Source organism: Phacochoerus africanus, chromosome 4 (genome assembly GCF_016906955.1).
Source record: "Phacochoerus africanus isolate WHEZ1 chromosome 4, ROS_Pafr_v1, whole genome shotgun sequence".
NCBI lineage: Eukaryota > Metazoa > Chordata > Mammalia > Artiodactyla > Suidae > Phacochoerus > Phacochoerus africanus.
In genome coordinates, this window is record NC_062547.1 from 60,425,722 (window position 1) to 60,678,071 (window position 252,350).

At 52.9% G+C, this 252,350-nt stretch overlaps 10 protein-coding genes across 25 annotated transcripts; 5 read left to right on the top strand and 5 right to left on the bottom strand.

The window, feature by feature from the left end:
- Positions 1–13,126: 13,126 nt before the first annotated feature.
- On the bottom strand, positions 13,127–18,313 carry TMEM59L (transmembrane protein 59 like). 2 transcript variants are annotated; one of them, XM_047776545.1, is made up of 8 exons: positions 18,063–18,312; positions 17,045–17,204; positions 16,846–16,955; positions 15,542–15,694; positions 14,858–14,960; positions 14,240–14,357; positions 14,022–14,139; positions 13,127–13,751 (listed from the first exon to the last, which is right to left on the bottom strand). In XM_047776545.1, the coding sequence occupies exons 1-8, from the start codon at positions 18,222–18,224 to the stop codon at positions 13,623–13,625; spliced, it is 1,053 nt and encodes a 350-aa protein (XP_047632501.1). In that variant the 5' UTR covers positions 18,225–18,312; the 3' UTR covers positions 13,127–13,622. The 2 variants fall into 2 exon arrangements, with proteins under 2 accessions (XP_047632501.1, XP_047632503.1); XM_047776547.1 differs by lacking the exon at positions 15,542–15,694 and having other exon boundaries at positions 18,063–18,313.
- Positions 18,314–24,213: 5,900 nt separating this feature from the next.
- Positions 24,214–35,230, top strand: CRLF1 (cytokine receptor like factor 1). Its single transcript, XM_047776531.1, has 9 exons — positions 24,214–24,500; positions 29,621–29,902; positions 30,242–30,371; positions 30,539–30,708; positions 31,722–31,879; positions 31,961–32,129; positions 34,068–34,255; positions 34,370–34,412; positions 34,898–35,230. The coding sequence occupies exons 1-9, from the start codon at positions 24,389–24,391 to the stop codon at positions 34,909–34,911; spliced, it is 1,266 nt and encodes a 421-aa protein (XP_047632487.1). The 5' UTR covers positions 24,214–24,388; the 3' UTR covers positions 34,912–35,230.
- A 288-nt stretch (positions 35,231–35,518) lies between these two features.
- On the bottom strand, positions 35,519–38,385 carry REX1BD (required for excision 1-B domain containing). The gene is given in 6 exon segments (XM_047776562.1): positions 35,519–35,741; positions 36,360–36,439; positions 37,404–37,520; positions 37,522–37,609; positions 37,930–38,012; positions 38,107–38,385. Coding segments are annotated over 6 exon segments (582 nt in total). The 5' UTR covers positions 38,248–38,385; the 3' UTR covers positions 35,519–35,668.
- A 1,336-nt stretch (positions 38,386–39,721) lies between these two features.
- On the bottom strand, positions 39,722–51,649 carry LOC125125478 (ubiquitin-60S ribosomal protein L40). 5 transcript variants are annotated; one of them, XM_047776553.1, is made up of 8 exons: positions 51,522–51,630; positions 48,700–48,821; positions 47,059–47,211; positions 45,347–45,393; positions 41,348–41,458; positions 41,012–41,098; positions 40,009–40,111; positions 39,722–39,919 (listed from the first exon to the last, which is right to left on the bottom strand). In XM_047776553.1, the coding sequence occupies exons 2-8, from the start codon at positions 48,798–48,800 to the stop codon at positions 39,826–39,828; spliced, it is 696 nt and encodes a 231-aa protein (XP_047632509.1). In that variant the 5' UTR covers positions 48,801–48,821; positions 51,522–51,630; the 3' UTR covers positions 39,722–39,825. The 5 variants fall into 5 exon arrangements, with proteins under 5 accessions (XP_047632509.1, XP_047632508.1, XP_047632512.1 ...); XM_047776552.1 differs by having other exon boundaries at positions 41,348–41,461; XM_047776556.1 differs by lacking the exons at positions 45,347–45,393; positions 47,059–47,211; positions 48,700–48,821; positions 51,522–51,630 and adding an exon at positions 42,449–42,587.
- Positions 51,650–57,013: 5,364 nt separating this feature from the next.
- FKBP8 (FKBP prolyl isomerase 8) lies at positions 57,014–67,721 on the top strand. 4 transcript variants are annotated; one of them, XM_047776529.1, is made up of 9 exons: positions 57,014–57,113; positions 58,537–58,850; positions 61,494–61,663; positions 61,804–61,892; positions 62,323–62,543; positions 63,135–63,307; positions 66,066–66,143; positions 66,620–66,751; positions 67,183–67,721. In XM_047776529.1, the coding sequence occupies exons 2-9, from the start codon at positions 58,562–58,564 to the stop codon at positions 67,267–67,269; spliced, it is 1,239 nt and encodes a 412-aa protein (XP_047632485.1). In that variant the 5' UTR covers positions 57,014–57,113; positions 58,537–58,561; the 3' UTR covers positions 67,270–67,721. The 4 variants fall into 4 exon arrangements, with proteins under 4 accessions (XP_047632485.1, XP_047632486.1, XP_047632484.1 ...); XM_047776530.1 differs by having other exon boundaries at positions 62,326–62,543; XM_047776528.1 differs by lacking the exon at positions 57,014–57,113 and having other exon boundaries at positions 57,650–58,850; positions 62,326–62,543.
- A 10,714-nt stretch (positions 67,722–78,435) lies between these two features.
- On the top strand, positions 78,436–161,169 carry ELL (elongation factor for RNA polymerase II). The gene is made up of 12 exons (XM_047776522.1): positions 78,436–78,610; positions 130,796–130,843; positions 137,101–137,222; positions 137,560–137,723; positions 140,572–140,846; positions 144,819–144,943; positions 150,773–150,869; positions 152,378–152,852; positions 156,786–156,852; positions 157,014–157,185; positions 158,290–158,334; positions 159,062–161,169. The coding sequence occupies exons 1-12, from the start codon at positions 78,476–78,478 to the stop codon at positions 159,176–159,178; spliced, it is 1,842 nt and encodes a 613-aa protein (XP_047632478.1). The 5' UTR covers positions 78,436–78,475; the 3' UTR covers positions 159,179–161,169.
- Positions 161,170–164,365: 3,196 nt separating this feature from the next.
- On the top strand, positions 164,366–167,887 carry ISYNA1 (inositol-3-phosphate synthase 1). Its single transcript, XM_047776526.1, has 11 exons — positions 164,366–164,691; positions 164,798–164,926; positions 165,073–165,234; positions 165,586–165,718; positions 165,807–166,000; positions 166,222–166,371; positions 166,468–166,683; positions 166,794–166,958; positions 167,051–167,164; positions 167,239–167,456; positions 167,585–167,887. Exons 2-11 carry the CDS (start codon positions 164,807–164,809, stop codon positions 167,781–167,783), a joined length of 1,671 nt encoding a protein of 556 aa, XP_047632482.1. The 5' UTR covers positions 164,366–164,691; positions 164,798–164,806; the 3' UTR covers positions 167,784–167,887.
- Positions 167,888–168,130: 243 nt separating this feature from the next.
- On the bottom strand, positions 168,131–185,381 carry SSBP4 (single stranded DNA binding protein 4). 8 transcript variants are annotated; one of them, XM_047776536.1, is made up of 18 exons: positions 185,040–185,381; positions 175,616–175,688; positions 175,179–175,240; positions 175,007–175,065; positions 171,724–171,813; positions 171,289–171,354; positions 171,005–171,064; positions 170,850–170,919; positions 170,612–170,679; positions 170,462–170,529; positions 170,110–170,155; positions 169,990–170,025; positions 169,840–169,894; positions 169,687–169,757; positions 169,526–169,604; positions 169,144–169,172; positions 168,768–168,991; positions 168,131–168,499 (listed from the first exon to the last, which is right to left on the bottom strand). In XM_047776536.1, exons 2-17 carry the CDS (start codon positions 175,675–175,677, stop codon positions 168,782–168,784), a joined length of 1,131 nt encoding a protein of 376 aa, XP_047632492.1. In that variant the 5' UTR covers positions 175,678–175,688; positions 185,040–185,381; the 3' UTR covers positions 168,131–168,499; positions 168,768–168,781. The 8 variants fall into 8 exon arrangements, with proteins under 8 accessions (XP_047632492.1, XP_047632488.1, XP_047632491.1 ...); XM_047776532.1 differs by having other exon boundaries at positions 175,007–175,091; XM_047776535.1 differs by having other exon boundaries at positions 168,884–168,991; positions 175,007–175,091; positions 185,040–185,379.
- Positions 185,382–186,376: 995 nt separating this feature from the next.
- LRRC25 (leucine rich repeat containing 25) lies at positions 186,377–206,059 on the top strand. The gene is made up of 4 exons (XM_047776549.1): positions 186,377–186,391; positions 201,278–201,458; positions 202,043–202,845; positions 205,106–206,059. The coding sequence occupies exons 3-4, from the start codon at positions 202,052–202,054 to the stop codon at positions 205,242–205,244; spliced, it is 933 nt and encodes a 310-aa protein (XP_047632505.1). The 5' UTR covers positions 186,377–186,391; positions 201,278–201,458; positions 202,043–202,051; the 3' UTR covers positions 205,245–206,059.
- Positions 206,060–209,187: 3,128 nt separating this feature from the next.
- GDF15 (growth differentiation factor 15) lies at positions 209,188–211,661 on the bottom strand. Its single transcript, XM_047776550.1, has 2 exons — positions 211,339–211,661; positions 209,188–210,092 (listed from the first exon to the last, which is right to left on the bottom strand). The coding sequence occupies exons 1-2, from the start codon at positions 211,619–211,621 to the stop codon at positions 209,449–209,451; spliced, it is 927 nt and encodes a 308-aa protein (XP_047632506.1). The 5' UTR covers positions 211,622–211,661; the 3' UTR covers positions 209,188–209,448.
- Between the last annotated feature and the right edge of the window lie 40,689 nt (positions 211,662–252,350).

Below are 252,350 nucleotides of genomic sequence, written 5' to 3' on the forward strand. Positions count from 1 at the left end.
GACTCCTCAAGGGTAGGGGACTCTATTTTCTTCCTGGCCATTCCACTGAGCCCTGGGCAACACCTGGCATATTAGGTAAATAAATGGTGAATAAAAGCTAAATGGGGAGTTCCTATTGTGGCATAGCGGGTTAAGAACTCAACTAGTATCCATGAGGATGCAGGTTCCATCCCTGGCCTCACTCAGTGGATTAAGGATCTGGCATTGCCACAAGCTGCAGCTCAGATCCAATGTTGCCATGGCTGTAGCATAGGCCTCAGCTACAGCTCCGATTTGACCCCTGCCCAAGAAACCTCCATATGCCGCAGGTGTGGCTATGGAAAGAAGGAAAAAAAAAGGTAAAGAACCATTGTGACTTTTTTTTTCCCTTTCATTGTGACTCATGACTGAACAATGACTCTCAGTTTCTCTGGGATCTCAATTTTCATATCTATGAAATGGGAATTAACTCTATCCTTCCTTTGGTAAGAATTAGTCCCCTCTTCCTCCAAAATCTGAGCCTGATATTCAGATGTCCATACTGGGGGAGTTCCCATTGTGGTGCAGCGGAAACGAATCCAACTAGGAACCATGAGGTTGCAGGTTCGATCCCTGGCCGCACTCCGTGGGTTAAGGTTCTGGCGTTGCTGTGAGCTGTGGTATAGGTTTCGGACGCAGCTCGGATCCTGCATTGCTGTGGCTGTGGGTTAGACCAGCAGCCATAGCTCTGATTCGACCCCTCACCTGGGAAACTCCATATGCCACAGGTACAGCCCTAAAAAGCAAAGAAATTAAAAAAAAAATTTTAAAAGATGTCCACAGTGTACGGACCATGGACTGCTCACTATCCCCAAGAAAAGAATCACCAGTTCTGCCTTCCTTCCTCCACTCCTGCCTCCACAGATGCTCAATGGCAGGAACCTGCATGGCTGAGAGGGTGAGGGGCTTCTACAGTCTCACAGCCAGGCCTTTGGGCTCTGCACCCTTAGGGAGTGGGCTGAACGGGAGGCTGAGTCAGAGGCAGCTCTTGAGACATCCACATCAGACAGAACGCTGGGGGCAGACGCCAGTCCATAGCCAGGCAGTTCCAGGACTGCTGCCTAGAAGTGAGCTAACCCCCAGGGGACCTCATGCAGAGTGGGCTCAACAGGCTTCCCCTGTGGCTACTATTTTTAATAGCATAGGGACCAATATGGACCAAGGGTTGTGACAGGTCCTCGCAGAAGCTTCTTCCTATGAATCAGGGGTCCTGGTAGCTCCCTGGGTTCAAGGTCATATGTGAGTATCCAACAGAGCCCAGCCTCAAGCTAGATCCAAATCTCACCTCATTTCAAATCCACACTTTTTTTTTTTTTTTTGGCCACACCCCGGTATGCAAAAGTTCCCAGGCCAGGGATGGAACCCATACCAACAGGAGCAACCCAATCCATGGCAGTGACAATGCTGCATCCTTAACCTCTAGGCCACCAGGAACCTCCCCAAATCCACACTCTTCACCACTGACTCATCCCCTCTCAGCCTCAGTTTTCTTGTCTTTAAAATTGGCGTACACCCAAAAGAGTGGAAATTGAGTGCTTAAACAAACACACATGCACACATATTCCCAGCAGCATTAGTCACAATCACCAGAGGAAACAACCCAAGTGTCCATCAAGTGATGAATGGATAAGCAGAATGTGGTCCATCCGTACAATGGACTATTACTCAACCATAAGAAGGAATGAAGCTCTGACACACGCTACAACATGGATGAACCTAGAAAAAATATGCTCAGTGAAAGAAGCCAGACGCAAAAGGTCACCTTTTGTATCATTCCATTGATATGAAATGTCCAGAACAAGCAAATCTGTAGAGACAGAAAGCAGATTAGTGGTTGCCAGGGGGAGGGGGAGGGGGTGTGGCTGCTCATGGGAACAGGGCTTCCTTTCGGGGATGATGGAAGTGTTCTGGAACTAAACGGAAGGGATGGTTGCACAATATCATGAATGTACTAAATGCCACTGAGTTGTTCACTTTAAAATGGTTAATTAGGAGTTCCCGTCATGGCGCAGCAGAAACAAATCTGACTAGGAACCATGAGGTTTGGGGTTTGATCCCTGGCCTTGCTCAGTGGGTTAAGGATCTGGCATTGCTGTGAGCTGTGGTGTAGGTCACAGATGAGGCTTGGCTCTGGCGTTGCTGTGGCTGTGGTGTAGGCCAGCGGCTACAGCTCCAATTAGACCCCTAGCCTGGGAACCTCCATATGATGCTGGTGTGGCCCTAAAAAGACAAAAGACCAAAAAAAAAAGAAAGAAAGAAAAAAAAGCTACAAAAAAAAGTTAATTATAGGAGTTCGCTGATGGCACAGCTGGTTAAGGATCCGGAATTATCATTGCTGTGGCTCAAGTCTCTGCTATGGCATGGGTTTGACTCCTGGTCCTAGAACTTCTGCCAGCCTTGTGCATGACCAAAATAAAATAAAATGGTTAATTTTACATTATGTGAATCTCACCTCAATGGGGGAAAAAAAGAAAAGAAAAAAAAAGGGGGGGTGTAGAGACCACTTCCTTCCAGGCTGTGAACAGGGCTCAGTGGCAAATAAACATAGCTGCCCTTGATCTTGCTCTCTTGCTGTCACTCCAGCTGACTGCACTGGGTCCCGCTCATCTAACTTTACCTTTGATCTGGAATGTTACCTGCCTCCGTTGCCCTCCCCCCACCCCACCATAGCTACTACACCTCCTAAGACTCTAACCACCTCCTAAGACTCTAACCAGTACTTGGTGACCTCCAGACTTCTACCCTCGTCCTCCTGAAAACCTTGCAAAGTGAAGAAAGTGAGGCTCAGCCTGTGGAAGCAGCCTGCCGCCGAGGCTCAAGAGCAGAAAATGGGACTCCCACTGTCTGACCCCAAGGCTTACGCCCGCCTGAACGCCCCGTGCTGGCTCCCTCTCTCCTGTCTTTCATTCAGGCATTTGACATGCACTTACTGACAGCCTCCTACTCACCAGACCCTGTGATGGGCACGGAGAACAGAGTACGTGCAAGACAAAGGCAGCTCCACCCCCAGGAGAATGGTCTCACTGAAAAGAAATTCAGCAGGAGTTCCCATCGTGGCTCAACAGAAGAGAATTTGACTAGTATCCATGAGGACGAAGTTTCGATCCCTGGCCTTCCTCAGTGGGTTAAGGATCTGGTGTTGCTGTGAGCTGTGGTGCACGTCGCAGACAGAGCTCAGATCCTGCATTGCTATGGCTGTGATGTAGGCTGGCAGCTGCAGCTCTGATTCAACCCCTAGCCTGGGAACCTCTGTATGCCACAGGTGCAGCCCTGAAAAGACAAAAAAAAAAAAAAGAAATTCAGCACTCTCAGTGTACTGGGTGGAATGGTGTCCTCCCTCAAAGACATGTCCATCTGTAACTTTTTCTGCTATTTTTTTGGTTTTGTTAATGGCCACACCTGTGGTATATGGAAGTTCCTGGACCAGGGGTCAAAAAGGAGCTGCAGCCGAGGTCTATGCCACAGCCATGGCAATGCCGTCCAAATTGCATCTGTGACCTATGCAGCAGCTTGCGGTGGATCCTTAATCCAATGAGAAAGGCCAGGGATTGAACCCACATTCTCATAGAAATAACATCTGGCCCTTAACCCAATGAGCCACAACAGGAACTCCCATCTGGAACCTTTTTTGGAATAAGAGTATTTGCAGATATAATTAAGGATCTCCAGATGAGATCATTCTGGATGGGGTGAGGGAGCTAAATCCAGTGACCGATATCCTTATAAGAGGAGGGAAATTCAGAAGTTTCTGCTGTGAAGCAATGGGCTTGGTGGCATCTTGGGAACGCTGGGACACAGGTTCGATCCCTGGCCTGGCATAGTGGGTTAAGGATCCGGCATTGCCACAGTTGCGGCTTAGGTGGCGACAGCAGCTCTGATCTGATCCCTGGCCCAGGAACTCCATGTGCTGTGGAGCAGCGGGGAAAAAAAAAAGGAGGGAAATTCAAACAGAGAGAAAGCTGTGTGAAGACAGAGGCAGAGACTGGAGGTATGCAGCCAAAAGCCAAGGAAAGCCTGGAGCTTCCAGAAGCTGGGAGAGGCCAGGAAGGATCCTCCCCTGGAGTCTTCAGAGGGTGCACAGCTGCCAGCCCTCTGATTTCAGACCTCTGAAGTGGCAAGAGGGATGGTCAGGGTGGTCCTTACACTCACCACAGGTCTCTTCCTCCAGGAAGCCTTTCTGGCTACCCAGCAGAGCTCCATTTCCCTTCTGCCCCGTCTGGCTTTCTAGTGTGGTGCCAGATTGGTGCCTTGCCAGGGTCCCAGCCTCTTGCATCCAGGGTCAACTGGTAGCAAATCTGTTGGTGAATGAATGAACGAGTAAAGGAGGTTTTCTTTTTTTAACTTTTAAATTATAGTTGATTTATGATATTCTGTCAATTTCTGCTGTACAGCAAAGTGACCCAGTCATACATATATATACAGATATTCTTTTTCTCATATTATCTCTTATGACATTCTATCACAAGTAATTGAGTATAGTTCCCTGTGCTGTACAGTAGGACTCCATTGCTTATCCATTCTAAATGTAATAATTTGCAGAATGAGATTTCTTGTGCTGGTTGCTCTGGCTTTCCTTAGTAGCTTCCAGCTCTGCAGCATCTCTTGGGCCTCCCAGTGTCCCCACCATCACCCCAGAACCCAGCCCCCACTGGCTCCTCCTACAGAAGGAGAAGGTCCCCACCCCGAGTTCCCTGTATGTGACTTGTTCTGGGGAAGGGCAACAAGACTCAACACTGAAAACAGGTGAAGCCATATTTGCACCTTGTCTGCAACTTTTTTATTTTTTATTTTGGCCATGCCCATGTCATGCAGAAATTCCCAGGCCAGGGATCAAACCCATGCCACAGCAGTGACAATGCCAAATCCTTAACCACTGGGCCACCAAAGAACTCTGGACCTTTTTTCTTTTAAGCTACCATTTTACGGAGTGTTTGCAATGCCCAGAATTATGCGTTCTGCTGTATTCTCACCACACCCCGGAACAGTTATTACTGTCCCCATTTTAGAGATGAGGAAGCAATGGCTCTTACACCCAGCTGGTGAGAATGTCAATTGGTACAACTGCTTGGGACAGCTCAAAGGGAGTATTCATACACTCTGTGGCCTAGCAATTTCATCTTTGGTCATTTTATGAGTGTCCTGGGGCTGCCATAACAAATAACCACAAACCGGATGGTTTAAAACAACAGAAATTTATTATCTCACTGTTCAGGAGACTAGAAGTCCAAAATCAAGATGTTGGCAGCACTGGTTCTTTCTGGCACACTCTGAGGGAGACACGCTTCTCTCCCAGCTTCCAGTGTTGGCTTCCATCTTTGTTTCCCTTGACTTGGGGCTCCTTCAACCCAATATCCGCTTCTATCTTCACGTGACTGATTTCTTCTTCTTCCTTTTTTCTTCCTCTTCTTCTCCTTCTTCTTCTGGCCATGCTTGTGGCATGTGGAAGCTCCTGGGACAGGGATCAAACTTTTGCCACAGCAACAACCCAAGCCACAGCAGTGACAATGCCGGATCCTTAACACATTTGGCCACTGGGGAACTCCTACCTGGACTTCTTCTCATATCTCTCTGTGTATTCATTTCTGTCTCTTACCAAGACGCTCTCATTGGATTTGGGCCCCTCCCCAGCCCAGTTTGACTCCACCTGGATTCTTAGCTAAATTACATCGGCAAAGACTTTATTTCCAAACAAGGTCACATTCTGAGGTTCCAGGTTGACATGAATTAAGTGGGGTTAAGGAAACCACTCAACCCACTACTGGCAATTTTCCAACACAGAATACATGGTTTCACCAAAAGATGTAAGCACAATTGATCATAACAGCCCCAAAGTGAAAATAGCCCAAAGTTTCAACAACAGGTTGATGTATAAACACAATGACACATTCACTGATGAAATAGTATGCAGCAAGGAAAAAGAACAAGCCCACTGGTAAGCATAACCCACAAGGGATCTCATCAACACTAAGCAAAAGAAACAGGGTCAGAATTCCCTGGTGGCTTGGTGGATTAAGTATCTGGTGTTGTCGCTACTGTGGCTCAGGTTACTGCTGTGGTGCAGGTTTGATTCCTGGCCTGAGAACAGAAGCATGCCATAGATGTGGCCAAAAAAAGAAAAAAAAAAGTGCACAGTTGCTGTTTGTAAATTATACTTTGATTGACAAGAACTCTCTGGGGGAATTCCCAATATAGCTTAGCAGGTTAAGAACCCAACTAGGATCTATGAGGATGGAGGTTCAATCCCTGGCCTCATTCAGTGGGTCAAGGATCTGGCATTGCCACAAGCTACAGCACAGGTCATAGATGGGGCTCAGATCTGGCATTTCTGTGGCTGTGAAGTAGGCCAGCAGCCTCAGCTCCGATTCGACCCCTAGCCTGGGAACTTCCATGTGCCACAGGTGCAGCCCTAAAAAAAGGAAAGAAAAAGAAAAAAAAAGCAAGACCCTGGGGCTCAAAGAGGTAAGTATCTCACCCAAGGTTCCAGAAGGAGAGTGTCAGAGCTGTCCTACCCTGGAGCTCATCACGATCTCCTGGTCTCATCATCCCCTCCCTCCATTCAATCAACAGGCACTTATTATGCACCTTTCATATACCAGGTGCTAGAGAATCAACTGTAATCACACCGGGCACGATCCCTGCCCCTCATGTTCCAGAACATCATGGAATGCATATTCAAATGGGAAGGATAAACCTGAGACCTACAAACAAGTCAATGGCCAAGACTATTCCATATGGTGAAAACAGACATGAAAGGCAATGGGCTGAGAGTGACCAAGAAGATAAACACTGCAAGGACTGCTTTAACCAGGAGGTTGGGGGAGTCTCTTTGAGGAGGTGATGTCCCAGCTTTAATAAAACCCGGAGGATTTCTCATCATGGCTCAGTGGTAACAAACCCAACTAGTATCCATAAGGATGTGGGTTCAATCCCTGGCCTCACTCAGTGGGTTAAGGATCTGGTGTTGCCACAAACTGTGGTGTGTGTTGCAGATGTGGCCTGGATCCCGCATTGTGGCAGCTGTGGCATAGGCCGGCAGCTACAGCTCCGATTCGACCCCTAGCCTCGGAACTTCCACACGCCGCCCGTGTGGCCCTAAAAAGAGAAATAAAATAAAATAATAAAAGCTTGAGACAGAATGTTTCGGGGTGTTCTGGGACATTCCAGATGATCATGGAAGGGCCCAGAATGTTGCAGAACATGCCAGGTGGAGGGAATGTGTAGGACCAAGCCAGGTGCCAGAAAGAGCCTGAAGGACAGAGACTAGACCACATTGGCTGGGCAGACATGGGCAAGGCTTGAAGCTAGGAGGGAGAGTGTTAACAAAGATGAATTGAGAGCAGCCTCCTCAGTGTGTGGGACACAGCTGTGACCGAGACTGCTACAGTGTCGCATCTGGCAGAGGGAACATTTATTAAACCAATCATCACACAAGCAAAGAAGCAATAACTTAATTGTCAACATGATAGAGGCTTGAGTTGGGACATAGTGATTTAGGGGGACTGGGCTGAGCCAGGAGGTCAAGGAGGACATTCAGACTGAAGAGCTGGCCAGGAAGAAAGCAGAGCCTTCCAGCCAGAGGGAAGAGACTGTGTGGGGGGAGTGTGCCAGGAGCCGCATGGAGCCTTGTGGGACTGGGTGTGAAGAGGATGGTGGCACCATCATGTGACACGGGATCCCTGGAGGCTTCAGCTTCCCTACTGGATTCACACCTGGCCCCAAGCAGGGACCTGAGCAATCCCCAGCTGGGATCTGGCCTGAACTTCCTCCCTCACAGAAGGGAAAGACATGAGTCCCCTTCCTTCCCTCCAAGTGTTTACAGAGTGTCTCCAGGGACACCTCCCTCCCTCCCTTCCCATCCCTAGGCCCAGAACTCAGGCCAGTCGCCAGGGAACCAGGACCGCTGGTTTCCATGACAACCCTTACTACCCAGACACGTAGGCACTCCTGCCTGTTGCCATGACACCAGCCACCCACCCACCCTCCATCAGGTCTGCATGGGAGTTTGAGAGGAAGGTGGAGGGAAGGGCAGAAAGAGTGGTTTCCCAGATGTCTCACAGAGCCTGGGGGCAGAGGAGGAAAGAGGCTCAGAGAGCTGCGTTGTCAGGACTTATCTGTAGGTCAGCTCTGTGGGCCTTTGCCCCTGAGAGGAGCTTCAGATGGAGGTGAAGGGCTCCCACTCTCCTGAGGCTCCAGAAGAGACTTGGCTTGGCACTCAGGGCCCCTCCCGCAGAGTGATGTGAGTAGGCATTACTTTTCTCTGAATGCACACACGCACCTCCAAAACACACACCCATGCACCTGGGACACCCTCCCCTCTCCCAGGATCCTACCCATCCTTCAAAGCCCAAGTCAGCTGCCACCTCTTCCAGGAAGACATCACTCACCACCTGCTTAGAAGGGACTCTTCTCCCACTTCCACACACTCACAGCACTCATGGTTTCTACCCACATCATCTGTCATTATTCGTTCCCCCTCTATGAGGCATCTACTATGGGCCCGGACCTGGGCTAGTCACCAGGATTTCAAGAATGAATGCACTAGGCACGCAGGAGCAAACAAACAAAAAAAGTATACCCTTGCAGCTCAGTCTTGAGAGAGAGGAGGGAGGACAAAGAGACAGGGATAAACCACAACTTTTCAGTTCCAAGAAGCCCAACATAAATTGGCTTAAGCCAAAACTCAAGGGATGAGATGGCTTCAGGCACAGCTTGATACAGGACTTCCAGCAATGGCATGAAGACACTGTCTCTCTCCATCCCTTTATCTTTAGACTCACATCCTCTCAGCTCGACAACCTCAGTTAACAGAGCATGACTCTTTCTCAATAAATCCCACCATTACTCAAGGAGGCTTGGGTCATGCTACTCAACTTCCCTGAGCCACACAGGTTTGATCAAACCAGACCAAATGTCTCTAAGAAAAGGGGCCAGGCGGATTCCTACCAAGTCTGTGATGGCATTCTTTTTTTTTTTTTTTTGTCTTTTTGCCATTTCTTGGGCCACTCCCGCGGCATATGGAGGTTCCCAGGCTAGGGGTCCAATCGTAGCTGTAGCCTACGCCAGAGCCACAGCAACTCGGGATCCGAGCTGCCTCTGTGACCTACACCACAGCTCACGGCAACGCCGGATCATTAACCCACTGAGCAAGGGCAGGGACTGAACCCGCAACGTCATGGTTCCTAGTCGGATTCGTTAACCACTGCGCCACGACGGGAACTCCTGTGATGGCATTCTGAGCAGCAAAGCAAAGGTCTGGAGGCTGAAACATTGATGTTACTGCAAGAAACAGGACAACATCCCTTATGTCTTTTTTTTTTAATTTTTGTCTTTATTTTATTTTTATTTTTTATTTATTTTTTTGTCTTTTCTCTTTTCTAGGGCCACACCCACAGCATATGGAGGTTCCCAGGCTAGGAGTCTAATCAGAGCTGCAGCCGCCTGCCTCCGCCACAGCCACAGCAACGTACGATTCAAGTCTTGTCTGCAAACTACACCACAGCTCATGGCAACGCCAGATCCTTAACCCACTGAGCGTGACCAGGGATCGAACTGCAACCTCATGGTTCCTAGTCAGATTCGCTAACCACTGAGCCATGATGGGAACTTAAGTCCCTTATGTCTTCAGACTAAAAGATTGAAGGGCCATAACAGGAGAAATGGCTGCCAGCCTGGCGAGGATTAAAAGCCTTTAAAAGGTAAGCAGAGGAAATCAGATGGTGGCTGAGGGCAACGGGGAGCCTGTAGGAGAGGGATGAGGTCAGATCCCACGTAGGGAATGAACTTGACTGGGTGAGGCTGCTTTTGGGGTCTGAAAGGGAAGCAGAGAGACACCCAAGCAAAAATAGTTACTGATCCATGTAATTATGATCCGTGCCAGGTTGCATGTGAGACCCTTGGAAGCTGCCTTCATGGAGCTCATAAAATATGTCAAAGGAAGCTGATATTGAAACAAATAATCATGGGACTTCCCTGGTGGCTCAGCAGGTTAAAGATCCGGCATTGTCACTGCTGTGGCTCGGGTGACTCCTGTGACGCAAGTTCAATCTCTGGCCTGGGAACTTCCACATGCCATGGGAAGGAAAAAAAAAAGAGGAGTTCCCATTATGGCTCAGTGGTAACGTACCTGACTAGTATCCATGAGCATGTGGGTTCAATCTCTGGCCTCACTCAGTGGGTTAAGGATCTGGCATTGCCATGAGCTGTGGTGTAGGTCGCAGACAGTGACTGGGATCCCATGTTGCTGTGGCTGTGGCATAGGCCAGCAGCCGTAGCTGCGATTTGACCCCTAGCCTAGGAACTTCCATATACCATGAGTGTGGCCCTAAAAAGACAGAAAGAAAGAAAAAAAGAAAGAAAGAAAGAAAGAGAGAGAGAGAGAGAAAGAGAGAAAGAGAGAAAGAAAGAAAAAGAAAGAAAGAAAGAAAGAGAGAGGGAAAGAGAGAGGAAGGAAGGAAGGAGGAATTATTAATCCACTATAAATGTGGTAAGCAAAGGGAAGAAAAACAGAGAGCTGAACATGGGTATAACAGGGGGTGCTGGCCCAGTCTATGGTGGCAGGGATAATTTTGACTGAGGAGGAGCCAGTTTTTTTTTTTTTGAGAACTTGGGTAGAACAGGGCTCCAGGGTGTTCCTGGCAGAGGGAAATGCAAGTGCAAAGGTTCTGGGGCTGGAACAGAAAAGGTAGGCCTGCAGAATCCAGAAAGAACCTTTATGGCCAGAGTATAGTAAGCAAGGGGCAAAACCTCTATGGAAGTGGTTGCAGAGGAAGTTCCCCTGTGGCACACTAGGTTTTGTTTTGGTTTGGTTTGGTTTTGCTTTTTAGGGCCATACTCTTGGCATATGGATGTTCCCAGGCTAGGGGTCTAATCAGAGCTACAGCTGCCGGCCTACACCACAGCTCAAGGCAACGCCAGATCCTTAACCCATGGAGCGAGGCCAGGGATCAAACCCGCAACCTCATGGTTCCTAGTCGGATTTGTTTCCACTTCGCCACAATGGGAACTCCATGTGGTGCACTAGGTTAAGTGGGTAATGTGTAGGGTGAGATTTGCTCCATTGGGTGAGAGGTGGCAGCTTGGACCTCAGCTGTTGCCATGGAGATACAGAGATGCATGTGGGCTGGAGGCCCTGGGGAATAGGCCCTGCTGATGGGGTAAGGCAGAGTGAGGACAGAGAAGATGCCACACAGGTGTCTGGAACCATTGAGATGAGGAGGCCAGGGGCAGGGACAGCTAAGGTCTGCTTTGAGCTGGGCTGAGGAACTTCAGCAACCATTCAAACAGATAGTGGTGATAATTATACAACATTGCGGATATACCCGATGCCACTGAACTGTCCTCTTAAAAACTTGCTAAAATGACAAATTTTACATGATGCTTATTTTTGACCCCACCAAAAAAAAAAAATAGAGGAAAAACCTTAAACATACATCAAACTACAGAAAATGAGAAACAATCCTTAGGTTGCACTAGACATGACAAGGGCTCCGCAACACCGTGTGGCTGGGGGTGGTGCAGACAGAACATTTCCATCATCACAGAAAGTTCTGCTTGGCAGTGCTGGCTTGCCATCACTTTTCAGCTCTGTCCAGGTCTTATTTCCTGGCGGTGTTCCTAGGGGCTGCCTTGAGCCCCACGCTGGGCTGAGAACAACATTCCTTAAATTGGCTTTATGTTGAATCCTGATGCTCATGATATCAGGCAGAGTCCTGGCAGCAGGCAGGAGTCCCTCAGAATGGATGATTCAAGAGAGTGGTATTAAGAGCTCCTGCTGTGGCAAGATGGGATTGGCAGCATCTTGGGAGCACGGGGACGTGGGTTTGATCCCCAGCTGGACATAGTGGCTTAAAGATCCAGCGTTGCCACAGCTGTGGCTTAGGTTGCAGCTGTGGCTTTGGTTGCAACTGCGGCTTGGATCTTATCCCTGGCTAAGGCGCTCCATATGCCACGGGGCAGCCAAAAATGGAAAGAAAGAAAAAAGAGAGAGAGAGAGTGGTAAAAAGGGGATATTTGCAAAGATGTGGCAGGGCTGGGTAACTGACATAGGGTGGTACAGCACACAGAATGGACAACAGTGGGGAGCTGTTAACATGCCCAGGCAGATGGCTCACTTGCTGAAACCACGGCCTTGGGTTGGGGGATGCAAGGCGGGAAATGTGGAGAGGAAAAACCCTCATCTTCTCACCCCTTCTTCCTTCCACCTCCTGCTGGTGGCCCCCCTGGCTGACTCTAGCAAAAGTCTGAGGGCCCACGTGAATGTGAATCAACCTCCCAGCACACAGGGCAGGGTGAAGTGTGGACAGGTAGATAACTAGCCCTATTCAGATCTCTCCAACTTACCTTCCCCCCACTACCTGCCCATCACTCACAGGCCTCCATCAGCCCTTGGAAACCATGGCCATTGACCGCCATGCCACTCGTCCCAAACTATTCTTGGGAGATATGGCCCCCACCAGCCAGGAATTGCTGGTTGCCAGCAACAGAAGCAACTACAGCTGACTTAATCAAAAGATTTATTGGGAGGATCTTGGGGAGTCTACAGAATAGACAAGGAGGAAGGAATGCCATGGCTGTGGCCTCATCAGGGCCTCTTGCTCCCATCCTGCAAGGCTCTTCTCAAATGAAAAGTGTGGGGGAAGAACACCAACTCTGGACCCCTTGGGTAGGGAAGGGGTGCAGAACCCATGACCAGTGTCCTGAGCCTGCCTCCCACCTCCAATGGGGCAGAGCTCCATCCCCCAAAGAAAGGGGGATGGAAGCCACGTGGCAACAAAATTAACCAATATCCTTTTCAAGATGTGACCTGTCCACTTCACAGGAGGGACTGGGGGGCCCAAGAAGTGGCCCTGACCCACCTGGGCCAGGCAGGTGGCACAAGACACTTTTCCAGAGACACCCCTCATTAGGAACATGACATGGGCTGGGTAGCAGAGAAGCTGTCGTTCCAGATGGCAGCTGGTTCACACCACTCAAGCCATGAGGAGTTCCCAGGGTTCCCCTCCCACCCCTGTCTCAGAAGGGGCCTCGTGGGCAGGGGTCATGGCCATGTTCAAGCCACTCCCCAAGGGACAAACGGAAAGACCAACAGAAGCAGGCTCAGTCGAAGGCATTTCTTATTTACACGGTTTATTCCTCCTGACCCCCATGCTGCAATTCCAGCCTTATCTGCCTTCCCAGTATGGAGCTACCCACCACCTCTTCCCTCAGGGGGCCTCCTCTCAGGGGGCTAGATCTCCAGAGATGGGGTGGGGAGAAAAGGGGAAGCCCTAACACAAGGTGGCTCCCCTGTGACCTCAGCCCCCCAGAGAGGGGAGAGAGGAAGAAGGAAGGCAGCACAGAACTGGGGTTCAAATACTCAAGAAACTACACAATAAAAGACAAAAGTAACACGCTCTGGGGATGGGGGGCAGGGAGGAACCAAAGTCAGATTCCCCCCTTCCCAGCAGGGGCATGGCAACCCCAGGATCCAGGGGGTGAGGGGCAGGGCTTGGGACAGAAGGAGAATAAGGGGGAAGGAGGAGCCCAAGGATGGTCCCACCCTGACCTGGCCTCTTAGGCAAAGGGCAAGGAAGGCCTGAGGAGCCCTTGTACTTGGCAATGGAGGCCTACAGCTTGGTCAGGTCCAGCTTCAGCTTGTAGGGTGGGGGGCTGTCTGCAAAGGTGTGAGATGGGGGAGGGTACAGAGGCCAGTCTGGCTCTACCATAAAGCCCTTGTGCTGCTCCAGAGTCAGGGGCTGCAGGGGGAGGAAGAGGGAGGGAGGGCTATGAGTCTCCCCGCCAACCCCACCCCACCCAGGCAAACCTACTTCCCACCCCTGATCTCAGGTCTCCCCTACTAAGAATGGGCGTTGTTTTCCTGCATTTTCACATGGGAGTGAAGAAACTTGCCTATGGTCACTCAGCCAATCGGGGTCCCTGGCTCCATGGGAGAGGGGGTGGCCCTATTCAGATGAGGGAACAGTTCTCCTCCCATGCTCCTGGCCCTGCCCGCTGGCCTCACCCACCTGGAACTTGAGGTGCTGGCCGGGTGCAGTCACCAGAGTGGAGCAGCTCAGCCACAGCATCACCAGCACAGAGAGGAAGAGACAGCAGGCCAGGATCCAGCGAGGAAGCCCGGAGCGCCTGCCCCACCCAGCAGGCTTGCTCAGTGGCCCTGGTGGGGTCAGAGAGCCCCTCCCCTCCGGCCCCACCCCCACCCCACCTCCAGTGTTCTGCCACCCACCGGGACATGCAACTGAGGAAGTCATTGTCCTGAAGTTCATCAGACTCAATCTTGGTTTTGCTGCTGGTCTTGACTCGAATCTTGGCCTTTCTTACCTTGTCCAAGGGGCCTACGGGGTCTGAGAGAACAGGTCACCTCTCAGCAGCCTCCAGACTTTTGCCGAGAGGTGACAGAAGCCATGTAAAGAAGAAAGGAGGCCAGGACCTGGGACAATGGGGCATGGGGTCCTGGAATAGATCAAAACCCTGAAAGGTGGACCATGGAACCTGGGAGATGGACCATGGAACCTGGGGAGATGGACCATGGAACTCTGGGGGATGGACCACCGAACCTGGGGAGATGGACCATGGAAGCCTGGGAGACAGATCATAGAACCCTGGGAGATGGAACATGGAACCCTGGGAAATGGATCATAGACCCTGGGAGATGGACCATGGACCCCTGGGAGATGGACCACAGAACCTGGGGAGATGGTCTATGGAACCTTGGGAGACGGACCATGGAGCCCCAGGAGTTGAGAAATGGAAATCCCAATCCTCAAGGATTTGTTTGCCAGGAGGACCCTTTGTGGCAGTGGAGCACCTGTGGCAGGAACACTGGTCTAGGTTTGGACCTTACCAACATGCACCTCCAAGGCCTCAGGGTGGGATCCCCGCCAGGTCACCTCTACTCGCTGCAGACGGGTCCCCTCATGCCCCAGGCTCTCTACTACAGGCTGGGTCTGGACCAGGAATAAGACAGCACAGAGAAGTCTTTTAGAAAGGCACCACCTTGGCCCTAGCAAGCACCTCTCTGTGCCCCCATGTGGGTTACACTGTCCCATGCTCAGCTGGTACCTAGGTCCACTGGGGAGAGAGAAGACACCCTCTGTGGAGCTGTGAAACAGTGCAGATGCAGTCCCCTGCCATTGTGTGGCCCTGATTTTCTTGACCCCATCCTCCAGCTCCTAAAGTAGGGACATGATCCAGGGCAAGCCAAAAGAATCACAAGGATTAGCTGAAAGGTCATCACATGGCCAGCCAGGTCCAATCAGCTTAGTCAAAATCTTGAGAGAGGTTGTAACCTAGAGCCTCAGGCATCCACCATGCTGTGAGGAGGAAAGCGCTTGCTTGGGAATGAAGCCACCTCAAAAGACTGCAGAGTCAAAGGATAGAGGAAGACACTGAATTTCTGGATCCAACTGTCCCTGCAATTTGCTTACCTGTGGACTAGGCATCCCCTGAGCCAAGAAACAACACATCCCGCCTTCCTACCCTGACCACCCAACCACTACTCTGGTATGGCCCCTGCCAGAGCCCTCACCTGGAATACCACCACCTTCCCATTGTCAGTCTGCAGGTAGTATGTCCAGGTAGAGGAGACGAAGCCCTGAGCCGAGTTGACAAGGTCATTGCAGAGGGTGGAAAACAAGTCCAGGAGCGAGAAGGCCCCACTCGGAGCTTCCAGGACCTTTCTCTGCCAAGGGGAGGCCCAAGGCACAGAAATGTCATCAACATAGGACATTAACCAATGGGAGGGGAGCTGGGAGAATTCACTGGGATCAAAATCCAGTAAGTGGTTTGGGGCAAAAGGACTTCATACAAAGAATCCAGACCTCAGCACTGCATTTGGCTGGCTGTGTGCCCTTGGGAATGTGGATTGCCCTCTGAGCCCTAAAATGGGGTGATTCTATTCCTTCATGGGATTGCTATGAGATTTCAAGTAGACAATGGCACAAGTGCCTAATAGGTAGTAGCTGCTCTTATTAGAAATGTTCACCATCATCATTGCTCTTATTTTGACAGCATCAGAAGAGAACTCGGAATAGGAAGAAATGACAGAGCACTGTGCTTGTATGAACAGTGAAAGCCTGGAGAGGGTGAAGGAAAATGAGGGAAGAGGGGAAAGGTCTTTTTGGGGAATCCCAGCACATGGGTTTCTGGCTGTGATGAAGGATTTCCTCTGCCTCGGTTTCCCCTGATGCAGTGTGGTCTAGACTCACTCCCAGACTATGACAGGTGAGCAGTCATTGTCTCTCCCTGGGGTGGAGGGGGGTGTTATGTGTGTGCTTGGGAGGCTGTTCTTCCCCGAACCTCTGTCCTGAGCCCCCCACCCCAGATGACAGAAGCTCCCTGTTCATCGCAAGGAAAGTGGCCAGGAACTGGCATGAAGGTTGCTCAACAGTCAGCTCTGGTGCCACTAAACACAAGTGAGGTGAGGGGTGGTCACCACAAGTCCTGGTGGCACTGACTTTAAATCTCACCTCTGCACAGCCCTAACTGTGACCTTGGCCAGTTGCTCTGTGGGCAAGCAATGGGGGTGACACTGTCTCAGGTGCCTCCGGGTGGCACAAGGAATTTGGAACAGGCCGAGGTCAGGCCTGGATCAGGACAAATGCTTGGTAAATGCTGTAAACAGTGGCTGTTATGGTGGGGGTGGGAGGAGGGAGGATTTCTCACGTCATGGAGATGATGATTGAGGTTTGAGACATGATATAGCTTAATCAGAGACACCCAGTAGGCCCGGAATGGAATGGAGAGCTTGGGGGACTCCGCATATGAGTACAGATTTTGGGGGGCAGAGGAGAGGCGGGATGCGCCTGGGGCCACAGGTGGGAGGGTGCCCACCTTCTGCTCTGGCTCCAGCTCAGGCTCAGGTTCCAGCTGTGGGTTCTGGCTCCAGCAGCCCTCGCTGCAGGCCTGCTGCTCCGTCTCCTTCACATAAGCCTCCACACAGGCTGCAGGGAGCAGGAGGGGGTGACTAGGGGTGGGGGCAGCCCTTCCCAGGCCACCTCTCCCCACTCTGGCTCACCCAGCCAGTCCTCACCTGCTTCACACTCTGCTTGGGTGGCATTGGGCTTGGAGCTCCTGGCCACGAAGCGGCAGATGGAGAAGAGGCGGCAGCCTCGCTCACAAGCACTGATCAGCACGGCCCTATCATACGCATTCACATGCGGGGACTCAGTGGGGTCCTCCTCCAGCTCCTCCTGAAAGCGGAGATGTGGGGCTTAGCCGCTTAGCCCCAGCGGGGGTGGGGAGGGGGAAGAGCAGCAGGAGATCGGCACTGGAAGCTCTGGGGGGGAGATAAAAGATTTGATGCCCCCCCAAATCTAGGGAGATTGGGGTGAGGTTGGTGAGAAGGCTAAGAATAATAGTAGGGCCTCAAACTCTGAGGAGGAGAGAGGGAGGGGGGCTTGAGAAGGGGAATAAACAATGGAAGTCATCATTGGGTTTGGGTAAAGGTTGGAAAATTGAGTAAGAGGGAGGGAAATTGTTCCCTCCTCCCCCAAAGGCTTCAATGAGGAGGGATTGTCAGGCCTGGGGGTGGGGGGTGCTCAGAGGAGATTTTGTCATCCTTCAGGCCTGGGAAAATTGGGATCTGACTTGAGAGGGGTACTGGTAACTGAGGGGGGTAGGGTGGAGGATGTGGAAGCTGCTTGGGTAGAGGGGGAGGAGAAGGGGACTGTCAGGCCTGAGGGAGGTGGGGGTTGGGCGCCACGAGGGTCCTTGCGCAGCACAGTACAGCCAGAGACCGGGAGGTGGCATCCAGGCTTAGAGGGTCTTCCACAACCCCGAATTCATCAGAAGGACCCACATCCCTAAACCCTCCCGTATCAGAGGCACCCCACTGCCCCTCCCCCCTGCAGGACCCCCATCCACTTCGAACGAACCCCAGCCCTTCCCCCACCAGAGGGACTCATCTCCATTGGAAAACCCCTCTTCTCTGACCCCTTCCCCCTCCGAGGAACCCCTGTCTCCCGCTCCCCAAGGAAGAAACCGCATCCTCAACCCCTCCCCCATCGGAGAGATCGCGGATCCTCTCGCTGGACCCGCATGCGCTTCACCTGAGCCGGCTGCGGACTAGGGTAGCGGTCTCGGCACCGCAGCTGGCAGCTCTGCGTGTCCCCGAGCTGCAGGGCGAAGGGGTCGCGAACAGGCGGCGCGGGGGTGGCGGGTGGAGGCTGCAGCAGCAGCAGCAGGAGCGGCATCAGTACGACCGAAGCCATGGCCAGGCCGGGCGCAAGGAACGCGGGGGACGCCAGCTCCTGGCAGGCACGGAGGATGCGGCGGCAGCGGGGATTGGGTCGCTGACGTCACCCGAGCGAGGCAGCCTGGGAAGGCGGGGTGGAGGATGCGGAGAATGGGCGCGGGAGCAGCGCTGCGGCACTGTCTGGGTGCTAGCAGGGCGAGGCAGGTGGATCGTGGCCCCTGCCGTCTGTCCCATCTCCAGAGTGTCATAACACCTCCCTCACATCCAGGGACGAGGGGATCTCAGCCATCGCTAGGGGCCAAAAGGAAACATAGGGTGATAGGATGGGAGAGAGATCTATTTGCCAGGGGAAATCAAGAAAGGCCTCTAGGAGTAGGCGATATTCGAGCTGGCCCCGCGAGAAGGGCAATCGACGCAGAACAGCGAGGGCCCCGAAGAGGGGACGAGATTGTTGGAAAAGAAAACAGCAGGGCGGTGGGGCTGGCCGGAGCCCCGCCAGAGTGGAGGTGGTGGGTCCTGAGGGTTTCAGGGCTGGATTAAAGAAGGCCTTCGGAAAGATCTGTGGCATCAACTCCTCTGATACGCAGATCGGAGAGGGGGTACCTTGTGTGCAGTTTGCCTCCTTTAGGAAGCTCTCCCAGGCCCTCCAGGGTTACCCCAGCCTCTCCTCCCACTGGCCCAGCCCTGATCCACAGACCCAAGGGAATCTGGCCCCCCGAGTGGGGTTCCCTCGGCCTGGGGCTGAGTGGGAGGGGGAGCAGAAGTGGTGATAGGGACGATTGAGTGCTGTTAAAATTTCTAATTCTCGTGGGAAAACTTGGGGCAAACAAGAACACTTCTGGATTCCACAACTGCGCACTCCAAGGTGACACAGTGCAGCCCTATGAATCTGGGGTTAGGAGATTCCCCCTAGCTTCCTCTCCTGCATGCATGTTAGTAGGGGCGCCCCTTTAAGCCTGAGTCCTTGCAAAAGTGACACTCTCTCCATCGTTGGCTTGCCCTGCACAGGTGCCTGCCGCCTGCGCAACTCCCATCCACGCTCCGCCCCAGCAGACCCGGGTCAGAGGGTGCCGCAGGTTCCGGACGAGGAGGAGGGGACGCGGGGGGGGGGGGCGCTGGCGCGCCCCCTCCCCTGGCCGGCCGCCGCTCTTTCATCTTAGCGGCCTCGGCCAGCCCCCACGTGGCTTAATCAGGCGCGGCTGTGCCTGGCGGACCGTGAACATCTGGATCCCCGTGCGGCCCCTCCCCCGTCCCGCCCCGCCCCTCCCGGGCTAAGCTGCCGCAACCGAGAGGGGAGGGCTTCCAGTCTGTGGTTTGCGGGAGAGCCAGGGAACCCCACATATAAACCACCGCTCACCAGGCCTGCGCCTTGGGAAATAGCCATTGGTTATGACCAATACTGTACCCCATTTCACAGGTGGGAAACTTAGTTCCTAGGACATCCAGGCAGAGCCAAGAATTCAAGCCCACACATGTCAATTCCAGAGCCCCGCGCACTGAAGCCTTCCACAAATACTGTTCTTCATTCATTCCAAACAAAAACTTCCCAAGCATTTTCTTGCAAAAACCCTATAAGGAGGGACTGGTAGGTTGTCCTAATTTATAGATGAGGAAATTGAGGCTCAGGGTGGCAAAGGCGGCTGGCCCAGATGACAAACAAGGGAAGCAAAAAGAGACGAGCAGACCTCTGACAAGACTGGAAGGTGGGGCGTCAGGAAAATCGGGCTTCAGAGGCTTCCTCTTAAAGCGCAACAGGAAGGAAGGACACCCGCTCCCCTTTAAAAGCTAAAGGGGAAACTGAGGCTGGGGGAGTTCGGGCGCTGCTCTAGGTCGCAAGAGAGGAGTGAGAGGGTTTGATTGCCTCCCACCCACCCCCCTTTCCGCTGCAAGAGGCCGCCTGGGGCGGGAGCGGAAGGAGGACTTGACCCTGGCCCCCCAGGTGAGCCCCCGCGCCCCTCCTGCCATCCCCGAGGGAGCAGGTCCAGGTGAGGGGCGGCGGGCCGGCGGGCGGCCGGGGTCGGGTTTCAGGAAATCCGCCGACATTCCTTCGGGGCTTAAGAGGGAAAGTTGACTCGGCGCCGCCCCTCGCCCCCCCCCCCCACTTCCTACCCCCCGGGGCGGCCCGGCCGGGGCGGCTGGGGGGGACGGGGGGCGAGGGGGGGGTTGCGCTGCGGCCCTCCAGGGCGTGAATCAGAGGCGGGCCAGGCGTCCGGGAAGCGGCGGCCGAGGTCAGGGCGGGCATCGGACAAGCACCCTTTGTCCCTTGCCGCCCTCGCCACGACCCTGCTGACCCCCACCGCCAAGCCGGGTACAGGCTGGGGAGCAGGCAGGGCATCACGGCCCGGCGCTTGCTAGAAGTGGGTGGGGGGGGGAGGGGAAAGGGCACATCTGTCACCCCCAACATAACTGGCTCCTCCTGGGGAATCCAGACTTCTCCAGGGTGCGGAAGGGTAGGGAACTTAGGCCTCTGTGACCTTGGACATGGGCACCTCTGCACTCCTGAGGTCTCACCTCCAATTCATATGGGATCTGGATTTTTAAAGTACAGACTGCACAAAGCTTGAGACCCAGGCATCCCAGCTCTCCAGGCTCATCCTCTGGGGTTGAAATGATAAAGCCCTACCTTCTCCTGCACACAGGTCCTGAACCTGGGTTTTCTGCTGCCCCAAGCTCATGTCCAGACCCTCACTGTCCCCGCTTCTTGAGAACACTGGCCTGGAACACAAGGCAGCTAATCCCATACTGAAGAGCCCTGACCATGGATGGGGGTCTCAGCATGGGAGAGGCAGCTCTGTGCCCTCTTCACATGGGACCTGATGGTGCTGTTACCACCACCTCTCCCTGGTTTCCCCCCCCCCGGAATTATGCAGGGAGTTGGGCTGGAGGGTCTCCCCCACCCCCCTGCCCGATGATGACGTAAATCCTTAGGTGCAAAAACTAAGGAGGAGCCCCTCCCCCAGCCCATGTGGGGCGCTCCCTCCATCTGTACCCCCAGTACATTCCTAGCCACTGTCAAGGACTTGGGTCAATATTTGCCTGAAGTTCCATCAACGCTGGTTCCCCTTCCTGCACAAAGAGGTGGTGGGGCTGAGGAGGAAGGGGTTAAGGAAGGCACCTGGAGGACCAAGGGCAGGGAAGAGTGCACCTAAAGTTCAAGTTTCATTCCTTAAAGTCAAAGGTAGTAGGTAGAGGTCACCCAGGAGGCAGAGGGCATGCTCCAGGGTGGGGCTGGGCAAACAATCCATAGCCTTCTACAGGTAAAGGACCAGAGAAGGGTACTACCAGCTTGGGTCACACAGCAAGTCAAGGCCTGGGTGGGACCCCAGATGCCATAATTCACTGGGACTGAGTTTTCTTGCTACTCAGAAGGACTGGGATTCTCCATCTTTTTATTTTGCAAATGTTTACTGAGCTCTTCTCCTGCTAATGACACTGGGCCCAGCATGGGGTCCTTATGGCTCTCAGGGTGCTCATGATCTAAAGATGTCTCAAGAGAAAGATGATGTTTGAAGAACTGTGTTACAAAGACAATTGAAAAAGTGGAAGGGGATGGAGGGTGCCTAGGAAGGAGAGTGGGTGACCCTCTGAGAACACTTGACCTGCGACCTGATGGAAAAAGTGCTAGCTGGGTGTGTAGGGGGGTTGGGGGGGAACTGCATCCTTGCAGAGGGAACAGCAAACATACCAAATCCTGTGATGATAACAAGCCAAGTGTATTTGGGGAAAATGGGGCTGCAGCAGCTGGAGTGGAGTGAGGGAGAGGAAGGAAGAGGATGACGATAGTGGAGAAAAGGAGGGGGGAGAGGGTGGCAGGGCAGTGAAGACCTGCTTTGCTTCTTTTAGAAGCTCCCTCTGCCTGCTGTGCAGAAGAGGGCTGGAGGGTTTACTGGGAAAGCCCAGGAGGAAGCTGGGCAGCATCCCAGACAGAGATGGTGGGGCCTAGACCCAGATGGGATGGGGAAAGGGGGTCCGAATCTCAGAACAGGGATGTACTTTGGAATCAGAGCCAGCAGGATTTGCTGATGGATTGGACATGGGGGATGAGCGAAGGAGAGAGTTGTCACGCGCACCTCCAGGTCTCTGGTCTGAGCACCTGGTTGGATGGGGAGAGTGGGGAATGACTGGGGGAGGATCAGAGACTGGGTGGGGAGGTGGGATATCAAGATTTTGCCCCAGAAGCCTGAAGTGCCCTAGGGGTGAGGCAAACATTGCAGGGCAGAGGTTGTAGGAGAGGAGGGGTGTATATCCTGGAAAAACAATTTCAGGCAAAACCCGCCACCTCCCCTTAACACTCTGGCAGGTGTGACTATGGTCCCATTTTTCAGAGATGACAAACTGAGGCTCCAAAAGAATGTGCCCCCAGTGCCAGGCGCTATTGCTTAGACTGTGGAGCCTTCTGCTGTGTCGCACCTTCCCACAGGAACCCTCAGGCTGGCTAGGAGTCGTTCGCCGTGCTGAGGAGGAAACTGAGGCAGAGAGGCCTAGTTTGCCCCAGTAAAGGACGCTGCACCATGCCAGGGCTTTATGCTCTTCTTCACAAACCCATCCAGAATTGAGAACGGAGCGGGGGTGGGGGGATTCACTCTGGAATCCATCCTTCAATCTCTTTTCTGACAGTCTGAGATCTGAGTTGGGGACCTAAGGAGTAGCCTTGAGCAAAGGAGGTGAGAACTCCTGAGCCCTCCTCGGACACTTTTACCGCCTTGGCCAGTTAGAAACCTAGAGGGAAGGTCCAGGCCTCTAAGGGAACCCCTGGAAGAGGGGGTTAGAGCCCTTCCCCTCTGAGGGCACGCGACTGGGGGCGGCGCTGAGACTCAAACCACGGGGCTGGAGGCGGCCCCGGAACTCTCATTTCGGGCTCCCCCTCCACCCGGGCCTTAGGGGCCAGGATCCTTTTATCTTGGGCGCCCGAATCTGATGGGGACCTGGGGGGAGGGGGAGGCGCCCGGGACGGGAGGGGTCCCAAAACTCAAGCAGTGGCCAAAAATAATAACACGGAGAAGGATCCCTGCGCAAAAAAAGGAAGACAAACTATGCGTCGCTCGGGGCGGCCGGCGTTACCTGGAGTCGGCAGGCGGCGGCCGCCCCAGCGATTACTCACTGCGTGGCGCACCCCACCCGCGGGCCGCTGAGCGGATTTTTCCGTGGGGGGGTGTCAGCGAGTGGCGGGGGGGAGGGCCTCCTTAGCACTTTCCTTCTGAAAATCTCTCCTGCCTGGCATACGCTATCCTCCCAAGCCCCCGTCCCCTTTCGCACTGGGGCCCATCTCGCCGACCCCCCGCCCACTCGACAACTCCCTACTGAGGCCCCGGGTGCCTGCGCGGAACCTCCGCTCGGTCCCACTCGAGGGGGACAGCTGAGCCAGGGTGAGGTCCAGGGACTCCTTGCCTTGCAGCTTTTTCTCCGTCTTCCCTCCAGCAAAGCCTGGGGCCGAGGCTGCACGGGGAGGACCAGAAGAGGCGGGATGAAGTGGGAGGGGGAGCGCTGGGCCGACTGGTGGGACTCCAGAGCCGATGACTTGGGGCAGGAGGAAGGGCGACTTTTAGGCCCCTGGGGAGGAAAGGGGGCTGGAGAGGGGAGCAGGCGGGGCTCAGGGACCGCTCAGTGGTGGGGGGCGGGGCCAGAGTTGGGGTGGGGGCCGAGACAGAGGATGGGGGAGGAGGAGCCGGCCAGGGCTTGGGGCCGCAGGGGACATTGAAGGGGCAAGCGGCTGAGAGCCGGGTGCAGGGCAGTGGGCAAGGGTATGGAAAAGCGACTGGGGGCGCCAGGTCCCAGACTGGGGGTGGGGAGCCTAGAGCTGGCGGGGTTGGAAAGCGAGGTCCCAGGTCGGTAAGTGTAGAGTAGAGGGTTTGGGGCCGCGGGACAGGGCGCGTGCGGTGAGCAGCGGGGCGGAGGCCGGACGGGTGGGGCTCGCAGTGCCCGCGGGCGGGCGGGCGGGCGGCGGGGAGGCCGGTGCGGGGCCCGTCGCCCGCCCCCCCACCCCGGGCCGGGCCGGGGGCGGGGCCGGGCGGGGCCAGCGGAGCATTAGCGCCTTGTCAATTCGGCTGCTCAGACTTGCTCTGGCCTCCGCGCCCGCGCCCAGCGACGTGCGGGCTGCTTAGCCCGCGCCCGGCCTGCGCCCGCGTCCCGCGCCGCCGCCGCAGCTGCCGCCCGCCGCGCGCCCCCGGCAGCGCCGGCCCCATGCCCGCCGGCCGCCCGGGCCCCGCCGCCCAATCCGCGCGGCGGCCGCCGCCGCTGCTGCCTTTACTGCTGCTCTGCGTCCTCGGGGCGCCTCGAGCAGGATCAGGAGCCGGTGAGTACCCGGCGCTGTGCTCCCCTTTTCCCGCCTGGGCCGAGAGCGTGCGCCCCGGGGGCAGCCGCGGGGGGAGGGGTCGCGGGCGCCACCTGGACGTCCCGGGAACAAAGGAAGGCGCCCCCGGAGCGGCCCTCGGGGCGCCCTCACCTGTGGGGTGCAAAGCGCCGAAGTCCCCTGGCCCGAGGGTAAGGCTTCCGCTACCAAGGCCTTCTTACCTGGGCTTCCCTGCGGAGGACGCCCGACTCGGCTCCGGGAGGTCGAGGGGCCGCGGCCTGGGACCCTCTGCACGCCGGGACGCGGTGGGCGCACGCAACAGAATCTGCCACCACTCCCGGGCGGGGGCGCACGCGGTAGGCGTGCTGGGTGCCGGCCCTGAGCGGGCCCCCCCGGGTAGAAGGATGAGCCCCGTGAGGAAGGCGGGGCGGGAGGGGGCCCGCTCTGGCCGCCTGGCGCGCGGCCCGGGGTCCCCGGGGACGCGCCTCTCCGCGGGCCGGCGCCGCCGCCCTCCCCCGGCGGGACCCCGCGCGCGGGGGTCCGCGGAGTCCCCGCCACCGGCGACGCTCAGAACCGTTCCCGGCCACGCTGCGCCGGGCTGGGATACTCTAGCGAGAGAAATCTTTGTGAGAGAGTGGGTGAGAGGGAGAGGGAGCAGGAGCCAGCGAGTTCGGGCACTGCGGGCCTAGTCTTGTGGGGGGGAGGGTAGCCACGGGGAACCCAGAACCCCCGCAGGCTGAGACCCCCGCCCAGTTGGGAGTTCCTGGCCTCCGGCACTCTCCAGTCCCCCACCCGATGCACACCCCCGCCAGGACACCGTCTCCACATCCAGACCCACTCTGGGACACACCCAGAGACACACAAAGACTCACACTGGCTTGTGGCCCGTCACCCTCGCCCTCAGATGCGCGCACACTGCATCCCAGATGCACATTCGCACACCATCGGGGCGCGCGCACACACACATTCCATCCCTGACACACACACTCATGGTCACACACTCTTTCTGAGGGGGGAAGCAGCATAGGGCACACACGCAGGCACAGCCTGCCCTGAATGTTCGCAATCACTCCATAAACCCCATCTAGGCATACAAGTTGATCAGGGTGGGCATATCCTGCTCCCCAGGTAGAACCACACTGCCCAGAGCTATATGCAGGCTCCCAGCGGTGCTCCGCCAGAAAGGGCAGGGTTTGGTTTTTTGGGGGCACTTGCTGAAAGCCTCACATGCCCAAGGCTCCTGGGCAGGTGAGGGACTGTCCTGGGCCCTCCTGGGGTTCCTGACAGTTCTGCCAGGCAATGGGCAGCACCTGTGAGTGCCACCTTCAGTGGCAGGCTTTGTTTCCCAGACAGCAGAGCAGCAGGAAAAGGTGGTGGCAGTGGGAGGATTGTTGTGCGTGTGTTTTTTCCTTTAAGGGGGAAGAAATTAAATAAAGGAGTCTCACACCTCGGCAATATGTTTCTACTTACGGTGTGTCTTAGCACCTGACCAGCAGGCGGGTGGGTCGTAAAGTGTCTGCAGGTACCAGCAGGACAGGAGATGGGGACCCCTGTGGGGACCCTGGGATAGAGGCCACCCTCCTGCCTTGCTTGCAGAGAATCTCACACTTTTCCCTTTTAAAACACATGGTGTTCCTTTTTAATAACGGCAGTGGCTCCAGATTGGGAAGGGGGAGAGGAAAAAACTTTTAAAGGCCCCAGCTCTGCGGGAAAGGTGGGGAGTCAGGGAGCGGAGGGGGGGGGCTGTCCAGAAGCCTAGCCCAGGGATATGCTTAGGGGAGCCTTACAGGAGGCCCCCCCAAACCAGGCCAAAGGCCCCCCTCACCACAACCTCAGTGGGCTGTCTCCAGCTACTTAGCCGCAGGGGCTGGAATGTATGCATCCTGGTCCCAGCTTGGTGCATTACTTGGGGAGGCCTGGAGGGAGTGCACCAGCCAGCCAGGAGCCCAGAGCTGGGAAGAACCCTAATCCCAATAGTCCCTGGGCACCACAATGTGCTAGACCCTCTGGACATTGTGAACTCGCCTCATTAATCTCCCCAACAGGTAGAACGTATTTTTCTCCCATTTCGTGGAGTAGGAAACTGAGAACAGGGGTGGGGAAGCCAATTGCCCAGGTGCTCCAGCTGAGATTGGCACCCACGTGCCAGGAGGAGAAGGCCTCCCTCTGACCTTTCCCGCTGGAGCTTGGGGTGGGGGGACGGGCCTGGACAGGCCCGCCTGGCCTTGCCCTCTCGCCCCGTCCCCCGCCCAGCCCTGGGAGGGCAGCTGCAGCTGCTGGCAGGCAGGCCACACCAGCCCAGGCCAGGCGGGTGTGGCAGAGGGGCAGTGCTCCCCCAGCCAGGACCCCCCAAAGAGCCCCCTTTCTGGCCTGGCCTTGGTGATGGGTGGGGGACAGAAGGGGCGTGATCCACCCCAGGAGGACTGACAGTGGGCCTGGGGTCCGGGCAGGCCTGGCTGTGCCGCCCACCCTGCTGGGGGGGCCCAGGCAGGAAGCAGTGGGTGGGCCGGGGCAGAGACGCTGGCACGCCCGAGTTCATGCCGGAGGAATTCCGAATTAGCGGGCGGCTGGCTGCCTGGGACCTCCGGGGCGGCCCCCTGGCCCCCCGCCCCCGGCCGCCCCCGCCTCCTCGGCTCTGGCCCGCTCAGCCGGCTCCTTCGCACGGACGCTGAGACCTCCGGCGAGCCCTGGGCCAAGCCCCAAACGCAACTGCGATCCCAGGCTCCAGCAAGACATGGCCCTCAAGCCAAGTTTGCCCCGGAAAATTGTCAGGGCCGGCCCCAGGAACTGTGTCCACCCCACCTCGCCCATCTGGGGCAGTAAGGGCCAGCACAGGGCAGCTGCTGGCATTCAGGGGACCTCCCAGGGGACCAGGATCACCCTGTCCTTGGCTGCCAGGGAAGCTGGGCTACTCCTGCCTCTCTGCCCCCCTGCAGTCCCTTCTGACAACTGCCTGGTGATCCTTTTAAAATATAAATTCCTCCCCCGCTAAGAATCCTGGAATAATCCCTCCCTTCAGGTTTGGCCCCTGCTGACCTCCCAGGCCTCATTTTCTACCACCTCTGCCCCAGGATCTTTGCACTTGCCACTCCCACTACCTGGACACTCTCTTCTATATATTTTCATGGCTCCTTTTTTCACTTTATTCATGTCTCGTACAAGTGCCACCTCCCCAGACAGGCCTCCTGGGCCATTTAGCTGTCACCACTGATTCATGCTTTATGATTAAATTCTACCTATTTAATCTTTTAGATATTAATTTGTTCTTTTTCCTGCTGCATCTTTGGATTCAAGGCCCACAAGGCATGAATTTTGAGTATCTCAGTCACCATTATGCCCTTAGGTCCCGCACACTGTAGGTGCTCCTTAAATGAATGAATGAATGAATGAATAAAAAAATGAATGAATGAGACCCTGCAACCACTCTGATGGAGGGAGAGATCCTCTCCCAAAGACTCAGATTAGTAAAGGGACTAGGTCAACTTCCACAGTGAGTTGGTGGGATTCGAACCCAGGTCAGCCTGGCTTAAAAGTCCCACAGTGTTGTCCTTAAAGTAATATTTTCACTCTTTTCAGACAACTCCATGTGGTTGATACTATGGTACCCACTTCCCAGATGAGGAGACTGAGACTCAGAGGGGCATCAGGGATTTGAACTGTGCATCCCCTCCCCCTCTTTTGTGCCTTGGTTTCCCCTTGGGTCAAAACAGATTCCTCTTAGGTTCTAATCTTCAGAAGGGGAAGCCATGGGCTGCCCTAGCATCAGGCAGGAGGAGAGACATCAACCACAGCATCCCAGAGGCCCCTGAGCCCAGCACCCAATTCAGCGCACAACCCAGTTTAGGAAGTCACTTCCCATCTAATCTTCCCAACAGCCCCGAGGACTGTGAGCTTTCTTGTTCCCATTTTTCAGATTAGGAAAACAGAGTTGCAGTTCCCGTTGCGGCTCAGTGGTTAACAAACCTGACTAGCATCCATGAGGACACGGGTTCGATCCCTGTCCTCAATCAGTGAGTTAGGGATCTGGCATTGCCATGAGCTGTGGTGTAGGTTGCAGATGCGGCTCAGATCCCATATTGCTATGGCTCTGTTGTAGGCCAGTGGTTACAGCTTCCGTCGGACCCTAGCCTGGGAGCCTCCATATCCCTTGGGTGTAGCTCTAAAAAGACAAAAAAAAAAAAAAAAAAAGGGAAAACTGAGTAGAGGGAAACCATGCTGATGGCAAGTCACTTTGGATAGGGATTGGGAGCCTAGAGCTTGCCACATCCACCTTCAGTTCCAGTGGCAGTGAGGAGCAGAATTTTGGAGACTGACAAATCTTGGTTTAAATAGTGTGCCCTTCTAGTTGGTGATCTTCTGCAAGGGACTTGATCTCTCAGAGCCTTGTCGTCTTTTTTCATCCATAAAATAAGCGATTCTAGTAAGGGGTCATGGCACCCCTTTTTAGAAATGCCTTCTGGAGTTCCCTTCGTGGCTCAGTGGTTAATGAATCCGACTAGGAACCATGAGGTTGTGGGTTAAATATCTGGCATTGCTGTGGCTGTGGCATAGGCAGGCGGCTACAGCTCTGATTGGACCCCTAGCCTGGGAACCTCCGTATGCCGCAGGTACGGTGCTAGAAAAGGCAAAAAGACAAAAAAAAAAAAGGAAATGCTTTCTTCTCCACAGAGACATCTACTATTGGTGAGGTTCTGGGGGTATCAGAGAAAGAACACACAAACTGTTATTTCCAATTGTTAAAAAGAAAATGAAATGAGATTTAAAAAAAAAAAAAGCAGAGTGTAGTGATTGTCAGAAGTATGTGCAAAGCAAGAATTACCTGGATCTGAGTGAGGTTTGAAACCACTTAGAAAGCCTTGTGCAAGTCAGTGAGAAAGTGGCTTGGAAGGACCTGAGTTGTAGAATCAGACAGTCCTGGGGCTGAATCTCTGCTTTACCACCAATCTTGGGGTATTCCAATTGAACCTATCCTAACTGAACCTCAGTTTCCTTCTTGGTAAAATGGGGGACAATCATAAACGGCTTCTCTGCAGGACTGCCATGAGTCCTGGAGGACCTAGAATGGTGGGGGGGGTCAGGGTAGCTCCATCCCAGTCCTGACAGGTGCTCCTCTCCGACCCCAGACACGGCTGTGATCAGTCCCCAGGACCCCACGCTTCTCATCGGCTCCTCCCTGCAGGCCACGTGCTCAGTGCACGGGGACCCATCTGGGGCCACGGCCGAGGGCCTCTACTGGACCCTCAACGGGCGCCGCCTGCCCCCCGAGCTCTCCCGAATGCTCAACGCCTCCACTTTGGCCCTTGCCCTGGCCAACCTCAACGGATCCAGGCAGCAGTCGGGGGACAACCTTGTGTGCCACGCCCGTGATGGCAGCATCCTGGCCGGCTCCTGCCTCTATGTTGGCTGTAAGTGCCCCCCGCACCAGGATACCCAGGGGTAGCTCTCGGGTGCAGCATCTCTCTCTGGAGAGGGGGCACGAATCAGGGACCCTCTGGTCTGAGGCTGAACAGCGGGCATACCAGCACAAATTGAGAGGTACGGGCCTCTGGGGTGGGAATGAGAGCCTGGAGACCCACCCCGACACCATCTTCAAGAGAGCCATGCAGGTGGTCCTGCCAACATCCATGTTGTCCATCCTCCTTCTACTCCACGGTGGGAGCCCCCACTGGCAGCCAGCAACTCCTCCCTCCACCTGTCCATGGCTGGCCCAGACCCTCAGCCCCTGCAACTCCCCCCTTCCCCAGTGCCCCCAGAGAAACCCTTCAACATCAGCTGCTGGTCCAAGAACATGAAGGACCTGACATGCCGCTGGACGCCGGGGGCCCACGGGGAAACCTTCCTCCACACCAACTACTCCCTCAAGTACAAGCTGAGGTTGGTGGTGGCCCTCGGGTGACATGTGTTCCAGCCTGGCTGTGTGGCCTTGGCCGAGCCCGCCCTCTCTGAGCCCTGGTGTCCTGTCTGCACGACGGGGCTGCCATGGGGAGGTTTGGGACCCCAAAGGGACCTTCACATGTCCTCCTCCCCTTCTCCCCCTGCAGGTGGTACGGGCAAGACAACACGTGTGAGGAGTACCACACGGTGGGACCTCACTCTTGCCACATCCCCAAGGACCTAGCTCTCTTCACACCCTATGAGATCTGGGTGGAGGCCACCAACCGGCTGGGCTCAGCCCGTTCAGATGTGCTCACACTGGACATCCTGGATGTGGGTGAGCCTGGCCCCCTGCAAGGCCAGCCTGGCCCACCTGGGGTTCCAGGCCCCACCCCCAGCCCAGCCAGTGGCTGCAGCTCAGCTGAGGTTGGACCCTGCTAGTTGGGATGAGGAGGAGCTAGGCATCCACCCATGGGTCTCCAGCCTCCTGAAGCAGCCAGGATACCCCCACTCTGTGGAGAACACCTGGCCTGGCTGCCTCCCCCCTCGGCAGCCCAGGTGTGCTGGAGGGGGCCCCCGGGGAGCTGAGAAGGGGGCGCCCAGGTCGGGAGGCGCCCCAGGAAGCAGCAGCCTGGAGCTGGGGGGGTGCAGGCGGGAGGCAGGAAATGGATGATCTGCGAGCAGAATTGGGCCTAATCTAATTAGGGTGTTTCTCAGCCCCTAGCAGGCCTGTGCCTTAACCCTTTCAGCCCCTCACCAAGGCCTCAGGGGAAGAGGCCAGCCTTCCCTACTGCCCAAGGGGCTCCCAGAAGGATCCTGTGGAGGCTTGGACTCCTTTCTCCAGCCTGCTTCCTGCTCTCCTTCTTTATTAAGTCCTGAAGCTGCAGTGGGCATGTTCTAAGCCTCAGTTGTCCCTCTGTACCCAGCTGTCATATGGAGGTCCTTTGTAAAGTAGGAGCTGGGGGTGGGCGGTGGAGGGGGTCAGGAGGAGCTTCTTCCCAGGGGTCTGGCAGCCTGAGGGCCCCCTGATCTCCTGGGCATCATCATCATAATAATATCATCATCCAGGCAGTGTCTGCTTTTTAAATAGTTCCCTGAAGATAGGATTATGTTTCTCCTGTCACAGATAATAATGGTGATAACAGCTAACATTAATTGAGTGCTTCTAGGTGCTGAGTGTTTTCCCCGAATAATATCTAATGTAATCCACCCTTCCTGAAGGGGGCGGGGGGGGGCGGGGAGAACGGAGGCAGGTGCCATCTAAGCCCCGTGCCCTGGTATTTGGACCTAGACAGGGGCCCGCCAGGTCCAAGGAGACTCCGGTGACTAAGCCCCACCCCGCCCCCCTAGTGACCACCGACCCCCCGCCCGACGTGCACGTGAGCCGCGTTGGGGGCCTGGAGGATCAGCTGAGCGTGCGCTGGGTTTCGCCGCCCGCGCTCAAGGACTTCCTCTTTCAAGCCAAGTACCAGATCCGCTACCGAGTGGAGGACAGCGTGGACTGGAAGGTGCCCGCCCCTGGCCCCCCCAGCTCCGCTCCTCCCCCCACCGCCCCTGTCCCCGCCTCTGACCCTGCCCTTGGCGCCCAGGTGGTGGACGACGTGAGCAACCAGACCTCTTGCCGCCTGGCGGGCCTTAAGCCAGGCACTGTCTACTTTGTGCAAGTACGCTGCAACCCTTTTGGCATCTATGGCTCCAAGAAAGCAGGGATTTGGAGCGAGTGGAGCCACCCCACCGCCGCCTCCACCCCCCGCAGTGGTGAGCACCCCATCAGGGCTGGGTGGTACCCGACCAGCCAGCAAACCAGCCTGGGCTTCACTTTCCTTGTTTCCTCCAAGAAATCAGAGGTCTCAAACTCTTGGCCCCCTGGGGGCCAAATGTGGCCCTTGGATCTATTTTCTTGACCTGTCATTTGGGGTAAAATGTTTGACCTCCATGCAGACTTTTAAAAACATTAAGTTTTAACACAAATATCCTTGATTCTCTAGAAAAACTGACTAGAAAATGTAACAGGGCACAGCCAGAGTTACCCCCAGAACCCCACAGCCCCCATCGGCAAAGGCTGCACCTTAGGTCAGGACCCCCACCCTTCCATTGCACCATCCCCATCTGGCCCAGTTCCCCAACATGTACCCCTTCTCCAGCATCTAAGAGCCAGTGAGTTTGAGACCCTTGATTCTAAGGCTGATGGGCTGCCAATTCTCCTTTTGAGAGGCTTGGTTTGCCCTTCTGTTCAAATTAGGGGGATGGGTGATCAAGGGCCTGGCCTGATTCCCTTTGCTGTCTGGGGTTTATCTAAACCCACAGACCTCCCTTCTCTCTTGTGTGAAATGGTATGAATTCTTACTTGGTATGTCGGGCCTCAACTTCCTCATCTGGAAAGTGGAGACAATAAGCATGCCTGCCTCAGTGCGTTTAGATGAGAAAACCTATACTAAGTGTCCTCGTGGTGGGTGCCACCGAAGCATTTGGCAAGTAATAGTGACTGAGGCACCCATCCCTGCTCCCCCCATGGTTTGACCCAAGGGAGGAGGCTTCTTTTTCTCAGATGAGGACACCAAGACCCCAATAGGTTCAGCCAGCCCCTAAAGTCAAACAGTGATCTGAATGAACTCAGTTCCCCAGAAATCCAGGTTCACGCTCCTGGGATGATGGGGAAACCAGGGCCCAGAGAGGGTCCCAGAATCAGGGAGTGGCAGAACAGGACTCCAACCAGTTCCCCAGCCCCCCTCCCGGGCCCCTTCAGGTTCGGGGGTGGGCGGGAGCTAGCACAGCCGGGAGGGGCCTGAGCCTTGGCCCCTGCTCGTGCCCAGCACCTGCGATTCTTGCACGGGAGCCAACAGGCGGCTGCGTCCGCTTGGGAGGCTAGGGAGGCTGGGGGAGGCCGGCAGGGGCGGTGGGGGCCGGGGCTGTGCCAGGGCCTGTCAGCAGGTCCCCGGTGTTATTTATGACGTGAGGCCGATGTCCTTATCCGCCGGCCTGCTCAGGCTGCTCAGGGCTGGCTGCGGCCAGCGGCTGGACCAACAGGCCAGCCTCCCACCTGGCCCTCCCGGCTCTTACTCTCAGGCCTGTCCTGGGGACTGTCCCCTGCCTTCAGAGTCACCTCGAATTGTCTGGCTCCCTTCATTTTTCTGTCGCTCTCTTTCTATCTTTCTGCCTTTCTTGGTTCCTGTGTCCCTACATCCCCAGGGTCTCTGTCCCTCACTGCTCTGGCTCTCTCCATATCTCCATCTTGCGACCCTCTGCATCTCCTTGGCTGTCCCCAACTGCTTTCACTGTCCCTATATCTCCTTGCCTCCATCTCTCAATCCCTGCCTGCCTGTCCTTGTCTCTCCAGCTCTTTCTCATCAGCGTCTCTCTCTTCCTTCCTCTGCCCCCTGCTCTCTCTGAATCTCATCCCTCTGGCCCTGGCCCCTCTCCTCCCTCCCTCCACTTCCACTCACACCTGGCTCAGGCCACAGGAATTGGCTTCCAGGAGGAGATGTGGAGGAGGAGCCCCTTCCTTCCCCTGCCCCCATCTCCTCGGGGGCGCAGCTGGGCTGCTGTGCTTGACCGTGGGGAGGACCGGGTCCCAAAGAAACAGGGAGGGAGTTGCCCAAGGGGAACGCAGTCCCGCCGGCTGGGTGGAACCTCCCTCTCCCGCTGGCGCGCGCCCTCTGCCGGGCGCGCCCTGACGTTGCCGCTCCGCCCCATCAGAGCGCCCGGGCCCGGGCGGCGGGGCGTGCGAGCCGCGGGGCGGCGAGCCGAGCTCGGGGCCGGTACGGCGCGAGCTCAAGCAGTTTCTGGGCTGGCTCAAGAAGCACGCGTACTGCTCAAACCTCAGCTTCCGCCTCTACGACCAGTGGCGCGCCTGGATGCAGAAGTCACATAAGACCCGCAACCAGGTAGGAAGGAGGGACCCCCGGGCGAGGGGTGGAGGGGTGGGGCCAGGGCGGGTGAATGGGCTGGGGAGGTAGGTCCGCAGCCCCCAGACACTGCCTCCTTCCTTCCAAGCACAGGACGAGGGGATCCTGCCCTCGGGCAGACGGGGCGCGGCGAGAGGTAAGGGGGGCCCAGGTGGGTGGGCAGACAAGGGCCCCTCCTGGTGGCCACAAGCCGTGGGCCCCCCACCCTCAGCCTTAGAGTTACTGAGGTGCAGCCCCTTCCTCCATCTCTTGTCAGCATTTACCTACTGTATGCCTGGCCCCGTGGCCCTTAGCTTAGTAAGAGTGTACCACCCCTTTAAAATGCCCAGAGGGGAATGTCATCCTCAAGAATGAATGCACATACGTGCACTCTGGTAGCACGTATGAGCGCCTCCTGCATGCTGGCCCTATGCCAAGAGCATCACCTGCAGGACATCCCAGGGGATGGATAGATAACTTCTCAGACGGGAAAACCACTGCCCAGAGAGGGGCAGTAGCCTACCCAAGGTCACCCAGCTGAAAGTGGTAGGGCCAGGCTCTGAACTGGGGCCTCCTCATTTGCTCTGTGGTGCTGGCCGCTCCCAAGCTCCTTGCTAAGCCTGGTTTCCCCTCTGCCTGCAGGTCCTGCCAGATAAGCTCTAGAGGCTGGGGCTGCCCTCCTTGCTTCATGGAGACCCAGGGGCCACCCCAAGACTGGAGCCACCTCGGAACCCTCATCCCAGGGTGCCTCAGCCCTCGAAGCTGGGGCAAGCGCTCTGAGCTCTGAGGGCCACAACAGCTCTGGCTTCCATGTGAGGTGTACCCCAGTGGGGGGGGTGGTGTATGAGGGTGGGCTGAGCTTCAAAGAACACCTGCCAGGGCTGGGGGTGAAGAAAGGTCATTGCTCGCCCTACCCAGGACCCTTCCAAAGAGTGTTTTTAAATAAACAAACTATTTAGGTGCCATGATTGTGAAGGTGAGTTTGGGGCTAGAGTGGGGGCTGTGGGGTTTAGTGGAGGTGTAAAGAATCCTAATGACCCTTTGGGACAGGAATCTGCGCCTCCCAGAATTTCTGACTTTCTCCATGATCTGAAATATCTAGTTCTAAACTTCTTGGAGAGTGTGACTCAAAACACCAGTTTCTCAAAACAACAAATACTAGCTTCTACAGTAATGGGGGGGTGGAATCTCGCATCCCCCCCCATTCCTGGCTTTGTGGGACCCCACCCGTAGGTCATGGAGACTGTACAGCAACTGCAGACATAAGGTTTTTTAGGTTCTTTATTATGAGAGGTGAGGCAAACTCAAAGAGGGTCAGTGGCCTGGTGGGGTGTGACCCCAGCCAGCTGGCAGTCAGGGCAGGGTGCCATATGCCCCATTTCTCATCTTCGGTTCATCCCTGGGGCGCCACCATCACTCAGCAGATTCTGCATCAAACCTGAGGTCCTGAAGAACCTCGCTGATCTCTTCCATGGTTTTAATTACCCTACAAGAGTGGATGGGAACTATAAATAAAACCCAGATGGGGCGAATTAGCTGCCGCTGCGCAGCTCTGAGGGGGCTGTGGCAAGCCCCGGGCCCTCCTGCCTGCCGCCAAACCTCCAGGCAGCACTAGCTGCTGGGAGGACCATTTGGGTGCCTGGGAGGAGGGGTGGTCCCTTGGGTCAGAGGGATAGAAAGAAAAGGCCATCTTGGGTGGGTGGATGCCATCAGAAACGTGTGCTCAGGGACTGTGACAGATGCTAAGTGGGTGTGCATCTGTGCGCCTGGGGGACTGGAGGCCAGAATGTGCAGATGTGTGCCTGGTGGGGCCCAGGTGACTGTCTGAGCTCCAAGTTGAGCCATGTGAGCAGGACTGGAGCATGTGAGGTGCACAGCCATGCCCTAGAGATGTACAGAGTCTGGTGTGCAACTGTAGGGCATGTGCGCTGAGGGAATGTATATCTAGGAGCCACCAGGTGAGGACTCTGGAGTGCGCACCCTAAGGGTTGTGTGCAGGTTCAGAGGATTGGCACAGCCTGACCTTGCCAGCCCTGGGGCACACCTGGCTGGGGATGGGTGCCCAAGGATGCGTGTGCAAATCAAACATGGGGACAGCACTCACTTCATCTTCAGCTGGTCCATCTGCAGGGTATCCTCCTGCTCAGTCAGCTCTGGTGTCCCCATCAGCTGTAGCAGGGCCACCTAGTTGGGGGGTGGGCAGCAAGAAGGATGTCACAGCTGGCAGACCATCCCCCTGCCCTCCCATGTGTTAGGAAAAGATGCTGAAGCACCAGAAAAGCCAGCACCACGGTGGGGCCATAGGAAGCTGAAGTCTCAAGGGGTGCTACTAAGCCCAGGAGGAATCTGGGGTTAGGTTTAGGGGGCTCCTGAGGCCAGAGGCCGAGTGGGCGGGCCCTAGAATCAGTGCAGAGCACAGCACAGGCGCAGCCTCATGTAGGCAGGGAAAGGAAATAGTGGTGAAATCTCGGCCAGGGATTGGTGATCCGGGGTGAAGTACGTGGGGTCTCAGGGACCAGCCAGGGCTTTATAATCCCAGGGTGGATGTAGGCCAAAAACCTCGACTGAGGAGTTCCCTTGTGTCACAGCGAGTTGAGGAACCCGTGTTGTCCCTGCGCGGTGCAGGATGGGAATCCCAATGTAAAGTATGATGCAGGCGTGGCTTGAGGTGAATTTGGCCTGGGAATGGTAATACATCAGCAGAGTAGGCGGGGCCATGTAAACCTAGAGGGAGGAGCCGGCCCAGAACCTAGGGTGGGAGTCTAAGGTTACTCGGAATGGGACACAGCCGGCCGGGAAACTCAAGGCCCTCAATCTCCAGGGGTTTGAGTACCTGATCTGGGGTATTGGGAAAAGCCAGAGAGGGAGGAGCGCGGTAGGGGCGGAGTCTGGGATAGAGTAGGCGTGTCCTGGGGCTAAAAAAAACCTGGATGTAAGTGCAGGCAGACAAGAGGGGACTAAACCTGAAAATTTCCAGTGAAACCTTAATGGACGACTAAAGTGGGGGCAAGAAGAAGTGGGTTCTGGGGCGCCAGGGGCGGGACTTGAGAGGACGGAATCTGGCCCCTCCCCCAAGTGGCGCGCAGTGGGCCAAGGCCCGAGAGACAAGCCCTGGAATAGGACACACTGCTGCCGGGCGGGGTCTCACCGTGGCCAGGCGCGTCTCCTCCAGCTGCTGCAGCCTGCGCACGTGGCTCGCGAGCAGCGGCTGCTGTCGGGGTCCGGTCAGCTCCGCCTCCACCGCCAGCACTTCCCGAGAGGCGGACGGCGAAAGCCTGGGTCACCTCGTGTACCGTGCTCCGGTAGCGCGGGAAGTCGTAAGGCGGGCCGCTGCTCAGGTACTGGCGGTGGCCTCTGTGGCAGGTGGGGGTCCTGAGGCTACGGTCCCAGCTCTCAGTCCCTGCACCCGAATCGACCACCTGAAAGCCCCCCAAGAAGTGTCCCTGCCCTGGACCCCAGAGTATGGAGGACGTTGTGAGTACCGCAGGGTAACCCAAAACGGGCCCACCCCTGCGCATGGGGAGGGGGAAAGATCTGGTCTCCCTGTAAATCCCGCCCCACCTCTGACACTGCGTTCGCTCAGGTACCCAGATTCTTCCCACGGCGCACCCGTCCCGCGAGCGGGCTGGGTGCTGAACCTTGCAACTTCTCCTTTCCCCTACGCCCGCACTTACTCCTCCAGCCGACGGAAGGCCTGCGCACGCTCAGCCTGCAACTGGTGGATGCGCTGTACAAGCACCCGGATCGGGGCATCTTTCTATGGGGCGGGGGGCAGGGCTGGGGCATGAAAACGGCGCCCTCGGGCCTGCACCGCCCACCCCATGCCTGTTCCCGCTCGGGCTCGAGCTCACCCAAGGCCACACCAGCTTCTCTCTTTCCGGGCCTCCGGTGTTGTCCGCAGCCTCGGGAACCGCGGAGACAGCCGACTCTGCCGCGGCCTCGGCGGTGATCATGACTGCGCAGCCCTGGCCCCGCCCGGGAGCAGGTTGCATCGCTGCGCCAGGCGCCCCCTGGAGGCCCGGAGGCTTCTAGACCCAGCCTGTGGCAGGGAAAACCTGAGAGACCCTGGGGAAGACTGGGAAGCGAAGACGGCCAGCTTCTCTGTCCTGACACTCTCCAAGCAGCCCCCACTCCCTTGTTTCCGTCCAGCGCCTGCCTTCTTCACATTTTTGATCTTGAAATGTACAGGTTCACTATAGAGCAAGGGTATTCCTCGGTTTGTTTCCATACAATGCCAACGCTCGACTTCCATCTCCTCACATCCCATCTCCACTCAAATAAGGAATGGAACCTGAGGTGATATCCGTCATCTAATGCCATAAGCTTGTGACAAGAGTAGAATCTGGAGTTCCCGTCATGGCTCAGTGGCTAACGCATCTGACTAGGAACCATGAGATTTTGGGTTCGATCCCTAGCCTTGCTCAGCGGATTAAGAATCCGGCGTTGCCTCAAGCTGTGGTGTAGGTCGCAGACACAGGTTGGATCCTGCATGGCTGTGCCTGCGGCATAGGCCAGTGGCTGCAGCTCTGATTAGACTCCTAGCCTGGGAACCTCCATATGCCTCGGGTATGGCCCTAGAAAAGACAAAAAAAGAAAAAAAAAAGTACAATCTGAACGCAGGTTGACACTGGAGTCATTGGAACCCAGTCCACAGCAGATTTCCCGGGAACTACTCAGAAATGAGCTAGGAGAACCTGTGCAAAGTCCCTGATGTGGGAGTCTGGGGCAGGGCTGAGGCCAGCAGGGGTTCATATTAAACACAGAGGCCTGGGAGCTGGAGATAGAGCTCATGGGGTAGAGGAGAAAAATGGTGGTAGCCTGGCCTAGAGAGAAGGGGGTAATTGAACAAGATGAAACTCAACCACCTGGGGCACGAAGTGACAGCCTTTAGATGACACTCCAGGTCTCAGCTGTTTTTAGAAACACTGTCTAGGTTTGGGTTGTCATCTACAAGCTCCAATTTTTGCAAGACAAAAAAAAGGCATTGTCTTACCAGGGAACTACAACCCTCACCTGATTTGCTGGGGCCTGCCCTTCCCAAGCATCATTGGTCTTGGGTGGGGCCCAGAAGCTAATGGTCAGTCCAAACTGAGAACAGGTGTTTTATGTGAGATGGGGGTGTTCCTTTCTACCTGCCCACACTTGAACACCTTTAGGGCCCAAGAATGAGAGTTGTCAATGTGCCTGACCAGATCCCATCAGATACTAGGCTTAGTCTATTCTCAGGTTATAGATAACATAACCCAGATGGGCAGGCTATGTGTAGCTCAAACTTTCCCGTGCTGTGGTTATGACAACTTCAGATGGGAAGGGCAGGGACCATGGCCCATTTTACAGATAATACAGCTGGAACCCAGGATAAAGGACCCCCATGCACTATGACAAATTGGGTAATAGCAAGTCCCTAGGGGAGACACCTACACTCAACCACCTCCCCATTGGACAGACCAGCCACAGGGACACCAGTTACTGCTCCAGTCAACGAAAGGGAAACTTTATTGAGGCCCCAGGGCCATGGGGCTTGGGCAGGAGGCTGCCCTGCAGACAAAGGAGAAGCTGGTGGAAAGGTCTTATTTGACCTTCTTCTTGGGGCGCAGGTTGTTGGTGTGGCCACACTTCTTCTTGCGGCAGTTCACAGCGCGGGGATGCAGGCGAGCATAACACCTGAACAAAGACAAGAGGGAGTGATAAGGGCACACCCTAACTCCCTCCAAACCAGGGCCAGCCCAGCCCCCACATCTGAGAGTGCATACTTGCGGCAGATCATCTTGTCGCAGTTGTATTTCTGAGCGAGCTGGCGGAGGGAGGGCTCAATGATGCCACCTCGCAGACGAAGCACCAAGTGCAGGGTGGACTCTACATGAAATGAAGGGTGGAGAGACAGCAACTAAGCCTAGGCCCAGCACCTTAGTCCCACAAGTGCAGGGCAGCCTCCACCACCCTGTAGACCAGAGCTTCTCAAGTGTGATGGAGACACCCCAGAATCTCCGGGGTGTTCTATGTGTAGATGGACACACCACCCCTTTCCACCCCACCACCTGCATCCTGTTATTTCCCACCAGTTCTCGGGGGGGGGGGGGGGTCTGAGACTAATATATACCAAAAGTGGTGTCCATCTGAGTTTCACCATTATAAGTGATGTCTTCTACTTTGCTAAGCAATATAGCTAATCTTTCACTGCAAAAAGTGATGCTGATTTTTTTTACAGTAGCTGTCACTTAAAACACACACAGCTTAAATTTTAAAAAAAGGTGAATAGGAGTTCCCGTCGTGGCGCAGTGGTTAACAAATCCGACTAGGAACCACGAGGTTGCGGGTTCGGTCCCTGCCCTTGCTCAGTGTGTTAACGATCTGGCGTTGCCGTGAGCTGTGGTGTAGGTTGCAGACGCGGCTCGGATCCCGCGTTGCTGTGGCTCTGGCGTAGGCCAGTGGCTACAGCTCCGATTCGACCCCTAGCCTGGGAACTTCCATATGCCGCGAGAGCGGCCCAAAGAAATAGCAAAAAAAGACAAAAAAAAAGGTGAATAAAAACATGTGAAACTACTGCCATTTGAAAACACAGGTGGAGATCGTAAGATGCTTTCCAGTGATGAAAACAGTTATCTTACAAAACAACACTCTCTAGCTCTATCAGGTCCTCACCCTTAATAACCACCCCTCCCCCTACGGCCCCATTCTGGTGCCAAAGAGGCTGTCAGTGCCTCTTCTCGGGTCGCAGGTCTCACTGAAGTCCTATTAGCCACTTCACCCCCATACCTTTCTGGATATTGTAGTCTGAGAGAGTGCGGCCATCCTCCAGCTGTTTGCCAGCAAAAATCAGACGCTGCTGGTCAGGTGGGATGCCTAGATAGAGCACACTTCAGTTACAGAGGTAACTGTAAGCATATTACTGGCAGCACTCCCCTCCCTCCACAGGGCTGCTCCAGGATTACCCCTAATCTGTTAAAAGGGAAACTGATAAAGACGACAAGCTACCTCAAGATGACATGGGGGAAGCACTAGCAAGGCTGACATCCGTCCACGCAGGACAGCAGATCCCCAGGGCTGAGGAGCTCCCTACTGGACAGAGTACCCAGGCCTAGCCCAACTCACCCTCCTTATCCTGGATTTTAGCTTTGACATTCTCAATGGTATCACTGGGCTCGACCTCAAGGGTGATGGTCTTGCCCGTCAGGGTCTTCACAAAGATCTGCATCTCTGCGTCTGCTGGGAAGAATGGGGAGAAAAGAGAGAGGCTGAGTGGTGAGCACTGCAGGTCCAAGCAGTCTGAGCTCACAATCTGCCAACCTTAGTCTCTCAGACTGCCAGCCCTATGCCTGCAATAACTCCAAGAACAGGTATGCCCCAGTACCTCTTTCCATCCACCCTTTCCACACCTTTAACTTTGCCTTTGAAGTTAGAATAAGAAGTACAGCGATACAGCACCACCTTGCCAAGCATATTTTCCCATGCATGGTTTGGAAGTCCCAGCCTTTCTCTTCTCTGGCAGTCCCTGCTCTTCCTGAGATCTGGGTGGGAATCCCATCTTAGTAGCATCTCCCCAACACACACACAACCCCCCCACCACAGTCCTTCTATTTCCAAACTCACAAACCTAAAACTATCGCTTCCTTCTGGGTAATGGCCTAATTCTCAGACCACACTTCCTGCCTTTGATTCAATCCATAAATAATTAACCACGTGCCTAATACTTGTTTACAATAGTATCAAATGGTCGCCACTACCAGACTCTCTTTACAGATACAGAAATGGAAATAGGTAGCGACCCAACTCAGGCACTTGATATTTTTAAATGGGCTGGCAGAGTGCCTGGCACAAGTAAAAAGTTACATAACTAATACCTATCCCGACAACACATCATAAGTCAACTATATTCCAATAAAATTGAAAAAGAAAATACCGACCCCTATTAAATCAAACTTATTCCAGGGGACATATCCTTGCCTTTTCCCCCAACGCCTCGTCTGATAGCTCGGGCCGGCAGCAGGCTCCTCTTCCACAGGCCGATTCCCCTCCTGAACCCCAGTCCAGGCTCCCAACCCCGACCCAATGCACCCTGCCAAGCCACCCCACAAAGCCTGACCCGCATAGAAGGGTGCCGGGCGCCCCCTCCGCTGCCTGGGCCCTCACGCTCCCCCACAGCCTATCGCCCACCCTAGGCCGGGGCCAACCCGCAAGACCACCGCCACCGACCTGCTCGGCCGCCTCGTTGAAAAGAAAGAGGGCAGCGGAACCGGAAACCGGCGATTCGCCGCCGAAAGCGCCTGCGCACCGAGCACGCTGCGCGCTTGCGTCACAATCCGCGCCGCGCATCCTGCCCCGCCCCATGCTGGGTGCTGGCGAATGAAGCCACGGCGCCTGTGGGCCACCGTCGCCCACCTGCTTCCGGGGGCGAGCCCCGCCCTTCAAGGCACGTAGGAAGACTGCCGCGCTTTTCCAGGTGTTTCTGCTGGCTGTAGACTCCCCGCAAGTAGCGGTTGAATAGAGTAGGGGAGACTATTTGGTGCTTAAACAAAGACATTAAGAAGAGGGTCTAAGAGGCACGGGTCCATACAGGAGTGGCCGGAACATGCAGAGGCCTGTGGGAGTCACTGGACACTCTCTGGCCGCTGTACACAGATGGATTTCAGGGCGGTGCCTACAGGAGCAGGGGAAGCAGGTGGAGTGGTGCATTCACTCAAGAAAATGAGGTGGGACCCAGAGTCCTGTTTGGAGTATAGGACGTTGGGAACTCAACAGCTAGAGTGCTGAGCGCCGGAAAGAGGTGAAGACTGAGATGTTACCTGTGGGCTTGGAGCCTACCTCATTATTTCCTGGAACATTCCTAGCGTGTCCCATCACCCCCAACCTTGGACCAGGCAAAAGCAGAAATCTGGGAAGAGGGCTTTAATAGCATAATTTCTTAGTGCTTCAAGATGAGGGGACTGTGTGAGAATGTCTCTTGGGGAATGAGACCCAGTCTTGCTCCCTTAGGAGCCCACCTTAGGGCTGAGATTTGTGAGGAGTGGGAATAGCACATGCCAAGGCCTAGGCGGCGATAGGAAGTAAGGTTATTATGGATGTCCCCACCAAAGACTCTACCCAAAGCAGCCACATCTTACTAGGCCAGTGGTGCCTGGCTCTCCATAACCATCTTGTCCACCTTCTGAGCTGTTGGGCCCAAGAACAGAAGGAAGCCACTACTAGATACAGTCTTCCCTTTGTAACAGAGTCTTTTTATTGATAACTTCCCAATAGCATCTGTAAACATCGGGTACAAAAATATTCTGCTTAACTCTGTTTTCCATGGTGGCTCGGCTTGCTCCACAGAGGCCCCAAAAGAGCCCTGCTGGCCCCTCAGAGTCCACACCTCTGGTCAGAGAAACATGGGCCTTACCAGGTTCGAGGCCAAGTGGATGGCTAATCTCTGCCTTGAACCTTCCACAACTGTCTCAGAAACCTTGAGCTAATGATTGAAGAAAGTACTGAATACTTTCATTGGAGGGAGGAGCAAGGAGACAAAAATTTGTAGATGCAGGGATGGGCTAGGATGAACTCAGACATGACAGTGCTTGGCCGCCTTGAGGAGGTCCTGACCAGGGTGCTGGGGCAGGGGACATCTGGCTCTGGTCTCTGGGAATCTGAGTGTTGTTCAGAACAGACCACAGGCCTGGCTCTGGAAGTTTCCTTGAGCCCAACCCAATGACTCCAGCTGGGCTGCTTGTCCCCTGGCCTGGCAGAGGGGTCTACAGAGGAGAGATATTCTCAGTGAGGAAGGGGTGGAAATGAAAGATCCCCAGGAATTCCATATTCCAGAGAGGGAGCCTTGTCCCCTAGGGGGCCCCAAATGACAGAATAGGGAGGCAAAACTGACCATCATGGGGCAGGGCTATCCACTGCCACCTCAGACATGTGGGGTTGGTGCTGCCGCTGCTCTGAGACCCCTTAGAGCTCCCAGGAGGAGAACTACTCGCCCGGTGTCTCCTCGTCATCTGTATGGCTGTGGCCATTGATGGCAGGGGAGCCAGGCCGGACATGGGACAGGTCCTCGAAGCCAGGGCTGAGGGAGGGCGAGACTGTGTCAGGGCTGGTGTCACATGAGCCTGTGCTCTGTTCCGAGGTGGCAATGGTTGTTGTGGTGCTGGGAGGGATGGGGTCTTCATCCTCGTCTTCCAGGAGGGACGCCTCCGGGATGTCTGGGGGAAGGAGGCCCAGGAATTGGCTTAGTCACCATGCTAAGTCACTGTGATTAGGAATTAACTGGGCCCATGACCCCTGATAGCTCCCCCGACCCCATGGGACCTGTTTCATTTTATAGAGGCCTGAGTGCATGAGAGGTCCCTCTTCAAGGTGAGGTTAAGGACTCAGGTTCTCTGGGATCAGGCCCACATGGGTCCTGGGGTAAAGTGTCTGGGCCTGACTCTGCCCTCTTGACTGTGTCACCTGGGTCTGCTCCTCCCCTGCCCATGCCTCAGCTCCCTGCTCTAGGAACTGGGAATGATGGCATTGCTTTCATGCCTGTGGTTATGTTCCTATGGTTATTTGTGCCTGTGGCCTTTGTGGCCCTGGGGTGGGGAGCTGTTGGCCCATTCAGCAGACTGGTGGACAGAGGCTCAGCATGGAGGATGCTGCCCTCCCTCTGACAAGTCACTGCTCCTCTGGGCACAGCCTCCACCTCATAGCCTGGCCCCTAGAAGTACATGACATTCACTGGGGTAAGGACTATCATCATTCCTTTTTTGGCCACACCCGTGGCATGCAGAAATTCTCAGGCCAGGGATCTACCTGAGCCACAGCAGTGACAATGCTGGGATCTTAGACCTGCTGAGCCACCAGGGCACTCCCAGGACTGTCATCATTCTTGTCCTCATCCCCTCATGTGACCTCCCCTGAGGGAGGAGACTCTGGTCCCAACACCTGTTCAGCAGGTTGCTGAGACCAGGCCGGCACCCCCGCCCCTGCCCCCAGCTTCTCTGGACCCACTGCCCACCAGGGCCTGGGCTTGGTGTCAGCCTGAGGTGACCTTCTGGAAGCCAGCCCTGGACTGAGGGCATCAGCATCCAAGGGCGCAGAGCCCAGAAGCAGGATGCAAGAGCTCTGGGTGACACTTACGGCTGAAGGCCTCCGGGTGCTGCCTGGCCAGCTTCCCTTTCAGTGTCCTGTGGGGGAAGGGAAGGCACACAGGGCTGAACCTGCTGAGTGGACTGGCTGCACCTGGTGCAGGCCATGAACCCCTGCTCCCAGCTCTGGGCAGGTAGGGGTGGGCAGACCTCCCCCTGACTGCTTGCCACACTCTGCTCCAGGCAGGAGGGAGGCCCAGGCACTCAGCCCTGCGGACCTCCCACCCCCAGGATGGGTGGCAGCTACCCAGCTATCACGTGGCTTCTGAGTGCCCTTAGCACTGGTTCTGCCCACAGTGCCTTATGTCTATCCCTCTTCTACCAGGACAGCCTTCCAGGAAGCCTCCCTTGCCTCCTCTTCAATAAGTTCTCCTTGGGGTGACTTTCGTCCCAGATTGTCTCTCCATCCCTATGGGGAGGTTGTCTGTGTGTGGCCAAGAGTGCTGACTGTCCAAACCCCAAACACTGAATACGGGCACCCACGAAACAGAAGCACCTGCTTCCATCTTGAACCTGCTAGTGTTTTTCCTTTTTACCTGAAGTAACACAGTTCTGTTTACAAATAAGTACAAAAGGGTCCTCAGAGCAATCTCTCACCCCTGACTATGGGCAACCAGGACCCCCACCCCCGGCCCTGAAGTACCAGTGCTGCCACTTGCCGCCCTCACAGCCACAGCCACAGCAATGCAGGATCCAAGCTGTGTCTGCAACCTACACCACAACCCACAACAATGCCAGATCCTTAACCCACTGAATGAGGCCAGGGATTGAAACTACATCCTCATGGATACTAGTCAGGTTCACTGCTGCTGAGCCACAACGGGAACTCTTGTCTTATGATTTCTGCACACAGCTTGGTCAAGGAAACAGGGTGCCTTCAATTTGTGGCACCTGCACTGCCAGCAGGTGCAGCTGCCCCTGGAACAGAGGAAGTGGCACAAGTGGGCAGAAATACAGCTGTAGTGCCAGCTTGTTCCAGACCTGGGTGCCCCAGCAGCAGTTGTTAACGGCAGCAGTGATGATGCGAGCTCCAGGTACTGTCCAGGACTCTGTGTGGCTGTGGATTGGACATCATCTGTCCCTGTCCTCATGGACGCCAACTTAAGAAGTACCCCTGGAGTTCCTGTCATGGCACAGCGGAAACGAATCTAAAAACCATGAGGTTGCAGGTTCGATCCCTGGCTTTACTCAGTGAGTTAAGGATCTGGCGTTGCCTCAAGCTGTGGGGTAGGTGGCAAACACGGCTCAGATCTGGCATTGCTGTGGCTCTAGCGTAGGCTGGCAGCAACAGCTCCGATTAGACCCCTAGCCTGGGAACCTCCATATGCCGTGGGTGCGGCCCTCAAAGGACCAAAAAAAAAAAAAAGTACCCCCAAAACCTGGCATTCTCATTTGCCTCCTGACAAAAGACCTGGGCAAAGGCCAAGGAGGACAGGAGGCTAGCCTTTCATTGTCTGCACCAGCCTGCCTGCTGCATCCTGGGTCTGGTGCTATGCTATATTTTCAAAAAAGAAGTAAAATTTAAATTCAGTAAGTCTAAAGTTTTCAGATCTTCTCCAATACTAAGTATACAATGAAGATTCATAAAACAAATGAGCTAAATACCCCTACTGCCCTGTTATGTGGAGAGAATGGCCCTCGTTGAAGAGGAGAGTAACCTGAGGCTTGGATGGGGAGGCAGAAGTTGGAGGGCCAAGCACCCACCTGATCCTGCGAAAGATGCTGTCCAGGTCCCGTTTCATTTCCACCAGGGTCCTTGTGTGGTGCAGGAAACGCTCACTCATCTGTTGCAAGCGGGCACTTGACAAGTTGTTGAAGTTCAATAGCATCTCATTGGTCTTCTCAAAGCGGTCCAGCCTGGGGCAGAAAGAGGACACCAACTCCTCTGTTCAGCTTCCAGGGACCATTCCCTTGTCCTATGGAGCTCCACCTGGTGTTTGAGCAACCTAGCAAACTCCTATTCAACTTTCAAAACCCTAATCATGTGTGCCCTTCTTGGGTAGCCTTCATTCTCTCCCTCAAGCAGATTCTTTTTTTTTTTTTTTTTGCTTTTTAGGGCTGCACCTGCAGTATATGGAGATTCCCAGGCTAGGGGTCCAATCAGAGCTATAGCTGCCTGCCTACGCCACAGCCAACACTGGATCCAAGCCAAGTCTGTGACCTACACCACAGCCCATGACAACAATGGATCCTTAGCCTACAGAGTGAGGCCAGGGGTCGAAGCCGCAACCTCATGGTTACTAGTCAGATTCATTTCTGCTGCGCCACAATGGGAACTCCTCAAGCAGATTCTTTGATTCTTCTGATTCCCGTAGCTCCCAGGTTGTTTCTCTAGCCCAGACCTGACATCATGAGGCCAGGAAGGTTCAAGTCTGATTTTGCCTCCTCTCAGTTTGGGAGTTCCCCAGGGCCAAGTGTGAATCTGACCTAAAGAATTAGAAGGGAGATGTGCATTGCTGAGACCTAAAGATATCCAGCACCCCTGTCACAGGGCAAGAAAGGTAAGGTACAAGGTCTGTGCTGTGTTATAAAGCAAGAAGGAAGAGCTTTGGGCTTAAAGTCACAAAAATAAAGCCCCAGGAGGAGTTCCTGTTGTGGCTCAGCAGGTTAAGGACCCAGTGTTGTCTTAGAGAGGATGTGGGTTCTGGTCTTGCTCAGTGGGTTAATGATCCGGTGTTGCCGCAAGCTGCAGGGCAGGTCACAGATATAGCTCAAATATGGTGTTGCTGAGGCTATGGTGTAGACCTCAGCCACAGCTCCAATTCAACCCTTGGTCCAGGAACTTCCATATGCCACAGGTGCAGCCATAAAAAGAAGCCCCAAGAGACTATGCTTCCTTCCACCCAAGATTGTGTCAGCTGTTACTCCCCACAGGGCAGGCCAGATTTAAGGTGAGGCTGCAGTGGCCACAGTGCCAAGCCCCAAAGAGGGCAAAAGCCCTCTTTCACTATCCTTCCAAATGACCACAAGTGCCCTGTGGAGACAGCCAAGGCTCTAAGAGAACAGGTTCCCAATCGGATGTGAGCTGACTGGCTCCCTTAAATCCCTTAGGAGCCCTTTCCTTATCCCGAGTCTCCCCAACCCAGGTCTCAGAACAGGAGCTGCTGCTGCCCCCGCCAAACTGCCCGCAGCTGCGAAACAGTCCCAGAGCCCCGCTTCCTGTGCCAAGGCCTCACCTCCGGGCCAGGAAGGAATTTACTTTGGAGCCAGCCAGCGGGCGGATTTGCTCATTTCCTTCATTTTATCACCAGTGTGGGCCCGAGGTAGAGGCGGGCAGGGCAAGAATGCTGGCCAGCAAGTGGATTCCTTCCCACGCCAAGGGCCCAGGCCTTGGCCATCACTCACATGTTTTTCTGGGCCAGGATAATGGCATTGACATCGTCTGCATTCACCATACTCAGGATGCGGCTGCAGAAGACCCTCGAGGCCGAGTCCGGGGGGTCCATCTCTTCCTCCTCCTCCGCTGCCTGAAACAGGCAGGAAGAAAGAGTCTTCAGTCTGTACCAGGAAGTGGGGGAAGTGGAGAGGAGGGGCTGGGAACCCTGCAGGACCATAAGTTGGTCAAGGCACCTGAGCCTAAGCTTTGTCATCCCAGGAATTCAGGAATGTTTTGAGAACTACAGGGATTCATATTTTTAACTTGTACTCCAGCACATCAGACTTTCATTTCTCCCACCTGCACAGTTCCCCCGTCCATGTGCCCTCCTCCCACATCCCCCTGCCTTTGCCACCACGGGGCCTTTGCACCTGCTGTCCCCACTGGTAGAACATACATGGCTGACCCTCAAATTATGGCCCCCTCCAATGCCTTCTCGCCCAGGAGGTTTCTGATGACTACCCCTACTCTAGTCACTCTTATCACTTCACCTTGTTTTAACTGCTGCACTGGCACATCTCTTTCTGAAGTTATCAGTGGACCCATTTGCCTGTCACCCCTAGAGCAACGTCAGCTGCAACAGAGCAGAAGCATGTTGTTTGTGCTCACTGCTCTGTCTCCAGAGCCTGGCCCAGAACCTGGTTCACCCCAAGGATTGGGAGAATTTATTTGGTGGAGGCAAACGGACCCTTTCAAACCCAGCTCTGAAGCTGGATTAGCAAATTAAAGGCAAGAATTTGGGGCACTGGCAGCCAGGCTGTGGGTCCCAGCAACTCAGATGGCTTGGTAGCCTCCAGCTTCCTTGACACACAGATGCCATCCCAGGAGGTGAAGACTTCCTGGACCATGCCAGGGCAGGAGGGGGCCACAGCTTCAGGACTGACCTTCCTGAGGAGGTTCAGGAAAAACCCAGAATCCTGATACAGCTTGGCTCTAGGGACTGCACATTTAATGGCCCACAGAAAGGCCCACATGCAATTGATTATATTCACACACAGGATCAGGAAGGGCTTTCAGAGCCTGCTAACTCTACTCCCCTCTTTGTTACCTACTGTATGCTAAACAGGACACCAACTTCAAACACTGGCAATTGTTATCATCCTTATTTATATATGACAAAACTGAGTCTCAGAGACTGAGGAACTGAGCCACTGTCACATAAGCCAGTGAACTTGAGTCACAACTTAAATGCCACGGTCCACAGGATCCACAAACTCTGGACAGATGTTCAGCATCCACCTGTGACAGAACAACTGCTTCTTACAGCAACTGATTCCTGCCAGACTTCTGATTTTTTCCAGAAAAAAAGCTGAGTTCTTTAGTGGCACAGTAGGTTAAGGATCTGTGTTGTCATTGCAGCAGCTTGATCCCTGGCCTGGGAGCTTTCGGATGCTGCAGCATGGCCAAAACAAACAAACTGAAACACATATTTTCCCCCCTATGAAATCGCCTCATTTACAAATGTTAGCAACTAATACCTTTTTTTTTTTTTTTGCCCCAAAGCTATAGAGGCCGAGAGTACATATCTATTTGTGCTCTGAATCTAGCTAGGGTCTGCAGCCTTATGTGCCTTCTGGAGATGAACTGCCACACCTGATGAAACCCCCCTCCCCCGCCCCCAATAATCACAATGTTTATTTTGTTCTGACTGTGTGCCAGGTATGGACGCTCACAGCCTCCACATTTCCAAAGATCATATATAAAGAGGATACTTGGGCTCTCAAAGGACAGAGGCATGTGGCAGGAACCCCACAGCTAGGCCTGGAGGGCAAAACATTTGGACCCCGGGAAATGGTTCTGCTTCAAAGTAAGGTTCTTTCCTGTCTCTGGCTCCCAGATGTGAGGGCTGAGAGATTCAATGCATACTCCCTCACCAGCTGCCTCTCACGGGAAGCCTTCCCTGACTAAGTATCGGTCTGACCCATATACAGGGTGAAAAAATGATCCAGTATAGGCACTAGTCCCAGCTCCAAATATATTTATGGGGGAAACACGCAGAGAGGGAGGCTCCGTGACCTTAGGAAAGTCACCTCACCTCCTGGGTCCTTCTCATCCAGAAGCTAGGAATAACAAAGAATCAGAATCTCACAACACTATCTTTGGGTAATGAAACCAATAGTGATGAGACAGTGGACTGACTGTAGCAGGCAGTTTCTCCGAGGGGAGTGTTAAGAAAACCTAGGACTGGGCCAAGAATCACTATTCTAATGAGGGTCTCCCCAGTGCTTCCAAGAATACAAACGAACACTTGTAAAACACTTCATTTAATCCCTAATCACCCCTGAGAGGCAGATAGACTGACACTATCATTTCCGAAGGCAACCAAGGCTAGAGGGGTGGGCTCAGTTGCCCAAGGTCACACACCTAGGCAGAGAGACGCCGCGACTCCACCTAGATCATTTAACAGAATTTAACTGGGCTACCCCAGCTCTGCAAAACCCCCCAGTGCGGCGGGGCTCACAAAGCCCCTCAAGCCCCGCCCCTGTGAAGCTGGGAAACTGAGGCCTAAGCAGGGCAAAGCCCGGTTCTCGGTGATATAGCACAGCTTCAACATACACGCCCCCAACTCTGGCGCCCCGGATCCGGATCCAGCCCACGGCGCCGTCCGCGCGTCCACTGCGCAGCCGGGGAAACTGAGGCCTGTGCGCAGGAAGGGTGCCCAGATGTTGCCAGCGGCGCGCCCCACCCCGCGACAGCCCGGGGACTGCTCCCGCCCGGCCCAGCTGCCCAGAAGCCCCTGCGTCCCCAGCCCCACCCTGAACTAGGCCCCCGGCGTCGGTGGCAGCAGCACCTGCACATCTGGCGGCCTTGCTCGCGCTTCCGGGATGGCGCCAGTGCCGCCTCAACGTCATCACGTACCAAGAGTGCTAGCGCGCGTGTCCGCAACGTGCCCGGGGCCGACTTGCGTGCGTGGAGGCGCGGCAGGAAGAGGTGGGACTTAGACGCAGTTTCTGTTTGCGGGGGGGGGGGGGTCTTCATAACAAATAGCCAATCAAGCAGTCCCTCGCGCGCATGCGTAGTTTCCAAAACCCAGCTCCTTGGCAGCGCGGAAGGGAGGGGGGAGGGGGGGGAGAGAGAGGCTGAAAACACGCCCAGTTTTCTAAGTGGTAGGACAGAGATCCGAGAGTGGCGGGCATTCTCACGAGGGCATATAGTGCTCTAGTGGCCTGTGGTCGACCCAGACCCACGTGTTATGTTTTCCAGGCTGGGAATCAGACTCATTCCGCTTCAAAAATACCTGCTCTGCTTTTGGTGACCTTTTTCTGGCCAGGCTAGGGGTCAAATCAGAGCTGCCGCTGCCAGCCTACGCCACAGCCACAGCCAAGCAGGATCCGAGACACATCTGCAACGTACACCACAGCTCATGGCTACACCGGATCCTTAACCCACTGAGCGATGCCGGGGATCAAACCTGCAACCTTGTGGTTCCTAGTCAGATTCTTTAACCACTGAGCCACAGCGGGAACTTCAGATTAATTATCCTGTTATTGAGGCCTTGTGATATGTGTTACATATTATATATCTTATTTTTCTGGTCCTCAGTTTAACTGTGAGTCCAGGTGAACACAGGATCTGCCTCTTAAGGTTACCAAGAGCTTGGGAGAAATACACATGCTCCTGGGCACACAGAAGTCTCTTTGAGAGCCCTGGAATTGGACATATCTGAGTTCAAATTCCAGTTCTATCAAATCCTGGTTGGGGAGGCCTGGTGCAAGTGGCTTAACTTTATGAGATCATGCAGGTAAATCCCTTGCAACAAAAGACTTGGTCCAATGCAAGCCCTCAATAAACTAGGGGTAAACTGTATTATCACTGCCATGCTCTCCTGTCTTCATTCATTGAACAGTTAATGATGACTAGGATTCTTATTTATAAGGCCAGGATTCCAGGATTTCTATATATTCTTATAGTTGAATCAATAGTTTTTGTTTTGTGGGTTTTCTTCAGCTGCCCTGCAGCATACAGAGTTCCCAAGACAGGGATCAAATCCAATCTGCAGTTGCAACCCAAGCCATAGCTTTGGCAACACTGGATCCTTATCAAACCTGCGTGCCAGAGCTCCCAAAACGCTGCTGATGCTGTGGTGCCACAGTGGGAACTTGAAACCAATAGTTTGTTTTGTTTTTTGTTTTTTGGGTTGTTTTTTGTTTGTTTGTTTTTGCTTTTTAGGGCTGCACTCGCAGCATATGGAAGTTCCCAGGCTAGGGGTCCAATCAGAGCTACAGCTGCCAGCCTACGCCACAGCCACAGCACCGTCAGATCCAAGCCGCATCTACAACCCATACCACAGCTCACGGCAATGCCAGATCCTTAACCCACTGAGCAAGGCCAGGGATCGAACCCTCAACCTCATGGTTCCTAGACGGATTGGTTTCCACTGCGCCGCGATGGGAACTCCGAAACCAACAGTTTTACAATTGTTCACTAAACCCTCTAGCCACCCCTTCTGGCTTTGGCCCATATTCTGAGGATCCAGAAAATACTCAGTCCCTGCCTAGCCTTGGAGGATGAAGGAGAGTCTGACACAGACACTCCCAGCCCTGAGGGGAACAGTGTTGGCTTAGAAAGAGGAGAGATTCAAGCCTGGAGGAACCTGAAGAGTGGGGTATAAGAACTCATTCTGAGGCAAGGAAGCAGGTACATCTGGATGGAATTTTGAGGTACAATGAGGAATTTTCTAGGTGCTGACAATCATTCAGGGCTGGGGGGAAAGACAGGATGGTGGGAAAGCACATAGTGTGCATTTGATCTTTGTAAGAATTGTGGAGCTCCAGGAGCTAGGCAGCAGCCAGTGCTAAGAAGGGCCTGGGTGGGGGCTTCTGGGAAAAGTAGAAAGAACCATGGCTCTGTTGGCGGGTTGTAACAGAAGAGGCACAGACTGGAAAAACCAAGCTTTCCAATGGGCCCCTTGGGCTCTGCTGGAGGCCAGGAAACATTTATGAGGGTCCTGGAAAAGGTGGGGGCTGCACATTGAGGCCAGAAGGGACTTGGTGGGCCCCAGATGTTCTGTGCACAGTGGAGTAGAGACAAGAAAATATTTACCTCTTTTGTGTTTGAGGAAAAGGGTGAGAAGGGATGGGAATGCTCAGTTAGCCCAGTGATGGAGACATTGATGTGGGGGGAAACCTAGGTCTAGGGACAGGAAACCTTTCTCTGCCACTTTTTTTCAGTTTATTTCCTGCATAGCACTCATCAAAGCTGCAATTAGATACCCATCTACATTATTGATTGTGCAATATCTGGCTCCCTGGCTGGAAAAGAAGCTCAATGGGTCAAAAGAACTAGCTCATCTTGCCCTTCATTGCTGTGACCCTGAACAAGGTAATTAATTTTTCTGTGCCTCAGTTTCCCTATCTGTAAAATGAGGATAAAGAAGTCTCACCAGGAGTTCCCTTGTGATACAGCAGGTTAAGAATCTGGCATTGTCACTGCAGGGGCTCAGGTTGCTGCTTTGGCACAGGTTCAGTCTCTGGCCCAGGAACTTCCACATGCTGTGAGTATCACCAAAAACATGTATTTAAACCACAAACAACAACAACAAAGAGTCTCGCTAGAACAGGAGTTCCTGTTGTGGCTCAGTGTTAACTCGACTGGTATCCATGAGGACAAGGGTTCCATCCCTGGCCCTACTCATGGGTTAAGTATCCGGAATTGTTGTGGCTGTGGTGTAGGCCAGCAGCTGTAGCTCTGATTTGACTCCTTGCCTGGAAACTTCCATGTGCTGAGGGTGTGGCCCTAAAAAGACCCCCCCCCAAAAAAAAAGTCTTACCAAAACATACACACTCAATCCTTAAGAAGGCAGAAGAGAGGAAAGGACCATAGACTAGGTGGGGCAGAGAGAAAAACACATAAAAAGGCAGATTTAAGTCCAAACATGTCCATAATTACATTAAATATAAACAGATAAAATGCCTCAGTTAAAAGGCAAAGATAGGCAGACTGAGTCAAAAAGCAAAACCTAGTTCGATGTTGCTTACAAAGGACACATAAAGAACATAAAGATAGGAGTTCCTATTGTGGTGCAACGGGATTAGCAGCCATCTCTGCAGCACTAGTGCAGAGGTTCAATCCCTGGCCCAGTATGAGTTAAAGGATCCTGTGTTTCCACAGCTGTGGCATAGGTCATAACTGCAGCTTGGATCTGATCTCTGGAACCAAAAGAGAAAAAGGTGTGTGATCTTTATACCAAAGGTCAGTCTAAGGCAAGAAGCATGGAGATAAAGAGGGTCAAGTCATAACAATAAAAAATTCAGTTCTCTGGTGGCTCAGTGGGTTAAGGATCCAAAGTAGTCACTGCTGTGGCTCAAGTTTGATCCCTGTATATTGTGGGGTGCAGCCTAAAAAAAAAAGTTCTGTTTACCAGGAAGATATGACAGTTGCAACTCTGTATGCAGCCAGTGACATGGCCTCCAAACATCAAAGTATTTGTCTCGTAAGGCTGATGTGATGATTAAGTACATGTAAAGTGTACACCTGTGACACCTGTCAGTCATTGCTGTCATAATTGTTGTTTTTATTACTTTGTATTTAGTTTAGTTGTTTAGGTATTATTGTTGTTATTTATAGTTCCTCCTGCCCCATAACAGAAGTGGTACTGGATGGGTAAGTGACTCCAATGTGCAGATAAAAACACTGAGGTTCAGAGATGGACAAGGAATAGTCCAAGTCCCTCAGACATAGGACTAGCCCAAGGTTTATTTGATGTTCCTTCCCAGGCAATTTCTCACATAATTCCACTGTCCTATCACCTCTTCTGGCCGGCCAGCATTCCTCCCTCCCTCCCTTCCTTCCAAAATGATTTCCCTGAATACCTTGCCCCCCACCTTTTGTATGAGGCACTATGTAGGCCTCGGTGCTAAGACACTGAGAAACAACATACCTTCCCTGATTTTGAAGATCTTCCAATCTATTGGGAGAGGCAAAGGTAAATCAACTGATGGCACAGACACAAGTAAATTAGCTATGAAGTGGGGGTTCATTGTACCAAGGATGCAGCCAATCAGGACACCTGCCTTTGCTTTGGGGTGGTCAGGGAGGGCTTCCTATAGGAGAGGACTTCACAGCTCCTATCTGACAATTTACCTCCAAAAGCCAGTTACATCCTCCACTGTTAGCTACCTCCAAAAGCCAGAGTCTCACTCATTTACTAATTAATTAATTCAATTATTCATTCATCTCTTGAACTCCTTTAGGCCCTATTGGAGGTATTGGGGACAAAACAAGCAAAATTCTTCCCAGGATGTGGAGTTCCTGTCATGGCTCAGTGGTTAACAAACCCAACTAGGATCCATGAGGTTGCAGGTTCCATCCCTGGCCTTGCTCAGTGGGTTAAGGATCCAGTGTTACCATAACTCGTGCTGTAGGTCACAGATGCAGCTCAGATCTGGTGTTGCTGTGCCTGTGGCGTAGGCTGGTGGCTACAGCTCCAATTCGACCCCTATCCTGGGAACCTCCATACGCCCTGGGTGCGGCCCTAAAAAGACAAAAGACAAAAAAAAAATTCTTCCCAGGATGGAGCAGAGTTGGGGAAAGCAAAAGTACGAACATGATCTGGAAGAGGGTACTGCTGGGACTAAAACAAAGTAGAATGATGGAGGAATAAGTGTCCCCCCACTTCAAAACAAGAGCCATAAAAACCCTTCTAATTGATGCTGCCACCTTCTTCTGGGGCCATGGGCACCTTATCACACTCTAGCAGAGGGTGCCAGGAGGATGGACTACTCCCAGTGGCCCTACTCTCTGTCAACAGCTCACCTAGCCATTACTGAGTTCCTCCTGTATTCATTAGGCTAACCTTCTCGGAATTAGACGGACTACACAGCGGGGCGGAGATTTGTGTGTGTGCCCTTCTGCACGTCGCTTGCCCTCTGGGCCTCAGATCTACATTTGCAACTAGGGGTTTAGGGTGGGTCAGCAGTCCCAGAGTTGCCCTGACAATCGAGCCTGTGCTCTTTAAGGAAATACCATTTAGTGCTGTCCTCCAGTGGATGTTTATCCCCATTTTGCAGATGAGCAGAATGAAGCTCAAACAGGAGTTGTGAGTCTGACCAGGCTGTGCGGCGCTGACCTGCAAACAGTCACAGATCTACAGCTCCCTGCCCCCGCCCCCGCCCCCGCCCCCGCCCCCGCCCCCGCCCGGGGGTGGTGCTGTGGCCTCTACCCCTTTAAGAACGCCCCACGGATACAAGCAGGAAGGGGGCGGTGCCTACACCCGAGACGGACGTGCGTGCAGACCAATGGACGCTGAAGTCACGGTGGCGGCGGCCAATGGGCGCGGTGAGGGAGGGGCTGGGCGCCAGAGCCTGGTTCCCGAGGCGCGGCGGCCGCGGCTGGGGGCGGGGAGGGGGGCGCAGGACCCCAGGCTGGGGTCCCGGAGCCGGAGGCACGTGTCTCAGGGCGCCGGCGGGGCCGCGGCGGCCGGGAGCGCTGCCCGGGCTTGGGCTGGTCCGGCGGCCGGCGCGGCTGGGGCTGCAGCCGATAGGCTGGGTGAAGGGCCGCGGGGGAGGCGAGCCGGGGGGCCCCGCGGGGTCGGAGTGCCGGAGGGGGCGCGGCCAGGCGGGGGCGGCTGGGGGTGGGGGCCATGGAGGGCTATGGGCAGCGGGTGGGGGCGCTGCTGGTGGAGACGTGCAGAGTCGGGGGTGCCCGAGGGGTGCGGGGGGGTCTGGAGCCCCAGACGTGGCGTCAAACATGCGTGGGGCGTTGGGGACTTGGCTGGGAGGTTGACGGAGGGCCAGGCCGGAGCAAGGGGCGGCTGGAAAGCGTAGGGTGTTATGGGATAGGGATGGGGGCGTCTGGGGACATTAGGGTTTTCAGGGGAGACAGAACGGCTGTGGGGGGAGCTGGCCCGGGCTGGGGGCGATGGTTGGGGTGGGGGGAGGGCTACTTACGCGGGCGCAGGGGATTGTGGGGTGTGAGGGCTGGGAGGGTCTCAGAAAATGAGACCCTAGCCCAGAAGGAACAGGCAGGTGAGCGTTAGGAAGGAGATGCAGTGGGTTAGAATGATGGTTCTGCCACCTCTCGAGCTTGGGGCCTGGGGGTGGGGGCCAGTTCTTGATGGTCCAAGGAAAAAGCCTTGGGGGTCTCAAGCACTCCTGTGAAGGAGGCTACTTTGAGAGGTTGGTAAGAAGGCCTGAGGAGTGGAGAAAGCCCTGCTAGGGAATGGTTTGGGTGGTTTGGGTCAAGGTCTCTGGTGTCGGGGTTGGCGGGGTATTAGGTTCAGTGTATGGAAGGAAAGACTGGCCTTTCTGGGTGGCTTTCTTGAGGAGAAGGGACAACTGAGGGTGGGGAGCCCTGGTAAAGATTCAGTTATTTTTCCCTTGGGCTCTAAAAATAGCCTCTTCAAGATCTCAGGGGTTGTGCCTCTGAAAAAGAGCCCCAGTACCTGCTCTGGGCATTTCATTAGATAAAGCCCCAGGTTCATATCCAGCCCCTTGTGTTTGGCTTGTGTTTTGACCTTGGACCAATAGCTTTGGCTCTCTGGGCCTCAATTTCCTTTTCTGCTGAGGGAGGTGGGGGTGGGGGTGATGGGATATTCCCTACTTCCCAAGGTGTTGATAAAGATTAAGTAATAATTGTTTCTAATAATAGCTAACACTGTTTGAGCCTGATGCCCAGGGCTTGATGAGTGGGTTGTTAAGTCTTTTGGACAAACCAGGGTTGTTACTCTACCCGCTGTATAGAGGAGGAAACCGAGGCCTGGAGTCCCTGAGTCACACAGAGCAAGTGATTGGCAGTGTGGGGAATGGATGCAGAGGAGAAGTTGAAGGCTTGGTGGTATTTTTACCTGCATCCATTTTCCCTACCAGGGCCAATTCCCGTCCCCCCAGCAGCATGGCGTCCTGTGCTGAGCCCTGTGCTGCAGGCCCTGAACCCACTGCCCCGCCACCTGCTGGAGCCCCACCACTTGAGGACTTCGAAGTGTTGGATGGGGTGGAAGACGCAGAGGGCGAGGAGGAAGAGGAGGAGGAGGACCTGAGTGAGCTGCCACCACTTGAGGATGTGGGGCAGCCCCCAGTGGAGGAGGCCGAGCAGCCCGGGGCCCTGGCCCGAGAGTTCCTGGCCGCCATGGAGCCTGAGCCTGAGCCCGCCCCAGCCCCAGAGGAGTGGCTGGACATCCTGGGTAAGGAGCTGGGGTGGCTCGGGTTGGACCACGGGGCCCAGACAGCTCAGGTGCAGGAGTGACCTTGGCCTGGGCTTTCTACCCTGAGCCTCATTTCCCCATCTCTGTTTTGAGGTAGGTTGGAAGTAAAACATGTAACCACCGTGATCATCAGCCACAGGTAGTTGCTTGAGACACTTCATGGCTCAGAGAGGCTGAATCACCTGTACAGGGCCACACAGCCAGCTCAGCAGGCTCTGACAGCTTTCAACCCCCGCTCCTTTTCTTGTCATTTGTCTGACAAGTACCTGTCCCTAGAAAAATGTTCTGAGGTCAGATAGACCTGTGGAGCATCTCATTTTATTCATCACTCTGTCAGGTTCATAGTATTCATTAGTGTTATTAGTGTGCTCATTGTTTAGAACAGCCCTGCAAGAAAGAAACCAGGAGAACCCACACATGTTCTCCTGTCCCATATACCCCTTCCAGCACCTCTAGAAAATAAACATAATGCTACTAGTTCTGATATCTAATATACTGAATAATGCTAATGTCCACACAAATAACAGTGAAACATCCTTCCTGCTACCTTTAATATTAACAATACAGTAGTATCAAATAATGCTGACAGGAGTTCCCGTCATGGCACAGTGGTTAACGAATCCGACTAGGAACCATGAGCTTGCGGGTTCGATTCCTGGCCGTGCTCTGTGGGTTAAGGATCGGGCGTTGTCGTGAGCTGTGGTGTAGGTCGCAGAGGCGGCTTGGATCCCGCATTGCTGTGGCTGTGGTGTAGGCCGGTGGCTACAGCTCCGATTAGACCCCTAGCCTGGGAACCTCCATATGCCGCGGAAGTGGCCCAAGAAATGGCAAAAAGACCAAAAAAATAAAAAAATAAAAAAAATAATGCTGATACTAATGAAACAGAATTGGTACTGATTTCGCTTCCACCACAGGTATAACTTTTACTACTCCTAAAGATAACAGCTGGGAGTATTTACTGAGCCCTGGTTGGGCCTATGCATCGTCTTATTTTATTGTCACAACAACCCCATGATGTAATTCCTAACATATCCCCATTTTGTAAATAGAGAAACTGAGGCTCAGCGAGGGGAAGGCACTTACTTGCCCAAGGTCATGCAGCCTCCTTGGCTACATTAAAGTTTGGAAAGGTCTTCTGTGCTAATACTAAGATCTGCACTGCAGCCTGTGTGAGCATGAGGCTGGCTCCGTTTGTTTTTATTCAAGCCAGCCACTTTCTGAGGTCAGAATTCAGGCTTCTAGACAAAGAAACTGAGCCCTGGAGAGGGGATGTGATTTACCCAGAGTTTACTCACGCTGGATTAAGACCCTACCAGCACATCCGCTATTAGTGTCCAGAAACCTCAAAGATTCAGGGGGTCCCTTGAATATTCCAGAATATGAACAGCTATCTTCCTGCCCCTAACCTTTGGACTAGGATCTACTTAGACTCCTGGTGGCATTTTCTAAACCAGTGGTCTGTTATAGAACAGAGGTACTTGTTGGAACATGGGTAACTGCGGATGCTGTCAGTCTGTCGTGCCCCATAGGTGTAAGCCTTCTGTCGCCCCAGCAGTTGTCATGGGACCACAGTGAGTGTTGTCGTGGTGGGGGCTCCTTGAGTGGATTTGTGAGGGCACAGGGCTTTGTGCCTGGTATTTAGAAGTGTTGGCTGTGGCCATTTGGCTGTTCCTAAGATTGCTTGGAGTATGGAGGGGAACAAAGGGGTCTCTTCGGTGGCTGTGGGAGCGCGAGGGGCTACTTTTCTTGCAGGCCCTTTGGTGGTGTGGTGCTTTGGTTGGTACACACTCCTGGCATCACAGGTACTCTGCTAACCAAGCAAACAACTCACCGGGTGTCGTCAGGAGACCCCCTGATCACCCCATGTCATGGCTGGGATAAATCGAGGCCCACACGTCACAGGGCAGAGACTGGAACCAGAGGAGGGAGGAAAGGGTAGCTTCAGTCTCTCCTGGGCATCCCACCATCCTGATTGTTGTAGGCAGGATGGCTTCTCTCAGCCCTTTGCCTTCATTGAGTCTTGATTTTTCTCTTCCTTCCTTCCTGCCTCCCTCCCTCCTTTCCTTCTTTGACTTCCTTAAGATAATAGATCAGGAGTTCCCGTCGTGGCGCAGTGGTTAACGAATCCGACTAGGAACCATGAGGTTGCGGGTTCGGTCCCTGGCCTTGCTCAGTGGGTTAACGATTCGGCGTTGCCGTGAGCTGTGGTGTAGGTTGCAGACGCGGCTCGGATCCCGCGTTGCTGTGGCTCTGGCATAGGCCGGTGGCTACAGCTCCGATTGGACCCCTAGCCTGGGAATCTCCATATGCCGCGGGAGCGGCCCTAGAAATGGCAAAAAGACCAAAAAAAAAAAAAAAGATAATAGATCAGCCAGCGTTCACTGAGCCCATACTTAGGTCCAGTATCGTCAGTCCCCAAATCAGTCCTTTGATGTCAAGTGTCCAGGAGGCCCAGAGCCGTGGGTCACCTGCCCAATAAGTGGCAGAGTGGCCACTGAAAGCTCGGCTTGTACCCTGGTGTTGAACTACTCTCAGGATAGGTGGAGCCAGGAGGGGGATGCTAGGGAGCAGGCACCCATCTGAGCACCTGGTGACAGGCTGCTTGCTCCTACTCCTCTGCAGGGAATGGGCTGTTGAGGAAGAAGACGCTGGTTCCAGGCCCACCAGGCTCAAGTCGCCCGACCAAGGGCCAGGTGGTCACTGTGCAGCTGCAGACATCATTGGAGAATGGCACACGGGTACAGGAGGAGCCGGAGCTGGTGTTCACCCTAGGCGATTGTGACGTCATCCAGGTGGGAGTGGGGTGGGGCCTGGGTAGGGTGGGGGGGAGTGGGGGAGGTGGGGGTGGCTGTGCAAGCTGGGGGTGGGGCTGAGGAGGGCTGAGCACTGCTATGCAGCACCTGGACCCACTCAATTCTCATGCTTCTGCCAGGCCCTGGATCTCAGTGTCCCACTCATGGATGTGGGGGAGACAGCTATGGTCACTGCTGACTCCAAGTACTGCTATGGCCCCCAAGGCAGGTGAGAACCTGCTGTCTGCAGGGGTCCCTGTGGGGGTGTGGAAGTGGGCGGGACAAGTTGCTCAGCTGTCTCACACCATCTGCCTGCACATTTTATAGAAAAGGAAACTGAGGAGTGCCCTGGTGGCTAGTGGGTTAAGGATCCAGCATTATCACTGCTGTGCCTCAGGAACTTCCACATGCCACAGCCAAAAAGAAAAAAAAAAGCAGAAGGGGGAGTTCCCAGTAGGTTAAGGATCTGGCTTTGCTGCAGGTGCGGCCTGGCTTGGTTCCCTGGCCCGGGAACTTCCATATATCACTCAAGTGTGGCAAGAGTTTTTCTGAAGAGGAGGTGACAGCCCTTTCCCACCTGCTCTCAAGCCAACCCATTGTGTCTGGGGTTCAGTCATGGTAACCTCTGGGTCTGAGTGCTATCCTACCTCCTCCCCCAGCAGGAGCCCATACATCCCCCCACATGCGGCCCTGTGCCTGGAGGTGACCCTGAAGACTGCCGTGGATGGGCCTGATCTGGAGATGCTTACAGGGCAGGAGCGAGTGGCTCTGGCCAACCGGAAGCGGGAGTGTGGCAATGCTCACTACCAGCGGGCTGACTTCGTGCTGGCTGCCAACTCCTATGACCTCGCCATCAAGGCTATCACTTCTAGCGCCAAAGGTGACGGCCAGGTTGAATCCTAGCATCTCCCCTGCAAAGCCATCCTCACTAGTGCTAGAAATCTCAAGCTACAGAGGGCCTCACATTCAGAACACTCTAGAAAATTCCAGAATATGGATAGATGTTTAGCTGTGCCTAACCTTTAGATATATCCAGAGACTTATGGCACATCTCAGATCAGTGGGATGTTATGGGTGGTGTGCGGGTAGACGTTGGAACATAGGTGCCTGCAGATATTGTCAATCCATGTGTCCTTTGATCAAGCTCTCATTCCCATGGGGTCCATTTGTAGACTTCTTGGGAGTGCTGAGGATGGTGCTGGTCTTGTCCCATGTGAGAGATGAGGAAACTGAGGCCAGACAGGCCTGGAATCTCCTGAGGAGTAGGTAGTGGAGGCCGCAGCACAGGGAGCTTGGACACCCCCTCTCCTGTGATGGGGATCCTCAGAGACCTTCCCCCTCAGTCTCTTCTACCACCAGGTGCAGAGGGGTGGACCGTGGCCTGGGTCACACAGTCCTTCTGCGCATGGGTGATCATGGCGGGCTGCTGGCATGATAATGGTGGCTACAGCTGAGTGCTCTCTCCCAACAGTGGACATGACATTTGAGGAGGAGGAGCAGCTTTTGCAGCTGAAGGTGAAGTGTCTGAACAACTTGGCAGCCTCACAGCTGAAGCTGGACCACTACCGTGCAGCGCTGCGCTCCTGCAGCCTTGTGCTTGAGCACCAGCCTGACAACATCAAGGCACTTTTCCGAAAGGGCAAGGTGAGCTGCAGCCAACAGGCAACAGGCGGGCAGACTGGCTCCCCCATTCCAGGGCAGCGAGGCTGGTCCCAGGCTTTAGATTGGAGAAGGGTATAGGCGTCAGCTAGCCAAACACTGGGGTAACAGGGGGAGACAGAGCCCCGGATGGGTGTGGGGGTGTGTCCTCAGTCATAGCAATTCATTGACTGAGGTCAGATTTGAACCCTGAGTCTTAGGTTTCCTCTACTCCTTGACACTGCCCTCTGGCCCATTGGTAACTGTTCCTCATGTATAACCCTTTGTGGCTCTCATCTCCCTCAGAGTAAAAGCTGGATTCTCATTGTAGCCTTTGAGGCTCTCAGCCATCTCGTCTTCCTCCTGCCATCCCCTTCCAGTCTACTCTTACTTCTTTCCATCCTGCTCAGCTTCCCCACTGCCTGCCACCCAGCCCAGATCTGCTCCCACCCTAGTGCCTTTGCATAGGCTATATCCTGAGACATTCGTACCTGAGATATACCCATGGGTTTCTCCTTTACATCCTTCAGGTCTTTGCTCTGATGTCACCTTCTTAGGAAACCCTCTCTGTCACCCCAACCCTGACCCTCTGCCCTATCTCATGTTTCCCGTGTCACTTGTCAGCATGGGCAGGTGTCCTGCCCCTTGTCCCGCTCCCTTACCTGAATATGGGGATCTTACATATCTCATTCCTGTTAAATCTCTAGCCCTGCAGACAGAGCCAGGCACACAGTAGGTGCAAAGTAAGTGCTGGTGGAAAGTAGAGATGAGTTTGGCTCCAGTGAATTTGACCTTAAATGCTTTTGCTCCCATTTCTGTTCATCCTCACTCTGTTGGGAAAAGGGGGTGATTTCAGCATTTTTTAGCAATAAACCGAGGAAACCAAGGTGCAAGCAAATGCTATGTCACTCAGTGTTTTTGTGAGAGGTCTGAGCAGTCCAGCTAGCACTATTGTTATTATTGTTATAATTTTTTTTTAGGGCTGCACCCACAGCACATGGGAGTTCCCAGGCTGGGGGGCAAATCGGAGCTATAGTTGCTGGCCTACACCACAGCCACAGAAATACCAGATCCAAGTTCCGACTGCGACTTTCACCACAGTCCATGGCAATGCCAGATCCTTAACCCACTGAGCAAGGCCAGGGATTGAACCTGTGTCCTCATGGATACTAGTCGGATTTTTTTCCCCTGAGCCACAATGGGAACTCCAACCAGCCATCATTTTTAAAATACTTTTTTTGTTGTTGTTGCTTTTTAGGGCCACAGGTGCAGCATATGGAGGTTCCCAGGCTAGGGGTCGAACCCGAGCTACAGCTGCCAGCCTATGCCACAGCCACGGCAACACAGGATCCGAGTCGCCTCTGTAACCTACACCACAGCTCATGGCAACACCAGATCCTTAACCCACTGAGTGAGGCCAGGGATTGAACCTGCAACCTCATGTTTCCTAGTCAGATTCGTTTCTTCTATGTCATGACGGGAACTCCTTAAAGTACTTTTTTTTTTGTTTTTTTTGTCTTTTTAGGGCTGCACCCACGGCATATGGAGGTTCCCAGGCTAGGCATCTAATCAGAGCTGTTGCTGCCAGCCTACGCCAGAGCCACAGCAACACCAGAGCCAAGCCATGTCTGTGACCTACACCACAGCTCACGACAATCAATGCCAGATCCATAACCCACTGAGCAAGACTAGGGATTGAACCTGCAACCTCATGGTTCCTAGTCAGATTTGTTTCTGCCGCGCCATGACAGGAACTCCTAAAGTACTTTTTTTTTTTTGGTCTTTTTTTGCCATTTCTAGGTCCGCTCCCATGGCATATGGATGTTCCCAGGCTAGGGGTCCAATCGGAGCTGTAGCCACCGGCCTACACCACAGCCACAGCAATGCCGGATCCAAGCCGCGTCTGTGACCTACACCACAGCTCACGGCAACGCCGGATCGTTATCCCACTGAGCAAGGGCAGGGATCAAACCCTCAACCTCATGGTTCCTAGTCGGATTCGCTAACCACTGAGCCATGATGGGAACTCCTCCTAAAGTACTTTTTGAGTGTATAGTTCTACATAGAAACATGAGAAGAGGAAAGATGCTGTCCCTGTTTTTTAAGAGTTTATAATCTTGGGGGAGTGAGACTGTCTGCTCATGTAGCTTCCCACATGTTTGGATCGGCTGGTTGAAGGTGATGAAAACCTATTCAAATGGATTCAGGGAAAAGGAGAAATTGATGGCTTGTGGAACTGCCAAGTCAGGAGGATGGCTTCAGGCATGGCTAGATCCAGGTGTTTAGCAATGTTGTGCAGACGCTATGTCTGTCTGCTGTGTGATTCTTTCTCAGGCACACTTCTCTCTCAGGGTGACCAAGACGCTCCCTCCTGCTCTGCCAAAAGCTCCAAGCTTCCATCCTCCACACTTAGCAACTGGCCTTCCAATGGTACCAGCATAGTTCAGGCTGGATCTCATCGGCTGGCTTGAGTCACATGCCTGGCTCTGAATCATTCGAAGCTTTGGAAACATCCAGCTGACTTCTCGAGCCACGCAGGGTGGTGAGGGAGGAGGATAGACTGCTGCCTTGGGTCTCCTGCACAGGATGAGACAGATACTCAGGGGAAGGAGTAGGTTAGGGGAATGACACTCTTATAGTCTGAGGGGCTCAGGAACCTCCAGGGCAGTTGCTAGAGATAGATTTGGGACTTGTCAGGTGAACTTAAAGGAGAACTTGGCCCAGTGTGGGTCCAGAGTGATACACTATGCGCTTCCTCTGGCAGGTGCTGGCCCAGCAAGGTGAGTACAGTGAGGCCATCCCCATCCTGAGAGCAGCTCTGAAGCTGGAACCTTCCAACAAGGTGAGCAGGATGGGGGCCCCCTGGAGACATAGTGTGCTGGCCTGTCAGGGAAGTTCCTCCTGTGGTCTGCCCCTTATCCTTCTTGCTGTGGCTCTGCCTGTGCAGTGGCAGGGGGTAGGTGGCTGAAGGGCCCCAGTCAGCCTGAGACCCTTGTTGACCCCTGCATAGGCAGTCTGGGCTCACCCCACCTCCCCCAATGGGGGTCCCAGAGGCCAAGGGCACTGGCAGCCTGATCAGTGTCAGTGTCCTCAGCTTTCCTTGAAGAACCTTCCTCTTGCCTGGGCTCCTTTGCTCCACCCCATTCACTGGCTTCTAAGGGAAAGGAGGCAGCAGCCCCCACTTTGCTGATGCCCAGAGAATAGCTGATGGAAGTGCTGTGTCCCAGCGGTCCCAGTCTCAAAGGGCCCCAGGGCCCCAGAAAGGTAGACTGCCAGCACTAGAGCCACCTGCTCTCACAGACAACCCCCTCTCAACAGACGATCCATGCAGAGCTCTCAAAGTTGGTGAAGAAGCATGCAGCCCAGCGGAGCACAGAGACCGCCCTCTACCGGAAGATGCTGGGCAACCCCAGCCGGCTGCCTGCCAAGTGTCCTGGCAAGGGTGCCTGGGTGAGCTTGGGCTGATGGGCACAGGGAGGCTCCCAAAGTAGGGGCAGGGGCCATGGACAGGGTACACCAGGCAGAGAGTTTCTTCATCTGGCAGACATTGATGTCTTTGTGAACTGAGCTCAGCTGGACCATGTTGGGGTCATAGAAAAAGCCTGGCTCTGTGTGACCAGGGCCAGAGCAGAAGATGAAACACAATCTGGAGGGCTCGGGAGGGGAATGATGGCTCCTCTAGAGGGGAACAGGAGGTATACCAGAGGAGGGACATTTTGCTTGAGTTTTGACCCATGAGTAAGAGTTTTTCCAAGAGGCAGGCAGGTCATTGTCAGGCAGTGGTTTCCTGGGAGGCTTGTTTGGGCCATGTTGCTAGCTGAGGTGCATGACATCAGTCTTAACTGCTGCCTACCCTCCTCTTCCCTCTCTTTTATCCACAGTCCATCCCATGGAAGTGGCTGTTTGGGGCAACTGCTGTGGCCCTGGGGGGCGTGGCTCTCTCTGTGGTCATCGCTGCCAGGAACTGACTGCCCACGTGGCCGCCATCCCCTCCACTCATGGTGGACCCTACCCTGCGCTCCCTGACTCCCCCAGGCTCCCTGTCCACTGCCCTAACTGGCCTAGCCCCCTCCTCTGGGGCGGGGACAGTGAGGTTTGGGGGTTGTGTGGCCCAGTGAGCAGGAGGGACTGAGCCCTATAGGAGGAAAATGAGGCAGGGCCTGGGCCCCATGTCCAGCCCAGAGTGAGGGGGCCCTCATTCTTCCAGACCCAATTCCCACCCTTACCCACACTCCCCGGGTTAGGTCTCAGCTGGGGCCAGCCTCAGTTTCTCTTTCCCGACAGGCCTGGGGGCAGCCCTTCCCCCACCCAGTCCCTGTCCAAGCACCAACTCTTCCTGCCCCGCCTGCTGCCCTCTGTCCAGGTCCCCCTCCCTCCACCCCCAGCCCCAAACACAGTGAAATAAAGCCTCCCACCCGCACCACACTGGTTTCAGAACCTTCTTCCTCCGTCGCTTGGGGCTGAGCCAGGGACGGGCCTGTGCCACATCCAGGGTCACACAGGAGTGTGGGTATGGCTGAGCCAGGTCTATAGTGGGGGTATCTCCTCTTGGGCCCCAGCAGACCCTCTTTGCCGAGGGGGAAGCAGATCCGGAGAAGTGGGGCGGTGTGCTCAGAGTTCCCAGTCAGTATGCTCAGTATACTCCTTCCCCTATTCTCATGAGTCTTACTTCATCTGAAATTGGACCCCCTGATGGAGCGTCACTAGGGTATACTGAATGCTCAGTGACCTCAGAGGTCTGGCTGTGCAGCAGGGGCACAGCCCCATGTCTAGGCAGCAACATAGTGTGAAGGCCCTGGAGCAGGATAGAGCCTGGTATGTTCAAAGATGATAAAGGCAGATCTGGATCCTGCAGGGCTACAGGAAGGGGTTGGTGTTGACTCCAGGAGATCCATCCGATCTCACTTTGCTGGGGCTGTTGAAACTTCTCCCCAAGATGCTGCCACGTCACAGCAGAGCCAGTGTTTGGGCCTTTACCAACCAGCACCTGAGGTCTTTCTCGCTACTTTGTCCTGGCCTCAGGATAAAGGTCTATTTCTGAAGTAGACCACTCAAATGTTTAGTCTGCCCCCATCCCCTTAGAGTCCTGGAAGGAAGCCTCTAGCCACAACTACTCAGCAGAAGGTGGCTGTCAGGCCTTGAATCTGTGTTTTTGCCCTGTCTGCCTTTTGAACCTGCATCTTTTCCCTGCCTGCCCCAGACCTCTGCTTTCTGGGCCACCTGGATTACTCTTAGGATACAAATCTGGGTGTGGCTTGACCTTGCTCCTTCTCTCCACCATTCAGACCCCTTAGGTTTCTACCTTGTCCTCACAAAGGAAGGGGGCTTTGTGGGAGGTGCTGGGTCTGGGACTGTGGGTTGGCCAGGCTTAGGGTGGGGATGGGGATCATCTCAGGCGGGTACCCCCTCTTTCCTCAGTCTCATTGACCTCAAGCTGGGAGGCCAGCCCAAGGGGTGGCCAGTGGCACTGTGGAATGGCTGGAGTGACTTTCTGGCTCAGATGTGAGTCACCATTGCTGTGAGCAGATTGTGTGTTGTCATTGGGTACCCACATAGCCTCATTCTCTGTAACCATTTTTGTTATATTCTGTGAAAAGTCCTTTGTCAGGTATGTTGTGACTCTGTGGCTCATGTTTCATTTTCTTACTCTCTTTCTTTTTTTTTGGCTGTGCGCACGGCCTGAGAAAGTTCCTGGCCCAGGGATCGAACCCAAGCTTCAGCAGTGACAATGCTGAGTCCGTAACCTGGTTCCCTAGGCCATCAGGGAACTCCCAGTTTTAATTTTCTTAATGATGTCTTTCAAAGAGCAAACATTTAGAATTTTAATGTGGTCCAATTTGTTAGTTTTCCTATGTTCCATGTGCTTTTTGTTTTGTGGGTTTTTTTGACTTCCTTGCAGCATATGGAGTTCCTGGGCTAGGGATCAGATCTGAGCCACAGTTGCTACCTAAGTCACAGCTGTGGCAATGTCAGATCCTTAACCCACTGTGCCAGACTGGGGATTGAACTTGTGTCCCAGCATTCCCAAGATGCCACCAATCCCATTGTGCCACAGTGGGAACTCCTCTATTTGCTTTTGTTTTTTTTGGACCACCCATGGCATGTAGAAGTTTCCAGGCCAGGGTTTAAACATGTGCCACAGAAGCAACTTGAGCCACTGCAGTGACAATGCTGGATCCTTAACCTGTTTTGTTTTTTGTTTTTTTTTTGCTTTTTAGGGCTGCACCCATGGCATATGGAGGTTCCCCAGGCTAGGGGTCAAATCAGAGCTACAGCTGCCAGCCTACGCCATAGCCGCAGCCACATCAGATCCGAGCTGCGTCTGTGCATGCTAACTACACGTGTGAGTCTTTTCTGGGCTCTGCTCCATGCTGAGGGTCTCTGTGACCCCTTGGCAGGTTCCATGCTGTCCTGAAGACTAGCTTTTTAATAATAATGGAGTCGGGCTGGGTGTGCCTCCCACCTTTGCTCCTTTTCTCCAAGGTTGCCTGGTTGGGCCCACTATTAGATGAGCAGACTGAGGCCCAGGAAGGAGACAGCTCCTTCCCAGGACACTACTACCTGGAAGCAACAGGAAGGATTTGGCCCAAGTCGGCCTGCCTCCAGAGCCCATGTTCCACCGACTGGTTCTACATCTTATTGCAAGATAGGGCCAGGAGATAAGGAGAAAGTCCTCGAATGCCAGGGCTTGTAGTGTGACTTCAATATGTTTATCCCCTGGGGAGTCCATCCTCAGTGGTCTGAACAGGGGATGGGTAGGGAGCCAGGCATCCAGCATGAGGGTCATTGAAGTTGCCCTAGAGGAACAAGAGGCCTTTGGCATGTGGCAAAGGGTACTCCTGGTGCAAGCATAGCATGTGCAAAGGTGTGCTGGCTGGACAGTGCATATAATATGTTCAGAGGACAACTAGGATGGAACTCTTTCATATCAAAATATATACCAGTGCCTTCTGTACACTGTCTTGGGCGATGACTCAGCCTGGCCTTGTCTTCAAGGGGTGTGACTCGCAGCAGGCTGTGAATTGGAAATGAACACAGTAGAATGAGCTTTGTGTGCAAAAGCTCACGTCTCCTGAGCATGTAAACGTGGTGACCTTTGCATGCCTCCATCTCATGTCATCCTTTTTTTTTTAATTTTTTTTTATTTTTAGGGCTGCACTCACAGCATGTGGAGGTTCCCACGGTAGGGGTCAAATTGGAGCTGTAGCTGCTGGTCTGCGCCACAGCCACAGCAACTTGGGATCCGAGCCTTGTCTGCGACTTACACCACAGCTAAGAGCAATGCTGGATCCTTAATCCACTGAGTGAGGCCAGGGATTGAACCTGTGTTCCTATGGATCCTAGTCAGATTTGTTTCTGCTGAACCATGATGGGAACTCCTCATCTCATCCTTAAAGGACAACTTCTGGAGATGAGTGCTGGCTGGGCTCACTCAGCATGGGATCATCAGTCTCCCTACCTGAATGCCAGTCCATTATTTCTCCTTCTAGTGGAATTCACCTTTATTTCTTTTCTTTTTTTTTCTTTTTTTTTTTTTGTCTTTTTGCCATTTCTTGGGCCGCTCCCACGGCATATGGAGGTTCCCAGGCTAGGGGTTGAATCGGAGCTGTAGCCACCGGCCTACACCAGAGCCACAGCAATGAGAGATCCGAGCCGCGTCTGCAACCTACACCACAGCTCACGGCAACGCCGGACCCTTAACCCACTGAGCAAGGGCAGGGACCGAACCCGCAACCTCATGGTTCCTAATCGGATTCGTTAACCACTGCGCCACGACGGGAACTCCTCTTTTCTTTCTTTTTTTTGCTCTTTTTTTTAGGGCCATACCTTCGGCATATGGAGGTTCTCAGGTTAGGGGTCCAATCAGCTGCTGGCCACAGTGACAGCCACAGCCACATCAGATCCAAGTCATGTCTGTGGCCTACACCACAGCTCACGGCAATGCCAAATCCTTAACCCACTGAGCGAGGCCAGGGATCGAACCCGCAACCTCATGGTTCCTAGTCAGATTTGCTTCCACTGCGCCACAACAGGAACTTCTTATTTTATTTATTACCAGACAAATTGGGCTGGTTCCCCAGAAGACTTCAGGAGTGGGTCTGCAACCCAACCTGACCATTCAGAGCATTCCAGTTCCCGGGCCACAGTGATTGACTCCTAGATGGTGATGTGGCCTACAATGATCTAATCAAATTTTTCCTCGGTACTTCTAGAGACATGAGGGCACTGGGGGCCCCACCAGCTGCAGAGCAGTAAAGAAATAACTCATCAGGAGTTCCCCTCATGGCGCAGTGGAAATGAATCCGACTAGGAATCATGAGGTTGCAGGTTCGATCCCTGGCCTCGCTCAACAGGTTAAGGCTCCAGTGTTGCTGTGAGCCGAGGTGTAGCTCACATATGTGGCTCAGATCTGGTGTTGCTGTGGCTGTGGCGTATGCCATGGGTGCGGCCCTAAAAAACAAAACAAAACAAAACCAAAAAAGAGAAAAGAAGTAACTCATCAAACCCGGGTTGTCCAAACTCTGCACATTTAAAGGACTGGCCCTTGGAGTTCTCCGGTGGCCATAGTGGGTTAAGGATCTTGCATTGTCACTGCTATAGCTCTGATTGCAGCTGTAGTGCTTGTTTGATCCCTGGCCCAGGAACTTCTGCATGCCACAGGCGCAGCCAAAAAAAAAAGTAAAGGACTGGCCCTTGACCAGCACCCCGGGGTCACCTCTAGGCTCTTGGAATATCCTGACTGATATGAGTGTCTCTTACCTGAGGTTGTGGGTCACACCAGATTGTCCACACTAAGAATATGCTAAGGGCTTTTGGCCACATGGTATATTAGTTTAACCTCTGGATGGGCTGAAGACTTGAGTTCAGTCCCATGGGTGTTCAGCCATATCTTCATTACTGACTCCTCCTCCCCAACAACAACCCTGGACAAGGCTTGGGTGAGCTTCTTTGGTTGAAAGAATGTGTGTTGCCACAATTGTTGCTGAGAAAATTAAGTAAGTACTGTCTGCAAACGGAAGCTGGTGCTGGCTTTCTCTTAGTTTCTGCCTTTTGCAGGCTTCTTTTGCTGATCTTAGACCATGTCTTTTCACTGTGATCAAGTCTAGCCACAAATATAATAGCTCTTCTGAGATCTGTGAGCCCTAGTGAATGAGCAAACCTGAGGGTGGTCTTGGGGATCCCTAATAACGTATGTCTTTACCACCATCCTGAGAGGGGCTGTGAGCCTTCCTATTGCACAAATAAGCGTTGAGGCCCCCCAGGGTGGGCTTGCTAGCTCTGAGGTACCCAGCTAAGGGAGCAGTGGAGCAGGCATGGGACCCTGGGATTGCATGCTGGCCACCCCGCTGCCCCAACCCCTTTCAGAGGGGCTGGCTCCAAACTGAGCACTCTCGCATATCCTCATGTTCCCTCTGCTGCAAGACTGTATGCTTCAAAATCCCTAAGGCCCATTTGCTCTGACCTAGCTACTCAACTTTCAGGAAGTGTGGGACAAACTGTGCAGAGAGTCGTCTCTAAGAGCTGTGCATTGCAGAAAATTTAAGGCGTTCCTGAGATTTCTCATCCTGCATCATCCCAGGAGTGGGAATGGAGTAGATCTCACTCCCACGATTGTATTGTTACTGGGCACAGTTTCCCTTAAGATATGGAGATAATCTGGGGTGGCCCTGACCCTGCTGGATGTAGAAGAAGAAGTCAGGGGGATTCAACGTGAGGGAGGTCTCTCTTACTGAATAGAGGGGGCCACATGGCCAGCATTTGGATAGCAGATAGCAAGGAAGTGAGGACCTTAGTCCTACAATCACCCAAAAATTAGTTCTGCCAAAAACCTGAAGGAGCTTAGACACAGCTCCTTCTCCAGCGGGGCCTCTAGATGAAGACACAGTCCAGCCAACATCTTGATTTCAGCCTCATGAGAGGCTGAGTTAAAATATACCAGTTAAAATATACCAGTTTGCAAGTGAATCGACTGACAAGGGATTAATCTCCAAAATTTATAAACGCCTTCTGCAGCTCCGTACCAAAAAAAACAAACAACCCCATTAGAAAATGGGCAGAAGATCTAAACAGAAGAAGACATACAGATGGCCGAGAAACACAAGAAAAGATGTTCAACATCACTCGTTATTAGAGAAATGCAAATCCAAACCACTCTGAGGTACCACCATACACAAGCCAGAATGGCCATCATCAAAAAGTCTGCAAACAATAAGTGCTGGAGAGAGTGTGGAGAAAAAGGAACCCTAGTACACTGTTGGTGGGATTGTAAATTGGTGCGGCCAATGTGGAAAGCAGTATGGAGATTCCTCAGAAAACTAAACATAGAACTACAATTTGATCCAGCAATCCCACTCCTGGGCATCTATCCAGAGAAAACCATGACTTGCAAAGACACATGTACTCCATTGTTTATTGCAGCACTATTTACAATAGCCAAAACATGGAAACAACCTAAATGTCCATCGACAGAGGCATGGATCAAGAAGATGTGGTACATATACACAATGGAATATTATTCAGCCATTAAAAGAACAAACTACCGGCATTTTTAGCAACATGGATGGACCTAGAAACTATCATGCTAAGTGAAGTCAGCCATACGATGAGACACTAACATCAAATGCTTTCACTGACATGTGGAATCTGAAAAAAGGATAGACTGAACTTCTTTGCAGAACAGATGCTGACTCACAGACATTGAAAAATTTATGGGAGTTACCGTTGTGGCGCAGTGGTTAACGAATCTGACTAGGAACCATGAGGTTGCGGGTTCGGTCCCTGCCCTCGCTCAGTGGGTTAACGATCCGGCGTTGCCGTGAGCTGTGGTGTAGGTTGCAGACGCGGCTCGGATCCCGCGTTGCTGTGGCTGTGGTGTAGGCCAGTGGCTACAGCTCCGATTCGACCCCTAGCCTGGGAACCTCCATATGCTGCAGGAGCGGCCCAAGAAATGGCAAAAAAAAGACAAAAAAAATTATGGTCTCTGGAGGAGACAGTTTGGGGGGTGGGGGATGTACTTGGGTTATCCTGTGAAATCAGACTGTTATGATCATTATACAACTACAAATGTGATAAATTCATTTGTGTAATTAAAAATATATACATACATATACCAGATTTGTTGTTGTTGTTGCTCCTCAGGCATGCAGAAGTTCCAGGGCCAGGGCAACCTGTGCCACAACCACAGCAGTGACAACACCGGGTCCTTAACTCACTGAGCCACCAGGGAACTCCAAAATATACCAGATTTATAACTCACAGAAACGGAGATAATAAATGTTCCCAGTATTAAGCCACTAAGTTTGCGGTACTTTGTTATGCAGCAGTATACAGCAATTGCTAATACGTATGTTAGCAATAGACAAACAATGAATAGTGGGTGTTCATCCCAGTGTGGTTTAAAACCCCATACACTGCAAACACCATAAATGTCTAACGAAAAGGGATTGCGTAGATAAACTCTTGTAAACCCATTAATAATAAAAATAATGATTTCCATGGTGATGTCATTTGCTTTTGGTCTAGGGTCAGGCTCTTGGGTAAATACTGATATTTTGTTTATGGATGAGCAAAGTGAGGAACAGAGAGGATGGGACATATCCAAGGCTACATGGGGTGAGGGTCACACTAGGGTCATCATAAAGCTAGAACTTCTGCAATGAGCTTACTAGGTAGATTATGTGTTGAAAGCCCACCCAAGGCGATCAACTAGCTTCCAATTTCTTGGCTGACCTAGTTCTTAGAGACTTTGTAGAGCATGCCAATTCCTGATGATTTCCTCCATGACTGTTCTTGGGATCCTATTGGGAGACACTGGAGCATTAAGTATGTATATGTATACTTTATATATTATTATATATATAATTTTTTTTCTTTTTAGGGCCACACCCACAGCATTCAGAAATTCCCAGGCTGGGGTTGAATAGGAGCTGCAGCTGCTGACCTGCGCCACAGCCTCAGCAACGTGGGATCCAAGCTGTGTCTGTGAACTACACCACAGCTCAGGCAATGCCAGATCCTTAAGTTACTGAGTGAGGCCAGGGATCGAACCCACATCCTCATGGATACTAGTCGGGTTCGTTACCACTGAGCCACAACAGGAACTCCTTGGGGCATTAAGTATAAAGTGGAGCATAGCCCCTGGTTGCAGTGTTCTTAATTCTCTTAACTTCTCTAAGCCCTCGATTTCCTCATCTGGCAGATGGATCCAAACCACTGTATCTGCCCCAAAATGCAGTCATGGGTGCCAAACACTGAGCACAGAGTCTGGTGTATCTTAAGCATTCAACGCGAGGTGACTGTTATTAGTATTGCTGTCTGTTTCTTATTTTTTTTAATTTTTTTTTTGTCTTTTTGCTATTTCTTGGGCCGCTCTCGCGGCATATGGCGGTTCCCAGGCTAGGGGTTGAATCGGAGCTGCAGCCACCGGCCTACGCCAGAGCCACAGCAACGAGGGATCCGAGCCGCGTCTGCAAACTACACCACAGCTCACGGCAACGCCGGATCGTTAACCCACTGAGCAAGGCCAGGGACCGAACCCGCAACCTCATGGTTCCTAGTCGGATTCGTTAACCACTGCGCCATGACGGGAACTCCTGCTGTCTGTTTCTTAGATGAATGCACTTAGGCTCAGAGAAGGGAAGTGCTTTTCCCAATGTCACTCAGAAAGCCAGTAAGCACTCAGAGCTGGCTTTTCCAATGTTCTACTTCATTTAGCAGTCTGGCCGTCTTTCCCCTTCCCATCTTCTAAACTCCAGACTGTCTGCTCCTCAGCTACCCCACCTGCCCCTTCTTTCTAGGTGCAATGAAACTCTGGTCTATTCTAATTCTTACCTGGCCTGGTCTCCCAGATAAACAGCTGGACACAACAGTGGGCGGACTGGTTAGTGTGCGAGCAAGTGCCAGCATCTTCCCCACAGAATGGACAGATCCTAGGTAAAGGGTGGAGGATCCCAGAGCTTTGGCCTTGGGCTCAAACAGGCTGGAGTTGGAATTTCTGCAGTAGCATGTGAGACCTCTCTGAGCCTTGTTCTCATCTATGAAATGGGCGGATAGCTGTGTTGTGTGTATTAAATGAGATCCATTATTAATTCAGCACAACCACCCAGTGCTAGAGGTTTTCAACGAAGAAATATAGAAAGGGGAGTTCCCGTCGTGGCGCAGTGGTTAACGAATCCGACTAGGGACCATGAGGTTGCGGGTTCGGTCCCTGCCCTTGCTCAGTGGGTTAACGATCCGGCATTGCCATGAGCTGTGGTGTAGTTTGCAGACGCGGCTCGGATCCCTCGTTGCTGTGGCTCTGGTGTAGGCGGGTGGCTACAGCTCCGATTCAACCCCTAGCCTGGGAACCTCCATATGCTGCGGGAGCGGCCCAAGAAATAGCAACAACAGCAACAACAACAACAAAAGACAAAAAAAAATAAAATAAAAAATAAAATAAAATAAATAAAAATAAAAAAAAAGAAATATAGAAAGGATACAGTGGTTTGGACCCATCTGCCAGATGAGGAAACTGAGGGCTTAGAGAAGTTAAGAGAATTAGGAACACTGCAATATAGGAAGGGACCCAGGTAGCAGAGGCGGGAAAAAATGTAGTCAGGAGGGCTCTGGATCAGAAAGATCCAAGTTCAAAGTTTCAGGCAGGCCATTCACTGGCAGGGTGTATACCCCTACATGCTGTCTCATTCCTTTGATTCTGTTTCTCCATTTGTAAACGGAGATATTAATGACAGGCATGGGAAAAAGTTGCAAGGAATCTAGCATTGCCTTTAGGATCAGCCTTTAGGTTCATGGTCAAGGGGTAAATAGATGGCAGTGCCAGCCTGGTAGTGATAGGCAGAGCTAACAAGATCATCTGGGTAGAAACACATAGAAAGTCCCTGAATTCACCTTCCTCCCTTACCTCACTTCATCCTATGACCACTGTCTGTAATTAGATTAAAATGAGAAGGAGTCCCTGCTATTGTGCAACAGGATCTGCGGTGTCTCTGCAGTGCCAGGATGCAGGTTTGAGCCCTGGCCTGGCACAGTAGGTAAAAGATCTGGAGTTGCTGCAGCTGAGGCTTAGGTCTGGATTGAGGCTTGGATCTGATCCTTGGCCCAGGGAACTCTATATGCCACGGGGCAGCCAAAAAAGAAAAAAAGAGAAATGTCCAGAAAAAGCAAATCCATAGATACAGAAAGTAGGTTAGTGGTTACTAGGGCCTGGGAAGGGGGAATGAGGAGTGACTACTTTGTGGGTGTGGGTTTTTCCTTTAGGGGTGATGAAAACGTTCTGGAACTAGATGGTGGTAGTGGCTGCACAGCATTGTGGATGTATTAAATGCCACAGAATTGTACACGTTAACTAACTTCATGATAGGTGAAAATTTTTTTTAATGGGTGAGCAGGACAATCACCATCTCTCAGGGCTCTGGGGGGGTGTAGGATTTTATTCTAAGTCTACCCTTAGCACAACACTGTAAATTAACTATATTTTAATTTAAAAAGAAATCTACTGTTATCATGAGCAAAGTTAATCTGACCCCCAATCATCCAACAGCCCCAGGCCCACCTTAGGGAAACCCTATTAGCCCAACCCAGCGTCCAACGCGCGCTCAGTTTACATAGCCACGCCCATTCAGCAGCTGATCCCTCCCCCCACGTGCTTTGCGCGGGCCCCGCCCCCCCCACGCCCTCAATGCGGCTCCTCGCTGAAGCCAAAGACGGAAGACTTGGAGAGACCTCATAAATAATACATCACGTCATTGGCTGGTGGGGCGGTGCTTCGACTTGCCTGGCTGAGTCAAGATCATGAATAATACACACTGAGGCGGGGCCTGAAGGAGCGCGCGTGTCGAGGCGGAGTCCGGGCGCGGAAGTGGACACCTCTAGGGTCTTGAGAGGTTAGGGGTGGGGGGAGTCCGTCCACGCCTTACGAAAATGCAGGAAGTCAGGGCGGTAACTATGGGATTCCCTGGGCCCACATGATGCGTGGCCAGCCGCATCTCATGAATAGTGCAGCACGTCAGCGGGCGGTACCGCGGCGTCTGTGGTTCTTGGGGGGTTCCGGAGAGGGCGTGGCCAGCCGCGTCTTATGAATAATGCAGCACGTCAGCGGGCAGCAGGGTGGGGCGTGGCCGGCGCACCACCCGCACTGGAGCCGGGAAGGGGGGGCGGGGGAGCGATGGTCGCAAGATGGCGGCGCTGAAGGAGGCTCGGAGCTACGGGCTGTCGTGCGGGCGAGTGAGCGACGGTAGCAAGGTGTCCGTGTTCCACGTGAAGCTCACCGACAGTGCCCTGAGGGCCTTCGAGAACTACCGCGTCTGCCAGGTGAGCGGTGCAGGCGGTGCGGCCGTCGGGGACGTCGGGACGCAGGTCGGCCTCGCGCTCCTCTCGCCACGGCGTCCTAGCCTGGGGGCGCGGGGTCCGGCTTCTCAGGTGCTGCTTGTGAGTTCCTGGGCCAGCGGGGCGCGGGGTAGGCGCCTGTCCGGCTCGGAGCGCAGGGAACCTCGGCGCCGGGAGGAGAACCTGGCGGGCGGCCCGGGGCGGCCATGGGGCCCGAACTCTCGCTCCTGGTCTGGGGATAGGGGGTCTGTCCGGCGCCTTTCTCGGCCCATCCGGCACCTGAGCAGGAATTGGTCTTTTCACCTGTTCAGGGGAAGGGGTGGAGGCCTCGCTGTCCGAGCTCGGAGGTGGGGGTTTGGGGCTTCTTTGGCTCCTTTGCGGGATGGCGGTAGGGATGACTGCCTGCACTCCTGAGGAGCAGCTTTTCCGTCTTGGTCACTGGTAGGGTGGGTCAGTGGGGCACCGCTGTCGGAGCACCTGTGCGGTTTTGTTCCGTTTGTATGGGGAGGTTGTGTCTGCACTTGGGGGGTGTCTTTGATGCTTTCCAATGAGGCCCCTGGAGTTGGGTTCACTTTTCATTCTTGGGAAAGGGAATTTGGGCAAAGCCTGTCAACTCGCCTCCAACTCCCCAGGTGACCAGGTCTCACTGGACACCTTTAGAGAGTAGGAGTGTTTTGGGAAGAAGAGGCTGTGATTGTGGAGTGGGGGGGATTGCTGGCATGGTGCCTTTAGAAGATTGGGAGCCTGTGGTGGGCATCTGGGAGGGAGCTCTGGCCACCGCACCTGGCTCCTGACTCACAAACTTCTCAGGGGCTGATTTGGGTCCATCTGGCTAAGTTCAAGGCGTTTCAGTTCTGCCACCTCGCGGGGGGTGGGGGTAGGGGTTGGGGAGAGGCTTCTGTGTACTTTCTTTCAGGCCTGACTGTAGGGTACATCTGGGGCCCTGGTCAGAAACTTCTTCCCATTTCTGTTTGTGTCATGGCGTCCTCCTCCTGTGTTGGGACAGAAGTTGCAGGTGCCCAGTGGTCAGGTCCTGAGGGGAAGTGGTTTGGGAGCCCTTTTACCTCCTTACTGGGAAAGTAGGGGCTTCATCGTGGCTAGGGGGAGCAAGGGGTCTGGTGTCAGGTTCAGGAAGGCCCCGCCCTCTGAGAGAAAGAGAAAGAAGAGTGTGTGTGTGTGTGTGTGTGTGTGTGTGTGTGTGTGTGTGTGTGTTGTGTGTACTGAGGCTGGGGGGGCCCTCAGGGCGGGTGAGGAGAGAGACTAACTAGGAAGGAATGTGGCTTTCTTCCTGCCCTGGACTTGTTCGGCACCATTAGCTAAGCCGGGAATTTTTTCCCCTGTCTTGTTACCCGTGCCCACCCTTCCCTGGCTTCTTTCCACTTTTGGGGGCAATTTCCTTCCTGTTCTCGCGTCTCAGTTTTCTCTTCATAGAACAGGAACTTCATCTTTGTTGGAAGAGCAAATTCTCACCTTGTCAAAAGTGATTCCCCAAGGTGAGCCTGGGGTGCCACTGCAGGTGAGGAGGAGGGGGCATGGTGGCCAGCTTGAGCCTTCCTTGTGGAATTCCAGCCCGGTGACTTTTTCCCTGGGCAATTCCAACTTGTTCTGCAGGACGGCGGGCTTTCCTAGAAACAGCTGGGGGAGAGCTGGTGAGTCATGTAAATAAGGTGAACTTGGTACCTGGTCACTGAGGGTTAGGAGCCCCGCCTTCCCTGCCATGCTGCCCTCCCTTGATCTACTCATCAGGAAGGCCTGTCTCTGCATCCACCTCATGCTGTCACGCTGCTATTTTTAATTTAGGGTGTTGGTTACATCCCCTAAGCTGGCTCTTCCTCCTGTGAGGGTGAAGGTATAACTGCAGACTCAAGTTTGTCCCATGCAGAGCCCAGCTGTGTACATTGGTGTTGATCAGCCAGAAGAGGCTCCCTCGTAGAGCTTCTCCAAGCCATTTGTGTTAACTTGGCTGGGTGAGCTAAATTTTGGGGTTGACTCTGAGCTAAATTTTGGGGTTGACTCAAACTTTCATTTTTCTCAGAGGCTGACTGGTAATTTAAGTTACTTGGCAATTTCATATTTAATCTTACTCAAGAGTGGACTGAGGTAAAATCAGGGTAGCTCGGGCACACTCAGTGCTCTTGGGTGGTGGGTATGGGGAAGGTGACTTGAAGAATTTGTTTGTGTGACCAGAGAAGGATGATTGGTTGTTAACAAAGCTCCTTATGTGTGACTTGTGACTGTCAGTAGTGTCTGTCTAGAGTTTCCTATTCTCTAGTGCCATGGTCATATAGTTTGCCAGTGACAACTTGTGGAGAGGGTTTTTACTTTTACTTTTTTTTTTTGCTTTTTAGGGCCTCACTTGTGGCATATGGAGGTTCCCAGGCCAGGGGTCGAATTGGAGCTGTACCTGCCAGCTTATGCCACAGCCACAGCAATGCAGGATCCGAGCTGCGTCTACAATGTACAGCACAGCTCAGGACAACTCCAGGTCCTTAACCTACTGAGTGAAGCCAGGGATCGAACCCGAATCCTCGTGGATACTAGTCAGATTCATTTCTGCTGCACCACAATGGCAACTCCTACTTTTAGGTTTTTTTTTTTTTTTGCTTTTTGCCTTTTTTAGGGCTGCTCCCACAGCATATGGAGGTTCTCAGGCTAGGGGTCCAATTGGAGCTGTAGCCACTGGCCTACGCCTCAGGCTAGGGGTCCAATTGGAGCTGTAGCCACTGGCCTACGCCAGAGCCATAGCAACACAGGATCCGAGCTGCGTCTGCAACCTGCACCACAGCTCACGGCAACGCCAGATCCTTAACCCACTGAGCAAGGCCAGGGATCGAACCTGCAACCTCATCGTTCCTAGTCGGGTTCGTTAACCACTGAGCAACGACGGAAACGCCTACTTTTACTTTTTTTTTGTCTTTTTGCTATTTCCTGGGCCGCTCCCACGGCATATGGAGGTTCCCAGGCCAGGGGTCGAATCGGAGCTGTAGCCAGCCACCGGCCTACGCCAGAGCCACAGCAACGCAGGATCCGAGCCGCGTCTGCAACCTACACCACAGCTCACGGCAACGCCGGATTGTTAACCCACTGAGCAAGGGCAGGGACCGAACCCGCAACCTCATGGTTCCTAGTCAGATTCATTAACCACTGCGCCACGACGGGAACTCCTACTTTTACTTTTTATAGTTGCCTCTAGAACAGTGGGTTTGAACTGCCTGGGTCCACATATACATGTATTTTTTTCACTAAATATGTGTCACGGTGTATGGTTGAATCTGCAGATGCAGAATTTGGGATATGGAGGGCCAACTGTCAAGTGTATTCGTGATTTTTTTCGACTGCTTGGGTGGGGGTTGGTGCCTCTAACTCCCCTGTTGCTGGAGGGTAATCTGTAATTACAAAGAGGTTTTTACAGATTAAGATATGGCAGGGTACTGGAGAGGAGCTTCCTTCAAAACTTCCTCTGTGGCTCCCAGGAGCCTTGTAATCCTAGCTGTTGGAGTAGCCCAAGTAGAAGTCCCTGACAGCTACCCTTTCCAGAGGGGTCTGTGGTTTGAGCTGCCTTTGTGCAGACCTAGTGACCAGCTTGGAATGTAATGGAAGGTAAAGATGTAGTAATATGTGCAGCTGCCACTGTCCAGACTTGGGCTTCGTGTGGTCTCAAGTGAGTCCCAAAGCAGCTGCTCCCGTGGATCTGCGTGTTCACTGTGATGAGTTACTTCGGGAAAGAAGAGAGAGGAAGTGTGAACACAACCCATCTTTCTGATATAGCATCATGTGCCTATTCAGGGATGCGTCCCTGACACTGACTCTGAGGAAGTAACCTTCCTTAGGGCACTTGCCTCAACCACCTGGGTATTTCATGATTGGATTTGGTGGGCTCTGTTGCTGAGTGACAGTCTCCTCTCATTGATTATAAGGTCCTGAAGAGAGAGGAGCGTTTTGTTGTTGTTCAGGAAAATTTGAGGGCCCAGGGAGGGGCCCAAGAAACCTGGGGACGGGAGCCTATCTGGGTTTGAATCTTGACTCTGCCTTCATGAGGCCTTGCGCCAGTGCCTGACCCTCCTAGGCCGGATCCTCCTCCTCAGGTGGTGAGATCCAGTTGCTTCTTTGTATCCTTCTCTTTAGGATTTTAAGTGTCCCAATACCTGACTCCTCTCACTCGTAATCCTTTTGCTCTCAGGGTTGTGGGTGTCCCAGTGTCTGACCCCTCCCACCTCCAGATCCTTCCCTCTGGACTCTGAGGGTCCCAGGCCCTGCCCTCTCTGAACTCTAGTTCTTCCTCTGTGGGCTGTAAGGATTCTCTTGGCATGTGTGCGGCCCTCAGTATAACCCTGACCTTTCCCATGTTCTCAGCACTTAGTGCAGGTACCCAGGGCCAGTTCCCACCTGAAGGTTTGAGCAGAGACCATGGGAGACAAGGAGCCTGGGCTCCTACATCTAACTGAATCTGACTGAGTGCCTAGTCTATACAGCGCCACTGCTCAGAGGCTGGACATTTACAAGTAACCAAGACAGGCTCTCAGTGTCATGAGGCAAGAGACAGATGATGAACAGGGTGGCACAGAAATCAGCCTGAAGAACTTGTCAGTGGTCAGTGTCAGGAAGGAAATAAAATGAGGTGATGTGAAAGGGCCCTGATTAAGAGAGGCGCCCCTAGGAGTCCCACTGTAGCGCAATGTGTTAAGAATCCAGCATTGTCTCTGCAGCAGCTCGGGTTTGATCCCTGGCCCAGTGCAATGTGCTAAGGATTCAGTGTTGCCACAGCTGTGGCATAGGTCTTAGCTGTGGCTTGGATTTGATCACTGGCACAGGAACTTCTATATGCCTTGGGTGCGGCCAAAAAAAAAAGAGAGGGGGGCACTCCTAGGAGATGCCAGAGCTGTGGTCTAAGGGGGGTTCCAGAGGTGGCACATGCACAGGCCTTGAGGGTGTTTGGGTGGGGGGTGAGGCCCACGTAAAGGAGTGGGGGCAGCTTCAGGGCTCTGTCCTAGGATGGGCATTTAGAGAGAAGTTATGCAGTAATTACTCTGGGACTGTTCTAGAGCTGAACTGGGGGTTGCTCGCCTGCTGCTAAGGGGGCAGCTGTGTGGGTGTCAGCCTGGGCACTGGTGGCAGGAGGAGCCTTAATTTAGCCTCTGCTCCCCTCCCACAAAGAGGCCCCAGGAGATGCCTACATCTCTTCTCCCTGGGAGAGGGTGTGCCCCACTTGGCCCTAACCAGTTAGCTTCTTTTCAGACCATCTTGGGACTAGAAATGTGCTGCCCTTCCTGGCCATAGGCCAGGCCCCTGTAAGCCCTTTGTCCAGGCACATCTTATCTTCTTGACAGTCTTGGCAAGAAGGCTAGCTTATTGTTCCCACTGTTCACTGGGGGCAGTTGAGGTTCTGAGGGGCAGTGTTGCCTGTCTGTGGTCACTTAGATTGCCCTTATTGGCCCAGGATGCTACTTGAGTTGGGAGGGAGTTTGAGCCACTGGGACACAGCTAGGAAAGAGAGTCCCACTGGGTAAGTCCTTATGTAGTGCCAGTGTTTCAGGCTCCCGGGAGCGTTAGTGACCTGAATGACCATTGCATATTCCTGAAGTTGCCAGCTTTTGACTGTACTGTGCCCCGTCCCCTGAAAAAGCCTGCAAATGGTCACCAGCAGCTGTGGATCATGTCCTGCATGCCAGCACTGACCTGAGCTGTATGTGTTACTTCATCTTGTCCCCTGGCTGTCAGCTTTGTAATTGGGGGCGGTTCCCATTTCTCCAGTGAGGAAACGAGTGAAGACCCTGGGAGGCTGAGACAGCAGGAGTCTCCCAACTAGGATGGGGCTGGGAAGCGGACATCTGGCTTGGATGCAGTGTATGGCCCTGAGGTCTGCCCCTTTGAAGGGTGGTGGCTGGGAAGAGTGGGCTGGCCCATTGATGTCAGGATCATGACATAGAGGTTCAGTAGGGCTTGTGTTTCACGGTGGGCACTTGATAGTTGTGGGGACATTTCCCTCCCAGGAGGTGCATATCTCATAGGTACTGAGGGAAGGTTAGCAACCTGGGGTGTGGAGTGAGTGCTGGTCATTTTGCAGATGGCCAATGAGGCTGTGTATGAAGGTCAAGCCCCCCCCCCCGCCCCCGTTTTGGCCACTGTGACCCTTGACTAGACTTCTGGCAACCGTTCACCATGGTGATTGTGTGTAAACAGCTGGCAGCTCTCGGAAACCCACTCTCTGTTGACTCATCGGCAGGGCCAGAGTTCATCACCCTTGAAGTAGTTTTGACATCACACCCGGATTGTGACATCTTTGAGGAGTCCTTGAAAAACAAGGCTGCTTCTCCTGTTCCATGCAGCTCTGATCCCAAAGCAGACCTTGATTTTGGGAAATTTGCTTCTTTGTGACAGCAGCCCTGCTTGACATGCCTGGCAGGGCCCTAGTTGGCAGTTCATCCTGTGCCTTTGGGTTTTGCCTTCCCTGGGTCCTTCATTTGCAGGGCCTTGGTCCTCTGCTCTCTGCTTTTATGACTTTCTCCTTGGTCTGTGACTCAGGTGGCCTGGAGTTATCTGAGATCTCCTCTCTAGCTATATGTGGCCACTCTGAAGTCACCCAGAGCTCAAAGGGATGCTTTCCAGAATGATTCCTCCAAATGACCTCTGACTTGTAGTGCGGTGACACAGATAGCCATAATGTGTAGTTTTGTCACTTCGCTTTTTAGTAAAGAAGCTGATGTCCAGGTAAACCATTTGGGGGGAGATCTCCGGTCTCCACACTAAGTGGCTGCACTGTAGTCTGGTGCTAATTATATCCTTCCAGCTGGGTCCCTCCCTGGTCACGTCGAGATGTGGCTCCTGGCTGAGTCACCAGGTCAGAGGGGTCCGTTGGTGACTCGCCACAACCCCTCCAGAGGGGAGGGACCTTTGCATGTTTGTGAAGTTTATGGGGTCTCCTGTTTAAAAGCAACTCGTTTGAGAAGTTTATTTTTATTTTTTTTGCTTTTTAGGGCCACATCTGTGGCATATGGCAGTTCCCAAGCTAGGCGTCAAATCAGAGCTGTAGCTGCTGGCCTATACCACAACCACAGCAACATGGGATCCAAGCCACATCTGCAACCTACACCACAGATCACAGGAATGGTGGATCCTTAACCCACTGAGCAAGGCCAGGGATCGAACCTGTGTCCTCATGGATGCCAGTCAGATTCGTTTCTGCTGAGCCATGATGGGATCTCTCTTTTTTTTTTTTTTTGTCTTTTTGCCATTTTCTTGGGCCGCTCCCTCGACATTTGGAGGTCACCAGGCTAGGGGTCTAATCGGAGCTGTAGCCGCTGGGCTACACCAGAGCCACAGCAACACGGGATCCGAGCCGTGTCTGTAACCTATACCACAGCTCACGGCAACGCCGGATCCTTAACCCACTGAGCAAGGCCAGGGATTGAACCTGCAACCTCATGGTTCCTAGTCGGATTCGTTAACCACTGAGCCATGACGGGAACTCCCCTATGTTTTTTATTGTAGTGGTACACTTTGCGATTTATTGGCTGCATTTTCCATTCAGTGAGGACTCTAACATGTCAGTATTTTTCCAGCATCACACTGATCCTGGGGCTTCCTAGGTGCCTGGAGCCTTGTCTGCTCTGTGCTGCAGGCTGTGCAGAGTTGCTGAATTGTGGCGAGGGGTGTCCCCGGTGTACCTCTGTGTTTGTGAGTGGAGCTGGAGGTTGCAGGTGCTGAGTGGTACAACTGTGGTGTGTTGATCGCAAGGCACAGGAGAGGTATAATCCAGTCCGTGGTGTTGGATGGTCAGGGAAGACAGGTCTGGAGGCGGGGAAGCAGGGAGGAAAACTTGAATGGCCTGAGCTAGGGCCCACTAGGGGTTGGGCAAGGGGGCAGATGTGGAAAGTATTTGGGCTGCCACCTGTGTCTTGTTGGGGGAGGTAGACATTACTAACCTTTCTTGATTCTGGCCATAGGGCAGAAATGTCTTCTGTATAGTTGGGTTATTGTCATGCCTGAGCCGGGTTTGTGAGAGTCAGGTTATGCAGGCCTTGAAGAGATGTTGATGGTCACCTCTGGAGTGACTCTTGGCTGGAGGAAAGGTGACTGTGTCTGATCAGAGAGCTGCTGCAGGTCTGCAATGGATGGATGATGTTGTTGTGATCATCATCATCCTTGGTGCAGGGGGAGGTGGAAGATATGTATGTGTGGCTGTGGTGTTCCAGGGTTTGGATGTCTTGAGGCTCTTGTCATTGTCCTAATGAGTGCAATTTGAAGGTGGTTTTGAATGGATGTGGCAGCTCTGAAAGCCAGCACCTTTCCTTTTCTTGGATTTTTTCCTTGCTTGCGGGCAGTTGGATGGCAGATTTCCTTTATTGGGCTGATGTTGAGAGTTTCTGGACAGTTGGGTGTACTGGATGCTGGGGGAGGCAAAGCTGGGCCTGGACAGAGGGGCTGCACCCTGAGACAACATTTGGGGGTCAGTGTCACCCATAGTCAGCCTCATGGGCAGGCAGGCAAATGGGCTATGCCGTCCAAGTACAGAGCACATTTGCCCAACACCCACTTATCATTTCCCAGTGTTCCCAGGCACACTCCATAACAGGTGGTCCTGGAGTAGTTTAGCCTGCCATGGACTGCTCTGCTGTTGAGAAATTAATGAGCTGCTAATGGTCTAGGGCCATGGTTAATCCTCCACGCCATTGCTCCGTCATCAGCATTCTTCTGGTAGACCTCCTGAAAGGGAAACTGAAGCTCGGCACAGAGGTTCCTTTCTTGAGTATGTGCCCCCCTAGCTACCCTGGTTTTTAATCTAGGCCTGTCGGGAGAGAGTCAGCTCCTCCTTGTTTACCTTGCTGCCCCTGTGTCCATCTTATGTACTCAGGGAGGGTATCCTAACAAGGACATGCTTCCCTTGAAGGATGCCGCACATTGGGTCAGGTAGCCTGGCTCCAGCCAGCTCCTACAGACAACCTGGAGTCCCTGGCTCCCTCCTAAGCCTCACTACCGGCAGTTGTGGTAGTGGCCTCCCAGGTCAGGCAGGCGATGCTTATGGATGCCAACCACTCCTCCCCGTGTGTGTGTTGGTGTGTATGTGTGTATGTCCTGCAAATGACCTGAGAAAGTGAAGCCTTTCAGAATTTAAAATACCCACTCCTTTGGCTCTGATGTCAAGGATTTCTTTGCAGAATGAAAGCATGGCTAGATTAAATGGCTTTCTCCAGTCTTTTTTAGCTACTTTTCCACTGGGAAGTCTACCACACTGTCAGAGGGAACTGGGCCCTTTCATGCATTCCCTTTGATCCTGCCCATGGCCTCAGTGGGCAGTGCACAGGGGCCAGATGGAGCTGAGGAGGGCCAGGAGGTGGTGGCCAGGTTTCTGGAGACAGGTCTGGCTGGGTCTGGAGGTGATTGCTGAGTCTGCTGGGTCGGTGGCCACTGCCGGTAGAGTGTGAGGAGTCAGGCACAGAGCCCAGGTTGTGGTGACTCCATCTTTGCCTTTAGGTTGTGCTCAAGCTTGTGGGTGTTGGGGAGTCACACAAGGACAGCTTCCAGGGGCCAAACCCCCTCTCTACTTGGGAATACTGTTCCCTGGGTATATGAGGGGGGGGTTCTCTCCCTCCTATTATCCAGCTTGGTTGAGTGTATTAGACTGATCCAGTTGGCACTTACTGGTGAGCAGCCTGGCCAGTTCTCAAATCCCTGTGGGGGAGGCCATCCAAGGGTGATGGCTGCCTGAAGGGAGAAATGCAGTGAGAGATGGGCTGGAGGTGCTCGAGAAGTGGGGAAGGTGAACTCATCCCCAGAAGGCCAAGGATGCGTGAAATCTGAGAGGAAGGCTGGGGGCGGTGGGGCAGTCAGAGGAGGTGGGGAGTAAGGGATGCCTGAGCAGGAAGTTGGGGTTAGTTTCATCATCCAGGGAAGCCCAGACTGAGTGGCTGTGGCTGTTCTGCTCTGTGTGGATGTAGATGGCAGCAGCCCCTTCCTGGGCTCCCTGTGGGAGCCTTGACTCCATGGCTGCTTTCACTGAATGCATGAATGTTTGCCCTTGGGGGCTTCCTTCTGTGGCAGGTGGGACTTGGGGCAGGGTTATCATCAGAGAGGCTTTGGGAATGCTAAGACCAATCAGCTCTAGTCCAGTCTTTACCTGGGACCTCTCAGAGCCTTTGCAAACAAAAAAAAATTTTTTTTTGAGTTCCCATTGTGGCTCATCAGAAAAGAATCTGACTAGAACCCATTAGGATGTGGGTTCAATCCCTGGCCTCACCCAGTGGGTCGGGGATCTGGCGTTGCTGTGAGTTGTATAGGTTGCAGATGAGGCTCGGATCCCGTGTGGCTGTGGCTGTGGTGTTGGCCCGCAGCTGTAGCTCTGATTCAACTCCTAGCCTGGAAACTTCCATTTGCTGCACGGGTACAGCCCTAAAAAGCAAAAAAAAAAATTATTTTCCTTTTTCTGGCCGCACCTGTGGCATATGGAGGCTCTTGGACCAGGGATCAAATCTGAGCTGCAGGAGTTCCCGTTGTGGCTCAGTGATAGGGAACCCGACTAGTATCCATGAGGACGCAGGTTCAATCCCTGGCCTCACTTAGTGGGATAAGGATCTGGTGTTGGCCTTGAGCTGCAGTGTAGGTCACAGACTGGGCTCAGATCTGGTGTTTACAGCTCTGACTCAACCTCTAGCCTGGGAACTTCCATATGCTGTAGGTGTGGCCCTAAAAAGACAAACAAACAAACTTGAGCCTACCACAGCTGTGGAAATGCTAGCTTCTTAACCCACTAAACTACAACAGGAAATCCTAAAATTTAAAAAAATGGTATTTTTTTTCTTTTTGTCTTTTTGCTATTTCTTGGGCCGCTCCTGTGGCATATGGATATTCCCAGGCTAGGGGTCTAATCGGAGCCATAGCCACCAGCCTACGCCAGAGCCACAGCAACGTGGGATCCGAGCCTCGTCTGCAACCTACACCACAGCTCACGGCAGCACCGGATCGTTAACCCACTGAGCAAGGCCAGGGACCGAACCCGCAACCTCATGGTTCCTAGTTAGATTCGTTAACCACTGTGCCACGACGGGAACTCCTATTATTTTTCTTTAATTGTGATAAAATTCATACGTTTGCCATCTCAACTTTTTTTTTTTTCCCCCTTGCACCTGAGGCATTTGAATATTCCTAGGCTGGGAGTCAAACCCATGCCATAGCAGCGATAATGCTGGATCCCCAACCTGCTGAGCCAACAAGGAACAACCATCTTAACCTTTTTTTTTTATTTTTAAATATTTTACATTCTTTTTCCTGTATTATCTTCTATCATATTCTATCATAGGATATTGGATATAGTTCCCTGTGCTATACAGCAGGACCTCATTGCTTATCCATTCTAAATAGTTTGCATTAGTAGTAGTTTGCATCTACTAATCCCAAACTCCCAGTCCATCCCACTCCTTCCTCCACCTTTTTTTTTTTTCTTTCTTTTTTGACCACCTGGCAGCATATGGCGTTCCTGGGACAGGGATCAGATCTGAGCCACAGTTGTGACCTATGCCCCAGCTGCAGCAACAGTGGATCCTTAACGCAATGTGCTGGGCTGGGGGTTGAACATAGGTCCCAGTCCGCCAGAGATGTCACCGATCCCATTGTGCCACAGTGGCAACTCCCCATCTTCAACCGTGTTTAAATGCACAGTTCAGTGGCATTAAGTACATTCACATTGTGCACCCATTACCACCATTCATCTCCAGAACTTGTTCATCTTCCCAAACTGAAATTCTGTCCCCATTAAACACTTAATGACCCATTCCTCTCCCCCAGTCCCTGGCAACTGTATTTCTATTTTCTTTTTTTTTTTTTTGTCTTTTTGCTATTTCTTTGGGCCGCTCCCGTGGCATATGGAGGTTCCCAGGCTAGGGGTTGAATCAGAGCTGCAGCCACCGGCCTATGCCAGAGCCACAGCAACGCGGGATCCAAGCCACATCTGCAATTGTTAATTATCTATTTTATATCCAGTAGTGTGTATATGTTACTCCCATCCTCCTTTTTCTTTCTTTAAAAAAATTTTTTTTCTATTATTGTTGATTTACAATGTTCTATCAATTTCTGTTGTACAGCAAGGTGACACAATTTTTTTTCTGTACAAATCAAGCATTTTCTTTAGTTATATAGCAAGGAAACACTCATTCTGGACTTAAATACAGTACTGGAGATTTAAAATTACATTTGGCAGTGTGCTACAGAATAAGACTTCATTCATATCAGCTTTGGATTTCTTGGTATCTTTATATGTTTTCCATCATCCATTGGAACAATTAGTTCATCTTCCTTAACCTAAAACCGATGCTTCCTGGATGTAAAAGCTACAATACTTTTTTTTTTTTTTTTTTGTCTTATACCTTTTTTTTCAGGGCTGCACCCACAGCATATGGAGGTTCCCAGGCTAGGGGTCTAATTAGAGCTGTAGCTGCTGGCCTACACCACAGCCACAGCCATGCCAGATCCAAGCCTTGTCTGCGACCTACACCACTGCTCACGGCCACGCTGGATCCTTAACCCACTGAGCAGGGTCAGGGATCGAACCTGCAACCTCATGGTTCCTAGTTGGATTCACTTCCTCTGCACCCTGACGGGGACTCTCAAAGCTACAATAATTTTTAATATTGTCAAATACCTAGCTAGTGTTTAAATTTCCCTGGTTGTCTTAGACATGTTTGTACAGTTAGTCACAATTCTCTTTTCTGTCTCTATGAATTTGATAGCTCTGGAGATGTCTTTTTGTCTTTTTGCTTTTCTGGGGCCACTCCCATGGCATATGGAGGTTCCCAGGCTAGGGGTCCAATTGGAGCTGTAGCTGCTGGCCTATGCCACAGCCACAGCAATGCGGGATCCGAGCCGCGTCTGCAACCTACACCACAGCTCACGGCAACGCCGGATCCTTAACCCACTGAGCAAGGCCAGGGATCGAACCTGCAACCTCATGGTTCCTAGTCGGTCGGATTAACCACTGAGCTACGACGGGAACTCTCGGAGATGTCTTATAAGTGGAATCATACAGTATTTGTTCTTTTGTGACTGGCTTATTTCACTTAGCATAATGTCCTCAAGGTTTATACATGTAGCATGTGTCAGAATTTTCTTCCTTTTTAGGGCTAAATAATATTCTATTATATGGATCTACCATTTTGCTTTCCATTCATCTGTGTCCTTGATGGACACCCTTGGGTTGTTTCTGCCTTTGGGCTGCTGCTGCAAATGATGCTGCTGTGGACATAGGTGAACAGTTATCTATTTGAGCCCCTGTTTGCAGTTCTTTTGGATAGACACTCAGAAGTGGGATTGCTGGATAATATGAATCATAGTCTGTGTTTAACTTCTTGAGGAACCACCATACTGTTTTCCGTAGTGGCTGCACCATTTTACATTCCCATCAACAGTGCCCAAGAGTTCAATTTCCTTTCTTCTTCTTCTTCTTCTTCTTCTTCTTCTTTTTTTTTTTTTGTCTTTTTAGGGCCGCACTTTGGGCATATGGAGATTCCCAGGCTATGGTTCAAATGGAGCTGTAGCTGCCGGCCTACATCACAGCCGCAGCAATGCCAGATACGAGCTGTGTCTGATACACCACAGCTCACAGCAATCCCAGATCCTTAACCCACTGAGCGAGGCCAAGGATTGAACCTGCGTTCTCATGGCTACTAGTTGGGCTCATTACTGCTGAGCCACAACAGAAACTCTGAGTCCAAATTTCTTGATGTCCTCACCAACACTTGTTATTTTCTCCTTTTTTGATAGTAACCATCCTGACAGGTGAGAGGTGGTCTTGGAGCATTTAAAATGTATTAAGGGAGAGTTCCTGTTGTGGCTCAGTGGTTAATGAATCCGACTAAGAACCATGAGGTTGCAGGTTCGATCCCTGGCCTTGCTTAGTGGGTTAAGGATCCGGCGTTGCTGTGTCTGTGGTGTAGGCCGGCAGCTACAGTTCCAATTAGACCCCTAGCCTGGGAACCTCCATATTGCCGTGGGAGCGGCCCTAGAAATGGAAAAAAAAAAAAAAGTAAAAAATAAAATGCATTAAGGGGTTCCTGTCAAGGTGCAGTGGAAAAGAATCCGACTAGGAATCATGAGGTGGCAGGTTTGATCCTTGGCCTCACGCAGTGAGTTAAAGATCCTGTGTTGCCGTGAGCTGTGGTATAGGTCACAGACTCTGCTCCGATCCCCCGTCACTGCGGCTATGGTGTAGGCTGGCAGCTATAGCTCCAATTTGACCCATAGCCTGGGAACCTCCATATGACACGGGTTTGGCTCTGAAAAGCAAAGGAAAAAAAAATTGCATTAAGATGCTTGTGACTCTTTGGTGAGAATTAAGGTCTGCAGGGCCTCTGACACTTGCTAGACCAATGATAGGCTCAGGAATTTTCTGGTTGCAGTTGACAGAGAATTTGACCCCAGCATAATAGGGGTATGTTGGTCCCTGTACTTGAAGTGAGCTTGGGCTGGCTTCGGGTCCTGCCTAAGGGAAGATCTTGAGCAGTGTCACCTAGGAGCAGATGACAGGAAGGGCAGGGAGAACAGGTGTGGCCCTGCCCTGGATGAGAAGCTGTGGTCAAGTGGAGATGACAGTGACAAGAGGAGGATGACAGTGATGGTGCAGAAGCCTGGGCCCAGTCAACCCTGAGTGTCTAAGTTGAGAGAGTTAGTAAGTACCTGGGGTGGTCCAGAGAACCTGTGGGGAGGGGGCAAGCAGTAGGGGCTGAGGGCCAGAAAAGGGTGGGAATGTGTTTGATGTGGGATCAACCTAGATAGAGCAGTTCTTTGTCACCCTCACCACTTCCTGGCCCTCTCAGAGGCAAGACCTGTGCTCCCCACTCCTGCTAAAACCAAACAGAGGCCCCAAGGTCATGTGACAGGGAGGGTCTGGGCTCTCCCTGCAGGTACCTGAGGCTGCTCATCTCTCTCTGGTCATGAGTTTAGATGGGGCAGAATCTCCTCTGCTTTTGTGAGTTTAGCTGTTTGTGTCCCATGTTGAATCACAGGGGGACCGTTTATGAAAATGGGCTTTCTTCCAGGTGGGAAGCAGCCTGGAGGCCCCCAGGATCAGGCTCTGACCTTTTTGGGGTGCTGGGCAAGTGGGGGCTGAGCTTCAGCATTTAGGACCTCCAGTACCATTGTCCCTGCTCCTGCCTTTGTCTTGGCCTCAAGGCTTTTGTGAAGGTGCATGGGAAGGAGGAGGAGCTGTGTTTTTTTTTCTGGACCCTGTGGTCAGATGCAGCCTACTTGTCCTGGGGGGCCTCCAGCAGGGGAAGTTATGCCTCCTTTCTCTCCTGCTTCTGCCTCCCTTCCTCCTGTATGGGGGTGTGTGTGTGTGTGTGTGTGCGCGCGCGTGCATGTCTGTGTGCGTGTGCAAATGCCCTGGGCCCCACTTTGGTTCAGAGGAGGTTTCCTTGATTCAGGAGAGGCTGATCTAAGGGAAGCCCTGGTTGGGGTGGTCACCCTGTTATGCTGCCCTTCTTGGTGAGGGTGGTGTCTCTGGGACCCAGAGGGTTCAGGGTGACCTTGCCTTCTGCTAGTGCCCTGAGGAGGGTAAGTGGGCCAGGTGGTTCATTTATCCTCTTCCCCCTTTTTTTTTAAGGGCCGCACCTGAGGCATATGGAAGTTCCCAGGCCAGTGGTCTAATCGGAGCTACAGCTGCTGGCCTACACCACAGCCACAGCAACACCAGATCCAAGCCACGTCTGCGACCTACACCACAGCTCACAGCAATGCCAGATCCTTAACCTACTGAGTGGGGCCAGGAATTGAACCCATATCCTCAAGGATACTAGTTGGATTCATTTCCGCTGTGCCATGACAGGAACACCCTCCCTTTTTAAAAACAGTGACTTTTTGGGGAAATTCAGCTTCCTGCTGTGGATCACGTGGTTCTCCCCACATCTGGAGGGAGTGATTTAAGTGTCCCGGTACAACATTTCCAACAAGGGAACACCCACTGAATCAAGTCAGTACAGCTGGGTTCATAGGGGCTAGAGCAGGGGCAAGCTCATCTTGGCCTTGCCCTTGATGATGGGTCCCTCCTTACCATGTTCTCAAGGTCCTGACAGTGAGCCTGTGCTGTGTCCCCCTTCCAGATGCTCCCTTTACTTGTGGGATTAGTGGTAGAGCTCATGAGCCCTCTTTCTGCCCCTGATGAAGGTAACATCTCTTGTGCCCAGTGTAGCTGCCGGCCCCCCAAACTAAGGCCTTGGCAGTTTGCCACCATGTTGAGTGAACAGAATGGATCGGATGAGGCTGATGATGAAGTGCACTGTTAGAGCCTCTTCCCTTTTTCAGTGTCAACCTTGGAGTATAAAATGAGCCTGTAAACCATGGCCTACAATCTGGCCCCCACCTGTGTTTGTAAGTAGAGCTTTATTGGAACACAGTGGTGTTGTCTATGGCTCCTTTTGCACTCTGAAGGTGGCAGACTGTTTGCAACAGGGACTGGCCCTCAAAAGACTGAGACAGTGACTCTTGTCCTTTTCAGAGAAGCTTGTGGTTGAGTGTTGAGATGGGTGCGTTAGCAGGCTATGCTCTCCTGGGGCAGAGCTTAGGCCTCGGACCCGTTTCCTGTGCTGTTGTGTGCAGCCCTGTGGGCCATAGCAGACCTCTTGCCATTATATCTCAGGGTTAGACCAAGACCTGTTTTGGGTCTGGCCCCTTCATGTCATAGTTGGGATGGTCCATAGTCAGGTCAGCACAGATTAAATCAAGCCTAAAACCCGAGGGTGTCCACTCTGGAGCTGCCTACCCTCCCAATTTCATGCAGACTGAATGCTTCCCACCCCTCATGCATCCCTGGTTTTCCCAGGAGCAGCTTTTCTCAGGCAGTATCAAGCCTGGCACAGCTTCCAGTGGGCCTGGTCTTTTTATGTGTGACCTTCCGGTGAACTCTGGAAACAGAGTTGCACAGCCTGAGTGGGAAGGGCCGTGTGCATGTCCCTGTTGGAGCTGGGAGGGTGAGCTTCTGCCTGTGATTCCAGTCAGGCTCTGGCTGAAGTTCCCCTGGTCCCTTGGCCTCAGTCCCAGGGTGTAACAGCAGGGCCGGTTTCATCTTCTGAGGCAGGGCTGTGCCCCTTAAGGGTTCAGTTCATATAGTGTTTTTGAATGTATGTTTCATGGTCTGGTAGCAGTCAGATGACGGTGGTTTCAGATGGGTCCCTTGTTTGGAGACAGTGGGCAGCAAGAGTCTCCCGCTCCCCAGGAGTGAGCTCTCCACAGGCGGGGCTGGGGGCTGGTGCTTGGTGAACTCTTGGAGCTTTGCTTTCTCAGCTCTGGCCCAGTGCCACCTGTAGTTAGATTCTGACATGTGCCGTCTGTAGATGATTTGGAGTTACACACTGGAGAAGGGCTTCTTGGGCAGGCCTCTGCTAAGGGGCTGTGGTTTTTGGGTTCTGTTAGCAGAAATGGCATGATTTTGCTGTTCTTATCATTTGGTGGTGTTTCTCCTTTTTTAGAATTGGGTGGGACTATTGAGCTGTGGCAGGCTGGGCAGGGGGGATGGTGCAAGGGGAGGCCTAAGGGAAGGGGGAGGTCCAGAGCAGGGGATCGTACTGGGGACGTCCCAGGGCAGAGAGACTTCGGGGAGATGTCTGAGGCAGGGGCAGTCCACAGCTAGAAGAATGTGTTCCTTCCTCCCCTGGTTGTACTATTTTTGGTATTGGATGCTCACAGATGTCTGCTCGTTCCAGTGAAATACGCTAAGCTCACAGTGGATCTGGCAAGTGGGACGAGGACAGACAGCCCTGGTTTTCTGTGTCCAGCTTGTCTCCAGCCTGCTGTGGGGAGGGCACAGGCCCATGCCTGCTCCCTTACCCATGCACAGGGTCCTTTTAGTCGAGGGCCTTGTGTGTGGAGCCAACATGACCCAGTGAACTGTGCCAGCTCCTCCCCACTGAAAGTGGAACTTTGTTAAGAAGGATTCTGAAGTGGTGTCTGGCCTAGAGTGAAGGATAAATGGTACGTAGCCCCTGGCCCTCCCTGCTCTTAGCTCTGGCATCTTTGTGAGGAGGGTTATTGAGCAGATGAGGTTAATGATCTCCCAGGTGAGCCTGGGCTCTGAGATTGCAGCCAGTGAATGGAGTTTGCCGGTGGCTGGGTGTGCAGGGTGAGGCTAACCGTCTGTCTGTCAGTGGAAGTTGGACTGATGCCGTGCTGCAAAGACACAAGGTTTTGGGTCCCTTTTTCCCCAGGGGTTGAAGGTGATTCACCAGGGTCTGTGCCCTAGAGCCATGGCTCTGATTGCACTTTGTCCTGAGATCTTCACTTAGCTCCTGCCACCTGCCTCTCCTCTTCCTGCTTTTGTCTCTCATGTGTAAATTCACCAAGGCTTGGAGGCTTTCGTGTGACAGGAATTGCCAAGTGTGTGATCTACTCAGCACAGATCAGCCTCAGTGAGTGGTTGGTCTGAGTGGAAGTGGCACCTGCTTGCATGCCCTCTTCTTGGGGCTCCTGGTGCTCAGCCATTCAAGAGAGAGCACACAGAGTGGGTGTCCCTCTGCTGCTGCTAAGCTCAGGGTGGGCGAACTTGGAGGTGGTTGAAGCAGGTCATTGGAGGATGCAGGGCCCAGGCTTGGGGCAGGGCAGCAGGATGCCTCACATGGCTGAACCAAGGCTGGAGTTGTACCAGCATGCAGACCTGGGGAGGCTGCCCACTGCCCTATGTTCATGTGGGTACCCGGCGGGCCTAGGTACAGAGGTTCTGGGTGTCTGAGCTCTGTCGTTCAGACAGCTCAGAGCCAGGGTAGGGAGACTGGCCGTATTGTTTATAAACCCTCACTGATATTGAGTCGACATGGGCTGGGTGGCTGCAGAGTCTGGGGCAGGACACAGGGAGTGGGGAAGAGGGGAGGATGGTTATGGTGACAGTGGTGCTGCCCTCTGGACTTGTTTTCCCCCCTGCAGAATGGGGTCATCATTCTGTTGTGGGGTCTGTGCCTTCCTTCCATGCTGCAGCCCTTGCTGTCTAGTAGAATAGTCAAGGCCTGAGGTGTCTCTGAAAGGTAGGCATTTGCTCCTCTGTTGAGCTATGGGCTCCTGGGTGCAGGTATCATAGATCCCTGGCCAGCCAGCTTCTCTGGTGTCTAAGTTTATAGGGTCTCTGTGGGTCCCCAGAGCCTGTCAATTGGACGGGTTAGTGGCAGGGCTTGCAGCGGCCATATAGGGCCTTGAAGAGTGGGCAGGTTCCAGTGTAACATTTCTCGTGACAGTGTTAGGGATGGGGAGTGGGGATACAGCTAACGCACAGATGATGCCAGGCCTTAGTCAGGATGCAGCCTGGAGAGCTCTGTTTTTTTAAAGTTGGGACTTGTAGGAGTTCCTGTTGTGTCACAGCGGAAGCGAATCTGACTAGGAACCGTGAGGTTGCGGGTTTGATTTCTGGCCTCGCTCAGTGGGTTAAGGATCTGGCGTTGCCATGAGCTGTGGTGTAGGTCACATATATGGCTCGATCTCGCATTGCTGTGGCTGTGATGTAGGCCGGTAGTTGTAGCTCTGATTAGGCCCCTGGCCTGGGAACCTCCATATGCTGGCAGTGCGGCCCTAAAAAGCAAAATAATAATAATAATTAAGCTGGGACTTGTGTTTTTTGTTGTTACTTGTTAACTTCTTGATTAACATTGTCAGTGGTCCTGAGCTGGCCTTAGGCCTGACAGTATGGGTCAGGAGGCCCAGAGTCCCAATTCTGGACAGAAGGGTATTACTTCTTTGAAAACCAGGTCCTGGGATTGAGGGTTCCAGAGCCTGTAGCTGTTTCCTTTTCCGGCTCAGTCATAAATAAACGCGACAAAAATCAGGTATGCACAGCAGTTTCTTTTTTCTTTCTTTTTTTTTTTCTTGTCTTTTTGCCATTTCTAGGGCCTCTCCCTCGGCATATGGAGGTTCCCAGGCTAGGGGGCTAATCCGAGCTGTAGCCGCTGGCCTACACCAGGGCCACAGCAATGCCAGATCCGAGCTGCATCTGCGACCTACACCACAGCTCACGGCAATGCCGGATCCTTAACCCACTGAGCAAGGCTAGGAATCGAACCCGCAACCTCATGGTTCCCAGTCGGATTCGTTAACCACTGAGCCACGACGGGAACTCCTGCATAGCAGTTTCAAATAGGCATCCAGGAAGAATCCTGAGTCTGCAGAAAACTTAGGGGAAATTTAGAACAGGGATCACCATCTCCATGCCATTGTTTTCACTCAGGATGTGCATTGCGATTTTGTAACTCAGATGCAAGATTGCAATTAAAAAACTGAAGGGGGAGTAGCATCAGCCCCCTTGGGCAGATCCCCAGTCTCTGCTCAGAGGGCTCCCCCATGTACCCCCGGCACTCAGCGTATCCCCTGAGGTGTGTGTGCTCAGCATTTGGGGACACATCAGCACACTGTAGGAGCAGGGTGAAAACCATTATCATGTGAACACCTGGTGGAACCGTGTCCAGGAGGGCACAGGTCCTGAGTGGTTCCCTTGTCCAACACACACTGCATGGTCTCTTCTGTCACTCCAAGGGTCGCTTCCTGCTCCGGATTCACTATGCTGTCAGTTCAGCTCCCTGAGCAGAGCCCTGCCCCCGAGGCTGTGACTTTCCTCGGTTGGAGAGACTCTCCTCAGTCTCATGTGTCTAATTCCCTCCCTTCCCATTCTCCAGCTAGGCTAGATTCCTTTTCTGACTTTTCCAAAAATAAAAGCCCTGCTACCTCCTTCTTACCTGCTTTATCCCGGTTCTCACCCAGCGTGGTGGACTTTCCTCCCAGAGTGCCATAAAGACCCCTCTGGAGTTGCCTGGAACATCAGCGCAGGCCCAAGAGTGGACGGTGCTGCTGGAGTGTTCTCTAGACCAGCTGCTCACAGCACTTTCCCCATGGGGGCCTGGGCCTGGTGTGTTTGGCTGATTTTAACTCTTTTCCTTTTTGAGCTGGGTTCTCTTTTTACCAAGTAAAACCAGCTTTAAAGTGCCACTTTATAAAGTAGGCCACTGTGGTCTGCTCCCTGGTGAGGGTCGGGGAGTCCATCTGGATGGCCCATGCTGTGGGGGTTGGGCTTGGCCCTGACCAGGAGCTGGTCCTTGGTGAGATCTGACCTCAGGGAGTCCTGGGCAGTGTTCCCCGACTCCCAGGGTGCTTGAAGTCCCTGCAACCTGCCCGTGAGGAGGGCACCCCCGATGGTAGCATTGGGGCATTTGTCTGGAGCCCTGGCCGGTATTGTTACCAATGACCAGGCCTCTTCCTTGGCATTAGCAAACCTTGCCAAGTTGCCGAATGCTTTCCCCAGGCAGGGGCTTTTGAATTCTGCATTTATGGGCTCAGAACTTCTAACTAAGTTGGCTCGGAAGCAAGAAGAGGAAGAGCATCAAGGTTACTTGCTGAGCACTGATCATGCTGCATGCCCTGCATTCCTGCTTCTCAGCCTGGAGATCTGGGCTGATAGTAGCAAGTGGTGTTGCTGCTGTTTGTCTTCCTTCACAGATGGGGTATTAGAAAGCCTCAGAAGCCACTGTTCAGAGTACTGGAATGTCTTTTAACTTTAAAGATTTGTTCCTAGTTTAGCTGGTTGCAGAATTTTCCGTGGTGGTGGGGATGGTAGTCCCCATTTGCAGAATTGACTAAGGCCAACTTGCTCTGGGTTCCGGCTGCCCTGTTTGCAGCTGTCACCAGTGCACTGTGTGGTGAGGCCTGCTGCTTGCCAGTGCCTCTGCCTGGAGCAAGGGCTGCAGTTGGTGCAGGCCTGTGCCTCTCCCTCCCCACCTGGGATGCCCTCCGTCCCCTCCTGACTCACTGCTGTCACACCCAGGACTCATGAAAAGCACTCTGTCAGCATAGATAACTCTGTGGTCATGGCTCCCGGAAGCCTCTTTATACCCACAGACACGGGGCCTTGTATGTTTTCTCCTGGCGCATCACCCCAGGGTGGCCTCTCTGTTCCCTGGGCTCACTGCTTTCGTGACCCTCATTCATTTCCAACCACTGGACTGGGAGTGTAGGTCTTTAACAGGATATCCAGCCACAGTAATAGGGGCCACTCCCAGGGCCTTCCTGTCCCACAGAGCTATGAGACATTTGATGACCTAAGATGGAGTTTATGCCTCCTGTTACAAATCTCATGTCTGGGCTAGCTGTGTGCCATTGCTGCTCATTGCACATGTGGATAGTGATGTGTGATTTACAGGACTCCTGGGGACTCCACTGCCCTGGTCCCAGCATTCTCTCCTTGACTGCCAAAGGCTTTGCTTTTTCTTTTTCCTTTTTTTGGCCATGCCCTTGGAAGTTACTGGGCAAGGGATTGAACCTGTGCCATAGCAGCAGCCCAAGCCTCTGCAGTGACAGTGCTAAATCCTTAACCTGTTGTGCCACAAGGGAACTCCTCAGAGGCTTCACTTTGAAAGTCTCCTCTCTAGCCTTGGTGCCATTGCTGCCCCCCTCCTTCTTGTCCACCATGGGGCACACTCCTGGAGCCCATGACACTACCCAAGGACAGAGTGTGCATGAAAGGACCTACTACACACCAGGCCTTTGCCATGAGCCTGTGAATTTGATTGGGTTTTCTCTTCCTGGATCAGTGGTTTCCGACTTGGTTTTGCTCTTACATGTTGCAGCCAGCTTTTGGGCAGCAGCCAAGTGTGTGCAAGCAGACAGACCAGTGGAAAGTGTCTCACACCTCCAGAGTGCATCCTGCTGAATGCTGAGGTCCTTTGGGTACTGCCCCATGGTACCTGGCCCAAAACCCTTGGCTAGTCGTCCACAGATTTGAGGGAGAGCCTGGCTCTGCTGTCCTATGGGCTGATGGGCTGTGCCTTGTTCCCTGCCACCTCCACCCCCACAACAGCTGACCTTTCATGCCACCTCCACAAGTGTCCCAGGACGTTTTCCACTTCCTTTTGCACACCAGATTGTCTTATTCTTCCTAATTTTGTGGTAGTGCTGGGCAAAAATGTTATTTCTCATTTGTGTTTTCTTGATGGCTTCTCAGGTGTTTTAGCCACTTGTACTGTCTTCTCAGTTTGTGCCATATTCATTGCCATTTCCTGTTGGTGTGTGTGCCTTTTAATGGGGCTTACTCCAGCACCAGTTGACCCTGGCAGCTCTTTCACTGGGTGCCACCTGAGTGCTGTCTGCTGGCTGAGCTGGCGAGACCAGCACTGGATGTGGTCATTCCTTCTCCCAGGTGTTACCCACCACACTCTTCACAGAACAAGATAGGCTCACCTGCTATGAGTGTTGGCCTGAGTTGGCAGCTCAAAGTTGTTCTGGCTGTCTCTTGAGTGATGCTTACTCATAAGCCCTGCTCTGGGGAGTTAAACGTGTGAAGTTGGCAACCAGCTGGCCATTTGTCACTTTCTTTTGAGTGTGACCATGGACCCAGCTGACCAATGACTTTGAAGCACCTAGACTGTGTTGTTAGGCTATTTTCCAGGGTCTCGGGTTTACTTCCCTTTACCTCAGTGACATAGTAGTGGAAAAACCATGCTTGTGGATTGGAAAATACTACATTCTGTATGGGGCCTGTTGATTCCCAGAGTTATTCCATATACATATAGCGTTTGAGCTCACGGTGACTTCAGGAAGCAGTGTGGTCAGTCAGGATGCTGCCTGTTCCTGGGGCAGAGTGAGGGCTCACTGAGAGATCTGGGCCCCTGCGCCATGCTGGCTTTTGCTGGGACGAGGATGCGCTGTCCATCAGCCCCAACACACAGCTGCTTCCTTGAAGGAAGCCACAGTTCCTCCATCATCCCTCCAGCCTGCAAAGAGAGTTCCTGTTTCCACCTTTGTCAGAGTCAATTCCTCGAAGTGGAATCTGCTGACAGGTCCAACTTAGGGAAAATTAGCTTTGGCATACAAGATTTCAAATGTCATGACCAGAGGGTTGATGGGGCAGCTGTTAAAGGAATCCTCGACAGATGTCTGTGATGAGTGCTTGGCGAACATTGTCTAAAGGGCTTTAGTCAGATGCCAAATGTGCACCGGGGTGTTTATGGCAATACCCTCTACATACGTGACACGTGTGGCAAAATGAGCATGGCCAGTAGCTATGTTTTACTTAGATGAGCACTTACTGTTATTATTGACTTGTTATCACTTGGCTGAATATTATTTGAGGTCATTGATACAGTTTAGGGAAAGGTTCTGTGGCTTTGATGTTTCCCTTGATTTGAGGGGCATGGGTCCTCCCTTTGTCTAGGTCTTTTCTGTCAGTAGTCCTTGATGGGGCCTCCCGGTGTGCCCAGAGTCCCCAGGCATCCTTTACCCCCAGCCCCATTTCCCTGAGGCCAGTTGTTACCCTGGCGGGAAAGCAGGTTCAGTGAGATCATATGGCCCTGGCTACCCCAGCAGTGCCGATGGAGTTGAGGGTATAACCTCACTGCCTTAAAAGGCAGGAACAAAGTCATTCCCATTTCACAGATGAGAAAACTGACCAGCTCAGGCATAAAATATGCAACCCAAGGCTACATAGCTAGTTAGAGAGTGGTCTCCCTCACCCTGAAAGTGCTTGGAGGCCTCTTGGCCTTGATTCCTCCTGTGTCAGGGTTTTTTTTTTGTTTTGTTTTGTTTCATTTTTAAAAGGGTGTTGCAATGCTTTATTTTCCAGCGTTCAGTAACTTAGAGGCAGGAGCTGGAGGTCATGTGTGTGGCAGAGCCGGTTTGTGCTGTTCTGTTCATTGTTTTAGCAACCTAGTGAGTTTTTGCCAGCCCTGTGTGACCAAGCCAGAGAGTTTAAGTGTCTTACTTAGGTCACACAGCTCTTAATTTTTTTTTTTTTTTTTTGGCTGCACCCATAGCATGTAGAAGTTCCTGGGCCAGGGATTGAACCCACACCATCTGAGCAACCTGGGCTGCTGCAGTGACAATATTGTATTCTTAACCTGCTGCACCACAAGAGAACTCCAGTTACACAGCTTTTAAATGGCAGATCCTGAAGTGGAAGTGAATCTTCTGAGCTCAGTTCTGGCCCCTGAGACAGAGGTTTTACTTTCAATTCCCAGCAGCTGCTGATGGCCCCAGTGTGTCATTCCTGTTGTTAAGCCCTTGGTTCTCTGTCTCTGCCGGGAGTGGCTGATTTATGTGGAAGCCGGGCAAGTGCACTGCTTCAGCTTCTGTGAGGAAAGGATGGATGGGACACTGTCAGGTGCTGCCTTGGCTTTCAAGCAAGGCCCAGCCGTTCCCCCCAGCTCTGGGTTGGGTTCGAATGGCTTGACGTAGTATGGAGGAGGGGACTTGGACCTGGGGAGTTTTGCCTTGTCATTCCTGTGTATGTCTGTGAGTTTCATGTTGCTTTTCTCTTGTTCTCCTTAACCCAGGCCCTGGGGCAGCACAGCGTGGTAGTGACAAGAGGCTGGACCAGCCAAGGGCTTCCAAAGTTAACCTGATCTCTTACCCTGGTTGATTCTAGGGTCCTAGCCAGAAGGCCAGAAAGAGTTTGGATTGGACTGTGGCTCTCACTGTCGATACATGCGCCTGTCAGTGTCCACTCCGTTTGCCTTTCCTAAATAGACCTTCTGGTCCTCCTTCTGCTGAGGCGGCTGACCTGGAATCCCGTCAGTTTCTACTGCTGTGATGGCGCAGTTCATAAGCTGTTCCCTAAGTCAGATTTTGGGCCAGAGATAAAATGATTATGTTGATGATTAGGAAGGCGGGAGACTTGAGCTTTCCTTCTAGGTGTTTCATGTTGTTAGAGTGATGTTTGCTCGCTTAGAAGACTTGTTATTATGGTCACAATGAGAGTGGTCAGTGTGCTTCTCCTGTCGCTGAGGGAAGCCTCATTTTCTCTCCTACAGAGATTACCCTTGTAATAACTTTTTTTTTTTTTTTTTTTTTTTTAAGGGCCGCAGCCACAGCATATAGAAATTCCCAGGCTAGGGGTCTAATCGGAGCTGCAGCCGCTGGCCTACACCAGAGCCACAGCAATGCCACATCCAAACTGCATCTGCGACCCATACCACAGCTCATGGCAACGCTGGATCCTTAACCCACTGAGCAAGGCGAGGGATCGAACCTGCAACCTCATGGTTCCTAGTTTGATTCATTAACCACTGTGCTATGACGGGAACTCCTAAAAAGTTCTTTCTTGCACCTTCCCTGGTTTTATTTATTTTCAAGCTCAGGAAGACATGCCCACCCATAGGTGCGGTGTGTGGCTAGGTCTCCTAGGGTCTGGCCCGGTAGCAGCTGAGTGGTTGAGGCAACATTTTCCTGGGTCAGCCCTCCGGAGGCACTGCTAGTTCCTGAGCTTGGCAGTTGCTCTGGCTCCATTGTCTCTGAGATGGCAAAACACTGTGAGAGGCTCCTGCCTCACTCAGAATCTTAGCCAGTGTCATCCCAGAGTCCATGCTTGAGGTCCTCCTGCATGCAGGGGAGACTTCTGGATGAGGCAGGGTCTGCCCCCACCTCTGGGGCTCACACTTAGGTATGGCTGTCTTAGCTCGATGTGGTCATGATCTCATGTTTGGCTAGATGATGCCGAAAGTCACCTGCTGGGGGACCTAGCTGGTCTGGCTTAAGTCCTCATTCCTTTGTTTTGGGGCTTAGGCATAGCTCGAGCCTCAGTTTCTCCCTCTGTGAGAAGGGAGCAATCGCACTGGCTCTGGAGCTGGTAAGGGACTGAGTGGGGCCTCACATGAAGGGCCATGGGAAGGGCTGTCCTCTGCTCATCACTGTCACACTGAGGTGAAGATGTGCTTGGCCCCATCTCCATGCCTGTCCAAACCCTGGACATCATCTTTTGTGGTATCCAAACCCCCGCTTTCAGGACAGGGAGCAGGTGTGCAGAGGAGAGGCCCCTTCTGGAGTGTGTAGAGGACTGTGCTCCTTGGCTCTCCTCCCTGAACCCTGTCACCCCAAGCTCAGGACAGAAGGTCAGCAGAGGCACTGTCTGCTGCTGAATTTTCCCCACAGTCCAGACTTAGGTACTCGGGGCCAGCCCGTCAAAATCGTTCAGACTCCTCTGAAGTGGCTGTGCATGGGGCCTGGCTTCTGCTGGCTCAACCTAGGGCTGGGGCCCCCTCTGCCCCTCCCTGTCACTCTGTGTGGCCTGTCTCAGCATCCTTAAGGCTAGCCTTTCTGTTTAGGTTCCCCACTCCCCTCCCTCAGCTGCAGTGGGTGCTAAAGGGGACATGAGTGGGCAGGAACAGCAGAGCCCAACATCTTCTGTCTGGGGTCTCCTGCTACTCCTGTGTCCCAGCTGCCCAGAGTACTCGTTGACATGCATGTGGGGGCAGGCGTCTCCCTTCTGGATGCTCAAGCCCTTCCCTCTCTGCTCCGTTTCCCTGGCTTGGCTTCCTTTGAGGTCTGTAGGCCTCCCATCCTTCTGGTCTCAGCCCAGTGTCCCCTCTAACCCCTTGTCAGAATAGTCTCTCCAGTGTTACTCTGTTGTGCTCTCTGTAACTGTGCCAAGGGCCCTGAGTGGGCTCCGGAGTCCTTGTTGGCTCCTAAGTCCCTGCCTCCTGCCTTGGTCCTTTTAGCTTGCTGTGGTGCTTCTGCTGCCTTCTCCAACTGTTGAATCCTAGGCCAGGTGCTTCTGAGATTGTACCTGCCTAAAGGTGTCAGGTGTCCAGGTGCTGCCAGCTCAGGAAGATTGGAGAGGATTCCAGCTCAGCATGGGTGGAACTGATCCAGTTCTGAAGGCAAAGAAGATTCCAGGAAATGCAGTTACCTGGTCTGGCACCCAGAATGCTGGCAGATGAATGTGGGGTAGGAGGAGGGGTTTCAGCTGGGCAGATATAGAGAGCTGGAAATTTTCTTTTGCAGCCTTTAGTGCCAGGTAGCAGAGAGGACGGACAAGGCCACGGGGGGGCAGGGGGGTGTTTCAGGGGGGTCTTTGGGAATCCTCCTGCCTGGGGATAGATTTCTGGTTTTGATTTTGGTTTCCTACTACTTGCTTGGGGAGAGAGACTTCACTGTGTCCTCATGGGACAGGTCATCTCCTGGGGGGTCTCTAGGACTGCCCTACTGGAGGGCACCTCTGTGCTGGGACCAGAGCAGACAAAGCACAGGGAAGAGTGGTCATTGTCCCAGCAGCCTTTCCCAGACTGAAGGGTGAAGGACAGTGTTTCCCAGGGACCAGGTGGCTCATGGCCCATAGCCGTCCTACCCACCCTACCCATTGGGTCACCTGGGTAGGAAGGAGATAGAAAAACATGTTCACATGGTTCCATCTTTTTTTTCTTCTTTTTTTTTCTTTTTAGGGCCGTACCTGTGGCATATGGAAGTTCCCAGGCTAGGGGTCCAGTTGGAGCTGTAGCCGTCAGCCTACACCACAGCCACAGCAACGCCAGATCCTTCACCCACTGAGCAAGGCCAGGGATCAAACCCGCATCCTCATGGATACTAGTTGGATTCGTTAACTGCTGAGCCACGATGGGAACTCCAAGTTTCATTCTTTTGAGTGAGGTGTCTCACTCCCATTTAATGGTCTGTGTTTTTTTGCCCAAGATGAAGACCCACGCCCTGCGTTCAGGGAAGCCCAACCCCCTCTGCTCTGGCCAGCAGCCTTGGAGGGGACAAAGAAGTCATTATGCTGCCTACAGCCCAGCAAGTTCTGCAGTGCCATAGTACAGAGAGTATGTTTTCTGGAAGGTGCTGGGCAGAGCTTCCCAGCACAGCCTGGTGGGCAGCTCTGAAGATAGTGGCCCCTTGGGATCACCCTGGGCTCTGAGCTGCCTGTGATGGTGTCCTGCTTCTTTGTTTTTAAATTTCTTATACAGATCCCTGGGTCTGTAGAAGTGGTTTGTCTTAATTGCTACAGCATGCCCTTTCTTTCTCAGTTACCCTCCTGGTCTGGTCTTGATGCAGAAGGTGAAGGTAGCCTGCACTTGCCTCTGCTTGTCCTTGTGGGGTTTAGAGACCACACCAGATCAGGAGCAGCAGTGTGGCCCAGGCTGCTCTGTGAGGTGTCCAGAGCTATGCTTTTCATGGGATGGGAAGGGGGTCTTAGGAGGAATTGTTGGGTATGGGGAAAGAACGTACTTATTGTAGCCTTTCCTGGCATCATCTCAGCCTGGCTGATGGAGGCTTAGCTGAGGCCAGCACACAGGGTCTTCCTGTCAGGGAGTTTGGGGAGATGGGGCAGGGGGGACAGCTGCTCCATGGTGTGCAGGGTTGGGGGAGATGGCCTGATGCTGGAGATGCCACCCTGAGTGACAAGGGGAGGCTTTAGAGAGAGGCCTGGTGTGTGTGGGGGGTGTGGTCTAGACAGACCCCATGGGGGGGGGAGGGTCTTTCATTTCCAAGTGTCCTCTCAGTTGTGTGACATCTTTCTTTTTTTTTTTTTTTTTGTCTTTTCTAGGGCCGCTCCCATGGCATATGGAGGTTCCCAGGCTAGGGGTCGAATCGGAGCTGTAGCCGATGGCCTACACCACAGCCACAGCAACGCAGGATCCGAGCTGCATCTGTGACCTACACGACAACTCATGGCCGTGCCGAAATCCTTAACCCACTGAGCGAGGCCAGAGATTGAACCCGCAACCTCATGGTTCCTAGTTGGATTCGTTAACCACTGCACCACAACGGGAACTCCGTCAGTTATGTGACATCTTGTGGTGCCTGCATGCACCTGTGTTCATGATACGGTAAAGGCATTTTAAATAACTGGAACCACATGCTCCAGAACTCACCTATGTGGTACCCACTTCCTGGAGACCCCTTACCCCATTTCTGTGGGTGTCAGGAAGTACTGGGGGCATCAGTCCCGAGCAGCACTGGTGTGGGGCTTGGGGCACTGATGTTCTGTGCCTGAGTTAACACTTTACATGGCTTATCTGGTGAGTGCTCACCCCCATCTTTCTGAGACCAGGAGTAAATAATGTTTCAGAAACAGTGGATTAGTGAGGGTAATTTTTTTTTTTTATTTGAATTACAGCCAACTTTATAAGCACCTTTCGAGTTGGGCTGTCATGGCCATGCCCCATTTGGTGCAGCTCTCGGTCAGCTAGTGAGTCACAAGGGATCTTGGCCCTTTCTGAGCATGGATTCCTCTCAGAGGCCTGAAATGTGTAGAATTACCAAGGAAATGCACTCCACAGAGAGTGAATATTCAAAAGAGATGTGTGACCTTATAACAAATATCAGTGTGTTAAGTGATGAGATCTAGCAGTGAATCTAATTGCTGTAATTATTATTTTTTTTTTAATTTAATGGCCGCACCCATGGATTGACCCATGGATTGACCTGGCTGCAGCTGTGGCAATGCCAGTTCCTTTAACCCACTGCAGCAGGCCAGGGGTTGAACCTGTACCTCCAGGACCTAAGAAGCTTAGTTGCTGTAATTTTGAAATACTCTTGAGCAAAAATGGTGTTTGAAGAGAGCAGCAAACTATCATTTGGCGTTTTCTTGTGCTACATCGGGGCAGTGGGTTAAGGATTGGGAGGGGAAGCTTGGGTGCTGCTGTGGCAGCCAAAAGGAAAGAGCAAACTATCCTTTGATGCAGTAAAGCACATCTGAGTTGTTAACTGCTTGTACTACTGTAGTTTTTTGCCTACCTTTGTAACAGAAGGAAATGCTAAGTTATGGTTAGTGGCAATAGATGTGTTTTTGTTTGTTTTTCTTTTTTGGCTGCCCCCGTGACTTATGGAGTTCCATGGGCCAGGGATCAGATCTGAGCTGCAGTTATGACCTAAGCCACAGCTATGACAATGCTGGATCCTTAACCCACTGTATCGGGCTGGGATCAAACCTGTGTCCTAGTGCAGTGCTCCCAAGGTGCTGCTGATCCTGTTACATCACAGCAGGAACTCCTAGATGTGTTTTTTCTTCCCGCCCAAATTCAAGGACACCCCAAATGTGAGCCTGTCCTGTACACTTCCTCCCATGTAGGGCTCTCAGCATCTGTCTCTCTAATCTGCTGGATGGATGAAGAAGCTTCTCTGTCTCAGTATTGGAACTAGGGCTCCTTGGAGAGATGGGCGGCCCCGTGGTTCTGCCCAGAGCCTCCTCTGGTGCGCGGATATCAGAGTGGACTCAGAAGAGAATGGGAACCAGTCGGGAGCCAGGCCCAAGGGCCCCAGGGCCATCCTGGGACAATCTGAGTATCAGGATAATTAAGGACTGTAATACACTTGAGAGTATTGCAAAAGACAGTCTGTGAGTCTGTGTTTGTCAGGGTTCTTCAGACAACCAGAACCAGTAAGAGTCAAAGAGTGAGAGGAGACTTTTTTTTTGGCTGCGCCCATGGCATGCAGCAGCTCCTGAGCCAGGGAGTGAACCCGCACCACAGCAGTGATCCAAGCCACAGAGCAGTGACAGTGCCAGAACCTTAACCTGGTAGATCACCAGGGAACTCCAAGAGACTTGTTTTAGAAGAGTTGGCTCGTGCAGTTGTGGGGGCTTTCAAATCTGAAATCTGTAGGGCAGGCTGGCAAGCTGGAGGAACTGATGTTGCATCTTGAGTCCAAAGGCTAGGGGCAGGATTTCTTCTTTTTCCAGTGGATCTTGGTCCTTTTTTCTCTTACAGCCTTCAACTGATTGAAAGGGAGGTGGATGGTAATGCGCTTTACCCAGAGTCTACTGATTTAAATGTTAATCTCATCTAAGAAATACCTTCCCTGCAATGTCTAGACCTGGTATTTGACCAAACAACTGGGTTCTGTGGCCCAGCCAAGTTGACACATAAAATTAACCATCACACTGCTGATGATAGCATGTAAATAGTGGGGGAAGGGAGGGCTCCTGTTCATGGTGGGATTCCGAGGCTGACAGAGACAGGAGTTGCATTTTACAGTCACCACTGTGAAGCTGTGGACGATGGGGCTGGCTGAATGCTCAGGCTGTGGGTGGGCAGCAAGCATCTGCTCTGAGCTGCATGAGGAGAAGGCAGACAGAACAGGGTGGCGCTGCCTGAGCAATGAGGGTTACAGTGTCCTGTGAGGGCGGACAGACCCCTCTGGTTGTGCCTCTGTGTGAGGTGCCACAGAGGGTGACAGTCACCTCTAGGCCTGCGGCTGGAAGACAGTGCAGTTCATCACACTAGGCAGACCCAAAATGTACCATGCTCTAGTAAAGAAAGAGGGGGGGGCCTATATCATCCCCAAAATGTCAGTGTCTTATAAGTCATAGGACAGCTGAGAAACCTCCGGATTAAAGGTGGCTTATGAGAGGGGTGGCTCAGTGCTGTGTGCTGTTCTCACTGGAGGAAGAGCAGTGCAGGGACACTACTGAACCAGATGGCACTGTGGAAGGTAGACAGTGGTGCAGTAGTGTCCTGTTGATAATGAACATAGTGAAGCTGGTGGCTGTTGTGTGGTGTAGTCCCTGGAAACACACTGAGCATTTAGGGGGCAAAGCACAGTGATGCATGCTGCTTCTCAAAGGAAAGCAAGTGTGTGCATCTAAATCTGTATGTAGGAGTTCCCATCGTGGCGCAGTGGTTAACGAATCCGACTAGGAACCATGAGGTTGTGGGTTCGGTCCCTGGCCTTGCTCAGTGGGTTAACGATCCGGCGTTGCCGAGAGCTGCAGTGTAGGTTGCAGACGCGGCTCGGATCCCGCGTTGCTGTGGCTCTGGCGTAGGCCGGCGGCTACAGCTCTGATTAGACCCCTAGCCTGGGTACCTCCATATGCCGCGGGTGTGGCCCAAAGAAATAGCAAAAAGACAAAAAATCAATCAATCAGTCAATCAATCTGTATGTAATGGTTTGCGTGGAAGTAGGGGGGCAGGGTGGTGGTGCAGAGAGAACCATGCACTTGTGGGCCACTGATTCTGAAGGAAGGCAGTCAGGGGAAAAGATAATGTCCTAATAAAGCAGTAGAGGGCCTCCAAATAAGGAGGTGGTCCTGGGTTCAAGTGTGTACTCTACCATTTACTGAGGAAGCTGCGGGCTTCCTTGAGCCTCAGTTTTCTCATCCACTTGAAGCTGGCTGTGGTAACATGTGACCTTATCCACAGGTGGTCACCATGGTCTGGCTCCTGAGGGCCAGTAGGTCCCAAGCATCTGGCAGAATGTATGCTACTCCCATCCTGGAAGAGATTGGCATTGCTGTCCCTCCTGTTCTGTGGGATGAGTCCAGTTTGGTGACATTTCAAAGCATTGTTTGCTCTAAGGGCAGATCATCTTTCTGGGGAGCAGTCAGTTGGTGGATCTTGATGTACACCTATGCATAACCTAACCCAAGAATGGGGCCGATCCTTTTGCGTGATGAGAGGCAAGTGGCAGCTGATATGTGTGTGGAGAAGCAGGCTGGGCTGAACATCACTCACTGCCAGGGGCCCGCTGGCACATTTCTGAGAACTTGGGGTGGGTGGAGGGTGGTTGAGGCTACCCTCCCTGTAAATGCTCTCCAGTTGGCCTGTTAGTGTCAGAATGCGCCATGCACCCCATCTGGCCGGGGCAGCAGACAGAGAGCCCGTTGAAGGGTAGGTCTGAAACCAATGGCTGGATGAGCAGCTAGATGGGCAGCTGAGCTCTGCCCCCTCTGGGGTCCAACAACTCCTGAGTGTCCAGAGTCTGGAAGTCCGGGTTGTTCTAGGAAAGTTTTCTGTTTGGGTGATAGAAGATCCCGTTGTGCCTAAAGACTGACACCCGGGTTTGTTGGAAGCCAAGTGTGGATGATCCATTCTTGGCTCTGTCAGTGATGAAACATGAGCCCCTGAGAGCCACATGGGTCTTCATCATGGAGATACTCTGTGGGTGCAGGGCTCGGGGCAATGTTTTGTCCCAGGGCTTCCCACCAGGTCCAGCACAGCCCAACCTTGGCCAGGTTAGATTCTGTTTCTCAGAAGTTAAAAATGTGCTGATCCCTTTCCATCCAGGGCCCGGCAAAGAAGGGTGGTGAGAAGAAGGGCTGGTCTGCCATCAACGAGTGATGACCGGGGAGGGTGGTGACTGGGGAGTACACTATCGATATTCACAAGTGCATCCATGAGGTGTTTTTTTGTTTTTTTAATGGCTGCACCTGCAGCACATGGAAGTTCCTGGGCTAGGGGTCGAATCAGAGCAGCAGCTGGTGGCCTACACCACAGACACAGCAACACCAGATCCAAGCAGCATCTGCAGCTTATGCTGCAGCCTAAGGCAACGCTGGATCCTTAACCCACTGAGCAAGGCCAGGGTCAAACTCACATCCTCACAGAGACAGTGTTTGGTCCTTAACTTGTTGAGCCACAATGGGAACTCCTGGAGTGGGTTTTAAGAAGTGTGCCTGTCAGGCACTCAAAGAAATCTGGAAATTTGCCATGAAGGAGATAGGAACTCCAGATGTACACATTGGCACCAGGCTCAACAAAGCTGTCTGGGCCAAAGAAATAAGGAATGACCCTTAGGGTATCTGAGCATGGTTGTCCAGAAGGCGTAATGAAGATAAGGATTCACCAAACAAGCTCTATACATTGGTTACTGGTGTACCTGTTACCACTTTCAAAAATCTACAGTTAATGTGGATGAGAACTAACTGCTGATTGTCAAGTCAACTTATAGGCAAAAAAAAAAAAAAACAAAAAAGTGCTGATTTCATACAGCCTCCTTTTTTTCAGACCCAGTGAGGGCAAGGACTTCCTTGTCCCAAGCCTGGCCCCATGCGTGGCCCTGCCTGCTCCTCCAGCAGAAGAAAGACTGTGGGCTGAACTCATTTGGCTTGGCTTTCTGAGGCCTTGCTGCCCAGCACACCCACCTCACACATGTTTGTCACGTTTATTCTGCTCTCTCTTTCCCCACACACTTGAGGGCAGGCCAGGCCAAGCCTTGGTCCCAATCAGTGTCCACTGCCTCGTGTCAGGAAGAGCATGTTGCCAGTGCCAAGGGACCTGCGAACCTAGCCCTAGGCAAACTTTTCTCCCAGATTTTGATAGCTCTTTGAGACTTTCAGGATTTTCTGGCTCAATATTTGAGCTGCTAGAACGGGAGAGGTTACTCAGCTCTCTGGGGAGCTTGGCTTTCCCAGGCCTCCAGGATGTCTCTGGAGCCCTCAGGAGGGGTATCGTGGGTAGACATGACCGAGGTCACGTCTCTGACCTGACCTTGTGTGGAGGTGGCCTTCACCACCCAGCTGCTTGAGGGCTGGCTCTGCTCAGAGGTAGGCCCGCAGCTGTAAGTGGTGTGGTGTCTAAGGCAGAGTCTACAGTGTGGCCTTCTCTGTGTTCCTGAGCAATTAGGATTTATTCCAGTGTAACAGTTGAAGTGGCAGAGAGTGTTAAACATGGCCTGGAGCGGATGCCTGAGGCTGATCAGAGGCTGATAGGATGGAGAGGTGCATGGACTTGGAGCATGTATCTGAGGTGATACAGTGAGACCAATGCTGAGTGAACTCCTAGGCTGGGAAGGAGGCCCCCTGACCTGGCAGCTCCCAGGTTGCAGGTGATGTGTGTGTGAGAAGAGGATGCAGGAGAGTGACCCTGCTTTAGCACCAGCTAGAGGCCATGGGTGGGGGTTGAGGATGTCACATCCCAAAGGGCAAAGAATGCTGAGTTCTCAGCCACAGCTGTTTGTCTCTGATTTGTGCCTTCAACTCCTGGGATGGGTTTATGGCGCTTTGCAGGGGCAGGTGATGAGGCAGGAGAAGTGCGAGCTAAGCCTCATGCCAAGATGGGGAGCATCTGGGCAGCCAGCATCCTGGGCTGGACCCCAGAGGACCCAGGCCATCTAGGTTAGGCCCTCAGTTTCCTCTGCTGTAAGATTCCATCTTTGTCACTGCCATCTGGGCAGAGGGAGTGTTGTCATATTGCTGTCAGGCCATGGGTGGAGGATGGGTTTGGGCAGAGTGAAGTGCCTGTTGATGAATTAAAAAGGAAAAACAAGGAGTTCCTCAGTGGCTTAGTGGTTAAGGAACCAGCGTTGTCACTGCTGTGACTCGGGTTCAATCCCTAGCCTGGCAACTTCCACATACCTGGGCGTGGCCAAAAATAAATAAATAAAAAGGAAAAATAAGCCCCCCCCAACACTCAGGCTCCTGGCAAGGCATGTCAGAAGAACATTGGTATGGAGTGCACATATGCTTTCTTGCTTATTTGTCTGCATTTCCTGAGTGCTGCCATCAGCCTCCTCAGAGGTCTCCCTGAGGGAGAGAGGGAAGAGACCCAGGACATAGCCTCTGAAGTGGGCTCTTGCCCAGGTGGAGGGGGCCTCAGGTCTCCAGGTCAGAGAGCAAGGGGCTGGGCTGCAAATTCTGAGACATAGCTCTGGGGTTCTGTGCAAAGCGTGCTGTGTTCCTGCAGGGAAGCAGAAACACAGACGAGATGAGGTCCAAGGTTCGGCCATCTGTCCCCGCCATGGGGATGGGGCTAAGTCCAGCATGTGGACCCAGCCTCTCCACAGGCTGTGCTCACTGCTGCAGGCTGCCTGTGCTGGAGGCGTGCAGCAGGTACTGACATGGGGCGGCTTCTTAATTTTTCTATTTGAGGAAAGGCAGATGGGAAAGATGAAATAATGATGAGGCGAAGGTGTTGAAAAGAGGGTCTGGCCCAGGCGTGGGTTGCACAGCTCAGAGAAGTGGCAGGGGTTGGTGGCTCATGACAGCCGCACACCCCTGGAGGCAGGCCTGGAATGTGCCGCTGGCAGCTGTGGATGGAGCAGGGCTCAGCGGAATAGAAGCACTGTAATGTGAAGAATTGTTTCAAAGCAAATGTTTGTCTTGTCCCTTTACCACGGGGTCAGGTGTGTTTCACAGTGTTTGGATAAGTTGTGAAATCGGGATACAATCTAATCAGTGGAGTGGTGATGGAGTGTGAGATGTGGGTGACCCCAGGGCTGGTCTTCCTGCGAGGGTGGGATCAGCTCTTCTGATGGAGTGAGTGCCCCAGCCCTGCTCCTTGGATCTCCACCCTGTCCCCCTCTGTACCTCATTTTTCTCAGTCGTAGCAGTAGGAACCCTGATACCTGAATAGTTGAAGATGGGAGTGAGTTTCATGATGGTGGCTGGCTGTCCTCGATACCACAAGTCATCATGTTCAGTTTGGCTGTGATTTCCATGGAGAGCCTGTGCCCAACGAGTCCGTGCAGCCCCTCTACAGTGTTCAGATGCCATCCACCCACTCATCTCTGAGGGGAGCATGGGCCAAACCCTGCCCTATGGGTCTTTCTTTCTTGATGGATACAGAGGACCTAGTGGGGGCGTGGTCTTGGTTCCACATGGCCCAGGCCCAACTTGTTACCTTTATTGGTGTGTGAGCCATGAAGCAGTATGTGCTGCAGCTCAGAGTGAGGCATGGGTGTCAGGGGCAGGGAGGACACCACCTGCCCCACCCCACAGGGGTCAAGAGGCTGAAGCCAGACAATGGCCACAAACCTGGCACCATCTTGGTGGTCAGCACCCAGGGAGCCCATGGTTGTGACATGGGAATCTGAAAGAGACCTTCCAGTGGGACCCGGGGTAGCGGAGGTGTTGGACTCATCAGTTCCTTGGAACTTTTTTGGGGGGAGAGGAGAGGGAAGTCGGTAAGAATTAAGATTTTCAGAAATGGAGCTATTTAAAAAAAGGAAGGATGATAGCTTTAAAAAGCAAGCCCCATAAAAGAAATAAGTGCTGCTACTTCATCAAATTAAGAACTGCTGGAGTTCCTGGTGGCTCAGCAGGCTAAGGATCTGGCATTGTCACTGCTGTGACTCTGGCTACAGCCATGGCACGGGTTTGATCCCTGGCCTGGAAATTTCTGCATGCCGTGGTTGCAGGCCCCCCTCCAAAAAAAAAGGAATTAAGAACTGTTTTTTGAAGGACACTTTTAAGAGAATAAGAAGACCAGCCATGGGCTGGGGGAGAATCTTTGCAGACCTCATCTGATAAAACTCCTGTATCTAGAATATATGAAGAACTCTAAAAACACGGTAATAAGATGATCCAGTTTTAAAAAATGCATTGGAGATTTGTATAACTTCACCAGAAAGATACAATAATGGTAGATTAGTCCTTGAGAAGATTCTTCCCGTCATTAGTCATTAGTGAGATATAAGTTGACACCATGAGACAGCACTTCACACCTATGAGAATGGCTAAGATAGAAAATCTGATGACACTAAATCCTGGCATGGATGGGGGAGCAACTTCCTTCACTGCTGATGGGAATGCAAAAAATGGCATAGCTACCCTGGAAGACTGGCTGACCATTTTTTCATGAAGGTAAACACACACTGTGGAACCCAACAGTCATGCTCCTGGGTGTTCATCAGGCGAAATGAAAACTCATATCCTCACAAAAACCTACATGTGAATGTTTATAGCAGTTGATTCATTAGTTCCCCAAACTGGAAGTGGCCTCAGTATCATTCAGGCCACAAATGGATGAATAGCTTCTAATATAATATGGTGGGTTTATCAAGCAGTAGAAAGAAATGGACTTTGGTGTCAGCAACATGGATGAATCTCAAAGACGTACTAAATATCATGTGGTTAGCTGAATAGGGGTCCCAGTACCTGTCCAGGTCTTAACTCCTGGAACCTGTGAATGTGACCCTTTGTGGAAAAAAGAACTTTGCAGATGGGGTAAGTTAAGGATTCTGAGATGGGAATATACTGGATTATCTGGATGGGTCCTAAATGTGATCACAAATGACCTTTTGAGAGAGGCAGAGATGGGAGTTCCCTGGTGGTGCAGCAGGTTGAGGACCCGACATTGTCACTGCTGTGGCATAGGTTCAGTCCCTGGCCTGGGAACTTCCACATGCTGCAGGTGTGGCCGAAAGGAAAAAAGTAAAGAGAGGCAGAGAGAAATTTAACACAGACAGGAAAAGGTGATGCAGAAGGTGATGTGACTACAGAGGTGGAGACAAGTCGTATGACCACAAGCCAGGAATGCATACAGCTTCCAGAAGCTGGAAGAGGCAAGGACAGCTCCTCCCCTTGAGCCTCTGGAGGGGTGCACCTTGATTTCAGCCCATAGATGCTAATTTCTGGCCTCCAGGACTGAGAATAAATTCTGTTGTTTTGTTTGTTTGTTTGTTTTTTTGTCTTTTTTTTTTTTTTTTAGGGTTGCACCTGCAGCATATGGAGGTTCCCAGGCTCAGGGTCTAATCGGACCCACAGCTGTCAGCCTATACCACAGCCACAGCAACACCTGATCTGAGCTGTGTCTGCAACCTAACCACAGCTCATGGCAATGCTGGATCCTTAACCCACTGAACGAGAACCAGGGTTCGAACCTGCAACCTTGTGGTTCCTAGTCGGATTAGTTTCTGCTGCACCATCATGGGAACTCCAATATCTGTTTTTTTTTTTTTTTTTTTGGTCTTTTTTTCCTTTTCTAGAGCCGCTCCTGCGGCATATGGAGATTCCCAGGCTAGGGGTCGAATCCGAGCTGTAGCCGCCGACCCACGCCACAGCCATAGCAATTCGGGATTCGAGCCGCATCTGCGATCCACACCACAGCTCACGGCAACGCTGGATCCTCGACCCACTGAGCAAGGCCAGGGATCGTACCCGCAACCTCATGGTTCCCAGTCGGATCCGTCAACCACTGTGTGCCATGATGGGAACTCCCAATATGTGTTGTTTTAAGCTTTTAAGTTTGTGGTGATTTGTTACATAGCCACAGGAAACTAATACAGTATTATTCCATTTAAAAGATCTTATAGAAAAGGGGCAACCTTAGGGACAGGAAGGCAGATTGTAAGTCACTGGGAATGAGGAGAGAGTTGGAGTACAGGTGGGCACATGGGGATTCTAGCAGAAAGCACAGTGGCCTGTCCATTGCTGGCTGTGTTTATTTGTTGACCCAAGAAGAGCAAACAGAAATGCACGGGAGTGTATCAGGGCCAGTTTCAGATGATTTACCTCTATTTTTCTAATCCGCTATATCTTAAAATTTTTTCCCTAAGCTTTTTTGTGCACTTCTGTGACTTTAGGTAGAAATATATGCTGTGCTGGCCACCAAGTGGGTCCTGATTTACACCTGGCTAATGGCTGCTTAGAACCCCTTTTCTTGCTTTTATGTGTCCCTCCACATAATGATAAATGTCCTGCTGTCCTCCTGGCCCAGGGGAGGAGCTGCCATTGGCCCAGTGCCGGCCCTCCACACCCTTGCTCTGCTGTGACCTCATCCTCAAGTAAGTGTAGAACCTCAGTGTGTCTGCCCAAGTTTCCCAGCTCTGCCCTGATCTGGCCACACCCACTGGACTGATGTCCTGGGGATGCGTCCCAGGTCTTTCTCCCTGCCTGTGGTTCATGGAAATGACCACTCATGAACCAGACACTGTGTAAACTCTCCACTGCCTCGGCATACCACTTGGAACCTGCCAAGAAGTCGAAGGGAGGATTCCTGAAAGGCGTTTCCCAATGGTCTCTGCTTTACTGGAAATTGAGAGACAGTTGCCAGGAGGTCGGCAGCCAGGCCTTTTCTCAGGACTTAACCTCCCCCCTTTTGCTGGCCACACGCTGCCCAGGAGGGGTTGGATCCTAGCTCTGCAGAATCAGCTCATGGGCTTTGTGCTTTGTAGAATCAGAAAGACTCTTTAAAGAGCAACAGAAACTTTACCTTCGGTCGTTTTCCCTAGGCACCTCTGAGTTATGGGGGGTTCAGGTCACAGGGATTGTGTTGCCTGGGCACAGTTGACACTGCACCCAGTGGGCATTTCAAGACTGGGAGGGGTGCTCTTAGCTACTGCTCCTCATGCCCAGCCAGTGGCAGGCATCCTGGGGCAGTGTCCAGATCTGCCCTGTCCTCGGTGGTCCTCCTACATCCACTGGGTCCATCCCTTTCCCCCAGATAAAGCACCAACTCTGCACTTACTATACTCACCCCCATCCATTCTGTGTGCTGCGGGTGGCGGGGGGTCTTATACATGTGCACTTTTATCTTAAATTTTTGCGTGGGAATGTTTCAGAGATGAGAATAACAGTCCCCATACTGCCACTCACTCTCTGAGCTCTGACCAATCTTGGCTGACCCATCCTGTGCTCACCTCATCCCCCGTTTTTTTTTTTTTTTTTTTTTTTGGTCTTTTGCCATTTCTTGGGCTGCTTCTGCAGCATATGGAGGTTCCCAGGCTAGGGGTCCAATTGGAGCTGTAGACACTGGCCTACGCCGGAGCCACAGCAACGAGGGATCCAAGCCGCGTCTGCAACCTACACCACAGCTCACGGCAACACCAGATCCTTAACCCACTGAGCAAAGCCAGGGATTGAACCCTCAACCTCTTGGTTCCTAGTCGGACCACTGAGCCATGACGAGAACTCCCTCTGTTTTTTTTGTTTGGTTTTGCTAGAACATTTTAAGAAGTCCCAGGTTTCTTTTCTTATTTATTTATTTATTTATTTTTTTGTCTTTTTGCCATTTCTTGGGCCGCTCCCGTGGCATATGGAGATTCCCAGGTTAGGGGTTGAATTGGAGCTATAGCTGCCGGCCTACGCCAGGGCCACAGTAACACGGGATCCGTGCCGCGTCTGCGACCTACACCACAGCTCACATCAACGCCAGATTGTTAACCCACTGAGCAAGGGCAGGGACCGAACCCGCAACCTCATGGTTCCTAGTCGGATTCGTTAACCACTGCGCCACGACGGGAACTCCTCTTTTCTTTTCTTTTCTCTTTCTTTCTCCCTTCCCTTGCCTTCCCTTCCTTCTGTCTGTCTTTCTGTCTGTCTTTTGCCTTTTAGGGTCATACCTGCAGCATATGGAGGTTCCCAGGCTAGGGGTCAAATTGGAGCTGTAGCCGCTGCCTTGAGCTGTGGTGTAGGTCACAGATGCAGCTCAGATCCCTCGTTGCTGTGGCTGTGCTATGGGCCTGGAAACTTCCTTATGTTGCAGGTGCGGCCCTCAAAAGACAAAAAAAAAAAAAAAAAAAAGTCTCCAGACATAACTAGTGTCCCTTGGGGCAAAATCACCCAGTTGAGAACCGCAAGTGTAACTTGATGCTTTAACTACTGCACTTCCTATAAACTGGGTCACTAGACCTGGACGTGTATTTCATAAGCCACTTCCTGTTGCTTCACCCCTGAAGGGTTCTTCTCCATGGGGAGAGACAAGGGGATTCTGGCCATAAGGTTCCTCCTTGCCCTGTGCCCCCTCTTAGGGAAGAGGGGTCTTGGGCCAGTGTTTACACCTCCTTCCACATGACTTGTCTGTTCCCCTGACCGTCACTTCCCTGTGCCCTCCCTGTTTTTCCTTACATACTCAGCATCTTTATTACATCTTCATTTTTTCACCTGAGTTACACCCCCTTGTTGGGGAGCTGCATGGGGGCCCAGTGACTGCTGGGTGTGGATGTCCTGCCCTGCGGTATTGAGGCCTCTGCACCGCCCACCCCTGCCAAGCCTCCCAGTTCATCCCTGGGCTCTCCACCAAAGCATGGCACTAGCAGTGACACTTGTCTCGAGAAGGTCCTGGTTTCATACCCTGTATACCACCATGGGAGATGGTGTTCTGCCACTCGGGGTGCTGACAGGGCCAGTGTGGGGCTTGGTGCCTGGTGCTCAGGAGGCACTATCCTGGGCAGCTTGGGCTCGGGGTGGGTGGGGGGGAGTGTGACCTGTGAGCCTGTGGTATGCACAACATGAGCCCTCAGAGGGTTTGAGGAGCCTAAGTGTGTTGAGTGTAATGTTGCCGGTCTGAAGCATAGTTCATACAAGTGCTGAGTATAATAGGCAGGGAGGTGGGCAGTGCTGTGTCTGAGGGGTATTGTGGGAAGTTATACTACCGGTGACTTGCCAATAACAGTCTGAGGGCTGACCCCAAAGCCGCCAAAGAGACAGGGTGGGCAGTGCCCTGGCTAGTCCGTCAGACCCTCCCGGTCCCCAGACGTGTAAAGGAGGTAACAGGGTGGCAGGGTACCCCTAACAAGTGATGTCTCCCTAATCCTGTGAGCTGTTAGCCCCTGCAGGGAACAGTCAGCCAGAAGGCAGGAAAGGCCATGTTTGCATGGTGGGCCCGTGCACCAACAAGGGTGTCCCAGCTGCTGGAGTCTAGGCCAGACTGGGTGGGTCTGGAGGGTGACACTGGTCCTGCTGTAGAGATACTTCTTGCCTACTTGTTCTGAAGACACTGTTGGTACCATGTCCACCTTCAAGGGGCCCATGAGCCCAGGGGGACCCCTGTGCCCCTCAAACTACTGCAGCCCTACACACCACGCCTTCTTCCCGACAGTGCTCGTGCTGCCACCCTCACTACCTGCAGTCCAGCTCAGTGTCTGCTTCATCTCCCTCGCTGTGTGCGCCGTGCCCACTGTGCTCTTTACTTCTTCCTCTCATGTACAGTCATGGCCTCGCGGCATCCTCTGTCTCCATCTGTCCCACTCTGTGAGGCATGGCCTGGAACCTTCAAGGCTCAGAAAGTGCTACTTGAGTGCAAGAACGGGTAAGAGGTGCATGTTTAGCACGTTCAGCATGTTCAGTATGTCCAGCAGGCGTATGTGTGAGTCCGCCTGCTCCATGTCCCCAGAACTGAGGTGCAGGGAGTTCAGGGTCAGCTCTGGTCAACCTCCTGCAGTGGATCACATAGTGTCAGGACCCTGGGACAGTCTGCTCTCATCTCCTCCTCGTCCTTGCACCTGGTTGCCACCCATTTAGCACCACACATCCTAACCTTGCACTTCATTGTTACTTATGCCTTAAACTGTCCATTATTTTTTACAGAAACATAATGAGAAAAAAGTCTTTCAAATTCATACATGTTCCTGACATTCTTCGTCCTCTATGCAGATTTGTCTTATCCATCTGATGTGACTCACTCTCCTCCTAAAGAACTTCCAGACCCTTCCTTGTAAGAGATCTGCTGCAAACAGATTTTCTCAGCCTTTGTCTAAACAAGTCTTTATGTCTCCTTCCTGGAATCTTAGGATGACAATATTGTTTCTTCAGTGTCTTGAAGATATTCTTCCATGGTCTCTGAGCTTGTTTCTGGCACTTGGCCTCCTGAGTCTGTCTTTGCTTCTCTGTGGCGTCTCAGTCAGTGGTTGCACTGATTTGCATGATGTCCCCTGACATGTTTTTTGTTTTTTCTGCTGGAGCATCTTAGATCTGTGGATTTATAGTGAACACATCACATTTGGGGACTTGGGGCTGTTATTTTTTGGCTACTGTGGCCTTGAGGATTCCAGTTGCACTTTTTTTTTGTCTTTTGTCTTTTTAGGGCTGTACCTACAGCATATGGAGGTTCCCAGGCTGCTGGCCTATACCACACACACAGCAACGCCAGGTCCAAGCCGTGTCTGCAAACTATACCACAGCTCACGGCAACACTGGATCCTTAACCCACTGAGTGAGGCCAGGAATCGAACCCACTACCTCATGGTTCCTAGTTGGATTTGGTTTCTGCTGTTCCACGATGGGAACTCCTCCAGTTATCATTTATAATGGGTTTCTTTCTACTGTCCTGCCAAGACCTTCTTCATTTTCCTATATTTTTTTTCCATGTGATTCATTTTGGATAAATTTCTGTTGCTTTGTCATCAGCTTCACTAATCTTTTCTTCCATAGTGTCTAGTCTTAACCCTACCCAGTGAGTATTTCATCCTGATAGTGCATTTCTTAGCTCACAAAGTTCTCTGTGACTCTCCTCTGGTACTTCATATTCCTCTTCTCACCAGTTGAAGTTTCCATTTAAGTCCTTGATCACTTTAAATTTAGAATAGTTGCTCTGAAATGAAACCTTTGGTAATTTCATCATCTCTGTCTCTGTCCCTTCTGTGTCTGTTTCCGTTGACTGAGTTTTCTCCCGGGTTAGGATCACATTTTCCTGCAGCTTCACATGTCTGAAAGTTTTAGGTTTTGGATACTGCGTGGGCTGGATTTTGTTGTTCTTTCTTTTCTTTTCTTTTTTTCCCCTTTTTTGGCTGCCCCAGCATATGGAGTTTCTGGGCTAGAGATCACATCTGAGCCACAGTTGTAACCTAAACCATAGCTGCGGCAAAGCCGGATCTTTAACCTACTCTGCTGGGGCAGGGATTGTACCTGTATCCTGGCGCTGTGGAGATGCTGCTGGTCCCATTGCACCACAGCAGAAACTCCTACTGTTCTTTCTTGAAACATGCCAATTCTGCTAGCTGTTGGCATGCAGTTTGTTTAACAGTGGATCAGCTAATCTTGAGGAAGAATTTTTTTTTTTTTTTTTTGAAATTTCCTAGGGGAATAAGAGATTCCTTTACCTAAGGGCTAATCTAGCTCCACTGCTGAGCGGGGTGCAGTGAGGACTCCTCTGGGCTGGCTGTGTATGGCTTCTCCAAACCCACATCACTGGGCTTAGGGACCCACCTTGGGGAGCCTTGGAGCCCTCCTGGGCAGCAGCTCAAGGCCCTGCACAGGTGCTAGAAGCAGCCCCTCTGCACTGTACTGCCTTCAAGAGCCTCTGCCTGCACATCCCTTTGGCTTTTTCACCCTGAGATCCAGAGCTTCCTTGAGGCAGTGAGCTGGGCAGTCCCTTGGTCCTTTCCCTTCTTGTAGGCCTCTCTGGCCAGTGCTGCTTGTATTTGTGTTAAAACGTTGTATGTTTTGTCCAGCACCCTAGTTGTCACCTCTGGATAGCTTGTCTGATCCCAGGTGGTCTGTCTGGCCCTTAGGTAGGTGCATGCTTGTGAAGTTGCTGAGAGGATACAACAGGCCAGCTCTCTGTCCATCCACCCTTCTCTCCAGCCATTGACTGTTTCCTGGCTCCAGTTACCCACCATGGCCTCCCAAATGTAGAAAGACCCGTCCCCCTCTAGTTGGAGTGGAGGGCCTGAGCTATTGGACTGAACACCACATCTTCAGACTGAAGTATAGAGATGACTGTAGCAGATGTGGCTGTGTCCTCCTTGGGGTTAGCCTACAAGTTCCTGAAGGGCTCAGAGAAAAGGAGGCTATGAGTATGTATACCACCTAGCACAGTACTTGGGACTTACAGGTGGGCAGGTGGAGTTGGATCCTGGTTCTGTATAGTTTTGGGCAACATTTAACCCTCCATGATACTTGAGGTTTGTGGTAGGGTTTAGTGATAACAAGCCTGTGGCCTGCATAAGGTGTTCCTGGGTGCCATGTGCCCTGGTCCTGTGGTGACCCCTTCCCTTCTACTCAGGATGGCTCCAGGCCCCAAGCCCTTGCCAGCTGTGGAGGCTAAGTCAAGACACGTGTAGGTGTGCTGTTCCTTAGGGATCCTGGGTCTCTAGCTTTCATTGTGCACTCATCATCCCCATTGGCATTGATGGAAGCTTGCTGGTTGGAGCGGGAGGAAGCCCAGATGGTTCAACAGTGGAGGGAGGAAGTGGGGCCATGTCCCCAGGTACTGAGAGCTACTTCTGTCAATATGAGCGACCCATATGGCAGGGTTTCCAGAGGGGCCTATGGCATTTGGTGTTCCCCTCAGCCTCCCTGGCCCACTCTGAACCTGATTCAGGGAAGGGAGAAGCAGCCAACTTCTTCTTCTTTTTTTTTTTTTTTTTGTCTTTTTGCCATTTCTTGGGCTGCTCCCACGGCATATGGAGGTTCCCAGGCTAGGGGTTGAACCTGAGCTGTAGCCGCCGGCCTACACCACAGCCACAGCAACTCGGGATCCGAGCCGCGTCTGCAGCCTACACCACAGCTCATGGCAACGCCAGATCCTTAACCTACTGAGCAAGGGCAGGGATCGAACCCGCAACCTCATGGTTCCTAGTCGGATTCGTTAACCACTGCGCCACAACGGGAACTCTGCCAACTTCTTTTTCTGTAGGTTTTTAGAGGTGACAGGGCTGGATGTGCTTTGAGTCATTCAAATTAAGTATAATTTTAAAAAATTAAGTGTATTTGCTTCACAGTAAACACCTGAGAACTTTTGTTTAGGAAAATAAAAACATTGCTTTGATCTAAAAACAAATCTCCATTCTCAGGAGCCCCCCACTACTTGTGCCAGAGGCCACTTTGGTGGATGTTGGAGACACACAGTAGTTTTAGTACATTTTAGAACTCTAGAAAATTTTTTTATCTTAAACCTTTTGGTAACAATTTTTTGTTGTGCATTATTAAAATAAGGTTGGGCCTCTGAGCTGGGAGTTTATGACAGGTAGGATGGTCATGTGCCAGTGTGTAGGACACTCCAAAATTCCAGACCCCGGCAGCCCTTGGAGAGGTCCCCTAGCTAGTACCTGTGTTTCCTCTTGGAAACCTGATGGGGGCCACAGTGGTAAGCAGGTAGCTTACCTACATGCACCCCATGTGGAAAAGTCTACACAGAGGGTCAAAGCTGTCACCCCTAGGATAGAGGAACTGATGGGCAAGAGCCACAGTCAGCTCAGGAGGCTGCATTAACCCAGACCACTGAGGGTGGGCCCTCCAGTGCCTGCAGACATGCTTTTTGTTGTTGTTGTTATTTTGTTTTTTTAAGGCAGCATTCATGACATATGGAAGTTCCCAGGCTAGGGGGTGAACCAGAGCTATAGCTACTGGCCCACACCACAGCCACAGCAACACAGGATTTGAGCCGCATCTGCGACTTACACCACAGCTACGGCAACACTGGATCCCTAACCCTCTGAGCGAGGCCAGGGATTGAACCTGCATACTCATGGATACTAGTGCCATTAGAGTACACCTCAGTCATTCGGCAAGTGTCAGGGCACCAAGAGCTGCTCCTTCTTTTGTTTTAAACCCTTACCAGACAGGGCCCTTGTTCCCCCACCTGCACAGGGGCCTGTGGAGCTTAGGTCTTGACTTGGTGCCTTTTTTGTTAATAGATATAGGCAGGGGTATGTGTATGTGAGAGAGCAATGGTATGAGTAAATTGCTGTGTTGATAAGAAGGTCCTGGCCTGGAGTTCCCGTCATGGCGCAGTGGAAATGAATCCTATTAGGAACCATGAGGTTGTGGGTTTGGTCCCTGCCCTTGCTCAGTGGGTTAACGATCCGGCTTTGCCGTGAGCTGTGGTGTAGGTTGCAGACGCGGCTCGGATCCCGCGTTGCTGTGCTGTGGTGTAGGCCGGTGGCTACAGCTCCGATTAGACCCCTAGCCTGGGAACTTCCATATGCCACGGGAGTGGCCCAAGAAATGGCAAAAAGACAAAAAAAAAAAAAAAAGGTCCTGTGATGACAGGCTGGATGGGGACTTGAAACCAGGAAGCTTGGGCATTCAGGCCTCTTGATCAACTTTTTCAGCGTACAAAGTCTTATTCTTAGTGCCTTGGGAGATGAGTGAATTTGCAAGAAAGGAATCTTCCAAATTATTTGCTTGACAGCTATTAAGCCAGTTAAATGCTTCACTAAGTGGCCAAAAGGGAACAGATGATCCAGGGAAAGGGTGGCCCACCACACTGTCTTGCCAGCCAAGCACTGGTGGGGCTGTCCTAGTGGAGTCCCTTCTGGGGAGGTGGCACCCTTCTTAGTTCCTCTCCCTTGCTACCTTAAATCTAGTCTCATGTCATTGCTTTTGTCCCAGCATCTATCCCACAAGCCCTTGGAGCTCACAGGCCTTGCTGTGTGCACATGGCAGACACATTTGATGCTGCTGTTAGCCCCAGGCTGAATCCTGCATGGAGATCCAGGCCAAGAGACCGGGGCCACAAGAGCTGAGCCCTGCCTGCTCGCTGCTACTGTGGTGTCCTGTGTCTCTGCTCTGGGCCTTGCACCTACTGTTGCCCCAGCCAGGAACACTCTTGACTTCCTAGCTTCTGTGATTAGGTGATGTCAGTAGGGCACTCTGTAACTTGACGGGCATTATCTTTGCTGTGTGTTATGTGTTCTGCTCTTTCCCTTCCATCCACTTTACATCACTCTTGCACTGAAAATGGTTAATAGACGGGAGTCTCTCCCCTGCTTGTTCAGTAATCCTCTGTACGTTCAGGTGATGTTCCTCAAAGCCCACACAAGTCTTTAGAGAAGACCCTCTGTGCACCCAAGGGCAGATCACAGCATTATGCAGGTGTTGTTTACAGCCCATAGAACTTATCCATTTAAGGTGTATAATCAGTGAGTATCAATATTCCCCAGAAGAAGTTCCCTCCAGCCCATAGGTAGCCATTCCCTACTCCCTGGCACTCACTCATCTACTCTCTCTCTTTAGTTTTGCTTTTTTGGGAATTTGTATAGATGGACTCATACAATGCGTTGTGTTGTATGTTGGGCTACTCTCACTTAGCTGGCGGCTTCTGAGGTTCATTCATGTTATGAACATCAGGAATTTCTTTTCTTTTTTTTTTTTTTTTTGGTCTTTTTGCCATTTCTTGGGCCACTCCCGCGGCATATGGAGGTACCCAGGCTAGGGGTCTAATTGGAGCTGTAGCCACCGGCCTACGCCAGGGCCACAGCAACTCGGGATCTGAGCCGCGTCTGCAGCCTACACCACAGCTCACGGCAACGCCGGATCATTAACCCATTGAGCAAGGACAGGATCGAACCCGCAACCTCATGGTTCCTAGTCGGATTCGTTAACCACTGCGCCATGACGGGAACTCCGTATTTCTTTTTATTTCTGGTTAGCATTCTGCTTCTTTGTCCACCAACTGATGGAAATTTGGGTTGTTGCTGTTTTGGGGATAGTAAGAGTAATTCTGCTGAGCACATTTATGTATGTTTTCATGCAGATATATGTTTTCATTTCACTTGAGTATACCATATTCCTGGAAATAGAATTGTTGGGTCATGTGGTAACTCTCTGTTTATTAACCTTTTAAGAAATTGCCAGACTTTTCTACAGGGGCTGCACCTTGTATGCTCCTACCAGCAAGGGACGAGGGTTCTGGGGTGTTGTCTTTTTTTATTTTAGTTATTCCAATAGGTACCTGGTATTTCCCTGCACAGTCTGCACTTCACTGATGGGTAATGGCTTCTCACATGCTCATTGACAGCTTGCAGGTCTTTTTTTTTTTTTTTTTTTTTTTGAGGGCCACACCTGTGGCATGTGGAAGTTCCCAGGCTAGGGTTTGAATTGGAGCTAACAGCGGCCAGCCTACACCACAACCACAGCAACTTGGGATCTCCAATCTACACCACAGTTCACAGCAACGCTGGATCCCCAACCCACTGAGTGAGGCCAGGGATCGAACCCCATCCTCATGGATACTAGTTGGGATTTGTTTCTGCTGCGCCACAATGGGAACTCCCCAGGTCTTCTTTTTGATCTCTATCTTTAAACCAGGTCCAAGCAAAGGCCGCTTAAATGTTGTGTCTCTAAGGACCCAGCTGGGCAGGGCCCCCACTGGTGCTGCCCCTCTAGTTCTCTGAATAGCAGCCCAGGCAGTGGTCTGGGTTGTGGTTTATGGGATGGCTCATCTCATCATTAGCCTGATTTGAAAGGAGCCTGGGCCCTGTCTCAGCAGCATGGTGGCCTTGTTCTTGCAGGGGCTGCCTACCAGTCCTGGAGCAACACAAGGGGCTGGAGGACATCCCATATCTGCCGGCCTGATGTGCTTTGGAAGTGTGGGGTGGTTCTTGGGTATTAGATCCCATGGAGGTAAGTACTGGAGCTCTGTGTGACCTCTCAGGTCTGCTCCAGATGGCAGAGTCCTTGAGGATTCTTGGCAGGAAGGTGGGCTTCTGGTAAACAAAGGGGGTGAGTGTGTGGCCCACATGGTCCAAGCTGAGCCCTGTCTCTTTCACACAAGTCTATAGCTCTTGGCCCAGTGGCTGACAGAGTCATGGGCACTGAGAGGCCAGCCTGCCTGTTGGTTGGTTCTCCCCATGTGTGTGGAGCTACTCCACCCACCCAGGACGTGTGATGGGCCTGACATTTTAGGTAGGGAACAGATAGGTAGCCACTGCAGACACTATGAAAGAAGCATGGAGGAGAGCCTAGGGGGCACAGGGGTGGAGGCCTGAGAAGTGGTCTCTGATGGAGGTGGGAGAACCCAGGCCCTTGGCTGCCATGTGGAGGAAATGGGAGGACAATAGGTGTAGAAGCGAATTTGGGCCCTGAAGGTTTGGGGGGTGGAGGGTGGGGGTTGTGGTGAAAAACTAGCACCGCTGGAGTTCCCGTCGTGGCGCAGTGGTTAACGAATCTAACTAGGAACCATGAGGTTGCGGGTTTGGTCCCTGGCCTTGCTCAGTGGGTTAACGATCCGGCGTTGCCGTGAGCTGTGGTGTAGGTTGCAGACGCGGCTCGGATCCCGCATTGCTGTGGCTCTGGTGTAGGCCAGTGGCTACAGCTCCGATTCGATCCCTAGCCTGGGAACCTCCATATGCCGAGGGAGGGGCCCAAAGAAATAGCAAAAAAAACAAAAAAAACAAAAAAAACCAAAACTAGCACCACTGTGCTATGGGGTGATGTCTGCTGTACAGAAGGTAGGTGCTTAGGGCCCCAAGATAGATGAGAAAGAGAGATGCGACCCTCCATCTGGATCCATGTTCTTTCTAAAATTCCACCAGAAGGCTGATCTTTGAATAGCTAAAGCTTAAATTATTTTGAGTTTTTAAAGTGTATTTTTTCTTGTGACATTTGGAAATTCTGCCACCCCAAGCGCAGTGACAAGCTGCTCTGAAGCTGTGACAAGGGAGCTGGGCAGGCTTTATTGAGTGCTGTCTTGCCAGGGTGTTGGTGGCTGGGGTGTCACCTCATCAACCTGCTTCCTGGAGGTGGTGCTCATCCATCCTGATTCCATTCTGAGGGGGTGAATCTGAGGCAGAATGGCCTGGGCTGATGTTGGTTTGGGGAGAATGGTGAGGAGCTGCCCATTGTGTGTATTTTCTTTTTTCTTTTGCTTTTTAGGGTCGCACCCTCAGCATGTGGAGGTTCCCAGGCTAGGGATTGAATAGGCGCTTCAGCTGCTGGCCTACACCACAGCCACGCAGAATCTGAGCTGTGTCTGCAACCTACACCACAGATTACGGCAATGTTAGGATCCTTAACCCACTGAGTAAGGCCAGGGATTAAACCTCCGTCCTCATGGACCCTAGTCAGATTTGTTAACCGCTGAGCCATGACAGGAACTCCTTCTATTGTCTGTATTTTCACTCTTGCCTCTCATGTGTCTCCAGCCCTGGTCCCTATGCCATCTGAGGAACTCCTATTGATTCTTCAAAACCCTACTCTGGACACTGTTCCTGTAATTTTCAATATGTGTTGTTTTCCTCACCCATCTTGAAAACACTATCCTTTTTCTCCCCCCCACCCCCCCCGCCACCTTTTTTTTTTTTGGCTGCCCGACAGCATATGGAGTTCCCAGGCCAGGGATCAGATCTGAGCCGCAGTTGCAACCTAAGCCATAGCTGTGGGAATGCTGGATCCTTAACCCACTGTGCCAGGCCAGGGATCAAACCTGAGCCCCAGCACTCCCAAGATGCTGCCGATCCTGTTGCACCAGAGTGAGCACTCCTAAAAACACTATCTATATCCTGTTCATTGTATGATTGGAAACGGAGTCTTTGGATTTCCAGATATCTTTATTAACATTTCCCCATCTTGCCTTTTTGCAGGATTCTGTTTCACTGAGACCCTCAATCCGATTTCAAGGAAGTCAAGGGGTGAGTCTTTTTTATCTTAATTGTATTTAGAATTGTGAAACTGGTAGTGCTCCTTGCCCTTCAGGGGCTTGCTGGGCATAGCAGCAGGAAGGGAGCTATGTTTTCGCCCCATCCAGCTCTGTGCCAGGTCAGGCTCTACATCGAGCCAAAATCAGCCTCTGGTTGCCTACAGGCTGGTCCCATGTCTGGGGGCCATACTAGGAGATCATCTTAAGGACTGAAGCAGAACTCCTGTCCAGTAGCCTCTTAGACCTTCCTATAGCTGCCAAACTCTTCTGTCCTGCTTTTTGTGCTGATTTGAAACTGCTGCCCCAGGGCCCAAATGGATATGGAGCTGTGGCCTCCCCAGGGTGGGGGTACTTGGTGGCCCTGGGACTATGGGTGCTTGTCTGGCTTTGGGGGCGGGGGGGGGGGCGTGATGGTTTGCTATAGAAACTCAACATTCCCATTTTTTCCTGAAAGGCATTTTACTATAAATGACCATCTTACAGAAAAATTGGAGGATGGAAGAAAGGGTGGGTTTTCCATAATTCTTGCCACCCAGGTCTTAGGACCCCCATATCCTCCACCTGCCAAAGGCACTTTTGAACACTTCAGTTTTGCTTTTTTTTTTCCACTTTTTGGGCCACACTCGTGGCATATGGAGGTTCCCAGGCTAGGGGTCTATTCAGGGCTGCAGCTGCCAGCCTACACCACAGCCACAACAATGCCAGATCTGAGCCGCATCTGTGACCTACACCACAGCTCATAGCAATGCCAGATCCTTAACCCATGGAGCGAGGCCAGGGATCAAGCCTGCAACCTCATGGTTCCTAGTCAGATTCGTTTCTGTTGTGTCACGATGGGAACTCCTTTAGTTTTTCTTCTAGGTGTTTTTTTTTGTGGGTTTTTTGTCTGTGGGTTTTTTGTTTGTTTGTTTGTTGTCTTTTTAGGGCTGCACCCGCGGCATATGGAGGTTCCCAGGCTAGGGATAGAATCGGAGTCACAGCAATACCACATCTGAGCCGTGTCTGTAACCTACACCACAGTTCATGGCAACTCTGGATCCTTAACCCACTGAGTGAGGCCAGGGATCGAAACTCTAGTCCTCATGGATGCTAGTCAGGTTTGTTAACCACTGAGCCATGATGGGAACTCTCTCTCTAGTTTTTATAGCAAGTGTTTGTTTGTTTGTTTGTTTCTTTCATCTGAAGAGTTGCCACATGTGTCTAAGTCAGCTTCCACCTGACAGCCTGCTGGCTCCTTACAGAACTGGAGAGATCTGTGAGTTTCACCCTGTCCAGAGCGCTCCAGAGAGCCGGAGCCTCTAGGAAATACGGAGACACGTGTCTCTGTGTACAGATACACTGATACCAAGAGATTTACTGCAGGACATTGGTTCTTGTGATTGTGGGGCTGATGAGTCTGAAATCCATAGGGCAGGCAGGAGCTGGTGCTGAGGTTCATAGACGAGCTTCTTCCTCCTCGGGGAAGCCTCACTTTCCTTATTAAGGCTTTCAGCTGATTGGGATGAGGCCCACCGAGACCATTGAAGGTCATCTCCATTACTTAAAGTCAGCCGGTTGTGGATGTCTCTGCATCTACAGAACACCTCCGTGGCACACCCAGATTAGCATTCATGAAGTCCCTGGGGGCTGTGGCCTGGCCAAGGGGGCACATGAACTGACCCTCACACCAAGACTGGTCAAGGTCGGTGCTTAAAGGCCCTAGGCCCCCTACCCCCCTGGCATCTCCTCTGAGGTATCCACACCTTCACTGGCCCCCATCAGAATCTTCCTGTGGTCACCCTTTTGCAGCTTCCACTTTATTTTCCCTGAGACATCTCCCCAGGGGTTGGAGCTCTGTGTTGGGGGGCGGGACTAGCCTGGGCTTGCTGCCAGACTGGTTAAGGATGCCCTCTTGTGGCCAATGTTCACACTCACCCTCAGCAGCTGTGGGGAGATGAGGGAGCCTGTGCATGGATTGTTCATTTATCCAGTGAGCAATGCTTTCTTGTCACCATGACACCACTTCACTGCTCCAGGAAGCACTGTGAGGTTCTGGGCTGTACCCTCTGTCGCCCTAATCCCTGTGCAAAACCTAAGAGCCACATCCGTTCAAGTTAAGAGCCCCAACGTCTTAGTTTTAGAAATGTGCTTTGTTTGCATTTCTTTCCTTCTGGGCATTCTCAGGTGTAATGAAATTCTTAGAAGGTTTTAAGAGTATGGAGGTCCTGTGCTGCAGCTTAGGGCAAGCCAGGCCTTGAGTTTCCACTAGGAAGCTATTCCCTGTATGAGCCCATGTGAGGAGCAGAGGAGGAGTGTGTCTTAAGGGGGGTGCTGTTCTTTCCCCGCTTGTTGTGACAGATCAGGTGCTAGGTCTGCCCCCTGTGACTCTGGACCTTGTCCTTCCCCTCCTGGGCTTTGGTGGAACGTGACCCTTCCCCCATGCCAGGCGTGAGAGGCCTGGCCTGGTCTCAGGCATGCAGCAGATGCTGTTCTGGCCAGGCTGCACCTGCGTGCACCCCCTAGGGCATCATTGAGCTGGCCACCCTGGATCTCTCTGCTGTCAGGGACCACTTCTTTTTTCTTTTCTTTTCTTTTTTTTTTTTTTTTGTCTTTTTGCCATTTCTTGGCCCGCTCCCACGTCATATGGAGGTTCCCAGGCTAGGGATCGAATCGGAGCTGTAGCCACTGGCCTACGCCAGAGCCACAGCAACGCGGGATCCGAGCCGCGTCTGCAACCTACACCACAGCTCACGGCAACGCTGGATCGTTAACCCACTGAGCAAGGGCAGGGACCGAACCCGCAACCTCATGGTTCCTAGTCGGATTCGTTAACCACTGCACCACGACAGGAACTCCAGGGGGCCACTTCTGAGTTGTCAACCCCTGAGAGTTGGTGAAGCCTCAGCCTCCAGAGGGCAAAAGGAACCTGTCCCCCCACCCCCACCCGCTCCTGACTAGCCCCATTTCTAAACTCTACACTTGATGAAAAAAGAGGTAGGGTTGGCTTCCAGTGCTGTTCAGGCATATCCACGTGCTGCAGCAGGAACTGGAATGGCAGTTTCTAGAACAAGGTATGGTGGCACTTGTCAAAGTCCTTTTGACCGGTGTCTGTGTGTGATCTAGGAGCTGGCTCTGCAGAAGTCATTAGAGATGGGCACAAGATTGAGCCCCAGGGGTGCTTGTTGCTGTGTTGTGGGGTCCGTTTGGAAAGCCTGGGAAGTGGTGGGTGGCCGGGCTTGTATACTCCTGCTGAGTGTCCCCAGTTCGCCAGAGTGGAGCGGCTCTTGAAGAGGAAGTAGATGCTCAGAAAGCACCCTGGGTTTGGGGTTGAGAAAGCGAGGGCCTCCCAGTGGGAGGAAGAGGCTGTTCTGCTCTTGGAAATCCTGTTCAGCCATGCGGTAGTAACTCTTTACCCAAAATATATTCTATTCTGAGGGTTCCCTGGGAAGTAAAAATAATGAAGAAAACAAATGTTCCCTGAAAACCCCTCAGGCCAGAGAGAGTTTGGCTAGTCGTTGTTTGGCTCCTGTGTGTTCCTGTTCTGTCTTGTTTTTACCTGAATGGAATACCAAGTGCTGCCTCCACCTTTTAGCCCATGCCCCACCCCCACTCGGGCCTGGATTTGTCTCATCTAAGCTCCCACCTGCACTGTGGACAGACAAAAGCCCCACAGATCAGGACTGCGGGCCTGACTTGTGTCAGATTTCACAGAGGGTTGATGGAAGGGCTCTGGCAGGGACTTGACGCACCCACAGCGGAACCAACACCCTGTCTCAAGCCCCAGACCTCAGAAGCGGATGTCGGAGGCCCCTCAGGTGCCCAGGACCATCCAAGACAGGACAAGCCTGTTTGCTTGCATTTGTGCACATAGACACCCAAGTCAGTTTGTGGGAGCTCCCTCTGCCTCCTATAACCAGGAGTAGGGGCATGCGTGCTTACATGTGTGTGTGTGTGTATACTTACATGTTTTCCTGCTGAAGGTGAGTCATAGCAGGCAGTTCAGGTTTGATTTTTCTGGGGGGGGGGGGAGGCTGTTCCCACGACATTGGGAAATTCCTGGGCCAGGAAATAAACCTATGCCACAGCATGACCCAAGCCACTGCAGTGACGACGCTGGATCCTTAACATGCTGTACTGCAAGAGAACTCCTGGGTTTGATTTTTAGACAATGTGAGCTTCTCCATCTCTCTCTCTCTAATTTTTTTTTTTTTTTTTTTTTGGTCCATGCATCTGCGACATGCAGAAGCTCTCGGGCCTGGAATCGAACCCAAGCCACAGCTCTGACAATGCCAAATCCTTAACTGCCAGACCACCAGGGAATGCCCTTTTTTTGATCCTAATAAAGAAATGTGTTTATGTTGAGATTAGGGTCTGTGTGGCTGGCCAGGGCCCTGGCATTGCTGTCCTGTGGGTCTCCACCACAAGCTTTGGCCTTGCCTACCACTGGGTGTGTCCTGGGTGAGCCCCTCCCCCTGAAACATACCAGAGGGTCAGGAGTGGGTGGGCCTGGGCCAGTGGGGCAGCCTTTCATCTGGGCAGCACTCATCCTGCTTCAAGGAGGTGGGGACAGGGATGACCATCAGCCCAAAGTCATCTGCAGTCCCAGGATGGCTGGTACAGACTGTCCATCTCCCCCAAGCTGGGCTCTTTCTGCCCTGAGCCACTCTGTGCCTCCTTGGCTCTCCCTGTGAATGTTGGGGCTCTCTCCTTGAAGCAGGGACTGGCTGAGCATTGAGGTGGTCACACAGCATTTTGAGCCAGCCGTGAGGGCTAGGGCGGGGGAGCTGGACCCCTCTTTGTGGCCTAAACTGCTGCATCCTTGGTCTGACAGACAAGGCTGAGCTACCTGCATTCATATGTGACAGTTGAGCTCAGGGCAGGGGGGGATTCGGCCCTGAGCCACATTCTGTCCAGTGCTGATGGAGTTCTGATGCTTTAGTGTTCCTCACGTTACCAAAGAGATGTGCTTGGTGGGCTGAAATAATGCAGCAGCGTGGGCGCAAGGCCTGGATGAGGCCTGCATATGAGGCCTGCTGCCCCCTGACCTTCAGTACTGCCCCTCCTGGTTGACCACTTGTGGCTCTGCCTTTTGTGTCTATTTAGCTGTGACAAGCTCCTGTGTTCATGCCCAGGGATTACTTTATGGCACGCCCGTCACCTCTGGTGACAAGGTTCTGGATGCAGGGGCTGGCAGCTGGAATGTGAGGTTTTCCTGTCTGTGTTTTTCAGCTGCCACTGGCCTTCACCCAGTGTTGGCAGAGGGCCAGAGGGTCAGCCTGGAATAAAACAGCCTGAGTGTCCTCCCTGTGCTGATCCCTGTACCTTGGCCAGGACTAGTGCTGTCTGTCTGCAGGCCAGGCCATCTGTTCTCCCTGGGTCCTGTGGCTTTGCCTAGCTAGGCTCCAGCGGTTATATAAACCATGGCACATGCATCCCATGTCACAGTTTACTGGGGGCAAGTGCTACCCATCTCTGAGCTCCTCAGGGCCCAATGCCTGCCTAGTTCACAGACACCCAAGACACTGGCCTGCAGGAGTTGGAGAGAGTGTGGCCAAGCGGGAGTGCCAGAGCAGCTGGACCTCTCAGCATGCCCTGCCCACGACTGATGCCTACTCATCTTATCTTCACCATTGTCCTGGGCCAGATATGCTTTATTTGGTGGGGAAACTGAGTCACAGCCCAGATCGAGGTGGGGTCCCTGCCTCTGGGTATGTCCTGAGTGCTTTGTGTTCCTTAGACTGTGATGCTATTGCTGCTTAGAAACCAGACACACAGAGTTCCCTTCGTGGCTTAGTGGAAACAAATCTGACTAGTATCCATGAGGACGTGGGTTTGATCCCTGTCCTCATTCAGTGGGTTAGGGATCTGGCGTTGCTGTGAGCTGTGGTGTAGGTCGCTGATGTGGCTCGGATTTGGTTGCTGTGGCTGTGGTGTAGGCTGGCAGCAGCAGCTCTGATTCCACCCCTAGCCTGGGAACCTCTATATGCCACAGGTGTGGCCCTGAAAAGACAAAAAAAAAAAAAAAAAAAAAAGCTAGACACAGGCCCACCACTCCCTTACCCCAGCCACTGCATGGGAACCCAGGACCTGTCCTGTGGTGTGAACAGGTCCCAGATCCCAGGAAAACAGAGGTGTGTTTCAAAGGAACACGCCAGCACATCATCACTGTAAGGGGCATGCTGCAGGGATGAGCAGCTGGAGTCCTGTGCTGGCCCACAGGTCCCATCTGTGCTGTGGACCTATTGGTGATGTGTCCCCCTCTCCATGCAGCACATCTCCATCCCCCAGCCTGACTGCCCCACGGAGGCACGGACATTCTCCTTCTACCTCTCCAACATTGGCCGTGACAGCCCCCAGGGCAGCTTCGACTGTATCCAGCAGTACGTCTCCAGGTGAGCCTTGCCCAGGCCGTCCCAGGTCTTCCGATGGGCAGACCCCCTCCTCCGACTTTGGGCACGGCATCTTCCAGCCCCAGTGCCCCTTCTCCCCCTCCTCAGATGAGCTTTCCTGGCTCCTTCAGTATGTCGGCAAAGGCTCAGGTCCTGGCATGCCACTTCTGAGCCAGGGACCTGCATTCCACTGTTTCTTTTGAGTCCTGTGTGCCCTGAAGTAATCCTGTTGCCCAGGTCAGCATCAAACCCTGTTTCCTAGCTGAGAGAGGTGGCCCTGAGACCATCTTTCCCAGTCGTCCTAGGTGTTCATCGTGACTTTTGGCCCCTTTTCTTACAGCCATGGGGATGTTCACCTGGACTGCCTGGGCAGCATCCAGGACAAAATCACAGTGTGTGCCACTGATGACTCCTACCAGAAAGCGCGGCAGAGCCTGGCACAGGCTGAGGAGGAGACGCGGAGTCGAGGTGCCATCGTCATCAAGCCTGGAGGCCGTTACTTGGGTGAGGATCGGGTACCAGGGACTCCACCTGTGGGGGTCTTGTGCCTGCTGGGCAGCTATCAGAGGAGCAGGAGAGACTCAGGGCCCATCCAGACCAAGAGCAGAGTGGTGGGTTGACAGAGGTGTGGCCCCCAGGCAGGATGAGCTGGGTCAGTGTTGGATCAGGAAGGAATATCTTTTCTGGGTGGCCTCTGCTGCCTTCTGAAGCCCAAGATGGCTTAAGGGGCTTAATTAAAAACTCCAGGTCTCGGAGTTCCCGTCGTGGCGCAGTGGTTAACGAATCCGACTAGGAACCATGAGGTTGCGGGTTCGGTCCCTGGCCTTGCTCAGTGGGTTAACGATCCAGCGTTGCCGTGAGCTGTGGTGTAGGTTGCAGACGCGGCTCGGATCCCTTGTTGCTGTGGCCCTGGCGTAGGCCGAGCCACTGCAGCTCCGATTAGACCCCTAGCCTGGGAACCTCCATATGCCGCGGGAGTGGCCAAAGAAATAGCAACAACAATAACAACAACAAAGAAAAAAAGAAAAAAAAAACCTCCAGGTCTTCAAATCTCAGGGCCCTGCCCCCAGGCTGTAGCCTCGGAGACTCCATATCACAGAGACTCACCCTATACAAAGGTGGGTTTTCTGGCTGTCCTTCAGTTACCACCCCTGCCATCACCTGCCCAGATGTCTCCTTCCCAAGGCTGATGTGGCCGGGGCAATGTGCAAATGGCGAGATGCACCCTGTGGTGGGTGGCCTGCTGCTGTATTGGGGCCAGCAAGGGACTGTAGGGTGGTGACCACAAAGGAAACAGTTTGATCTCTGTTCACTGGGAAGGCTCTGGCAGCTCAGTATCTGCATGGAAACTGTTTCTGTGAAGTTGAGATACAGCATTAAAAGTGGGGAGAAAGGAGTTCCCATCGTGGCTCAGTGGTTAATGAATCCAACTAGGAACCATGAGGTTGGGGGTTCGATCCCTGGCTTTGCTCAGTAGGTTAAGGATCTGGCATTGCCATGAGCTGTGGTGTAGGATGCAGACTCAGGTTGGATCTGGCATTGCTGTGGCGCCGGTGTAGGCCAGGGGCTACAGCTCTGATTCAACCCCTAGCCTGGAAACCTCTATATGCCACCAGTGTGGCCCTGAAAAGACCAAAAAAAAAGGGGGGAGGGGGGAATGGTACTTATTTAGAAAATGCCATGATCCTGCTGCAGTCTTTCCATCTCCTGGACTGAGATATAGGGTTCAAGAGTCATTGGAATTCATTGCTAGGCAAGAAGGTCCTGAAAGAGGCATGAAATGGTTTATAAAGGAGGAGAACCGTGATGGCTTTTTGGGTGCTTTCTTCTTTAAGTAAAGTCAAGAGGATTTCGTATTCCTCCAAAGAGTGTGCAGTTTCCCTTGCTTGGCAATGGGATTGGCTCTGAATGAAACCCCAGACGTTGGTGCGGGAATCCATCCTGCCTGTCAGCACTGGGCCCTGGTAGCCATGGCCGTGGCCATGAGTGTCCAGAGAACCTGGGCCCTGGGCTATACGCTGCCCAGATGGATCCAGAAGGGCTTCAACTGACTGCTCTTACCTCAGGATGCAAATGTGGACATCCATGTACATTGTAATGAGTTTTAAGGTCTTTCAGCCAAAAACATGGTTCAAAATTTGTCTTACTGTGCTACTTTGGGTACAGTGGAGGTTTTTGCAGTGGTTTATGTCCTGATGGAAACACTCGTCTCCCAGCCTCTGAAGCCGCAGCTGTACCCTTCCCAACTGTGCCAGGCCTCTCCCCGACCCCGTGTTGGCCTGTCTGATGGGTCATCCTCTGGATACCATGTCTGGCTCCGAGGATTCTAAAAGCACTTCTGGGAGTTCCTGTTGTGGCTTAGTGATAACAGACCTGATGAGTATCCATGAGGATGCAGGTTTGATTCTGGCCTCGCTCAGTGGGTGAAGGATCTGGCGTTGCTGTGAGCTGTGGTGTAGGTTGCAAATGCAGCTCAGATCTGGCATTGCTGTGGCTGTGGTATAGGCCGGCAGCTGTGATTAGACCCCTAGCCTGGGAACCTCCATATGCCGTGGGTGCGGCCTAAAAAAAAAAAAAGTTGTCATGGAGAGCTTTCTGGCCCAAGGATTTAAGATGTGCACTGACCTTGCTCAGTGGTCCTCATTCCCATGGTGGCGGGGGTGCCATCCAGGGTGGAGTTTATGACAGAGTGCAAGTGTCCTCCCTCAAGAGCAGTGCTGGAGGCACAGTGGAGGATACCTTGTACACCTCTGTTTGCACCAGGAGGGTGAGGGGCTCCTCCTTCTGCCACTGGGGGCTCTGAGCACAGCCAGGTCTGTCCAAGGAGCACTTGCTGGGGCCATAGCCAGGGAGTTGCTCACACCCCAGGGTCTCCAGAGCAGCTGCCCAAGGAGCCCTGACCCCTTTAATTTCTCCTTTTTCATAAAAGAGGATAGTGGCTCCTCTGGGGCCAGGATAATGCTATAAAGTGTAGGCTCTGGGGACTCCCTTTTTAACAGCAGCCCTCTCCCCATAGGGGTCAGGTGCTTTGGGTTCCCAAGATAAAGGCTGCCCATTATGAAGCCAGTTAAGGCTCTAAACATGCTTCTGTTTCCTGTATCCCCCACTTCTGAGACTGGGGGGCCCTGCAAGTGCCCACTGAGCTATTTGTACTCAGCAGTGAACACTGAGCAGGTGGGGCTAGACAAGGCTGAATTGCCTTCCCTTTGGCCCTGGTGAGAGTTTGGGGGCTGCTGGCCATTGGCCATTCATGGGCATCCATGTCCTCGCTCAGGAACTTGGCGTCAGCCCCAGGCGGTGGGACATGGCAGCCACCCCCTTCTAGTCCCTAACATCCCGGCTCCTATTGCAGGCAAGAAGGTTCAGTTTCGGAAACCGGCACCAGGGGCAGTGGATGCTGTGCCCTCCCGGAAGCGGGCGACCCCTATCAACCTGGCGAGTGCCATCAAGAAGACCAGCGTTGGCAGCATTAGTGGGGCCAGCGGGGTATCTCAGAGGCCCTTCCGTGACCGAGTGCTGCACCTCCTGGCACTGAGGCCTTACCGGAAGGCGGAGTTGCTGCTGAGGCTGCAGAAGGATGGCCTGGTGCAGGCGGACAAGGACGCACTGGATGGCCTCCTACAACAGGTGTGTGCTTTCCTGGGCTGGGCTGGGAGTGTGGTGCTCATGGGGCCTTCCTCCTCAGCAACTGCTGACACACAGGCAGCAGGCACAGCACGGGGAATCCAAGACTTCAGTTGCATAAGGTTTTTAGAGTTGAATGAAGCCTAGGGAATCCATAATTGGGAGTTGCAAGAGCTTGGGCCTTACAGTCAGGCAGGCGTGTTGCTTACCAGTTGTGGCTCCAGGCAAGGGCTTCATGTCCAGACCGGGAAGCTCTGGACATGAAGCCCCTCTCTTGGGGACATGAACTGAGCAGGTGGGAACGCGCCAGGTGGGGGAGCCTGCTATTAAACGGTCAGGGCTTTGGAGCAAGAGTGGTGGCCCTAGCTGCCTTCCTGAGGTCCTACCCTGGAGGAGGCAGCTTGAGGGCCCCTGGGAAGGTGAGTGGCTGCACTGCATCAGTGAGCCATGTGGATGCTACTTTGCAATGAAGTGGGCATGGGCCACCTCAGAGCACTGCTGTGAGGATGAGCCAGCAGCAGACAGTCATACCAGCATCCCAAGGAGGAGAAGGAGGCAGCCAAGCCCATCCCAGCCCCTCCTGCTTCCTGCCTCATATCCTCTGGGCATGTGGATGGTGCCTTCTGTAGCTGAAAGTACATGCCGTGTCTGAGGATGAATTTCCATTTTACCAAGTTCTTCACCCAGCCTCTTGGCACTCTTCTTCCCTGTTTCCAGTGCAGTCCAAGGCTGGTAACCACACAGCAGTCTGTTAGGAGGAGGTTGATGTGGCTCTTGTCCCCCTGTGCTCTGGCTGGGGTCTTCATGTTACTCATTCCCCCCCAGAGAGTTCAGGGCAAAGGAAAGGAATAAAGAGGGAGAGAGACCTCCTTGACTTTCTCCTGCAGAAAAGACAGAGCTGCACTCTGAGCATGGGTGCAGATCCCATCCGCCCCCCACCGAGGAGAATCCTGTGTCTGAGATGCTCACTGGAACCTCATGTCACCTTCAGGAGCTCCCATGTGCACTTACTGGGTGCCTCTGTGTGGATTTGGCCTCCTGAACCACTGTCTTCCACATAGAGGTTGTACTGGCAAGGACTGAGCAGCAGTAGCAGTGTTCCTCCCTGTAAGCTTAGTTTTTTTTCTTTTTTCTTTTGTGGCCGCCCTGTGGCATATGGAGTTCCCAGGTCAGGAATCAGATCTGAGCCACAGTTGCCACCCAAGCTACAGCTGCGGCAGCACTGGATCCTTAACCCACTGTGCTGGCTGAGGATCAAACTTGTGTCCCAGTACTTCTAAGACTGTTGCCAGTCCAGTGGCACCACAGCAGGAACTCCCTCCCTGCAAGCCCAGGGCCTATTAGAAGATAGATACATAGCTCTTTAGCCCAGAAGTTGTCTTTGGCACAGGGGTTTTCCAAAGCATCCAGAAAGATCCAGAACCAGGAATGACATTCCCAGGATGCTTGTTGTTTCTTTGGAAAGTCACATGCATTGGCCTTGTCCTTGGGAAATTGGAGGAAGCACGTGGGAGGCCCTTCCCCTGGGCTGGGGGCTATGCAGAGCCTCCTCCTGCAGCATGTGGTGACCGAGGCAGGGCTGAGGGGAGCTTAACAGAGTCATCAGATGTGAACCAGGACTGAAGACAAGGCTGGGAGCCACGCCTGCCCCTGGGTGTTCCCCCAGCCCGAATTGCTGTCCAGCCCAGCCCTCAGCCCCTGGTGTAGTGTTTTTAGAACTGCCCTCGCTGCTGCCCTCCTCTTGTTCTGTTTATGCCCAGAATAAAAAGCATACAATTCCATCAAATGCAGGATGTGAACCTTAGCTGACTGAGCACCTGGTTACAGCTGAGATTTATCCGCTCAGCTGCTCTCAGAGGCAGCAGGGATGTCAGGCTCAGTTCTCTGATGAGAGAGCTCCGATCTGGTGGGGCCAACTTGCTTCTGCCTGGGGCACCGGCTCCATCTTTAACCCTTGGGAGCTTGTTGCTCCCAGTCCTTTGCTGAGATCAGAGAAGCACTGTGCTGGACTCTGGCTTCTCCCGTCAACTTGGGCTTGGCAACTCCTGGGGTCGGCCTGGCCTGGGTCTCCAGGCATCCTCCTTGTGCCTGCTCTCATTTCTTTTTTTTTTTTGTCTTTTTTTTTGTCTTTTTTTTTTTGTTGTTGTTGTTGTTGCTATTTCTTGGGCCGCTCCCGCGGCATATGGAGGTTCCCAGGCTAGGGGTTGAATCGGAGCTGTAGCCACTGGCCTACGCCAGAGCCACAGCAACGCGGGATCCGAGCCGCGTCTGCAACCTACACCACAGCTCACGGCAACGCCGGATCGTTAACCCACTGAGCAAGGCCAGGGACCGAACCCGCAACCTCATGGTTCCTAGTCGGATTCGTTAACCACTGCGCCACGATGGGAACTCCTGCTCTCATTTCTCCTAAAATCTGTCCATCTGTCTTGTGCTTCTGTTTACTACCCAACTTGTTCTCTCCAGCAATTGTGGGGGTGGGGGGACAGCAGAACCCCACCAGCTTGATAGGAAGATGTCAGGGGCTATGCCTCACCCAGGATGCTTATTTCCAGCCCCCTTAAGTGTCCAGGGATTCTGATTACCAGGGACACTGATGCATTCAAAGGCCGCTTTTCATTTCCTTCTGTGAGAACATCCAAAACAAAGACCTCAGGCCTTCCACCTTCACAGTGGGAGTGTTGATGGGTGGGTGGCTCTTTTGGAGAGCATTTCAGCAGAACATATCAAGAGCCATAAAAATGTTCAGAGCCTTTGACCCACTAATCCCACTTCTGGGAAGCTGGCCGAAGAAAACCATCACCAGCATGGAAAAACCTGCACAAATGACATCTGTTTATGCTACAGAGAAACTGGAAACGGCATCAGTGTCCAACAAAGGAGAAAGTTTGAGTAAATCACAGTGCGGCCCCTTGATGGAATATTACTCAACCATTAAAAAATGTTCCTTGTGGAAACCGCTGTGACGTGGAGTCCTTGTAATCTCAGTAATAGCGAGAAACAGTGGCTGCCGTGCCAGCCACACAGCTGCACACGCATGTTTTCTGGAGACCGCAGTGCCCGGTGAGAGACTCAGCGAAGTGCCCACTTCAGGTCAGGGGCCTGAACTCCATCAGACACTCTAAGGCAAATATTTTAAATCCTTCTTTGCCAAGAGTCTTGGAGAGAAGCTCTGCTTTTGTTAACCAGTAGCAGCAGGGCTGGCTGGTTGCAGGGATGGCGGGCTCAGCCTGGCCCCTGGAGGGCACTCCTCACCCAGCACCTTAGGCTCAGCCACCTCTGCCACAGGAGCTGCAGATCCGAGAGGGAGTGTCTCAGTCCCTCCAGGCTGCTGTAACAGTACCATAGGCTGTGTGGCTTATACAGAACAGACATACACAGCTTTGGAGGCTGGAAAGTCAGTGATCAAGGCAGATAGGGTGTCTGGTGAGGGCCTGCTTCCTGGTTCCTAGACAGCTATCTTCTCACTGTGTCATCACAGAGTAGAAGGGGTGAGGGGGCTCTCTGGAGCCTCTTTTATAAAGACACTAACCCTGTCATGGTGGCTCCACCCTCATGACCTAATCACTCCCAAAGGTGCCCACCTCCTAATACCATCCCCTTAGGTTAAGGATGTTAAGATTTAACATGTATTTTGGGAGGACAAAAGCATTCAGTCCATAGTGGGTGGAGGGGCTGGTGATGGGATCTTGGGAGTGTGGATGGCAGCCTCCCCTCCCCTGCCTTTTGGAGCCAGCCTGGCCTCCAGCAGCTGTAAGGCACGTGCATCTGAACCTGCTGCCTTGACCCTTCTGCATACCAAGGGTCACTGACCTGATGTGCACAGAGCTGGGGGATGAGGTGTCAGCTCAGGGCGGGAGCCTACTATTCTCTTTCTTCTTTCCTGTCTGTCTCCACCTCCCCTGCATCAAATGCTTTCAGGAACGTCTACCTCTCTTGGGCTTCACATGAGGTGACACTGGCTCTGTCTTGCAGGTGGCCAACGTGAATGCCAAGGATGGCACGTGGACACTGAAGGACTGTGTGTACAAGGATGTGCAGAAGGACTGGCCCGGTTACTCGGAGGGGGACCAGCAGTTGCTGAAGCGGATGCTCATCCGGTAACACTGCCTCCCCACCCCCTGGGCCTAGGGAAGATGTCATCCTAAGGAGGCTGGGGCCTCATCTTGCCCTGAAGGCAACAGGGCTGGCAGGCAGAATGGAGGGACCTCTAGAGACTGCGATGGTGGCCCATAGCCACCTCTGTGGGTGAAAGGCCAGTCCTTGGTGAGCGGGGTGGAGGGCATGAGTTGCTGTCTTAAACACCAGAGTGCCAGCACAGAAGGCCTCTGTCTACCCAGCCCGTTCCTGCTGCTCCCTCCTTCTCTTCCTGACAAGCTTCCTTCCAAAACCTGCACATCTGCATAGGCTTCTGCTGCAGGCCAGGCTCCTTCTTAAAAAGAACATGAAGCAAAGAGAAACAAGAGCGAAACAAAACTCCCTGAAGACACAATTAAGCAGCATTAATTAAACACATCCCCTCTCTGATTAATTGGGACCTGCGGTCAGGAGTGGCCGTGGTGGCTCAGGGGAGAAGTGGTTAAGTAGGCCCCTGGCTCAGGCAGGCAGTTAATGATTTCCTTCTCAGTTGATGCCTGGCTTGGGAGCACTGGCTGCGAAGCGCCTGTTCGGAGCAGCTTGATATGCTAATTAGTCCTTAAGTGATCTCTCAGGGACTTGGAGCTATTTATGACGTTTTTTGGGGTTTTTTTAAGTTTAGCTCATTTTTATTTTCATTTTTTGAATTTTTGTCTTTTTGCTTTTTCTAGGGGCACTCCTGCAGCATATGGAGGTTTCCAGGGTAGGGGTCCAATCAGAGCTGTAGCCGCTGGCCTACGCCACAGCCACAGCAAAGCCAGTTCCGAGCCGTGTCTGCAACCTACACCACAGCTCATGGCAATGCCGGATCCTTAACCCACCAAGCAAGGCCAGGGATCAAACCCGCAACCTCATGGTTCCTAGTTGGATTCGTTAACCACTGAGCCACGACGGGAACTCCAAGTTTAGCTCTTTAAAGCAGTAACTGCATCTGGGAAGCCGAGCCAAGTTGGGGCCCCTCTAGGTGAACCCTGAGTTCCTCTTTGGCCCTGTTGGGGGCATTCACCTGCTGTGCCAGGGTTACTGCTCTGGCTGTTGGGAAGTCTCTGGGTGCACAGGGAGGCTGAGAAGAGATGGTCCCCCTCAAGTCCCCTGTCTGGGGGTGCTCTGTTGCCCCAGCAAAACACATCTCAGGTAGGCGCTATCACCTCCTGCTGCAGGTGTTTCCATCTATGAAGTGCTTTGAGGTGAGGGGCACATGGGGCACTGTGAGGCTGTTCCTACATGCCCTTCCTTCAGAGCTCTCTCTTAGTGCCCACTGAGCTCAGACCCCGTGGGCCTTGGCCTCTTGGAGCTCCTGGGAAGCAGCATGGCCAAGAGCAAGCAGCCTGTGTGCATGTGGGTGGGTGTAGTCTGTACTAAACAGTGCCTGAGCTGAATCTTGAGGGGAGGGGTGTCAGGTGGAAAGTTCCTAGGGATGTGAGTGCTGGAGCTCAGTACAATGCCAGGCTCATGTTTCCTCCTCAGTTTTGCTCTGGGCCATCTCTGAGCTCTTCTCTCTGTCTGCATGGGCCGGCCGTGGTATTGGCATTGCCCAAAACTGCCCAGGACGCTGACAGCACCAGCTGCTCTTGGAAGCTTGAACTGATTGACGTGCAGAGGTCAGGGTCAACATCCCTGACACCTGCAACCACAGAGAAGGCTATCACAAGCTTCCCTCTGCACAGCTTTTTTTTTTCTTGTTTAGGTTCCCTCCCTGAAGAAAGCACCATTGATGGCAGCTCTTGAAGCTGTGGCCTCGTGGGAAGAAGGAAAAAAATGGTCTTGCATGATTCTTTTGTTAGAGGCAGGGAGTGGGGACCAGTGTCACCCTAGGGACTGCAGCTTGCTCTAAACTCATACCTGAGTTAAGCACGCTCCTGCTTCCAGGGTCTGCCTGGGCCCCTGTGACTTTGCTCTGCACAGACACCCACTCCCAGCATCTCAGCTGTTTACTTGGATACTTCCTCTGCTTTTAGTGTCCACGTCCGTGTCTGTGTCCGTGTGTCCATGTGTGTGTGTAGCTGCTCAGGCCTGGCCTGTCCTAGGCGGAGTCACTGAACATCTTGGTACCATCTCACACACATCTTGCTTTCCTGGGAATTGGTAACTGCTTGGCTGTGTTGTTACTTTCTCTGTTCAGTGTTCTCTGTCCTTCATGCTCAGCCCCAGGCTTCCTCTCGTTGTCCCTCTGTCTTGCCACTTTCAAGGGATCTGGGGTTCCACAGGTTCCCCTGGGAGTGGCCCCCCTCCCTTGCTGGTCCTCCTGTTCCTGGGTCTGTGATTCTGCCCTGATCTGGAAGGGACGCAGCATTTGGAGCCTCTCTGAGGAGAGGGCATTGAGGGGTCCATTCACCGCATCTTCATACCTGCATGGCCATCTCACTGAGTTGGCAGTTGGCCAAGTCTGATCTTCCAGATCGGAAGGAACTTTTCCTCTACTTTGAAGGCTTGGCCCTGGGGAAGCCTAGAGGTTCCTGACCCAGCCTTGTGTACATCTGCATGGTCACAGAATGGCCTGGCAAGTGCTCTGGGGCAGACACCATGGCCCTCTCTGACTGAAACTTGCCTCGTCCTTCTTCCCCATCCCATGTGTGGTCATGGAGAGGCCTCGCTGTCTTCCCTTGAGCCTCCTCTAATCCTGCCCCTCCGGGCTGGGTTCCTGCACCATCCACTGTTGTCCTCCTCATTGATGGTTTTTTTCTTCTTCTTCTCTATTTTTGGGAGATTTCTTCAACTTCTTCTATCTGTCTCGTTTTTTGCCATCATTTCTAATTCCTAAGCTGTAGCCACCACTCCTGTATATTTCCAAAGCATTTACCCAAAAATGAAACCCCGCATTAGCAGCCCCTTCCCCCTCTATGTTTAACTTTCTCCCTCTCCCAGCCCCTGGCAGCCACCGATCTGTTTCCTGTCTTGATGGATTTGCCTGTTCTGGACATTTCATGTAAATGGGATCATGTACATGTGGTCCTTTGTGTCTGGCTTCTTTCACTCAGTATTGTTTTCAGGGTTCATCCACACAGCACGTGTCAGAGCTTTGTTCCTTTTTAAGGCCAGGTAGTATTCTGTTGTGTGTGGGTATGCCTCCTTTTGTTTATTCATTTATCTGTCAGTGGACACTTGGATTGTTTCCACCTTTTTGTGATTATGACTAGTGCTGCCGCGAACATTCGTGTATGAGGACACAAATATAACTGACATAGATTTCCGGTTCTCTCAGATATATACCAAGGAGTGGAATTGCTGGGCCATGTGGTAATGCTATGTTTAACTTTCTGAAGAACTGCCAAACTCTCTTCCTCATTGGCTGCATCATTTTACATTCACACCAGCAGCCCACAAATATGTTGGTTTTTCCACATCCTTGTCAACTCTCATTAAGTTTCCGTCTTTTAAAAAATTCTAGCCATCGTAGCAGATGTGAAAGTTGGTATCTTATTGTGGTTTTGATTTGTGTCTCCCTGGATGAGGAATGATGTTGAGCATCTTTTCATGTGCTTTTGTGGAGAAAGGTGTATTTTAAGTTCCTTATCTAAGGCTATTATGGCTGGTATTTTTCTTCTTTCTTTCTTTCTTTCTTTTTTTTTAAACTCATGATATCCACAACATTTATTCACAGTATGGCTAGTGTTTTTCTTATAGATTTCATGTTTTCGTCCCCTTGCAGAGTCTCTTTCCTCCCAAAAGCCTTTTCTTGTTTGTCTGTTTTGGGATCTGACATTTGTTGCTGGGAGCCCAGGTGCAGCCCCTTCAGGACTTTCCCAGAGGCAGTTCAGCCTCCTCAGGACAATGCCAATACATCTCCGAATGCCCTGTGGGGCCCTCTATTTCTTTTTCTCCTGAGGCCACATCTCTGGTCCATCCCATGTGGCCCGAGTAGGCTCCTGGCTGTCTGGGCTCCTTTGCTTCTGAACATGCCTTGGGCTCCCTTCCCCGCTGCCCCATAGCAGGCCGGGACTCAGAGCAGGGCTGTGTGGGGACAGCCTGGCAGGGGCCCTCTAAAGCGGTCCCTGAGGTGCCCACCCCAGGCCCATGGGGTTCTGCTGCCTGAGACTCAGTATTCTTGAATCCTATAGGACAGTCACCACTTATACTTTTGCTTTTAGTCTTAAATATCATTGCTCTCTTTTTCCCTTTCTCTTGTATACATTTGTAACAGAGGCTTGAAAAGAGTGGACATAAACACCTGGTTTTGTCTTTAACTGGGCACTCTTCCATGTGGCTGGACAGCAGACTTGCCCTGCTCACCCTTGGCCTCAAGGATTGTGTTGCCCTAAGTGCCTGTGTGTTTTGGGCACTGTCCTTGTGGCTCTTCTTGCATTTCAGGCCATCATGGAGGGGACAGCAGCAGGAGTCTGAAGTATGGCTCTTGGTCAGAGAGATGGGCTCTGCTTGTTGCTAGTAGAGCAGCGCAGACACAGCTCCAGACCTCAGCTCAGCTTCCTTGCAGGGCGTGGCAGTCTCCCCCGACTGCCTGCCCCCCGGCACTATGCATAGCACCAGACCAGCTGCTTGGGTTCCCTTGGGACTCACAGCCTCTGGGAGTACGAGGGACTAATCAAAGAAAGCACCCCCTCCCCCACCCCCCCACCCCCCCACCCCCCACCCCTAGCCAGGTTGACTGTTGGTGCCTTCATTTACCCATCAAGCACTGGGATGTTTCTGTCTGTCTCTCTCTTTTTTTTTTTTTTGGTCTTTTTAGGGCCGCGCCTGCGGTATATGGAGATTCCCAGGCTAGGGATTGAATTGGAGTCATAGCCACCAGCCTACATCACAGCCATAGCAACACCAGACCCGAGTTTCGTCTGTGACCTACATACACCACAGCTCATGGCAGCGCTGGATCCTTAACCCACTGAGCTAAGCCAGGGATTGAACCTGCATCTTCATGGATTCTAGTCAGATTTGTTCCCGCTTGAGCCACAGTGCGAACTTCCCTGGCTACATTGTTGTGCTCAGGTCCCAATGGAGTGGTCTGGGCCCCTGGGATCCCTGGAAGCGCTGTGGTCTAGGCTCCCTGGAAGATGGGTGCTGAATCTGGGAGGCCCTCCTGCAGCAGACCAGGGCATCTCAGTCCTCTTCTGTGTTCTCTGTTTTTGCAACGAGTGTTAGTATTAAGATGAACAGTTTTTTTTTTTGTTTGTTTGTTTGTTTTGTCTTTTTGCTATTTCTTTGGGCTGCTCACACGTCATATGGAGGTTCCCAGGCTAGGGGTCGAATCAGAGCTGTAGCCACTGGCCTACGCCAGAGCCACAGCAACGCGGGATCCAAGCCGCGTCTGCAACCTACACCACAGCTCATGGCAATGCCGGATCGTTAACCCACTGAGCAAGGCCAGGGATCAAACCCGCAACCTCATGGTTCCTAGTCGGATTCGTTAACCACTGCGCCACGATGGGAACTCCAAGATGAACAGTTGTTTTTAAAAGTCGGGGTCTGCACCCCAGTGTCTTCAGCTCTCACAAGGGCACAGCATGGATCTTGGATGTCTGGTCAGTTTTACCTAGGTCCCTGGTCTCCACAGTAATGGGAGTCTAGATGAGTGGGTGATCGTCTGACCCTCCTCTGGGTGTAGGACACCCAGTGGGACGGTCCTTCTGGCAGTGAGGCTGAGGCCCTGGCCACAGGGCCACTGTGGATGCTCCCCAGACAAGATGTGTTCAGGCCACTTGCTGCCTGCCAGGCCCTGGTGTACCCATTGCCCTCAGTTCTGCTCTGGTTTGGCTGGGAGGCAGGCCTTCCCCAAAACACTGGGTATGGGCGGGGCACTGCTGTGGAGCCCTCCAACCTACCCTGCTTTTTCTTTTCAGGAAGCTGTGCCAGCCACAGAGCACAGGTGGCCTCCCTGGAGACCTTGCTGCCAACAGCCCTCCAGGCGACCATGGGAGCTCAGCCTCACCTCCTCAGGTAGGAGTGACAGGTGTGGCTGTGACAGCAGGTCGTGATGAGGGAGGGCAGGTCTCACCCAGAGCCAGTAGGCCTGATCCAAAACCTTGGTGCGGGGAGCCTTTTGGGCCTTCAGCTCAGGGCTGGAAAGTTTTCTTGAATGGGTGAGCAGCTGTCTGGCTTCCGCCAGGCTGGGGATCCTGGGCCTGGGACCTGGGTATGGTTCCTTGGGATACCTGTGGTAGTGCACCTGAGGGCGGGGTGGCTGCCAGACCTCACTGAGCCTTGTGCTTTCTCCGCATGGTGGATGCTGCTGCTTCCTAAGGCTGTTGTAAAATTAAGTGTGTAGCTACAGCCTGGCCAGTGCCCAGGAGGGCTCCATGAGCGGTAGTCGGTAGTCGGGAAGGACTCAGGGTACAGCATCACTGTGGGGGGTTTGGGCTTCAGCAGTACTCCCTTACCCTTGCTTGAGCTGTTGGGGGAAAGCTATCCCCACCCACCTGCACGCTCTGACTTTTGAGTCCCACGTCTCTGGCCCCCACTAGGCCAGCCCTCCTCCTCTCTCCCACCTCCTCTGCCCTGCAGGTACCCTGCCTGGGTCCGTGGCTCCCTGTGCATTCTGTGACTTGGGTCATTGTTGGAGGGAGAGGGCCCCATTTCACTGGCATTCCTACTGCCGCCTTCTGGTCCTGTGCCTGACCGTTCACCCTTTTTCTCCCTTCTGCTTCTTCCCTGGGCCTTGGCCACCTGGTTCAATCCTGGCTCCATTCCTGTGGTCTGTCCTTGCCTCACGGGTCTCAGTCTTCTCATCTGTGAAATGGGGATGAGGCCCGCACCATGTCACCGGCTTGTCATGGGGATACAGGTAGTCAGGGGCCTAGGGGTTATAGTCCTGGCCTGTGGGGCTGCCCTTTGTCACTCAAACTCTGTCACTTTTTCCTTCCTAGGGAAGATGCTGAACACAGGGATGTTTTTTGCTTTCTTCCTTCTTTCTTTTCTTCCTTCACTGCACCTGAGGCATATGGAAGTTCCTGGGCCAGGGATCAAGTCCGAGCCACAGCTCCAACCTGTGCCACAGCTGTGGCAGTGCCAGATCCTAAACTCAGTGTGCTGGGCCAGAGATTGAACCCATCCCTCCATAGAGACAACATCTGATCCTTAACTGCTGCACCGCAGTGGGAGTTCTGAGCACAATGGTGTTTTAGACTAATTCCCAGAGTTGGCCCTTACGGGCTGGAACCAGGTCCACTGACTGCTTCTCCTTCACTCTGGTGGCCTCTGGGCCCAGCTGAGAGCCCCCCTAGGCGGGCCAGCTTTGCTGAGCACTGGACATCCTGGGCCTGGCTGGTGTTCGCGCGCCCCCGTGTGGTCAGAGTGGGCTTTGCATGCAGGCTGTAGGTTTCCTCAGTGCCTGGGACTGCATGGCCTGGTTCAGCTCAAGGTTGGCCTATTGTTGCCCTTCTCTCCCCAGGGGACACTAGTAATGCTGGGCATAGGCTCCCCTCTGAAATTCATTCCCTTCTTCACAGAAACGGCCGCAGCCTTCTGATTTCATTGACCCTCTGGCCAACAAGAAACCCAGGATATCGCACTTCACCCAGAGAGCTCAGCCCACAGTCAATGGGAAGCTGAGCCTGCCCCACAGCCGCGAGGCCCTGCTGCCCACCCCAGGCCCACTGGCTGGCACGGACCCTCATCTGCCCTTGCGGCTGGAGCCCCCACGGGCCCATGACCCCCTGGCTGACGTCAGCAACGACCTGGGCCACAGTGGCCGGGACTGCGAGCATGGGGAAATGGCTGCCCCGGCCCCTACTGCACACCTCAGCCTGCCTCTGCTGACGGACTGTGCCCAGCCCAGCAGGCCCCACGGCAGCTCCTTGCATGGCAAGTCCAAGAAGAAGTCCAAGAAGCACAAAGACAAGGAGAGGGCAGCTGAGGACAGGCACCAGGCCCGGCCGCCAGACCATACGCCAGGCCCTCTTGAAGCCCCGCCGGTCGCCCCGGGTAGGTGCCAAGAAGCAGGCCTACGGCAGGGGGCTCTGCAGGAGGGTGTCTCCAAGAGCTTGAGTGCTGGCCCCCTGTCCACCCTCACTCCACAGTGTGCTGAGGGGCCACACTGCCCTACAAACTCCCCCTTTGGCTCACCCTGCCCGTTAGGCCCCTTGACACTCCACGTCCTCACATCGGCTCATTTGTGAATGCCCTGGCAGTGTTGTTTCCAGAGCCTCCTGCAGTGCTGCTGTGTGCCAGACCAGCCCTGAGGGCCAAGGGCTAAGGCTCCTGGAAGGGGACAACGCAAGGAGAGGAACAAGTGCCAGGCCACAGTGCTGGCTGCAGGGAGGTCCCAGACACTGAGGGGGAATGGGGCGGGGCTGGGGCTCAGGGAAGGCAGTGGGGGACAGGGCCTGACAGGGAGGGGGTGGCAACCACTGGATCACCAGAGGCCTGGTGTCGCCTCTGAGCCAACATTTCCTGTGGAGAAAGGGCTTAGGAGGCAGGACCACAAGGAAGTGGAAGACTGTCCGTAGAACAGCAGGTAGGAAGAGCGAGATCAAGATCTTGCAGCCTGTGGGGAAGCTGGCAGTGGTGAGACCTGGGGTTGCAGCCCCAGGATGAGGGATGCAAGCTGAGCAGGGAAACCTCCATGGGGCCTGGAGCACTGGGGAGGCCCAGGGATAGTGTAGAATGGTGGTGGTAGTGGGGTCATCACCCCCAGAGCCTGGGCTGCCCCAGGCCCCTGAGCTGAGCACCCTTTTGGCTACTATCAACCCCCAAAATAAGAGGCTGCAGATAAGAAAATGGTTTATTTGGGGCCTTAAGAATTATAAATTGGGGAAAACAGATTCAGGTAACTCTGAAAGAGTGATCTGGGGAAAAGAAAGAGTTGGGCTTGTAAAGACAAAAAGCCAGGAGTTTGTTAGAAGTTGTCTAGTGAGAATGGTGATTGACCCTGATGCAATCAGAAAATATTTGTTTTAGGGTAGGGGTCCAATAAGTAGACTGTCATCAGTGTTTTTAGAGTAGGGGTCTGATAAGTAAATAGGCTGTCAGGAGTTTCTGGCAGATGACTTGATCAACTCAGAAGGTCAGATTCCATCCAGGCTTGAGATATGTGCACAAGTCATACTTCCTTAATGGCCTTCCAGCTCCATTTTAAGAGAGCTCTCAGCGATAATGACTCCGTTGTGATTTTCCTTTCACAGAGATGAACCGAATCAGTATGCCATAGCCACAAAGGTTCAGCCACGCCAGCCAGGGGCAAGGGGGCTTCGGCTGCTGCGTGTGGCATTGGGCGTGGGGCAGCCTGGGCTTTCAGTTTATTTTCTTGGGAGGATCCCCAGCAGGGGGCATTCCTGGATCAGGGGTGGAGCCCCTTTCTCCTTAAGGCTTCTTAACTTGTCGCTCAACTATCTTCCGGAAAGGCCTTGCTGGCCCCTCCCTCTGTGGCTGGAGGGCAGGCCCTGGAACTGCAGGGTTGTGGGTTGGTCCAGCAGAGACAGTTCAGTTTCATCAGTCCTCTGGGTTCCCCCAGCCCTGCTGTGGGCTAGGCTTCCCAGTGCACGTGGGAGGGCTGAGGGGAAGAAGGCAGCCAGGTTCCCTGAGCACACACCCTCTGATCCGAGTTCTGCTCCAGGGGACAGGCCCTGAGCGGCCAGGTAGCATATTCTGTCTCACATGGTGGAAGACAGCAAGACCCCGCCTGCTTCTGGTAGGGCCCTGCGGAGGAGGACTGTGGGGCCAGGCATCAGATGGGCCATGAATCGCTGTCCAGGCCAGCCTCACGCAGGGCTCAGATAGCTTTGGATCCTGCCCTGCATGCATCAGCCCCTGGCAGCTTGTCCCCAGGCCAAAGGAAGAAAGTGAGGTTTGGGATCAGGCAAACCAGCGAGTCTAGGTGCCAAGGAAAAAGAAAAGGACAACTGAGGCACCAAAAGCTGGGTCAGGTGTCGGGTGCCCCATCTTAACTGGCCTCTCAGGTGGCTCAAATGATAATGATCATGAGTCGGCACAAGGCCCCCTGCCTCCCAAGCTCCCACTTGACTGCTTCCCTGACCCCCGGCCCAGGCTCACAGGGGGAGTTACCTCCTCCCCTTATCAACAGCACTGTTCTCTGCATTCCCCAAGACTTACTGGAGAGGGTTCCAGGTCAGCACCTGAGGAAGCTTCCTATGGGACAGAGGGACAGGCATCGATTTAACCTACTCTTCTGCATGACACTGTCCCCCTGTGCCCACCCGCGTCCCTGCCCTTGACTTGCTCAGACTGTGAACCCTTCTTATGGCCAAAGGGTGCCTTCCTGGAAAGGCTGGCAGGCTGGGTTGGGGGCTTGGGCTCAGCCAGGCCGAGCTCAAGTCAGCTCTTCCACGGTCCCCTGTGTAGAGACCAGGGCACCCCGACTCAATGGCATTCAAACCTGGGTCCCCGCACCCCCTGCCCCATGAGGGACAGGAGAGGCTAGTGGAGGAGAGGGATGGAGGTGGGAACCGTCTCAGCTGGTACAGGGGCGGCTGGGCTCAGGCAGCCACTGCTGGAGCAGGCATAGGGGCCACAGGGGTTTGCCACCCAACCTGGTTGGGTGCCAGGTTGATCTGAACCCGAGCCTCAAGACAAAACACCCCAGGAAGCCTGCCCTGTATGGGGGGCGGATGGTGGGAGTATGGACCAAACCCTCAGGTTGCGTCCCAGGGAGGCTGTGGCCTCTTCAAAGATGTCACTGGGTGGGGTCGTGGGAGGGTTGTGCTCCACCCACTGTTGGGAATCCTGCCTTGTGCCTGAGGATAAAACACACAAGGGCTCTCTGTGTAAACTGCTGATCTGCTGCAAGGGCTGCTCTCCTCTGAGAGGGACACAAAAATGTGTACTCAGGATATGCTGCTAATGATAAAGTCACTTTTAATGTTGGGACAAAAGGTCATATGGAAGAATTCCCCAGGGGAAAGGACTAGATCATAGGTTTGGGTGACTGAAGCCCCGGCAGAATTTTTTTTTTTCCTTCGCTTTTTAGGGCCGCATCTGTGGCACATGGAGGTTCCCAGCCAGGGGTTGAATCAAAACTGTAGCTGCTGGCCTATGCCACAGCCACAGCAATGCCGTATCCCAGCCACATCTGTGACCTACACCACAGCTCACAGCAACGCCAGATCCCCGACCCACTGATCGAGGCCAGGGATCATACCCACATCCTCATGGATGCTAGTCAGGTTCGTTTCCACTCTGCCACAACGGGCAGAATTCCTCTGGGCAGTCTTTGAACACTGTGGACAGTCTTGTGTTACAGTCCCCAGGCTCTTAAGCCTCCAGCCCAGCCCTGTTCTGGGGTTGACCCTCCTGCAGTTCCAAGTCTGGTGGGAACAACGGGAGGATCTGAGGGACTCAGACCAGGGACCAGAGCCTGCAGGGCTTGCAACTCCATCCTCAGGGAGAGGCTGGGCAGGAGGTTGGGCTTTCCCTGGTGGCTGTCTGTCTTTGTCCTGTAGGGCCAGAGACCTGGATGTCCCAAAGACTCAGTTGACCAGGGGTCACTGGTTTTCAGCTTAGTGGCCTTTTACATGAGGTCAGCGGAGGGAGCAGAGGCTCTGGACAGGTTGCCCAGGCTTTAGCCCTGCAATGAATTTGTCCATCCTTTTGGGGGCCTGCCAGAAACACACCCATGATGCCATCTGGGCTCTGCATGCCTATGCTCTGGAGACACAAACCATGATGACTTGCCACCTCTCCCACGGGCTGAAGGTACTCCCAGCTCCAAGGGGGCCCTGAGGTGGCCAGACAATGCCTGCCCGTGGCTCACGCCTCCTTTGCCCAAGCTGCAGGGCCTCAGCAGCTGTCTCCACACAGCCTCACCTCCACAGCCTTCAGACAACAAAGCATGAATCTTCTGCAGAGCTTGCCGTGGTCACCAAGCTGTGGACTCAGAAGGTGTGCATCTGCTCTTTGTAGGTTTAAATGGGACTTGCAGCAGCTCAAGTGTCCCCACGTCGACCTCGGAGACGCCTGACTACTTGCTGTGAGTACTTCCCTTGCCAGCTGCTCCTCTCCCTCCACACCCCTGCCGTGCAGGTTAGCAAGAGTGAGTGTGTGTGTGTGTGTGTGTGTGTGCCCAGGTTGTTCAAGTGCCCTGGGGCTCTCTGCAGCAGCCCCCTGAGCCCCTCTCCTCTGTCTCCCCAGAAAATACGCCACCATCTCCTCCTCAGAGCAGCGCCAGAGCTACAAGAATGACTTCAATGCCGAGTATAGCGAGTACCGAGACCTGCATGCCCGCATTGAGCAGATCACACGGCGCTTCACGCAGCTTGATGCCCAGCTCCGGCAGCTCTCCCAGGGCTCCGAGGAGTACGAGGTATAGAGCCCCTGGCCATGGCCCTGTCACCGTGCTGCACATCTGACGACCCTGCTTGGTGCTGGCGTCCTTGGACATATTCCGTTGTATTCTGGGCTGAGGGCCCTGCCGGCCTCTCTTTCCCACCCCATGGGTTTAGGGCCGTCCCTGGGGCTCCTCAGCGGTGAGGCCAGTCAGGTGGGGGAGGTGTTTTGGGCAGTGGAGAGGGCCAGGGACCAGTGCGGGTGGGGGGGCAGGCACCCCCACCTCTGAGGGCGCCTCATGCCTGGGGTTCTCTCTACAGCCCACTACCCGCGTCGCAGGAGAATCAGCCCCCCAGGCAGGAGGGAGCAGAGCCAGGCCACATCCCACAGCCCATCAGAGTGGTCAGAGTCACAGTGGGAAGTGGAAAGGGATGGAGGGTCCCTGAGTCTTCCCGTCCCCAACTCTCTTCCTCTGGCCTGGGGCTCCCCAAGCCATTCCATGTGGCAGCTCACTGTAGGGGCTTGGTCACAAGCCCTGGGCCGCCAGCTTCCCCTTTGTGCCACCTTTCAGAGCTGGTTACCTGACTACAGGGCTGGCCCTGATTCTTCAGGGTGTCGAGGTCTGTCTCCCCTGGTGGTTTCCAGAGGAGACTGCCAGTGACTGGAAGAGGAGTGGGGTTCTGAGGGTCTAGGACAGACAAGCCCCTAGGGCATCCCTGTCCTCCTTTCTCCCTGCAGCCGCCACAAGGACACTCCCTGGGTGCTGGGGGCCTCTCTGCTTGGCCTTGCACAGTGGACAGGCCAGCTGGGTGTGAGAGAAGGAGACCATAATGCCTGCTCTTTGCTTCCTGCCAGGGCTCTGACCAGTCTGCCCCTCCCACCATGCGTCCTCATACCTGTCCCTGAGACTGGGCCCCTGCCCCTCGCTCCCCTGGCCCAGCTTCCTCCCCCACCTCCTGCCTTGCTCATCCCCCAGCCTGCCCCTCCTCTGTACTCCCTCACGCCATCACGCCATGCTGAGGCCATTGTCCCCAAGCAGGCGGTGACTGTACAGGTCATAGGTTATCAGGGAGAAGGGGCAGTAGGTTGGGGTGTCCTGCAAGTGATGCATTGTTCGTTTTCTCCTTTGTTTTTCCTCCAGACTACTCGTGGGCAGATTTTGCAGGAATATCGAAAAATCAAAAAGGTGAGTCTCCATTGTAGGGGTAGGGTGGGATGGGGTGGGGTCAGAAGCAGCAGTTTCAAGGGGAGTGGCTCCAAAGTTTGGGAGAGGGAGAGAGGAAGAGAGGAAGGGCGGGCCGGCCTCGCTGGGCTGCTCTCAGCCCTCAGAGTAGCCCCTGCCCCTGTTTATAGCTGAGAAGCTGAGCCTGTCCTCTGAGCTTGGGCACACTCCCTCACTGGGTATCCTGGCACCCTCCTGGCTCTGCCACTGCTTGGCGGGTGCAGCCCCGAGGCCCTTTCCAACACCTCAAAGGGCCAGGGGACGAACCAAAGTTCCCCACCCCTAGCCTGACATCTTCTGAGTCTTCAGCTTCTAGTCCAGGAGGACTGCCCCCACTCCTGGGAGTACCCAGTCCTTGGCCTCAGGCTTCCCAGCAGTCTCCTGTGATGTGGTTCCACCATAGCAGGTCTTGCTCCTGAAGGCCACATGGTTGGTCATGTGTCAGCCCGTGTGCCAGCCAGGCCCCAGCCCAGTGTGAAAACTTCATGGCCTCTCTTGCCTCTGCCTCTCACCCTGGCCATGACCATGTTTCCTCTAGTGGAGCCCAGAGCAGGGGTCCCTGTCATGGCACAGAGGGCTCTGCTCTGCACACCAGGGGAGTGGGAACCTGGGGCAGCCAAGTGGGGCGGCTCCAATTCGGGTTGGGCTCTCGGCCCTGTGCATGAGGCTCACCTTGGCCACTCTCTTACAGACCAACACCAACTACAGCCAGGAGAAGCACCGCTGTGAGTACCTGCACAGCAAGCTGGCCCACATCAAGAGGCTCATCGCTGAGTATGACCAGCGGCAGCTGCAGGCCTGGCCTTAGTCTGAAGCCATGGAGCAGGAGGTCCCACTCGGCCAGCCAGGCCACCTCGCCACCCGCTGACTGTTCTGGATGATGGGGGAGCTGGGGGCAAGGGGGAGCTAAAGACAAGGAAAAAAGAGATTTCTTTTAAAAAAAATAAACATGAGGAAGATGCATTCATCTGAGCCAGCAACGCCGGCTTTCAGGGGAGCCCCTGCAGCCCTGGCACCCACAGGTCACACAGGTCTAGGTGGGGTATCCAGCTCCTCCGGGGCCCCCACCCAGATGTGTTCCCCAAGAAGCCCGCCTCCTCTCCAGCTGCCCTACAAGGGGCATCAGCTTCCTGAAAGACTCTGAGGCTGGCCCGCCTGCCTTTTCTAGTTTTATACAAAGACAGCCACTTTTAGCTACTGCTTATGAGACTTGAGTCTATTTTTGTACGAAAGAGAAAGCATCTTTTTTCTAAACCTATGCCTCCCTTCCTTGGACACCCAGGGTCTAGACGCTGCCCTGTGTCCTTTCTGCAGTATTACAGATGCCCTTGGGAAGTGCAGCATTGTTTCTGAGAGCTCCCAGGAGAGACTCTGGCGGGGGCGGGGGGGGGGACCCTGCTTCTCCCTCCCTGGCTCTCAGGGGGCTGGTGGGCAATGCGACCCCGACCCCCTGCAGCTCTATTTGGAAAGCTCCAGCTGGCCGGGAAGCAGCTGCTGGGAGCCGTTGGCCCGCCCTGCTATTCCAGGCCCTCAGCTGTTGGGGGTCACTGGGAGTTTCTGTGCTTGTTGCCCGGATTCTGCAGCAAGAGTGTTGGATTTTATTTTACTGTCGTTTTCATTCTCCCTTTCGCTGCTGCTCTTCATTTCGCACTGTTGAGACCAAGTGGTCTCCACGCTGTTGACCTCGCTCCACTCCTCAGCCCACTCGTGGGTCCTGGGGCCGTCTTTGCAGAGCCACCATGGGGTTTGCACTCAGGGAGGGGCTGGGGGTTGATGGAGCTGGGGGGCCCCAAGAGTGAGCTCAGAAAAGGCGCCTGATTTTGGGGGCGCTGGCCCAAGGACACCCCAATTGCTGCTTAGTCACTGTGCCTAGTCTAATGCCCCCCAGAGCGTCACGGGGGGTACGCGTGTGTTTGTGTGTGTGAGGGGCCCCACCAGGGCATGGTGGGGTCTAAAGTGTGCGTTCATGTGAATCCAGAGCCATGTTCAGCAAAGCCACGACTGGGGAAGGCAGTGGGAGTGGCTGCGACCCATAGCCCAGGGGTCAAAGAGGGGGTTGCTGCCACCAGCAGTAGGCAGGGAGAGTGGAAGTGCTCATGTAGACATGTCTATTTTTCTAAGCTGTGGGGGTGTCTCCAAAGAGCAGGCGCACCTGCATCGTGCCAACCTCACTCCACCCCAAAGTGTGTGTGGAACCCCGGGGTGCCAGAGCACCGAGGAAGCTGACCCTCTATGTTTCAATAGCTGTTGTTTTGTTTTTCACTTGGGATGGAGTAGGGGAAGGGCTGAGTAGTCCCTGGAATCCCACGTTCTGCAGATGGCCATCTCGTACTGGGCCGGACGTGCAGACTCAGGTGAAAGGGGATCACTCAAGGGGGCCCCACCCTGGAGGGCTGACATGTCTTCGGCCCTGGGATCCAGTTCAAGGGACTCTCAGTTGAATTTCCTCCTTGTTTTGTTTTGTTTTTTTCCTCCTTTTAAGGAATTTGAAGCTAAGAAAAGTTTTGTGCTTGGTGGGGGGGTTGATGGACAAAGGTTATAGCTGATTAAATATGGTCTAACTTATTGATACTGTTTTTTTTTTTCCTTTTAATATTGTACTGTGGAGAAAAACTATTTTGAGCCATGGAGTTGGTGTTTACAAGAACTTTTCACTTTTGCCAAAATGTTACAATTGAAAGGCATCTGCATCTTCAGTTCCCTGATATTTTCTTAAAAGATCTAGTGTCCTTTTTGTACACTAAACAGGTGAATGCTGATTTTTTTTTTTCAACCTACAATAAATTTCACTGAACTGAACCTATCAGCCCAAGCTGGGAGTGTGCGTGTCAGTCCCTGGGAGTGGGGGGTTGGTTCTGTGTGGGGGTGGACTGGGGTGAGGAGGCAACCTGGCCCTGGAGCAGCTGTGATGATGGGCAGAGCACAGGCTGGTACTGGGCAGAGAAGGCGTCCTGGGCAGCCTGCCAGAGCCACTGCCCAGGAATGAGGCCAGCAGGTGGAGGGCTGACCAGAGGCAAAGGGCCCTGCAGGTACCAGAGCAAGAGGCCAGACAGCCTGGTCATAGGTAAGAAATGTCAGGAGTTCCCACTGTGGCTCAGGGGTGACAAAACCGACTAGGATCCATGAGGATGTGGGTTTGCTGCCTGGTCTCACTCAGTGGATTAAGGATCTGGCATTGCTGTGAGCTGTGGTGTGGGTTGCAGGCTCGGTTCAGATCCTGCATCACTATGCTATTGCAACTGCAGTTCTGATTCGAACTTCTATGTGTTGCAGATGTGGCCCTAAAGAGCAAAAAAAAAGGGGGGGTTTGGAGGGGAGCCATGGACGATGTGGTGTGAGCAGGGCAGTGGACAGGGTGGGCTGATCCAATCAGGGGGATCCTGGGCCTCCCACAGGGCCAAAGCCCCCATTAGTGGGGCCACACAGGGCAAAGAGCTGTGACTGATGAAAAGAGCAAGTAAGGGCACTATGTGATCATTCCTCCCAGGCTGCATGCTGGTGTTGGGGGGGGAGCCCTTGTGCCCTCTATGGGGACAAGGACCCCAAGGCCCAGTGGAGCCCCACAGGCCCCAGCTCACCAGCTAGGATGGCCGTCCTTGCCCCTTGTTCCAGGTGAGGAGCTGAAGGCAGGGGGGCAGGTTCTAGCCTCCAGGGACACAGTGGGTGGGTGGGGGATGTTTATTTTAGGAAGGAAAAACAAAGAATAAGACCGGGATTAAAGGGGTCCAGGGGTCAGGGACTGTGGGCCTTAGCCTCTCTGGTGGCTCTGCTGGCCAACGGCCTTGGCCTGAGTTCTGAGGCGGCCCAGGAATCTGAGGGGTGCGGGAGGGGCGGTCAGGCAGTTCTCTGTGGGGCAGAATGTACCCTGCTCCCTGGGCGGCCTGGCCACGCCGTTCTAAAGGGATTAACATCTCTGTCCCCACACTCCGGGGCCCAGGGCTGACACCTGCCTCCTTCAGCCTTGTCACGCCTCAGCCTCACCCCTGTTCACCCTCCTCCCCCAGCCTTCCGCCAGGCTCCCCCACAGCCCCCACTGCCTAGCGACACTGTGGCTACAGGCGGTTCCCTGATCATCCTTCCTGTGCCAAAGACACCCAAGTCCAGTCCCCTAGGGCCCCAGAAGGGTTTTCTCACTCTCATGACCTGTGCCACTGTGGCCAAAGGTTTGGGGGTTGCCCACCAGCCCCTGCCAATTGCTGGACAATGTCTTCCTCCTGCCAGCACCTAGATGCTGCAACTTCCGTGCACGGGGCGCTGGCACTCAGCAGTGATGGAAACAGCTCTACCCCTGCCCTCAGGAGCCTGCGGTCTGGTGGTAATGGGGTCCTCAGTCGTTCACTGCTCACCTCCAGGCAGCACAGTCAGCCCCTGTCACACACCCAGACAGTCCCTGCAGTTCTCCTTACAGCTCCAACCAACTGCTTGGAATAGAAGCAGTCAGAAGCCACATCCCCTCCAGCTGCCCCTCCAGGAGCCTGCCTGGGGCCACTCTGCCCCACAACCCTTCTGCCAGCACCTCCCCCAGGATGCCCTGTGAATGCTGGGGTTCCTCAGGGCTGGGTCTTTGGGGACCTTTCTGTACACATTCCTGCGATGTCACACATGGCCTGGAGGCACAAGCTCCCTCCAATTCTCCAGCACCAACTGGACATCCAACAGTTCCATTCCCATGTCAGGCATCTGGCCCCACAGGTTGAGGGGCTCAGCCCTCACTTCAGATGCCAGCCTCAAGTCCCTGGCCACTCATATGTCTGACCAAACAACCCTCTGTAAATCCATCCCTTTCAGCCCCCTCAGAAGTTTAGTGATTTGCTAGAATGGCCCGAGGTGCTCAGGGAAGCACTTGAAGTAAATGCAGAGGGCAGGGTGTGGGGAACGGCACGGGGCTGCCACAACTTCTCCTCCCAGAACCTCCATGGGTTCACCAGAACCTCACTGTTAAGGGTTGTTACAGAGGTAATGGAACCTAATGGATTGTAGATATGATTGAATAAATCACAGGCCATTGACAACTGAACTCAATCTCCAGCCAGGAACAGGGGGACAAAACCCAAATATTTATTATACTGTCTTTCCTGTCCCCAGCCCTGAAGGTCTACCCTGGTCCCCAGACTGCCTCCTTCCTCCTTGCGCTCAGTCCCTTTTCATCTGCCCCTGAAACCACACCCCCAGGTTTTTGCCTGGGCAGTCCTTCACATCTTTGATGTCTTCAGATCTCAAGATCCCTCGCTGTGCCACATCCTCCAGGCAGTCTGCCCTGCCCAGCGCTGCCTGTTAGGTCCCTCTGGCTGGGAGTGACCCAGTCCACTTCTGACTCCCCCACACTGGAGCCCCTTGAGGGCAAAACCTGGACCACAGTTTTAGAACCCCCACCTTCCAAGGCCAGGCCCTGACCAAGTTTCCTGCAAATGTTCCCAACTATCCACCTTTTGGGTCAGCTCCAGTGGTGGAAACTTTCCAGCCGGAGGAGGCCGCTTGTTTTGGAAAGTTCCTGGGGGAGCCGCCCCCGCCCGCCTGCCGGGTTCCCACGCTCCTTTATCGCTGTGCTCTTAGGGGGACTTAGTGCTGTGCTGGCCTAGCTCCTCCCCAGCGGGCCGCCTCTGCTCTGCCCATCCCATCCCCTCCCCTCTTCTCCCCTCCCCTCCTCTCGCCAACAGTCTCTCCCCCGCCCCCACTCCAGCCTGGCCCTATCAAGCCCTCCTGCTACAGGTGGGGAAACTGAGGACTCGCAGCCACCACCCCATCCACGTGAACCCTGTGGCGGGGGTGGGGGTGGGGGGGTTGATATCTGGTGGGTGCTGCTGTTCTGGAAGGGGTAGGGGGAGGAGGCAGCCTGGGCTGGAGGAGCGTCAGGCTTCGAAGTCTTAATCCCGGCTTAGTGTCTCGTGCCTCGGTTTCTCCAGATAACCCCGCAGAGGCCCAGCCTCCTTGCCTGGCTCCACCTCCTGCCTTGTGGCTGGGGCCTGCGCTCACTTACATCCATAAGATTCTCTTTTGTAACATGGGGGGAAGCTGCCGCCGGCTCAACCCGCGATGCGAAGTGAATCACGCGCGCCGAGCTCGGGCCGGGGGTCTGCGGCCCATATGATTGTCCGGCCGCGCAGGACAGGTTAGGGGAACAGATTATCACGGGGGCTCGGGGCAGAAGGGCCTCGAACCCGAATCCAAGGCCTGTGTGCACCGTCCAGGCCGCCAGCGCCCCTCCTCCGCGGCGTGGGCGGAGCGAGGGGGCGGAGCGGGGTGGAGCCACCGCTTTTTTCTCTGGAGTTCGCGCGCCCCGAGCCCTAGCCGTCCGCTGCAGTTCCAGCCGACTCTGAGCCGGTAAGTGCGGCCCCGGGAGGGGTGCAGGCTCTCCAGGGACCGAAGTCGGCTTGGCCCAGCCAACTTTCGGGTCCCCGCTGACTTCCTGCCCACCGCGCGCCCCCAGCTCACCACGATGGAGGCCGCAACCGAGTTCGTGGTGGAGAGCCCCGACGTGGTCTACAGCCCCGAGGCTATCGAGGCGAAGTACGAGTACAGGACGACGTGCGTCAGCCGCGAGGGTGGCGTCCTCAAAGTAGGCGAGGGACCGGGCGGGCCGTGAGGCTGGGGGGAACCAGGGAGCCAAGACCAAGCGGGAATTGCCCAACGTCTGCGATCTCCGCCCTGCGATGAGGGGGGAGGGGCCTGTGATCCCCGACTCACCGCACCGCCTGTCCCCAGGTGCATCCCACGTCCACGCGCTTCACTTTCCGGACCGCCCGGCAGGTGCCCCGGCTGGGGGTCATGCTCGTCGGCTGGGGCGGGAACAACGGCTCCACGCTGACCGCTGCCGTGCTGGCCAACCGACTGCGCCTGTCCTGGCCTACGCGCACCGGCCGCAAGGTGGGGGAGTCGGGCGGCGCCCGGTGGAACCCAGGGCTCCGCTGGAATCCACGCAGAGGGGGAGGGGCTCTACGGAGGAGTGGGTCTTAAGGGGGCGGGGTTCCTCGCTGCGGGCGAACCCCAGGGCGGGGCTTCCACGGGGCGGGGCGGGCACTCCTCAGGGGGTCTTGTGGGGGCGGAGCCCAAGGTAGGGAGGACTTCGGGTTGGGACCTCCCGAGGGGAAGCAGCTCTTGCCTTGACTTGGAGCGGAGCTGAGGCGCCCGAAAGTAGGGCGGAGCTTGAGTGTGCGGACTCTTGGGCCTCCCCACGCCACGCCCACCCTTCTCTCTGCCCTGTCTGCCGCTCCCCAGGAGGCCAACTACTACGGCTCGCTGACACAGGCTGGCACCGTTAGCCTAGGCCTGGACGCCGAGGGCCAAGAGGTGTTCGTGCCCTTCAGCGCGCTGCTGCCCATGGTGGCACCCGACGATCTCGTTTTCGACGGTGGGCGGGGCCCTGGGCCGGGGGTGGGGTGGGAGGCCGGGCCTGTGGGGGTCCAGGATCCCCGCCGAGCTTGAGGGTCCCCCCCCAGGCTGGGACATATCGTCGCTGAACCTGGCGGAGGCGATGAGGCGCGCGCAGGTACTAGATTGGGAGCTGCAGGAGCAACTGTGGCCGCACATGGAGGCCTTGCGCCCGCGGCCGTCGGTCTACATCCCGGAGTTCATCGCAGCTAACCAGAGCGCGCGCGCTGACAACCTCATCCCGGGCACGCGCGCGCAGCAGGTGCAGCCCCTCCCGGCGCCCCATATCCTCTGCCACTTGTTCTCCCTTGTCATTTGTTCTTTCCCCCACCCCCGCCACCTGTTCTCTCTCTTTTGTCCCCATGCTTGCATCCCGAGGGTCCAGGCCCCACTTTGCACTTGGGTAATTGAGTAGCCCAGGCCTCCACAGGTCGGGAGAACCTGTACAACCCTCCCCCTTCGCCCGCTCCCGCCCCCTGCCAGCTGGAGCAGATCCGCAGGGACATCCGTGATTTCCGGTCCAACGCTGGCCTGGACAAAGTCATTGTGCTGTGGACAGCGAACACAGAGCGCTTCTGCGAAGTGGTGCCCGGCCTCAATGACACTGCTGACAACCTGCTGCGCACCATCCAGGTAGGCGCTAGCTCCCAAGGACCCGTCTGTGCACCATCCAGGTCAGGGCTAGCTCCCAAGGACCCTTCTGTGCTGACTGCCTGTCTGTGCCCACAGCTGGGCCTGGAAGTGTCGCCCTCCACGCTCTTCGCCGTCGCCAGCATCTTGGAGGGGTGCGCCTTCCTCAACGGGTCCCCACAGAACACACTAGTGCCTGGTGCCCTCGAGCTCGCGTGGCAGCGCCGCGTCTTTGTGGGTGGAGACGACTTCAAGTCCGGCCAGACCAAGGTCAAGTCTGTGCTCGTGGACTTCCTTATCGGTTCTGGCTTAAAGGTGTGTGAGCCTGGCAGGGTGTTCTGCTCAGGATAGGGGTGCCTGGATCCCAGGCTGGGCTTGTGCCTTGCAAGGCCTGCAGCTACCGCGGGGTCTCCTTGTCCTCCCAGACCATGTCCATCGTGAGCTACAACCACCTGGGCAACAACGACGGGCAGAACCTGTCAGCGCCGCCACAGTTCCGCTCCAAAGAAGTGTCCAAGAGCAGTGTGGTGGATGACATGGTGCACAGCAACCCAGTGCTCTACAAGCAGGGCGAGGAGCCAGACCACTGCGTGCGTGGAGCACAGGCGCGGCAAGGGGTGGGGGGAACTCCCAACAGAGAAGGGCAGGGGTCCGTGTGACCTCGTGCCATCCTCCTCCCCAGGTGGTCATCAAGTACGTGCCATACGTGGGCGACAGCAAGCGTGCCCTGGATGAGTACACATCGGAGCTGATGCTGGGCGGTACCAACACGCTGGTGCTGCACAACACGTGCGAGGTGCGGGATGCGAGGGGGCAGGAAGTGGGGCTGCTCACCAGCCCCGCCCACCTCCTGACCTGCTGGCCCTGCAGGACTCGCTCCTGGCCGCGCCCATCATGCTGGACCTGGCGCTGCTGACCGAACTCTGCCAGCGCGTGAGCTTTTGCACGGACGCCGACCCGGAGCCGCAGACCTTCCACCCGGTGCTGTCGCTGCTCAGCTTCCTCTTCAAGGCGCCGCTTGCACCGCCCGGCAGCCCCGTGGTCAACGCGCTCTTCCGCCAGCGCAGCTGCATCGAGAACATCCTCAGGTGTGTCCCGGCCCTTGGGGGTCCCCATCCTTTGCCCACGTGTCCACCGTGGGGCTGTGCACAGGGCCTAGGGACTGCAGGGCACCTATCTCACGGTCTGGCCCTGCTGAACCCTGACCATCCCCCAGGGCCTGCCTGGGGCTCCCGCCGCAGAACCACATGCTTCTGGAGCACAAGATGGAGCGCCCTGGCCTCAAGCATGTTGGGCTTGTGACTGCTGCTTGCTCCCTGCCTTGCAAGAAAGGACCAGCGCCCACCACCAATGGTTGTACTGGCGACGCCAACGGGCACCCGCAAGCTGAGGCACCCCAGATGCCCACCACCTAAGGCCATGGCCACGTGGTTCTTCCTTAACTCCTGCCCCTGTTGCTCCTCGGGCGCCAACCCTTTCTAGGCCCCTCAAAGACAATAAAACCAGTGCCTGTATATCAGCCACACCTGTGGATTCTTGGCGTCTGTGACCTAATTCTAACTGCCCCCAACTCCAGCCCCATCTTCCCATTTTTCACCAGGCAGACTCCTACCTGTCCTGGGAAACTGTTGTCCCAACCCTTAGGAGCTTTCCAGAACCACTGGAGGGGTGCCTCTGCCCAAGCACAACCCTACATGCCTGGGTTAGGACCCCAATGTGCAGGGTGCAGCCGTAAGCCAAAATTAAGAAATCTGAGACCAGATACCAAAAACCAAAATCAAGTTATGTTTATTGGTGGGGCCCACTCCTGCTGTCCAGGGGAAAGGAGGTTCTCCAAGGAGCCCTCCCAGACAAAATAGAAATTGCGGGAAGGGCCCGTACAGGAAAGAACGTCTCTGAGGTCCTTGTGTTTTTCTATAAAATGAAATTAGTCCTTCGCGCGGGGCCTCCCAGCCATCCAAGCCTTGACCGGGAGTCCAGCTGCCCAAGGTGTGACCTCAGACCCTCACCCTGCAGACCACCCGAGCCCCTGGACCTTGGCCCCAGGGAGGGGCGCCGGGCAGAAGCCGAGGCCGGCAGTGGGCAAGGGGCTGCGGCCCCATCACACGCTCATGGTCATCCCGGGGGAGTACTGCGGAAAGACGAGGGGATGGCGCGCGGGGCCGGCTCAGTTCCGGCCTAGGCTGGGACCCGCCCCCACCCCCCGGGGGGGAATGGGGAACAGGGCGGTGTAAACGTGGGGAGGGAAGAGGTCAGAAGGCGATGCAAGGGCGGGCCGCCTGGGGCTCCCAGGGTGGGGGTGGGAGGGGGCGGGGCGGTGAGATAGGGCAGGCCTGGGGAGTGAGGAAGGGGAGGGGGGAAGGGGAGGGAAGGGAAGGATGCCGCGGCCGCCCCCCCACCTGGCCCGCCGCGGTCACGGTCTTGCTCTGGCCCCCCGGCCGCCCCGCCGGGGTCTGCCCGCCAGGCCCCTCCGGCCCGACGCCGCCGCGGGGGGGGAGTCGACGCAGTCGCTTACGCTTTCGCTCGGGAACGGGTGCAGGAAGGTCCCGGCGGCCGCCATCTCACCGTCGTCCCGCGGGGTGCCCGGGGTGTTGCTCAGGCCGGCCACAGCGCCGGGGGAGCTCTGGGGGCGGCCGCGGTCAGCGCGGAACACCTCGTCCCGCGGGCCGGGGCCCGACCGCCGCGCGACCCAGCCCGGACCAGGCCTCTCCGCGCAGGCCCACCTCGTAGCCTGCCCCCTGCCCCCGGCCCCCCGCTGGAGCACCGCCCCCTCACCTTCGGCAACCCGTCCAGATCGCCCGAGCCTGCGGACCAAAAGACGGCGGACACGCGGCTCAGATGCGCCGGCGCCGCCCAGCCGGCCCGACCGAGCCCCCTCCCTCCGCCCAACCCACTAGGGCCCCCCTGGGGGTCCTGGGCCGAGGGTCCACATGGGAGGGGAGAGATCAGTACCCGCGGTCGGGTGTTCCCATGGTTTAGTTACTCGACCCTTCCCCCAGCGCAGCCCAAGTCACTGGGCTGCCCAGGGCAGTTCAGGGCGCGCCCCCAACGCCCGCAGAGCACACACGGCAGAGGAGGCCGAAGGAGGCCGCCAGGGGGCGCACGAGGCTCGCGAAGCAGCGGGGCGGGGGCGTGTGATCCCTGGACGCCCACTCACCCAGGGATCCGTTGACGTGGTGGGGCTCCATCGCACTCATGGCGGCCATGGGGCCCTCCGGACCAGGGCCAAGCGGGAACTGTACGCAGAGGAGCAGCATGGGTCTTGGGCTACCAGCTCCCCACTCCAGGGGTCACTGCCTCCCAGCAGCCCCCACTTACATTAGCCCTGCCAGCGGCCGGCCCGATGGGGTTCATGATGGTGTACATGTTCTCACTGGAGTTGGTGGAGTCTGGGCAGCACATGAGGGAATGGGGTGTCAGAAGGCCTTTCCCAAGCACACCCCTCCCTAGGCCCTACCCGGGCAACAGTACCTCCAGGACTTGGCATGATGGGTGTTCCAGGGGGCCCACCTCCTCCTGGGGGTCCCTGCACACGGGGAGAGAGATGTGAGAAAGGCCCTCCATCTGCCAGCCCATAGCCCCTGCCCCCAGATCAGGTTGCCCAGCTCTGGCCCCACTCACCGTGTAGCTGCCAGGAGAGGAGGAGGAGTAGGGGATCTGGGGAGAGGGGCAGCTGTGAGCAGTCCACCCACTCTACCACCTCACACACTCCCACCCCCCATCCCCCACCCCAACACTCACCGAGTTGCCGCTGGGGCTGGCCCATGGACCGCGCACTCCGGGTCCCCTGGAAGAAAGAGCGGTGGACCCTGGGTGTAGTGGAGCCAGGTGGCACACACCACACACTCCCTGACACCCCCCTGATCCTGCCCACATGCCCCCCAGAACAGCAGATGTTGGCTGAGAAGAACGCAGGGATTCCAGGCCAGCCTTCAAATCCTAACCCATTACTCACTGGCCTTTGAACCTTAGTTTCCCCACCCAGCAGGAGGTAAACAGTATGGGGGCTGTAGTGTGGCTTCAGCATTCCCAGCCCATGAAGCTGGGTGGTGGCCCGCATGGGCACACTCCTAGGGGTCCCTGAGGGCCTTACATGTTCATGGTGGGCAAACCCGGGCCAGCAAGAGAGTTAGGTGGGGGCCGCATGCCACCTCCGTAGCTCTGCGAAGGCAAAGGGGCCGTGAGTGCAGGCCAAGAGAGGGCAGCCCCGGAAGCTCCCCTGCCACCTGGGCCCAGCCCTTACCTGGGGCCCCACGCTGGTCATGCCTCGAGGAGGTGTCACCCTCTGCATCGGGCCCATGCTCGAATGCCCTGGGAGCAGAAGGAAGAGAGCTCAGGCCAGGACCATCCCCCGTGTGGACACCGGCTGTAGCAGTAGCACACCAGCTGTAGCAGTAGCGGGTGTTCCTGCACAGTGAGGGAGCAGGAGCTGGGGTCCTGACCGGCAGCAGGGAGAGGGCAGCTGGAACTTCCCTACTCACCCTGAGCACGCGGGGAGGGGTCCATGGCGCCAGGGAGGAGGGGCTGGGAGCCGGGGAGGCCCACGGGAGGCTGCAGAGGGGGCGCGGCAGCACTGAGTGTGGGTGCCCCCACCCTGGCCCAACTCCTGACCCCCCTCCCCTCATCCCTGTCTCACCTGACTCGGCATCCGCAGGGTGGGCCGGGGGCCCCCTGGGAACCGCGGTGACATGAAGGGCTGGAAGAGGTGGGCCAGGGATCAGCACCTCCCCCCACCTGCTCAGCCCCCAAAGCTGCTCAGTTCCAGCCCCCAGCCTGGATAGCCCCCTCCTCCAGGACCAGCTTGCAAACCTCAGCGGGCCAGGCCCGGGTGGGGGTGCATGGGAGCGCAGTGGGACACGGGCAGGGGGGTTGGCAGGAGGGTGTGCTTGTTTGAGGGGGTGGGGCATCACAGAGCCTTACCTGCACATGAGGCCCCATCATGGGGGCGTTGGGGTTGTGGGGGGGAGGCTGGGAGCCTGGGGGGCCCTAGGAGGACAGAACCAGGTGGGTTGGGAAGTGCGAGTTCATTTGAAACTCCTCGGTTTCCCTTGGCTCTGCTAAGGTTGGCTGGGAGGGGAGGATCCGCAGTGAAGGCGGGAGAGTGGGTCAACTAACCCCTTCCATCTGCAGGATGTGGCGGGTGTGAGAATGGAACCCTAAGGGTAGGGTCATGGGCAGGACCTGTGGCTCACAGAACCATGCTCTGTGGCTCCAGGTGCAGAAAGAGACCCCTGGCTCTCCTGAAGGGTTCCAGGCCATAAGGCCCCTCCCTCACTGGCTGTAAGGCCAGCATGCGCATGCCTGACACAAGCCCACCCAGGGTTGGGAGACAGGGGGCCCCAGCCCTGGCTGTACCTGGAAGAAGCCGGGTGCCATGGGGCCCGATGCCATTGCATCACTGGCGGCCATGCCCCCCATCACCGGGCTGGGGGCTGCTGTAGTGCTCTGCAAGGGTGGGGAGATGGCAAGCACCAAGTCAGATCCTCCTCTCCCCAAGGAGCTGCCTGAGGAACAAGGACCCCAGCTGTCTAACCTACTCACACAGGGGAGAATGGAGGACAGGGCACTTTAGGTGAGGGAAGAACAGCTGCCCCTGAGCCACCCTGGTTTAGCAACTCGATGTGTTGGGTGGCCCTCAGCAAGGGCTCTGCTTCCTTGCTGCACCCAAGATCCTGGAGGTGGTTAGGGCCCAGCTCTGTTGAGTACACTGCCCAGAGAGGAGGCCAGGAACCCTAGTCCCCAGTGAGTTGCTGGCCTGAGGATTCTGGGGGGGTCTGAGCATACCCAGGACCCCAGTGTGTGCCTCATCCTTCTGGCACAGGCTTGTTTTTTTGGTCTGAACCTAACTTCAGATGGGTGGAAGCATGGTCCCCCACTCTCAACCATCCCAATCAGCCTTGAGTCCTCCTGGCTGGCAAGGCAGCTTTAGCTGGGCCCCCAAGCCACCTCAAATATACAGACAAAAGAATCAAGAGGCAGCTTCAATATGAACCTCCCTCCCAGAAGGCTCTTCCTTGGAGCTACTGGGCAGACCACTCCCCCTCTTCCCCCAGGAGGGAGGGGAAGGAAGAGCAGTGGGGTCTCTAGCCCCAAATCTCTCTTCAAATGGAGGAGGGGAGAAGACTGGGTGCCTGAGGAGAGTTCCCGTGTCTGCCAAAGGCGGAGATGCTGGTGGCAGGCCCAAAGTTGGCAGGGGGACAGGCTGACAGGCCACTTCCTCTGGTTGGTTCCAAGTCCCAGGCATGTCTGCCTTTGGGGCCCACAGAGCAGGGGGAATAGGGGAGGTGGGACGGAGGGGACACATCAAAGGACAAGGAAGGAGGAAGACACTGCAGGCACTGAGAAGAGTCTTCTCTTGAGGCGCCTTGACTCCTATCTGTGCATCATCTGCCCCCCGCCACTCTGCTCCAAGGCCCCAAGAGGAAGGGGATGGTCTGTCTGGGTCACTGCTGTCCATGGAACTGGCACAAACTCCAGGAATTTGTGGAGTTGCAGCTACGTGGGCTCAGAGGGCTTAAGCACTTTGCCCACGGTCACACAGCACATCCTGCCCTACAGGAGTGGAGAAAGGGGCCCTTGTCTGAGTCAGAGTGGGGCCCTTGGAGACACACCCTTCCCTTTGCAGATGGAGGCCTGCCCCCCTTTCCTGCTCCTTCTCAAAGGTCAGCCTCTAAAGGATCTCTGCCCAGGCCCCAAGCTGGGAGAGTACCAGTGGGAGCACTCCTAGGGCCCAGCACAAATCATCTGAAAGTCCAAATGACCCTGGAAGTGGAGGGACAACAAAGCTCTCAGTCCCTCTCCAAACTGCCCAATCACCCTTGCCTCCACCTCACCCTCTCTCACAAACACAGCTTGATAGCTTAGAGCAGCTACCCTCACTGGCACCTGCCTCAGTGGCTGGAGGAGAACAGCTCTGAACCCTGGGACCTCCCCCAACCCCAGAGGGAGAAAAGGAGGGCAGACCCCCTTTTGAGCCACGGCAGGCTGGGGACTGGGGAAGGCAGAGGTGGGGTGCCGAGCAGTGGCTCCAATCTTGTCGTGTGGAACCTGGTAGCATGGGGCTCCCCAGTCTAGGCCTTGAAGGGTAAACCTAGGGCAGGGAGCCCCCCCTTCCTGCGAGTGGCCTGAGTTGGACCCCCCATGTCAATCACCCACCAGAGGCGCCAGCCAGGCCTGTGTTGCCATGACAACGGGCTGGGTGCGCTGCCGTTTCCTGGAGACACTGAGGTCGGCCCCCAGCCCAGAGGTGCTGACTGAGCCCCTCTCAGAGGGCAGGAGGGAGCCGAGACCAGGAATGGGAGGCGACAGGACGCCCATCATCCCACTCAACCCATCCCCAGTTAGTATGCAGGCGGGGCATAACACCCCAGGGGCTGGGCGCCACCCCCTCCCGTGATGCCCCCGCTGCCATGGTAACCAGCTCATGCCCCAGGAAGTGTGCTCACTGCTCACCCAGAGGGGCTGAGGCATAAGCCGGGGCTGAAGGTGGAGGTGGAGAGGGAGAGGTTACAGAGCCCAAGACCCGCCTCCCCCCCACCGGCCCCCACACAAGAGGCACCATGAGAAGCTGGGACGAGGCTGCAGAGAGACAGAAGGGCCCATGCAGAGCCAGGCACACATACAGCCTCAGACACGTCTGTGGCCCCTGTTCTGGCTGGACGGCCACACGAACAGTAGGACCAATGAGAGCAAACAGCAGTGACATGAGCTCCCATAAACGCGCACACAGTGTGCATGGGGCGTCTTCAGGGCCATGGTGAATTTCCAGTCTTCTTGAGCTGCACCCTGGCCCTCCTGAACAGGGGGCCTCTCTGCTGGGAGGCGTGCATGGTATGGGACCCTGGCCCACTGCAGAGGGAGAGGTAGGGATGGCCAAGCCCTGAGAGGCCCCAAGAAGCACACAAGGCAGATGGCTGAAGGTGTGAAGGGACCAGCTGCAGGTGAGTGGGTGCACAAGCAGAGTGGGTACACAAGGGAGGAAGGTGGGGTTGGGGGGACCTCTCTTGAAGGGCGGCAACTGCCACCTGCTCCCCCATGACAACAAGGTGCCGCCTGACCCCTCATGTTATCCACCCTCCTCTCCAGATAGGCCTCTGACTCCCACTCAACCTGCCTGGAAACTGAGGCCAAAGAGATGAAGTCAGCGGCCCAGTTGCTAAGCAAGGTTGGGAGGTTTGCCAGGTGCCCGGCCTACATCGCTCCCACTACCCCTGCCTGGGCCCCTAATTCAGAAGGCTCAGAAAGGCTGGGGTGGGAGGGGACAAGCAGTGGTGGCCGTCCAGTCCTGTCCCACCTACACAAAGCTGGGTAGCCAGGGAGGCAGGAGCTGTGGTTCTATCTACCTGGTTCTACATGGGGTTCACATGAGGGGCAGCAAAAGGCAGGCTGGCCTCAGGAGAGTGTGGGGCTTATCGGGACCTCCACAAGCTGGGTACAGTGGAAGGAGCCTCACCTACACTGTGGGTGACCCTGGACCAAGTTGGGGGCATAGGAACCCCACAGAAGTAGCCAAGATCTCAGTCAAACCCCATAGCCCAGCCCACCTGCCCATCCAAGCCAGCTTTGGGCCATGCAGCCCCCCAAGACCACAGGCCCCCGCCCATGAAGCCTGGTCCCAGTCCCTGGGGCAGGGACTCACATAGTCCTGGAAGGCCTTGGCTTCACTCGAGTGCTCACATGCCTCTCTGCGGTCGGGCGCTGCACAGTATAAGTCCCAGAACACGCTGTGGGCGGCAGGGGGGGACGATGGTTTCCCCATGCGCCCCCACCAGCCCCCCTACATGGCCCACCCACACCAGCCTCGCACGCACCACCACCAGGAATGCAGGAAGCCTGGGGGCTCCCCCAGCGTAATGTTCTTCTCCCATCGGATCTGCAGGGAAGAGGGAAGGAAGATGAGAGCCTTCATTGCCCAGCCTTGTCTGATCCCCACCCCTCCTGAGAGGCAGCCCAGCGTGGCGCCCAGGGAACACTAGGGAAGGAAACCAGCGGATCAGGGCAAGGGAGCCAGGAGAGGGGCAACTTGGTGAGCAGAGCGACAGAGAAGCAGGAGGCAGATCCTTGGATGGATGGACAGACGCCAGGATGTCAGCCTGTGGGCCCTGACCTGCCCTAGGGCTCATTTCCAGGGCACAACCTGACCCCACCACGGGAGATTCGATAAAAATGGGATAGGAAGGACCCTGGTGTGTCGGTGGTGAGGAAGGGCCTGGCAGGGATGGGGCGCTGCCTGGCCAGGCAGGCTTACCTCAGACAGGAAGGTCTGGGCTGACTTCTGGGCACCAACGTGCAGCAGGTACTCATACACATACAGCGCCAACCTGCAGGTAGGCGATCGGGGGCTGGCTCAGGCTCTCAGGAGGCCTGGGAGGCCCCAAAACCCCTCCCAGGAGGTCCCTGGGAGGGGTTCTCAGGTGAGGAATCTGCCCTCCACTAGGAAGGTGGAGAAGATGGGCAGGGTTTTCCAGTAAGCCCCTCATCATATATACTGCCAGCCTCACTCACTCCCCCACAAGCCCACTGGTCCCCCCATCCCCTCTGTCTCCCCCACCCCTCAGAAGAGTTGGCCTCCTCACCAGCTCCTACACATCCATCAACACCTAGCCTGCAGCCCCTCCTTTAGGCGCACTCCTAGCAGTCTCCAGCCCCCTACCTCCACGCCAAACTCTGCTCAGTTCAACACTCCCTGATGGACCAAGTCCTGGCTCCATCCTGCCAATGCCGAGACCTCAGAGCAGCCTTGGCCCCAAGGAAGTCCCGTGCTTGGAGAAAGGGCTCCTGGGCATCACTCTCCATTGTGCTCTGGGTGGGGTCTCCCAGAAGGCACTCTGGCCACGTGGCCAGGGCCCAGAGCCTTACTCTCCCCCAGCCTTACCTGCTAAGAAAGGAAAGGGGCCCTCTGACCTGAAGTCCCCCTCCAAGTATCCCTGATCCTATCCTCTTCCTCAGGATCAGGTCCAGTTCCCTTCCACCAGTAGTGGCTCTGACATATCCATACCAGCCCCCAGGGGGACTCTGGGGAGATGGGACGGAGGGCCAACAGTACCACTCAGCTGCTAGGGCACCGCCTTGTCCAAATGCCACAATGCCCAGTATCCCTGGACACACCAACTTGGCCACTGCCCATCCCAAGAGCACGGGTCATCCTCCAACCAGCAATACCATCTATGGGCCGCACGGAAAGCTGGACCATCCACACCGCCTTCCAGGCCTTTCCATCCTTGGCCTCTATCATCCTGCACATCAGTCAGCAGACGGATAACACCACACCCACCTGGGTCACCCATTCCCCAGCCACCTATTCTACCTACTGGTGCTCCGGCCCCTCTGAGCAACCCCAGGGTCCTCCTACTGCCCAGTCAAGTTTCAGGTGGGCTGAGGGGAGTCTGTATCCGAGACTGGGAGGTCCCCAAGGGCCAGCCTGAGGCTGCCCCAGTAGAAGTTAGAGGCCCTTCCAGATGCCTCCCTGCTCAGCTGGCCACTCTCCCCTGACTGATGGGCCCATCCTAAAACAACCTTGCTTTGACTCATGCTCCGGCCCTCTCTTGTCCTTCCCAGCCAGGCTGCTCAATCCTCACATCCCAGCCCCCTCCTTGGACCACCCCCCACCCCCAGTTCACAGTCGGACCTTCCGGAGGCAGTGCAGCCCTTCTGTCCCAGCCCCCACCCACAGCTTCTGCCCTTGTCCTGGGTCCTCTTCCTCCTTTCAGCCCCCAGCCTCCTTTCAGTCATTCATTCCGTCAACAGTCACCCCCAACCTCCTTGAGTAGTGAACACAACAGATCACTGTCCCCTGGGAGGCCAGCTGCTCATGGGGAGAGACAGAGAAGCAGCAATACAAAGGAGCAGGTTAAGTTATCCGCTGGGTTGGAAGGCAGTGCCACAGAAGGACGAGAGGACACACTATGGGGTTGAGGGGGGTAGCTATCACAGGGCAAGGCATGTCCATAGCTCACATCACATCATACCACATGTGACAGGCACCAGAGGGACAGAAATGGGACACAGAGTAGAAGGATTCGTGGGGCTCATGTAGCTCTGAGCATGTTTCCCACAAGACTGGCCAAGGTTCCCACCTCATCATCACAGCCCTCTTGGCGGCAGCTCCGGCCCAGGTGCCTCAGGTTCCAACACTGCACCCCTAGCAGCAACTGCCCTGCTCCAGCCCAGCAGCCTTCCTGGCCCTCCAGCCTCACCTGCCCAGCTCACTCCTGGGACCCTCCTCCCTTTCCAAGAGGTTTCCTGATCCTTCACCAGTGGCCTGTATCCACTAGGCCTGAGTCCATTGGTGAGCTGGGGGAGACCTGAGCAACCCTGGCCTGCTCTGCACCTCACCCTTCAGGCAAAGAGAGGCTGACAGGTCCAGCTGGCCCCCAGGCCACCTTGAGGGACAATGGAGGGAGCAGAAAAGGCTAGGTGAGTGAGATACCTGGACAGGGAGCAAGACAGAGTAGGGGGATCCAGGTACACTGCCCCAGGAGGACAGGGCAAGCACTTGGGGGGCTGCAGTCTGGCCACCACTCCTGAGGACAGAGAGCTCTCCTCAGGGCTCAGGGAGCCTCCTGAAGAAGAACACTTGTGTCCCCCCACCCCTAGCAAGGGCCCTGAGCTGCCAGCCTATCAATTCCTTGTCCATCTCCTCTCACCCTCCACTGCCCAGCAGTGGCATCTGACCCAGGATGCAGGTCCAGGAGCCCACCCCTGCCCTCTCTCCTCCCTCCTCTAGCCCTGCCCCAGCTCTGCCCTGGGCCCTGCTCCCCCACCCCCACCCTGGGTGGCCTCCCTTCCTGCTCCGCCCATAGCACAGCGTGCTCCAGCTCCACCTCCCCTGGAACTCAGGGTCTACCACCCACCTGACATCTTAAAGGCCTAGCCCTACCCTAGTGTCTTCCTCTCCCACCCCTCCGGTTTCCCAACCTGGGTGGTCTTGACTCACACAGGTGCTCTGCAAGGGTAAAGAGCCACCCAACTGTCCCCTGGGACCACTGCATTTACTGAATTTAGGGGGGAAAACTTAAGAAAAAAGCACTCTCTCGTAATTCTGAGCCTTCTCCCTGCCTTTCTCAGCACACAGCTGGTCTAGGCCACCACCATCACTTATCTGATCTCCACAGAGCCCCCACAGGTGCTGCTTCCCCAGCCAGCACTACTCACTCAGACCCTCCAGTACCTCCCCCCATGGCCTCTCTTTACCTCTCCACCCCAGGGCCTTTGCACAGGTTGTTTCCTTGCATGGGGCACTTCCACTAGAGACCCTCGTGGCTCCAATGTCACCTGTCAGAGGGTTCCCTATCGCTCTAACCCCATCCCCCATCATCTTATCTTATCTCCACCTGACACTAGGCTCTGTTTACTGCCTGCAGCTCCCACTAGATGTGGCTTTGGCAGAGCAGGGACTTCATCTCACTCCTGACCTTACAGAGAGTTGAGCCCCCAGCCACCCCTAATGAATGAGCCAACCAACCACCCTGGGCCCCTCCAGGGACATCAGTAGACCCTGAAGAAGGTCAGCAACTTACTATTTTTTTTTTTTTTGCTTTTTAGGGCCGCACCCACGACATCTGGAAGTTTCCAGGCTAGGGGATGAATCAGAGCTACAACTGCTGGCTTAAGCCACAGCCATAGCAACGCCAGATCCAAGCCACATCTGCAACCTAGACCACAGCTTGCAGAAATGCCAGATCCTTAACCCACTGAGTGAGGCCAGGGATCAAACCCACATATTCACCAACACTATGTTGGGTTCTTAACCTGCTGAGCCACAATGAGAACTCTAATACTTTGTTTTATCAGGGTCAAGCCTCAAAGAATTGTGAGCAGTTTTTTTGTTTTCAGTGAAAAGTCTGGAAGTCTGGACAATTGGTAAGGTTGTTTGGGGACCTCCAGGGTGCTCCCCTTAGGGAGGGCTTCTAGCTTAGGGGTCACTGTCCAGGCTCTGACCTGGGTTATGGGGAAGGCCCAGGCTCTGGATCCAAATCCTGGCCCCACACTAGCCCTGGTCAGCAAACGAGCTGGATAATGAACAGCCCACCCACCTGAAGGGCTCCTGCTGCAAGAGGGTGGGAGATGGGAGGGGCTGTGGAGCACCCCGAAGGCCCTCCCTCCAGAAGGACTGGTGACCTGGAGCATATGGTGTGCCTGGTCCTGGAATGCTCATGAGAAGGGCACACGGGGCTGCAGCTGCTCAGGGAAGTGGTGACAGAATGAGGTCTTAGAGCTTCCTGGACCAAAATGCAGCACTACCCTTCATGATCAACAATTAGCAGAGTTCCCTTGTGGTGCAGTGGGATAAGGATCCAGTGTTGTCACTGTAGCGACTTGGGGTGCTGCTGTGGAACGAGTTGGATCCCTGGCCCTAGTCTGGAAACTTCCACATGCCTCAGATGTGGCAAAAAAAAAAAAAAAAAAAAATTACCAGAGTTCCTTGGTGGTGTAGTGGTTGGGATTCAGTGCTTTTGCTGCTGCAGCCCAGGTTTAATCCCTGGTCTGGGAACTGAGCTCCCACATCAGGCTGCTGCAAGCACAGCTCCCCCTCCTCCTTAAAGCAAATGCTGGTGGGGACGGGGAGACACCCTCTACTTAAGGCCTTGGGTCTCACCCCCCACCTCTAACCCATCACCAGGCCCCACTAATGCCCCCAAGGGACTCTACGGCCCACACATTTCTACCCTACCCTCTGCCACCCTCATGGCCAGGCCTTCACCTCTTAGGAACCAGGGTGGTAGTCACCCTCCTCACCAGCCTCCTGGCAGCCTTTACATTTGCTCCTTATAGCCCTTCCCCCACCCAGCAGCCAAAGCAACCACCCCTACTCAGAAATTCCTGCCCAGCATCCCTCTTCCTCCTGTTCCCCTCCCCAGACCCTGCCTCTTCTCAAGCTGTTCCCAAGAAGCTCCCCTGTGTCCACTGGCTCTGCTCAGCCTCCAGGACTCAGTGTGGGGGCCTTTTTCTCAAGAACCCCTTGGAGTTCCCGTGGTGGCGCAGTGGTTAACAAATCCGACTAGGAACCATGAGGTTGCGGGTTCGACTCCTGCCCTTGCTCAGTGGGTTAATGATCCGGCATTGCCATGAGGCTGTGGTGTAGGAGACGCGGCTCAGATCCTGTGCTGCTGTGGCTCTGGCGTAGGCTGGCGGCTACAGCTCCGATTCAACCCCTAGCCTGGGAACCTCCATGGGAGGTTCTTGGGAGTGGCCCAAGAAATGGCAAAAAGACAAAAAAAAAAAAAGAACCCCTTAATCACATGACCCCCCCCCCAAAAAAAAACAAGGCCACCCACAGCCAGACCTGGAAGCCCAGCCAGGGATAGGAGAGACGCACGGTGATTCCCTTGTCTGCTGGAATAATGAACACAGTACCTGAGGCCATGCACCCATATCAAAAGTAATCCTACGATAAAATACACAAGCCGTCCAGTGGTACTGTGACTGTCGTTTATAGAACTATCCTAAACCCACTAGGCGCACTTAGAGTGTTCAAGGATATACACATATGTGAAGCAAACGTTTAGATCTCTCTCCTGCCCTAACTTAGGACAGCGTAGCCTCTGAGGCTAAAGAAGGAAGACATGCAAAGGGGACATGGGGGCTTTCAGCCGTCTCTGTCACTTTTGTCCCCCTATTTAAGAAGACCTAAAACCGGAGTTCCCGTTGTGGCTCAGTGGTTAACAAATCCAACTAGGAACCATGAGGTTGTAGGTTCGATCCCTGACCTTGCTCAGTGGGTTATCCTGCGTTGCCGTGAGCTGTGGTATAGGCCGCATATGCGGCTCGGATCCTGCATTGCTGTGGCTGTGACACAGGCCAGTAGCTATGGCTCCGATTTGACCCCTAGCCTGGAAACCTTTATATGCCCTAGAAAAGACAAAAAAAAAAAAAGAAGAAAAAAAGACCTAAAACCGATGACCAAATGCAGGTACTAGTTAGTTCCAGGGGGTAAGTGCTCTTGAGGCTTCCCTTAGGATGACGTATTCAATATTTTGTTTGTCTTTTTACGGCTACACCTGCAACATATGAAGTTCCTGGGCCAGGGGTCAAATTGGAGCTGCAGCTACAGCCTACCTACAGCCATGGCAACACGAGATCTGAGCTGCAACTGCAACCCACCAACGCTTTTTAGCGATGCTGGATCCTTAACCCACTGAGTGAGGCCAGTGGCGGAACCTGCACCCTTACAGAGACAACGTTGGGTCCTTAACCTACAGAATCCCAATGGGAATTCCTTTTTTTAAAATGGGCCATGGACTGAACCTGAGCCACAGCCACAGCAACGCCAGATCCAAGCCAGGTCTGCGACCTACACCACAGCTCACGGCAACACTGGATCCTTAACCCACTGAGCAAGGCCAGGGATCGAACCCGCAACCTCATGGTTCCTAGTCGGATTCGTTAACCACTGTGCCACGACAGGAACTCTGGGAATTCCTTTTTTTTTAAGTGGGCCATACTGAACCTGAGCCACAGCCGAGGCAATGCCAGATCCTTTACCCACTGTGCTGGGCCAGGGATCAAACTCCCACCTCTCAGCAACCCGAGCTGCTACAGTCAGATTCTTAACCTGATGCGCCAATAGCAGGAACTGTGGAGGTTCATTATTTACAGAAGGAGAGATTATGTTTTCCTACAGGCAGCCCACTCAGACCCCTAGCCTCCCTCTCCCACCCTGCCATCCCTTCATTGTGCTCCTTGGACTCTGCAGTCACCACTGTTTGCTGTGAGCCTCCAAGGGCAGGGACCCAAAGTCCATGCACCCAGAAGGCACTAAGTCCATTTGGGGGACAGGCTGGCCCAAGTCTATAGTGTTTAGATGGGGAGCCAGAGGTGGCACAGGACAGGGGCCCAAGAATGAAGGAGAGGAAGGGCAGGAGGAAGCAGGAAGATGAGATCGGGGAAGAAAAAATAGTCCCAGAGAGTCAAGGCCCTGGGCAGTGGAACCCACTCCACCCCATTCACCCCATTTCACAGAGGAGGAAACCAAGGCCCAGGGACAGGAAGTGGCTCGGGTGGTGGCTGCCTATGAGGGGTGCTCTAACTGAAGCCTCTCACCCAGTCCTTGTGAGAATCCTGCAAGGCCCACATTTCAGATAAGGCAACTGAGGCTCAGAGCAACCAGCCCACCTCTTTGGTGTATCAGCCCCTATGCTTCTGAGAGCTCACCTGTGACCCAGAACCCTTGGCTTCAGCAGGTCCCTTCCTCTCCAGGACCCGGTCATCCCTGTCAGTGAAGTGGATGCCACCATCTGGTGCTTTACAAACTTTCTTTAGCAGCAGAACCTCATCTCCAAGTCAATGCTTATACAAGAAATGGATGAGTGCAGGATGGCTCTGGCCAAAAATGATGGGGGAGAGGGGCCAAGAGCCAAGACCATGTTCAGAGAATCAAGATCTGGGAGTTTCCTAATGGCCTAGCTGTTAAGGATCTGGCATTGTCACTGCTGTGGCTCAGGTTCGATCCCTGGCCCAGGTACTTTCACAGGCTGCAGGCACGGCCAAAAAAAAAAGAATCAAATCAAAATCTGGGAGTTCTTTGCTGGTCTAACGGTTCGGACTCAGTGCTTTCACCACTGCAGCCCAGGTTCAATCTCTGGTCTGGGAACTAAGATCCCACATCAAGCCACTGCATGCCATGGCCAAAAAAAAACCCGAAAAACCAAAAAACCCCCAAAATCTTTCCTGAACTGTCCAGTGCAACTCCAAACCCTACCACCCCAGCTCAAACCCATTTCCTTCACTCTGTCTCCATGACCACCACCTAAGCTGCCACCATTAGCTCTCTCCCAGTTAACTGCGCCTGCCTTTCCCAGGTCTCCTGGCCCTCTACCCCCACCAACCCCAAATAAGCCCTAGTCCACAAAAGAGCTGGAATGCATTTTCAAACACATGCCTCTCTGGCTCATACGGCACACCCCACCCCTGGACACCAGCCCTAGCTCTTTTTCCTGGCCTCACCCTAGGGACTCTGCACTTGCTGTGCCCTCAGCCATCAGCTCTTCCTCCAGGTCTCTGCACATCTGGCACCTCCCTCACACTTCACTACCTCCCACTTTCCCACTTTGCTTTCTTCATAGCACATCCCAAGATCCTCACATCAGCTTGCTAAGTAACTCGCTTGCCTCCTAGCTAGGATGTGGGCTTCTTCAGGGCCAAGGTGTGCCTTTCCAACCACTACACCCCAGGACCCAGCCCAGCACATGTCTGAACAAGTGAACAATTCCCACTGAGGGAGTGGTAGCCCCTAGATCCCAGCAGCCAGGGTAAAAGGATGGCTGCGGATGTGCCAGGATTCCCAGGAGTTGGGTATCCAGACATCCCCTGCTTCCAACCTCAAAGGAGCCAGGTGCCAGTTTCAAAAAGCCTTCCTGCTCGTAGGTGCCTGGAAATGGAGCCCACCTCATAACTGTGCAGATCGACAAGACAAGCCTAGAAAAGTACTCATCTACCTAGCATCTTTTGGCCAGAAGGCTCTTCTCCAAAATGACCCCAAGGCTGGGTAGAGAATGGACACTCATCCTTATGTGTATATGTAGGAGTGGGGTGGGGCAGTGATCTCAATGTCAGCCCAGGCAGAAAAGGCAGAACAGGAAAGAGCCCATGTCCAAGGGGCTTCCTCACCGCCCAGACATTCAAGTCCTTCTAGGATCTTGTGAATCAACCATTGGCCATCAGCCATGGCGAGCCTTCCCTTCTCTCTGGCACTTTAACAATACTGCAAAACCGTTGGGTGCCCTTACTGTGAGGCAGTCGCAGCTCCAGCACCTTTCAAATGCTCCCCAAACCTAAGAGATGGCACTGCATTTATAAGGAAGGGAAAGTGAGCCTAGCAGGGGGTGCTCCCTCATCCAAAGCCACAAAACAGGTTAAGAGACAGTGTCAGAAGGCAAGGGAAGCACAGCAGCCCTGCTGCCTCCCCACCCCAAGAAGCTCTCATCACAGAGTCTGGGAATTAGCTACCTGTCCTTCTAACAGCCTGAAAACATCTGCTACCCACAGCCCAGCCCAGCCCCAGAACAAGTGGCAGGCCCCAGGACTGTGAGCCTTGCAGCTTCCTCAGGGCCCCATCCAGCTGCCCCAAGCCCGCTTGGACAGGTGGCCTTGCAGGCCCTTCTATCATCTCTCAAGCTTTTCCCAAGGAGCAGAAGTCCCAGAGCAAGCAGTGTCGCCTACCTGGGAAACTTCCTGGGAGGATGGAGGAAGCTACACAAACTGTGACTCCATGCACTCGCATATGCAACCTTGCACACCCAAGTCTCGACCGTCGGGGAGGTCTCGCGACCCTCTAGACCTCTAGTCACGCTAGGATCTCGCGCGCCCCCTCAAATCTCGCACCCTCGAGTCTCGCGCGCCCCCGCAAATCTCGCGCCCCTCGGGTCTCCTGCGCCCCTACTACTCTTTCAACCTCTCGAGTCTCGCGCGTCCCCTCAAATCTCGCGACCCCTTAAGCCCCTCATGCCCCTTTGGGTTTTGAGCGCTCCCACGTATCTCACGCCTCCTTGAGCCCCCTCGGGTCTCGCGCACCCCCTCAAATCTCGCGGCCCTTCGAGCGTGCTCTGGCCCCGCACGCCCTGCACCCCGCACCCACGTGCCCAACGCAGTGCCCGCTGGCGGTGGGGCCCACGGAAGCGGCGCGGCCGCTGAGCCCCGCCCCCGGCTCCCGAGGTCCCGGCCCACTGACTCACTTCTCGCGTGCCTGGCTGTCGGAGGGCACGGCCGAGCCCTTGCCTCCCTTGGCGTACATCCTGCTCCGTGCCGCCGCCGCCGCGCTGGGGCCCCACACCTGTCAGGCGGCGCCGCAGGCCGCGCTCCCGGTCGCCATAGCTACCCCGCGTCCCGGGCCTCACCACCCCGAGCCCCGCGCGGGCATCGCGGGCATCGTCCGCGCGGGGGAGCTCCAAACGGCCGAGACGGCAGCGGCGGCGGCAGCTCCAGCTTTGGCTCTGACCACTGGTTTTATTTTCTTCCTCTCTTCCCTCAGCGCGGGCTGTTCCGGGAAGCGCGCGCCCCCTCCTCCCGCCGCGCGCGCGCCCCCGCCCGCCGCCTCCCCGTCGCTCGCGGGCGCCGCTCTTAAAGGGGCGATGGCAGGAGCGCGGGTGGGTCCCGCCGCCAGGACCGTGGGCCGGGCGCGCAAGCGCAGTGCCCGCCGCGGGGGGAGGGGGCGCGGGCTGCTCACGCTCAGGGCATAAGTGGGGACACCACTTCTGGGGCACACAGAGGGACACAGCTGATCACGGCTACACACACATTGTCCAAATAGAACCAGCCACCCAAATTGTACACCTAAGGACACAAGCCCACACTTAATTGCGATAGCATTCTCCGACACAAGACTCCACACGTAAGTCCGCATAGCTACTGGAATAACTACTGATAGACCTATAAAGCTACAGGCAGTCACACTGGATGTATCACCCCGCAGCACAGGTGGGAACCGCCATACACAGCCTGCCCAGAGACACGCAGGTATACACAGCTTAAATAGTGGCTGTTACAGAACACTGAAACAGACCACGCGCACCTCGGCACACACCTGCATAGACACGCATTTGGAACCGCTATGGCACATCTTCCAACAGCTGTGGAATGAGCCCACGCAGCTACTCGCTGTCACCTGGGGCACCCTGTTGCAGCCTCTGGAGGGCTCCACACAGGGGCCTGGGCTGTCACTGAGCCGCAGATAACTCAGTGTCACACAGTCACACGCAACGCACAGTCACACAACAGAGATGCACGCAGCACAAAGACACCACACAGACAAGAAGCTCCTGGGGTGCCCAGGCCACACGCTGGGAGCCACTCTGCACAGCCCTACTGTCACACCTCGTGTCAATAGTCGGTGCTGGGTGACGGACTGGGTCACTCCCGCCTGCTCCGCCTCTCTGCCAGTGTTGCCAGCTGTTAATGGCATGCATCCCATTTGCCTGGGTGCAGGGAAAGGGTATTCCATTCTCTCTCCTGGGACCCTTCTTCTACCCCCAGGATATTTTCAGAGAAGGTGGAGGCAGACACTCAGGCAAGGAAGGACACCCGCAGGGTAAGGGGTGCTTGGGAGGGGTGGAGGCCTGTGCGCCAGGGGACCTGTGGGCTGCGTGCGTGGGCTGGGTGAGGAGAGGCGGTCCAAGGTCCAACTGTGACTCTAGGTCTGGATGCTTCTGGGAATGTTTGCCATAGGTATTCTTTTTGTGCTACGTGCAACCAGTGTGTGTGTAGACATGCGGATCCTGTGTGAGTGCACGTGTGCATCGCTGTGTGTGGGAGGATTGGCAAGTACCCAGTCGCTGGCGGGGCAACTGGCTCTGCGACGGTGGCTGCGTGTCCGCGGCTGTTTTGGGGGGCCAAGTGACGCCGCGTCACATTTTGTGCACTAGGTTGGATTGCTGCCTCCCTGGGACCTCTGTTGTGTGGTTGTGCGCTCAGATTTCCCATGTTGTGTGTTTGTGCGCGCGCGCGCGCGCGCGCGCGCGAGCCTTGATCCGAACGCCCTTCCCGCTGCCCTACGACCCCCATTATGCTTCCCTCTTAGAACCGCCCCCAATGGCCTCCCTCCGACCCAAGGCTTCTGGCGGGCGGGAAGTCCTGAACCGCTGGGGTTCCAGACGGGCGAGGAGGAAGGGAAGGGCAGGGCTAGGCGGTCGTCAGCCCCGCCTCCATCCTGAGGGGCCCCGGCCGGGTTGGGGGGGACGCCAGCCCTTCCCACTTCCTGTCCAGCCGGTCGTCCCCTCCCCCAGCTTCCTCTCCCGCGGGCCTCCTAGGCCCCAGGCCGGCGCGGAGGAGGGGCCCTCTCTGCATTTTAATGGGGCGCGGCAGACTTGATTCTGTTGGGCGTCGAGCTGGCGACTGCCCAATGTCCCCGGGGCCGCCAGGGGACGTGGGCATCAAGGACACCCTCATCGTAATGCCCACCAGTGCCCATCACCGCTCTTCAGCCAGGCACACAGAGGGTGTGACTCACCCAGGTCACACAGTGTATTGGTGACAGCTGTGACTGCCGGGCACTACGGACGCCCTCATCCAGGCGCTCCCCATTTATCTCCTAATGTTCTGTGGCTCCCTAGGATTCTGTGGCCTGGGTGGGCCCCCCGCTATCTCTGAGCCGCGGCTCCTTAAGTCGGCGTGAGCCTTCATCCTCCCCGCAAACATTTATTGAGTGCCTGCTGTGTGCTGGGCTCTGTGGACCAGTCGGGACATGTTGCTATTGCTTGTGGAGCAAAGGGAGGGCCGAACGTCAAAAGCTGGCGAGTCAGTAGGCTAATTTCAGGGAGTGCCACGTGCTGGGCAGAGGGAGGGGACCCCGGTGAAGAGGACCGGGCAACCGCTGGGGCGGAGGGAGGAAAGGAGGCTGGGAGGCGGAGGCACCCGCGGCCCGGCGAGTTGCAGAGGGGGAGGCACGGCTGGCGGGAGCGGAGAGCGCCGTTCTCATGGCAACCGGGGCGGATCTCCAAAACAGCCTCAGCGAGGGCGGAAAAGTCCGAGAAGAGCGACCTCTGGGCCCCATGCAGCGACCGGGAAGCTGAGTCGCGGGCACATCAACCCAGGCAGGGCTCACGCCTAGCAAGAACAGAACCCATAGAAACACCGCCCCCGATCCCCCTTGCGAAGGAGGGACGTGAGGGGGAAAAGGAAAAAAATTTTAATAAGGGGAGGGGTGGATCCGAAAGATCTGCAAGGAGAGTGCTCAGATTGCTGTCGCGGCAAGTGCAAAGGCCCTGAGGTGGGCACAAGATTAAAATGTTGAGGCAGAGCGAGGAGGGCAGTGTGGCTGCAGCAGGGGATAGAGGAACCGAGGGGCCGGAGCACTCCTGGCGGAGACCGGTCGGGATTTGTTCTATAAGGAAAAGGGAGCCATCGGAAGGTGTGTTAGCCGCGAGGGGCGGGATCTGCATCAAGATTTTAAGAAGCTTCATGGGGGCTGCCGGGTGGATCGGGATGGCATGGAGGAGGCAGGGAGGTTGGCCCAGGTAGGCAGGGGTCCTGGCCCAGGAATTGATTTAGGAGCCAAAGTGAGCGGGGAACGGTAAGCGAGGAGCGCTAAGGGTGAAAGTTGGACCCCAGACCTGCAACCTTTTTGCTGGCTCCCGGTCGCCCCCCTGTGGCCACGCGGGGACTGCAGCCCTGAGCTGGGTCTCTGCCTGTAAGAACCACCCATGCTCGCAAACCCCAGCCCTAAGCGGCCGGAGTCGGTGCCTGGAGGAACCCGAAGCCGGCTCTGCTAGTAGCGCAGGGGGACCGCCTGGAGGAGGAGCCAACCCTCCCCTCATTTACTCCTTCCAGCACTTCCATTATTCAGAGGCACTCTTCATAGGCCCACCTCCCGGCCTTTGCACTGGCTGTTCCTGCTGCCTGGAGCGCTCTTTCTCCGGCTCCAGGCCTGGACTATTCTGGTTCCTCCTTCGGCCTTTGGCCGCAGCGTTCCTTCTCCCCCACCCTCCTTCTCTTCCTCCTCCTTTCCCTCCTCCCCCACTTCTCCTTCTCCATCTTTCACCTCTCCCTCCCTCTTCGCCTTCCCTGGCCACCTCCTCCAGATTACTGGTTCTGTACTAGCCTTGGTTGGACTTATCACTATTTTGATAAAATAATGCCTCAGGTTCTCTGTCAGCAGCCTCCGCCTCCCCATGGATCTGCCTTCCCCGCAGAAACAGCGGGGGTGGGGGTGGGGTCCATGAGTATGTTGGGAAGTCTTTGGGAAGGCTGGTTTGGGTTTTCCTGATGAAGGTTCTTTCTCTCCACAGGAGGTGGGAGCTGCCCGTTAATGGGGGAGGGGGGATTTGGGAAGCAGCCAGGATTCCGACTGCAGACCCCAGCAGCCCTTCCCCAGCCGTGCGTGGGAGGCGGCCACAGCTGGGAGCAGGGTCTGAGCCATCAGACGTTTCCTCTCAGAAGCTGTAATTAGGGGTAATTTTCTAACTGCAACACAAAATTAAAACCCAAACAACGCCGGGAGGGAAGAAACCACAGCAGCTGGTGAGCACCGGGGCAGGCTGGGGTGCGGGTGGAGGTTCCAGCCTAGACCTGGTGGGGGGGGGGGGAGCCAGCGCCCTGGGAGAGGAGGGGCATGGGCACCAGGCCAAGGGTCTTTGAGACCCGCTGGACTCCTTAGAGAGCCGGCAACCCTTTGTAGTGTTGGGTTTGCGAAATGGGGATTATACCCCAAGACCGATCACCTGAAGGCGGAACTTCTCAGATGGAGGATCTGGACCTACATTTGAACCCTGGCCGTGTGGCCTTGAGCGGGAGCCTACTGAACCTCAGCCCCCGGCTCTCAGAGTCGTGAGGAACTCCAGGTGGGAGAAAGGACCCTGGAGGACCGGGCGGAGGAGCCTCAGTCGATCCCGCAGCTCCCTCCCCAACGCCCCACCCCATCCTGTTCATACTCCACAAAGCTCAACCTGAGCCAGTACACTGCCCTACTTCCAAAACCATCTGTGGGTCCACAGCCCACAAATGAAGATCCCTTCTCCTCCGCCCTGCCCTTGAACTCCAGAATCAAACTAATCAGTAGGAATTGGTGCACCCAGCACTGATCATCCCTTAAAACCCTCCCAGCAACCTCATGAGAGAGGCAGCATTTTTTTCCTCTCCATGTTACAGAGTTGGGAAACGAGGCTCAGAGAAGCCCTGACAGAGATATGCCCACTGGTGGGGGCATCCCACCCACTAGAGTGCCCCCAGCCCCCAGTCTGGGCCTGGGATACTCACTCTGGGAAATTGGAAGCATTGTGTGGAAACCTCAAGAGCCTGGGAAGGAAGAATGGGGAGGGGGAAGACTATAACAGCCACAGAGAAAGGTCTGCAAATAAAACTGGGGCTCTGATGGAGTTCTCTGGTGGCTCAGTGCATTAAGGATCCTGTGTTGTCACTGCTGTGGCTGGGGTTACAGAGCAGCATGGGCTCCATCCCTGGCCCTGGGACTTACACATGCCAAGGGTGCGGCCAAAGCAAAAAACAAAATGAAACAAAACAACTGAGGCTCTGAGCAGGGAAACAACTTGCTCCAGGACACAGAGTAGAAAGTGGAGGTACAGGTCCCATGCTGGGGTGCTCTGGCAATGCCTTTCCCTCACCTCCTCTCTCCCTCAAGCTGGGCTTCTCTTCTTGTGTTGGAGGAAAGGGTTTCCATAAGCAACCTAAGGCCCTAAGATCCCAGGGGGGATACAGGGGGAGGGTTTTTTTTCTTCCCTTGTGGGGGTTCCCCTGCCAAATAACAACACTGGCGAGTTGATGCTTACTAAGCACCAGGAACTGAGCACTTTTGTCCATGATCCTGTCGCACGAACCCAGCTCATTCCACCTCAAAGCTTCTGCCGGCTCCCAGCCTGACACCCTTCCCCACCCCTTCCCCCTAGCTGGCCTCTCCTTGTCCTTGAGGCCTCACAGAGGCCCTCCAGCCATCTGGGTCACATTGCTCTCTTGGATTTTCCCAAAAATCTTGTTTTTGCATGTTAACTGCCCATGTACCCAGTAACCCATGAGTTCTTGAAGGGTAGGGAATTCCAATATTTTGTTCAGTGCTGTGTCCCTAGGGCTTTAGAACAAGACTTGGCACACAATAGATGCTTAATAAATACCTGTTGCTGACAGAATTAGTTAAAAATTACCAATGTCCCCTCTGTGTTGGGGTCTGAGGCATCCAGTGCCCTCAGGGCTCTCAGCCTGAGAGCGACACACACCGTCAAGATCTATGCACGCCTTTCTGGTGTGGCCCCGAGGTGGAGTCTGGGGGTCAAAAGTGGGAGGGACCAATTTTCTGCCTCTGCCAAGACCACCAGGACCTGCAATACAGAGAAAGGCCACACGAGGGCAGCAGAGATTCGCAATTCCCACTCCTGAGGGTCCTTGTAGGACCCGCTTTAGCGCCCCCAATTGAGACCCCAATTTTCAGGCTTGAAGTATGTTCCTCCTCTCTTGACCTTGACCATATCCCCAAATAGCCTCCATGTTATTTACATAGTTATATACTGAATTATCTCATGGCAAAAAAAAGAAGAAAAATACAGGAAAAATTACCCATTCTCCCCCTCAAACGTGGTCCCATTCTGAGCTCTTGCCTGCATGGCTTTTTTTCCTTTTTTGCCTATTTTTTTCTCAGAGGCCTTTTTGACTAACCCTCTTGAAAACTGCCAACCACCCTGTCTTGCTCTGCAAATCCCCCCAATTCTGTTTAACTTTTCCTCTCCAGCACTATTATTTCCTAACCTCATTTGAATTTGCTAATTTGTGGTTCATCGCATTTCCCCCCTTGACACATCAGCTCTCTAAGGGAAGGAGCTTTGCTGCATCCAGTTGGCGCTCTGTAAGATTTTTGGAACGAACGAACAAAATCTTACCGAAATTAAAAAATAAATGAAGTAAAACTCAGCAAATAAAGCTAAATAAACTTTTTAGCCCGCACCCCCAGGCAGTCACTTCCATGAAGTCAAATCCATGCATCCAGGAGGGGTAGTGTGTGGTCGTATGCCTTCCAAGAATATGCAGACCAGTGTATCTTGTCTGAGCACATGTAGCATAATGATCCGCCACAGGTATTTGGGACTGACCCTTGGTTGCTGTAGAGCCTTGGGCAAGCTACTCAAAACACAGCTTGGCCTGGGAGTTTCTTTTGTGGCTTAGTGGAATCTGACTAGTATCCATGATGATGTGGGTTCAATCCCTGGCCTCGCTCAGTAGGTTGGGGATCCAGCATTGCTGTGAGCTGTTGAGTTGAGATATAGGTCACAGACATGGCTGTGATCCTGAGTTGCTGTGGCTGTGGCGTAGGCTGGCAGCTGTAGCTCTGTTTCCACCTCTAGCCTGGGAATTTCCATATGCCACAAGTGTGGCCCTAAAAAGCAAGCAAGCAAACAAACAAAACCCCATAGTGTGGCTCAGTTTCACCATCTGTAAAATGGGGGTTAAAAACAGTTCCTACCAGGAGTTCCCGTCGTGGTGCATTGGAAACAATTCCGACTAGGAACCATGAGGTTGCTGGTTCAATTCCATGTCTCGCTCAGTGGGTTAAGGATCCGGTGTTGCCTGAACTGTGGTGTAGGTCTCAGATGCAGCTCGGATCTGGCGTTGCTGTGGCTGTGGCTGTGGTGTAGGCCAGCGGCTACAGCTCCGATTCAACTCCTAGCCTGGGAACCTCCATATGCTGCAGGTGCAGCCCTAACACCCCCCCCCCCCCAAATAATAACAGTTCCTACCTCAAGGAGCTATCCTGAAAATGACAAAGCTTAATGCTACTTAAAGAGCCAGTGCCTGGCTGCTGCTATTTATAATGACTTAAAATGCTTTAAAAATCTAACTTCTAGAGTTCCTGTGGTGGCTCAGTGGTAACAAACCCGACTAGGATCCATGAGGACTTGGTTAGATCCCTGGCCTTGCTCAGTGGGTTAAGGATCCCAAGTTGCTGTGGCTGTGGTATAGGCTGGCAGCTGCTATAGCTCCGATTTGACCCCTATCCTGGGAACTTCCATGTGCCTGGGGGTATGGCCCTAAAAAGACAAAAAAAGTTTAACTTCTTATAGCATTCCTTTATATTCCTCCACCTATCTTAATTTGGGGTCCCCTAGAAGCTGAGGTATTCAATAGCGTAATTATTTCGGAGGAAGCTATCTTCCAGGTGAGGAGAGAGGAGGCCTGCAGGGGGCGCCAAGGAGCAGGCACCAAGGGGCTGGATTCCCAGGGGCCCTCAGGGAGGCAGCACCAAGCAGGTGCTTCAGAGTGTCTTACCCAAGGGAGGAGGGAGCTGAGACATTTCTAATCAACTCTCCTTCTGCCTGTGGTCAGGGCTGCTCCCAGGAGAGCCATGTGGGTCAGCAACATGGCCTCCCGTGACCAGAGCAGCTTCAGCAAAGAAATATCCGGCTTGCAGGTGGAGTGTGATTGCTGACTGCAGCTGCCCTGGTGCAGTGCGACATTATGTTTGCCCACACCCTGCTTCCCAGAGGCGTTCAGTGGCTTCTAAAATTTTATCATAACCAATAATAAAAATAAATAAGTACGGAGTTTCCGTCATGGCACAGAGGAAATGAATCCGACTAGGAACCATGAGGTTGCAGGTTCGATCCCTGGCCTCATTCAGTGGGTTAAGGATCCAGCATGAGCTGTGGTGTAGGTTGCAGACTCGGCTCAGAACCCGCGTGGCTGTGGCTGTGGTGCAGGCTAGCAGCAACAGCTCCAATTAGACTCCTAGCCTGGGAACCTCCATATGTCCCGGGTGCGGCTCTTAAAAAAAAAAAAAAAAAGACGAAAATAAATAAATACAACCACTATGGAAAAGAGTATGGAGGTTCCTTAGAAAATTAAATATAGAACGACAGGATGATCCAGCAGTCCCACTCCTGGGAATATGTGGGACAAAATGATAATTCAAAAAGATACATGCAGAGTTCCCTTTGTGGCTCAGTGGAAATGAACCTGACTAGTATCCATGAGGATGCTGGTTCCATCCCTGGCCTGGCTCAGTGGGTTAAGAATCCGGTGTTGCCACAAGCGTGGTGTAGGTCAAGAATGTATCTTGGATCAGCAGCCACAGCTCTGATTCCACCTCTAGCTTGGTAACTTCCAAATGCTGCATGTGTGGCCCTAAAAAAACAAAACAAAACAGCAAACCGAAAAGATGCATGTGGGAGTTCCTGTTGTGGCTCAGCAGTAAGGAACCCAACTGGTATCCATGAAGACTCTGGTTCAATCCCTGGCCTTGCTCAGTGGGTTAAGGATCCGGCCTTGTAGTGAGCTGTGGTGTAGTTTTCAGATGCCGCTCAGATCTGGCATTGCTGTGGATGTGGTGTAGCTGCAGCTCTGATTCAACCCTGCAGTGGGTGCGGCCCTTTGGCCAAAAAAAAAAATGCATGCACTGGTATATTCACAGCAGCACTATTCACGAAAACCAAGACATGGAAACACACTAAATGTCCATCGACGGATGAATTGGATTAAGAAGATGTGATACATATATACACAGGAATACTACTCAGCCATAAAAAGAACACAATAATGCCATTTGTGGCAACATGGATACAACTAGAGATTCTCATACTAAATGAAGTAAGTCAGAAAGAGAAAGACAGATACCATATGATATTACTTATATGTAGAATCTAAAATATGGCACAAATGAACCTATTTACAAAACAGAAAGACTCACAGATGTAGAAAACAGCCTTGTGGTTGCCAAGGGTGAGGGGATGGAATGGACTGGGAGTTTGGGATTAATAGATGCAAACTATCACATTTAGAATGGATAAGCAATGAGGTCCTGCTGTATAGCACAGGGAACTATATCCAATCTTTTGAGATAGACCATAATAGACGACAATATGAGAAAAGAAATGTAGGAATTCCCTTCGTGGCTCAGCGGTTAATGAACCCAACCAGGATCTATGAGGCTGCAGGTTCAATCCCTGGCCTCTCTCAGTGGGTCAAGGATCTGGCGTTGCCGTGAGCTGCAGTGTAGGCTTGCAGGTGTAGCTCTGATTCGACTCTCGGCCTGGGAACCTCCATGTGCCGCAGGTGCGGCCCTAAAGAGAAAAGAAAAAAGAAGAACGTATATGTATATATGTATGACTGGGTTACTTTGCTGTACAGCGGAAATTGGCATAACATAGTAAATCAATTACGCATTAATTTTTAAAGTGTAAAAATAAATAAAGAGTACCCTGATGGCTCAGCAGGTTAAGGAGTTGTCACTATTGTGGTTCAGTTTCCATCCCTGGCCTGAGAGCTTCCGTATGCTGATGGCAAAGCCAAATAATAATAAATATATAAAATTTACTATAACCAAAGAAGCCAAGTGACCTCAAATAAGGTCTTTCCATTTCATTAAAAATAAAGCTTAGCCTTCTAGGAGTTCCTATCATGGCTCAGCGGTTAACAACCCTGACTAGTATCCATGAGGACACGGGTTCGATCCCTGGCCCTGCTCAGTGGGTTAAAGATCCAAGGTGCTGTCAGCTGTGGTGTAGGTCGCATATGCTGCTCGGATCTTGTGTTGCTATGGCTGTGACGCAGGCCAGCAGCTTTAGCTCCAATTTGACCCCTAGACTGGGAACTTCCATATGCCATGGGTGTGGCCCTAAAAAGACCAAAAAAAAAAAAAAAATTAAGCTTTACCTTCTGATTTTGATTTTTGTGTGTCATGGATCAGCCACTCCTCCCCTCCAGCCTTGGGACTCAGCTGGCCCATTGTTCACACATGTCCCTAGAACTAGGCACATGCTCATATTTATGTCTGTCTCCCACCCTTTCACAGCCACCTTGCACAGTGGTTTTTACTGTCCTCATTTTACAGAGGAAGCTGAGGCCCCTTGTACAGTTGAAGGCTCTAGCTCACACAGCAATGAAATGGCTCAGCAGACTTCAGTCACTGAATTAATAGCCTGCAGGTCTGCAGTTGCCCACATCTGCTCACACTCTAGGTTTGTCCCTAGGTGCGCTTGGCTACCTTAGCCCAGCCCTTGGGCATCACACCTGCCTCTGCTTCTGACCTGCTAGCTCCAGAGCCCCTCAAATGCCTCAGGATCTCCGGGCCCTGTCAATGGTTTCTACTTGTGGCTCAGGCTGTCACAAGAGAAGTTCCCGTTGTGGCTCAGCAGGTGAAGAACCTGGCTAGTATCCATGAGGATGCGACCCCAGGCCTTGCTTCAGTGGGTTAAGGGTCCAGCATGACTGCAGGCTGAGACATACACAGATGTGGCTTAGATCTGGTGTGGCTCATTGGCTGACTTCAGAGTTTCCATCGAATGTGTCAACTCTGATTTCTATTCACATGACACAATAGCTTTAGGAATGAAAATGGCTGTGGCTGTGGCATAGTTTAGCTGCTGTAGCTCCGATTTGACCCCTGGCCTGGGAACTTCCACGTGCTGCATGTGCAGCCATTAAAAAAAAAAAGAAAGAAAGAAAGAAAAAAATGGGGGACAGAGAAAGGCTTGGGCCTAGGAGCCCCACAGGGCCCTGCTCGATTTCAGTATCTCTAGGAGTTTCCGAAGGTCTCTAGGAGTCTCTGAGGCTCTCCAGAGGTCTCTGTGCTGAGAGGTTGGCCCTCCCTGGGACTCAGATGGGCACGAGGGGGAGAGCCAAGATGTGCCGTCCAGAGCTTCCTGTTCCTCTCAGTCAGGGTGGGGGTCAGGGGAGCCCGGAGCTGCCCCTCTTCCCGTCGTGGTCTGGCCGTGGCCTGCATGGGCTGCAGCAAGAAGGCCCAGGCCGAGACTCGCACCCTCCCCACCCCCTCGCCAACCAGACCCTCCTCTAGAACCCACTCCTCCACTCTCTCAGGCCACAAACTTGCCCATCTCCTCCCCACCCCACCCCCAGCCTAAGAGCCCAGTGCTCTATTTCCTCATTTCCTTCACTTCATTTCCTCATTTCCTCCTATTTTAAGAGGCCTCAGCACTCAAATCCACCCACACCCAGGCCCCACAGCCAGCTGGCGCCCCTCTGTCCTCTCATTCTAAAAGCCAGGTTCTTACTTGTGCTCATTGGCTGACTTCAGAGTTTCCATCCAATGTGTCAACTCTGATTTCTATTCATATGACACAATAGCTTTCGGAATGAAAAAAATCTAAAAAACATACATGGGAAGATTCTTCCCATCCATCCCCCACTAAGAGGTAACCCTGGAGTGTTTATCTTTCCTGTTTCATTTATGAGTTTCTACAAGAAGCTTTTTTTTCTTTTCTTTTTCTTTTTCCAGTTAACGTATTCATTTGGAGACATCTGCTCTCACCCAGGCTCTCTTCTGCCCCAGGGCCTTTACGCAGGTTGTTCCACCCCCTGGCTGGCCTTCCCTTTATTAATATTCTTATATTATTATTATTTTATTATTATCATTATCATCATCATCATTGTCTTTGTTATCTCTATTATTTTATTTTTTGCTTTTTAGGGCCGCACCTGTGGCATACGGAAGTTCCCAGGCTGTGGGTCGAATCGGAGCTGCAGCCACAGGCCTAGGCCACAGCCACAGCAACGTGGGATCTGAGCTGCATCTGCGACCTACATCACAGCTCAGGGCAACACTGGATCCCCAACCCACTGAGTGAGGCCAGGGATCGAACCTACATCCTCATAAATACTAGTCAGATTCATTTCCGCTGAGCCACAGTGGGAACTCCAGCCCCCTTATCTTTTGCAATAAGGGCTCCCCTGATCATTCCATTAAAAAGTTGCCACCCTCCCTCCTTCCCAACTTTACTTATTTATTTATTTTTTGTCTTTTATGACCGCATCTGTGGCATATAGAAATTCCCAGGATAGGGGTAGAATCAGAGCTGCAGCTGCCAGCCTACACTACAGCCACAGCAATGCCAGATCCTTAACCGACTAAGCAGGGCCAGGGATTGAACCTGAGTCCTCATGGTTACTAGTCATGTTCACAACCAGCTGAGCCACAACAGGAACTCCCTCTCCCAACTTCATTTTCCCTGAAAGCAACTGTTATGTATTTTCCTGATAGGCCATGGGTGCAGCCCTAAAAAGACAAAACACAAAAGACCAAAAAAAAAAAATTACCATTTTAGCTATTTTAGGGTTTGGTTTGGTTTGGTTTTTTTGTTTTTTTCTTTTTAGGGCTGCATCTGTGGCATATGGAAGTTCCCAGTAGGGGCTGAATCGGACCTGTAGCTTCCAGCCTACGCCACAGCCACAGCAATGCCAGATCTGAGCGGCATCTGCAATCTACACCACAGCTCACTGCAATGCTGGATCCCCAACCCACTGAGCAAGGCCAGGGATCAAACCCACACCCTCATGGATACTAGTCAGGTTCATTACCAGTGAGCCACAACAGGAACTCCTACAGTTTTAGCCATTTTAAAGTGCACAATTCAGTGATTTTTTTTTTTTTTTTTTTAAAGGCTGAACTTGCAGCATATGGAAAGTCCCAGGCTAAGGGTCGAATTTGAGCTACAGCTGCCGGCCTACGCCACAGCCACAGCAACACTGAGATCTGAGCTGAGTCTGTGACCTACACCACAGCTCACTGAGCAACACTGGATCCCCGACTCACTTCACTGATGGAGGCCAGGGATCGAACCTGCCTCCTAATGGATGCTAGTAGGATTCGTTTCCACTGCACCGCAATGTGATTTTCAGTGTTGCACAACCATCACCTCTGTGTAGTTCCAGAACATTTTCCTCACCCAAAAGGAGATCCTGTCCCCATCAGCAGTCCCTCCCCCTCTCCATCTCCTCAGCCCCTGGCAACCATGAATTTATTATCTGTCTCTGGGTATTTACCTGTTCTGATCATTTCATATCAATAGAATTACCCACTATGTGGTCTTCTGTTGTTTCGTTTTTGTTTTTCTCTTTTTATGGCCATATCTGTGATATGCGGAAGTTCCCAGGCTAGGGGTTGAATCAGAGCTGCAGTGGAGGCCACAGCCACAGTCACAGTAACACCAGATCCAAGCCCTATCTGCGACCTATGCTGCAGCTTTCGGCAAGCCAGATCCTTCACCCGGAATTGAACATGCATCCTCAGAGACAAAGTCTCTTTAACCTACTGAGCCTTAATGGGAATGGTGATGTGGTCTTTCGTGTTTTTGGTTTTTTTTTTTTTTTTTTTTTTTTTTTTTGCTTTTTAGGGACTCACCTGCCACATATGGAAGTTCCGAGGCTAGGGGCTGAATTGGAGCTACAGCTGTTGGCCACAGCCACAGCAACATGGGATCCGAGCCATGTCTATGACTTATGCCACAGCTCATGGCAACACCAGATCCTTAACCCACTGAGCGAGGCCAGGGATCGAACCTGCATCCTCATGGATCCTAGTGGGGATCGTTAACTGCTGAGCCACGAGGGGAACTCCCTCACTCAGCTTAATGTTTTTGAGGTTCATCCACAATGTAGCATGTTTCAGAGCCTCAATCCTTTTTATGGCTAATATTCACTGTATGGATGGACCATATTTAGTTTTTCCATTCATCAGTCCCTGCCCCTGTCATTTGTAAACATGCCAATATTCGAGAGAGTCCCAGGAGTGGGATGCTAGATCAGTCAACAGGCACGTGCATCAATAATTCCCATCACAGGATGCCTTCTATCAGGCTGCACACAGATGCTCCTCCAGCAATGTGTGGGGTTGCCTGTTTCCCCACAGCATGGCCAGCACAGGGTGTCATCACACTTTTGAATTTTTGCCAATCTGATAGGTGGAATCAAACAGTATCTCAGAGTTTTTGTGGTTTGCCATTTTCTTACTGGGGGTGAGATAAGTTTCTTTGGGTTGTTGAAGGACAATTTGCAGCCCTTTCCCAAAGTCTCGGTTCAAAAACCTTTGACCATTCCTCTGAGCTTTGAGATGGAAAGGGGCAGAGACTGAAGAGAGGGGAAAGCGTAGGAGAGTAGACTCCAGCCTCTCAGAGTCCAAGAGAAGGCTTATACCCTTTGCCCCATTTTGCAGATGTGGAAACTGAGGTACAGAGCAGTTAAGTTCAACAAGCCAGGGGCTAGAAAGGATTTGAAGCTGCTCTGCCTGAAGCCAGGACCCGGTGAGGTGGAGACCCTCTCTCAGCCCACCCCAATCCATTACCTCCTCACTCTCTCTTTTGCCACTATCCCTTAGGTCCTACTCAGGCCCCCTCTCTGGCCTCCTTGCAAGGTTCTGCACCTCCAGACCCCAGGCTCACTCCAGTAGAATCTTTTGACTCAGTGCTCACAAGCTGCTCTGGCCCTGGGAATACAGCCCCATTCCTGAGCATGGCTTTGGTGGCTTGTGCTGCCTGCTCCCCTGCTCATGTTACCAGTTCCTCCATTTAGCCGCTCCACTCCTAACTATACTGTCACAGCCAGCCATGCTTTCTCTTCTCTCTGGAATCTTCAATGCATTCGTTTCTGCCTGCCACTGCTATTTATATTCCAAGCTCCAGACTCAATATTCCCTCACACAGGGTACCCTCCTCATATCTCCCTGCAGCCTGGAAGCATGAATATATGTTAGGAGAGCTCTGACTTGTGGGGGATGCTAGGAGCTTGGGGAGTCAAAGGCAGGTTTTAGGAATCCTTGGCAAACTCCCATTCATGTGCTGAAGCCCCAGTTCTTCTTCTTCTTTTTTTTTTGTCTTTTTTTGCTTTTTCTAGGGCCGCACCCAGGCATACGGAGGTTCCCAGGCTAGGGGTCTAATTGGAGCTGCAGCTGCTGGCCTATACCATAGCCACAGCAATGCAGGATCCGAGCCACATCTGCGACCTACACCACAGCTCATGGCAACGCCAGATCCCCAACCCACTGGGCAAGGCCAGGGATCGAACCTGCAACCTCATGGTTCCTAGTCAGATTCGTTAACCACTGAGCCACGACGGGAACTCCTGAATTCTAACTCCCAATTCTGATGCCTCCTCTAGGAAGTCTTCCAGCACCCTGTCCCTCCTTCTGGCCCTGACCTGATTCCACCAGCCTGGGGGTGTCTGTGTCCAGTTCTGTCTTCTCCCAAGACTGGATATTCCTGGAACAAATGGCCAGGGCTGAAGCCTCTTAGGGACTCAGCATGGATGATGTTTGTGGGGTTTTTGGTTGTCTTTTTTTTTTTTTTTTTTTATGGCAGGAATAGAGCATCTGAGCCGCTTCTGCGCCCTACACCACAGCTTACGGCAACGCCTGGATCCTTAACCCACTGAGCAAGGCCAGGGACAGAACATGGGTCCTCATGGATGCTAGTAAATTTGTTACTGCTGAGCCACGACAGGAACTCCTGGGTGATGTTTGTTGAATGAATATATGAATGCAACTCATTGTGAAGTGAGTTGATGGGGTAGCAGTTAGTTGGGGCGTTAATGGGGGCCATGTAGTCACTGAGTGCCAGCAAGAGGGAAGTAGGCTGCCCCTCCCCCTCTCGTGAGAATTCTGGTCCTAGAGGCCTGGGGAGGGGGAACGGGGAGGAGGCCTATGGGGCTCGGTGTCTTCTTCATTTTTCTTCTCTGCACTCCACCCGGGCACCAGTTCCTCTTCCCCCTGAGTTGCTGGTTGCAGAGCTTGAGGAACGCCAGAGACCCTAGCGGATCCAGATCCCCGAAGGGTCCGACGCTCTGGCCCCTGTGTCCAGGTGAGCCACGACGCAGCCCCTCCGCGCCAGAGACTTCCAGCCCGGTCGAGGCAAAGCCGTGCCAGTGGAACCAGAAAGGTAGGACAGAGGCACTAGAACTTGGAACTGCTCAGGAGCGTCAAGCCAAAGCCGGGGGACCCTTTCAGCCCCCGATCAAGACTCCCTCCCACAGCCGCCTGTCCTTCAGGAAGAAAGGCAGAGGGGCGGGGCCGTTTCCAGGGCAACCAATCTTTTTTTTTTTTTTTTTCCCTGCTTTGCAGGGCTGCACCTGCGCCAGCAACCACTCTTTTTGCATATAGTCCTGTCTGGCCAACAAGGGCTCCCAGAGTGTTGGGGGGTGGGGAGGAAATTGGGCAACTTAGCCCAAAGTGGCTTATCTCAGAGAAGGGGAAGGGGCTGACTGGGCCAGGTCTCCTCCTTGCCTTCTGAGCCCTTGAGGCATCCAGGTTATGCACCCGTTCCCCGGAAGGGGAGACTGAGGCTGGGGGCCAGAACCAACCAAAGGGGTGTCCAGCGAAGGGCTATGTTTTAACACTTCAGAAGTGGCCTGAGCTGCATATATATATATATATATATATATATATATATATACATAACAGGTGGCGAGGGGGAGGGCGACCACAGGCTGAGGTTAGGCTTTGGATTCTGGTCTCTCTGCCTAGGTTGCTTAAATGGGGGGCACCCTGATGTGGGTGCTGTTGTTGCCACCACCGCTGCTGCTGCTGCTGCACAATCCAGGCACCCACGGAACGTCGTGCGTGTACTCCGGGAACGTGGACTGGACCAGAGAGTTCACGGACACATGCCTGAACTTCAGTGGCCAAAACCTGAGCTGGCTGCCTCAGAACCAGTCTCTGCAGGCCAGAAGTGTGACCGTCCTTGACCTGTCTGGAAACCGCCTTCGCAAGCTCCCATCAGTCTTCTTCAGCCACCTGGGAGAGCTGAAGTTCCTGGACGTGACAAACAACCCACTGGAACATGTGGACGGGGCACTGGCCAGACGTTGTCAGCTCACCCTGAAGGCTGATTGCAACTGTGTCCTATTTTCCTGGCACAAGATTCGGCAGGACAACTGTTCTGGCCAGCCGCCTCTGCAGTGCCTAGATAAGACCACTGGTGCCTGGCACAACTTCTCTGCCTTGGAGGAAGGCTGTCCCCCTGGCCTCTCTGCAGGAGCTGTAGGAGCACTGGCAGCTGGTGGAAGCCTGTTTCTCTTGCTTGCCATTGCTGGCCCAGTGTTGGCTTGGAGATTCTGTAGACGTCGGATGGACAGTGGCCGGGGCCTGAGCAAAACGTGGGCTGCTCAGGATGGTTCCAGGTCTGGCTCAGGTCGGCAGCCGAGGTACAGTAGTCGGGCCCTCAACCTTAAGCCCCCAGCAGCTACCCTGACCAGATCTTCCACGTCGGACTATGAGAACATGATCGTGGGCCAGCCAGCTGCCAGGCACCAGTGGGCTGAACACAGGTGAGTGATCCACCCACATCTGCCTGCAAGACTCTGGAGCCAGATGGCCAGGGTTCAATTCCCAGCTCTGCCTCTTACAGGCTATGTGATCTTGGGCAAGTAGTTTGACCTTTCTGGGCCTCGGTTTCTTTATCTGCAAAATGAGGATAATAACAGCCCTCCACCTCATGGAGTTGGGATAAGAATTAAGTGAGTTCCTCTATATGTAAGAAGCCTCCCCCTTCATGACCTGCAAACCCACTTTTCTGACTGCCAAGGACGGCAAGTGTTCAAGGCAGAGTATGGGCTCTGTGGTAGCCGTTAGCAGCCTGGGCTCCAATCTCCCATGACCCAGGGTTGTCTCTGAACCTCCGTTTCTGTCTCCGTAAAATGGGACAGCAGCTCCATCTCTCTTTGACATAAAGGAGATGCTAAGAAAGCCACCTGCCTCTCTCTACTGCCACAAAGCTCTGCCTCCAGAATTGGCTGGGCTTAGATAGATAGGTTCAACTTTCCCCAGGTTGGATGGAGTGGAGGGGATTTCACTCCCCTAGGGGCAGGGATAAATAGGAACAAAGGCCTGGAAGTAGGAGGGAACAGAGAATCTGCCCTTGATGAGTTTTGAGAAGGCAAGACATCAGGGCTGAGGTTGGAGGGGGCTGGGAGGATTCAAGCAGGAAGGGAAAGAGGGTCATGGCTGGGTTTGGGCAGCAGAATCCACAAGCCGGGGAGGCCCATGGGAAGCTATTGGTGAGAAATGAGAGAATATGTAAAACAGATGCAAATATGGCTCAAAAGCAGAAGTGGTCTATGGCAGGGAGTTGAAGGCACCAGACTCCCTAAGGCAGCTTGTCTTCTGATGGTTGCCTCTGCCTCACTGTTACCATGTCCTTAGGGCCAGCCAGTCTCCTCTAAAAACATTGTTTAAAATTGGATGTGTCAATCCTACCTGACATTTTACAGTTGCAGAAACAGGTCCTGAGAGGCAGGGGAATGACTTGTCCAAGGTCAGAAGCAGAGGCAAGAAACAAACCCTGATTCGCATCCCCATACAATCATGTATGTGTTTGGAGTAATTTATACTAAAGTATAAATGACTGATAGACACCACTTATCCAAAGTGGCCTTTGCTACAAGAGGAGCCAGGGTGGGATTCTTCTCTGGGGGTCTTGCCCACCATAACAAGATATTCCTAAGAAGCTACCTCCTCTGTGACCAATTCCATGGATCTAGAGACTGAGGCTCAGAGATTTATTTTTGTGTAGAGGCCACAAAGTCAGTTGCTTCAGGGGATCTGGCAAAAACATTTCCCATCTGAAGGGGCATTGGTTTGGCTCCAGCTATTTATGTTCATGTGGCTGGTGTGGCTAGAGCTTCCAATTTTTCAAAAGAAACCAAAGTCCAGATTCATTTCTTTCCTTTTTTTTTTTTTTTTTTTAACAGCTGCACCTCTGGCATACAGAAGTTCCCAGGCTAGGGGTCGATTCGGAGCCGCAGCTGCCAGCCTACGCCAAAGCCACAGCAACACCAGATCAGAGCTGCATCTGCAGCCTACACCACAGCCCATGGCAACACCAGATCCTTAACCCACTGAGCAAGGCCAGGGATCGAACTGGCATCCTCATGGACACTATGTCAGGTTCTTAACCTGCTGAGCCACAACAGGAACTCCCAAAGTCTACTTCTGAATGTTAAAAATGAGCAACCATCTCAACTTTAAGGAAGGAAAAAACCCTACAATGACTCAGGGTTGTTGGACCAGTGTTACAATGCTGAATCCACAGAATCTTCCCTGAATCACTGCCCCCTACTTGCTTTCCACAGTGAAAGCTGGGCCAGGCTGGGAGAACACTGCCCAGCGCCTCAGTTTTCTCATAGATAAATAATAGGAGTTGACTCAGTCTCCCTGAACTAACTCTGCCTCTCAAAACTGACATGCCAGGAGTTCCTGTCGTGGCCCAGAGGTTAACGAATCTGACTAGCACCCAAGAGGGGGCAGGCTCAATCCCTGGCCTCGCTCAGTGGGTTAAGGAGCCGGCACCGCCATGAGCTGTGGTGTAGGTCGCAGACGTGGCTCAGATCTGGCCTTTCTGTGGCTGTGGTGTAGGCCAGTGGCTACAGCTCCCATTTGACCCCTAGCCTGGGAATCTCCATATGCCACAGGTGTGGCCCTAAAAAGGAAAAACAAAAAACAACAACAACAAAAAAAACCCACACACAAAAACTGACATGCCAGCTCCCTGAGTCCTACCTTCCCTCCCACCCTTCTCTGTCCCCACAGGGATCACCCTTCAGAGGACGGTGACTTCTACATGACCTATGAGAGCCTCCCGCAAGACTCCCAGCCTGTCTACTGTAACCTGCATTCCCTGGCCCAGGCCCCCATGTACGAAGACGAGTACGTGATCCCTGGGCGCTGAGCCTTCAGCACCTCAGACTCCAGCCTGCCCCCTTCTAGGTGACTTGGGGGCACTCTAGCTCTTCCCTGGCCTCAGTCTTCCCATCTGAGGAATGGGGCCAGGGAAGAACCATCCTTTGAAGCTCTAGGGATGTTCTGCATCCCTCTCCCTAGCCCGCTCCGCTCCTCAGGCCCCTTGGCTGCTAGAAGGGGAGGAGGAGAGACCCCCAACATGGGGACGGAAGGGTCAGTGTATGAACTCTGTTCTCACCCTCCTGTGGGTGTGCAAGCGGTACCCTCCAAAATGCTGTGGGATAGACGAGGCTGCTGGCAAGTGGGTTCCCCATGGTGGCAATTTCTTGAGCTCCCAGGATAAGAGCTCTGAGGCTCTCAAATTCCTCCCAACTCCCAGTCTCTCCCCTCTGTCCCTCTCAGGCCCCTGACTCAGGTGCCTGGTATCCAGACTTGGCCCCAAGGGCAGTCCACACCAGTCTCAGAAGGATCTTTATAACTCATGATTGGGACTCCTCCTCTTCCCTGCTCACACACCCTCCATGGCTCCCAAGTGCCTGGTGGTTGAGACCTGTATGATCCAGGCCTACCCTTCTCAGTGCCCTCTCCCATCCCTCTGCCTTTCTGGTCTGGACCTCCTTCCCAGCAATACCGCCTCCCTCTGGAAGCTTTCATTTTCTTACGCCATTTACCTATGTCCCTCTTTTGGCCCAGAATGCCGTCCTCTTCCATGTTTTCTCACTCTTATTAAACACCTGAGTACACATGCAGAACTCTGGCCTGGGCATCGAGAAGCACAGGTCCAGTTCTTGGCTCTGCCATTAACTCTCTGGGCCTCAGTTTCCTCATCTGTAATACAGTGTGATTAGAATTGGTCTCTAAGAGAAATGCACATCAAAACCACAATGAGGTACCATCTCACACGGGTCAGAAGGGCCATCATTAATAAGCCCACCAATAACAAATGCTGGAGAGGGTGTGGAGAAAAGGGAACCCCCCTGCACTGTTGGTGGGAATGTAAATTGGTGCAACCACTATGGAAAACTGTATGGAGATTCCTCAGAAAACTAAATATAGAACGACCATAAGATCCAGCAATCCCGCTCCTGGGCATATATCTGGACAAAATTATAATTCAAAAAGATACATGCAGGAGTTCCTGGTATCCTTGAGGATGCGGGTTCGATCCTTGGCCTTGCTCGGTGGGTTAAGGATCTGGAGTAGCTGTGAGCTGTGGTGGAGGTGGCAGATGTGGCTTGAATCCTGCGTGGTGTGGCTGTGGCGTAGGCCAGCAGCTACAGCCCTGGGAACTTCCTTATGCCAAAGGTGTGACCCTAAAGTGATACACACAAAAGAGAATACAGTAATGCCATTTGCAGCAACATAGATAAACTAGAGATTCTCATAAGGTGATTCAAGTCAGAAAGAGAAACAAATACCATATAATATCACTTACATATTGAATCTAAATTATGGCACAAGTGAACCTATCTACAGAACAGAAACACACTCACAGACATAGAGAGCAGACTTGTGGTTGCCAAGGGGGAGGGTGGACTGGGAGTTTGGGGTTAATAGATGCAAACTATTACATTTTGAAGGGATAAACAATGAGGTCCTGCTGTATAGCATAGGGAACTTTATCTAAAATCACTTGTGATAGAACATGATGGAAGATGATGTGAGAAGAAGAGTGTATACATATATAACTGGGTCACTTTGCTGTATAGCAGAAATTGACAGAACATTGTAAATCAACTATAATAAAAAATTTAAAGAATTGTTCTCTAAGCCTGTTTAATTATTTAAAAATTTTTTTTATTTCTTCAGCCACGCCCATGGCATGCGGAAGTTCTGGGGCCACAGCTGTGACTTAAGCCTCAAAATTAAAAATTAAAGGGAGGAGTTCCCGTCGTGGCGCAGTGGTTAACGAATCCGACTAGGAACCATGAGGTTGCGGGTTCGGTCCCTGGCTTTGCTCAGTGGGTTAACGATCCGGCGTTGCCGTGAGCTGTGGTGTAGGTCGCAGACACGGCTTGGATCCCACGTTGCTGTGGCTCTGGTGTAGGCGGGTGGCTACAGCTCCGATTAGACCCCTAGCCTGGGAACCTCCATATGCCGTGGGAGCGGCCCAAGAAGTAGAAAAAGACACACACACAAAAAAAAATTAAAGGGAGAGACACAAAGAGCATGCCTGTCTTTTTAGGGCTGCACCCACAGCATATGGAGGTTCCCAGGCTAGGGGTCTAATCAGAGCTGTAGCTGCCGGCCTACACCACCACCACAGCAACACGGGATCCGAGCCTTGGCTGTGACCTACACCACAGTTCATGGCAATGCCAGATCCTTAACCCACTGAGCGAGGCCAGGGATTGAACCCGCAACCTCATGATTCCTAGTCAGATTTGCTAACCACTGAGCCACGGCGGGAACTGCCGACCAGGAGTTTCTTTTCTTCTCCCCCCCTCCCCCTCCCCTTCTTCTTCCTTCTTCTTCTTCTTCTTTTCTTCTTCGTCTTCTTCTTCTTCTTTTTGCTTCTTAGGGCTGCACTTGCAGCATATTGGAAGTTCCCAGACAAGGGGTCAAATTGGAGCTGCCACTGCTGGCCTACACCACAGCTCATGGCAACCCCAGATCCTTAACCCACTGAGTGAGGCCAGGGATTGAACTCACAACCTCGTGGTTCCTAGTCGGATTCGTTTCCACTGCACAACAGGAACCCCTACAATTCTTAATACAGTCAACCACTTCCTTATAATTTATCTTTCACTCATTTGTCTTGTACTCATTGGTCTCCTGCCCTTGAGTAAGCTTTAGCAGAGTGGTTTGTATTTGCCTTATTAATTCACGTCCTTAGTGCCCAGCCAAGGCCTGGCACAAAGTAGATACTCACTGAATACATTCGGGGGCACCTACAGTCGGTCAGGTCTGCCTGGTGGTGATGTTCACAAGGAATGAATGTCACTCACTGCTGGAGCCAGGTACTCTGTCCTCCAGACCCTAGCAATTCCTCAGGGTGAACCGGCAAGTGGGTGTGGGGAGGGCGCTGGACATGGCATATCTCAGAAATCTGAAGATTCTAAGTAGGAAAAGATACAGAACCTGGGAGATGTGGTGTGCATGAAAATATTGTTCACAACTTGTTTATTTCTCCCTGCTCTTTTTATGTGAAAGGATAGAGATGCCATTAACATGAAGGGAGGTACCCCAAACAGGAAGGATAAGAGACTCTGATAGGTTGGGGGAAGATTCACACACAAGGCTCTTGATTGCAGACAGACATGAATCTGGGCTGCCTGTGTTTGGAAAAGCAACCCCCCCGCCCCAACATGGGGAGAGACAGCAGGGTGGTGATAGAGACAGGGCCAGCCAGATAACTATAGAAACAGGAGTACTGAGAAATGGGAAGTGATGGAGGGAGACTGAAACCCAAAAAGGTCTCAGAAACAAAAACAGAGGAACAGAGAGGTAGAGAAGCACAGAGAAGTATGTTTCCAGCTGCCCTTGAAGCCCATTGGTGTCATAACCAGCATCTAATTGCCTGGCATCCCTAGGAACATTCTGCCACCCATTCCCTGGATGTTCCAACCGCCACATACCAGGTCCCTTGTGGGAACTGAGGCCAGCTGGGGGGAGGGGGTGGTGTGCTTCCCAAGGTCACCAGCTCCATCCCGGACACCACAGGGGTCAGTCACACAGCTTCATTTTTTTTTTTTTTTGGTCTTTCTTAGGGCCGCACCCACAGCATATGGAGGTTCCCAGGCTAGGGGTCGAATCCGAGCTGCAGCTGCCGACCTACGCCACAGTTACAACACCAGACCCCAGCTGAGTCTGCGACCTACACACAGCTCATGGAACGCCAGATCCTTAATCCACTGAACCAGGCCAGGGATCGAAGCTGCATCCTCATGGTTACTACTCAGTTTCCTTTCCGCTGAGCCACGACAGGGAACTCCCAGACAGCTTCATTTTTATTACCAGAGTTTTTCATAAATACACACACTGTCAGAACCCCCCTCCCCAACCCTCCTGACCCCAGGCAGATCAGCCCAATAAATTAATAATAAATATAAACATAAATACAGCGGTTTGGGCGGGAGAGAGCAGACAGCAATGGTTAAGAATGGGGTATTCAGGTGCCACAAACCCAATGGACAAGCAAGAACGAAGTCACTTCCACTGCGCTCCTGTCCTAAGTGTAGGACCAGGGCCGCTCATACGCAGTGGCAGTCCTTGGCCACAAGGTCATCGAAGGGTGTGAGTGACACACGGCCATCGCTGTCCTGGTGCATAAGAACCACCGGCTCATAGCTGGCTGGCACACAGCATGGAGCAGGGGCAGCATCAGGGTTCAGGCCGTGCAAGCGCGCCTGCATCTGCGCGTGCGTGTTAGCCGATCGGAAGTGGCTCGGGCACGCGCCGACGCACATGCGCACGTCCAGCTCGCGGGGCGCCAAGACCCAGTCGGCCCAGCCTAGGTCCTCCAGCGACGCGCGCAGGCTCTGCAGGCGGCAGCAGCGCCCTGTCCCAAGCGGGCAACCGTCCCGGGTGTGCGCATGCGTGTTACGGCGCCCCCTAGTAGAGCTTGGCCGCCAGTGCAGCTCAAGCTGGGGCTGTCCAGCGGGCAACGCCTCCAGCAGCAGGTCCGGTCGCTGCAACAGTCGCAGGTGTATTGCCGGACCTCGGGAACCTCCGACGCTGAGCTGACGCCGTAGTGGCCGCGTCACGTCCCACGAGCTCCGAGCCGTCGGGGACAGTCGGAGAAGGGCCCGATGCAGGCGGGAGGCTGCGGGGAGCCCCTCAGTTAAGTTGACGCGAGGGATGCGCAGGTGCAGGTGGCCGCCTGGCCCAAGTCGAACTATAGGAGAGAGGAAAGCCAGTCACTCACAAGAGTATTGTGTGCCGGGCGCGGGGAGGGGTGGTGGGGGGAATGCCCATTTCTTCCAACACTCCAAACTGAATCCCAGCTCAGGGCCTTTGCACGAGCTACTTCCTCTACTGGCCATGCTCTTGCTCTGAATCTCTGCATGGCTGATTACACATCCCTCCAGCCTGCCTGAAATAGACACAGTCCTATTTTACTTCGTTGTGTAGCATCTGTCTCCGCCACCAGAATCTCAGCAAGGGTTTCTGTCTGCTTGGTCACCACTGCACCTGGCACACAGTAGGTGCTTACTTGATACTTGCAGGAATGAATGCATATCTGATCTTTAGACAGACTAAGTGCCTACAAAGTGCCCTGGGGATACAACAGCTACTGTGTTTTCAACTCTCTGGATCTATCTGAGAAATGAAGGGTACCTGGCTCCCCAGAATTCTCAGACTTCCAGGTTGGTACAGAAGTTGGGGATACTGGAGAGACTGAGGTTTGAGGACTCTCAACCCAGTCAATAGGCTCAGAGGGGGAGAGAGGTTTACATGGAGTTCCTCAGCACAAGTGGGATTAGGGCGGGATAAGAACTCTCCGCCTAACACCCTTCCCTCAACCCCTCCCCTCAACCCCTCTCAGTTCTTAGAGCAGCCCAGATCTCCTTGCGCCCCCTCTGCCCGCTGGAGGCTGGGTGGAGGGCATGAAAATACTCCACTTCTTCCCTAGGGAACCAGTCACGTGCAATTTCAGCAGTGTCTTGGCGCGCGATTGCATCAGATTCGGAACCAGCCCAAGCAGGTTCTGCCCATCTCTACGCACCGTTCTGTCTCCGCCCCCTCTCCTCCCTTCCGCCGGACCCCTGGATCTTACTCCCCTGGAAATCCCCCTACTGTCCTTTCCTTACATCCAAGGGCAGGGACCAAGGCCCCGCGCCCGACCTTGCGTCTGGGTTCTCCAGGCTCTGTGAGCCTTCAGTAGAGTCGCTGGATCCTCTGGCCTTAGTTTCCCCATCTGCGCCGCGGGAGGTGTTGTAACATCTCAGATTGGCTAAGCCCCGCCTCGTCCCTCTGCAAACCCGGCCGTTACCTCCCCCATCAGCCCCAAGGTGGGATGTAGCTGCTCCGTTCACAGGTAGGGAAACTGAGGCTGGGCCGCTAGCCTTGGGATCTGTGTCTCAGAACCATTGGTGAGATGATGAGTGCTGCCCAGAGTGGGGTCTCCCAGTTGTACTCACACTTTGGAGTGACTATGCGGACTTGAGGAGCGGGAATGAGGTTCGGGTTCGAGTCTTCCCAGGTCTGGTTCGCTCGAAGCCGGGTCAGCAAATCTTCGTAGCGTTTCCGCAACTCCCGGAATCTGGAGACATCTGAACTGGAGTGCACGTCTGAGGGTCCGGGTAAAGCTGGGAGGTGCTCCTGGGCCAGAGATAGGGCGCCTCCCGATGGCAGCCAGGAGAGCATCAGCAGCATCAGCAGCGTCGGAGAGCGGCGCGGTGGTGATGGTAGCTGCCCAGGCATGGCTGTGCTGGTTAAGCTCTAAGCTGGGACTGACCGGACGCTGCTGGACCGGCCTTTATAGTCCCCGGACTTTGTCCGCCCCTGCCTGCCTGGTCCCGCCCGCCGTGGGTGCAGAGTAAACACTCCAGGGACCACAACTGGGAGGAGTCTTCGGGTGCTTTTCATGGGGTGGTGCTTTTGATTGGGGGGTGGGTGATACTAGGTATGCTGGGGAACCCCCCTAAGCTCCACACCAAGCCTCAGTATCCTCTGCTGTGAAATGAGGACATCATCTCAGCTAGGTGGGCTGGCAGAAAGAATAATTTTCTCAGAAAAGATTTATTACTATGTGCTAAACTCCATAGCAAGAGCTTAAGAGGTAGCCTTCTTCCTCCATGGGAGTCCATCTCTCCCCTCTCTGCTTAGGGTCAAAGGCTGAAGATAGTGAAGAACAAAGGAAGTAGAGGGAAAGGGGCCAGAAAGAGCCAGAAAATGCAACCTGGAGTAAGTCACTCCTCTTCATCGCACCTCTATTTCTTCATCTGGAAAATCAGGATTGAGACTTTCCCTGGAGAGAAGGTCAAATGAGGTGTAAAGGACAGGGCCAGGCACATAGCAGGTGCTTGATAAACTGTATGTTTTTGCAGTTCCTCAGCCGAGGAACTCCTATCCATTCCTCAAAACCCTACTCAAAAAGCCCTCCTCCAGGAAGCCTTCTCTGACATTATCTTTTCATGCTCAGCAGAGTGTTTCCAACTCATCCCTTCCTCCAGCCCAGCCCTGACCCCACAGCACTGGGAGTGTGTGTGCTTGGCTCTGTCTGCCCCAGACAGAGCTTCTTGAAGGCTTGGGCAAGGATGAAGCTCCTCTGGGCCCCAATCCCTTGGCTGGGCCCAAAGAGGAGGTGGCAGGGAATTAGGGTGCTGGGGCCTAGGGAAGGGAGGACCGGTGTCAGGTGCAGCCACCAGATGATGGAAGGAAAGGGGGTGTCCCAGAAATACACTTCTCCCTGGGGCACCTAGACCTAGACCTTGCTCCACTGCTCAGGATTCCTGGCCCCAGGCATCATTCCTGGGCCTGTTTCCAGCCCCCTGACTTCAGAGGGGATGGGCAGATGTGCAAGGCAGACTGTGGGTGGGTGTAAAGTGTGACAACAGTGTGTGCAGGCAAGAGATTCAAGGACTTATTGGGGGTCACACAACAAGGTTCCCAGGGAAGAACACAGTCCCAGCCTCCTGCATACCCAGGAGTACCCACTTGCTGCGTGAGCCCAGTCAAGCCTCTGACACTCCTATCTCAGTCTCAGCCTCTGCAGTGGGGTTTGTCACCCAGTGGGGTTGTCATCCCTGGGGATGCTCTCGGTTTAGTAAACACCCCTGGTCACGCTATCATCCTGACCGTGGCCACTGGGAGGCTGGGCCTCTTGCGCCACCAGCTTGGCATACATAGTAAATGCTCAGTAAAGGGTCCAGAGCTGACCAGATAGGCAGCCACCCTGCCATGCCCCCTGCAGAGGCTGGGTCCCAGAGGTAAAGCAGAGTGCTGAGTAATTCTAATGTGGCTAGGGCAGGTCAGCAAAAGGCAAAGATGCCCAGGACTAACTGTGGGTGGGTGGGGCAAAGGGAGCGCTGTCTGAGGCAGCGTCTCTACAAGATCAATAAGGGTGAGAAGCCAACATTTGCTGGACTCCAGGCTGTTCACATGGATAAAGGGACAAAGCCTCAGAGGGTCAAGTGTGTGCACAGGGCTGTAGGGGGTGACCCTCACAATGGGGACCTGGCACAGGATCAGTCTTTGGCTGGGCCATCTCTCTCTCTCTCTCTTTTTTTTTTTTTTTGCTTTTAGGGCTGCACCTGTAGCATATGGAAGTTCCCAGGCTAGGGGTCAAATCAGAGCTGCTGCTGCCAGCCTATGCCACAGCCACAGCAACGCAGGATCTAAGCCATGTCTGCGACCTACACCACAGTTCATGCCATCACCAGATCCATAACCCACTGAGCGAGGCCAGGGATCAAACCCACATCCTCATGGATACCAGTCAGGTTCATTACACTGAGCCACAATGGGAACTCCCTGGAACATCTCTTTACCTGACATCTCTTGGCTTGTGATGGGATTCTGAATTTCCCCAGTGGTTAGTTTTGCCCAAATTTCAAAGCCTCATGAAGAGTTTGCCCTGATCTGTGTCCCAACAACCTGGACAGTTGATGACTCCAGAGAGGTCAGTCTAGGTTCACATGCCCACACCTCCTCTTCCTAGCTGTGACGTGTGCAACAAGGAGTTTTAACTGCAAAGCCTCAGTTTCCCTATTTGTAAAAAGTGGTGATGTCACCCCCCTCACAAGATTGTGTGTGAGTGGGAATTCTGCACACACGGGGGTCAGCACAATCACCACTCAAATCTCAGCACCCACCTCTCTAGCTGTGTGATCACTGGCAAGTTACTCAACCGCTCTGTGCATCAGAACAGAGGCAGTGGGTTGCAGGAGGGAGAACGCTCAGTACAGAAATCCTCTCCTCATTATCCATCCAGCAGACCACAAACCGAGCACCAGGTCATACACCAAGGACAGAAATACTGGTGATTCGGGGTCCCCTCTGCCAGCTGACGACCCCAGGCTGAGGATGACCCTGGTGAACGCCAGCTTCTCACAAAGACACGCAAGAAATTGCACATTTCAAGTGTTTTATTTGCTTCCTGGGGTGTCAAGTTTGGGGTTTCCCAGGGCCCAGCCCTCAGCAAAGTCTGGCAGGCCCTTGCCTGGCCTGGGGTTCCAGACATTGGGGTTTCAGACAAGGCACTCACAGGAGTCTCCCTGGGGTCAGGGAGAAGCCACCCCAAGGCTGTGGGGGCTGGACTCTCCTTTGGGGACAGAACGCAGTCACCTTCAGCAGAAGGGTTTTTCCTAGAGAGACATTTAGGACGAGAGAGAAACCTGAGATATTAAGGGGGCCCTGGGGAGTTCCCGCTGTGGTACAGTGGGATTGGGGGCAGTGGCAGTGTGTTGGGAACACTGAGACACAGGTTCACTCCCTGTCTGGCCTGGCCCAGTGGGTTAAGGATTCTGTGCTGCCACAGCTGCGGCTTAGGTCACAACTGAGTCTCTGACCTAATCCCTGGCCTGGGAATTCCATGTGCTGCTGGGTGGCGAAAAGAAAAAAAAGGCAGCCCCGGAAACTTACCAAGTACCCTCCCCCCAAGAGGGGGCAGGCTGAAAACCAACTGTGCTTTGCAAGATCCAGGTGGGGCTTCCCATGGCATCCAGCCAGGCCTTGGGCTCAGAGAGCCTGATGCCAAACTGGCTTTCTTGGGGATTTCATCAAACAAACTGTGCAGCATGCAAAAGCCTTGGAAGATCTTGGATGAGCCTGGCCCGGGCAGTGGGGAGCCAGGATCACCTCCCAGAACCTGGAGGTGCTTCTTTCTTTCCTGTCCTGTCCCCTTTCCCTGTCCCATATGTATGGCAGAGGCAGGCACTTCTGTGGCTCTCTGGGCAGCAGAAGGGAAGGCTTGGAGGAGGAGAGGGAAGAGGAGAAATGGATTTTATTTATTTATTAATTTTTTCCTTTTTATGGCCATTCCTGCGGCATATGAAAGTTCTTGGACCAGGGGTCAAATTAGAGCTGCATCTGCAAACTATGCTGCGGCTTGAAGCAACACCTGATCCTTGAGCCACTGAGCAAAGCCAGGGATCGACCCCGAATCTTCACGGAGACAGCATTGGGTCCTTAGCCTGATGAGCCACAACAGGGACTTCCAAGAAAGGATTTTAAGTGTTTTAAGTGGAGGGAGCAGCTTGGGCTGAACTGGAGCTCCTGAAACTCAGGTTGTGACAGTTGAGCCTCAGATTCCTCATCTATAAAATGTGGTACCAGCATCCCCTCCCAGGGCTGTGGGAGGGCTCAGAGGAAGATTTGTGTTCATCATCTGTTAGGAGTTAACTTTCAAGACACAAAACTTGGGAGATCCCTGGTGGCTCAGGGGGTTAAGGATCTGATGTCACTGCTGAGGCTCTGGTTACTGATGTGGCACAGGTTTGATCCCTGGCCCAGGAACTTCTACATGCTGCAGGTGCAGCAAAAAAAAAAAAAAAAAAGGAAAAAAAAAAGAAAAATACATAGACCTTGGCCAATGCCTGCTCACCTTAAATGCTATCCTCTTGGTCTAGCATTGAGTCAGATCCTCAAGTGGCATAGTTGTGGTCAGACAAGAACTCCAGACTGGGCAACTGGTGCCCTCTCTGGCAGATCCAGTGCTTCAGGGGCCTGGACATAGCCTCCCATTTGGGTGATGAGCTGACCCTCAGGCCCAGCTGGTGCTGCAAGGACCGTGGTACTCCCAGTGGGCTTAGTGCTACTGGGGAGAGAGGAAGCAGGGCCTAGAAAAAGTAGGGTTTCTCATGGGCAAGGGGGATGCTACGCCAGAAGTTCCCTGAAGGAGAGGGGAAAGTCAGTCACTCATGGGCCTACTGTGTGTGGGGTGCAAGTGTGCCCATTTCCTCCAACACCCTGAGCTGTCTCAGGGCCTTTGCACAAGCTACCTCCTTTGCTGCCCATCTCCTCTCCTGAATCTCAGCTTGGCTGGTTACATATCCCTCCACCTGCCTGAAATAGACACAGTCCTAGTTTATTTGGTTGTATATTATCTGTCTCCCCCACCAGCATCTCAGCAGGGGTTACTGTCTGCTTGGTCACCACTGTGCCTGGCACACAGTAGGTACTTACTTCATACTTACAGGAATGAATGCATATCTGATCTTCGGACAGACTGAGATTCCAACGCTGGCTCTGCCTCTTCCTCCTGGCAGCCAACATCATTTTTACTGAATGCCTACTAAGTGCCCAGGGCTGGGGACTACAGCAACCAGCTACTGTGTTTTAAACTCTCTGGGTTTCAGAGTTCCTGTTGTGGCTCAATGGTTAACGAACCTGACTAGTATCCAGGAGGACGCGGGTTTGATCCCTGGCCTTGCTCAGTGGATTAAGGATCCAGCATTGCCATGAGCTGCGGTGTAGATCACAGATGCGGCTAGGATCCTGCATTGCTGTGGCTGTGGCATAGGCCAGCAGCTGCAGGTCTGATTCGACCCCAAGCCTGGGAGCCTGCATATGCCCTGGGTATGGCCCTAAAAAGACTAAATAAATAAGCAAATAAGTAAAAAAAAAAATAAATAAATAAACTCTCTGGGTCTTGATTTCCCTGAGAAATGCATGATGCCATACCACATAGGTCACCCAGTTTCCAGAATCCATGGGTCCTCCAGGACCCTCGGGCCTCCCCCAGAGAGGTCCAGATCTTGGGGACAGGCTTGGGGTGGGGCTGTGGTTCTAGGGCCCTCAACCTGCATATGCAGGTTGCTAGGCTCAGAGAGGACAGAGGTTTACTTGGAGTCACACAGCACAGATATGATTAGAGAGGGATCAAAGCACTCTCTGAGCCTGACCCCCTCCCCCTGCCAAACTCCTCCCAGAAGCTAGTTAAGCCCAGATCTCCTCCTGCCCCCTGCCCCTAGCCTCCCTGGTATGCAAAGGAATTGGAGAAAATTCTCGAGGGTTCCCACTGCTAATGACTTCAGTGATCTCTAACACATGATTTCTCCCAATCCAGAACTAATCTGGGCAAATTCTGTCCAACCACCGTCACCCCCATAAATTTACTTGGATCCCTGCCCCTGGATTCCCGACTCCCTTCGGCCAAGGTCAGGAACCCCACCAACCAGGCAACTTTGTCTCTGGGTTCAAGCTGTACCCTTTCAGGAGAGTCGCTGGCCTCTCTGGGTCTCAGTTTCCCCATCTATGATCCGGGAAGAGGTTTGAATAATCCTATCTCCTATCGTGGCTGAGCCCCACCCTATCTGGCAACAAGTGAGGCTGCTAACTCCCCTGTCAGTCCCAAAGAAGAAAGAGACATTCCTGCCGGGTTCACAGGTGGGGAAACTGAGGCTGAGGGGCAGGTCTGTGCCTCTATGACACAGAACCACTGGCCATATGTGGGGGCTTCCCTGGGGCAGGGGGAGGGGTGTCTCAGCGCTTTCGCTCACGCTTTAGGCTGAGGTTGGGGTTTCAGTCTTTCAAGTTCTGGTTCGACTGCAGCCTAGTCATCAAGTCTTTGTAGGATTTCTGCAGCTCCTAGACTCCAGAGGCAGCTGGGCTGGGTTGCACTGCTAAGAGCCCAGGGAAAGCCAAGAGGCCCTCCTGGGCTGGTGGAGAGCGCACCCCAGCGGTAGCCCTGAGAGTATCAGCAGTATTAGAGAGTAGGGTGTTGGTAGGGCTAAGCATGGCTCTGCTAGGGGTGCTCTGAGCTGGGACTGACACGGCCAGACCTCCCTTTATGGTCTGAACCTATCCACCCTGACCTGCCTAGTATCTGCTGCCCACTGCTATGTGCAGAAAGAACACTCAAGAGGTCAAAGCCCTGCCTGGTACCAGGGATGTGCTCCCGAGGAAGCTGAGGCACTAGTCTGAGCCTCAGTATCTTCCTGAATGAACAGTACATCATCCCAGCCTGAGGGGCTTGTAGAAAGAATGATTTTCCCCAAACCCCCTACCCAAAAAACCCAAAAAGCAAAACCCCACCTTACTAGTCACCACTATGTGCTAAATTCCATAATGAGCTTAAGAGGTGACTTTCCCCCATGGGGGTCCCTCTTTCCTCCCTCTGGTTAGGATCAAAGACTGAAGATGTTGAAAAGCAAGAAGCAGAGCAAAAAAGGACCAGAAAGAGCCAGAAAATGCAACCTGGAGTAAGTCACTCCTCTTCATCGCACCTCTATTTCTTCATCTGGAAAATCAGGATTGAGACTTTCCCTGGAGAGAAGGTCAAATGAGGTGTAAAGGACAGGGCCAGGCACATAGCAGGTGCTTGATAAACTGTATGTTTTTGCAGTTCCTCAGCCGAGGAACTCCTATCCATTCCTCAAAACCCTACTCAAAAAGCCCTCCTCCAGGAAGCCTTCTCTGACATTATCTTTTCATGCTCAGCAGAGTGTTTCCAACTCATCCCTTCCTCCAGCCCAGCCCTGACCCCACAGCACTGGGAGTGTGTGTGCTTGGCTCTGTCTGCCCCAGACAGAGCTTCTTGAAGGCTTGGGCAAGGATGAAGCCCATCTGGGTCCCAGTCCTTTGTCTGGGTCCAAAGAATAAGTGACAGAGAATTGAGGTGCTGAGGCCTAGGACATACAGGGAGGACTGGTGTCAGGTGCAGCCACCAAATGATGGAAGGGCAAGGGGTGCCCCAGGAACATCCTTTCACCTGGGGCACCCAAACCTTGCTCTATTGCTTAGAATTCCTGGCCCAGGCATCCATCCCTATGTCTACTTCCAGCTTCCTGGCTTCAGAGGGGATGGGCAACTGTGCTAGGCACTATGGGGGTGTAAAGTGTGACAGGGTGTGTACAAACTAGAGGTACAAGGAGTGGGGGGGTGTCACATAACAAGACTCTCACTGGAGGAATGAGGTCCAGGCCTCCCCCACCTCTGGCAGGGTGAGCCTCACCAAGCCTCAGACCCTATCTGAGTCTCAGCCTCAGCTTCTGGGCAGTGGGATTATTGCCCACCTGTGGGGAATCAGCTCATCAGAGTTCCCGTCCTGGCTCAGCAGGTTAAGAACCTGACACAGTGTCCTTGAGGATGGGGGTGCGATCCCTGGCCTCACTCAGTGGGTTAAGGATCTGGCATTGCCATAAGCTGCAGCACAGGTCACAGATGCGGCTCAGATCCTAGCATTGCTGTGGCGGTGGCATAGGCTGGCACCTGCAGCTCCAATTCGACCCCTAGCCTGGGACCTTCCATATATCATGGGTGTGGCCTTAGAAAGAATACAGACAGAGAGACAGAAAGAAAGAAAAAAAATCCAGATATCTGCTCATGCCACTGTCACATCCATCTGATTGCAGCCAGTTAGGAGGCTGGATCAGTCTTCATGTTTCTGCTGGATTCATTCCCTTTCTAGGGATAAGGAAACCACAGCTCTGAGGAGTAAGTAAGGTGGGTAGAGTTATAGGGAATGATCCCACCATGGGATCTTGCACATGTCCACACAGGCCATGCAGGCTTCATGTGAATCCAGCCAGAATGCCTGGGTACCCTGGGAACCCAGAGCCTGGAGGCCTGGCAGGAATTTTGCTCAGAAGCCGTCTCCACTTACTTCCCTACCCCTCCTGGAAAGCTGTCATGGAACAGCCTCTCATGCCTCCCAGATTTGAGCCTCCCCAGAAAATTCAACTTTGTAAATATATATATTTATTTTCTTTTTCTTTTGCAGACACATCCACAGCATGTTGAAGTTCTCGGCCCAGGGGTTGAACCCACGCCACAGCAGCAGCCCAAGCCACAGCAGTGACATCACTGGATCCTTCATCCAAGGCACCATCAGGGAACTCTGAAAATTCAAGTTCTATTTTCTTTTCTTTTCTTTTTTTTTTTTTTTTTTTAGGGCCACACCTAAGGCATATGGAAGTTCCCAGGCTAGGGGTTGAATCGGAGCTGTAGCTGGGGGCCACGGCCACAGCAATGCAAGATCTGAGTGGCGTCTGCGAACTATACCACAGCTCATGGAAATGTCTGATCCTTAATCCACTGAATGAGGCCAGGGATTGAACCTGTCTCTTCATGGATAGTAGTCGGGTTTGTTAACACTGAGCCACAATTGGAACTCCTGAAAATTCAACTTTTAAAGTGAACAATTGGAGTTCCCGTCGTGTCACAGTGGAAACGAATCTGACTAGGAACCATGAGGTTGCGGGTTCAATCCCTGGCTCGCTCAGTGGGTTAAGGATCTGCCGTTGCCGTAAGCTGTGGTGGGGTTGCAGACACGACTCGGATCTGGCATTCCTGTGGCTGTGGTGTAGTTCAGCAGCTATAGTCCCTAGACTGGGAACCTCCATATGCCGTGGGTGCGACCCTAAAAAAATAAAATAAAATAGATTGAACAATTGAGTGACATTTAGTACTCCACAATGTGGTACAACCACCCCCCACTATCTAGTTCTGAAATATTTCCATCACCCCAAAAGTAAGCCCCAGCCCCATGAGCAGTCACTCCCATCCCCCTCCCCCAGCCCTGGCAACCACTAATCTGCTTTCTGTCTCTATGGATTTGCCTCTTCCGGACATTTCATATTAAACATTCTTTCCCCATGTGAACAATTTTTCCGACACCAGCTGGACGTCCTCTAATTCAAATCCATTACGACACTATCTACCCAGAGATAGCGTCATACACCGTGGCTTAAGGGCTCAGTGCCACAAGACTGCCCTCCACCACCACCCTTCTTCACATGCCAGTCACCTGTCCTTCTGACCAAATAGCTCGATATCAGAGGTTCCCACCGTCCCCTCCTCGGGTTTGATTCATTTGCTAAAGTCAGAGATCTCAGTATACCCGTCTATTCACTAGATTATAGGTTTACTGCAAAGGATATTAGGAGTTCCCTAGTGTGCAGCAGGTTAAGGATCCAGCTTTGTTGCTGCTGTGGCTTGGGCTGCTGCTGTGGTGAGGGTTTGATCCATGGCCTGGGAATTTCTGCATGCTGTGGGTACAGCAAAAAACAAAGAACAACGAAAAAACCCCAGCCAGATAGAAGAGATGCACAAGGTAAGGTACATGGAATGGGCAGTTTCCATGTCCTGTCTGAGTGCGCCATCCTCTGTATGTTCAACAACCCAAAAGCTCTTCAAAGTCCATCTTTTTGGAGTTTTATGGAGGCTTCATTACATAGACACAGTTGATTAAGTCACTAGCTGTTGGGGGTTGAACTCTTATCTCCAGCCCACCTTCCATCCCTGGAGGTGATGGTGGGTGGGAAGGTTGGGGCTGAATGTTGCAAACCTCTAATCACGTGGTTTGTTTTCCTAACAACCAGCTCTCAGCCTTGGGTGTCGCTGCCTTGGAGTTCCTGTGGTGGCTCAGTGGTAACAAACCTGACTAGTATCCATGAGGACAAGGGTTCGATTCCAGGCCTCACTCAGTGAGTTGGGGCTCCAGTGTTGATGTGAGCTGTGGTGTAGGTCGCAGCAAGGCTCAGATCCTGAGTTGCTGTGGCTGCGGCCTAGACTGGGAGCTGCAGCTCTGATTTGACTCCTAGCCTGGGAACCTCCATATGCCACAGGAGGTGCAGTCCCCCCCCCCCCCCCCCGAAAAAAAACAGGAAGAAAGAAAAAAAGTTTGCTTCCTTAACATAACAAAAGACCTTTATCTCTCTTTACAGGAAATCCCCAGGGTTTCATCAGCTCTGTGTCAAAAACAGGGTGGAAGACCAAATATACATTCTTATTATAAGTCACAATATTGCACATATAAGTGGGATCACAGAGCATGTGGGCTTTTGGATCTGGCTTGTATTATTATTATTTATTATTAATATTATTATTATTATTGCCTTTTGTCTTTTTAGGGCCGCACCTGTGGCATATGAAGGTTCCCAGGCCAGGGATCGAATGGAGCTGTAGCTGCCAGCCTACACCACAGCCACAGCAATGCTGGATCTGAGCCGCATCTGCGACTTACACCACAGCCCATGGCAATGCCAGATCCTTAACCCACTGAGTGAGGCCGGGGATTGAACCTGTGTCCTCAAGGATCCTAGTGGAGTTCCTTAACCACTGAGCCACAATGGGAACTCCCTGGATCTGGCTTCTTTCACTCAGCATATTTTCAAGGTTTATCTATGTTATAACCTGTGTCACTGCTTCATTCCTTTTTACGACTGAATAATATTCAAGTTTATGAAGACACCACACTTTGTTCATCCATTCATCCTTTGGATTGTTTCCATCTTTTGAATTTTTTTTTTTTTTTTCTCTTTAGAGCCACACCTGTAGTATCTGGAAGTTCCTGAGCTAGGGGTTGAACCGGAGGTGCAGCGGCCGGCCTAAGCCTCAGCCACAGCAACTCGGGATCCAAGCTGCATCTGCCACCTACACCACAGCTCATGGCAACACTGGATCCTCAACCCACTGAGCAGGACCAGGGATCGAAGCTACATTCTCATGGATACTAGTCGGGTTCATAACCCAACTGAGCCACAACAGGAACGCCCCACCTTTTGAATTATTGTAAATAGCACTTTCTTGAACATTCATATACAAAGATTTGAGGACCTATTTTCTTTCTTTTTTTTTTTTTTTGGCTATGCCCATGGTGTGGAAGTTCCTGGGCCAGGGATCAAACCCATGCCACAGCAGTGACAATGCAAGATCCTTAACTTGCTGAGCCACCAGGGGACTCCAAGGACCTGTTTTCAGTTCTGTGAGGACGGACCCAGAAGTGGGATGGCAGGGTCATATGGTCATTCGAGGTCTACATCACTGGAATGTTTTCTACAGCCCTCTGCCTTTTGATTTTTTTAAAATTTTTGTTATGAAAGTAGAGTTGAGGCATTCTTGTCGTGGCACAGGGGAAGTGAATCCAAGTAGGAGCCATGAGGTTGTGGGTTCGATCCCTGGCCCCAATCAGTGGGTTAAGGATCTTTCATTGCTGTGAGCTGTGGTGTAGGTCACCCACACGGCTTGGATCCCGAGTTACTGTGGCTGTGGCGTAGGCTGGCGGCTACAGCTCCAATTTGACCCCTAGCCTCCGATTTGACCTCCATATGCCACAGGAGCGTCTCTAGAAAAGGCAAAAAGACAAAAAAAAAAAAAAAAGATATGTCTTAGGAGTTCCCGTCATGGCTCAACAGAAACGAATCTGACTAGGAACCATGGGGTTGTGGGTTCGATCCCTGCCCTCAATCAGTGGGTTGAGGATCCAGTGTTGCCAAGAGCTATGGGATAGGTCATAGACATGGCTTGGATCCCACATTACTGTGGCTGTGTCTGACAGCTGTAGCTCCAATTCAACCCCTAGCCTGGGAACCTCCATATGCCATGGATGTGGCCCTAAGAAGCAAAAAAAAAAAAAAAATAGATACGTCTTCAAGGCATTCTCTTGTGACACAGTGGGTTAACAATCCAGCGTTGTTACTGCAGCAACTTGGGTTGCTGCTGTGGCTTGAGTTTGATCTCTGGCCTGGGAACTTCCACATGCCACGAGTGCAGCCAAAAAAACCCACAAAAACCCTAGGCGTTTCCGTCATGGCTCAGCAGTTAACGAACCCAACTAGTATCCATGAGGTCTTGGGTTTGATCCCTGGCCTCGCTCAGTAGGTTAAGGATCTGGCGTTTTTGTGAGCTGTGGTGTAGGTCGCAGACATGGCTCGGATCCCCCTTTACTGTGGCTACAACTCCGATTGGACCCCTAGCCTGGGTACCTCCTCATGCCACAGGTGTGGCCCTAAAAGACAAAAAGACAAACGAACAAACATAAAACCAACATACAACTTACAGAAAGCCAAAAGGACTAATCTTAGGTGTTAAGTTCAATGACATTGCACATAACCCCGTCCCAAATGAAGCTCCAGAGCATTCTCAGCCCCACACCTGTCCCATCATTCCTCCTACCTCTGGATTAACAGCTGTGCTTACCTGTTACTATGGCTAATTTTGGTACAGAACCAGCCAGCACATCCCCTTTTCTGTCTGCTGACTTTCACTCAGCACCATGTCTATGAATTGCTGTGTTCATCTGTTGTGTGGGTCTTTCTTTTTCATTGCTATATAGTATTCTACTGTGCATATCTGGGTGTGGAACTGCTGATTCATGAGTGGGTGTCTGTTACTTTACAAGTAGGACCAGTCATTAGATCATTTTATTCCTGGAACTTCTCAAGGGGGACAAAGCTCATGGGTGATCCCTGGAAACAGGAAAGGGTGATATTAGCTCCAGGGCGATTTCCACTTCACCAGACTCTGGCATGCTGGCAGCTGGGCTGATCTGGCTCCCCTTCACAGCACATTAGCTGATGACCTCATAGTCAGCCCCGTGGCCAAACTGGGAGGAGCGATGGGGCAGACTGTGGGCATCCAGCCAGCAATGAGCTCAGTGGGCCGGGACCATGCATTCCTCAAGTCCTGCAGGCCAAGTCGGGGCAGAGGTAAACAGAACACGGAGGCCAGGGGTCAAGCTGTTCCCTCCTCTTGGCTCAGCCCCAAACCTCCCAAAATGTTTCCTTACCGATTACTGTTGGCTATAGGCACCCTCATCAAACACACAAGTAAATATCCACTTCTGTGGTTTGTTTCTCGTGATTCAAGGCAAACATGGTCATGACGTCAGATCCGGACATGGTGAAAAAAATCAGGTTATTTAAAAATCTATGAGTTCAGTGGACAAGGAGAATTGCTGTCCTGTTGCTGTGAACAGCCCTCTAGGCCAGTACGTCTCTGTGTCGTAGACAGGGGTCCCTAGCCAGCCTGGGTTCAAATCCTGGCTTAGTCCTTGAGAGGCCAAGCAGATTTGGGAAGTATTACTAACTTCTTCAAAACTCAGTTTCTCAGTATTAGTATGAAGCTTGATTGTAACTACAATCGCAATGTTGTAGAACTAATTTCTACTACTATTATGAGTGGTTGGCCAATAAAATCTCAGTTTCAGCCAGAGTTAGGCTCAGACAGGCCAGGGAAAGTCTGCTTAGAAAGAATGGCCCCCACTGGCAAACTCCTATTTATCTCTTAAACCCCACCTTGATGCCCCATCTTCCAGTAAAGACTTCCTTGCTCTCTTCTCTGTTGCCCTCAAGCTGAGGGGCCTTCCTCTGGCCCCACCTTGACCACACAGGGCTAGAGCGTCCAAGTCTGGGTCTGTGCCCTGCCAGACCATGGCCTTCCCAAGGACCAAATTCCAGTGTCCCTATATCAGTGTCCTGCGGCTGCTGTTAACACATTGCTGTAGACTAGGTGACTTAAAACAACAGGAATTTATTCTCTCACAGTTCTGGTGTCCGGAATTTTGAAATCAAGGGTCAGCAGGGCTGTATCCTCTTTGAAGTCTTAGGGGAGGAGGCTTCCTGGCCTCTTCCAGCTTCTAGTGGCCCCAGATGTTCCTTGGCCTGTGGCTCCATCACTTAAGTCTGTGCCTCTGATTTCCCATTTCTTTCTCCCTTTCTCTGTCTATCTCTCCTGTTTTTATTTTTCTTTTTTTGTTTTTTTTTCTTTTTATTTATTTATTTTTTGTTTGTTTTTTAGGGCCACACTGCAGCATATGGAAGTTCCCAGCCTAAGGGTCAAATGGGAGCTACAGCTGATGGCCTACATCACATCCACAGCAACTCAGGATCCTAGCCATGTCTGCAACCTACACTGCAGCAACACTAGACCCCCAACCCACTGATCGAGGCCAGGGATCGAACCCAATCCTCATGATACTAGTTGGATTTGTTTCTGCTGCACCACAGTGGGAGCTCCCTCTTTTTTTTTTTTTTTTTATAGCTGCACCTGCAACATATAGAAGTTCCTGGGCTAGGGATTGAATCAGAGCCTATGCCACAGCCACAGCAACACTGAATCCAAGCCTCATCTGCAACCTACACCATAGGCTTGTGCAATGCCAGATCCTTAACCCACTGAGCAAAGCCAGGGATGGAACCTGCATCCTCATGGATACTAGTCAGCTTCTTAACCTGCTGAGTCACAACTGGAACACTTATTTCTTCTGTTTTTATATTTAGGGTCTATTGTAAATCCAGAACAATTTTATTCCAAGATCTTTGTCATTATATCAAACTTAACTATATCTGCATAGGCCCTTTTCTGAAATAAAGTCAAATTCCCAGGGACTGAGGGATAGGTTCATCAAGGTAGGTCTGGTTCAGAGAAGGGCCATGAAAACTCCCTGAGAGACATCACAATAGTGAATGGTGGTGATGGTTTGGGGAGACATCTACTTCTGCAGCAGAGTGTAGAGCAAAGAAATAAATACCAGGGGAAGAAAGTTTGAATGTCTACTGCACCGAACCAAATGAGGGTTGGATCATCCTAAGCACAGCAAAGCCAATCTACTGACACCAGGTTGTGATGAAAGAAAGTACAGCGTTTATTGCAGGACTCCGAGCGAAGGAGTGGGAGACAAGGCTCTGATCCACTTCACCTTGGTCTTTGAGTGAGGTTTTTTTTTTCTTTTTTCTTTTTAAGGGGAAGAACAAAGAGATTAATCATCTTGTAATCTTGCTGTGACATTTTTTTTCTTTTCTTTTTATGGCCTCACTATGGTATAAGGAATTTCTTAGGCTAGGGGTTGAATCACAGCCATAGCAATGCCAGATCCAAGCCAAATCTGTGACCTATGCCACAGCTTGTGGCAACAATGGATTCTTAACCCACTGAGCAAGGCCAGGTATCGAACCTGCATCCTTACAGACAGTATGTTGGTTAACCTGCTGAGCCACAACAGGAACTCCTCTTTTTATTAAAAAAAAAAAATTATAGTTGATTTACAATTATGCCAATTTCTGCTGTACAGCAAAGTGACCCAGGGCTGTGACATTTCTTAATCACAGTTCCAGGTATCAGAATGGCCCTGGTTTACAATTCTCTGGCCAGGTGGTCCATGGCTCCAGGGTCTGTGATCTTATCTTGCCCTGGGGAAACAACCTGTGCTCCTATGTTAGTGATGTTATCTTCAATTTTAGTACATTAATGATGTTATCAACATAAACAATTTTAATCATCTGACTCTGGTTGATCAGTTGTTCAGTTAGCCCAGGATGGAGGTCAGTGAAAGGGAATAAAGTTTGGGATAGAGTGGTTGATCATAAAATGGGTAAGGGAACTGGGTTTTAGCGGGGCTTAGTTTCATGACTGTGTGTCTGGCAGGTAAGACATCATCCTTATGAGACCTGATGAGGTGGGCTCCTTACCTCCATTTCACAAGTGACAAACTGAGGCCAGAGAGGTGGGTGTGCCATGGCCAGAAGCCAGTGAGGCTGGGCTTGGAGCCCCAGGTGGGAAGCTCTGTCTCCCACAGAGCCTCTAAAATGAGGGGATATGGCTGCCCTGAGATGTAGCAGGGAAGGAAAAAGAATTCTCTCTACCCTTCTGAGTTCTTGTCTGAGACCTGCCCCCCAGTAATAAAAGACAGACTAATGAGAGAAAAATAGAAATTTGACATGCATACCTCCTGTAAATATGGGCGATGAAGAGGGAAACTGAGTTAACCTCCCCAAAATGGCCCAAGCCACTGCCTTCAATACCATCTTCAGCTAAAGACAAAAAGGACATTGGAATGGGGGTTGTTGAGGCCAGTTCTGGGAGGCAACCAGGAAAAGCATTGTAAACAAGGGCGAGATTTGTTGTGCATATTTTAATTTATGCTTATTTTTCCCCTCTTTTTTGTACGGCCACACCCGCACCTGCGGCATGTGGAAGTTCTTGAGCTAGGGGTCAAATCAGAGCTGCAGCTGAGGCCTATCCCACTCAACCTACCCCGTAATTTGCAGCAATGCCAAATCATTAATGCACTGAGCAAGGCCAGGGATGGAACCTCACAGACATCATGTTGGGTTCTTAAGCTGCCGAGCCACAACGGGAACTCTTAATTTGTGTTCTCCAGTGATAGGATTCTCCAGTGATTTATAGCCATCTTCCTCCTTCTTATATATAGAGGGAGACCCCTTAAGAGATGGAAATTTCCGGAGTTCCTGTCTTGGCGCAGCAGAAACGAATCTGACTAGGAACCATGAGGTTGCGGGTTCGATCCCTGGCTTCGCTCAGTGGGTTAAGGATCCATTGTTGCCATGAGCTGTGGTGTAGGTCACAGACTTGGCTCAGATCTGGCATTGCTGTGGCTGTGGTGTAGGCCGACAGCCGTAGCTCCAATTGGACCCCTAGCCTGGGAACCTCCATATACTGCAGGTGCAGCCCTGAAAAGACAAAAGACAAAAAAAAAAAAAAAAGAGAGAGAGAGAGAGAGAAAGAAAGAAAAAGAAATGGAGATTTCCACCCTAAACAAGATGAAAGACAACTCACAGAATGGGAGAAAATATTTGCAAATGAAGCAACAGACAGTGATTAATCTACAAAATTTATAAACGTCTTCTGCAGCTTAATACCAAAAAAAAGCAAACAATCCTATTCAAAAAATGGGCAGAAGAACTAAATAAACATATCAGACATACAGATGGCCAAAAAAGCACATGAAAAGATGTTAAACAGTATTGGAGTTCCCGTCATGGCGCAGTGGTTAACGAATCCGACTAGGAACCATGAGGTTGCGGGTTTGGTCCCTGCCCTTGCTCAGTGGGCTAAGGATCCGGCGTTGCCGTGAGCTGTGGTGTAGGTTGCAGATGCGGCTTGGATCCCGCATTGCTGTGGCTCTGGCATAGGCCGGTGGCTGCAGCTCCGATTCAACCCCTAGCCTGGGAACCTCCATATGCCTCGGGAGCGGCCCAAGAAATAGCAAAAAAGACAAAAAAAAAAAAAGATGGTCAACAGCAGTCATTATTAGAGGAACGCAAATTAAAACCACTATGAGGTACCACCTTACACCGGCCAGAATGGCCATCATCAAAAAGTCTAAAAACAATAAGTGATGGAGAGGGTGTGGAGAAAAGGGAACCCTCATACACTGTTAGTGGGAAGGCAATTTGGCGTAACCACTATGGAAAACAGTATGGAGATTCCTCAGAAAACTAAAAATAGAATTACCATTTGATCCGGCAGTCCCACTCCTGGGCGTCTATCCAGAGAAAACCACGACTCGCAAAGACACATGTACTCCAATGTTCATTGTAGCACTATTTGCAATAGCCAAGACATGGAAACAACCTAAATGTCCATCAACAGAGGAGTGGATCAAGAAGATGTGGTACATATACACAATGGAATATTACTCAGCCATTAAAAGGAAAGAAAGAATGGCATTTGTGGCAACATGGATGGACCTAGAAATTATCATGCTAAGTGAAGTCAGTCAGATGGTGAAGATACCAACATCAAATGCTATCATTTACATGTGGAATCTGAAAAAAGGACACAATGAACTTCTTTGCAGAATGGATACTGATTTATAGACTTTGAAAAACTTATGGTTTCCAAATGAGAGAGTTTTGGGGTGTTGGGGGGATGCACTGAGGATTTGGGATGGAAATGCTATGAAATTTGGTTGTGAGGATGGTCATACAACTATAAATGTAAAAAAATTCATTGAATTAAAAAAAAAGAAATGGAAGAGTTCTCATTGTGGCGCAGTGGAAACGAATCTGACTGGGAACCATAAGGTTGCAGGTTCAATCCCTGGCCTCGCTTGGTGGGTCGAGGATCCCGAGTTGCTGTGAGCTGTGGTGTAGGTCACAGATGAGGCTCGGATATGGTGTTGCTGTGGCTGTGACGTAGGCCAGTGGCAATAGCTCCGATTAGAACCCTAGCCTGGGAACTTCCACATGCTGCAGGTGCGGTCCTAAAAAGACAAAAAACCTGAAAAAAATGGAAATTTCCTTTATAAATGTAAATGTCCCTTATAAAAGCATACCTTCTATTCCTGTATCTGCAGTTTCTCAAAATAATCCTCATGCCAAAGAGGCATGTTCTGGCGTGGCATCTTCTGTTACCCTTCAGATCAGATTGATGCATTTGCAGTGTCAGTCAAGTGACTGATGGGCCTGCAATACCTGGGCATTGTGGGAAGAATCCAGGCTCAGAAATGGGACTTTCAGGTTTGAATCCTGATCCTGCCAGTTCCTGGCTGTGTAACTCTGGGTAAGTGGCTTGGCCTCTCTGTACCAGGCTCCTCCTTCATTGTCCTGAGCCCTGGACAGGCCACAACTGTGAGGATCCATGTGTCTTTCTCCTTGTTGTTGTATGAGAGGTGCCTTAAAGGAAGGCATCTATTATTCATTTACTCATTCACTCCATTCATTCAGTCCACAAATATTTCTTTAACATCTATTATGTGCCAGATCTCCTTTCTTTCTTTCTTTTCTTTTCTTTTTTTCTTTCTTTCTTTTCCTTTTTTTTCCTTTGGTCTTTTTTGTCTTTTTAGGGCCACACCAGCAGCACATGGAGGTTCCCAGGCTAGGGGTCTAATCGGAGCTGTTGCCATTGGCCTATGCCACAGCCACAGCAACACCAGTTCCAAGCCGTGTCTGTGACCTACACTACAGTTCACGGCAACGCCGGATCCTTAACCCACTGAGCGAGGCCAGGGATTGAACCCGCAACCTCGTGGTTCCCAGTTGGATTCGTTTCCGTTGCGCCATGACGGGAACTCCCCTTTATCTTTTCTTTCTTTTTTTTCTTTTTCAGCCCAACTACGGCACATTGAAGTTCCCTGGCAAAGGATCAAATCTGAGCCAGAGCTGCAACCCGTGCCACAGTTGCAACAATGTCGGATCTTTATCCCACTGCATCAGGCTGGGGACCAAACTGCACCTGCGCAGAGAGAAGCCAGATCATTAACCTACTGCACCACAGGGGGGACTCTCAGATCTCCTTTCAAGTAGCAAAAGAAAAGTTTCTAGGTGTAGAAGGAGTAGAGGGAAGGGTGATTCTGGCAGAGGAGCACATAGCATATTCAAAGGCCCTGAGGTCAGACAGGCAACTCCAGGCACCTGGCTGGCAAAGGAACTTGAAAGCTGACCCAGGTCCGTGAGGCCATTCACAGCAGGCAGGGCCGGTTCAAATCCCAATTTTGCTTCTCCTTGGCTTTGTGACTTGGCAGAGCCCGGCAAACACATTTCATCCCACAATCTTTTCCTTGTCAAAGGTAGCTGTCCTCACTGGAAAATTTCATTGTAGCTCTTTAGGGTCAAGATTAAAAAAATCTGTGAGCATAACACTGTAAACTAACTATAATGGAAAAAATAAAAATCATTAAAAAAAGTCTGCGAGCATGTAAATGCATCCTCAAAAGTGCTCAACTGATGGTGAGGTTACTTCTTAAGCAGTCAATTTAAAAAAATATTTATCACCATACTCACAGATATGGAAGTTCCTGGGCCAGGAATCGAATCTGAGCAGAAGCTGTGACCTACACTACAGCTGTGGCAATGCCAGATCCTTCACCAGCTGCACCATAGAAGGCACCCCCCTAAAACAATTTTTTTCATTGTGGCAAACTACACATACCATAAAACGCATCATTTTAACCATTTAAAAATGTGCAATTTAGGGAATTCTCATTGTGGCTCAGGGGGTTAAGAACCCAACTGAGTGTTTATGAGGATGTGGGTTTGATCCCTGGCCTCACTCAGTGAGTTAAAGGATCATGCATTGCCCAAGCAGTGGCATAGGCTGTGGATGTGGCTTGGAGTCGGTGTTGCCATGGCCATGGTATAGGCCTGCAGATGCAGTTCTGATTCAGCCCCTAGCCTGGGAATGTCCATATGCCACAGATGCGGCTGTAAAAAGAAAAAAAGAAAAAAACGTGCATTTTAGTGGCATTTAGTACATTCTCAGTGTGTTATAACCATCACCATTATCTATTTCCAGAACTTTTCCATCACCACCAAAGGAAATCATGTCCCCATTAGCAGTCACTCCCCATGATCCCTCCCTGGGCCCTTGGCAACACCTGAAACCGAGCCCTAGAGAGTTAACAGAAGCAAGTGACTAACAGGGATTCTTGAGCTTGTCTTGCAGAGCAACAGATAGGGGAACAGCTTATTAAAATCCCTCTGCTTATAAACTGCCTTCACTGATTAAACTTGCTTCATTCATTCATTCATTCATTCATTCATTGTCTTCTTCCCTTTCATTGCACACCTTCCCAGTGTCACGTAGCCCCATTGTTTTACTGGAACTTGGAATCAGCTCTTGTCTAAGAGAGTTGACTGAGGCTGATTGGGACCACTGACCCCAAAACTGGGCCTGCTCAAGTGTTGAATGAATGGCCTTTTGACGTCAGAGGACCAGAAAACTCCACCCTCTGATCATGCTAAGTGCCCCCATTTTTGAACATGCAGAAGCATGTAACCCAGATACGCCTGCACAGAACACCGATTACCTCCCTCTTTTTCTCTACTTCCCATCCTTTTCCCCACACCCAAGACCACCCTGCTTATCCCGTAAATATCCCAACCCCCTTGCCTTCGGGGAGGCCAATCAAGTCCTTCTCCTTGCTTGGCTGCCTTGTGAATCAATTCTTTCTCTGATGCAGACCTCAGCGTCTCAGTGTTTGGCTTGCTGTGTGTCAGGCAAGTCGGACCCGGTTCAGCAACACCGGTATAACATGCATGTACAAGTTTTTGTTTGAACACCTGTTTTTTAGTGTTCTTGGGTATATACCAAGGAGTGAAATTGTTGGGTCAAGTGGTAATTTTTTGTTTAAATTGTTGAGAAATATTCTCTCTTCTTTTCTTTTGTTTTCTTTTTTCTTTTCTCTTTCTTTCTTTCTTTTATTTTTTAATTTTTTTTGTCTTTTTAGGGCTGCACTCGAGATATATGGAAGGTCCCAGGCTAGGGGTCGAATCAGAGCTGTAGCTGCTGGCCTATACCACAGCCACAGCAAAGCAGGATCTGAGCCAAGTCTGTGATGTACACCACAGCTCATGGCAATGCCAGATCCTTAACCCACTGAGTGAGGCCAGGGATCAAACCCTCATCCTCATGGATACTAGTCATGTTTGTTAACCACTGAGCCATGATGGGAACTCCCTCTAAGTTGTTTTTTAAACTGTGGTAAAATACATAGCCACAACAGGAAATCCCTGTGATAGAAAAATCTTATAGGTACACATGGAAAGTAACACAGGGTTACAGTTGAAAATGAAGAGAATCTAATTCACTCATTGTGAAATATTCCAGTCATACACAAAAGTATCAATAATAAAATGATGGGGTTCCCTTTATGGCTCATCAGGTTAAGAACCCAAAACTGTGTCCGTAAGGATGTGGGTTTAATCCCTGGCCTCTTTCAGTGGGTTAAGGATCTGGCGTCGTTGAAAGCTGTCACAGATGTGGTTTGGATCCAAATTGCTGTGGCTGTGGCATAGGCCAGCAGCTTCAGCTCGGATTCCACCCCTAGCCCAGGAACTTCCATATTCGGCCCTAAAAGGCAAAAAACAAACAAAACAAAACAAACAAAACTCAAAAAACAAAAAACCCCCCAGAAGTTCATGGTGACTAAGCAGATGTTGAAGCAAGAAAAATGCAATGTGAAAATGGTAGGAAAGCTTTGTGGCATTTCTGCTTGTCTTTGCCCCACCCACTTTGCAGCTCAGCAGAGGTCTTATAGCAGAAGTAACCCAGAACATGACCCTGGTTCCTGGATCTGCAGGGAACAGAGCAGGTCTTATTCACAGATTATTGTGTAGGTCTATTTTAACCTGTGTGGAGGCTTCTTGAAGCGCTGATGTGGGTGCTCTCTTCTGAATTGTCTAACTTGCAGCTCAGGTTGGAAAAGCGGTGGGCGTTGTTCCAAAAGTACTGCAAGCGGAACCAACCACGTACAGACACTTAGGGCAAAAGATCATGGTCAGGGAGTTTCCTTTGTGGTTCAGTGATTAATGAACTCGACTAAGATACATGAGGACACAGGTTTGATCCTTGGCCTTGCTCAGTGGGTTAAGGATCCGGCGTTGCCGTGAGCTGTGGTGTAGGTCGTAGACATGGCTCTGATCTTGCATTGCTGTGCCTGTGGCATAGGCTGGCAGCTGTAGCTCTGATTCGACCCCTAGCCTGGGAACTTCCATATGCTGCAGTGTGGCCATAAAAAGCAAAAAAAAAGAAAAAAGAAAAAAAACTCATGGTCAAAACATTATCAACCACTTAAACCCTGGGAGGAAAAGCTAGGGGATATTCTTTGGGAAATTAAGACATTCAAAGCATCTGTGTATGAGCAGTGGAATACTACTCGGCCATAAAAAGAACAAAATAATACCATTTGCAGCAACATGGATGGAACTAGAGACTCTCATACTAAGTGAAGTAAGTCAGAAAGAGAAAGACAAAAACCATATATCACTCATAGCTGGAATCTAATATATGGCACAAATGAACCTATCTACAGAAAAGAAATAAACCCATGGACATGGAGAACAGACTTGTGGTTGTCAAGGGGGAGGAGAAGGGAGTGGGATGGACTGGGAATTTGGGGGTAGTAGATGCAAACTATTGTATTTGAAGTGGATAAGCAATGAGATCCTGTTGTACAGCACAGGGAACTATATCTAGTCACTTGTGATGGACCATGATGGAGAATAATGTGAGAAAAAGAATGTGTGTGTGTGTGTGTGTGTGTGTAGACTGGGTTTGCTGTACAGCAGAAATTGACAAAACATTGTAAATCAACTATAATAGAAAAAATAAGATCTTAATTTAAAAAAAGCGTATGTGTATGTGGAGGGAATCTAGAAGTTCATGTGCATGCCCAGGGGTAAGATGAACGAACCCAGAAGGCTCTAAACTTTCACCCCAGGCTGATCCCTAGATACAGTACAAGTCTGGCTAAACATTAAGGGGGTACCCCAGCACAGAACTAATCTGAAAAGGCTAGATGTGGGGTTTTGTTTGTTTATTTGTTTTGCTGCACCTGAGGCATATGGAAATTCCCTGGCCAGGGATTGAATATGAGCTGCAGCTGCAGCAATACCAAGTCCTTAACCCCACTGTGCTACAGTGGGAACTCCTGAATCTTTTTTTGTTTTGTTAGGCTTGGTTTTTTGGTTTTTCAGTTTTACTTTTTGAGCTCCTGGCATTCAAGGAAATTTCTGTCAAGACATTAGCTGAACCTGTGAGTTCCTGTTGTGGTTCAGCAGGTTAAGAATTTGACTAGTATCCATAAGGATTTGGGTTCAATCCCTGTCCTCGCTCAGTGGGCTAAAGGATTTGGCATTGCTGCAAGCTGCAGCATACGTCACAGGTTTGGCTTGGATCTGGCGTTGCTGTGGCTGTGGTGTAGGCTGGCAGCTGCAGCTCTGCTCTGATTTGACCCCTAGCCTGGGAACTTCCATATGCCACAGGTGCAGCCCAAAAAAGAAAGAAAAAAAAAGACATTAGCTGAACCTGAAAGGAACAGAGACTTCAGTGATCAAACATAAAAAGGAATATATGCAGTCTTTGCAAAAATAGTTTGGAAAAGTACCTAAACGAAAGGAATACTACAGCCTTCAAAAATTCAAAAACAAAAACAAGACAGCAAACCCTCAGAAAGGAATAGAATCTGATTTTCAGATTTACCACATTTTAATATTGAAATACCTAGATTTTAACAACAAAAAACCCCACACAACGTAAAAAGAACCATGAAATTATGGCCCATTCAAACAGCAAAAGTAGTTGACAGAATTCATCCCTGAGAAGGCCAGATAAGAGACTTACTAGACAACTGTTTTAATTTTTTTTGGCCATGCCTAATGCACTTGGAAATTCCCAGGCCAGGGACTGAACCTGTGCCACAGCAGTGAACCTGAGCTGATGCAGTGACAACAATGGATCCTTAACCTGCTGTGCCACAAGAGAACACCCTAAAACAACTATTTTAAACATGTTCAAAGAGCTAAAGGAAAACAGCACCAAAACAAACAAACAGAAAAAAACTAAAGGAAATTGGAAAAATGATGCATGAACAAAATAAGATTATCAATAAAAAGATACAATTATAAAAAGAAACCAAAAAGAAATTCTGAAAAAGTATAGTAACTGAAATGAAAATTTTATTAGAGGGGGTCAGTCGAAGATTTGAACAGGCAGAAGACAGAATCAGCAAACCTGAAGATAGGACAATTGAAATGATCAAATCTGAAGAGCAGAAACAAAAAGAATGAAGAAAGGTGAACTGAGTGGACCTATGGGGCCCATCAAGAAGATCAACATATACATTATGGGAGTCTTAGAATGGGAAGAGAGAGAAAGAAAGGGGCTGAAAGACTATTTGAAGTAATAATGGCTAAAGAACTTCCCAAATTTGATGAAAAATATAAATCTACACATCTCAAAGGATCAATAAACTCCAAGCAGAATATACTCAAACAGAACCACACTGAGACATATTCAATCAAACAGTAGAAAGCCAAAGACAAAAAATGAAGCTTGAAAGCAGAAAGTTACCTGCCATGAACAAGTGATCCTCATTAATATTAACAGCCAGTTTCTTTTATTTTTTTGCCTTTTTAGAGCAACACCTGTGCATAGGGACGTTCTCAGGCTAGGGGTTGAATCAAAGCTGTAGCTGCCAGCCTACACCACAGCCAAAGCAACACCAGATCCAAGCCAAGTCTGTGACCTACACCACAGCTCATGGCAACACTGAATCCTTAACCCACTGAGGGAGATCAGGGATTGAACCCACCTCCTCATGGATACTAGTCAGATTCAACATACTTTAGCATTCGTTAGCACCCTTCTGCTTATTTGAATAAGCACCATGACAGTCTTAGTTTGACCCCATAGGGTCGAATACTCTCTTACCCAATACAAATAGGAGCTAATGATGTAAGCCTAATGTCTACTGGAAGAAAGAGGAATAGGTGGCTTTTCCCACTCCCCATTTTCCTTGGATTATAAAAATGTAGCCCACCTAATTCTCAGGGCAGAGCTAATTTTCCTGCCCATTATATCTCTCACAAGTGTCCTATCTTAATTTATTTCTTGCCTATCACTTTGTCTCTCACTGAATTCCTTCTGTACTGAGACACAGAGAAGCTGAACTTCAGTAAGTCTGGATAACAGGGGAGTGATTCTAATGAAAAAAAAAAAAAGTGGGTTCAAGTCTCAATCTGGGTTCTGGCTAGGTTCAAGTTATGTGTTGTCACTTTCATAACTATTGACTCCATAGAGATAAAAAAGACAATAAGGAAATACTATGAGGAGTTCCCCTTGTGGCTCAGCGGTCAGCAGTTAACGAACCTGACTAGGATCCATGAGGATGTGAGTTCAATCCCTGGCCTTGCCCAGTGATTAAGTATCCAGCATTGCCCTGAGCTGTGGCATAGGTGGCAGATAAAGCTCAGATCCCATGTTGCTGTGGTTGTGGCACAGGCTGGCAGCTACAGCTCCAATTTGACCCCTAGCCTGGGAACTTCCATGTGCAGTCCTAAAAAAGAAAAAAAAGAAAGAGTGAAAGAAAGGAAAGAAAAAAGAAAATGCTATGAAAAAGTGTATACCAGAAAATTTGATAACCTAGATGAGATGGACAAATTCCTAGAAACACACAAATTACCTAAACTGATTCAAGAGAAAATAGAGGAAATAGAAAATCTTAACAGAACTATAACAAATAAAGAAATGGAATTAATAATCAAAAACCTTGCAAGAGAGAGAAGTCCAAGACCCAGACAGCTTCACTGGTGAATTCTGCCAACCACAGAAAATTACACTATATATATGTGTGTGTGTGTGTGTGTGTGTGTGTGTCTCTGCCCTCAGTTCCTGGCACAGAGCTCCTGAAACCCTTGTAACTTCCTGTGTGATAAGAGCACCAGGAGCATCTTTTGTTCTAACATTTGGTCTTTGACCTAGGTTCCTGACACAGAGATCCTAGATCCTCTGGAATTTCCTGGGTGTTAGAAGTGTCTTCCTTTGTAATAAGGCAACTCTTGGTGGGCCTGTGGGTGGCTTCTGGGTGGGGGCTAATCACCACAGGACCAAGCCACGATTAGAAATTTGGAATTTTCATTGGAGTTCCCGTCGTGGCTCAGTGGTTAACGAATCTGACTAGGAACCATGAGGTTGCAGGTTCGATCCCTGGCCTTGCTCAGTGGGTTAAGGATCTGGCATTGCCATGAGCTGTGGTGTAGGTCAAAGACATGGCTCGGATCCCAGGTTGCTATGGCTGTGGTGTAGGCCGGCAGCTACGGCTCCAATTAGACCCCTCACCTGGGAACCTCCATATGCCGAGGGTACAGCCCTAGAAAAGACAAAAAGACAAAATAAATAAATAAAATAAAAATAGAAATTTTGGATTTTCAGTCACATGCCTCATTCTTCAGAGAGGAAAGACAGCCTATAAATGGAGTTAATGATTGATCATGCCTACATGAGGAAGCCTCTCTAACAATCACAAAAGTACCGGGTTCAGAGAGCTTCCAGATTGGTCAATATGTGGAGGGGTCGGGAGGGCGCGTGGAAGGAAGCTCTGTGCTCCCTCCCCCATGCCTTGTCTTACTCACCTCTTCTGTCTGGATGTTCCTTTGCATCTGTATCCTGTCCTTTTATAATAAACAGGTAAACACTAAGTAAACCATGGTCCCAAGTTCTGTGAGTTGCTCTAACCAAAGAATTGACCTGAACAGGGGTCCTGGGAGCCTCTGGTTTACAGCTGATTGGTCGGAAGCACAGGTGACACCCGGTCTTGTGGTTGACATCTCCAGTGGGGGCAGTCTTGTGAGACTGAGCCATTAACCTGTGAGACCTGATGTTATCTTCAGGTAGAAAGCACCAAGTCGTGTTAAATGGTCAGACACCCAGGTGGTGTCACAGAAAATCGCTTGTTGTGGAGTTCCCGTCGTGGCGCAGTGGTTAACGAATCCAACTAGGAACCATGAGGTTGCGGGTTCGGTCCCTGCCCTTGCTCAGTGGGTTAACGATCCAGCGTTGCCAGGAGCTGTGGTGCAGGCTGCAGACGCGGCTCGGATCCCGCGTTGCTGTGGCTGTGACGGCAGCTACAGCTCTGATTAGACCCCTAGCCTGGGAACCTCCATATGCCGCGGGAGCGGCCCAAGAAATGGCAAAAAAGACAAAAAGAAAGAAAGAAAGAAAGTAAGAAAGAAAGGAAATTGCTTGTTGTCGGGAAAAAAACACAGAAGTGTCTTTCTGTGTCAGAAGTCTTGTGAGTATGGTAGTGATGTGAGAAACACACAGAGATTGAAGTTTTTCCTAAAACACAGATCAATATCCCTTAGGAATATAAATGCAAAATCCCTAAGCCCAATGCTAGCAAAATGACTCCAAAAGCATATTTAAAAAGCTGCACAACCTTGGGAGTTCCCACTGTGGGGCAGTGGAAACGAATCCGACTAGTAACCATGAGGTTTCAGGTTTCGATCCCTGGCCGTGCTCAGTGAGTTGAGGCTCTGGCGATGCTGTGAGCTGTGGTGTAGGTCGCAGACTCGGCTTGGATCATGAGTTGCTGTGGCTGTGTCATAGGTAGGCACTGTTGATCCGATTCGACCCCTAGCCTGGGAATCTCCATATGTCTCGGGTGTGGTCCTATAAAGACGAAAGACAAAGCACAAAAACAAAAACCAAAAACTTCAGGATAGAAAGAAGTTCTTACACATGAAACAAACATTTATGAAAAACCCACAGTTAACATTATACCCAGTGGTGAGAGGCTGAAAGCTTTCTCCATAAGATGAGGAACAAGACCTAAAAAGAAAAAAAAAAAGAGCATTCACTTTGTGGCTCAGCGGGTTAAGAACCCAACTAATATCCATGAGCATGTGGATTTGATCCCTGGCCTTGCTCAGTGGGTTAAGAATCTGGTGTTGCCACAAGCTGTTGTGTAGTTCACAGATTTGGCTCAGATTGAGTGTTGCCAGGACTGTGGCATAGGCCAGCACCTGTAGCTCCATTTTGACCCCTAGCCTGGGAACTTCCAAATGGCGCAGGTGTGGCCTTAAAAAGAAGAAGAAGAAGAAGAAAAGACAAGGAACAAAACAAGAATGTTTACCTTCCACCTGCTATTCAATATCATACTGGAAGTCATAACCAGAGCAATTAGATAAGAAAAATAAATAAAAGGCATCTAAATTGGAAAGGAAGAAGTAAGACTACCTCTACTTACAGACATGACCCTATGTATAGAAAACCCCAAAGAACTCACAAGCAAGCTAGAAAATATTTATATATCATATATCTCATAAGGGGTCCATATCCAAACTATATAAAGAAAAACAAAAGTGCAAACAACCCAATTAAAAAATGGGTGAAGGGGAGTTCCTGTTGTGGTTCAGTGGTAATGAATCCGACTGGTATCCATGAGGATGTGGGTTTGATCCCTGGCCTCGCTCAGGGGGTTAAGGGTCTGGTGTTGCCGTGAGCTGTGTTGTAGGTCGCAGATGCGGCTCGGATCTGGCCTTGCTGTGGCTGTGGCTTAGGCCACAGCTACAGCTCTGATTTGACCCCTAGCCTGAGAACCTCCATAATGCCATGGGTGTGGCCCTAAAAAGACCAAAAAAAAAAGGGGGGGCAAAGAATTGGTGTTGGTGGTGGTTTGTTTGAGTTTGGTTTGTTTTGTTTTTGTTTTTGTTTTTTTGCTTTTTAAGGCTATTTTTGTTTGTTTTTTCAAACATATAGAAGTTCCCAGGCTAGGGGTCCAATTGGAGCTTCAGCTGCCAGCCTACCCCTCAGCCACAGCAATGCCAGATCTGATTCCCACCTGCAAGCTACAACACAGCTCACAGAAACACTGGATCCTTAACCCACTGAGTAAGTCCAGGGATTGAACCTGTGTTTTCAAAGACACTAGTCATGTTCATTACCTCTGAGCCATGATGGGAACTCCTTTAGTTTGGGGTTTTTTTTTTGGCTGTACATATGGAAGCTCCTGGGACAGGGATCAAAGCCACACTATAGCAGAGACCCCGGCCACAGCAATGACAACATGGAATCCTTAACCTGCTAAGCCACCAGGGAACTCCAGAAAAATGAGCAAAGGATTTTTATATCCCAGGCCCTGCTTGTGAGCCTCTCTAGGGGTGAAGAGGAATCTCCGTGATTTTCATTCCCTGACAACTAGATCGAGTTTCTACTTATTGATTGTCCTGGATTTATCTTCCCTGAGTTGCCTGTTCACACCTGTACTGCATTGAATAGTGTGTCCGCAAATTCATGTCCACCTAGAACATCAAATTGTGACCTTGAAGGTCTTTGCAAATGTAATTACTTATGTTAAGATGAGGTTGTACTGGGGAGTTCCTGCTGTGGCACAGTGGATTAAGAATCGGAATTGAGGAGTTCCCGTGGTAGCGCAGTGGTTCACGAATCCGACTAGGAACCATGAGGTTGCGGGTTCGGTCCCTGCCCTTGCTCAGTGGGTTAATGATCCGGCGTTGCCGTGAGCTGTGGTGTAGGTTGCCGACACGGCTCGGATCCTTCATTGCTGTGCCTCTGGCATAGGCTGGTGGCTACAGCTCCGATTCAACCCCTAGCCTGGGAACCTCCATATGCCGCGAGAGCGGCCCAAGAAATGCCAAAAAAAAAAAAAAAAAAAAGAATCGGAATGAGGAGCTCCTGTTGTGGTGCAGCGGAAACAAATCCGACTAGGAACCATGAGATTGTGGGTTCCATTCCTGGCCTCACTCAGTGGGTTAAGGATCTGGCGTTGCCGTGAGCTGTGGTGTAGGTCACAGACTCGGCTCAGATCCTTCGTTGTTATGGCTGTGGTGTAGGCCGGCGGCTGTAGCTCTGATTAGACCCCTAGCCTGGGAACCTCCGTATGCTTCGGGTGCGGCCCTAAAAAGAATCCGACTTCAGTGGTTTGGGTTACTGCAGAGGTGAGGGTTTGATCCCTGGCCTGGTACAGTGGGTTGAAAGATCTGGTGTTGCTGCAACTTGGATTTAATCCCTGGCCATGGGTACAGGGATTAAACCTCCATATGACATGGGGGCAGCTAGAAAAAAAGATGAGGTCATACTGGAGTAGGGTGGGCCCTAAATCCAATGACTGATTTCCTTGTAAGAGGCCACACAAAGATAGAAGCCAAGGTTGGAGTGATGTAGCCATACTCGAAGGGACACTAAACAGTGCCAGAAGCCACCAGAAGCCTGGGACCAATTCTCCACAGCCTTCAGTTCTGCTAACAATTTGATTGGGACTTCTGGCCTCCAGAACTCTGAGAGAATAAATTTCTGCTATTCTAGACACCCAGTTCATGTCTTTGTTATGGCCAAAACAAAGCCGTCTGCCCATCTTTCTTTCTTCTTCTTCTTCCTTTTCTTTTTTTTTGGGGGGGGAGTCTTTTTAGGGCTACATCTGTGGCATATGCAGGTTCTCAAGCTAGGGATCCAATCGGAGCTGCAGCTGCCATCCTACACCACAGCCACAGCAACACGGGATCTGAGGCACACCTGTGACCTACACCACAGCTCACAGCAACTCCGGGTCCCCAACCCATTGAGTTTGGCCAGGGATCGAACCACATCCTCATGGATACTAGTTGGATTCATTTCTGCTGTGCCGCAACAGGAACTCCATTTGCCCATATTTCTTTCTTTTTCTTTTTTTTTTTAGGGCTGCACCCACTGCTTGTGGAAGTTCCCAGGCAAGGGGTGGAATCAGAGCTGTAGCTACTGGCCTACACCACAGCCACAGCAACAAGGGATCCGAGCAGTGTCTGCGACCTACACCACAGGTCACGGCAACATCGGATCCTCAACCCACTGAGTGAGGCCAGGAATCAAACCCGCATCCTCATGGTTCGTAGTCGTGTTTGTTAACTACTGAGCCATGAAGGGAACTCCCATTTGCCCATATTTCTGTCTGGTGTTTTTTTCTTCCTTCTAACTTTGGTGGTGTGGGGGTGGGGGTGTCACTTTCCTAAGTCGTGGAGGCTGTTCCTTATCAGTGAAATGCATCACACACACATCTTCTCTCAGTCCCCAGCTTATCTTTTCAAATTCTTTATGGAATTTTGCATGTGTGTGTGGCTGAGAGCTTGAGATTCTGATTGATTCCAATAGACTGTTCCCAAAGGATTCATGTTCTCCTAGCCAAGGGCAGGTTTTCATTCATTAGGCAGTTAGGTCGGGGGCATGGCACCCCTCCCTGATGCTTCTGGGTTCAGGCCTCTGCCAACACCCCCCCCCCAAATCAGCACTGAGGGGTGGGGGAAGGAAGGGGACATCTGACTGTGAGTCATCAGGGCCTGGGCCACAGGGGGAGAGGGACGGAAGTGGTCAGCTCAGGCCCTGGGGCTGGCTGTGTGGGTTCCTGGCAGCAGGGGGTCACCAGGATAGCCCAGCCAGGCAGGAAATGGGTCAGCTGAGACATCAGGCTTGGGGCCCCACGTGCTTGCTCTGAAGCCCGGAACCCTGAGCCCCCACCCCCACCCCTCCTCCGCCCCCGCACACCCTGCTCCAGCGCCCTGGGTTGCATGCCTGCTCTTGCTAACAGTTTCACTGACCACAGTGTGCATTTATGTAGCACCTGCTGCGCCCTAGGCTCTGGCTGCGTGTGGACTCGCGGTCCTGCCCAGGAGGTGGGGGTAGGGGGTGTGATGTCAGCTCTCTGTTACAGGGGGAAACCGAGACCTGGAACAGGCAGCCCTGTGCATGGCTCACACAGCATGGGGTCCCAGCCACCCAACATCCCAAAGGCTCCTTTCTGGTTGGTTGGGGCTCTCTCTGCCTCTCCATGTCCTCACCCTGAACACAGCAGCTTGGAAGAGAAAGTGGCTGGAAGTTACCGCATTTTCTCTCTTTGCCTCCCTCAGTCCCCAACCCCTCTCTTCCTCATCCTCTCTGCATTTCTGTTTTTCAGTTTCTCACCCTCTCCTCCCATGAGCACAACGCAGTGTGTACGTGTTGGGGGGGGCAGCCTGAACCCGCCCCTCCTTTCTTCTGGGGGACCAGGACATGCCTGGGCAGGTCTGGGCAGTGCCCAGAGGCAAGCTGCCAGGGCAGGAAGGAGCAGTTAGGAAAGTTGAAGAAGGTGTGGGATTTCCGGTGCAGTACTTTGCCCTTCTTACCACTACCCAGTTCTGTCACATACAAACTGTCCCAAAATGACCTCAGCATCTTCCCCAAAACTTGGGGTTTTGAGGGATGCATAGGAACTCTCTAGGTGTTAATGGGAGATGAGAGACTTCCAGGTAGAAAAGGCAACTTGAGATCAGCAGACACAAGGGAACAGGGGTTCAGATGTTCAGTAAAGGAATCTGGTTTTCTCCTGGGGGCCAAGGGGAGCCGCCGAGGGTGTGAAAGGTGGGAAGGGGCTCAGGCAGATCCTTGGAACAGGATGGACTAGAAGGGCAAGAATGGTATCTGAGAACTTCACCTTTCTTTTTTTTTTAATTTTTAAAAATTTTTAATTTTTTGTCTTTACGGGGCACACCTGCAGCATATGGAGGTTCCCAGGCTAGGGGTCTAATCAGAGCTGTAGCCACCAGCCTACACCACAGCCACAGCTACGCCAGATCGGAGCCACGTCTGTGACCTACACCACAGCTCACAGCAACGCTGGATCCCTGACCCACTGAGCAAGGCCGGGGATCAAACCCGCAACCTCATGGTTCCCAGTCGGATTCATTTCCACTGTGCCTCGGAGTTCCCATTGTGGCTCAGTGGGTTAAGAACACAACTAGTATCCATGAGGACACAGGCTCAATCCCTGGCCTCAGCCAGTGGGTTAAGGATCCGGCACTCTCGTGAGCTGAGGTGTAGGTTGTAGACGCAGCTCAGATCCCGAGTTGCTATAGCTGTGGCATAGGCCTGCATATAGCTACAGCTCCAATTTGAACCCTAGCCTGGGAACCTCCATATGCCACAGATATAGCCCTAAAAAAAACAAAAAACAAACAGAAAACATTTCCACTGCGCCTCGGTGGGAACGCCATGGTATCTGAGAGCTTCACCTTTAAGACTGAGAATGTCCAGGCAAGATCTGAGGGAAACTGTTAAGTGGGGTCGGTTTTTATCCTGGAATGAGCCTCCCCGAATATGCCTTGGACCCTTCAGCTGCCTGGGTGTCCCCCATCACAGCTGGGACCCCTGTACTCTACTCCCAGCCTAGGAGTGGTGAGATCCCTGGTGTGTTCCCAGCCCAAATCCTAGGGCACAGTAGATAATTCTTCAGTGCCTGGTCCAGCCACAAGGAGACTGGGCTCTCATGGCAGGGAATAGGCAAGGTGCTGGCCTCAGTTCGAGGCGGAGCCCAGCCTTCTGGGGCGTGTCTTCCCCTTCCCCAGAGGCTCCTGCGCCTCTCTGCGCCCCCTGTTGGCCTCATAATGGAACATCCAGCACTGACCCCTCTCCTCTAGCTTACAGCATGCCCATGACTGCATGCCATGTGTCTCTGTGCAAAAGACACCCGGAACCCCAGAAAGACCGGCCTATCCTCCTTGGCTCCACAGAACTGGTCAGCTATGGGAGGCAGAAGAGGTGCCTGGACAGCTAGGAGGGCTTCCTGGAGGAGGAAGTAATAATAATAATAATTGTATTTATTATTACTTATTATAATTATGTACTACTATTAGAGCTGTAATGCCAGAGTCTCACTGAATTCTCACACAAACTCCAGGATCATGGGGCAAGGAGGCAAAAGGCAGTGGGCCTCAGGTAGTTCCCCACCTCTCCGCTTTGCATGGCTTTTGAAATAACCCTGGCCACTCACGAGGCCTTGAGGCCCTGCCCATCATCCTTGTTATCCCTCCCACACTCCTTCCACCCAGACTACCCACTCCCCTCCACACACAGCCTCACCTCTTGCCTGCAATTTGTAGGGTACGGTTAGGTCAGGGGACTTCTCTTTGGGCAGAGTAGCCAAGGGGAGGCAGGGGTTCCTATCGAACCAAGGAGGCAAGGGGAGGTTTCTAGGATGTGAGAACAGGCTTCTCCATCTAAAAAAGACACACAGGGAGTTCCTGTTATGGCTCAGAGGAAATGAACCTGACTAGGAACCATGAGGTTGCGGGTTCAATCCCTGGCCTTGCTCAGTGGGTTAAGGATCCGGCGTTGCTGTGAGCTGTGGTGTAGGTCACAGATGCGGCTCGGATCCTGCATTGCTGTGGCTGTGGTGTAGGCTGGCAGCTGTAGCTCCAGTTAGACCCCGAGCTTGGGAACCTCCATATGCTGTAGGTGTGATGCTAAAAAGCAAAAATAAATAAATAAATACAAAAGACACAGGAGGAGTTCCCGTCATGGCTCAGAAGAAAAGAATCTGACTAGAATGCGTGAGGACACATGTTGGATCCCGGCCTCGCTCAGTGGGTTAAGGACCCATTGTTGCTGTGAGTTGTGGTGTAGGTCGCAGATGAAGCACAGATCCTGCATTGCTGTGGCTGTGGCATAGGCCGGCAGCTACAGCTCTGATTTGACCCATAGCCTGGGAACCTCCGTATGCCATGAGTGTAGCTCTAAAAAGACTAAATAAATAAATAAAATAAAATAAAAATAAAAAAGACACAGGGAGTTCCCATTGTGGCTCAGCAGGTTAAGAACCTGACTAGTATCCATGAGGATGCAGATTTGATCTCTGGCCTCACTCAGTGGGCTAAGGTTCCAGCTTTGCCACAAGCTGTGGCAAAAGTATAGATGGGGCTCAGATCTGGCGTTGCAGTGGTTGTGGCCTCTAGCCTGGGAACTTCCACATGCCACAGGTGTGGCCATAAAATAAATAAATAAATAAAATAAAAAGGACGGAGGAGTTCCCATCATGGCACAGCAGAAATGAATCTGACTAGGAACCATGAGGTTGTGGGTTTGATCCATGGCCTGGTTCAGTGGCTTAAGGATATTGCATTGCCGGGAGCTGTGGTGTAGTTGGCAGATATGGCTCGGATCTGGTGTTGCTGTGGCTGTGATGTAGGCTGGCAGCTGTAGTTCCGATTAGACCCCTAGCCTGGGAACCTCCGTATGCTGTGGGTGTGGCCCTAAAAAGACAAAAGACAAAAAAAAAAAAAAAAAAGGACAGAGCCCTTTCCAGTAACCATGGGAGCATCTACAGGGTACACCTGCTGCTGAGCCCCTCAGGACTGTGGAAAGTGCCAGCTTTAGGAGCAAAGCCACTCAACCATGGACACTTCATCCAGGAGTGCAGAGACCCTCGGGGCTCAGGGACTTGGAGGGGGCACCCCTCCCCTAGGACTGTGTTCCCAAGACAAGGCATTTCCTTACTGCTGAAGACCTTCCTTGTTGAAAGTCACTGACTCTGAAGTGTCCCCATTCCTGCTGAGGACAGACACAAGGGATGTCCAAATGCAGCTTCCAGTGTACAAGCTGCTCAGCTCCAGAGAAGCCAGCTTGGGTTCACATTCCTGTCCCTCCTCTCCTGGGACAAGAGGCTTCAACTGGCAGAGCCACAGTTTCCCCATTTGTAAAAGGTGGTAACAGCAGCCCCCCCACAGGGTCGTGTGTGTGTGTGTGTGTGTGTGTGTGTGTGTGTGTGTGTGTGTGTGAATTCTGCACACACGGGGGTCAGCACAATCACCACTCAAATCTCAGCACCCACCTCTCTAGCTGTGTGATCACTGGCAAGTTACTCAACCGCTCTGTGCATCAGAACAGAGGCAGTGGGTTGCAGGAGGGAGAACGCTCAGTACAGAAATCCTCTCCTCATTATCCATCCAGCAGACCACAAACCGAGCACCAGGTCATACACCAAGGACAGAAATACTGGTGATTCGGGGTCCCCTCTGCCAGCTGACGACCCCAGGCTGAGGATGACCCTGGTGAACGCCAGCTTCTCACAAAGACACGCAAGAAATTGCACATTTCAAGTGTTTTATTTGCTTCCTGGGGTGTCAAGTTTGGGGTTTCCCAGGGCCCAGCCCTCAGCAAAGTCTGGCAGGCCCTTGCCTGGCCTGGGGTTCCAGACATTGGGGTTTCAGACAAGGCACTCACAGGAGTCTCCCTGGGGTCAGGGAGAAGCCACCCCAAGGCTGTGGGGGCTGGACTCTCCTTTGGGGACAGAACGCAGTCACCTTCAGCAGAAGGGTTTTTCCTAGAGAGACATTTAGGACGAGAGAGAAACCTGAGATATTAAGGGGGCCCTGGGGAGTTCCCGCTGTGGTACAGTGGGATTGGGGGCAGTGGCAGTGTGTTGGGAACACTGAGACACAGGTTCACTCCCTGTCTGGCCTGGCCCAGTGGGTTAAGGATTCTGTGCTGCCACAGCTGCGGCTTAGGTCACAACTGAGTCTCTGACCTAATCCCTGGCCTGGGAATTCCATGTGCTGCTGGGCGGTGAAAAGAAAAAAAGGCAGCCCTGGAAACATGCCGGGTATATCCCCCTGCCCCTGGGCAGGCTGAAAACCAACTGTGCTTTGCAAGATCCAGGTGGGGCTTCCCATGGCATCCAGCCAGGCCTTGGGCTTTCTTGGGGATTTCATCAAACAAACTGTGCAGCATGCAAAAGCCTTGGAAGATCTTGGATGAGCCTGGCCCGGGCAGTGGGGAGCCAGGATCACCTCCCAGAACCTGGAGGTGCTTCTTTCTTTCCTGACCTGTCCCCTTTCCCTGTCCCATATGTATGGCAGAGGCAGGCACTTCTGTGGCTCTCTGGGCAGCAGAAGGGAAGGCTTGGAGGAGGAGAGGGAAGAGGAGAAATGGATTAAGTGGGGAAGCAGCCTGGGCTGGACTTGAGCCCCTGCAGGTCTGGAAGCCTGTGAGACTCAGCTTGTGACAACTGCCCCTGAACTGGAGGCCAGAATCTCTTAGCAGGTATGTCGAGTGTCTACCCAAGAACTAATTTTCAAGATGTGGATTTCTGGCAAATGCCCTCCTCCTTCAAAAGGCATTCTGCTCAGGGATCTGTCTGAGGGAGACCGTGGTCTTTAATGCACTTCCTCACTGCAAAAATGGAGATGTTTTTCCTCCCAGTGGCAGCCCTGGTCCCTTTACGAGGCACTTGTTCCATGAGAAGGGAAATTTAATCAGGGATATAAAAATAAAGCCCTTTTCCGCTCCCCTGGAGTCTGTGGAGGCGATAAGAATGGTGGCCACAAGGAGTGACCTGTCAATGAGTGGCCTGCTTCCGCCTGAACAACCACCATCAGCGCCCCACGCTGGCTGCAGGCTCGCGAGTGAGTGAGTGTTTTCAGTGGTCTCAGGGTGGAGGCTGGGGCCCCGGAGAAGAATGAGGCTTTGTCCCAGCATCCCTGAAGGGGACTTCTGGGTTCAGACACTCCAAGGGGCGGAGAGGTCAAAGGTCAACAGTCTAGACAGTGGCAGCAAAAAAGAGGCCAGTGTGGTGGGCGGATTTTTATGAGCAGCTTCCCTCCCCCCACACCACCACTCCAGTCACCCTTGGAGGGGGTGGAGGGGGGTGCACAGGCCGTCTTGCTTCCTGGCAAGAAACTTCTGAGATAACAAAAAGGCAGCTCAAGTATACTTTTGCAGTCATTCCCCTGAGCAGGCCCTTTCTGTTCTAGAAGTTTTCATGCCAGCAAAGAGCAGGGTAACTGAAAACTCTTTTTCTTCCTGAAACTATCGCAGTCTGACCTTTCCCCAAATACCTGGCACAGACTAGAAGCCATGATTGCCGCCCTCTCACCGTCCCCCTGCTGCCCCATGGCCCGTCTCTCTCTCAGTGGCCAGGGGACCTTGGCTGCTCCTTGAGTGGACAAGGTAAGCCAGGTAGCATCCAGCCCAGTACACCAAGCGGAATTCCTGCCTCTTCCCACCTTCTTTCTATTCACCCAATCTTATTTCTTTTTCAAACTATGTTCTAATGCACAGACCACCCACCTTTTAGATGGGGAGGGGGAGGCCAAAGGAGCTGAGAAAAGCATAAAGTTATAAGGTGCATGGAGTTCCCATCATGGCACAGTGGAAACAAATCCGACTAGGAACCATGAGGTTGCAGGTTCAATCCTGGCCTCCACTCAGTGGGTTAAGGATCCTGCGTTGCTGTGGCTCTGGTGTAGGCTGGCAGCTGTAGCTCCAATTGGACCCCTAACCTGGGAACCTCCACATGCTGCGGGCGCGGCCCTAAAAAGCAAATAAAAAATAAAGTGTCTTTCAAAAAATAATAATAATAAGGTGCGGAGGCTCTGGCATCTTAAAGGCAATGCCATCATCCGAGCCCAGATCACTGCCCCACCCCATCCCCCATCTCAGCACCCTGCACGGGGAAGGGTTCACAGAGAGAGGCCCTCTTCCACTTTCCTATGAGTCCATCCCCAGCATCACTTCTCACTTTTTCCCCACCAGCCTTCTCATCACATCCCCCAGCCCATCTTTCCACCATTAATACTCACTGCACCCACCCCTTCTAGCACAGCTCACCTCTATACTGTGGAACTGCACCCATTTCACAGACCCATCCCTTTCCCTGTTCTTTGTCCCCCACCACAATCTGAGACTCTGAAATGACAAGGGATTAGCCCCCTGGCCTCTTCTCACACAAGGACGTTTTAGCCTGGGACTCAACAACATAGACAGATATGCCATGGAGTGAACAGATGAGTTTGCCCAAAAGGAAAAACTAAAAATAATTAAAACAAGAGCCCCTGTTGTGGCGCAGTAGAAACAAATCCGATTAGGAACCATGTGGTTGTGGGTTCGATCCCTGGCCTCGCTCAGTGGGTTAAGGATCTGGTGTTGCCATGAGCTGTGGTGTATGTAGGTCGCAGATGTGGCTCGGATCTGGGGTTGCTGTGGCTGTGGTGTAGGCCGGCAGCAGTAGCTCCAATTCAACCCCTAGCCTGGGAACCTCCATATGCTGGGGTGTGGCCTTAAAAAAAGCAAATAAATAAATAAATAAATAAATAAAATAATAATAATTAAAACAGGAAAATTAAAAAGCTGTCAGGGAGTAAGTGAAATGTTTAATGGCTATCTGGTTAAATAAAAAAAAGCTACATGCTCTGCATTGTGGACAAGGACAGAATCCGAGCTTGACTCAATGAGGAAATCTAAAACCATTGCAGGACCACAGAAATGACATACACACACTTGACAATGATTGGACAATAAGTTATATCTCTAAGGTGCTAAATCACGTGGTGCTTTAAACAGAGAGCAGAATGGGGACAAGAGAAAGATGAAAATGCAGAATTGAGGATGGTGTGTCTAGGTTCTCGGGGGCCCCCCAGATAAGCTCAAACCTGGCTCATTTCCAGTCCTCCCTCCGCTCTCCATGTCTCCAAGGCCAAGATCCACTTCCTCCTCAGAGCCCCATAGGTCAGAACCTTTAGGGAACAGATCTAGACAGAGCTTGATGTCATTCTGGATAAAACCTCCAGGGGACTCCCTGACCCTGAGCCTCCCACATTCAAAAGAGCCACCACTTCTGCTCACTGATGCCAGCTGAGTAAGTGCAGGTACAATGCCAGCTCACACTCCAGATTTCTTGGGAGAGGGCACACTTGGCCTGGGGATGTGGCGGGGGGAGGGGGGGTGGTGCGTTTCTGGAGGGAGGGCTGGCATGGACAGGGGAGTGCGGTCCCCATCATTTCACCTTGTCGACCATGCTCCATACCCACTGCCACATGCTGACCCCATGTCACCCACCTGTGCCCACTTTTCCCCTCCAGAGTAAGCGTGTCACTCAGAAACCCATTCATCTGGTTTCCAAGCAATACAGCAGCTCAGCAGAGACGGAGACCACCCTGAACACTGGAACAGGAGGGAAACAGGGTGAAGCTTTAAGAAAACGAAACAAAACAAGAATCTCAGCTGTTTTCAAAAGAACTGCAAACTGGGAAACACCAACAAGACCCGACACAGCCTTAGACTCCAACACACTTCCTACTTAGGAGAGTGATACAACTGCGTGTGCTCCAAAAAATAGAAGAATACTTCCAAAATGGGCATTCTCCTCATGGTTGCCACCCCTCCTCTGCCGGTGTCAAGGTCCAGCTGAATTCAGTTGCCTCCTGGGAGACCTTATTCCTGACTGGTAAGTGCAAAGTCACCAGGGAATGAGGTAAAAATTTACTGAGTCCTAGGTGCATCCAAAACCCATCTACACAGAAGCCTGCTGGCTGCCCTGCTGCCCTCCTGCTCAAACACGCCAGCACACATGGAGCTCAGCCCCAGACTCCATTTTGCACCCCCCTCCCCTTGAAGGAAAACAAGAAGCTGGTCCCCAGCACCAAGACGGAAAATCCAGGTCAGATGTGGGGTAGGCCTTCAGCTGCTACACGTTTACATGTTAAAACCAAAAACACGGGGAGTTCCCGTCGTGGCGCAGTGGTTAACGAATACGACTAGGAACCGTGGGGTTGCGGATTCGATCCCTGCCCCTGCTCAGTGGGTTAACGATCCGGCGTTGCCGTGAGCTGTGGTGTAGGTCGCAGAGGCAGCTCGGATCCCGCGTTGCTATGGCTCTGGCATAGGCCGG

Excerpts from the sequence above, each read along its gene's own strand:
- TMEM59L (XM_047776545.1), bottom strand. The coding sequence starts at position 18,224 with ATGGCTTCGGTCGTACTGATGCCGCTCCTGCTGCTGCTGCTGCAGCCT. Across the intron at positions 14,140-14,239 it reads TTCCTCAGTTGCATGTCCCG|GCGCTCCGGGCTTCCTCGCT; the intron begins GTGGGTGGCAGA and ends TGGGTGGGGCAG. Across the intron at positions 13,752-14,021 it reads GCCAGCACCTCAAGTTCCAG|CCCCTGACTCTGGAGCAGCA; the intron begins GTGGGTGAGGCC and ends CTCCCCCTGCAG.
- CRLF1 (XM_047776531.1), top strand. The coding sequence starts at position 24,389 with ATGCCCGCCGGCCGCCCGGGCCCCGCCGCCCAATCCGCGCGGCGGCCG. Across the intron at positions 24,501-29,620 it reads TCGAGCAGGATCAGGAGCCG|ACACGGCTGTGATCAGTCCC; the intron begins GTGAGTACCCGG and ends CTCCGACCCCAG. Across the intron at positions 29,903-30,241 it reads CTCCTGCCTCTATGTTGGCT|TGCCCCCAGAGAAACCCTTC; the intron begins GTAAGTGCCCCC and ends CCCCTTCCCCAG.
- FKBP8 (XM_047776527.1), top strand. The coding sequence starts at position 58,352 with ATGAGTGGGTTGTTAAGTCTTTTGGACAAACCAGGGTTGTTACTCTAC. Across the intron at positions 63,308-66,065 it reads CACTTTTCCGAAAGGGCAAG|GTGCTGGCCCAGCAAGGTGA; the intron begins GTGAGCTGCAGC and ends TTCCTCTGGCAG. Across the intron at positions 66,752-67,182 it reads GTCCTGGCAAGGGTGCCTGG|TCCATCCCATGGAAGTGGCT; the intron begins GTGAGCTTGGGC and ends TTTTATCCACAG.
- LOC125125478 (XM_047776552.1), bottom strand. The coding sequence starts at position 48,800 with ATGGACCCCCCGGACTCGGCCTCGAGGGTCTTCTGCAGCCGCATCCTG. Across the intron at positions 41,462-45,346 it reads GCACCCGGAGGCCTTCAGCC|CAGACGCAGAGATGCAGATC; the intron begins GTAAGTGTCACC and ends CATTCTTCCCAG. Across the intron at positions 41,099-41,347 it reads TAAAATCCAGGATAAGGAGG|GCATCCCACCTGACCAGCAG; the intron begins GTGAGTTGGGCT and ends TGCTCTATCTAG.
- GDF15 (XM_047776550.1), bottom strand. The coding sequence starts at position 211,621 with ATGCCTGGGCAGCTACCATCACCACCGCGCCGCTCTCCGACGCTGCTG. Across the intron at positions 210,093-211,338 it reads CCGCATAGTCACTCCAAAGT|TTCGACTTGGGCCAGGCGGC; the intron begins GTGAGTACAACT and ends TCTCTCCTATAG.
- ISYNA1 (XM_047776526.1), top strand. The coding sequence starts at position 164,807 with ATGGAGGCCGCAACCGAGTTCGTGGTGGAGAGCCCCGACGTGGTCTAC. Across the intron at positions 166,001-166,221 it reads CGGGCACGCGCGCGCAGCAG|CTGGAGCAGATCCGCAGGGA; the intron begins GTGCAGCCCCTC and ends GCCCCCTGCCAG. Across the intron at positions 167,165-167,238 it reads TGCTGCACAACACGTGCGAG|GACTCGCTCCTGGCCGCGCC; the intron begins GTGCGGGATGCG and ends CTGGCCCTGCAG.
- ELL (XM_047776522.1), top strand. The coding sequence starts at position 78,476 with ATGGCGGCGCTGAAGGAGGCTCGGAGCTACGGGCTGTCGTGCGGGCGA. Across the intron at positions 130,844-137,100 it reads GATTTCAAGGAAGTCAAGGG|CACATCTCCATCCCCCAGCC; the intron begins GTGAGTCTTTTT and ends CTCTCCATGCAG. Across the intron at positions 137,223-137,559 it reads ATCCAGCAGTACGTCTCCAG|CCATGGGGATGTTCACCTGG; the intron begins GTGAGCCTTGCC and ends CTTTTCTTACAG.
- LRRC25 (XM_047776549.1), top strand. The coding sequence starts at position 202,052 with ATGGGGGGCACCCTGATGTGGGTGCTGTTGTTGCCACCACCGCTGCTG. Across the intron at positions 202,846-205,105 it reads CACCAGTGGGCTGAACACAG|GGATCACCCTTCAGAGGACG; the intron begins GTGAGTGATCCA and ends CTGTCCCCACAG.
- SSBP4 (XM_047776532.1), bottom strand. The coding sequence starts at position 185,098 with ATGTACGCCAAGGGAGGCAAGGGCTCGGCCGTGCCCTCCGACAGCCAG. Across the intron at positions 171,814-175,006 it reads CCAAGGCCTTCCAGGACTAT|AGCACTACAGCAGCCCCCAG; the intron begins GTGAGTCCCTGC and ends CCACCCTTGCAG. Across the intron at positions 170,156-170,461 it reads GGTTTGCCCACCATGAACAT|GGGACCCGGAGTGCGCGGTC; the intron begins GTAAGGCCCTCA and ends TCTTTCTTCCAG.